The sequence below is a fragment of the Leucoraja erinacea genome, chromosome 2, assembly GCF_028641065.1.
Source record: "Leucoraja erinacea ecotype New England chromosome 2, Leri_hhj_1, whole genome shotgun sequence".
In the NCBI taxonomy this organism is placed as follows: domain Eukaryota; kingdom Metazoa; phylum Chordata; class Chondrichthyes; order Rajiformes; family Rajidae; genus Leucoraja; species Leucoraja erinaceus.
Genome location: NC_073378.1, coordinates 39,593,922 through 39,823,357, shown reverse-complemented (window position 1 = coordinate 39,823,357; position 229,436 = coordinate 39,593,922). Strand labels below are relative to the sequence as shown.

The following is a 229,436-nucleotide window of genomic DNA, read 5'->3' as shown; positions in this document are numbered from 1 at the left end:
GACTCTTACATAGGTACATGATTAGGATTGGAGGGATATAGGCCAGATGCAGGTAAGTGGGACTAGTTTTATTGAGAAACTTGATTTGCATGGTTGAGTTGTGCCAAAGGACACTGTTTAGCTCTATCACTCTTTTTTTTGCAATGGATAATTGCTGAGTCTACATCGATATCCATTAATAAGGTGACCAAGTACAATTATAGTCCGAATTGTAGAGCGATGAAGTCCAATGAAATATGTGGGCCTATATGGATTAAATACCAGAGGATCAGACTGGAAGTAAAGGAGTGATCAGAGAGTTATACAGGATGGAAACAACATCTTCATTCGTATGGAAGTGCCAGTCTCAAATGTCTGGAATTTGCCTGTATCATAGAAACTTAGAAAATAGGTGCAGGAGTAGGCCATTCGGCCCTTCGAGCCTGAACCTCCACTCAATATGATCATGGCTGATCATCCAACTCGGTATCCTGTACCTGCCTTCTCTCCATACCCCCTGATCCCTTTAGCCACAAGGGCCACATCTGACTCCCTCTTAAATCTAGCCAATGAACTGGCCTTGACTACCGTCTGTGGCAGAGAAATCCACAGATTCACCATTTTCTGTGTAAAAAATTATTTTCTCATCTAGGTCCTAAAATACATCCCTCTTATCCTTAAACTATGACCCCTTGTTCTGGACTTACCCAACATTGGGAATAATCTTCCTGCATCTAGCCTGTCCAACCCCTTAAGAATTTTGTAAGTTTCTATAAAATCCCCCCTCAATCTTCTAAATTCTAGCGTGTACAAGCCGAGTCTATCCAGTCTTTCTTCATATGAAAGTCCTGCCATCCCAGGAATCAGTCTGGTGAACCTTCTCTGTACTCCCTCTACGGCAAGAATGTCTTTCCTCAGATTAGGAGACCAAAACTGTATGCAATACTCCAGGTGTGGTCTCACCAAGACCCTGTACGACTGCAGTAGAACCTCCCTGCTCTTATACTCAAATCCTTTTGCTATGAATGCTAACATACCATTCGCTTTCTTCACTGCCTGCTGCACCTGCATGCCTACCTTCAATGACTGGTGTACCATGACACCCAGGTCACGTTGCATCTCCCCTTTTCCTAATCGGCCACCATTCAGATAATAGTAATAATCCTTCTTAATCTTTCTTATCATGGACCTGTCCAATGTATTTTAAACATTGTCATTGTATGGGTCTTACCCACTTCCTTTCCATAGACTCATTGCCTTGTGTTTGAAAAACTGCCCAACAGGTCCCCTTTAAATCTTTCCCCTCTCACTTTAAACCCATGCCTTCTAGTTTTAGACTCCCTTACCCTGGGAAAAGACCATAAACATCCAGCTTATCTGTGCCCCTCATAATTTTATAAACTTATATAACCATATAACAATTATAGCGCGGAAACAGGCCATCTCGGCCCTTCTAGTCCCTGCCGAACTTCTATCACATCATTCCTTTAACCCATTCATTTCATGGAAAACAGTCCCAGCCTATTCAGACGATCCATTTCACTCACATCCCATGGCCCCAGCAACATATGTGTCGTGCCCTGGCCACTCTCCCCTCCCCTCTCCCATCGGGTAGAAGTGTGAAAATGCATACCTTCAGATTCAGGGACAGTTTCTTCCCAGCTGTTATCAGACAACTGAATCATCCAACCACAACTAGAGAACAGTCCTGAACTATTATCAATCGCATTGGTGACCCTCAGACTATCTTTGATTGGACTTTACGGGCATTCCCTTGCACTAAACGTTTATGGCATGATTAGAATCATGTATTGTCTTTCCGCTGACTGGTTGGTATGGAACAAATGCTTTTCACTGTACAAGTGACAATAAACTAAACTGATAACTGATCTTTTCAGCATTCTCTTTAGCTTAATCACATCATTCCTCTAGTACCTCAACCAGAACTTTACTAAACAGTCTTACAAATGACTTGTAAAGCCATAACATCAACATAACTACCAAAAGTGTATCACTTTGCACTTGTCAGAGTTAAATTCCATCGCCTATTACTTCGCCCACTTTCCTCGTTTAGCTTAGTTTTAAGGGCCTGTCCCACGAGCATGCGACCTGCATGCAGCAAGCGCAACCAAACCGAAAGCGGGGGCCGTGCAGAGGTTGAGTGATCCCTGTACAGGGCTGGTCCCACCAGCATGCGACTTGCATGAGGTAAGCGCGACCAAACCGGATGCGGGGGCCGCGCGGAGGTCGAGTGAGTGACGTGAAGTTCGAGCGAAGTCCACGGGAAGTTCGCGTGTGACGGGACCAGCTCCGCACAACTACATACGGATCCGGCGATTGAAGTGGGACCGGCCCCACGAGGCCATACGGCTCAAGCGACCATGTTAGGTCGCGCTTGTCGCATGGAGTCGCATGCTCATGGGACAGGTCCTTTAGAGATTTAGATGCAGCATGGAAACAGGCTCTGTGGCCCACCAAGTCCATGCCAGCCATCAATCACGTTGACATTTGTCCTATGTAATCCCACTTTCTCATCCATTCCCTGCACACTAGGGGCAATTTACAGGGGCCAATCAACCTACAAACCCATATATCTTTGGGATGCGGGAGAAAACCAGAACACCCGCAGAAAATTCAGAAGGTCACATGGAGAACGCACAGACACCTCATGAGGAAAACGTGCAATTGTCAGGATCATGTTGCAACCTTGAACGATTTCCTTTACTGTGCACTACTCCATCAATTTTGGTGTCAACTGCAAACTTACAATCATGCCACCTACAAATGCAACCAATGCATTAATCCTTTGGGATGTAACACGATAAATAGAATGTGCAACTCAATAATGCTGTTCAGATATCTTCAGACCTACACAATATAGTTTATAAGACGTGTAGCTCAGTCATTACATATTGGCTAAACTGTGGGAATCTAAAGGGTAAATTGAGCTGTTATGAACATTTTTCCTAGGACATCCAAGCTGTCTGATTATCAAACTTACCAAAAGAACTGAATAATAAAAAGAAATATAATCTGAACACTGTTCATATTAAAGGAGAATGTTAACAAAATTGGTAAGGAAGCAGGAGCTCAAAACTGTTATATCAAATAACCAAAGGAGTGAGACGTAACAAAGTATAGTTTTAGTATTCCCTCATGTGCGATGCTCTGGTATTCCCTCATGTGCGATGCTCTGGTATTCCCTGGGAAACGTCTTCTCATTTTGCACTGTACAATTGTTGCTTTGCAAGTTGACAATAAAGGTTGATTGATTGATTGATTGATTGATATAGCAAGTAAATAATTACTAATTTCTGATTTAAGGTAGGTTTATTATGGTCAAGTGTACTGAGGTGCAGCAAAAAGCTTTGTTTTGCAAGCTATCCAATCAGATCAGATAATACAATACATAAATACAATCAAGTCAAATTCAAGTACATTAAATCAAGTGAAAGGGGAGGTACAGTGTGCATAATATAGTTCTTAGCATTGTGCCGCATCAGTTCCATAAACCAAATCTAAAGTTCACACTGGGATGGAAGTGAATCGCACAATACCCAGCTTATGGAAGAACTGCCAGAAGCCTGATAATAGAAGGGAAGAAGCTGTTTCTGAGTCTGGTGTTACGCACTTTCAGGAGTAGGGAGAAAAAGGAATGACCAGGGTGGGACAAGTATTTGATTATGTTGGCTGCAAATCTGAGACATTGTGAAATTATAGATGAAGTATAGAACGACCAGCGACCAGCGCCCGCTGTGAGTCCCCATCGCACCGCAAATTCCAGCCACTACCCCTCTGGTCCCCCTCGCTGGCCCACACAACCCTCCCCCCCCACAAGGCCCCCAGCCCACACCCCCCCACACCCTGCCAACACACACCCCCCGCCCATAACCCCCCCTGCCCACACCCCCACACACACACCCCCCGACACACACACACACACACTCCCACACACACACCCATCCACCCCCCCACCCTCCACTGACCCCCCCCCCCCCCCCACCCCCCCCCCAACCCCCCCCCCACACAACCTCCCCCCCTGCCCCCACAACCCCCGCACCGCCTCCATAACCCTCCCCACCCCACACCCCTCCCTGCCGCCACATCCCTCCCCACCCCCCACACACCGCTCTCCCCCACACAACTGCTCTGCCCCACCACACACACCCCCCACACCACACCCACCCCCTGTCCACACAACCCCCCATGCACACACCCTCCCCCACAAACCCCCCTCCTACATCACTCCCCCCCCCCTCCCACCCACATACACCACCTCCCTCCCCCACCCCTCTCCCCCACCCCACACCCCCCCCACCACACATCTCCCACCCCCCAACACCACCCTCTCCCCCCCACACCTCCCCGTCCACACACACTCCTCCTCCCTTCCCACCCCACACACCCCCTGCCACACACCCCACTTCCTTCCCCCCCCCCCCCCTCCTCCCCTCTTACACATGAAGAGGAGGGGACAGAGTACTTGGAGATGAGGGGAAATGAGCCGTGCCAGCGCAGTTAGGGGCTATGGGTGAGTGGTGGAATATTGCATTGGGGGAACGGGTTGCATTGGGGGAATGGGTGAGTGGTGGAATATTGCATTGGGGAATGGGTTGGTTGGGTGACCAGGGCTCCGGTGTGACTGGGACCCAATGGATACCACTTAGTCTAGTTACCTCAGATAGACACAAAAAGCTGGAGTAACTCAGCGGGACAGGGAGCATCTCTGGAGAGATGCTGCCTGTCCCGCTGAGTTACTACAAATTTTTGTGTCTATCCGGTTTAAACCAGCATCTGCGGCTCCTTCCTGAACATTTCATCATTGCCTTTCTGGCTCCCACCACATTTTGGGTAATGGGAAAAGTATTCATGGTGGCTATGATTTAAAAAAAATAATGTCATCAGAAATGCAGTTAGGCGTAGACTACTACTTTGCAAACTTTCGCCAAACCATTTTGTGCAGATTTGTTTCCTGTTGAGACTTAAAGTACAAAAGCTATAAGGAAATGCTCAGTCCCAGGTGTGATTGGCTTTGTCAAAAACTCAGACAATGTGCATTCCATGAGACACACTTGAAAAATGCAGTCAATCTCTCCTTTCCCGTCAGACATCTGCATCCTGTGCCTGGCATGCAGCGATCTTGGGGATTTATGCCGAGGGATCCAATCCACGCACCATTCAAAACCATAAATCACCAAACTGAAAATCAATGCGTCTTGTTCAGAATGAATTTCTGCGTCCTTGAAATGTAAACCGAGCAAACAAAAATTACAATTTTCCAAAAGGACTTCAGCAATTGAACAGATACAGTGTGATCTCTCTATTGAAGCTGAATCATATTTGAAAATATTTTCCATTGACTAGGCATTATGTTAAGCATAGCATTTTAATGATGATTTCTTGTTGAAATTTGATTCCTTTGAAAATTGAACTTAAACTCATAGTCATGGTCATAAAGCACAGAAGCAGACCCTTCAGCTCAACCCATCCATACCAACCAAAATGCCCCATCCAAGCTGGTCCCGGATATATGCATTTGGCCCATATCCCTCTAAACCTTTCCAATCCATGGACCTGTTTTTAAATGGTGTTATTGTACCAGCCTCAACTATTTCCTCTGGCAGCTCATTCCACACATCCGCCACTCGCTGTGTGGAAAATAAGTTGTTCTTCGGAATTCTATTAAATATTAAATGAATATTATTATGAATCCTGAGACAAATTATTTAATTTTCTATGAAATATTTTCTCTCACCATAAACCTATACCTTCTAGTACTTGATACTCCCTCCCTAGAAAAAGGTGTGTGTTCACCCTGTCAATTCCCATCATGGTTTTATATACCTCTATAAGATCACCCCTCAACCTCCTACACTCCAAGAAATAAAGTCCTAGCCTGTCCAACCTCTTCCTAGAGCTCAGGCACGTGAGTCCAGGCAGCATCCTCGTAATTCTTCTGTGCACCGTTTCCAGCTTAATGCTTTCTTTCCTGGTGCAAGGTAACCAAAACTGAACACAATACTCCAAGGTACACAAAATTGCTGGAGAAACTCAGCGGGTGCAGCAGCATCTATGGAGCGAAGGAAATAAGCGACGTTTCGGGCCAAAACCCTTCTTCAGATTGATGGGGGGTGGGGAGAAGGAAGGAAAAGGGGAGGAGGAGGAGCCTGAGGGCGGGCGAATAGGAGGGTGGGAGGAGACTGCTAAAGGGTTAAGGAAGGGGCGGAGACAGCAAGGGCTAGCAAAATTGGGAGAATTCAATGTTAATGCCATCCGGACGCACGGTCCCCAGGCGGAATATGAGATATGAGATATGAGAATATGAGAATATCTCCAGCAATTTTGTGTACCTTCGATTTTCCAGCATCTGCAGTTCCTTCTTGAACACAATACTCCAAATGTGGCCTGACCAACATCTTGTACAACTGTGACATAATGTTCCAACTTACATACTCAGTTATCTAAATGATGAAAGCCAACGTGCTAAAAGCCATCTTCACCGCTCTATCTACCTGCAATGCCACTTTCAGGGAACAATGTACTTGTATTCTTAGTCTCTCTGCTTTACCACATTCCTCAGGTCTCTATGGTCAACTGTGAAGGTCCTGTCCTGGTTTGACTTCCTAAAATGCAATACCTTGTGCTTAATTTACTTGCTTAATGAATCCTGAGACAAATTATTGAAAAGTATTTATGAACCAAACACCTTGACCACTCTGTCCATACATTTGTGTGAGGAATTCAGCACCTTTCAGAAGCTCTATCTAAAATCAGAAGATACATTGGTTTTATTTGGTCTTGTAGAGAATAAACATTTAAAATCTTCTACTTAATTTTAATGGTAATATAATCTGCCAGGATTGCTTTAGGTATAAAATGCTAAGTATCAATCTGTCTCCATTCTAATTGTAAATAAAATACACCAACACAGCAGAAACAATGAAAATACTGAGGAAGTAAGCATTTTACCACCATGCCTAACGTTAAAATAAAAATAACCGACAATTTATGGAAATCAGAAATAAATACAAAAAGATGCTAGAAAAACTCAGCAGATCAGGAAGAACTAGGGTGGGGGATCTGTGGCGATAGAAAGATTTCAGATCCACAAATGAAAGAACATCTGAGGATCATCTGATCAAAAGTCATCCATTCAGTTTTAGCTTACTTCCACAATGTCCTGTTTCCTATATGGAAGAGTACTTGAAACCAGTGATTATATTTCTACTTATTTCAAAATGGTTGAGGAAAAAGTTTTGGACTGATCAACCTACTCCTTGATTGGAATAAGGATACTTTTGATGTCATTAGACAGGAACCTGCAAAGATCTGGGAGAGGATGTTACCAGGAAAAGGGGCATTTGTCAAGTTGGACGCTTTTAGAAGCATATAGGAAAAATATATTCCTTCCAGAGTGAAGGGCAAGGCTGGTAATATTACAAATCCTGATTGAGGAGGGATATTGAGTGTCTGGTCAGGAAGAGAATGAACCTAATGGGAGGATTAGGCAACTGGGATCAAGCATATACTTTAGGCATAAAGAATGTATAATAGCCCTGTATCTTCTATATTACTAAAAGTCGGTTCTTGACCGGGTTTTGGCCATCTGTGCTGCGATTTCCGAGAGAATGCCGCTGCCTACGGCCATCATTTTTGGCCACCTCGCTCAGAGCCCCCCTCCGCCATATGTGTGCCGAGGATTTTTCCCGTCAATGAAAAATGACAGAGATATTAATGATTTTACAAAATTCCCCACTCTCTCTGCTGCCCCTGCTGGCGGCAGGGGGGAGGGACTATAAAACCAGGAAGTGGTGTGCCTCAATCAGTGTCTGCAAGCTGGAGGAAGGCAGAGGGTCACGTTTCTCTGAGCTGTGAATAATACTGAACACATGTCAACTCAAATGTAAGTGTCCTTAGTGGTTCTAAAACGCTTGCAGAATTTGTCTATTGGTTCTAAAATGTTTGCAAAAAGTGTTTATTGGTTCTAAAATGTTTGCAAAAAGTGTCTCTTTTGGTTCTACAATGCTTGCCGAATGTGTCTTTTTTAGGTTCTAAAATTTTTTTAGGTTTCTCCCCCCTTTCCTCTCCCCCCCTTTCCTCTCCCCCCCCCTCCCCCCCCCCCCTCCCCACCCCCCCCCCCCTCCTCCTTCCCTTTCCCCCCTCCTCTCCTCTCTCCCCTCTCCTCCCCTCTCCCCCCCCCCCCCCCCCCCCCCCCCCCCCCCCCACCCCCCCCCCCTCCCCCGCCCTCTCCTCTCCCCCCCCCTCCCCTCCCCCCCCCCCCCCCCCCCCCCCCCCCCCCCCCCCCCCCCCCCCCCCTCCTCTCCCCCCTCTCCTCTCCTCAGGAGAGCTCTTGGAATGAACTCGTATTACGAGGGAAAGAATAGGGCTCCTTAAGGATCAGTGTGGTTAATAATAATAATAAAAATACATTTTATTTGTGGGCGCCTTTCAAAAGTCTCAAGGACACCTTACAGAATTTAACAAGAGTAAAAAACATATAATCGGAGTAAAATAAATAATAAAGACATCACCAATACACAAATTAAAGACAGAATTCGATCCAAAGACAAAAAATAAATCAAAAACACAATGTGAAGAGAGAGCAGCGGCAGCTAAACCGCGCTAGCGTCACTCTCTCTTCCGACAGCCATCTTGGACACAAACTAAAATAATCACTTACACACAAAAATCATCCCCCCACAATGGTTACCACTGTGGGTGAAGGCACAATGTCCAGTCCCCATCCCTAGTTCTCCCAAAGTCAGGCCTATTGAGGCCTCCGCTATTGCCTCTACGGAGGCCCGATGTTCCTGGTCGTTCTCGCCGGGTGCTGTTGCCCCGGCGTCGGGAGAGTCCTCTCAGCGGCTGGGCCACCTGGAACGGCTGATTCCCTACCGGAGACTGCGGCTTCTGAAGCCGACAAGGCCGCGCCGGTTTGGAGCTCCCAGGCTCCCGATGTTGAAGTCGGCGCCGCCCGCTCCGCTCCGCAGACCCGCAGCCCGGAGGTGTTGAACTCGGCGGTCACAGCTCACCGGAGCTCCAGCGCGTCGATCCAGCGCGGCGACCCAGGCAAGGCATCGCCTGCTCCGCTCCGCGATAGCGCTGCAGCGCTGTGCCACCACCGAAGCCGAGGTGCTGGGCGGTCCCCGCCAGGAAACGGCGCTCCACGCCCGCTGGAGGGCGGGTCGACGGGGAAGCCCGGAGGAAAAGCTGCCTCACCGACCTAGAAATATAGTTATCCCCTTCCCCCCACATTAAAAAGTCTATTTCTCCCACAAACAAAACACAGGACTCACTAGAACTACAAAACAAAAGTGAATTAAACGGACGGCTGCTGGTTAGCAGCCGTTCCCCAACATGGCTCCTCCTCCTCAAAATGATTGTCTATGTGTGGATAAACTAGAGATGAGCCAGGTCTAAAATTAATATTTCTCAACAATATTTACCATGGAGAAGGTATGGGGAACATGGGAGTTCAGGGAAGTAAACCGTGATAACTTGAAATCTATCAATATTCCAAAAGATGAAATCTTGAGGTGCATAAGAATATAGATGGACATTATGGTCGGCATGGATGAGTTAGGCAGAAGGGCCAGTTTTCCTGCTCTATGACTTTTTCATTATATGACTCTAGAAGTAATTAAATCTCAGAGCCTGACCATGGATGCTGCCCTAGGACAATGTGGGAAGCAAGGGAAGAAATTGCTGGAGCCCTGGCTGGAAGTTGTATCCTCCTTAATCACAGTTAAATTACCAAAAGACTGGAGGGTGGCTAATGTATCTTTAGGGAACTATTGGACCGTAAGCCCAACATCAGTGGTGGGAAAGTTGCTGGAGGGGATTCTGAGAGACATAATCCATCTGCATCTCAAAACATTTTGTTCTTGGAAATGTTATTCACCATATTTCAACTTTTACATTAATCTTTCTGTGTTCCAACCTTTCACTCACTCTCTGTAAAATAAAAGATGCTTGACAAAACGCTGCCTTCTCCTTTCTAGTTTCTGCTTGAGCAATCTTTAATGTGATTGTCTGCACATTTGGCTTGATGAGTTCATTGTTGTTGGATGCCAGGTACTCTGGAACAAATGCCCATCAGCAAAAAATGTCAGAAAAGGGGAAGTTCATATCACGGATATCACTATATTTTTGATATGTGATGAAGACTAATCTCCCGCTAAATGCAATATCCAAACTATAACACATTGAAGTATATATAGGTGCAGGAGGAGGCCATTTGGCCCTTCAAGCCTTCACCGCCATTCATTGCGATCATGGCTGATCATCCACAATCAGTAACACGTGCCTGCCTTCTCCCCATACCCCTGGATTCCGCTAGCCCCTAGAGCTCTATTTAACTATCTTGTAAATTCATCCAGTGAATTGGCCACAAATTCACAACTCTCTGGCTGAAAAGGTTTTTTTCTCATCTCAGTTTTAAATGGCCTCCCCTTTATTCTTAGACTGTGGCCCCTGGTTCTGAACTCCCCCAACATTGGGAAAATTTTTCCTGCATCTAGCTTGTCCAGTCTTTTTATAAGTTTATACATTTCTATAAGATCCCCTCTCAGACATCTAAATTCTAGTGAATCCAAGCCCAGTCTTCCCATTCTTACTTCATATGACAGTCCCGCCATCCCGGGGGTTAACGTCGTGAACCTACGCTGCACTGCCTCCAAAGCAAGGATGGCCTTCAACAAATTTGGAGACCAAAACTGCACACAATACTCCAGATGTGGTCTCACCAGGGCCCTGTACAACTGCAGAAGGATCTCTTTACTTCTATACTCAAGTTATGAATCCTATACTACAGAGTGCACAAAATCCTCAAGGGGGAATGTGAACAGCCGGTAGTGGTAGTGGAAGGGGATGAATATTCTGCAGTGTGACCAGACAGCTCAGAAAAATGCTGAAAAGCAGGACCTCCAGGGTTGTTATCTCCGGTTTGCGTCCAGTTCCCCGTGCTGGCGAGAGCAGGAACAGGGAGATACGGGACTGAATGTGTGGCTGAGGAACTGGTGCACGGGGCAGGGATTTAGATTCTTAGATCACTGGGATCTGTTTTGGAGTAAGGGGGAACTGTACAAAAGGGACGGATTGCATCTTAACAGGTGGGGGCCCAGCATTCTGGCAGGCAGGTTTGCCACTGCTACACGGATGGTTTTAAACTGAATAAGGGGGGTGGGGTGGCGAATGGGATAGTCGAGGATGGAGTTAAAGGGAAAGGGTTTCTTAAATGTGTGAGTCTAGAGACAGAGGGGGTGTAAAATGAGGGTAGAAGCAATAGGTAGCAAGGTGAAAAGTAAAAGTGGCAGGCAGACAAATCCAGGGCAAAAATCAAAAAGGGCCACATTTCAACATAATTGTATAAGGGGTAAGAGTGTTGTAAAAACAAGCCTGAATGCTTTGTGTCTCAATGCAAGGAGCATTCGTAATAAGGTGGATGAGTTGAATGTGCAGATAGCTATTAATGACTATGATATAGTTGGGATCACAGAGACATGGCTCCAGGGTGACCAAGGCTGGGAGCTGAACATCCAGGGATATTCAATATTCAGCAGGGATAGACAGAAAGGGAAAGGAGGTGGGGTAGCGTTGCTGGTTAGAGAGCAGATTAACGCAATAGAAAGGAAGGACATTAGCTTGGAGGATGTGGAATCGATATGGGTAGAGCTGCGAAACACTAAGGGGCAGAAAACGCTAGTGGGAGTTGTGTACAGGCCACCTAACAGTAGTAGTGGAGTTGGGGATGGCATCAAACAGGAAATTAGAAATGCGTGCAACAAAGGTAAAACAGTTATAATGGGTGACTTCAATCTACATATAGATTGGGTGAATCAAATTGGCAAGGGTGCTGAGGCAGAGGATTTCTTGGAATGTATGTGGGATAGTTTTCTAAACCAACATGTAGAGGAACCAACGAGAGAGCCGGCTATTCTAGCCTGGGTATTGAGTAAAGAGGAAGGGTTAGTTAGCAGTCTTGTTTTGCGTGCCCCCTTGGTCAAGAGTGATCATAATATGGTTGAGTTCTTCATTAGGATGGAGAGTGACATTGTTCATTCAGAAACAAGGGTCCTGAACTTAAAGAAAGGTAACTTTGAAGGTATGAATCGTGAATTGGCCAAGATCGACTGGCAATTGATTCTTAAAGGGTTGACGATGAATATGCAATATAAGGCATTTAAAGACTGCATGGATAAGCTACAACAATTGTTCATCCCAGTTTGGCAAAATAATAAATCAGGGAAGGTAGTGCATCCGTGGATATCAAGGGAAATCAGGGATATTATGAAAACAAAAGATGAAGCATAGAAATTAGCCAGAAAAAGCAGCCAACCAGAGGACTGGGAGAAATTCAGTCCAGCAGAGGAGGACAAAGGGCTTAATTAGGAAAGGGAAAATAGATTATGAAAGAAAACTGGCAGGGAACATAAAAACTGACTGCAAAAGTGTTTATAGATATGTGAAGAGAAAAAGATTAGTTAAAACAAATGTAGGTCCCTTGCAGTCAGAAACAGGTGAATTGATCATGGGGAACAAGGACATGGCAGACCAATTGAATAACTACTTTGGTTCTGTCTTCACTAAGGGAGACATAAATAATCTGCTGGAAATAGCAGGGGACCGGGGTTTCAAATGAGATGGAGTAACTGAGTGAAATCCAGGTTAGCCGGGAAGTGTTGTTAGGTAAATTGAATGGATTAAAGGCCGATAAATCCCCAGGGCAAGATAGGCTGCATACCAGAGTACTTAAGGAAGTAGCCCCAGAAATAGTGGATGCATTAGTGATAACTTTTCAAAACTCTTTAGATTCTGGAGTAGTTCCTGAGGATTGGAGGGTAGCTGATGTAACCCCACTTTTTAAAAAGGGAGGGAGAGAGAAAACGGGGAATTACAGACCAGTTAGTCTAACATCGTTAGTGGGGAAACTGCTAGAATCAGTTATTAGAGATGGGATAGCAGCACATTTGGAAAGTGGTGAAATCATTAGACAAAGTCAGCATGGATTTATGAAAGGTAAATCATGTCTGTCGAATCTTATAGAATTTTTCGAGGATGTAACTAGTAGAGTGGATAAGGGAGAACCAGTGGATGTGGTGTATCTGGACTTTCAGAAGGCTTTCGACAAGGTCCCACATAAAAAATTAGTATACAAACTTAAAGCACACGGTATTGGGGGTTCAGTATTGATGTGGATAGAGAACTGGCTGGCAGATAGGAAGCAAAGAGTAGGAGTAAATGGGTCCTTTTCACAATGGCAGGCAGTGACTAGTGGAGTACCGCAAGGCTCAGTGCTGGGACCCCAGCTATTTACAATATATATTAATGATCTGGCACTGCTGGCGGTCTCCAGCCCCACGGCTCTGGTGGCGATCTCCAGCCCTTATGAAGAAAGACTGGATAGACTCGGCTTGTACTCGGTAGAATTTAGAAGATTGAGGGGGGATCTTATAGAAACTTACAAAATTCTTAAGGGGTTGGACAGGCTAGATGCAGGAAGATTGTTCCCGATGTTGGGCAAGTTCAGAACAAGGGGTCACAGTTTAAGGATAAGGGAGAAATCGTTTAGGACCGAGATGAGGAAAACATTTTTCACACAGAGAGTGGTGAATCTCGGGAATTCTCTGCCACAGAAGGTAGTTGAGGCCAGTTCATTGGCTATATATAAGAGGGAGTTAGATGTGGCCCTTGTGGCTAAAGGGATCAAGGGGTATGGAGAGAAGGCAGGTACAGGATACTGAGTTGGATGATCAGCCATGATCATATTGAATGGCGGTGCATGCTCGAAGGGCTGAATGGCCTACTCCTGCACCTATTTTCTATGTTTCTATGTTTCTATCCTCTCGTTATGAAGGAATCTCAGGAAAGTCCAAACAGCATGCTCGAATGCATTATCTGTAACCTTAGGTAATTCCATTCTCCTGATGTCCAATCTCACAACATTTCTCACCTATAACTGTGGCTTCTTATAAGTTATAAGCATATATCTTCAACCCTACCTGTGTCTCAAACTGCACTATTTCATCAACCCTATCTGTACAACATTTGTACAACTACATGTCCAGGTGCCTGCTCATCAACACATTTTATTGCCACTGACTTCTATAATTAGCCCAGTCTTCAGATGTAAATACTCCATGCTCCAGCACATCATTTATTACCCTCTCTATGATTTTCTTCTCTTTCCTACTTTAAGTTGCTCTTTACATCCCATCTCTTTTCCAAACTTACAGATCATCTGCCCAGATGCATTGTTATGTAATTTGCTCTCATATGGTGTTGAAGGTGGAGCTATAGTCGTTAAATGAGAGTGTTTCTTCCGTAGATACATTTAGGACGAGGGAGATGGCATTCGCCTTGGACCTGTTGCAATGATACACAAACTGCAGTAGATCAAGGCTGACTGAGAGGTTGGAGTTAATGTCTCTTGAAGCACTTCATGATGGTGGATGTTAGAGCCACTGGATCATAATCAATATGGCACGCTACCTTACTTTTCTTTGACGTCAGGATAATAGTGATGGGGACCTCAGAATAGAGTATTGAGTACAGAATGAAGATATTCGTGAATGTCTCTGCAAGCTGATCTGTTCAGATCCTGAGGGTGCGCAGGGACTCCCTCCAGACCAATTCTTCTCCGCGGATTCACTCTCACAAAGATCGATCTTATATCTGCCACAGTATCCATTGGTACAGATGGACACGAGAATGATTGGATAGTTGACGTTCGTCCACGGACCTTCTGTTCAAGGTGGGCTTAGAATGAATTGAGTTCATCGGGGGAGGTCGTATTATGGCCAGAAGTACTGCCCGCCTTTGCTATGTATCCCTTTATAGAGTGCAAGCATTGCCACAGCCTTCCGGTATTCATGCCATTGCCTTTGAACCCCAATTTGGCCCAGTATTTCATCAATGGGTCTGCAAAGGTCATAGATAAATTTCTTGTGCTGCTCGAGATCATCCGACTTGAATGCCGCTGACTTGTACATGACCTGGGAGTGGATCGCATGGTTTCTGGTTTGCAAATACATTAATCAATTTCATTGGCACACTGTCCTCTACATATTTGCTTATGATGTTTGTGACAGCAGTGGCACATTCATCCAGAGTCCTTGAAAATAGACTAGGCCACTAACTTGAAGCAGTCGCGGAGGATCTCATCTGTTTCCTTGGGGCAACACTGCATGACCTTCTATACCAGATTCTCTTGCTTCAGTTTCTGCTTGTAAACAGGGAGTAGAAGCACAGTTAGGTACTCAGATTTACCAAAGTGCAGTCTGGGAGGGAGTGATATATGTTTTTGCTAGTTGTGTCAAAGTGGTCGCGTGTATTTGGACTTCTGGTTGAGCAAGAGACATGTTGTTGTATTTTGGCAACACACTCTTGAGGTCGGCTTATTGAAGTTCCTGGCTGCAATGACAAGGACTCGGAAAATTTTGTTTCAAAGCTAGACACAAAAGCTATGTAACTCAGCGGGTCAGACAGAGTCTCTAGAGAAAAGGAATAAGTGATGTTTCGGGTCAATAGACAATAGACAATAGGTGCAGGAGTAGGCCATTCGGCCCTTTGAGCCAGCACCGCCATTCAATGTGATCATGGCTGATCATCCACAATCAGTACCCTGTTCCTGCCTTCTCTCAAAATCCCTTAACTCCGCTACCCATAAGAGCTCTATCTAACTCTCTATTGGAAGCATCCAGAGAACCAGCCTCCACCGCTCTCTGAGTTAGAAAATTCAACACACTTTGCGCACCACCCAAGGTTCCCGTGCGGACCCGGTAGTTTTTGTCAGTCTCCCTACCCGCTTCCAGTACCTGCAACCTCCGGGAACCACCTGCAACCTCCGGGAACCGCACGGAAACCTTGGGTGGAGCGCAAAGTCTCCAGAGGTTTATGTTCAGGTTTCCTAAGTGGGACAGAGGCATTATACATCTCAATAAGATGCCCTCTCATCCTTCTAAATTCCAGAGTATACAAGCGCAGCCGCTCCAATTTATCAACATATGACAGTCCCGCCATCCCGGGAATTAACCTCGTGAACCTATGCGGCACTCCCTCAATAACAAGAATGTCCTTCCTCAAGTTTGGAGACCAAAACTGCACACAGTACTCCAGGTGTGGTCTTACTAAGGCCCTGTACAACTGCCAGAGGACCTCTTTGCTCCTATACTCAACTCCTCTTGTTATGAAGGCCAACATGCCATTCGCTTTCATCACTGGTTGCTGCACCTACATGCTTACTTTCAGTGACTGATGTACAAGGATCCCCAGATCCTGTTATACTTCCCCTTTTCCCAACTTGGCACCATTTAGATAATAATCTGTCTTCCAAGTGGATAACCTCACATTTATCCACATTAAACTGTATCTGTGCATCATCCCACTCACCCAACCTGTCCGAGTCACCCTGCATCCTCATAGCATCCTTCTCACTGCCATCCAGCTTTGTGTCATCTGCAAATTTGCTAATTTATTTTTAATCCCTTCATCCAAATCATTAATATATATTGTAAATGGCTGTGGTCTCAGCACCGAGCCTTGCGGTACCCCACTAGTTACTGCCTGCCATTTTGAAAGAGTCGTGCCCTATTGCTGATGGAATATAGTTCCTCAAGTGCAAGTTTAGCATTGGCCTGGGGTGGGATGTTGTCAGGTCTCGCGTTTGATCTAGTTTCTGTTTCTTATTGGTTTTTAGTATTAGAGTTTGCATTCTTGTTTTATTTTGTTGTCTCACATCTCCTCTTGTTTCAGGTCCCATTTCCTGTCAGGTCGTTTACCCTCATGTGATTGTTGGCCCCGCCCTGATGTGTTTCACCTGTGTCTCGTTATCCCCTGCTAGTCTGTATTTAAGCCCTTTGTGTTTTAGTTCCCATTGCCAGTTCGTTGTGTATGCTACTTGGTATCACCTCGTTCCAGTTCTAGAAATCTTGTGACCTTGTGATCTCGACCATTGTCTGTTTTTCGACCACTGTTTATTGCCTGCTCCTAGATTGTACTGTTGCCTCTGTTTTGCTTACCTGTGTACCGACTTGGACTGATTAAACTCTGAAGACTGATCTGCCCTGTGTCTGAGCCTGCATTTGTGTCCTCCTCCTCGTTCAGTTCTGATAGATGTAGACAAAGTAAATTCCAGGAGCAGGTAGTATTGTCAGCACTTCACTGTAAGATATAAGATTGTAGAATGAAAGAGGTTAACTGAAAAGCGATTAACTAAATGTGAACGTTGAAAAACTTGTCGAAGAAACCAATCATAAGGATGTAAAATAACAACTTTATCCATCAAAGATATAACAATGTAATAGATTCATAGTCATGGAGTATATCAGCATTGAAACCTACTCTTCGACCCAACATGTCTATGCTGATGAATGTCCCTACTAGGTTAGTCCCATTTGCCTGCATTTACCCCACTGGCAGCTTATTCCATATACTGTACCCACCATCCTAATGTGCGAAAAACTTCCCCTTTCAACCCTTCTACTCCTCAATCTCCTTTGCTCTTGGAGAAACAGTACAAGCCTAACCAGCTGCACCATATACCTTTAGCCCTCCAGCCATAGAGTATGGAAACAGGCCCTTTGGCCCAGCTTGCTCATGCTGACCAAGTTCCCCATACCCACTATTCCCACCTGCCTGAATTTAGCCCATATCTCTCTAAAACTTTCCTATCCATGTACCTGGCCAAATGTTTTTAACTGTTGCTATAGTTTCTGATCCAACCAGCTCATTCTATATAGTTGGCCCTCGTATTCCTATTTAATATTTCCCCTCTCACTTTAACCCTATGACCTCTGATTCTAGATTCCACCCAATCTGGTAAAAGTCTCTGTGTATATACTCTATATATTCCTGGCAATATCTGTGAGGAAAAGTGAATGTGTAATAGAATGATGCTGTACAGATACAGTATCTTCACACATACACAAACTGTTCATGAGACCTTTAGCTCAGTTGCTGCAAACTTGTAACCCCGTGGGTAAGTCTGAAGGGAAAATTGAGATGATAACAACATATTTTTTCCAAGGACATCCAATGTCATACAAACTGTCTGATCTTCAAACCTACCAACAGAACTGAAAAATGAAAATAAATATAACATGCTCACTGCCCTGAGAGTTCCCAATGAGAACTTTAAACACAATTTGTCAAGAAGCAGGAGCTCATAAACGGTTCTGTTAATTCGCCAAAGGAATGAGACACAATGATGTGTACAAATTATTTAATTGCTAATTTATAATATCACATTTATATTACACCTTTCACAATTTTATGACATCCAAATGCACTTCACAACCATATTAAACACGGGAAATACACAACAAATCAAGCAGCAACCATGGAGCGAGAACAGGAGCTAGGCTTTGGTATCAATGACCTTGGTCGGTACCTTTCCAGCTCACACAATATTTTGGTTGAGTGCTTTTTAAATATATCCAGGGTGGCAATGATTTAAAAAAATACTGAGTCACCAGAAACAAGGTTGAACATAGACTGCTATTTTGCCAGCTTTTACTGAACCATTTTGTGCAGACTTGTTTCCTGTTGCAACATAAGTGACAAAACTCGGAAGGAAACCCACACCCCCATGTGTGAATGGCTTGGACGAAACTCAGGCAGTTTGGACGCCATGAGACGCACACGAGTCACACACGAGTCTTTAGTTTCCCGTCAGACATTCCCATCCTGTCCCTCCAAAGTGTCCATCTTAGGGATGTATGTACATGGATCCAATCCACGCACTATTCAAAACCATAAATCATCGACTGAAAATCAATGCATCTTGGTCAGAATGGATTTCTGCGCCCTTGAAATTTAAACCGAGTAAATGAAAATGACAAATTTCTAAAAGACGTGAGCAATTGTGCAGATACGGTGTGGACTCTCGATTGAAGCTGAATCATATTTGAACACATTGACTATTTTCCATTGACTGGGCTTGAATTATGTTAAGCACGGCATTTAACTTGATCTTAATAATGATTTTTTGTTGAAAATCGATTGAAGCTTGAATATCGAACTTGCTTAATGAATCTTGAGACAAATTCTTTATAAGTACTTTCCGAACTAAAGCCCTTGACTATGTTAGCCATACGTTTATGTGAAGAATCCTGCAACTATTAGAAGCTCAAACTAAAATCAGACAATGGTTGGAAGGGACACTAGTTTAATTTGTTCTTGCAGAGAGAAAACGCTCTTCAAGTATATTTTATTTAGTAGTGATATAAGCCAGGATTGCTTTAGGTATAATCTATCAGCTATCAGTCTGTCTCCTTTCTGATTGTAAGTAAATCGCACCATGGTAGCAGAGATAATGAAAATAAATTATACGTATTTTACCTCAACACATAACAAGCCATAATAAGAAAAAACATGCAAATTCTGGAAATCAGAAATAAAAATAGAAAATGTTGGAAATACTCAGCAGTTCAGGCAGCACGTATGGAGATTGAAACATTTCAAGTCCTCCAATGAGAGGTCAATGGGTCAATTCCCTTTAACATATGGTTTCTATGCCTGTAAGACTTTTTTATATTCTACATGAAGTGAAACCTCTACGTTGTACCAGTGGTTGACCGTTTTACCTTATACTTTGAGAAATGTTTTCACAATGTACCTTTTTTTATATGTGAGTAGGGATTTTATATAGCACATCAAGTTGGTTCTCTACTTTAGATTTGGGAAAAGGTTTTCCCTATTGCATGACAGAAGGTTCCTCCACCATGTATTGAGAATGTTTTCTATCTTATACTGTGCAATATATAAACTGAAAATCCTCCCTTCATTATTCAATTACATCCATGCGATGGAAATGTTTGTGAATTCTATTACAACTCAATAATTTTACACATGAGGAAGCACATGACTGGTTGCGCCTTGAAGTGGGAATTAATATTAGATTGAATATAATTGAATATAATGAGCAATTCTGTGTCATTTTACCCAGCTAGGTGCACTCGCTCTTTAACCCACTTCTGCACCGAGAGTCCTTAGGAAGGAAAGATCCTGATGGATGGAATTCGGATTTTGGATTACAGTTATGTTCATATCAGGCGCTTGTTTGGCTGGGGGGTGAATATAGTGGGGGGGGGGGGGGGGGGGGGGGGATGGAGATTTTCTGGGTAACTCAAGAGTAGAGGAAGAGTTATGACAATAGTTCATATCAAGTTGTGATGCAATATTGAGTAGATAGCTTACATTACAATTGTGTTTGATTATAACAATAACTTGTTTCATTTCAGCAATACCTATGGTCCGACCTGACAGGGTGTGCTGCCGTGGCAATTAGCCTCGCTCGATACACACGTTGGAAGATCACAACTTTGGTTCACTACATTGCCATGATTGTCAATTTGTTAAAGGCATCGGCGCTCTTTTTTTGCTGGGTCCATTTATAGGAAGATTAGAAGGTTTTAATTACATTATAGTAATGGGAGCAATTTTACAAATGGTGCATGTGACGGCACGAAGATACAGCGAATACAAACCAAAGCAAAGTAAATTGTGTAGAGAAATTAAATAGGAGAAGCCAAGGAATTGCGTTGACTGTAATTTGATTCATAATTTTAATATTATATTTGCACAGTGTTGTGTAGCAAACATCAACGTTTAATGGGGCTACATTGCTATTTGGATGATAATTGTGCTAATCGTGCAGGATATGTCGACTGTTGTATGTTGGGGCAACACGTCATGTTGCAAGGTTATTATATTCTCAAGTTCAAATGGAAGTGCTGGAAATAACAAGTGGATGAACTTCTGGCCTGAATAATTTTCTCTGTTTCGCACGTGTGCCTGACCTATCGACCGACCTCTTCCAATATTTCCTTTTTTTTAGTTCAGATTTCCAGCATCTCCCATTATTTTGCTTTTTGTCGGGTTTACCAAGCTCGCGGAACACCATGGGTCATTCTGATCCATATTTGATACAAATAAAGGCAGAGAATGCTGGACCCATCCAACAGGGTTGGGGACATCTGTAGTGATGTTTCAATGTTAAGGCTCCACTCTTTTTCATTGGAAATCTAAAGTTCATAAGTTACTACGTCCGAGAAACAGAATTCGGCCATTTAGCCCATCAAGTATACTCAGGCATTCATTCATGGCCGATCTATCTTTCCCTCTCAACCCCATTCTCATGCCTTCTCCCCATAACCGCTGAATCAAATGTTGTATTTTAACGTCTAATGAACAGTTCATATAAATGAGAACTAGAATGATCACAGAAGGTTCAGAGGAGTGGTAAAAATATGAAAAAGCAGTAAAAGACTGGCCATGAATTTAAATAGGAACCCAAACATATTCCACTGGTATGTGACAGGCGAAGGGTTTGTAAGAGCAGAGATGGGAGCAACTGATACATTTTCTCTACATTAAAACCAATCTACCCTGTGTCTGCTCCTTCAACCAGCCTGATGTAATATTTCATTATCCTCTTTGCTATTCACAGCTTGTGAGGGAAGTAAACCTGCAGGAGCCCCGATCATAATCCTGCCAATGGCTATGTTGTTGAGGTGCTTGAGTAGTGGACACCTCAAAATGTTGCACCCTTGTTCAAAAGAAGCGTGTAGGAATAAATAACCATAAAGTCGTCCGTTTGACCTGGGTGGGTGGGTAAGCTCCATATACAATTATCAAGGATCAATTAGTTACTTCAGTTAAGTTTATTGTCATATGCTTGAATATGGTGAGGTTCAGGAAAAATCTTATTTGGAGGAATATCATAGGCACATAGACTGAGATATGGTTAAATGTGCATTCATTAGAGAAAGCCAGCATGGATTTGTTAAAGACAAATCATTTGTAACTAACACGTTCAAATTTTCTTGATTAACTAACAGAGAGGATTGATGTGGCTAAGGTTGCTGATGTAGCATGTGTGGATTTATAAAAGGCATAATATGTTTGGCAGCAAGATTGACGGATATGGAATAAAATGTCCTTTGTCCAGTTCTGAGTGCCACACTTTAAGCAAAAGCCTTTAGTGGAAGGTGCAGAAGAGATTTATCCAAACGATTTCTGGGATGACAGACTATTGATGTGGATAAACATAATATGCAGGCTCTCCTTGGAACAGAGGAGGTTGCAAGGAGAATCAAAAATGTCAAAAATCAGCAAATGTTGGAGATTTGAAATAAAAACAAAATATGGTGGAAAAGTCAGCGGGCCTGGTAGCATCTGTCAAAGATAAACATTTAGTGACACAAGAAACTGCAGAAGATGGAATCCTGAACAAAACACAAAGAGCTGGAGGAACTCAAGCAGCATCTGTGGAGGAAATGGACAGACGACGTTTCAAGTTTGGATCCTTCTTCAGGCTGTTAACGTTTAATATTTAATAGTTAATGTTTCTGAAACTGGAACCTTCACCAGAACTAAGAAAGGGAAAAACAGATTAGCTCGGAGAACAGAGAAGGTGAGGGAGGGATGGGTGGGACAAAGGGAATGTCTCTGGTGGTGTGAAATTCGATGACCTTATCTAGCAGTTGTGAAGAGAACGTGGATAGATAGTGTGGAGAACTGGTAGAGGCATTTAAAACCATGGAAGGTATTGACAAAACGAAAGTGACAAAAGAGTCAAAAGTGACAAGAGGTAAGTTGTTCTACAGAGCATATGTTTAGAGACAGAAATGCATTGGTAGAAGTAGTGGCAGATGCAGATTCAATCATAACATTAAAAAGGGGGGCTGATCAGAGGAAGTAAGAGTGGGTCTCATGAAGAGAGGAGATGGGGGTGTGTAGGTTTCCCTGGGTGCTCTAGTTTTCTCCCACAAATCAAAGGTGTACTGTTTTGTGGATTAATTGGACACTAAATTGCCATAGGGGCATGTGAGTGGCAAGAGTATTGGTGTGGGGATGGGGAGGTTGTTAATGGTGACTAGTTGGGTCCCAGCTTCACACGGGAGGGCTGGTCCCCCAATGCAATATTCCACATCTCCACCAATTCCAATATTGGAGGCCATATATTGGGGGGGTGGGGTTTCCAGAGGGTAGTATGGACATTGTGGGCCAAATGGGTTCTTGGGTTGACTGCTCAGTCACTTGGGTCTGGTGGGCTGGCAGCTCAATCATTCAGGGCTGGTGGGCTGACAGCTCAGTTACTCAGGGCTGGTGGGCTGACAGCTCAGTTACTCAGGGCTGGTGGGCTGGCAGATCAGTCACTTAGGGCTGGTGGGCTGGCAGATCAGTCACTTAGGGCTGGTGGGCTGGCAGCTCAGTCACTTAGGGCTGGTGGGCTGGTAGCTCAGAAACTGCCAGAGATTTTGCGTAAAACAGGTGAGAGACTCTGTGAGAGAGAAGGGGGAGAGGGTGGGGAATCAATTTTAGACATTTTTCATCTTTATCTACAGATCACAGCAACGAAGGAGGAAAGTCTATCCTGGCCTGGATCTCACAGGGAGAAAAATACTGAGGTGAGGTTTAATACTTACAGGGGGAATACCTACTGATGGGACAAAGGAGCTGAAGGGACTAAAAAAATCCTGTCTGATGGGCCGAAGGGATTAAAAAAAATATCAGAGTGTAATCTCAGTGAAAGGCACTTTTTGTGGACTTTTCCTGGCCTGGCACGGGCCTTTTGTGCCAAAATACACCTCCTAATGCGGGCTATATGAGGAGGAGGATGTTCACCGTCGGGGTTCGGCGTCGGCGTTCCACCAGCCCGGCGTGAGGGCCTGAACATCGGGCCAACCGGGGCGGCGACTGCGGGTGCTTGGAAGGCCCAGACCATGGATGAACATCTGGGAAGAACGGAGGGCAGGCTGGCTGGACTATGGTGCCATCCTCACCTTGGCGCCATTTATGTTATGTTGTGTCGTGGACTTTCTGTGTTTGTGCTTTTTTAAAAATTCAATTTTATGTTTAATATGTTCTATTATTTATTTATTATTTATTTATTTTTAATGATTTTTTTATATGATACTGCCTTTAAAGGAAATTCATTTCGTTGTCTCAAATTGAGACAATGACAATAAATTTGAATATAATACAATACAATACAATTTTGGGCAAAAGGTACCAGTTTCTGGGCTTATAGGGGCCTTGTGGGCCGAAATGAGTGGTTTCAGTTAGGCCAAAGGTGGGCTGTCAGTTTACTCACTCACTGCAGGATACCAAATTCAAATGCAATTTCATCCAATTTCAAGCAGAGTGCAGGTCACCAAATTCAAATGCAATTTCATACCATTTCAAGCAGAGTGCAGGCCACCAAATTCAAATGCAATTTCATACCATTTCAAGCAGAGTGCAGGCCACCAAATTCAAATGCAACTTCCATTTGGGCTTCATACCATTTGGGCTTCATACTCCTGCCTCATGCCCCCCCCCCCCCCCCCCCCCCCCCCCCCCAGAAGGGGCAATACCTTTATCATGGTGATTGACAGGCGAGAGGTCCAATCAGCTGATTTTTTTAAACATTAATAACTTTTTTATTTTTCATCGATCAGAAAAATCCTCAGGTCTACCTCAGCGGAGGAGTACTGTGAGTAAAATGGCCAAAAATCATAGCGATATATGGTAGCGTATTTTCTAAAATCAATATAGAGCGCAGACAGGAAGTGGTCAAGATGAGACTTTTAGTTATATAGATGTGTGAGAAGATAGGATACAGGGGAAAAGTGAGGTAATAGGATTACCAGTTTGAAGAAGGGTCCCAACCTGTGATGTCACTTATCCACATTCTCCAGAGAAGAAGCTTCACCCGCCGAGTTACTCCAGTACTTTGTGCCATTTTTTGAAGTAAATGGGAAGTAAATATGAAGCAAATAGGACCAGTGGATTGCTGTTACCGAGGCTGAATTACCTTCTTCAGTTCTGCAATTGTCCTGTATTTTGTGAGTTTTCAAAGATGAAAAAGTAGGACTGGTACTAAAACTAAACCAGCCAGTATTAAGAATTTTACAACTTGAAATCTATTTTAAGGTGATATGATGAACCATATTGTGATTTGAACTGGATATTGTAGATACTATTTCTATCTGAGTTGTCCCTGTTGCCCACTTGAGCATGAAAGTGCCATTGGATATTCACTTGCCCTGTGTCCATTTGCCAGGATAACCAAGGTCTTGATACAAGGAATTGCAGATACACTCAGAGTACAATAAAGCTTCTTTGACTGTTCAGAGATCGCAAACAAGACTTTATGAATATAATGTATTTCCCTTGTGTTTGGAATTAGAAACTAAAATGAGAATGGTAGGATCTTTGTTTAGAGAGGGAGTCATATGAAGATCAAATAAATCCATGAAATTGACAGTGAATATGTTTTATTTTGGAGGAGACAAGTGAGATTGAATTATAAAGTTGAATTCCCTTTGGCTGGCTCTTTGTCTGTTGACTTACTGTCTGTAAAGTAAAGCAGCTTAACAGTTCATTTCAGGTTACTTCACCAAAGTTTAAGTCCACAATTGAACAGATTGGAACCAAGCACAAAAGACACTTACCTAGGATTCTGTGGGAATTTTGCTAATCTGTTGCATCTGCGAGTCAACCCCCAAACAAAATGTGTAAATAATGGTTGATGCTCATTCTCTATGCTCTTCCTTTCTCATCTGGAGAAACACACACATGGAAGTTGTATTGCATTATATCTAGTTCAAACTCTGGAATGCCAGAGATTGACGGGAGATCTGAAAACTTATAAAACTTATGAGAGGCATATATAGGGTAGTCAGAAACCTTTTCCCATGGTGGAAACGTTAAAGACTAGAGGGCATAGCTTTAAGGCAAAGGGACAGTGTTTAAAGGAGATGTGCGGGGCAATGTTTCTTTACACTGAGGGTGGTGGGTTGATGGAATGCTCTGCCAGGGGTGGTGATGGAGGCATATTAGAGGCTTTTCGAGAGGCAGGGAATGGAGGGTAGGGTGCATGTGCAGGCAGATGAGATTAGTTCATCTGGGCCTCATGTTTGGCACAGACACTGTGAGCACACAAGCCTGTTGCTGTGCTGCAGAACGCTCTGTTCCACATCACAATGGAATTCCTCTTGTGTCACTGCACATAAGTACAGTCATCTATATATAGAAACAACAAAAGCTTTTTGCTGTACCTTGGTAAACGTAACAATAAACTAAACTGAAACTAAAACTGAAAGAAATTGCAGATGCAGGTTAATACACAGAAGGACACAAAGTGCTGGAATAACTCAGCGGGTCAGACAGCTGCTCTGCAGGACATGATGATTCTTCTTGTAGATTGGTTTTTGCATGCAACCAATCATATATAGGTTAGCATCCCCGCCTTACTGTATCATTTATATTAACACCTACTTCCTATGCTACGCAGTTCGGTAGCAGATAGAAGTCAGTGACTACTAACATGCTGTTAAGTCTGTATGTGGATTAAAGATGATTTTAAGTTACGTGTTGTGTAGATGTCATATCTACATGGTGTCAGAAGTGGGAAGAAGGGTCTCAACCTGAAATGTTGTACATCCATGTTCTCCATGGGCTGCCTTACCCACTGAGTTACTCCAGTAGTTTGTGTCTCTTTGTACAGTATACTATCGCATAACCAGATACCAGGCAACAGATACACACTCAGGCAAAGCAAATATGGTTGAGGTGATTTCAGGATTATAATAGGTTATAACTAACACGGTACTTAAAATTGCATCCGATCACTTTGCTCAGCAGCAAGAGATTTAGTGTCAATGGATTTAAAACATAAGATGTATGTTATGCAAGCAAATCATTAAATATCTCAAGCTGAAAATGACATATCATATCCAAAGAAATGCAGATCTATAAATGGAATATTGATATGAATGATAAAACTGATTCTACAAACATAGAGTCATAGAGCGATACAGCATGGAAACTGGCAATTGTCCATGCTTACCAAGTTGGTATTCTGGGCTAATCCCATTGGCCTATATCCCCCCAGCCCATCCTATCTATACATCTGTCCAAATATATTTTGAAAGTCATAATTGTGTCCACTTCTACAACTTCCTATGGCAGCTCATTACCGATATGGACTACCTTAGAAACATAGAAACATAGAAATTAGGTGCAGGAGTAGGCCATTCGGCCCTTCTGCGTGAGGTCTCTCTAAAATCTTTCCCGTATCACCTTAAACATATGCCCTTTAATTTTAGAATCCTCTCTCCTGGGAAAAGGATTGTGAGCATTCACTTTATTGAATCCCCCTCGTGATTTTGTATGCTTCTAGATAACCCCTCAGTTTCCTGCAATCCAAATAAAATGCCCAAGGATTTTAAGCTCAAGTCCATAATTCACAATAACATCCTGGTGAATCTCATCCACACCTTTTCCAGCCGAATGGCTTTCCTTTTTCTAGCTGTGCAACGAGAACTGCAGACAGTACTCCTTATGTTAAGTTTAGTATAGTTTATTGTCACGTATACCGGGATACAATGAAAAGCTTTTGTTGTGTGCAAACCAATCAGTGGAAAAACAATACATGATTACAATCGAACCATCCCCAGTGTACAGATACATGATAAGGGAACAGCGTTTAGTGCATTATAAAGTCCAGTAAGGTCTAATTAGAGATAGTTTGAGGGTCTCCAATGAGGTAAGTAGTAGCTGAGGACTGCTCTGTAGTTTTTGATAGAATGCTTCATTTGCCTGATAATAGCTGGGAAGAAACTGTCCCTGAATTTTTGTCCCTACAGTTTTGGTCTCCCTGAACATTCTTGCCATTTTGTTCCCTGAATGATTTTTGGGATGGCAGGACTTTCATATGAGGAAAGACTCGGCTTGTACATAGAGGGAGTAGAAGAGAGGGGGGATCTTATCACCTTACAAAATTCCTAGGTTGGTCAGGACTTTCATGTTGGGGAAGTCCAGAACAAGGGGTCACAGTTTAAGGATAAAGGGAATCTTTTAGACTCGAGCTTGTACAGAGAGTGGTGAATCTAGAATTCTCTTAGAAGTATTGAGGGGGGATATTTATGAGGGGCTAGATGTGGGGCTCAGATCAGGGGGTATGGAGAGAAAGCAGGTATAGGATACTGAGTTAGATGATCAGCCATGATCATATTGAATGGCGGTGCATGCTCGAAGGGCCGAATGGCCTTCTCCTGCACCTATTTTCTGGAATTGTGCGTTTTCACACTCTGTACCATTGCCTGATGGGAGAGGGGAGAAGAGGGAGTGACTGTGGTGAGACTTATCCTTGACTATGCTGCTGGCCTTGCCGATACAGTGTGAAGTGTAAATGGAGTCAAGGGAAGGGAGGTTGGTTTGTTTGATGATCTGAGCTGCATTCACAATTCTCTGCAATTTCTGGTGGTCTTGGATGGATCTGCTCCTGTAGATGGTCTATGCATGCAACCTATAATGTAGCTACCTGAATACCACTAACCACGCCCAGTCATCTCAGTATAACTGTGATATCTTCCCCTTGCTCCTCCCCTGGTTCCAGTATGCCTGAAGACTAGATGCAGTCAGTACTGGGACGTGTTTGACATGTGCCTTTATTAAATACTCAGTAAAGTTACAGTGTGTCAGACTTGACTCCTTTACTCAGTGTTTATTCTCTCCTTCATAATCAATCTCGCCTCCCAGATCCTTCTGTGCTTGTCACTGTCAACAACAAGTCCTTCACTGCTAAGCTGGATACGGGGGCGAAAGTGAATGTTATGTCAACATCCCTGTTCAGGAAGATATCACAGTTATACTGAGATGACTGGGCGTGGTTAGTGGTATTGAGGTAGCTACATTATAGGTTGCATGCATAGACCATCTACATCCTTTCCCTTGGAAATCTAAAATTGAAGTTATAACAGTGGCAATGGTGACTTCTACCAGCGTCTACTAAACCTTCGCAACATCTCACGGGACCCTACCATGCGATCCCCTGCCCAGCGTCTGATGTCCCGCATGCTTCGCCCACCTATGCCGATCGCCCAACAATCCCTGGTGCCCAAGGTTCTCCAGCCTGCCGCCGTCCAGCAACGGATTGCTCACAAGCATGAGGTACAGCGCCGCTCTCACGACAAGTCCTGCCGCCCGCTCTCACCACTACTGCCTGGCCAGGTCGTCCGCATGCAGACAGCCACCGGATTCTCCCGACTCGCAACCGTTGTTGGTGTGGATGACTCCCCGAGATCTTACCTGGTGTACTTTGAAGGAACTGTCTACCGCTGGAGCCACCAGCACCTGTTGGCCGTTAACGAGCCTCAGCCTCCTCCTGCGGATCCCTACGCTCCTCCGTTGCGTTTCGAGCCTGTCATTACTAATTACCCCACAGCTCCCTGCATGCCCCGGTCAGTTCGCTTGCCGCGTTCTCCTCCCTCTGCGCTTCCTGGTTTCGGGCAGATGATCTCCTCCCCTGCTCGTTCTCCTTCTCCTCCTTCTCCCCCGTCTCCTCCTCCTGGATCACCTGTGCTGGTTGGGTCACCTCCCGCATTCCCAGTTGGGTCTCCGCCGACTTTCTCCTTCCCGGCTGCTACTGCTCCGCCTCCTCTTCTATCTGGTGGGGAGGGTGATGGTGCTATACGCACACGCTCGGGTCGGGTTGTCAAACCTCCTGTCCGCTACGGTGATTTCGTTTAAATTTGCATGTGTTGTATAATCACACTGCCACTGTTATAACTTCAATTTTAGATTTCCAAGGGAAAGGATGTAGATGGTTTATGCATGCAACCTATAATGTAACTACCTCAATACCACTAACCACGACCAGTCATCTCAGTATAACTGTGATATCTTCCCCTTGGTTCCAGTATGCCTGAAGACTAGATGCAGTCAGTACTGGGATGTGTTTGACATGTGCCTTTATTAAATACTCAGTAAAGTTACAGTGTGTCAGACTTGACTGCTTTACAGCTCCCAAACCATGTTGCGATGTATCCTGATAAAATGCTTTCTACGGCGCATCTGTAGAAACATAGAAAATAGGTGCAGGAGGAGGCCATTCGGCCCTTCAAACCAACAATGCCATTCAATATGATAATGGCTGATCATCCAGAATCAGTACTCCGTTCCTACTCTCTTCCCATATCTCTTGATTCTGTTAGCTCTCAGCCACATCCAACTCTCTCTTGAATATATCCAGTGGATTGGCCTCCACTGCCTTCCATAGCAGAGAATTCCATAGATAACCATATAACCATATAACAATTACAGCACGGAAACAGGCCATCTCGTCCCTTCTAGTCCGTGCCGAACACGTATTCTCCTCTAGTCCCATATACCTGCGCTCAGACCATAACCCTCCATTCCTTTCTCGTCCATATAACTATCCAATTTATTTTTAAATGATAAAAATGAACCTGCCTCCACCACCTTCACTGGAAGCTCATTCCACACAGCCACCACTCTCTGAGTAAAGAAGTTCCCCCTCATGTTACCCCTAAACTTCTGCCCCTAGAGTTAGATGAAGCTCTAGGGGCTAGTGAAATCAAGGGATATGGGGAGAAGGCAGGCACAGGTTATTGATTGGGGACGATCAGCCATGATCACAATGAATGGCGGTGCTGGCTCGAACAGCCGAAGGCCTCCTCCCGCACCTGGTTTCTATGTCTATGTCTATGAGACCAGAATTGCACACAATACTCCAGGTGTGGTCCTACAAGGGCCCTGTACAGTTGCAGTAGGCCCACTTTCTCCTCTACTCAATCGAAGTTGGTGAGAGTTGTTGGGGCATATTCCGAACTTCCTTGGCCTTCTAAGGAAGTAGAGTCGCTGGTGTGCTATCTTGGCCATAGCTTCGATATTGGTGGTCCAGGACAAGTTGCTGGGGATATTTACTCCTAGGGACTTGAAGCTTTTAGCCATCTCTACTTTGCCGCCGTCAAGGCATACCGAGGCATGTGTACCGCTTCACTTCCTGTAGTCTATCACATTTTCCTTTGTCATGCTGGTGTTGAGAGAAAGGTTGTTGTCTTGACACCAGTTTACGAGGTTCTGTATCTCCTTCCTGTACTCTCTCATTATTATAGGATATTTGTGTGGTCTCACCAATGTCTTCTACCACTGTTTCCTGGTGTCCCGATCCTTGCAAATGAAGGTAAGTTTGCCTTCACCTTTTTCACCGCCCTGTCCACTTGACTCGCCACTTTCACGCCACCAAGAAACTTTACTCCCAGGTCTCCCTACTCTACAAGACTCGACCACAGCGCTCTACTATTTACTGTGTAAGACCTGTCCTGATTTAACATTCCAAAGCACACCTCACACGTCAGACTAAAATTCCATTCGCCATTCCGTGGTCCACCTTCCCAACTGATACAAATCCTGTTGTAAACTTTGTCAACTACCCTTTCTACTCTCTCCTATACTTATCTGTAAACAACCAACTAAAGTAATGTAAAAAAATAAACTGATTTTGCACACCCATACATAGAGATAAGCATCTATACACATCATACATATCAAATTATGAGAGGCATTCATAGGGTAGAGAGCCAGAATATTTTTCCCAGGATGGAAAAAATCAAATACTAGAGGGCATAACTTTAAGGTGAGGGGGCAAAGTTTAAAGGAGATGTGCGGGGCAAGTTTTTGTTAACATGGAACAAAAGCCTTTCATATTACCTCAGTACACATGACAATAAACTAAACTCAAAAGTTTTTTTATCTTGATGATGGTGAGGTACTGGAATGTGGAGAGGTGGTTGAAGCAGGTACATTAGGGGCATTTAAAAGAATTTTGGTTAGGCATATGGATATGCAGGGGATAGAGGGCTATGGCTTATGTGTATGTAGATAAATGATGCTCTTTGCATTATGTTTGGCACAGACATTGAGAAACCAAAAGCTTGTACTTGAGCTGTACTGTTCAACACAATACAATACAATACAATACAATACCGTTTATTTGTCATTTGAACCTCACATTTGGTTTTTGCAGTCATACAAGAAAAGAAAAGAACCAAGACACACACCAACACAATTTACACAAACATCCATGACAGTGAATCTCCTCCTCACTGTGATGGAAGGCAAAGTCTTATCTCTCCCCTGCTCTCCATTCCTCTCCCGGTCAAAGTCAAAACCCCCGGTGGGTGCTAGCAAGTCCGTAGCCATTTAAAGCCGCGTCGGGCGATGTAAGGCCCTGCTCCGGGTCCCGATGTCTGAGCCCCCGGCGGGCGCTAGCAAGTCCGCGACCATTTAAAGCCGCGCCGGGCGATGTAAGGCCCCGCTCCAGGTCGCTCTCAACCCCGCAATTCGAGCGGGAGAAGTCGCCGTTGCCGGTGCCCCGCAAAGCAGTCTTCCACCGTAGACCCACGAGCTCCCGGTGTCGCCGTCCACCGGAGTCGGGTCGCAGCAGCGCTCCACCGCAGCTCTCTATGCTCCGAAGCCGGCCAGCTCCACGACGGTAGGTCCGCAGCTCCGCAGCTCCAGCCAGCTCCGTGACTTGAGCTGTCGTTCCGGTTGGAGGCCGCTCCACGGTGTTAGGGCCCCAACGACAACGGAGACCCGACAGGGAAAAGGTCGGGTTTCCCATGCAGGGAAGAGATCTAAAAGTTTCCCCCCCCCCCCCCCCCCCCCCCCCCCCCACACATACAGTGCACAGTCAAAAACCCACCACAAACTATACACTCAACAGGACAATAAAATATAAAAAGACAGACCAACTGCAGAGGCCGCTGCGACGTCGGTCGCGCCGCCAACCCACTACGATCTATTTAATTTATTTTTGATTTATTTCATCATCATCATTTCCAGCTACAGATTTATTTTTACAAAAATCTGCAAAAATGAAAATGTATTATATCATTATATTATATTATTCACAGTACTGAACATGGGGGATCTGGTCCTTATGCAATGCACTGATCATGTAAGGCCATAGTTACACTGTCACTCACTGCCTTATCCCTGTCCAGGGCCACACGGGCATGGGCAGAGCCACACAGGCTAGCTAGAATAAACTAGTCTCAGCAATAGTTGAGAAGAGATATTTCTCAAACATTTGTGAAAGACAGCCTTATTTTACACCTCATCTTTGAAAGACTAATGCTGATTAATTAGAAACTAGAATGAACTAACTATATTTAGTGTTAACCAAATTAAGATATACAGAACCTAAGGCATCCAAGGTTGAAGAATATTTACAGGAGTAAAGAGATTTAATTTTGGAATTGAGACCTAGGAGACGTTGTGCAATTCCATTTCTTGCCGGCATTACAGTTGCTATGACAATCTTTCTTTTGCTGCTTTATTTTCTGACCACGGCAGTCAGGTCAGTCCAACAGAGACCAGGAGGTGAGAAAGCAGTAAAGTGGTGAGACTGTGTAGCCTTTTTCAAAGCAGCTCCAGTAGATGTTTGTTCACCCCTGTGGGTTGCTGAATGCTCAGTGTCAACTCGGTATGTTAGAACCACAAACTGAAAGCATCAGCTGGCAGTGATGGTTCATAGAAACATAGAAACATAGAAATTAGGTGCAGGAGTAGGCCATTCGGCCCTTCGAGCCTGCACCGCCATTCAATATGATCATGGCTGATGATCCAACTCAGTATCCCGTACCTGCCTTCTCTCCATACCCTCTGATCCCCTTAGCCACAAGGGCCACATCTAACTCCCTCTTAAATATAGCCAATGAACTGGCCTCGACTACCCTCTGTGGCAGAGAGTTCCAGAGATTCACCACTCTCTGTGTGTGAAAAAAGTTCTTCTCATCTCGGTTTTAAAGGATTTCCCCCTTATCCTTAAGCTGTGACCCCTTGTCCTGGACTTCCCCAACATCGGGAGCAATCTTCCTGCATCTAGCCTGTCCAACCCCTTAAGAATTTTGTAAGTGTCTATAAGATCCCCTCTCAATCTCCTAAATTCTAGAGAGTATAAACCAAGTCTATCCAGTCTTTCTTCATAAGACAGTCCTGACATTCCAGGAATCAGTCTGGTGAACCTTCTCTGCACTCCCTCTATGGCAATAATGTCCTTCCTCAGATTTGGAGACCAAAACTGTACACAATACTCCAGGTGTGGTCTCACCAAGACTCTGTACAACTGCAGTAGAACCTCCCTGCTCCTATACTCAAATCCTTTTGCTATGAAAGCTAACATACCATTTGCTTTCTTCACTGCCTGCTGCACCTGCATGCCTACTTTCAATGACTGGTGTTCTACTACTACTTTCAAAACTGCTGTATAAACACTGAGGACATGCCGACTTTCTTTTGCCGGTCACAGTCTATGTGTGAGCAGCAGATACGTAAGTGAAATCCTTTTAACGTTCAAATATCAGTAGCCTGCCCATTGCAGTGTTGCTGCATGTTTGGCAGAGGTTTGGTGGGTTTGGTCAGAGATGGACGGATTGGTAAAGAGTAAGATAATCAGGAGATATGGGATCATTGTGGGAAAATGATTCCGAAATGAAAGAACAGCCGTAATCTTATCAAAGGGTGCACCAGGTTTCTTCTTAAAAATAGGGCACAAAGTGCAGGAGTAACTAAGCGAGTCAGGTAACACTTCTCCTAGCTTTCTTCACCACCCTCCCCCCCCCTCACAATCAGTCGGAAGAAGGATCCCAACCCAAAACGTCACCTATCCAAGTTCTCCAGAGATATTGATTGACTCGTTGTTACTCCAGCACTTTGTGTCTTTTTTTGTAAACCAGCATCTGCAGATCCTTGCTTCTCTATTTCTTCTTTTCATATTTTCCTCTGAGTTCTTCGTTTCCCTTTGAGCACTTACTTTTCCGCACTGGGACATGACCCAGACTTGCAAAACAGTTGAAACTTTACATGTTTTCTTACTCCATTAAAAAAAGGCTGACAGTTCAATTTTTGTTTTTCAGTTCAGTTTAGTTTATTGTCACGTATACCGATGTACAGTGAAAAGCTTTTGTTTTGTGCTAACCAGTCAGCAGAAAGACAATAAATGATTACAATTAATCCAATTACAGTGCATAGATACATGATAAGCAAATAACGTTTAGCGCAAGATATGCAATGATATGCAAGATATGCGAGGATATTCTGAGGGACATCAAAGAGGTAGATAATCGTTCAGCACTGCTCTCTGGTTGTGGTAGGATGATTCAGTTGCCTGATAACAGCTGGGAAGAAATGGTCCCTGAATCTGGTGATGTGCGTTTTCACACATGTGTACCTTTTGCCTGATGGGTGAGGGGAGAAGTGGGGGTGGCCAGGGTGCCACTCGTCCTTGATTATGCTGTCTGTGTGGAGTTTGCATATTACCCTGGGATTCCGCAGGATGCTCTGGTTTCCTCCCACATCCCAAAGATGTGTGGTTTGTAGGTTAAATGGCCTCTCCAAATTGCCCCTAGTCTGTAGGGAGTGGCTGTGAAAGTGGGATGACATAGAACGAGTGAGAAGGGGTGGCGTGGACTCGTAGGCCAAAAATGTTCCCTTGCCTGGGATCGCTCTCACCGCGGCCTGCGGACTTACCATCAAGAGCTCGCAGTCTCGGGAGATGCCGAGTCAGGAGCTCCAACGCCGCAGAAGGTTCGAACAGCCCCGACGCGAGGTTTGATCGCCCAGCACGGGGGAGCTGACACCACCCCCGATGCAGGAGCTGAACGCCTCGACGCGGATGGCCTGAACGCCGCCGGCTACGGGAGTCAAGACGATCCCGTCAACGGAGGCTCGAGGCTCCCGACCGAGGAAGAACAAAAGGAAGGCCTTGAACTTTATTTCGCCTTCCATCACAGTGAGGAATGTGTAGGAGTCACTGTGGTGGATGTTCATGTTAAAATGTGTTTTTGAATCTGTTGCTTTTAATTGTATGACTGACCTGGCCAGTGAAATTCCTCGTATGTTCCAAAACATACTTGGTGAATAAAATCGGAATCTGATTCTGATTCTGATTAATAATATCACCTCTTCATAAATGTTATAAAGTAATCATTTTTAAGGATCATTCTTAACATAATCTTATTACACAGGACAATAGTTGAAGATTTGGAATTAAATCTACTGTCTGCAGCCATTAATTGATGCATAGTTTAAAAAATATTTTAATCTTGAACAACTTTAGGTATTACGAGACCAAGTGGGACCCGTTGGGTCCCTGTCACACGGGAGGTCGGGTCCCCCAACGCAATATTCCACCACTGACCCATAGCCCTCAACTGCGCATGCTCGGCTGACGGACCCGCACTAATGGCAGAAATTATTTAATATTTCTATTACCTCACCATCCCTCTTCCCCAATTCTCCTCCATTCCCCCTGATCCCCAGCATTTCTCCCCCCTCCTAGTCAACTCTCTCTTCTGTTGCCTCCCCTACTCCCTCCCTCACCTCTCCCCCCCTCTCCTTCCCCTACCCTCAGTCACTCCCTCCCTCCCTCCATAACCCTTCTCCTCTCTCCACCCCCCTTGATGTCATTGTGAGGTGGAAGCTGCTGTGTTTTTTAAAAGGGAGGTTTTTTTTAATGTAAATGAGATCCTATTGCGATGTCATTCTGGGGTGGAACAATGCTGACAGGCAGTTTATGTAAATGAGATCCCATTGTGATGTCATATGCTGCTAACTGCCAATGCAGATGGAAAAGTTGTTATTGTAAAGTTTTAAATGTGAATAACTTGTAAAATATACCATCAGTCTGAACGAAACTTGCCACAGTACACCACTGGACAAAGGTGAGTAAGGTGGGCCATAAATTGTAGTGCTATCGTACACTGCTTTGGTATAATTTCAGGATCACACACACACATACACAGATATAATAACAAACAAGACGAGAGTTTTAGTAATATACTAGACTAAGTGGGATCCATTGGGTCCCAGCTTCACACGGGAGGGCTGGTCCCCCAACGTAATATTCCACCTCTCCACCAATTCCAATATTGCTGGCCAGTGGGGGGACTTTCTAGAACGCTAACATGGGTTTTGTGGACCGAAAGGACGGGTTTCCATAGGGTTGGTATGGAAATTGTGGGCCGAATGGATTCTTGGGCTGGCAGCTCAGTCACTGAGGCGTGGCAGGCTGGCAGCTCATCACTCAGGCCTGCTGGGCTGGCAGCTCAGAAACTGCCAGAAATTCTGCTGAAAACAGGTGACAGACCGTGAGAGAGAAGGGGGAGAGGGTGGACAATCAATTTTAGACATTTACATCTTTTTTTTACTGATCACACCAATGAAAGAGGAAAGTCTATCCTTGCGTGGATCTCTGGAGCACTAGTGTGGGCGTTGTGAGCTGAAGGGACTGGTTTCCAGAGGGCTAGTATGGACATTGCGGACTGAATGGATTCATGGACTCGCAGTTCAGTGAGTCATGACTGGTGGGTTGGCAGTTCACTAAGTCATGGCTGGTGGCACATGCGGGAGCATCCCACAGTCACTGCCGCGTTGCACCGCCATCGGACCCTAACCCCCACACCAGGGTGATTACCCTCCCCCCCCCCCTGTCTCCCTTCTCTCTCTCCCCTTCTATCCCCCTTTTCTCTCTCCTCCGTCTCCACCCGCGAGAGCGTCCCATAGTCACTGACCACGGTCGGAGGGAGGGGTCGGAGGGGGGAATCACCCTGGTGTGGAGGTTGGGGTCCGATGGCGGTGCATCGCGGTCAGTGACTGTGGGACGCTCCCGCGGGTGGAGACGGAGTAGAGAGAGACGGGGGAGAGAAGGGGAGAGAGAAGGGAGAGAGAGCGGGTGGGGGGGGAAGAGAGAAGGGAGAAAGAGAGAGGAGGAGAGAGAGGAGGGAGAGAGAAGGGAGAGAGAGGGGGAGAGGAGGGTAAGAGAGAGGAGGGCAAGAGAGAGGAGGAAAGAGAGAAGAGTGAAGAGAGGAGGAGAGAGAGAAGAGGGGTGGAGAGAGGAGAGAGAGAGAAGAGGTGAGAGAGGAGGAGAGAGAAGGGAGAGAGACAAGGGAGGGAGAGAGGGGGAGAGAGAGAACATGGGAGAGAGGAGGAGGCGGGAGCGTGGGATTCATTTTCCCACACAAGCCACAGGTGACTGGGCAGTCTGAACCAAAGCACCAAGTTGAAAATGTCCGATTGTGTGCATCGCTCAAAACAGCCCCCACTCTCCCCCGGCCCCCCTCTGCAGGCTGCGGGTCGGGTGGAGCAGAGGTTTGGGACAATGTTTATGCATTCGCAGTGATGTGATTGACGTGGGAGTCTGGACCAATCGCTGACAAGGCCCGCCCCCCGGCAACGTCATGTCTGTTATTGGACTTTTCTGTTGAGTGGCAGTCGGTCCTTTGGCCTGTAGGCGCCGCTGCCTTTCAGGTAGGTGGCGTTTCGACAGAGCGGCCATTCGGTAAGTTTCCTTTTAGACAACGCAGCCTTTCAGTTCTTTGGTTTTTAGGCATCCCGTCCTTTCGGTTAGTTTGCATTTAGGCGTCCCATCCTTTCTGTTAGTAGGCGTTTCGTATTCAGACTCTTTCGGTTCAATGGCGTTTCGGCCTCGTTTCTATTCGGTTCTTTGGCTTCGACTTCTTTGCTTCGGCTTCTTGTCTGTCGGCGCCGCAGAGTAGTTACAATCACAGTTAAAGGTGCTGAGATGATGGTTCATTTTGACCTCCTACTGAGATTGCCACCATCAGTCGGGTGTGATTCTGTAATGATAAGAAATTGTTGAGAGTACAGGATGTAGCAAAGGCCTTGTAACACAGCAATATTCTAGCTGCACGCCAAAGCCTTTTTTTGCCAGAACCAACTGAAATTCCAGTCAAACTCGTCCAATATGTTTATGGCATGGGTATCAACAATACTCAAGGGTGTGAACAATTGTTCAAGTAAGTCCTGTTATAAAAACAGGACAAATCTAATCTAGCTCATCAATCTTCTGTCAAGTGAAGGAAGATAATGACAAAGTTATTAAAATAGCTCTTACTCATTATTAACTTTCATATTCGTGGTCTTTTGAAGTTCTGTGATATGCTCCAGATGTTATCACGGTCTTCCATCAAATGGGGACAGAGGAACTGAATGGCAGAGGTAAGGTGAAAGATTCAAGATTCAAGAGAGTTTATTGTCGTGTCCCTGATAGGCCAATGAAATTCTTGCTTTGCTTCAGCACAACAGAACATAGTTGGCATTTACTACAAAACAGATTAGTATATCCATATACCATAATATAAATATATGCACACATGAATAAATAAACTGATAAAAAAAGTGCAAATTAACGGATAATGGGCTATTAATGTTCAGAATTTTGTCCGAGCTACGTTTAATAGCCTGATGGCTGTGGGGAAGTAGTTATTCCTGAACCTGGTCGTTGCAGTCTTCAGGCTCCTGTACCTTCTACCTGAAGGTAGTAGGGAGATGAGTGTGTGGCCAGGATGGTGTGGATCCTTGATGATCCTGCCAGCCTTTTTGAGGCAGCAACTGCGATAGATCCCCTCGATGGAAGGGAGGTCAGAGCCGATGATGGAATGGGCAGTGTTTACTACTTTTTGTAGTCTTTTCCGCTCCAGGGCGCTCAAGTTGTCGAACCAATCCACGATGCAACCGGTCAGCATGCTCTCTACTGTGCACCTGTAGAAGTTAGAGAGTTGACAAACCGACTCTTCGTAATCTTCTCAGGAAGTATAGCCACATCAGTTAGCATTTGACTGAATGTTGCTCCGGGTCTCTAGTAAAATAAGTTAATAAGAATTGGTATGGGGATGTACTGGCCCAAAGGAAAATGGTTGATGCTAGTGGAGACCAATTGTCGCAGCTGAATACTGTGTTGCAGATGTGGATCAGGGCAATGAACTGGGCCCAGTCACTCTCAACTGCTTCATCATTCATTTTGTATTCATCAAGATGTGGGGATAATCACTGAAAATTATAGAAAGTTCAGACCCACTTGCAACTCCTAGGATGATGAAGCTGGAAAATGATATTTGCACCACTTTTCAACAAGATGGAGTCCCACCTACCATGGACAATCAACAGTATTAGCAGTCCTAACTTTCCTCACATTAATTTCTTGGTGATCACCATTGACTAGAAACTTAATTGGCAAGAACATAAATATTGTGTCTAAAAGGGCACATCAGTTGCTGAGTACTCCACAGGGAGTGATTCCATAAAAGTCTTCCAGCACATAAAAGACCACCTGGAATGTGATGAAATACTCTCCTTTTGTCTGATCATGGTATTGTACTTAAACTGACTATGATAATGACAAGGATAAATCAAACATAAAATTACTTAAATTCTTAACTAGAAAAGAGCCAAATTTAGTGGCTAGAGAATAGACCTGGCTGGAGTAAATTTGAATCAAAGACTGGTAGCGAATTGCCTCTTTGAACAATAGGCAGCCTTTCAAGTGGACAGAGTTCTTTCAGGTATAGTTTGCAGATACAAGTCAAAAAGTAGGGTAAAAAAAGCCAGAGGTCTTGGGTTGCAAAAAAAGAGTAAGTGGAAGCAGAAAGTGAGTTTATTTATCAGAAGATAGGCACAAAAAGCTGGAGTAATTCAGCGGGACAGGCAGCATCTCTGGAGGAATGGGTGACGTTTCAGGTCGAGACCCATCTTCAGACTAGTTAGGGGAAAAGAAAACCATTGTTTATCAGATGGAGGTGGGTAAAACAGATAACATCCAAGCTAAATATAGGAAAAGAGAAAGTGAAAAAAAGGCTTAAGGGGAAGTAGCTAAAATGAAAAGAGAAGCCAGAGATATCTCTGGAGAGAAGGAATGGGGAGGAGCTATCTTGGGGAACGGCTGCTAACCAGCAGTCGTCCGTTTAACTCATTTTTTTTTTGGAGTTTTTAGTAAGTCCTGTCCTTTGTCTGTCGGAGAATGGACTTTTTAATGTGGGGGGAAGGAGGTAATTATACTTCTAGGTCCCTACCTGGTCGGTGAGGCAGCTTTTCTCCGGGCTGCCCCGTCGACCCGTCCTCGCGGCCTACCAGCGGGCGTGGAGCACCGTTTCCTGGCGGGGACTGCCCAGGAACTTCAGCTTCGCTGGCGGCACAGCGCTGGGGCACTAACGAGGAGCGGAGCGGGCGATGCCTTGCCTGGGTCGCTGCGCTGGATCGACGCGCTGGAGCTCTGGTGAGCTTTGACTGCCAAGATCAACACCTCCGGGCTGCGGAGCGGGCGGCGCCAACTCTAACATCGGGAGCCTGGCAGCTCCAAACCGGCGTGTCCTTGTCGGCTTCGGAAGCCGCGGTCCCCAGTCAGAAAGTGGCCGTTCCAGGTGGCCCAGCCGCTGAGAGGACTCTCCCGACGCCGGGGCAACACCATCCGGTGAGAATGGCCAGGAACAGCGGGCCTCTGTAGAGGCAATAGTGGTGGCCTCAATAGACCTGACTTTGGGTGAACTGGGGATGGGGACTGCACATTGTGCCTTCCCCCACAGTGGTAAACATTGTGGGGGGATGATTTTTTTTGTGTGTCAGTAAACATGTTAGTCTGTGTCCAAGATGGCTGTCGGAAGGGAGAGTGGATGCTGAAGCGCTTTAGCTGCCGCTGCTCTCTCTTCACATTGTGTTTTTGATTTTTTGTTTTTGGATTGAATTCTGTTTTTAATTTGTGTTTTGGTGATGTCTTTATTATTATTTTTTTTTCCGATTATATGGTTTATTATTCTTGTTAATCTCTGTAAGGTGTCCTTGAGAGTTTTGAAAGGCGCCCAAAAATAAAATGTATTATTATTATTATTATTATTAGATGTTATTAAAATTTATTGATTTTGCAGGTTATGAGCTTTGCAGCAAGGCCAGCATTTTTTGCCCATCCCTAATTGTTCTTGGGAAGAACTGCTTTCTTAAATGCTGCAGATCTTCTGGTGATGGTGCTCCCATAATACTGTTAGGATTTCTAGGATTTTGACAAATGAAGGGTCAGTAATGTATTTATAACTTGGGATGGTGCATGACTTGCAGGAGAAACTGTAGGTAACTGGGTTCCAATATATCTATTGCCCTTATCTTCAGTGAAACCCAAATCCTCAGATGGAGGTGCAAGAGACTGAAGAGGTTGGGAATCTGTTGCAAAGTATAGAGGGCTATTGAGGAACTCAGTGGAACTCAGTGGCTTTGGGCAGCGTCAGCAGAGGAAAATGAATTGTTGACTTTTCGGGTCGAGAGGCAATGGGAATATACATTGTTCCAATCTGTAGGTCAAGAACAAGAGAACACAAAATTTAAAATGTTCAGCAAAGGAACCAAAGGCGATGTTCAGAAAAACATAATATACACATTATAATATTGAGAAGTCAATATTCTCCCACTTACTACAATCAGTCTGGTGGTAAACTATTCATGAACTATTCATAGAAACATAGAAAAATATATGCAGGAGTAAGCCATTCGGTCCTTCGAGCCAGCACCACCATTCAATATGATCATGAGCCAGGATGTTTACGCACTAAAAAACACTGAAATAGGTAGGCAAAAGGGCATAATATAATGTCAAAAGGCACGACAAAGGCATTTATTGACAAAAAAAAGGCATAAAATGGCATTTATTTCCACCAACAAAATTTGGTTCTAAATGATAATATAAAGGTATACTGCATTAAATGACCAAAGTTGTCTGGGTGCACATAATTACTAGCTATTTTTTCAAGTTGTCTGGTGTTAAACTATGCCGTCTGTCAGACAGAATATGCTTCAGTTGTTTAAAACTTCTGCCTACCTCAGCTGTGGTCACTGGTCACTCAGCTGTGGACACTTGCGTAACAATGCTGTTCATCGATTACAGCTCAGCATTCAACACCATTATTCCATCAAAACTGATCACCAAACTCGGTAACCTGGGCATCGACCCCTCCCTCTGCAACTGGATACTGGACTTTCTAACCAACAGACCCCAGTCTGTGAGGTTAGACAAGCACACCTCTTCAACCCTCACCCTGAACACCGGCGTTCCTCAGGGCTGTGTGCTGAGCCCCCTCCTCTACTCCCTCTTCACCTATGACTGCACACCTGTACATGGTGTTAACACCATCATCAAGTATGCAGATGATACAACGGTGATTGGTCTCATCAGCAACAACGATGAGTTGGCCTACAGGGAGGAGGTCCAGCACTTAGCAGCATGGTGCGCTGACAACAACCTGGCCCTTAACTCCAAGAAGACCAAGGAGCTCATTGTAGACTTCAGGAAGTCCAGAGGCGGCACGCACACCCCCATCCACATTAACGGGATGGAGGTGGAACGTGTTTCTAGCTTCAGGTTCCTGGGTGTCAACATCTCCGATGACCTCTCTTGGACCCACAATACCTCTACTCTGATCATGAAGGCTCACCAGCGTCTCTTCTTCCTGAGGAGACTGAAGAAGGTCCATCTGTCTCCTCAGATCCTGGTGAACTTCTACTGCTGCACCATCGAGAGCATCCTTACTAACTGCATCACAGTATGGTATGGCAACTGCTCTGTCTCCGACCGGAAGGCATTGCAGAGGGTGGTGAAAATTGCCCAACGCATCACCGGTTCCTCGCTCCCCTCCATTGAGTCTGTCCAAAGCAAGCGTTGTCTGCGGAGGGCGCTCAGCATCGCCAAGGACTGCTCTCACCCCAACCATGGACTGTTTACCCTCCTACCACCCGGGAGGCGCTACAGGTCTCTCTGTTGCCGAACCAGCAGGTCGAGGAACAGCTTCTTCCCGGCGGCTGTCACTCTACTCAACAACGTACCTCGGTGACTGCCAACCCCCCCCCCCCCCCCCGGACACTTATTATTATTTATTCAAATCATTTGCTATGTCGCTCTTCCAGGGAGATGCTAAATGCATTTCGTTGTCTCTGTACTTTACACTGACAATGACAATTAAAATTGAATCTGAATCTGAATCTGGTGCATACCCGAAACAAGCTACAGACTCTATAGTCATGCCGATATCTTGTGCATTACAACTACCTTTGAGAACTTTAGTTACGTTTTGTATTTCATCAAGATCCTTGTTAGCTAAAATCACTCTCTCACATTTTCCTTGTATGTCTTTACCTACATCGCCAGGAACTTTATGATAATCATCAGTTACTTTGTTGAAAACATGCAAGTTATTCACAAATGTTTTGCCATGTTCCTCAAGGGAAGTAATAGCTTGTGGGAAGTTTGCAAACCAAGTTTGGAAGCAATAAATACAAGATTGTGGTGGAGGGACATTTTCTGCATGATTTCACTGATGATCCTGATTGCAGCAGATTCTTCTTCAAAACAGTTGACAATTTATTTTATCTTTTCAAAATTAGCAGCATAGTAGAGTACAGCAGAGAGATTCCAGTCAAAATGCCCTGAGGAGGTAGCGAAATCTCGGGTGCATTTTCTTGAACAACTGCACATGTGATGGTGCTTTGAGGAAGATTTTCTTGACATTGGAAACTAGGCGATCGACATTTGGAAACAAGGTACGTATGTGCTTGGCAATTCTATGAAGTTCTTGAGCTAAGTATGTCAAATGCAACATTTTGGGGAATAAAACTTTAAGTGACTAACAGAAGAACATTCTCGTGTTTTATACCATCTGGCCAAAGTACAGCAGGTGAAGATGTAAACAACTGAGCAATAGTTGAGCTGTTTGACTTCTCCAATTCTCATGTCAACAAATACTCCTTTGATGGTTGACCTGCCTCCAGTTTACCGATGACCACATTGGCAACATATTTCCCCACAGCATTGATTGGCTCGTCTATTGAGATCCATATTTTGTTGCATGCAACTTCATCTCTAATTTTCTGCACAACAATGTTGAAGTTGCTGTCAACATAACTTTTCCGTAATGATGACTTGTTTGGTATATGTTCCTCTGTGTATTTCTCTAAAAAACCTCTGAGAGATTTGTTTTCCAATTTCCACAGCAGAATTCCAGCATCAATGAATGCCTTGCACAGATTACGTGAAAACTCAGATGTGCGACTGGAGCCAGCAGTAAATTTAGAGAGGAGACAAGCTTGGGTATTTCGCTTGGATAGTCTACATACCAGCGGTATCAACATTGACTTCTCTAATTTTAGATAAGCCTTGTCTTCTCCCTCCTCCTCCTCCCCCTACCCAGCCCCCCTTCTAGTTCTACTGTCTCCGCCTCTTTCTTTCTTTTTCCCGCCACCACATCAGTCTGAAGAAGGGTCTCGACCCGAAACGTCACATATTCCTTCTCTCCATAGATGCTTCCTCACTTGCTGAGCTTCTCCAGCATTTTTTATCTACCTTCGATTTTTCCACCATTTGCAGTTCTTTCTTAAATAGATCTTGGAGGAGACTGAACCAGGAGGTAGCGGCACGAACGAATGAATGACTGGAGGTGGCGCCCCCCGGTTTCACCCCAGTGCTAGAAGTTTTCATGTAAGTTTTACTATGTTAACACGTTAATAATAACATTAATATTAACGTATTAACATAGAAAATGTCATTGTAATCACGGTACAACTAGAAAAAATAGCGCAACCTTCTGCAAAACGGCAAACAAAGGCTGATTTAGGCACTCGATCGTGAAAAAGGCATTGTCCTGGTGAAATCATCAAACAAGGCATGAAAAGGCACATGCCATTTATGGCAAAATCCAGCCTCTAATCATGACTGATCATCTAAAATCAGTACCCCGTTCCTGCTTTTTCCCCAAATCCCTTGATTCCTTTAGCCCTCGGAGCTAAATCTAACTATGTTATCCAGAAGTGCTGCCTGAACCGCTGAGTTACTCTTGCGCTTTGTGTTTTTTTTTGTCTGATGGCTGAAGGCTGATTTTAAAAGGAAACTGGATCAGTACATGGCAAATAAATCAGATTTCTGAAAGGGTGTAGAGAATGGAAGTAGCTGCATTGCTCTTGCAGTAAGTCAGCATGCATTAAAAAGGCAAATGGGCTCCATCTGCACAGTTACCATGCAATAATTCTAAGCAGGAGGCTCACCATCACCCACTCAAGGGTAATGAATGCCAACAAAGGCCACATCCCACAGGACATACAAAGATGTAATGTATAGGTTTATTTGCTGAAGGTAAAATAAATTTGAGATGCTGCGGTAAAGAAGACTAGTATAGTTCAGAGGCACAGTGCAAAGGCTTTCTTAATAAATCAAGCTTGAATCCTAACGAACCATTCAAGTAGAATGAAGAAAGATTCATAACTGGCCCAATAATGTATTATTATCCATTATTACATACAGGATATTAGTGCAGACTTTTTTTATAAACACCACTGGAATTGTTATGAGAAATTGAAAAGCCAACTTATTTTAATCCAGGAGTCTGAAGAAGGGTCCCAACCCAAAATGTCACCTACCCAAGTTCTCCAGAAAAGCTGCCTTACCTGCTGTGTTACTCCAGCACTTTGTATCTTTTTTGTAAACCAATATCAGCAGCTCTTTATCATAGTCCTTAATTCCAAGGAAGAGAAGAAAACATAGAAACATATAAAATAGGTGCGGGAGGAGGCCATTCGAGCCAGCTCCGCCATTCATTGTGATCATGGCTGATCGTCCCCTATCAATAACCTGTGCCTGCCTTCTCCCCATATCCCTTGACTCCACTAGCCCCTAGAGCTATATCTAACTCTCTCTTAAATTCATCCAGTGATTTGGCCTCCACTGCCCTCTGTGGCAGGGAATTCCATCAATTCACAACTCTCTGGGTGAAAAGGTTTTTTTCTCACCTCAGTCTTAAATTACCTCCCCATTATTCTAAGACTGTGGCCCCTGGTTCTGGACTCGCACAACATTGGGAAAATTTTTCCTGCATCTAGCTTGTCCAGTCCTTTTATAATTTTATATGTTTCTATAAGATCCTCCCTCATCCTTCTAAACTCCAGTGAATACAAGCCTAGTCTTTTCAATCTTTCCTCATATGACAGTCCCGCCATCCCAGGGATCAATCTCAGGAACCTATGCTGCACTGCCTCAGATGTCCTTCCTCAAATTAGGAGACCAAAACTGTACACAATACTCCAGATGTGGTCTCACCAGAGCCCTATACAACTGCAGAAGAACCTCTTTACTCCTATACTGAAATCCTCTTGTTATGAAGGTCAACATTCCATTATCCAAAAGGAAGAGTCTATAAAAATCAGTTGTGTAGCGTGGGTGTTAATAAACATATTGAACATATTTTTACAAGATACAGATGAAGTGGGACCCTCCTGTCACATGGGAAGACTGGTCCTCCAACGCAACTGTTCCCCCAATGCAATATTCCACCACTCACCCATAGCCCCCACGGGAGGTCTGGTCCACCAACGCAACCCGTTCGCCCAACGCAATATTCCACCACTCACCCATGGCCCCCAACTGCGCAGGGTGGCTCATTTCCCCTTATCCCCAGGACTCCATCCCCCTCCTCTTCACACTCCCTCTTTTTAAACTTAACATTTTTTACTTTTCACTTTAAAAAATCCAATTGCACTAGCTGCCAGGACTCAGTGTCCTGTGATTTGTAACATTGTAACAGGCAGGGCCAGCAAGTGCAATTGGATTTTTTAGTGAAAAGTTAAGTGGTCAGTTTATGTAAATGAGATCCCATTGTGACGTCATAGCTGCTAACTGCCACTGCAACTTCAAGTGATTTTTCTCAAACTGGATTTTGTAAAGTTGAAAATGTGAATAACTTGTAAAATATACCATCAATCGGAACCAAACTTGATACAACACACCACAGGACAATCGTGAGTAAGGTGATCCAAACATTGTAGCGCTATCATGTATTGTCGTGGTGTAATTCAGGTCATGGCACACACACAAACTCACAAACAAACAAGATGAGAGTTTTGGCAATATAGTTAGATATTAAAATAACATTTTAGATATTTCATAATATTATGAACACACCAAATTTTCTTTCAATCTGTAGATTCTAAATTTCAGTCAGAAAAACAAAACATAAAGGCACACCCTTGGAATTAAGGTGTAACTTCATATGGTTGTAGTGGAGAAATCTTGGTATGGGAGATAAAATTGAATCATGTGCATCAATAGTAATAAAACACTTAAAAAGCTTACAAAGGTTTGGTGACATGGTACAACAATAAATGACTTACAATTGGTAAAACCGAGAGAGCTTTTTTTGTTTGTGTTATAGAGTATCCCAGATGATCAGCAATGGAGTCCACTACAAATTTTCAGTGTAAAATACTCCATCGCCACACTATAAAGGGACTCGAATACAAGTACCTATATTCTCCACAGATGTTCGTGACCTGATGAGTATTTCCAGCATTTCCTATTTTGATTTTGCATCTTAAACTATTGAGTTATTTCTTGTACTTTCCTGATGTAGGATGTCAGCACCTGTTAAATTTAACACTGCATTATCAATCTGCGATGTCAAGAATGGAACTATGGGAACCCTTTCAGATATTTAAAGAGCTGAAAAAAGCAAATCTCCAGAAGAGTCTGGACCCAAAACATCATCTGACCATTTCTTCCAAAAATGCGGCCTCACCTGCTGAGTTCCCCCAGCACTTTGTGTGTTTTTCCTCAGGATTCTAGCATCTGCAGTGTATTGTGTCTCCAAATCTCCTAAAGAGATCTCTGCTGTACAGCATAACTTGACTAACTCTTAACTTTTTGTCATTGACCAGATATATCATTTAATCTTTCTGGTTATCAGCTCCAATGGCACGAGGCTGACATGGAGAAACTGTGATGAAGAATGAGAGCTCAACGTCACAATACATTTTTCCTGGGACACTGCTTAAAATGAGCAGATATATTCGTAGAATGCATGGACAGTTTTGGTCCGCTCAATTTCATAGGACAGATTCAAGGAAAATGAAATATTTATTTAGTGATTTATTTCCTCCCATGCTCTTATTGCCCCACTGATCCAACTCCTGTATGAACATAGTTAATCATCCAGTCACTTTTCTACATTACTGCTAAAGTAAACATATTGACACTGCATCACTGGCTATTAGGAGTTTGTAATTGTCAACAAATTTATCATTTTGGAAAATGGCACATCCTCTGAACTGTTGGTGATTTTTAAATTGTGGTAGTGGAAATCATAAAGTTGATTTTAAAACACATTCTGGAACAGCAGAAGTGTTTTAGCATGGAAATAGCCTGTGTGACCCTCTAGCGCACTTCAGCACTTTGCAACAGCAATCATGTCAATCTTTTCCACAGGTTTTTTCCCTGCAGCTCTGCGATTCTTCTTACCCAAAAATCAATGAAATTCCCTTTTGAGTCACAATTGAATCTGATTCCATCAACCCTTCAGGCCCCAAATACCAAATCATGACCTCTTGTATGAATATGTTTCCTAATCATAAGATCATGTGATAGGAGCAGAATTAGGCCATTCGGCCCATCAAGTCTACGCCATTCAACTGATATATCTCTCCCTCCCACCCTTCAATCATGGCTGATATCTATCTCTCCCCATACCCTTAATTAGCCATCTTCTCCCCATAACTTCAAATACAAAACTATCCCCGTACTATTCTTCTCCTCCGCCATTCAATCTTTCTATCCTCCATTCAATAACTTCAACTTCTGACCCGTACTAATTAAGTATCTATCTACATCTGCCTTAGAAATATCCCCTGGCTTGGCCTCCACAGCCTTCTGTGGCAAAGAATTTCACAGACGCACTATCCTCTGACTAAAGAAATTCCTACTCATCTCTTTCCGATAAGAACGTCCTTTAATTCTGAGGCTATGACCTGGAGTCCTATAAGCATCCTCTCCACATCCACTCTATCCAAGCATTTCACTATTCTTGGAATAGTGCCACCCTGGGTCTTGTAGTAATTAAATCGGTACCAGCTGGTTCTTGACTCTACTGTTAATGGGGATATCTTTGTTTATTTACTCTGATAAGATACTTGCTTACTAATTTTGAACACGTCAAAAATTGTTTTATTGTAATGTATCCGTGTCTGTAATAAGATAAAATATCTAGGGCATATTATTACAGAACAAATGACAGATGATGAGGATATTTATAGGCAACGACGCATGCTGTATGTACAGGCGAATATCCTCTTGCGTAAATTTGGTGCGTGTGCAGATGTGGTGAAGATGTCGCTATTTAGAGCATACTGCACACCACTCTACACTGCGCACCTGTGGTCGAACTATTTAAAGACAAGTATGCAGAGACTAAAGGTGGCATATAACGATGCCATGAGAACACTGCTAAGGCAACCTAGATGGTGTAGTGCCAGTAATATGTTTGTGGCTGCAGGAGTCAGTACTTTAGAAGCTATCCTAAGACACCACATGTATAAATTCATTTGCAGGATAAATGACTCTAAAAATGTGCTTATCGTGGCCTTGACAAACAAGGTTTAGCACTACACGCTACGAATCCCAGCTGTGGAGACACTGGTATCATTGTCTCGTTGTAGGACATTGATCATCTTTTAATCTGGATTTTTAACTTAAATATTGTGTTTTTTTAAAATATATAAATTATGATGTTTTTATGTGATATACCATAATTTTATATGTATTTATGATATTTAATATGCAATGCATTTTTAATGTAATGTTGCCCCTTGTCTGGACCTTGAGTCCGTAATAAAGTTTATTATTATTATTATTATTATTATTATTATTATTATTATTATTATTATTATTATGTATCCCAGACAGAACTTGCAGGGTACAACATAATGTTTAAACATAGTACTCCTTAAACAATATAAATTTAAACAATATTAAAGGGAAAAAAACATGTTTAATGAGCACTCATCCTCTGCTTTAACAAGAAGAATCCCAGCTTTTCCTAATAGCCACTTCACTCAAGCTCCTCCACCCCACCATGCTCTTCATATAAACTTAGTGATTTATCTAATTTCACTATAGGCAGCGTTTCTAGCACCTTCCTTTTAGCAATTTTATTATCTTAATTATCTTTGCTTTGAGTAGAACATGGGCAGAATTCTCCATCTTGGAAAATTCTGGCTGTGTAAATTGGCTGTGTAAATTGGTAAATCAGGCAATTTAACAGTCAATTTAAGCAGGACAGCTCTTTGCGAGCGGCAGTGAGTGAGCGGCCTAGTGAGTGAAGTGCCCTGTGAGAAAAGTGTGAGTCTTTGGCGAGGAGGCTGAGGAGAGGAGACCACGCAATACGCTTGAGAGGGAGACGAAAGAAGGAGATGTCAGGAAAGCTGATTCAGTGCGATGCTTGCAGTATGTGGGAGGTCAAGGACACCGCTGGTGCCTCTGGCTGCTACAAATGCGAAAAATGCATCCAGGTAGAGCTCCTGAAGGGCCGTGTTGGGGAACTGGAGAAGCAAGTGGATGACCTCCGGTTCGTACGAGAAACGGAGTCGTTCCTCGACAAGTCCTACAGTACGATTGTTACACCTAAGGTACTGGAAGAGAGAAGGTGGGAGACAGTGAGAAAGGGAGGGAAGCATGGAATGCCCCGGGTGATGTACCTCTTGTAAACAGGTTCATCCGCTTAGAAGCTGTTGGGACAGAAGACGTGAGCGGCGGACTGGCCTGTGATGCGAATAGGGCTGTTGAGCCAAAACCAAAAAGGCCTAAGGCAGGCAAGGCCATTGTAGTGGGAGACTCCATCGTGAGAGGTACGGACAGGGGTTTCTGCGGCAACAGACGGGATGCGAGGATGGTGTGCTGCCTTCCCGGTGCCAGGATCCAGGATGTCACGGACAGAGTGCAGAAAATCCTCAAGGGCGAAGGTGAACATCCGGAAGTGGTAGTGCATGTCGGCACAAACGATGTCGGAAAGAAGGGGATGAATATTCTGCAACGTGACTTTAGAGAGCTCGGAAAAATGTTGAAAAGCAGGACCTCCAGGGTTGTTATCTCCGGTTTGCTTCCAGTTCCCCGTGCTGGCGAGAGCAGGAACAGGGAGATACGGGACCTGAACGTGTGGCTGAGGATCTGGTGCACGGGGCAGGGATTTAGATTCTTAGATCACTGGGATCTGTTTTGGGGTAAGGGGGAACTGTACAAAAGGGACGGATTGCATCTTAACAGGTGTGCGACCAGCATTCTGGCAGGCAGGTTTGCCACTGCTACACGGGTGGCTTTAAACTGAATAAGGGGGGTGGGGTGTTGAATGGGACAGTGGAGGATGGAGTTAAAGGGAAAGGGTTTCTTAAATGTGTGAGCGTAGAGACCGAAGGGTGTAAAATGAGGGTAGAAGAAATAGGTAGCAAGGTGAAAAGTAAAAGTGGCAGGCAGACAAAACCAGGGCAAAAATCAAAAAGGGCCACTTTTCAACATAATTGTGTAAGGGGTAAGAGTGTTGTAAAAACAAGCCTGAAGGCTTTGTGTCTCAATGCAAGGAGCATTCGTAATAAGGTGGATGAGTTGAATGTGCAGATAGCTATTAATGACTATGATATAGTTGGGATCACGGAGACATGGCTCCAGGGTGACCAAGGCTGGGAGCTGAACATCCAGGGATATTCAATATTCAGGAGGGATAGACAGAAAGGAAAAGGAGGAGGGGGTAGCGTTACTGATTAGAGAGGGGATTAATGCAATGGAAAGGAAGGACATTAGTTTGGAGGATGTGGAATCGGTATGGGTAGAGCTGCACAACACTAAGGGGCAGAAAACGCTGGTGGGTGTTGTGTACAGGCCACCTAACAGTAGTAGTGAAGTTGGAGATGGTATCAAACAGGAAATTAGAAATGCGTGCGACAAAGGCAAAACGGTTATAATGGGTGACTTCAATCTACATATAGATTGGGTGAATCAAATTGGCAGGGGTGCTGAGGAAGAGGATTTCTTGGAATGTATGCGGGATAGTTATCTAAATCAACATGTAGAGGAACCAACGAGAGAGCAGGCTATTTTAGACTGGGTATTGAGTAATGAGGAAGGGTTAGTTAGCAGTCTTGTTGTACGTGCCCCCTTGGGCAAGAGTGACCATAATATGGTTGAGTTCTTCATTAGGATGGAGAGTGACATTGTTAATTCAGAAACAATGGTTCTGAACTTAAAGAAAGGTAACTTTGAGGGTATGAGACGTGAATTGGCCAAGATTGACTGGCAATTAATTCTAAAAGGGTTGACGGTGGATATGCAATGGAAGACATTTAAAGACTGCATGGATGAACTACAAAAATTGTTCATCCCAGTTTGGCAAAAGAATAAATCAGGGAAGGTAGTACATCCATGGATAACAAGGGAAATCAGGGATAGTATCAAAGCGAAGGATGATGCGTACAAATTAGCCAGAAAAAGCAGCATACCGGAGGACTGGGAGAAATTCAAAGACCAGCAGAGGAGGACAAAGGGCTTAATTAGGAAAGGAAAAATAGATTATGAAAGAAAACTGGCAGGGAACATAAAAACTGACTGCAAAAGTTTTTATAGATATGTGAAAAGAAAGAGATTAGTTAAAACAAATGTAGGTCCCTTGCAGTCAGAAACAGGGGAGTTGATCATGGGGAACAAGGATATGGCGGACCAATTGAATAACTACTTTGGTTCCGTCTTCACTAAGGAAGACATAAATAATTTGCCGGAAATAGCAGGGGACCGCGGGTCAAAGGAGTTGGAGGAATTTAGTGAAATCCAGGTTAGCCGGGAAGTGGTGTTGGGTAAATTGAATGGATTAAAGGCCGATAAATCCCCAGGGCCAGATAGGCTGCATCCCAGAGTACTTAAGGAAGTAGCTCCAGAAATAGTGGATGCATTAGTAATAATCTTTCAAAACTCTTTAGATTCTGGAGTAGTTCCTGAAGATTGGCGGGTAGCAAACGTAACCCCACTTTTTAAGAAGGGAGGGAGAGAGAAAATGGGGAATTACAGACCAGTTAGTCTAACATCGGTAGTGGGGAAACTGCTAGAGTCAGTTATTAAAGATGGGATAGCAGCACATTTGGAAAGTGGTGAAATCATTGGACAAAGTCAGCATGGATTTACGAAAGGTAAATCATGTCTGACGAATTTTATAGAATTTTTCGAGGATGTAACTAGTAGCGTGGATAGGGGAGAACCAGTGGATGTGGTGTATCTGGACTTCCAGAAGGCTTTCGACAAGGTCCCACATAAGAAATTAGTATACAAACTTAAAGCACAAGGCATTGGGGGTTCAGTATTGATGTGGATAGAGAACTGGCTGGCAAACAGGAAGCAAAGAGTAGGAGTAAACGGGTCCTTTTCACAATGGCAGGCAGTGACTAGTGGGGTACCCCAAGGCTCAGTACTGGGACCCCAGCTATTTACAATATATATTAATGATCTGGATGAGGGAATTGAAGGCAATATCTCCAAGTTTGCGGATGACACTAAGCTGGGGGGCAGTGTTAGCTGTGAGGAGGATGCTAGGAGACTGCAGGGTGACTTGGATAGGCTGGGTGAGTGGGCAAATGTTTGGCAGATGCAGTATAATGTGGATAAATGTGAGGTTATCCATTTTGGTGGCAAAAACAGGAAAGCAGACTATTATCTAAATGGTGGCCGATTGGGAAAGGGGGAGATGCAGCGAGACCTGGGTGTCATGGTACACCAGTCATTGAAGGTAGGCATGCAGGTGCAGCAGGCAGTAAAGAAAGCGAATGGTATGTTAGCTTTCATTACAAAAGGATTTGAGTATAGGAGCAGAGAGGTTCTACTGCAGTTGTACAGGGTCTTGGTGAGACCACACCTGGAGTATTGCGTACAGTTTTGGTCTCCAAATCTGAGGAAGGACATTATTGCCATAGAGGGAGTGCAGAGACGGTTCACCAGACTGATTCCTGGGATGTCAGGACTGTCTTATGAAGAAAGACTGGATAGACTTGGTTTATACTCTCTAGAATTTAGAAGATTGAGAGGGGATCTTATAGAAACTTACAAAATTCTTAAGGGGTTGGACAGGCTAGATGCAGGAAGATTGTTCCCGATGTTAGGGAAGTCCAGGACAAGGGGTCACAGCTTAAGGATAAAGGGGAAATCCTTTAAAACCGAGATGAGAAGAACTTTTTTCACGCAGAGAGTGGTGAATCTCTGGAACTCTCTGCCACAGAGGGTAGTTGAGGCAAGTTCATTGGCTATATTTAAGAGGGAGTTAGATGTGGCCCTTGTGGCTAAGGGGATCAGGGGGTATGGAGAGAAGGCAGGTACGGGATACTGAGTTGGATGATCAGCCATGATCATATTGAATGGCGGTGCAGGCTCGAAGGGCCGAATGGCCTACTCCTGCACCTAATTTCTATGTTTCTATGTTTCTAAAATACGTCACATATAACATGGAAATAGGCCTTTTGGCCAGTGCAAATCCATACGTAAATCCGAAGATAAAATAACCAGTGAAATAGCAGGTCCTATAATGGGCAACGGGGTCAATCTGTGCATAGGGCCAGGTGGAGGTCGGTGAGGTCCTAAATGGTTACTTTCCATAAAGGATGAGGTCCTAAATGGTTACTTTGCACAAAGGAAATAAACTTTGTTGCTGGTGGATTCAGCTCGGGAGAACGTGAAGTGCTAGTGCAAGCTTCCATAAATATAGAGGACATGCTTGATGCTTATAGGTCAATAAATTCCCAGGGCTGGATGAGGTTTATTCCTGCAGAGGGAAACAAGGAAAGCGAAATCTTCAGTGGCCATAATTGAGGTACCAGATGACCAGAGAACAGTAAATGCTGCCCCCTTTTCGAGAAAGGCAATAGTGAAAAAGCAGGTAATTGTAGACCCGTGATTTAGTAGTGGGGAAGTTATTGGAAAAAATCCTCACTGATAGGATTAATGATCACTTGGAAAGGCAAAGACTAATCGGAGAGAGCCAACATGGCTTTGCAAACAGCAAGTCTGATCGATCTGATTGAATTTTTTAAAATAAATAACAGGATATTGACTAGGGTAGTCTAGACATGACTTACATGGATAGCAGTAAGACCTTTGACAAGGTCCTGCATGGAAGACTGGTCCAAAAGGTTGTGGATCCAAGGCATTTTTGTAAATTGGATCCAAAATTGATCTGACTTGGCAATCGGAGACAGAGGATGAAGGCAGAGGGTTGCTTTTGCAATTAGATGCCTGCAACTAGTGGTATGCCACAGAGATTGGTGGTGGGACCCTTGCTGTTGTAATGTAAGTGAATGATTTGGATTTGGATGTTGGAGGCATGATCACATCCTTCACAGATGACATTAAGATTGATGGATATGTGTAAGAAGGAACTACAGATGCTGGTTTATGCCAAAGATAGACACAAAATGCTGGAGTGACTCAGCAGGTCAGGCAGCATCTCTGGTAAAAATGAAAAGGTAACGTTTTGGGTAAAAAGCCTTCTTCAGACGGAGAGGCAAGTGGGAGAAAAATCAGAGCCAGCACTGATGACCAAGAAAAGGTGGAGCCAACAATAGTGATAACGAAGGGATGTATGGATGCGAACAGTGGAACTGGCAGGACAACTAGGATAGGGGAGAGGTGGAGATAGAGGGAATGAAGGGGTTATTAACTGACAGGACGACGAGGGTGGGGGAGGGGCAGAGAGAAAGGGAACGCAGGGAGTTGTTGACAGTATGGAGGTCAGTCTAAGCAACAGGATGACATTGATGTGTTAGTGAATTGGGCTGAGTAATGGCAGATGAAGTTTAATCTCGATAAATGTGAGGCATGCATTTTGGGAGTACTAAGAATGCTCGGACATATATCATGAGTGGCGGGATCCTAGAGAACATTGAGGAACAGAGGGACCTTGGTGTAAATGTCTAAAATTTGTTGCAGTACAGGTAGATAGTAGATAATGTGGTTAAGAAGACATATGGAACGTTGGCATTCTTTGTCAGGTAACTGAATACAAGGGCAAGGAGGTTATGCTCCAACTATATAAAACATTGCTCATGTTCCATTTGGTATTGATTTGGTTTATTATTGTCGCGTGTACCAGTATACAGAGAGAAACTCTGTTCTACGTATTATGCAGATCAATTGTTAATACATGATCATAATCAAGCCACACAACAGTAAACAGGTATTACAAGAGATAGGAAACAGTGCAGAATATAGTTTTATAGCGAGAGTTCCAATTTTAAAACATTTGCAAAGTAGATTGGGGGATTGGAAATGCTTCCTCAATTTGTGAGAGGTTCATTCAAAATTCTAACAGCGAGGACGAAGTTGTCTTTGAATCTGGTGGTACAAGCTTTTAACCTTTTTATCTTCAGCCCAACAAGAGAGGCGAGAAGATAGAATGACCGGGCTTAAACAATCCTTGATTATTTTGGCTGCTTTCCCGAGGCAATGGGAAGTGTAGATTGGGTCAATAGGTGTGGAGGTTGGTTTGCATGCACCGCATCCACAGCTCTCTGCAATTTCTCTTGTGATATTGGGTAGAGATTGGTTTTAGTTTAGAGATACAGTATGGAAAGTGGTCCTTCGGCCCACCAAGTCCGCATCAACCATTGATCATTCAGTCATTGTTATCTCACTTTCTTATCCACTCTCTACACACACGAGGGGCACATTTATAGAGGCCAATTAATGACAAACCTGGGATATGGGAGAAAACCCACATGCTCACAGTGAGAACATGCAAACTCCACACAGCCAACACCCAAGGTCAGGATCGAGCCTGGCTATCCAGCACTGTGAGACAGCAGATCTACCACTGTGTCACCATTGCCACACCAAGTTGTGATGCATTCAATAGTATGCTTACTATAATGGATTTAAACAAATTGATTAGTCATTAGAAACATGCTTGGTCTTCTGAGGATGTAGAGGCTTTGGTGTCCTTTATTTGCTTAGCATCAATGTGAATGGATCAGGTCACATCAGGTGGTATTGAGTTGGGAGTAATGTATGCAATTCCGGTCACTGCACTTAAGGGAAGATATTACAGTGCTGGAGAGGGTGCAGAGGAGATTCATCAGGCCATTCCCTGGGAAGGAACATTTCTATTGTGAGGAGAAATGAGAGAGGCTAGGTCTGTTTCCCCTGGAACAGAATTGGAGACCCTTGGATTATCTTTAATCAGATTTAATTTGACTTTATCTTGCACTAAACATTGTTCCCTTTATCCTGCATCCATACACTGAGGACAGCTTGATTGTAATCATGTATAGTCTTTCAGCGACAAAAAAGCCTTTCACTGTACCTCAGTAAATGTGACAATAAACGAAATCAGATATAATTGAGGTAGATCAAATAATGAGATAGACAGGGGTAGATGGCAGGAAGATTTCTCCTATGCCACAGGAGGACACAGACTTAAGGTAGGGGTGACAAATTCCGAGGGGACCCAAGGGGGACCTTTTACACGCAAAGAGTGGCAATAGAGCAAGCTGGATATCATTGACCACATTTAAAGAGTGTTAAGACACGCACTTGAATTGCCCAAACACAGTAGGGTGTGAATCAAGTACTGGAAAATGGCAGTAATACTGATGTTTCCCCATTGATTGGTGTGGATGCAGTGGGCAAAATGGCATGTGTCCATGATGTGGAAGAGTATGAAGTGCTCAGTTACACTAATCCTGCACAAATACTTGTTTCCAATTCTCACATTCCCATCAATTCCCTCTTGGACCGTATCACTCACCTACACACCAAGGACAATTTACAGTGGCTAATTAACATACCAACCTGCACATACACATGATAAGAAACCAGTGCTCTCACATTAACCCCACTTGGTTACATAGGTATATCATGCAAACTCTACACAGAGGCATCCAAAATTAGGATTAAACCTGGATAAATCCAGGTGGTGTAAAATAGCAGCTGTACTGGCTCCATTATTGTATGGAAAAAATATTCAGTTCAACTGCAGGAACTTCAAAACGTAGTAACATAATTCTTCTCAACATTGATTTTTATGAGGATGGTATTTTCAATAAAGGATTGGAATTTTGCTGAGGAAAGTTGAATTTGGCACTTCCCACATCTTTTCCCATGTCACACACAGATAGATAAAACAAGAGGACAAAGATTTAATGCTTAAGAAGGAATTGCAGATGCTGGAAAATCGAATGTAGACAAAAGTTCTGGAGAAACTCAGTGGGTGCAGCAGCATCCGTGGAGAGAAGGAAATATGGCCAAAACCCTTCTTCAGACTGATGTGAGGGGTTATGGGGGGGGGGGGGGGGGGGGGGGGGTGCGGGAAGAAGAAAGGGAGAGGAGGAGCCAGAGGGATGAGGGAGAGCTGAGCAGGGGAGGACACAGTTGGGACCACCTGAAATTAGAGAAGTCATTATTCATACCGCTGGGGTACAAACAAAGATTTATGGTGGGGTAATAGATTTAGAGGGGATTTGACTGTATGTTTTTCAAAAACATGTGAATTGACTCGACCCAAAGCATGATCTTGTTAGGTTTTCTTCTAATTCCCTCTTGTTTCCTGGGATCAAAATTTCCCCTTAATAATTCAAATGGTTTATATGCCATTTCATTCAATTTCTCATGATCTTGGCTATTCATTTACATTGAGGTTTTGGACCATGTAAAATTTACCGACAGGAAGATGACAAAATAATTATTCTGCATTTTTATGGAATGCACCTGAGATATTGGTCACTGAGACAGTCATCTAAAACAGATTATATATATTTATACTGTAACAATGAGTAAATGTTACATTGATCATTTAGCAGTCAATTAATGTCAACACTGAGGATTTTCGACCAATACGGAGTAAAAACAGGAAATCATTTATCTCATAATGTGAGAGAGAATGATTAATTAGAATCAAATTAATTTACTAAATGCTTACAGTAGATTATGGAATACACTAACAGATGATTCAAATAGTGCAACAGAATAATGGAAGGCACAACAATTAAACAGGGGATGATGTAACTGATGATTTTAAATTCACACCAAATTAATATGCTTGCCATCTAATGGAGAATTCCTGAAATTTCCATAATTATTATAATTTCTATATCCCCTTGGAAGCCATGGAAAGTCTCATCCATCTGGAAAATAGCACATTTCTGCAAAGTCAAAAAATGAATTATTTATAAATATATATTTTATTCAAAAATCAAAATAGCAATAAAAATTAGTAAGCTGCATACATTAAAGTGTAATTATGAAAGCACATGTAACACCAAATACAAATGGTTTCCCTTTTTTTAGCATAAATAACCTATTCAGTGTAACATTTGCGAATAAGGCGTAATTTGTATGTTTTATCTAAAGTGTTCACCCATTCAGAAAGTTTCGTGAAATTAACGTAAAGACCATTAACACTCAGTAGAATGTATTATCAGCTTAGGATATTAAGCTATAAAAACTACAATAAACATGAAAGATTATACACGGCTCCGAACACAAGATGTTAAGATAGTTGAGGTAATAAATACAGATTGAGGCACATGCAAGCGGAGTTCATCAGTAAGACGCAAGTCAATTGATTCATTTGTTTTTGGCAGCCAGAGGCTTCCGGCTTATCTTCTTAGTCTTGTCATTGTTCTTTTTCGGAGGTTCGGGATTTGCTTGCATGTGTCTACCATAAAGGCTGCAAGGAAAAACAAAATCAAGAAGTAGCTGTGAAATTTGCAACATTTAAAAAGGGCAATGCATTAATAAACTGAACTAGAGAGATAAGATGGCCATTTACACCGTTCTGATCCTCACGTCTTAACCGGAAAGCCCATGGGATCAATAAAGCGACAGAGAAATAGTGTCAGGGCCTCCCAGACTATTTCAACATGATTGATAACTTTGAGATAGCTACACAGCCATCAATGCCACATTATTAAATACTGGCGATTAAGTGTTGACAAAATATCCTGTGATTTAGGAGGTTGGAATACCATAGCCTTCAAATGATTATTTAAAGATTTAACAAATTTGGCCAGATTCTTTATATGATTTAATTACAATTAAAAAAATACCATGAACCACTAAATATTAATCAAAAAACATTTATAACCAGAATATCAAAAAATAAAAACACCATGTTAATCAGATTTATGTAATTCATTTTCATTTATAAACTTGGAAATTTTCACAAGCCCCTGGGTCATTCGATATGTTACAATATTTTTTCGAATTAAAATGTTATAAATAAACAAAAATGTAATGCTTTATCTATTTAATAGTTGCATTACTTCAAAACCAATTTAAATATTCAACTTTGCATTATGCTTTGTATTATTGATACATTTTGCAGATCGATTTGCAGTGTACGTAAAGTATTTTTGCAGATCTACAATGCAGTGGGAGATTTGCATTTAGAGTAATGTTAATTTTATTCAGAATAAAAACAAGTGCTGCTTATGAATGCCAATGGGGTAAAAAGATTGGAAGATGGTGTTGGGATTTTTTTTTAAACATTATCAATTGGAAGAATGCTCATTAAATTTTATCAGGCTAATAACAACAATGTCTTATCTTAATAAAAATAGGCAGAGATGATAGCAAAGATATTAACTGAAGAGTTTGGCTATGTATCAGAGGTCTAAGCTGTCATTGTATTGTACACAGTTCAGCAGGCACTGTCTCAGGGGACTGCAAGAATACAGCACACTTAATAAATGCAGGAAGGATCAATACAAGATGCTTACTGTTCCACTGTTACCCTCATATCTCTTTTTTTAACTTTTAAATAAATTACATGCACTTCTAGGGAATGTTATATTCATCAAAACAGTAATTAACTATCCCATGGGATAGCAATTTGTCACTAACACTACAAACTGCAAAGGAAACTGAAAATATAATTCAAATGTCTTATCAATTTTCTTTAAAATTGGTGCTGAATGTTAATACTTTTGGTGATTACAAAATGAAAATTGAAAAGTACATTGATGGCAAATGTTGATGATTCTTGCTTTCCTTCCTTCTCTTTACACCTCAACCCTCCCCCATCGTTCCCTCCACAAAACTTGCTGCACCCACACCCAATTGAAAGGATCATTGTGGTGAAAGATCACATCATCAAACGACAGCACACACAGGAATTAGCTGGAAGCTACCAGCACTGACGGGAGCAACCAACTGAACAATGACAAACGTTATCAGAATAACCTGAGGAAAATGGGAAATTCTGCATGCTTACCAAATTTATCTAGTGAGCAGCTGAGCCCAACAGATCTGAAAAGCTCAAGATTTGACTCTCAATCTATGCCGATTTATCTGATAGCAGATGATGGAGGGACTACACATGTTCTCAGTGTGCAATGGTTACAAAGAGAAAACCAAAGTCAGGAGTGCCAGGCATCTTCCTCCCAATCATTACTGAAGCCATCAGTGTATTGGATTTTAGATGAGCATAAAAATGGATGTAGCTCTCGCCTCTGATCGATAAAAATGTCAATTTACAGAAACCATCTTGACTCATTTATGAAAATAGATGGAGGGCAATGTGCTCCATAATTACATACCACCAGGGGGCGCCGACGATGGCAGCTTTGCCAAGAGTCTGTCTGTCTTTACGTCTTTTTTTGTTATTTTTAGTGTACTTTAAAAGTTTGTGTTAATGCTCTCTGGTTTGTTTTATATGGGCGGTGGGGTGGGAGTCGGGGGAAACTTTTTTTCAATCCCCTGCCGGAGATGCGACTGTTTTCCTGATTGCATCTCCAGTCGCTCAGCAGCCTAACATTATGGAGCTGGTGGCCTCCTTGGAATTACCATCGGAGCCTGCGATCCCTTGCCTGGGATCGACGCTCCAACCGCGGCCTGCAGATTTCACCATCGAGCAACTCACAGTCTCGGGTAGAGACCGATGTCGGGAAGCTCCAAACGACGCAGAAGGTTTTGATTAGCCTCAACCTGGAGTTAGATCGTCCGGCAAGGGGGAGCTGAGACCACCCCCCAGATGCAGGACCTTGATCACCCTGATGCGAGGGCCCAAATACTGCCGGCTACGTGAGCCAAGATCGCCCTCAACGGAAGGCTCGAGGCCCCCGATCAACAAAGGCACAAGAACAAAGAAGGGTAGAGATTGAGGAGGTGGTAGATTGAGGAGGGGCTACCGGGAGGAGGTGGCTGATCTGGCATCCGGTGTCAGGACAACAGCCTCCTCTTGAATATCAAAAAAACTAAGGAGCTGATCGTGGACTTTAGGAGGGCACATCATCCGAGGACGTACACACCATTGAAGATAAATGGGCATACTGTGGATAGGGTGAGCTGTTTTAAATACCCGGGAGTCCACATCTCTGAGGATATGACATGGACATCACACGCTGCAGCACTCGTGAGTAAGGCAAGACAGCGCCTTTACCACCTCAGGCAATTGAGGAAATTCAGAGTGTCTCTGAGGATCCCCCAGTGCTTCTCCTCAGTGGCTGTGGAAAGCATCTTGTCCGGAAATATCACGATTTGGTGTGGGAACTGCTCTGCCCAGGACAAGAAGGCTCTGCAGAGAGTAGTGTGTTGGCCCGAACGCACTATGGGAACTACACTCGCCCCCCTGCAGGAACTATACATCAGAAGGTGCAACTCCAGAGCCAACAAGATCATGGGAGACCCCTTCCACCCCAGCAACGGACTGTTCCAGCTGCTACGGTCAGGCAAACACCTCCGTTGCCATGCTGTGAGAATGGAGAGGTTGAGAAGGAGTTTCTTCCCAGAGACCATTAGGACTATAAACTCCTATCTCTCCAGGGACTAACTTTACTGTACCATTTTACTGTTTGTGGTGTCTTTTTAAAATTGCTGTTTTTTTCCTTTTTCTTCCCTCCCACAAATATTTAATATATGAATATGTGATTCCGTTCCATTCTGTTTGTAGTTTGTTTGGTTGTTTTTTTGCATAATACATGAGCATTGCCACTTTTCATTTCACTGCACATCTTGTATGTGTATGTGACGAATAAACTTGACTTGACGAACCTTTATTCGCCTTCCATCACAATGAGGACTGTGGTGGATGTTTATGTTAAAATATATTTTGTGTGTTCTGTTGCTTTTTATTGGTATGACTGTATGTCAAATTAAATTCCTTGTATGTTGCAAAACATACTTGGCTAATAAAGTATTATTATGATTATGATTAGATTTATAAAAGTACAAACTATTAATCATTTTAAGGTTTTGTCAAACTCAAGCAAATAGTCAATCAGAAAGGGGAACATAAAAATGAGATATGGGTGTATGGGGTTTAAAAATCAGCTAGAAATAGCCAGTTCGAATCTTTATACAATATTAATTAATGTTACATCCATGGACATCAATTTATTTTAATTTAAAATAAGTTACCACTTCCCACAAATTCTTGAACAAGGATCATGCATCACAATTTTTTTGGATGCTCTAAAAGATTGGAAATATAAAAACTATCAAGGTTCTCAGTTAGTCAGCAAATTCATTCTCCTCAGGCACATATAGTGTGCAACAGTTAATTTACATGAAGATGTAGGTGATGGGATGGGAAAAGAGGGTGATATAAATTTTCCGAATAAGTTGTTTTACAAAAACAAGCAAATCTAGAATTTTGATATAAAACTGATTTTCACAGCAACTTTTTATAAACTAAAGTTTACTCAATTGGAGGTAAATTAAAAATTAAAGTAATATATCCCATTTAGATTAACTAAGAATGAGTTTTCCTAAATGGAATTTACATATTCTGTGTACCATTAGATCTACCATATCCAAATTCCATGTTACCATACAAAATTAAGTACATGCCAATGAATTGCAGCTGCTCTGTCATTAACAGGATGGATATGGAGGCTTTGGAAAGGATACAGAGGAGGAAGCTGTTGGGTGGGTAGCTTGCAACCCAATGGCATGAACATTAAATTCTCCAATTTTAGGTAACCTCAAACAGCCCACCTACCCCCGAGCCACACCTGGATTCCCACCGATTTCCCCCTCCATTCTCCTACATGCCTTTCTCTGGCTTCACAATTCCAAACTCCTCAATCCTATCTCACACCTGTTTTTATCTCTGGCCTTTGTTCCAATCATCTGACTATCAAAACCTCCCTCATCTGTGTCCACTTATTACCAGCCAGGCTTTGTCCTGCCTCTCCTCTCTTCCAGGTTTCTCCCCTCCCCCTATAATCTGTCTGAAAAAGGGTCCTGACCCAAAACATCACCTATCCATGTTCCCTGGAGATGCTGCCTGGCCCACTGAGTTACTCCAGCACTTTGTGACCTTCTCAGCAGAATGTTGCCTGGATTGGGGGGTATTAGCTATAAGGAGAGGGTTGACAGACTTGGATTGTTTTCTCTGGAGTTATGGAGGCAGAGGGAGGATCTGATAGAAGAAGTATTAGAGGTATTGATAGGATAGACAGTTAGCAGCTTTTTCCCAGGATGGAAAAATCTAAATCAAGAGGATTTAAGGTAAGAGTGGAAAAATCTAAAGGAGATAAATGGGGTGGGGTTTTTTTTTACAGAGTGGTGGGTGCCTGTAACGTTCTGTCACAGATGTTGGTTGAGGCAGATATGATAGTGGGGTTTAAGAGGCTTTTGGATGGGCATATGGATATGCTGGGAATGGAGAGATATGGATTATGTGCAGGAGGATAAGAGTTGTTTTTTTACATCATGCTCAGCATGGACATTGTGGACCAAAGGGCCTGTTCCTGTACTGCACTGTTCTAGTTCTAACTGCAAGCCTAAATATGTCCAACAATTGTTATATATTGGAGTGCAGACACATTACTTAGATTTGGCTTGCATCTTCAACTTATTCCTTGGCAATAAAATAAAATGATCCAACACTTGTTTCTTTGTACTGGAATGAAACAATTTCAATGAGCTTCAGAGAAAAGAGCTAGATTGTGAGACAATTACGGAGCTTTTTCAAAGAGATGGTGCAGGCAAGCATGCTGAATAGTTGACTTTGTGCTGTAGGGTTCTAAGAAGAGGGACAGGATCAATGTAATATTCTGAATATGATTCAAAAGGTCGGTACTGATTTGGAATTGAGTGGTTCTTGAAAATGGTAGGTGCAACCACTTTTATATTTGTCCAAAGTGCCTCAATTTTATTTGATGGTGCATAATAATTTCTGGTAAATTAAAAATCTTGTCTCCTTAATTATTCCATTTCATGGTATCGGATTTGTTAGAAATTAATTTTGGCTGTGAAATTTAAAAAAAAAAAGGTTTAACAAAAAATTATAAAAGCGAATGTACATGGTACATTTAATTGCTGATACATGAGATACATTATGACCTAAAATTGGTAGAAATCCAGGTTCTGCAGCAGATTGCAGTCACTTCTGACACTTAAAACCGTGATAGAAAATGTGTTAAAACAAAGGTAGCCAGAAATCTTTGCAGGTGCTGGGATATTTGATCAAGCTGATAATAGCCATATGGGGTCTTTAGATTTAGAGGTAAAGTACACATAAGCATAAGCATGTATGCTAAAATATCAATAATTAATCTCCAGTCTGAAGAAGGGTCACATCCAAAACTTCACCTGTTCATTCCCTTCACAAATGCTACCTGAACTGTTGAGTTCCTCCAGAACATATTTTGCTCAATAATTAATCTCTGATTAGTTGTCATGAAAAAAAACTTTTCAATTATGGATATTATACTTTAGAAAATTTGGCTGGGCTTTCGATAGGCGATTTATTAGCAAAATGTTTGGATTATAATCTTGTGGATAAATAAATCATACATTCTCTTCAGGACATGAAGGTTTAAGGGAAATTTAATGTGGAATTCAAAAAGTCACTGGAAGAATCATCTTTTAAATAATTGCCTTAAAATAGTGAGTATGGAGATTAAAAATAAAATTTGCAAGTTATGATGACTTCATACATATTGCCAGAGTGGATGATGTTAATTTTAGTCATTTAATGAAAATAATATTTGGAAGGAGAAGGATGAGGAAGCACATTTGATAAGATAGCTGTCAGAAAGAACTGGCACAGTTCTTTCTGACAGTGGTGGGTAGAATGGACTCCTCCAAGATTGTAAGATTCTGCAATTCTTCAGAGATGACATTGATTACTGAAATATAATAATACTTTAGAAAAGTAAATACTCATGTGATACTTTAGTATATTTTCAGGTCGCTCAATTGTATTGCATATTTGTCTGAGTGTGTTATGCTATTATTAACTGAACAATTGCAAACACAAACAATTGACACTTATATGTAGGAAATCTTCCCAGGAAGAAGAAACCAGATATTAAAGGCTAAATATTAAAAGCTAATATTAAAGGCCAACTAGAGATCTTTTTAATTACCTGTAACTCATCCTAATGCATTAAAATTACATTAACTTCGCATGGTTCGAGATGCAATGCATTTAATTATCGTTGCCACTTGACTTTAATAGGACAGATATACCAAACTAGAGTATGTGAACTTTATGAACAGTTATTTTAATCATTGCTATCATTTAGCTGCTTCTGTTGAACACATTTCACATTAAAGTGCATTCAATTATCCCATCTGAAGATTTTATGAGTAAGTGTCTTAACAGCAAATATATATCTGAAAGCCCATAGCATAGCCTATACCAAAGCTCACAGCCCATGCAATTAGAGCTTTCAGAAATGACAAGCTCACTGAGACTTCAGTTTCTATATCCTGCTGGTAGATAATAATATATTAAATGAAAACACAAATTAGCAGTTTAAATAGGTTTAAAAAGAAACTTGCACTGGATCATATTTCAGAGACTGATGCAAAATACTTTGAACCTCGGTCATGTAGTGGATCTGGACTTTCAGAAAGCCTTTGATAAGGTCCCACACAGGAGATCAGTGGGCAAAATTAGAGCACGGTATTGGGGGTAGGGTATTAACATGGATAGAGAATTGGTTGGCAAGAGTAGGAATAAACGGGTCCCTGTCAGAATGGCAGGTAGTGGTGAGTGGAGTGCCGCAAGGCTCGGTGCTGGGGCCACTACTATTTACAATATATATTAATGATTTGGATGATGGAATTAAAAGGAACACTAGCAAATTTGCATGTGACCAAAAGCTGTGTGGCAGTGTGAACTGCAAAGAGGATGCTAGGAGGTTGCAAGGTGACTTGGACAGGTTGAGTGAATGGGCAGATGCAGTATAATGTAGATAAATATGCGGTTATCCACTTTGGCGGCAAGAACAAGGAGGCAGATTATTATCTGAATGGTGTCAGATTAGGAAAAAGGGAGGTGCAACGAGACCTGGGTATCCTTGTACACCAGTCACTGAAAGTAAACATGCAGGTACAGCAGGCAGTGAAGAAAGCTAATGGCATGTTGGCCTTCATAACGAGAGGATTTGAGTATAGGAGTAAAGAAGTCCTTCTGCAGTTGTACAGGGCCCTGGTGAGACCACATCTGGAGTATTGTGTGCAGTTTTGGTCTCCTGATTTGAGGAAGGACATCCTTGCTATTGAGGCAATGCAGCGTAGGTTCACAAGGTAAATCCCCGAGATGGAGGGACTGTCATATGAGGAAAGATTGGAAAGACTCGGCTTGTATTCACTGGAATTTATAAGGATGAGGGTTATCTTAAAAACATATAAAATTATTAAAGTCTGAGGAAGGGGTTCGGCCCGAAACGTTGCCTATTTCCTTCGCTCCATAGATGCTGCCGCACCCGCTGAGTTTCTCCAGCATTTTTGTCTACCTAAAATTATTAAAGGACTGGACAAGCCAGATGCAGGAAAAATGTTCTCAATGTTCGGGGAGTCCAGAACCAGGGGCCACAGTCTAAGAATAAAGGGGAGGCCTGAGAGTTGTGAATTTATGGAATAATCTGCAACTGAAGGCAGCGGAAATTCACTGGATGAATTTAGAAGAGAGTTAGATAGAGGTCTTGGGGCTAGCGGAATCACGGGGTGTGGGGAGAAGGCAAGAATGGGTTATTGACTATGGATGATCAGCCATGACCACAATGAATGGCGGTGCTGGCTCGAAGGGCCGAATGGCCTCCTCCTGCACCTATTTTCTATGTTTCTATCCCTTGCACTTTAATCACATTTTTCTAATTTGATAAAATATTATTCATGGCTATATGAAAATACAGGAAGAAATATTAGAAATAATGAAATAGAAATCTGTTAAAATTAAGTGTACTGGTCATCATTATCTATATAAACATAGAATAGTATAGCACAGGAATAGATCCATCAGCCCACAATGTCAATGCTGAACATCGCGCCAAATTAATCTCCTCTGCCTGCATGTGATCCATAACTCTCCGTCCATCTCTATCCATGTGCCTACGAAAAAACCTCTTAAACACCACCATCATATCTGCAACCACTACTACTCTTGGCAAGCATGTTTCAGGCACTCACCACTCTGTGTAAAAACCTTGCCCTGCACATCTCTTTTAAGCTTTACCTCTCTTAAAGATATGCCCCATGTCTTTGATAATTCCACCTGGGTAAAAGGTTATCACTATCTACCCTATCTATACCTCTCATAATTTGATATACTTCTATCAGGTCTCCCCACAACCTCCAGAGTTCCAGAGAAAACAATCCAAGTCTATTCAACCTCACTTTATAGCTAATACTGTACACTCTAATCCAGGCAGCATTCTGGTAAACCTCTTCTCAACCTCACCAAAGCCTCCACATCCTTCCTAAAATGTAGTGTTAAATGTTCAGCAATAAGATAACACACTGGTGAATATAGTACTTTTAAACCAGAAATTAAGAAAGAAGGGAAGGAGAAACCAAGACAACATCAATATCTATCTAATCCATCCATCCATCCATCCACACATCCATCTCTAAAACTCTCATCTTGTTTGTTTCCATGTCTGTCTGTTTGTGTGACTGATGTCTATTCAGTGATATCCTCAAATTACGCCAAAATGGTACACGATAGTGCTACAACGTTTGGACCACTTTACTAAAAATTGTCCTGGGGTGTGGTGTATCAAGTTTTGTTCACATTTATGGTATATTTTACAAGTTATTCACATTTTAAACTTCAAAAAGGTTAAAACAGCGCCCCCACTTGCCGTTAGCAACATATGACGTCACACTAGGATCTTATTTACATTAAAAAACTTGCTGTCCTGATAAAAGCATGCTGGACACAGACACGGTCACAGACTGGGCCCTGAGTGCGGCTCCGGGTCCTGGGCTGAGGTTCGAGGCAGTGCGGGGTCGGGGGCTATTGCTCCGAACTCGCGGGAAGGCCGTTCCCTCTCCCAACCCTTCCCGCGGCTCCAGGCCGCACCCTCAAAAAGTGACTGACTGACTTTCAGTAATTTTTAAATCCGCATGCGTGGATGACTGAAAGTCTCCCTGCACGTGCGGGATTTGAAATGACCGCGGCGCTGAGGCTGGAGTGAAGTGTGGGGGCGGTGGCGGTGGCGTTACAGGCACCCGGGGAGGGGGAGTCCGTTTTCAAAAAGTGACAGACTGACTGACTTTCAGTTATTTTAAAATCCGCACGGGCAGATAGCTGAAAGAGGAGGGAGATGGAGCGCTAGGGGATGAGGTGGAATGGAGGATTGGTTCAGGAGTAGGAAGCGGGACTGAATTGTTTAGGGGTAACATGAGGGGGAACTTCTTTACTCAGAGAGTGGTGGCTGTGTGGAATGAGCTTCCAGTGAAGGTGGTGGAGGCAGGTTCGTTTTTATCATTTAAAAAATAAATTGGATAGTTATATGGATGGGAAGGGAATGGAGGGTTATGTGGTCTGAGCGCAGGTATATGGGACTAGGGGAGATGTCTATGTGTTCGGCACGGACTAGAAGGGTCGAGATGGCCTGTTTCCCCCGCTGTGAATTGTTATATTTATATGGAAGCGCGATGGCGAGGTAATGGAAGAGGGGAGGGGGAAGAGAGAGGAGACGAGGGGAGGGAGGGGGTGAGGGGAGGAAGCAGAGAATGGTTGGTGGAGGGTGGGGAGAGGGAGGATAATGAAGGAGAGAAATAGGGGACTGAAGAGAGAGAGTGAGATGTGTTCACACTGATCTTATATTTTACACATTATTGCCATGTTACACTTTAAAAACATCAGTCGCGCCTGCACAGTTGGGGCTATGGGTGAGTGGTGGAATATGGCGTTGGGGGAACATGGCCCAACAGGTCCCACTTGGTCTAGCTATATCTATATTACTAAAAATCTGTTCTTGATCGGTTTTGGCCATCTGTGCTGTGATTTCCGAGAGAACGCCGCTACCTACTTTTGGCCACCTTGCTCAGAGCCCCCCTCCGCCTCATGTGTGCAGAGGATTTTTCTCGTTGATTAAAAATGACAGAGATATTAATGTTTTTTTTACAAAATTCCACATTCTCTCTGTTGCCCCCGCTGGCGGCAGGGGGGAGGGACTATAAAACCAGGAAGTGGTGTGCCACACAGTCTCTTCAAGATGGAGGAAGGCAGAGGGTCACGTTTCTATGAGCTGTGAATAACACTGAACACATGTCTACTCAAATGTAAGTGCACTTAGTGGTTCTAAAATGCTTGCAGAATGTGTCTATTGGTTCTAAAAAGCTTGCAAAAAAATGTCTATTGGTTCTAAAGCTTGCAAAAAAATGTCTATTGGTTCTAAAGTTTGCAAAAAAATGTATATTGGTTCTAAAGCTTGGTGTCTATTGGTTCTAAAGCTAGCAAAAAAAAATGTCTATTGGTTCTAAAGCTTGCAAAAAAATGTCTATTGGTTCTAAAGCTTGCAAAAAAATTTCTATTGGTTCTAAAGCTTGCAAAAATGTCTATTGGTTCTAAAGCTTGCAAAAAATGTCTATTGGTTCTAAAGCTAGCAAAAAATGTCTATTGGTTCTAAAGCTTGCAAAAAATGTGTCTATTGGTTCTAAAGCTTGAAAAAAATGTCTATTGGTTCTAAAGCTTGCAGAAAAGTGTCTATTGGTTCTAAAGCTTGCAAAATATGTCTATTGGTTCTAAAGCTTGCATAAAAAAGTCTATTGTATCTAAAATGGTTCATGCTGGCACTCCAGAAAGCCCCTTGAAAGGCACTACTTACTGCAAATGGTGGCATGAAGTTGAAAGGCACTACTTACTGCAAATGGTGGCATGAAGTTGAAAGGCACTACTTACTGCAAATGGTGGCTTGGGAGCTTTGGTTTGAAGTTGAAATGCACTACTTACTGCAAATGGTGGCTTGGGAGCTTTGAAGTTGAAAGACACTACTTCCTGAAAATGATGGCTTGGGTGTGGCTTGAAGTTGAATGACACCACTTACTGCAAATGGTGGCATGAAGTTGAAAGGCACTACTTATTGCAAATGGTGGCTTGGGAGCTTTGACGAAGTTGAAAGGCACTACTGGTGGAACTGGTTGCGTTGGGGGAACGGGACATTTATAAAAAGGAGACCGCGTTCGACATATTTATTCAACTTTCTTCTGAGGTTGCAATTCACAAAATTTATGAGAGATTGAGAGGATATGGTGTATTTGTAATATAGTTAATTTCAGGTTGGGAGGTTTAGTTTAGTTTAATTTAGAGATACAGCGTGGGAAACAGGCCCTTCAGTCCACTGAGTCTGTGCCGACCAGCAATCCTCGTACACTTGCATCATCACACTAGGGATAATTTACACTTTTTACTGGCCAATTAACCTCCAAATCTGTACATCTTTGGAATGTGGCAGGGAACTGGAGCTCCCGGAGAAAACCCACGAGGTCGTGAGGAGAATGTACAAACTCTGTACAGACAGCACCCGTAGTCAGGAACGAATCCGAAGCTCTGGCACTGTAAGGCAGCAACTCTACCACTGCGCCACACCCTGTTATGGTAAGTAGGGTGCCTCTGAGTTTGATGTAGGGAGTGCCCAGCTGCTCACAATATCAACAGATGTTCCAGTGATGAATGTCGGGCCTTCTGTTCAAAGCGAGCATAGAATACATTGAGCTCATCGGGGAGAGATGTGTTGTTGCCAATGATACTCTCCGACTACAGCTTGTAACTTTTATAGCACCAAAACCTTGCTACAATCAATGGATGTCCATGCAGTTATCAAGGACTATAGCTTGGTCCAGAATTCCCTCTTGGCATGTTTGATGAATTTGTGAAAACCGTACATAGGTCTCTTGTACTGCTTTGGATCATTTGACCTGATTGTTACAAACTTGGACTTCACCCAGGAATGTACCTCATGATTCATCCATGGTTGATTGGGGAACACATGTATTTGAATATGGACCAGTCCACTAACTTGACGTATTCACAAAGGATCTCATCCATTTCCCCGGAGCAGCATTGTATGACTCTCTGTAGCAAATCCTCCCGCTTCAGTTTCTGGTTTTTAGCAGGACAGTAGGTGGTCAGATTTTCTAAAATGTGGTCGGGAGATGGAGCGGTAGACATATTTGATGGTTATATAGTAGTGGTCGTGGGTGTTTGGGCGTCCAGTGGGCAAGAGATGTGCTGATACAGTTTTGATTAACACTCTTGAGGTTGCTATACTTGCCTGCTAATTTTTTTGCTGGCAGTTGACCAGATCTCTTTAAATACTGACATTTCCCAATCACTCAACATTTAAAAATCATGTCTGATTTTCCCTTCCAAAGTCAGTGGCTTCATATTTCTCCATTTTATATTTTACCTGTCATCATGTTTATTTTAGAGATACAGCATGGAAACAGGCCCCCGGCCCACAAGCCTATGCCAACCATCCATCACTCATTCACACCAGTAGTGCGTTATCCAACTTGCTTGTCCACTACTGACATGAGGGGCAATTTGCTGCAGCCATTACCTTGCAAACCAGCACGTCTTTGGAACGTGGTAGGAAACCGAAGCACCAGGGGAAAAATCACATGGCCACAGGGAGAATGTACAAACTTGCACAGACAGTATGTGAGGTTAGGATCGAACCCGGGTCTCTGGCACTTTGGGTCGGCAGCTCTACTAGCTGCACCACTCTACCACGCCTATGTTCACTTGGTTATCCATCTACATTCTTTTGAGGTTTTTTTTTACATTTTCCGCACAGCTGCCACCTCACTTTGGATTATCAGCAAACTTTGATTAATTACATTGGTCATTCGTTGACATTGATCAAGGCCCAAATGCTAGTCCTTACAGTAAGGCCCAGTTAAAACCTGCATTTAAAATAATATTTATTATTACAGATGTCTGCCTTCTGTTAACTAATCTTCAATTCAATCTTCACGTAATATCCTATTCACAGGATGCTTACATTTTTTTGTGTCAATTCAGATCTACCTCTTATACAGAGGACGTTAAACGCGGATGCAAATTCTACCATTGTTTTCGATGGTAACTGCAGTTTTTTGCATGCAAGTCTCAAAAGGATTCGATCATTGTCCAAACTTGGTTGTGCCTTCAGCTAATTTGAAGTCTCATGTTTCACTTAATACATCTGGACAATGTGCAGGATTTTGTAAATTTTGCTTAAAACCATCCAGCCAAGAGGCGTGGATGCCAATTGTGTCGTAAGATACATGGTTTCAGTCAGTTGAATTCCATGGACATAGTTGGAATGCCTCCATACCTTTAGGATTCAGCTAACTGGAACAATGTGTATAATCAACAAGAGCAAAACAATAAATAATTTATAAACTCTTTCAGTAGCTTGATCAGAATGGTAAGCACATCCTGCAAGTCACTTGATGAATCAAAAAGAATAAAGCACATCCCCATTGGCCAAACAACATTTTATTTTGAAAAGATATTTGGGAATATCTTCTCAAAAGAGAGACATTTTTGCAAAGGATTCCATCAAAATAGCTATAAAAATATAATCTGGTCAAAAATCAGAGAGAAGGCAGATGAACAATATTAATAAGTACAGGAAAACTCCAATAATCCAGCAACCTTGGGACTTTGATGGTGCCCAACTAGTGAATGTTCTGGACTATTCACCTTTGCAGAACTCCCTCCATAACAGCATCGTGGAGTGACCTACACCTCAAAGATTGCTGTGAGTCAGGAAGGCAGCTCCTCCCTATCTCCACAAGGACACTTAGGGGCAAACTATTAATCACTGGTTCAGCCTGTGAAGTCCACATCCCTTAAATCAATAGTAAAATATGAGGTGTTGTTCCTGCTAATTCCTTAACATACTTCTATTTCAGCAAAAAAACAAACTGCAGGATGAACACAGCAGGTTAGGCAGCATCTGTGGAGGGAATGAAAAGGTGTTATTTTGGTTCAGGAACCTTCTAGATATTTTTTCCTCCGGAACGTCAGAGGTTGATGGGAGACTTGATAGTTGTGTATAAAATTATGAGAGGCATAGATAGGATAGACAGTCAGAACCCTATTCCCAGGATGAAAATGCCCAACACTGGAGGGCGTAGCTATAAGGCAAGAGAGGGAACGTTTAATGGATGTGTGCATGGCAAGTTTTTTTTAATATAGAGGGTGGCGGGGGCTGGAACACATTGCCAGGGCTAGTGGCATTTAAGAGACTTTTAGATAGGCACATGGAAGTGCAGGGAATAGAGAGATATGGATCATGTGCAGGCAGATGAGATCAGTTTAACCAGGCATCAAGTGTACGAAGGAACTGTAGATGCTGGTTTACCCCAAAGATAGACACAAAATGCTGGAGTACCTCAGTGGGTCAGGCAGTATCTCTGGGGAAAATGAATAGTTGATGTGTCGGGTGAAGAACCTTCTTCAGTCTGTGACTGTTACTCCAGCCTTTTGTGTCTAACTAGGCATTATGTTCTGCACAAAGGTTGTGGACCAAAGGTACACAAAAATGCTGGAGAAACTCAGCGGGTGCAGCAACATCGATGAGGCGAAGGAAATAGGCAACGTTTCGGGCCGAAACCCTTCTTCAGACCAAAGGGCCTGTTCCTGTGCTGGACTGTTCTTTGTTCTAGGCGTAGGGGGAGGAAGCTGGCAACCGAGGAGGCACAGTGAAAGAGGGTTTAACATAGGTCTTGTCAGAGAGAGGAAAATGTATTTGTTTTTTTAAGTACAAGTGTGTTTAAAGGGAGCGAGAAACATGCAAGCACTCTGGTACCCACCTCTGGCTACAATCCTCCCACCTGCCTGATCTTGTGATCCGGATTCCAATCTCGGTTGCACTTCTGGCTCATAGTCTAGGCTCCTGGCTCCGGCTGCCCACCCTGGTTGTTTTCCAGATTCCCAGCTGTTATTCCAGACTAACAAGAATGCGGATGCCAGACCATCAAGATTTCTGACCAATCGGAAGCAGAATTATATTCTCATACTCTGTGTTTCAGGAACTATTGCAAGGTGTTTGGATAAACTATGAGGCAAGATCAACTGTACTGAGCTATTACATTGCCGGGCTTGACAGGAAATATGCAGAGATGTTGTTTCCCCTGGCTGGGGAGTCGAGAATTAGGGAATAAGATTCTCAAAAATAAGTATATTGCCATTAAGGATCAAGATGAGAAAAAAGGTCCACATGAAGAAATTAGTGATTCATTAGGATTCCCAGAGGGCTATGGATGTTTGGGCATCGAGACGAGGCTAGAACATTTTTGGATAAAAGGATATTGGATTCATAATGATAATTTGCGCTGAATTATTTTAAAAAGATCAACCAAAATTGTATTAAATTGTACTATGTACTAGGAACTGAATGGACTCCTCCTGTTTTTATTGGGTTTAAAAAAAAAAGAATTGGTGTACAATTAGTTTATAACAGATTTTCTCATTTTAAACTAACTGTAAACTAATTGTAAAATTGTAAACTACACAGTTCCCCATAAACGGAGCCCAACACATAGATAACTCAACCTAACAGAAGCTGGTCTGTCGATTATCATGGAGATAGCTATCCTTTAAAACAGATTTTCTCTTAAACAGGTTTATTAATTCTAAAGGATAGCTATCTTCATAGTCAATCCCCAGACTACGTTCTGTTAGGTTGGGTTATCCATTTATCTCTCTACTTCATTGTCTAGTCTGAACTAGTCTGAAGAAGGGTCTCGACCCAAAATGTCACCCATTCCTTCTCTCCAGAGATGCTGCCTGTCCCACTGAGTTACTCCAGCTTTCTGTGTCTATTTTCAGTTATCTATTTGTGGGGCTGTTTGTTGGGTACTGTATTTACAAACCTGTTGTGCTGCTGCAGCACATAGCTATTTCTTCATTGTTCTGTTTTGGGACATATAAAAATAAAACAGTCTTGATTCTTCTGATGGAGCTCCCATCAGCTTTAATGTCCAATACAAGGAACAGGAATTGTGCCAAGCAACTAGCCAGAATTAGAGATTTTTAACCATCTTGACATATTCAGATAATTCCAGCACCCAAAGAACCATATGTAATTATGCACCATCAGTTCAAAATTCCACAGAGCAAGCAAAACTCTCATTAATTAGTTCCATGCTGCAACCATCTATATTTGAAGTGTGAATCTCCCTAATGTGCATGTTATTCTTCGAGTACAACCGCCCTGTACTTTGAGCCCATCTTCAGCAGGAAAGTAAAACGGATTTCAAATTGCTTCAAGGTGGCATGTAGAGATGATGTTGGTCTACACGCTCCATCAACACTGCTAGTACAATAAACTCATGCTATTAGAGAACATATCATTCACCGCTATAAGCGGAACTACTACTTGCTGCCTCATTAGCCTTAGATCAACAGGACATATACTTTTCTGACCTATAATTTACAACAAATGCATGAATGACAAATCTGCCAGCAACTTTAAGACGTGTTTTTATGAGACTGTCCACGCACAGGTGCATCATCACAATGTAAAATGGGGCGATCACAAGCTCCATCTAACAAAGTAGATAGCTTCTTCTGTAATAAAGTAGAGGTTTCTGACAGCGATTTTGGAAAAATACAAGTTATCAACAGAATGAAAAAGATCATCTAATTCCTCCTCTTTCATCCTAGTTATCACGATGCACAATAGTGGCGCTGAAAGAAACCTAAGCAATAGAAATCTTTGAGAGCTATAGAAGCATTTGAATCACTTGATATTTATCTGCTTCCACCAACTTAACCTTTGGGGAAAATATTTCACTTGCTCACATAAGTAAAAGCACTATGTTTTGATTAAAAATAAAAGAAGTTTGACATTTGCCAATATTTAATGTATGTTATCAGAAAGTTCAGGACACAAAATGTGTTAGAGATTGTCATAACTGATTGATCTTTCTATTGCTCCCCTGTTTGATTTGTGTAAATAAATACTTTCCCTCACAACAGCATTATCATTTTTGTTAAAGAATGGGTCACATTTTTTTTTGAACAAAATAAACTTGCATTGTGTGATCGATAGGCAACATGGCTGTCAGATAGTCAGCTGAAGGACCCATTTCCATGCTGTATCTCTGAATGAAACTAAACTTGCTTTGGCAACCACTCTGCCCAGATCGATAGAAAGTGCAGATTTGTGGATGTCGCCCAGTTTATAATGTAACCTAGCCACTAAAGTCACACATTATTCAATACTTTCAGCATACTGTACTTGCTTTATTGCGCGAGTTCAAAGATCGTAGGTCATTATTATTTTGGTTCAATTTCAGTTGTAATGTATATCAGTTGTATTGAATGATACTGTCATGTTCAGAAAATATGACAGGCAAATGAAATCAGCGTCAGGCTGAATGATGCCTAGACAAATCCCGTCCTGTTTTATGTTGGGCAGGACTCTGTCAGAGGCGGACACCAAAACAATGTAACTTTGCTTTGTGTGTTACTCACACAGAAATAAAATGTGGAAATCATCCAGCTTCTGGGCACTTATCAACGCTGCTCTTTTGCACCTATACTAGGCTCTAAACTGTCACTATGATGATGTGCAAACCCAAGATGTTTACTGTCACCAAATGACTACTTGCACTTACATTGTGGATGGGATTATAAACATTTTGTCGGTCTCAGTATGATGCCTTACTGTGGCCTGAAAAAATCACCAGTACTTCGCAAGCAAAAAACAAGTCTTGACTCTGGTCGCTGAATCTCAAGAATCTAAAGTTTATTGTCTTCCTCGAACATAACTGCCCCTACATTGAATATCTCCACAATAGGTGGAGGGGCAGGTAGTGTGGAGAAAGTAGGGACTCTGCAGAAGGACTTGGATAGGTTGGGAGAATGGGCAGAGAAGTGACAGATGGAATATAGTATGGAGTCATGCATTTTGGTAGTAGGAATAAAGGCGTAGATTACTTCCTAAATGGGGAGAGAATCCAGAAATCGGAGGTGCAAAGGGACTGGTGCAGGATTCCTAAAAAGTTAATCTGCAAATCGAATCTGTAGTAAAGAATGCAAATGCAATGCTAGCATTTATTTAGAGAGGGCTTGTATACAAAAACAGGGAAGTAATGCTCAGGCTCTATAAGGCGCTGGTCAGGCCATACTTGGAATATCATGAGCATATTTGGGCACCATATCTGAGGAAGGATGTGCTGGCTCAGGAGAGGTTCCAGAGGAGGTTTACAAGAATGCTCCCAGGAATTAGTAGGTTAACATATGATGAGTGTTTGACGGCACTGCGCCTATATTTGTTGGAGTTTAGAAGATTGAGGGGGAACGTACAGAATAGTGAAAGGCTTGGATAAAGTAGATGTAGATTCTTTCTACTAGTGGGAGAGTCTAGGACTAGACGTCATAGGCTCAGAATTAAAGAACATTCTTTTAGGAAGATGAGGAGGAATTTCTTTAGTCAGAGGGTGGTGAATCTGTGGAATTCTTTGCCACAGAAGGCTGTGGAGGCCAAGTCAGTGGATATATTTAAGGCAGAGATGGATAGATTCTTGATTTGTACCGATGTCAGAGATTATGGGAGAAGGCAGGAGAATGGGGTTAGGAGGGAGAGATAGATCAGCTATGATTGAATGGTGGAGTAGACTTGATGGACCGAATGGCCTAATTCTACTCCTATCACGTATGATCTTAAAGTTGAAAAAATATTATCAATTCTGGTCACGAGGAGCAAATTTGGTGATTTTTTTTGGTCCCTCAAGTAAAAACAGAAGTAAAAATCAATTAGCACAGCCTGTACTTTAATTTTCATGAACTTCCAAAAAAAGCTTAATCTTCCGTGATGGATCAGATCTAAATTTTTCAGATGCCAAAATCCAAATTTTTCTATTATTCCTAATAATCAATAAAGCATGGTGTGTTGGTTACACAGAAAAGCTGGAGAAACTCAGCGGGTGCAGCAGCATCTATGGAGCGAAGGAAATAGGCAACGTTTCGGGCCGAAACCCTTCTTCAGACGAAACGTTGCCTATTTCCTTCGCTCCATAGATGCTGCTGCACCCGCTGAGTTTCTCCAGCTTTTCTGTGTAACCTTCGATTCTCCAGCATCTGCAGTTCCCTCTTAAGCATGGTGTGTTGAATGTATTCAATTATCTATCTATTATATATAAAAAACTGTGTGGCTGCCGCCTGGCGTCCGTCCGGCTGCCTTTCTGCCTTTTGATTTGTTCCATCGTGTGATGTCACAATGCCCAATGCTCGCAGATATCCAATCGGAATGGATCCATTTACATGTACGGCTGCCGGCTGCCTTTCTTCCTTTGATTCCTTGCCACGCCGAATCCAGACGCAGAATCGCCGACATTTTTTCCATTTCGGTAGAGATTTCACTTTTCTTTCAAAGTATCCACTCCTGATTACATTTTGTCGTGTTTATGTACACATTTTTAATCAAATCCTTCTCCCCCCCCCCCAATATTTCAAAAATAAACTGCTTTCTCACCCATAGAAACAGCCCTGATTTTTTCCATTTCGGTGGAGACTTCACACATTCCAAGTATCCACTCCTCATTAAATTTCGTCGTACATATTTTTAATAAAATCCTTCTCCCCCTCCCCCACTCACTCATTTTGTCGCCTACTGCTGGCCAACGGCCATAACGGCTGCTGGCGCCCGCATCTCGCCTCAAAGACGCCCATTTAAAAACAGCCGCACTGCTGATTCCTGAGCTGCTCGAGTTGGAGGACCACGTCTCCCATGGGGGCTATGGGTAGGGAACAGCTGCGTTGGGGGAGCAGACCCAACGGGTCTGCACTTGGTCTAGTTATAGATTAAAACTGTGTGCCTGCCGCCTGCCGTCCGGCTGCCTTTCTGCCTTTTGATTTGTTCCATTGTGCGATGTCACAATGCCCAATACTCGCAGATGTCCAATCGGAATGGATCCATTTACATGGACGGCTGCAGGCCGCCTTTCTTCCTTTGATTCCCTGCAACTCCGAAACCAGACGCAGAATCGCCGACATCGTTTCCATTTCGGTAGAGATTTCACTTTTCTTTCTAAGTATCCGCTCCTCATTACATTTCATCGTGTTTAAGTACACATTTTAAATCAAATCCTTCCCCCCCCCCCCCCCAATATTTCAAAAATAAACTGGCTTCTCACCCATAGAAGCAGCCCCAGCCCATGGTGAACGTTCCATTGTGTGATGTCACAATGCCCAATGTTCACATATGTCCAATCGGAATGGATTCATTTACATATGCCTTTGCAGGAGCCCCAGCCCATGGTGAACGTTCCATCGTGTGATGTCACAATGCCCAATGTTCAAAGACATTCTTGCCATAGAGGGAGTACAGAGAAGGTTCACCAGACTGATTCCTGGGATGTCAGGGCTTTCATATGAAAAAAGACTGGGTAGACTCGGCTTGTACACGCTAGAACTTAGAAGATTGAGGGCGGTTCTTATAGAAACGTACAAAATTCTTAAGGGGTTGGACAGGCTAAATGCAGGAAGATTGTTCCAGATGTTGGGGAAGTCCAGAACAAGGGGTCACAGTTTAAAGATAAGGGGGAAATCCTTTAGGACAGAGATGAGAAAAACATTTTTCACACAGAGAGTGGTGAATCTCTGGAATTCTCTGCCACAGCAGGTAGTTGAGGCCAGTTCATTGGCTATATTTAAGAGGGAGTTAGATGTGGCCCTTGTGGCTAAAGGGATCAGGGGGTATGGAGAGAAGGCATGTACAGGATACCGAGTTGGATGATCAGCCACGATCATATTGAATGGTGGTGCAGGCTTGAAGGGCCGAATGGCCTACTCCTGCACTTAATTTATATGGTTCTATGTTTCCTCCCTCCTCACTCCCCTCTCCCCTCCCCTCCCCTCCTCGCCTACCTCCCCATCCTCCCTCTCCCCCACTCCCCCCTTCCTCTCTACCCCCACCCCTCTATCCCTCCCTCTCCATCACTCCCCCCTCTCCCCTCCCTCCTCTCTTCTCCCCCTCCCTCCCCACTTTTGCCACACCTCTCCCCCCCTGTTGGGGAAACAGACCCCCTGCCCTCCCTCCCTTAAAGGAGGGACAGAAGCAAAAGATTTTAGAAGGGCGATAAAAAACTAAACCTGAAAGCTTTGTGCCTTAATGCAAGGAGTATTCGTAATAAGGTGGATTAATTGAATGCGTAGCTAACAGATATGATACAGTTGGGATTACGGAGACATGGCTCCAGGGTGACCAAGGCTGGGAGCTAAACATGCAGGGGTATTTAATATTCAGGAAGAATAGACAGAAAGGAAGAGGAGGTGAGGTGGCATTGCTGGTTAAAGAGGAGATTAATGCAATAGTAAGGAGAGACATTAGCTCGGATGCTGTAGAGTCTGTATGGGTAGAACTGCGAAATAGTCAAGGGCAGAAAAAGCTTGTTGGAGTTGTATACAGACCACCAAACAGCAGTAGGGAGGTTGGGGATAGCATCAAGCAGGAAATTAGGGATGCGTAGCAAAGGTACAGCAGTTATCGTGGGTGACTTTAATCTACATATAGATTGGGCCAACCAAATTGGTAACAATGCTGAGGGGGAGGATTTCCTAGAACGTATCCGGGATGGGTTTTTTAAGCCAATATGTAGAAAAAATGACTAGAGGACAGGCCACCCTAGACTGGGTATTGTGTAATGAGGAAGGATTAGTTAGCGATCTTGTTGTGCAAAGGCCCTTGGGCAATAGTGACCATAATATGGTGAAATTCTGCATTAGGATGGAGAGTGACACGATTATTTCAGAGATCAGGGTCCTGAACTCAAAGAAAGGAGACTTTGAAGGTATGAGATGGGAACTGGCTAGGATAGACTGGCAAATTATACTTAAAGGTTTGACGGTGGAGATGCAATGGCAAAGATTTAAAGACTGCATGGATGAACTGCAAAATTTGTTCATCCCAAATTAGCCTACCGATGCAAGGCTAACTGGTCTATAATTCCCCATTTTCTCTCTCCCTCCTTTCTTAAAAATTGGAGTTACATTAGCTAATCTCCAGTCCACGGAAACTGATCCAGAGTCTATAGAACATTGGAAAATGATCACCAATACATCCACGATTTCTAGGGTCGCCTCCTTGAGTACTCTGGGATGTAGACCATTAGGCCATCAGCCCTTATCTGCATTCAGTCCGAACCGTTTACCTAACACCATTTCCTGACTATTGGGGATTCCCTTCAGTTCCTCCCGCCCACTAGATCCTCAGTCCCCTAGTATTTCTGGGAGATTGTGGCAAAAATCTGGCAAAAAAATAAAATGGGGAAGGTGGTTCAATCGTGGCTATCGAGGGAAATCAAGGATTGTGTTAAATCCAAGGAAGAGGCATATAAATTGGCCAAATGAAGCAGCAAACCGGAGGACTGGGTGAAATTTAGAACTCAACAGAGGATGACAAAGGTGTTAATTAAGAAGGGGAAAAAAGAGCATGAAAGAAAGCTTGCGGGGAATATAAAAACTGGCTGTAAATGCTTCTTTAGATATGCAAAAAGGAAAAGATTGGTGAAGATAAATGTAGGTCCCTTACTATCAGAGACAGGTGAATTTATAATGGGAAGAACAGTTAAATGAGTACTTGAGTTCTGTCTTCACTAAGTAAGGGCCTGTCCCACAGGCGTTTTTTTCAACAGACAGACAGACAGACAGACACACACACACAGTAAAGGCAGGGGCTGGGGAAAGTGGGGGAGCGCTGTCTGAAAATGCAAAGCCAAGGTGATACAGACACACACCGAGATGAACAGGAAGGTTAAGACGGCTAGCACAGTGTACGGTAAGTCCTTTAAAAGAGCAGGGAGCGGGTGGGGGGGGAGAATGGATTTTCTCCATGGTTTAAGAATAAGGGGTAGACCATTTAGGACTGAGATGAGGAAAAACATTTTCACCTAGAGTTGTGAATCTGTGGAATTCTCTGCACTGAAGGCAGCGGAGACCAATTCACTGGAGGTTTTCAACAGAGAGTAGGGCCTGTCCCACTAGGCGACTTTTTCGGCGACTGCCGGCATCATTGACTGACGTATCAGGTCACCAAAAAATTTGCGGCGTGAAGCGGTGCTGACGTGGTGTAATGACGTATTGACGCGCGTTATTTTTTCAAGTGTCGCAACATTTTTTTTGTCGCCGCTGGATTTTGAAATGTTCAAAATCTTTCGGCAACACTGATATGACGCATTTAATAAAAAAATGACAATAGGTCAGGTAGACTAGGTGGGACAGGCCCTTTAGATTTAGCTCTTGGGGCCAAAGGAATCAAGGGATATGGGGAAAAAGCAGGAACGGGGTACTGATCAGCCATGATCATATTGAATGGTGGTACTGGCTCGAAGAGCCGAATGGCCTACTCCTGCACCTCTTTTTCTATGTTTCTATAATTGTATGTAGACTGCTACATGTAGCTATTGTTAAGCAATTGCATTAATAAAAATATACAATAGAAGTCAGGTGACTAAGGAGGACCTTTACTTTTACATTACGATGAGTACAGGTCAACAGCAAGCAATTAGGCAGACAAATGGATAAGAACATTTGGAGTGCAAGAGTGAAGATGTCTTACTGCAATTTACACAGGATCATGCTGAGAATGTTCATTGTGGCTGGTCTGTTCTTCCCGCTCAAGGAATTATATTGTGATAGAGGGACTACCACAAAGATACATCAGACTGATTCCTGGGATTGATTTGAAATAGGAATGGCGTCACAAAGGGAGTATAGAATGTCAGGATCAAGGAATTAGGATTAAACTCGCTGTATCAATATATTCTTTCGGGTCTAGAGAAATAAGAGAACAGTCTCATTGAAACATAAAATTACTTCTTGCAGGGATTGATAGGGTTTGTGCAAGGGCCATGATTCCTCCAGCTGGGTTATATAGACCTGGGAGGGGGGGGGGGGGGGGGAGATGAAGGAGAAGAGAAACAGTCTCAAAAGAAGTGTTGGCCATTCAGGACTGGTGTGAGAATAGACTTCCTCAACCAAACAACAAGAAATGTTTTAAATTCTTTATCTGGCAAGACTATGGAGGCGCGGTCATTGAGTTTATTTAAGACAGAGAGACACACTTTTTGGTAACTTGAAGGGGATCATGAGTAATGGACAATACAGGAGAGAGTTGCCTTGGATAACGAACAGTTATGATCCTACTATTGTGGAGCACGCACCAGCAGTTATATGGCTGACTTTATCTACTTAGTTTACAGCGCGGAAACAGGCCCTTCGGCCCACCGAGTCCACTCCGACCAGCAATCCCCGCACATTAACGCTACCCTACACACCCTCGGGACAATTTACATTTATACCAAGTCAATTAACCTACAAACCTGTATGTCTTTGGAGAGTGGGAGGAAACCAAAGATCTCGGAAAAAACCCACGCGGTCATGGAGAGAACGTACATACTTCGTACAGACAGCACCCGTAATCGGGATCGAACTCGGGTCTCTGGCGCTGTAAGTGCTGTAAGGCAGCAACTCTACTGCTGCGCCACCGTGTCGCCCTTAAAACACAAGGTTCCACAAAAGAGAAAAGAAAATTCATCTTTTCTGCTTACAAGAGTAAGCCATGAATTTATCTGTGACTATAGTTTGGTATTTGACCCGACAACTTGGGAGAACATCTTGACATTTTACTCTTACATATATTGATCTGATATGTAATTATACACATATTAGCAACTTCCACAACTACCTCTTTATGAAATATGGAATATCATATACAAGTGTGAGGATTATTCACACCTCTTCAATCTAATCTACAAAACAGATGGCTACAGAAGCAATTGCCGGGTTCTTCTTTAAAGACAAATGCAACTGAATGTTTAAAGTATACTACATAAAGCAGATGTAAGTGTTTATCATACAGAATGTATATTTTTTCCTGATTTGGCAGTCCATTTTTACATTGTTCTTGTAACATTGATGCTAAAGTGGAGTACAGTGCAAAAATAGCAGCAAGCAACAGTTGCCAGAATACAACTGGAAGGAACTCGGTTAAATTCCATCAGAAGTAGGATAAAACAAATTACCTTTTTGCAAACCAAGCTCAGGGCTCTTGAGAATGATTAATAACATTTACAATTATTTTGGTTGGATCCATCTCCATGCTCTCATTATCCAAATTTCTGTCCTATAACTTGTTTAAAATGCTTAAAACAGAAACTGGATCTAATTTCTCCACGGCCCCAGGAGATGTGTTTTAACATTTTGTCTCAAATCCTCCTATTGTTATGATAAAATTGAATTTTTGAGGTTTATGAAAATATTATTTATTAATTTAAGTGCATTGCAACTGCAGGTGCACAACCTTTTATCCGAAAGCCTTGGGACCACACACTTCTCGGATTTCGGAATTTTTCGGATGTCGGAATGGAATATTTTTAGCGTAGATTAGACAGGTAGCGCGGGCGGCTTGGAAAGTCTGGAGCGGCTGCCTCCTCCCCGGAGACCGGGGAATCAATGTAAATCATTGCTTAAATGTTAGTCAGTTAGTTTGGAGGGCTTTTATGTGGTGCTTTTATGTGGTGAAGGGGGAAACTTGAATTCTTAGTCCCCTACCGGGTCGGAGAGGCGGGGAGTGGGCAATGCCTTTCCGGGTCGCCGTGCCGTAAGCTCCGGAGCGCTGTGGCCGCCGACTCCCAACATCATGGAGCTGGGGCTGCGTGCGAGTATTAAAGTTCTCTGGAGAATTAAAGTTTCCCCCTTCACCCGTCCCCACCACCACATAAAAGCCCTCCAAACTAACTGACTAACATTTAAGCAATGATTTACAGATGTTTAAGTGTCTCCCCGATCTCCGGGGAGGAGGCAGCCGCTACAGTAGTACAGACCTTGGTTGACCGTGGGTCGTTTCGGGTCAAGTTTTGCACCAAACGCGAGCTTTGGTGTGCAGACGACATCCTGGAAAAAATGTCCGGGTTTCGGAGCTTTTCGGTTTCCAGAATTTCGGATAAAAGGTTGTGCACCTGTATAAAGCTATGTCTTACATTTACACGGCTTTATTGTGATGTTTACATCAGCAGTGTGTACACACTGAAAATGCAAAATATATCTGCCATGGAGATCAACAATCATTGCTCTGACAGTATATAAATTAATATCTTGTACATCAAAGTCGTATTAATTTATTTATATATCACATCGGTATAAATCGTTTTACATCATCATGATTTTGAAAATTTCTTAAGTTAACTCAACAAAAACAGCCCTTTCTCTCGGTTAGATAACATAAGTATAGAATGAGTATATGAAAATAAATTTCTTGGTGTGATCTTAGACCACAAAATCTGCTGGAAACCACAATATAAACCACGTCAAAGCAAAACTGGCAAAGTCTATAGCAATATAGGGAAAATCAAGACATATTCTGGACCACAAATCATTACATACTCTGTATAATACACTCATATTGCCATATCTGAGTTACTGTGTGGAGATATGGGGTAACACCTACAAAACCAACCTACAGCCATTATGCACATTACAAAAAAGAGCAATAAGAATTATCAACAATGTTGGATATCTTGAACATACCAATTTATTATTCTTAAAGTCACATACACTGAAGTTCACCGATCTGGTTAAATTTAAGACTGTGCAAATCATGTACAAAGCAAGAAATAATTTACTTCCAAGAAATATACAAAAACTGTTTATGGAAAGACGGTGGGTATAATTTGAGAGGGGAACATAATTTTAAAAAAACTCAATGTCAGAACAACTCTTAAAAGTATGTGCATAGCAATCTGTGGTGTGAATTTGTGGAATGGTCTGGCATAGGAGATAAAACTTAGCACAAACATAATTCTGTTTAAAAAGATGTACAAAAACACTTTTTTAAAAGGATATTGGGATGAGGATAGGTGATTGTGAATGGGATATTTGTTATACTGATTGTATTGGGAAGGGTGATTATAGGGTGATGGGTTGTATATATGACTAAGATACTGTTTAGTATAAGAGAGTTTTTTCTTTTCATTTTTCTTTTTTTCTCTCTTTTTTGTATGGCTTTGTAAATATTTGATTAATGTATAAATGTAAATAATTTGGTGTACATATAGCTGCTGGTGTACATATGGTGTACATATAGCTGCTAAATTTGTATAAGATAATTATAAGCAGTTGAATAAGGGGTGGGAATTAATAAGCTTTGGCTTCTTCCTGCTCCTTTTCGGACACGTACGATTTCATTTATTTATAGATATTGTTTATGACACTTTATAAATATTCTTGTTTTGTTTTTTGTATGCTGTTTCACACTTGCTTTTTATTCTTTTATTCTGTTCGAAATAAAGAATCAAATTAAATAAATAAATACATAAATGTTAAAATAAATTCTTATATTTATGGCACGTTTCAGTCATTAGTGATCGGATTCCAACAAAATCAATCTTCTAGGACACCATGCTTACTCGTTTGTTTTGATGCAGAATTTGCACATTTCTCCAAAATTATTAATTTATATAGATTTTTGCTGCGCATTAAATTTTTTTGCAAATGCCAGCTGTAACAGAGTTCATCAAAATGAGTCGGAGCCATTTGATTTGTCAACTGTTGACTGATGAACAAGTCTGCATTTAAAAAAAAATGTACAAGTAAGATAGATATTTTATAGCAATAGACATTTCTATCTACAGGCAAGCCATCAGGGCAGCATTTTGTCAAATAACTATTTGAATCTTCTGACAGTCCTGGTTTCTATTTACTGTTTCCCTCCTCAGGCCAGGTTTGTTCTTGATGTATCTACAGAGAAAAGGCAAACTAAGCCTCATCTGTACAACTGGTGGGAATTATAATGATGCAGTGGGACCTATGGTGTCAACACCAAACATTATTCTTCATAAATGTTACCAAGTTTTAATGAATGGACTGGGTAAAGTAGATGTGGAGAGGATGTTTCCACTAGTGGGAGTCTAGGAGCAGAGGGCACAGGCTTGGTGTAAAAGGACGTATTGTACCTTTAGAAAGGAGGTGAGGAGGAATCTCTCCAGCCAAAGCATGGTGAATCTGTGGAATTCATTGCCACTGATTACTGTGGAGGCCAAGTCATTGGGTATTTTTAAAGCAGAGATTGACAGGTTCTTGATCAGTAAGTTTGTCAAAGGTTACGGGGAGAAGGCAGGGGAATGGGGTTGAGGGGAAAGATAGATCAGCCATGATTGAATGGCAGAGTAGAGTCGATGGACCGAATGGCCTAAATTCTGCTCCTATAGCTTATGAGAGTGGCAATAAAGCAAGCTGGATATCACAGAACTTATTCCTATTCAATATGTTCTTTCAAGACTTACCCCACTGTGTTCAATCAGCTATAGTTGAACTGTGGTGGCAGAATGGAGAAACAAATGCACCCATTCATTGTGCATTTCTTTATTTATTCTTCTAACTACTCCACTTCTGCCATTCCTATTTTTCTGCTCGCCATCTTTCATCACATTCCTGTTTTTTTCTCTTCTGTCCACTATCACTTCCTTTATTCACCTTTTAATTCTAATTCATCAACACTTAAAGTTATTTGTGTCTTCTTCTCATTACTGTGATGGCAATGCTTAAGGAGAATTTACGGGTAGGAAGAGAACGCTGAATAATTTTCAGCTGGCCAAGTAACGAGAATGATTCAAGACAACAGATTGGTTGATTGAATGAAAAAGGCAACATTGAAACAAGTGCTTTGGCCTGCCAAGTCCACGTCGACCACAGATCATCGACCAATGGAGAAGAGGCACATTTACAAGGGAAAACACATGATGCTGGAATAGCTCAGTAGGTCAGGCAGTTCTCAGAAGAACATGGATAGGTGACGTTTCACGTTGGGACCCTGCAGAGGGGATTCTACCACGGTCAGAATGGCATGGAGGTTACTGAGATATTAATACCTGGGTTGCCTCTAGCTTCCACTCCACAAACCTGCAGTCACTCACGTTCAAGCTTGCTTTAATCCCATTTACTCATGTTTGTTTTACTTACTGACCCACACTTGCTTTTAGTTGAGCTAATTCTTGATTTAACAACTCCCAATTTGCTTTTTTCAAATTCCTGTGATCTGTAGATCTTGACCACCATTTCCCGAAATCTCGCTTCTTTTTCACCAAATTCCACTGTTAGTACACTTGACCAAGTTTTTGTTCGTCTTCTCCAATGTTTTGTGTAACTGCCCAATCTTGATTTGCGTACATTGTTGTGAAGCACTTCGGAAAGTTTCTGCCTCATCATGGCACTTTGTAACAGAAGAGATTGGTTGTTGATTATGACAACAGAGATGCCAGTGAGCTTCAATAAGACCAAATAATTATTTGTAAAACAAAAAGTAGTCAAGATTACTAAATGCTACATGCATTTGGCAGGCAAAGGTTAGGCTGACCAAATGGACCATAGCTTTAAATGTTGTCTATTCTTTATAAGACTGAACATGTTTTCATTTAAAATTGACATATGAATCGATACACTGTGAATATTCACAGAGAATGAAATTGAGCTTAAATTAGAAATATAACTTGGAAACAGGCCTCACCGGGTCCGTGCTGACCAGCGATCCCCGCATATTAATGATTGCACCCACTAGGGACAATTTTACATTTACCAAGCCAATTAACCTACAAACCTATACTTCTTTGGAATGTTGGAGGAATCTGAAGATCTCGGAAAAAAACCCACGCAGGTCACGGGGTGATCGTACAAACTCCGTACAGACAGAACCCATAGTCGGGACCGAACCCGGGTCTCCGGCACTGCATTCGCTGTAAGGCAGCAACAATGCCGCTGTGCCACTGTGACCACCGTGAGCTGCAAGATAATTTTAAGAAATAATTGTATACATACAGACACATACAAACTCAGTCACATCTCAGATTGGATGTTAGCGTGAATAGTAACAGCTTATGCTTCTAGTGTACCTGAGGTTTGGATAAAAAGAAAAACAACTGCATTTGTTAGAATTGATTAAACCTTTCCTCTTAAAATATTTCAATCAGAATTAGTGTTTTGTGTTTTCTATGTGCTAAAGTGAAATCATTGCAGAATGATGAAAAATGCTTAAGTGGATTAAATCATTAATTTTAAAAAAGGGTTTCAAGTTACAGTATGTAATTGCTAGAGATTCTTTTCACTTTGTTCAGGTTCTTTAGAAGAACTCCAGTACACAATATTGGTTTCATTATATGAACGTCAACAGAACTGGCAAAGCATCTTTCTTACTTTAACAAAAACATACTGAACAAACCAAATTCCATTTTAAATCTGCATGTTTCTGTACATCCATCTGCAAAATTCATATGCAAGTCGCAGTAAATAAAAATATTGGATACAAGGTACACAGTGGTGCTCATGATTTTACTTTCACTGAGATGCCAATGGAAGCACCCCATGAAAACAAACGTGTTGGCAAAGTATAATGAAAGAGCTTGTGGCAAGATGAATGTAAAATTGTCTCAAGGGCAGAGAACAAATGATCATAAACAATTACTTTTCCAGTGTGGAGAATGGTATGCTGTCTTGGTCTCTCGGGTGAGTGTACAGGCTCTGTCCCACTTGGCGATTTTTTTCGGCGACTGCCGGCTTCATATCAGTGTCGCCAAAAGATTTTTGAACATTTCAAGATCCAGCGGCGAGAAAAAGAATGTTGCGACACTTGAAAAAACACGGCGCGTCACACGTCATTACATCACGTCACTGCCGCAGCAAGCCGCTAATTTTTCAATGAACTGATACGTCAGTCAATGATGCTGGCAGTCGCCGAAAAAATCACCAAGTGAGACAGGCCCTTTAGGATCACCGCTTTAGATAAATATTTATGACATGGGAATACAAAGTACAATTTCAACAAATGCAGATAAATCCAGGCATGGATGTATGGTAAACAGTGAGGATTATAGAAATGGTTTGTTGAAAAACATAGATGGGATTGAAAAATGGGCAGTGAAATTTAATATAGAGAAATACAGAGTGATACATTTGGCGACAGAATAAAAAAAGGAAGAAAGACTAAATGACAAAGTACAACGTGCTAGGAACAATATATGCATCAATCTTTCAAAGTGGAAAATGGTATTAATAAATTATATGAGACACCGGATTTTATTAATTGAGAGTACAAAAGCTACGAGGTTGCAAATTAAGCCATTTTTGTCAGCATGTTTTAGGAAGAGTGTGAAGAGTCTGCAGAAGAAATTTGGCTCCAGGGATGACGGATTTCAGCTACAAGACTCGACTGAAGAAGCAGGAGTTATCCTCCTTGGAGTAAAGAAGGTAGAGATGTAAATGATCAAGACTGGTTTAGATAGGAACAGGTTTCTATTTCTCCCATTAGTGGAGGGCTCAAAAATCGGAGAACATTGATTAAAAGAGATGGTAAAAAATTACAGGAGTTACAAAGAATGCTTTAAATAAATGCAGAGTGGTTATGATCAGGAACACACTGCTTGCAAAGGGTAATGTAGTGGCGTTACTGGATTGCTGGTGACATCCATGTCTTGTGAATGACTAGATAAACATAAATAGTTAGTCACTCAGGGTTTTCAAAATAATAACTGGTTTGGCACTTGAGGGAAAATAGGAAAAGAAAGAGGAAAGAAGACATTATTGCCTTCCATCGCAGTGAGGAATGTGGGGGAGCCACTGTGGTGAATGTTTATGTTAACTTTTATATAGTTTGTGTTTAGATGCTTTTTTTTCTGGTAAATCAAATTTCACTATACCTTAAATGGTACATGTGACAATAAAGGACCATTGAACCATATTCTGCAGTGCCAGTGGGGAGAAAACAGGGTAATGAAACAGTTTTAATTTGTTTATGGAGAGGCAGCATGGCCTTCTCTACTACAGTATATTGACACGTAGCTTTAGGTCTGACCAGGATCAGATATAGGATGGCAAAAGGACATTAAAGGACTGGAGTTTTTTTTTTAAATGTTAAGACTGAACATTAAGGGGCACTTTAAAGAAGTGTAATAATTAGGTTTGCAGGCATAAGACACTACAGAAGATGGAATATGGAATATAAAAACATAATTAAAAAAATATGCTGGAGGTTATTTTTTGCTTTAGAAATTAGGCTTTCTCAGATATTTAACCTTAACCTTAACACGCAGTAGCAACTACACTGTAACTGGGCACTCACTGTTGTTAATGATTCGATTCTTGGAAAACAATGCAGCATGATGCTCATTTTAAATTTGGTCAACACAGATCCCTGAAAGTGGAGGTTGAACAATTGGCTGAAAAGTGACATTAATGCGTCAAAGGAGGCTCTTTTTAATTTGTTTTTGTTTTTTTGAAAATATATTTAAACCCAATTATTGTTAAAATGCTTTTGTCTATCAGGAGGGAAGCATCTATGAAATGGTCTTCAAAGTTTTCACACAGCTTGAAGTTTGCTCCATTTTATAGGATGCTCATCAGCGTGGAGGATCAGATTCCCTTTCAAAAAAAATTTCAAGCTTAGATAGTCAGGCTCTGCATGAGGAAATGCCAGGCAGCAGGCCAGGTCCTACACCATGGGGCTGTTCAGTTTAAATGTTCGATATGAGCAGCCACTTGTAAATATTGAGGAAGCCTTTTTCAGAAATACATCATCGTTGAGTATGAGATACAAACAGGTCATCTAATTGTCATGTTAATTAAAACCTGTTAGGATTCTTCTCATTATTCACTCAAATGCTTTAGTGCAAAAATGAGTACTTAATTTAATGAAGTGGATGACAAAAAGTTACTAGTATGTAGCTTTCAACGTTGTCACATCACAAGATACCACAATCATCATCACCTTTGCACCGTGTTTCTTGGAGTGTCTAATTATTCTTCTCATGTGCAAATTTATATTCTCTCACATTTAAACCAAACTTCAATTGCTATTCTTTTAGAAATTGTGTGGGGACCTCTCTACATAATAGATCTCAAACATAATTTGTATTATAATAATATCTCTCGCAGAGAACATAAATATGAACTTTTTGTTGAGCAAAATGGATCCACAGACACAAAGAGACCGGAGGAGGTAATTAATGTTTTGTCTCAATTGATTATGGATAAGAAAGGATGAGAGGGTTACGGGCCCAAGTGCAGGCAAGGTCGGCATGGACAATAATGCCACGATTCTAAGATAAAGGAGTATTGGTTGTGTGCACATCTATGATTTCAACCATATAACCATATAACCATATAACAATTACAGCACGGAAACAGGCCATCTCGGCCCTACAAGTCCATGCCGAATAAATTTTTTTCCCCTTAGTCCCACCTGCCTGCACTCGTACCATAACCCTCCATTCCCTTCTCATCCATATGCCTATCCAATTTATTTTTAAATGATACTAATGAACCTGCCTCCACTACTTCCACTGGGAGCTCATTTCAAGACAAATTGCTCCTCAAAAATATCACTCAACTCTATTCAAGTTCTGACATTTTAATCCCAATGTCTCTGGAACAACTTCCTTGCTGGCTTCATCTAGTTTCTCCCATATTTTTTTCCAAAGAGTGGGTCCAGCTTATTCAACTAATGTGCTTAATGACATAGTAGAAGACAAACTGTTTCTCAATCAAAGGTGACAGTTCTAGCTCAGTATTGCCACCTCTAACAGGGCATCAGAACGTTACATAGACTGCTCATTGCCACTGGTTCCTTTGCTCGTGACATTGTGGTGCTATGCAGATGGTACGTATAGGTCATGAGCAGTGGTAGCTTCCTAAATCATGTTGACTCTGCCGCACAATGGGATGTAATGCTGAGGCCCTATAAGGCGCTGGTCAGGCTGCATTTGGAATACTGTGAGTCATTTTGGGCACCATCATTTTGGGCAGTCATGGTGGCACAGAGGTAGAGTTGCTGCCTTACAGCAAAATGCAGCGCCAGAGGCATGGGTTCGATCCTGACCAAGGGTGCTGTCTGTATGGAGTTTGTACATTCTCCCCGTGATCTGCATGGGTTTTCTCCGAGGTCTTCGGTTTCCTCCCACACTCCAAAGACGTACAGGTTTGTAGGTTAATTGGCTTGAATAATTGGCTTGAGAAAAATGTAAAATTGTCCAAGTTGGCGATATGCAAGGTACTGCCCTGCCAACTACAAAATTCAGCAGGTTCATATCTGAGGAAGGATGTACTGTCTCTGGAGAGGGTCCAAAGGAGGATTACAAGTATGATCCCAGGAATGAGTGGGTTAACATATGATGAGTGTTTGATGGCACTGGGCCTGTACTCACTGGAGTTTAGAAGGATGAGGAGGGGGTGGATCTCATTGAAATTTACCAAATAGTGAAGGACTTGGATAGAGTGGATGTGGAGAGGATGTTTCCACTAGTGGGAGAGTCTAGAACTAGAGGACATAGCCTCAGAATTAAAGAACGTTCCTTTAAGAAGGAAATGAGGAGGAATTTCTTTAGTCAGAGAGTAGTGAATATGTGGAATTCTTTGCCATAGAAGGCTATGGAGGCCCATGGATATTTTTAAGGCAGAGATAGATAGATTCTTGATTAGTACGGGTATCAGGGGTTATGGGGAGAATGGAGTTAGGAGGGAGAGATAGATCAGCCATGATTGAATGGTTGAGTAGACAATGGGCCGAATGGCCTAATTCTGCTCCTATCCCTTATAATAATAGAAACCTAATTTATTTTTTGACAGAAGCTCCATTTCTGGAGAAACAATGCTGCCCTGATAATTTGGGCATCAGAATGAAGATTCATCAGAATGAAGATTCATCATTCTGATCATTTGAAGAGGTGCGTAGATGTCTACCATCCTTGCATGTTCCACATATCCCTTATAGATCAGGTGCTAAATGACTGAAAGCCTCTCAAAAATCTGCAAAAGCGCCAAAGCACAGTGAATTGGAAAATCCACAACCTTGTGAATGGCCACTCCACATCCACGACCACACAACAGAGTGGGCTCTTGGCTGTTATTAAGCTCTAAATAAGAGCTGCTGCTTCCAAAACCAAAAGATGCTACATATTAAGATTTATACTTAGCAAAATATTATTGCTGCGTATTTGTAGTAGCTACACGAATAAGGATCAGAAATCACCTATTTTGTTTGTTGTTCATATTTAGCATACAGGTTGTTAATACCCCGTATCTTTGTTCACACAGTTATTTTGACATTGTTCAGGGGTATGCAAAAAGTGAAGCATTGTGCAATTCCCTACCACATGCCAATTAATTGAATAAAGAAATTGGGAGGTTAAACACATTCATGCAGATTTTCACCCTACAGCTTTAAGGAAATCTTTACATTCCTCCAAAAGTTAAAGTTTGATTTTTGTCCACAATCCTGGAACAGAATAAATCAATCATTTTCTCAATGAACGAACTCTTCCACTTTACTTGTTGGACAATCCCTGTGTGATTTAATTGCATAACAATATGCATGAACTCCAATAATCATCAGAAGCTATATTGAACCATTAAAATATCCAGGAAGCACCAACACCTGCTCTCTGTAACCAAAAATGATTCAAAATAAACATGTGCCTTCTTACATACCATTCACTGGCATTCAAAGAAAAATGGTTTGGAGAAAGCAAGGTAAATGTTTGAGTTGCATGCAGTGAAATGCTTCTCACTGCCTCTTGCTTTAATAAAAACACAAATGGATACTCCCAAATTTCTTACATTTTTATTATTAACGGTTATTTTTTTACAGGGATTAGGGATAACATTCAATACTTTTCCATTTAAAATGCTTAGTATCATATACAGGTGCACAACCTTTTATCCGGTGTTCCGGAAACCGAAAAACTCCGAAAACCGGCCATTTTTTCCAGGATGTCGTCTGCACACCAAAGCTCGCGTTTGGCGCCAAACTTGACCCGAAATGACCCACGGTCAACCCAGGTCTGTACTACTGTAGCGGCTGCCTCCTCCCCGGAGACCGGGGAGAAACTTAAACATCTGTAAATCATTGCTTAAATGTTAGTCAGTTAGTTTGGAGGACTTTTATGTGAAGGGGGGGGGGGGGGGGTGTTGAAGGGGTAAACTTTAATTCTTAGTCCCCTACCTGGTCGGAGAGGCGGGGAGCGGTCAATTCCTTACCGGGTCGCCGTGCAGTAAGCTCCGCAGCGCTGTGGCCGCCAACTCCCAGCTGGGGCTGCGGGCGGCGCCGGTTGTAGCTCCGACCCCGGCAACTCTACCCCTGGCTGCGAGGCGCTCCAAATCCAGCGCCGCCCGCGGCCGGACGCCCGCAGCCCCAGCTCCGCAAATGTTGGGAGTCGGCGGCGTCGCAGCGCTGGGATACCAGCGGGAAGCGGGCAATGCCTTACCGGGTCGCTGTGCGGTAAGCTCCAGGACGCTGAGGCCGCCTTCTCCCAACGTTCGCGGAGCTGGGACTGCGGGCGTCCGGCCGCGGGCGGCGCTGGATCTGGAGCGCCTCGCAGCCAGGGGTCGAGTTGCCGGGGTCGGAGCTACAACCGGCGCCGCCCGCGGCCGGACAGAGCCCCCAGCTCTGCGATGTTGGGAGTCACCGACCAGGTAGGGGACTAAGAATTAAAGTTTATCCCTTCACCCACCCACCCCACCACCACCACATAAAATCCCTCCAAACTAACTGACTAACATTTATGCAATGATTTACAATGATTCCCCGGTCTCCGGGGAGGAGGCAGTCGCTCCAGACTTTTCAAGCCGCCCGCGCTACCTACCTAATCTACGCTAAAAATCTTCCATTCGGAAATCCGAAAATGTCCGAAATCCGACAAGTGTCTGGTCCCAAGGCTTTCGGATAAAAGGTTGTGCACCTGTAGTAAGACATAGGATATTTACAAAAGATTCTGGAATTATTTGATGTGGTGGATGGGGCACTAATAGCAAATGTGTATTTTTTACAACAAATGAACACTTGCAATTTAGAACACCAGGAAGGTCAGAATTTTTGCAATATTTAAATTTGCTTGCCTTTTCTCATGTGGATCAAGGGATTAAAAAACTCTTAATTAAAAGATTAGCAACAACCGAAGATCTCCCATGGATCCGGAAAATTAGGCTTTTGATTAGATAAGATGCATGCAATTTTTCCTATCAAAATGTGTGTGTGTGTGTGTGCACGCGCTTGTGCGTGTACACGGGTCAGTCCTTTAAACCAGGGAGGAAAACATTTTCCCTCACTCCAATAAAAATAATGTTAGGAGACTGAAACAGGAGACACGGAATTACTGATTTAGAAAATATAAAAGGCAATTTTACATGCAACCTTCAAATCTTTCAAGTAGTGAAGTACGTTTTGTAAAATGTCTCCACAAATTGAAAGGTATGATGGGTAATGGATATCATGAGCTCACTTTTCCAAAAAGTTGAGTCTACTAAAATTAAGACTGAGATCAATATCTTTTGGGAAGCCTGGATGGGGGACTAAGGAGGGCATTAGAGGAATTAAAAGCTATTGTATGATCTAAATAAATGGTAGAACAGGTCAGAGGGGTTGAAAGATTTACTACGTCCTCTATTCTAAACAATATAGTTCCATCTTTAATGGTATTAAAATATCCAAACAACTTCAAAGCTATCGAGGATGGTTCTTAAGCCACTATGAATGAGGGTTTTTTGAAAGTAGGGCAGAATGAGGGCACAAGATGGAGAGCCTTGGACAGAGGACAGATGCAATCAATTGTGTAAAGTGAATGTGTAGAAAGTGTGCCAGAACATAATCGGTCAAGGTGGAATATAGATTATGGTGAATTTGTTGTGGAATGGAGAATCTGAAATGAAAGGTTTCAGCATAAGTGAGGAGAGGGTGGGGCCAGGTGCTGCTGCAAAAGGTTGAAATAGCTGTGTTTAATGCTTGACGATGTTTTGTGGTGGTAGCTGAACAAAGAGTTTTGATGTCCATCATATTTATATTCCACTAAGTCCTGGCTGTACGGCTTCACACCATGTAAGTAACTCATCACCTAATAGTTGTTGTCAAAGAGTATAAAGTAACGGCCGAGAGGCAGAATAGAAACGGAATATGACCATCAGCATGATGTTGCCAGGGGCAACATATAGACAGGACATAAGCAAAGGTGGAACAAGCTACTTTAAAAAAAAAGCCACTGCAACATTACCACAAAATAATTTTAGAAAAGCAAATTTGTGCTTGCAAATTCCTCCCATATTGAAAAGATTTATTGCAGACCTAGGTCCTCTAAACTAAAAATACAGGCAATTTAAAACACCAATGCAACATCAAAGGAAATGCAAAAATTCTGTACTGTAGTTAAAATATAATACATTCAGTCTGTTGGAACTGCAACCTCATTAACACCTGTCCGCCATCATCTCTATCTGTTGAGCTTAACTCATCAAAAGAAATGCAATTAATTTTGCTGGAAGCATTACAACCCAAAGCTAGTTCTATCTTGAATCATTTAGCTCATCAACGGAAGGGAAAAATGTAGGGACACGACACTGATGTAGTTATATTCAAAAATGTATTCATTAGAACAACCAACTTTATCATAATATCTTTTGTCAAAACAACATTTTATAATCGTATTACTACCTTTTTGCCAGTAAAGTAGGGTGTAGCTTGTGTTTTATTTTACAGGTATGCTTATATGCATATTTTAAAATACATAACACTGCAATTAATCAGAATATCACACCAGGTGAACTTGATACTTATTGCACAGAGACACAGAAAGGAGCCCATCTGGTTTGGACCATGCTACTGGCAGAAGAATAATAATTCTAATGACAGGCTAAATTTAGACACATTAGCATTTGACTGCTCCTCCCCTTACTTGGGACACGATCAAGTCTCTTCAAAGCCAAATCTAGTCAGCCTGCAATAGCTTAATGCTTACTGTAGAATATAGATGGTAAATATATCAATTTCTATCTTAAATGCAACTAACATATACATTTTGCATAATTACTATCTTCGAAAATACTAACATGAATAATACTTACTGGACCATTAATTTCATAAGTTGCATTGCTTTTCTGAATATCAGATAGATATCAGAAATTACAGCTCTGTAATCGAGAGCTTAAAAACACGTCTAGAAATGGGATCTATTAGCACCCTCTTCTCATGCGCAACCCATGCATAAAAACAAATTAAGATGGGTTCTATAAACACACTCCCAACATTGGTTACAAATCTAAGAATTTCCCTAGCACCATTTCTTCCCTTGCTGACATAAATATGAGTTTTTAGGTACCATCTATGATCTTGTCACACACAAAGTGACCACACAGATTACAAGGAACAATCAGATCACCAATGGGACATCTCTGAAAAGCGTCTCCATTCTGACAGTAATGCCTTCCACATACAATCTGCGGAACCGGATTTTTAATGCTTGGGTTATTAGAAACTTCAACAGCTTATTTAAAAAAGCTGCTTTGAACAGCAAGGAAATAAGCTCCCGCCCCTGAACCTGCATCTATTGTCCAGCGCTCATCTGCGCTTATCCTCGTTCCCCTCTTGCATCCCATCAACTACACACACCATCCCTCTCCAGTCCCCTACATTTGTTCTAACACTTACCTACACAAATTACTGGAGCCAATCACCCTACGATGGAGGAAACTGGTGTACCTCGGTGAAAATACATTTGATCACAGAGAAAGCTTTACCCTGGTCACTGGAGCTATGAGATGTCATGTGCCACTTTTTACAGGAGGGGGGATAACTTGCAGCATGGGCCTCTATCAGGCAGACAATCACGGGGTTGGGATGAGCAGGTACACAGCAGATAATTAGCTCTCCATCCAACCCCCCCCCCCCACGGGTTCTAAGGATCTCTTTTGGGTCAAGGGAATTGCTGTAACTGAGAAGGCATCATGTTCATGGAAGAACAACTGATATATTAGGAAACCTTTTGATGAAAGTGACCCCCAATCATGAGTAGATTGCGTAAGCATTTCTGATTTCATGATGCATAGATAGATACAATCTATCTATGTGTCCATGATGTATACAATCTATGCATTGATAGAAGCTATCTAGCACTTTCGAAAGCAGTCAAAGGATTAGTCCAAGTCAACGTGGATTTATGAAAGGGAAATCATGCTTGACTAATCTTCTGGAATTTTTTGAGGATGTGACAAGTAAAATGATGAAGGGGTGCCAGTGGATGTAGTGTATCTAGACTTTCCAGAAAGCCTTTGTTAAGGTCCCACACGTCAGACTGGTGACTAAAATTAGAGCACATGGTATTGGGGCTAGGGTGTTGATATGGATAGAAAATTGGTTGCAAAGAGTAGGAGTGAACGGGTCCTTTTCAGAATGGCAGGCAGTGGCGAGTGGAGTGCCGCAAGGCTCGATGTTGGGGCCGCAACTGTTTACCATATATATTAATGATTTGGAAGAGGGAATTAAGAGCAATACTAGCAAGTTTACGGATGACAGAAAGCTGGGTGGCAGTGTGAACTGTGAAGAGGATGTTAGGAGGTTGCAGGGTGACCTGGACAGGTTGAGTGAGTGGGCAGATGCGTGACAGATGCAGTATAATATAGATAAATGTGAGGTTATCCACTCTTGTGGCAAAAACAAGGGGGCAGATTATTATCTCAATGGGGTCAGGTTAGGTAAGGGGGAGGTGCAGCGAGACCTGGGAGTCCTTGTACACCAGTCTCTGAAAGTTGGCGTGCAGGTGCAGCAGGCAGTGAAGAAAGCGAATGGAATGTTGGCCTTCATAACAAGAGGATTTCAGTATAGGAGTAAAGAGGTTCTTCTGCAGTTGTATAGGGCTCTGGTGAGACCACATCTGGAGTATTGTGTCCAGTTTTGGTCTCCGAATTTGAGGAAGGACATCCTTGTGATTGAGGCAGTGCAGCGTAGGTTCACGAGATTGATCCCTGGGATGGCGGTGTCATATGAGGAAAGATTGAAAAGACTAGGCTTGTATTCACTGGAGTTTAGAAGGATGGGGGATCTTATAAAAACATATAAAATTATAAAAGGACTGGACAAGCTAGATGCAGGAAAAATGTTCCCAATGTTGGGCGAGTCCAGAACCAGGGGCCACAGTCTTAGAATAAAGGTGAAGCCATTTAAGACTGAGGTGAGAATAAACGTTTTCATCCAGAGAGTTGTGAATTTGTGGAATTCCCTGCCACAGAGGGCAGTGGAGGCCAAGTCACTGGATGGATTTAAGAGAGAGTTAGAAAGAGCTCTAGGGGCTAGTGGAGTCAAGGGATATGGGGAGAAGGCAGGCACGGGTTAATGATTGGGGACGATCAGCCATGATCACAATGAATGGCCTCCTCTTGCACCTATTTGCTATGTTTCTATGATTTTTCACCAGTTTACTCACCGTTCTCTTGTGCTGCGAGTGCAACAGGTTTCGTTCCGATCGATGTTATATTGTAAAATATATTGTTTAAAAATCGTAAAAACCGCGCATGCGTAGATTGCTGTGAAATTGGTCTCCTCTCCTGTCAGTCAGGAAGGGGCGTCGCCGGCACCATTGATTGATTGGCCGTGTCTGCTGAAGAGGACTAGCCCCCAAAGCAAGCACAAGCTAAAGATGGCTGCAATACAGGTCTGGCAGAGCATCACCAGCGAAGACACCCAGCAACTGGTGATGTCCGTGAATCGCAGACTTCAAGCAGTCATTGCATGCAAGGGATATGCAACAAAATACTAAATATGACTACTTTCATTTACATGACAATACTGTGTCCCAAACATTATGGTGCCCATAGGGACTATGTATAAAGACTGCTGTAATTTCTACATGGTGAAACCAAAATGTATAAAAATGGCCTTTATTAAAATATGACAATGTGCACTTTAACCACATGTGATTTTTTTTCCTATTACAAAACTCAAATTGTGGAGTACAGTCGCAAATAATTAAATGATGGATCATTGTCCCAAACATTATGGAGGGCACTGTATGGCCCATTGCAGAATCACAATTTCCTCTTCACAACATGCACTTTTACCTATTTCCCTATCATCAGCAAACCAGGAACCCCCCCACCCCCCTCTAGATCATTGATGTAAATAGTAAACAATTGGGGGCCAAGATTTGATCCAGTAGTTACATCCTCCAGCCTGAAAAAGCAACTATTCATTCCCACTTTTTTTTTTCTATATGACAATTGCTTTACAATCCAGGCTAATCTAACATGCTCATTCAATACCTTAGATCTCAACTAATGGATCAAACTCTATGTGGCACCTTGTCAAATGTTTTTAGGGAATCCAAATCCACTGACTCTGCAGGATATCCTACCAACTCTCCGCCACATCCTCAAAGAATTCTGCCAAATTCTGCCAGACAACTAATCAAAATAAATTTTTTTTGAATGGTAAGGAATTATTATGTTGTAATAATTGCACTGGAAACAGCACGCTTGGCAGCATTAAACATTAACATTTTAGCACAATGACTTCTCATCAGAACCATCAGATGTGTTTCTATACCTCAGCAGCTTTCAATAAAGCAGTAAGAATCTTGGAAAGGAGTATTTGCCCGAGCTGGTGAAAATACTTCACTAGAATTGCAAACATAAGCAGCAATTCACCATCTGTCTCTGAAATAGTACACACCTTCAAATGGACAACAACATAGATAAAGTGTTAGAGAAAGAAACCCCGAAGAACATAAGGAATTAAATCAGATGGATAAGCAATACATATCTGAGTAGTAACGGCTTTGAACCATGGAGTTTTATACTTACTAAACCTGAAGCTCAAATTTAATACAATCCGAAATAATTTTACTTCCACATTGTTAAATTCAAAAATGATTCAAAACAACTGTAATGAAGTGCATTAGAAGAACATTCATATCATCAGTCTACAATAGATTAAAGACGCTTGCCTGTATACAATAAGCTGTCTTCCTGTTGTCAATCACTTATTGGAGTCAGGGATTTGAAGTGCACATATCTCTTCCAAATCCCCAAGTCTCTTCAAAATGTTAAATGCATGCAGCGTGATGCTTTGTCAAATCCTTTCCCTTGATAGGTGTTAGTCTGACAGCAGCTGAAGAGAGAACTTGCACTCTCTGCACTCAGCTGACAATATTTTGATAGCTGTCTGTTACCTTCATTCACAAATTAAGTTGTCGCCCTGATTTTTCTGAAATCAAGACTACTCTTGGGGGACAATCATTCCACACAGCAAGATGCTAACTATCGCGTCATCAAACAAGCGGAGGGAACATAAAGCATGCCAAAAGTTGTTGTAAATTGTTGTCTGAAGATGGCCGTTTTAATAGAGCAATGACCTTGATCTCAGGCAGAGGCCAGAAATTTCAAATTAAAGCGAAAACACTCAGCAAGTTATGCAGCATCTGTGGAGAGATGCACAGCAGGAATTAACGCATTCAAATGCTGCAGAAAGATTTCTTTGCACTTCTGGGCCTGGCGCCAACCTGCCTCTCTCTGCTCTCCTGCCTTCTCTCAATCTTTATGCTGAGAAATGTCGGCACAATATTGACTTTGTCAGTTTCTCCATTGTTTACTCATCTCCACCTTCACCACCACCCTCAGAAGATCAAGCAGCTTCCTTGGAGATTCCATTATTTTTTTGTTTCTGTCCTAGCTGGCAGGATTTCATTCAGCATCTGTGCGCTGATAAATATTCTTCCCACAGAATGCAATTTCAAAAACACTATTCTATAATCATTAGACAAAATTGTGATATTATGAAAGGATGCAAAAAAACCTCTTCCAGTTTAAAAGAAAACTTGTTAATGGGCTTAACGCACATAAAATAATTTAGCAATGACCTTTTGATCTCTGTGCAGTGGGATGCACTTCTTCACTGCCATTTCCAGACCTCTGGAGTTCTCAAGATCACAGGGGCACTTTCTTGGCACTAATGCTCAAACTCACACAATCCATCATTTTGTTTTCTGTCATCATCCTAGGCATTCCATAGACCCTCTGAGGCTGTGATTACAATTCAAAGGTCACTTTTAAACTTGACTAAGTACTCCAATTGAAAAAAAATATTCACACAGCTGAAAAAATTGGATTAAGCAGCTGCCTTTAAGTTTTGCTTAATTTAATCAAATACAGAGCAATGCGCATATGCGTGATTTAGCAGGGAGGCTGCAGAGAAATTAGAATATACTCTTCTCAGCTTCACAGCTTTAAAAGACGAGAAGGAAATGTTTCAGTTAAGGAGACGGAAGTTACAGTAAACCAACTAAACAAGGAAAAGCACTCAATGACTACTTTATATATAATTGTTAAAGTGCCACATGTAAAAATTCAAATGCCAGAGATGACAAAAGAAAATCTATTCATCCAAAGGGCAACACTTTGTCACGGCATCATTTATTAATATTGAAAATATTAACATATATGAGGATTATCAAAATTAAATGTTTTCTCCTGGTTCCCTCAATAAATTCCAGCATAAATAATACTCTCCAAGGGATTATGTACAATTCCTTTTAGGTTTTATTAGAGTTAAATATTGTTTGGCATGATGGGAGGGTAATTTTTCTTTCTACACCAGTCACTACACAAATGCAAAATGTTCTATTTTTGACACACCACAATTCAAATGCATGTATTAATTACACTAAAAGAATATTTTCTCCAGGTTGTGGTGTGCTTTAACCTTTAATAACATTTTACTATCTGATGTAAGGACAACTGCCACTGAGTGTCCATTTTGCATTTTGCATCTGGAAAAATAGATTACTCTTTGCCAAACATCACTCACCTTGGACAGGCTTAAACTTTCTCAAACGCTTAAGATTTGATCAGAACCAGAGCAACAGTTCATTAAGTGGGGAACTGATGGGAAGAGAGGTGTTATGACTAATAAGTGTGAAAGGAAACACAGGCAGGGACAGGTAATTAATTTGGTGAGACTCGTGGGTGAGACTCATCGTAGTTATTTCAATGCAAGGAATATTCTGGGTAAAGCAGATGAACTAATGTTTCAGACAAGATAAAGAGGACGGTAAAAGAAGTGGAGAGTTGCATTATCAATCAGGGATGAGTTAGCAATCAGGATATAGATAAAACATCTGGTTTAATGATGCTGCAAAAAAACTCTTGTTCAATGTCAAGATCAAGTGTTGATTTCAGAAAGGGGTAGTCAGGAGATCAAAAGCCAGTTTTTATTGATGGATCAGTCGTGGAGAGTTAACAGCTTCAAATTCCTGGGAGTAGTCCAGAAATTCCACATGTCTCAGAATACTCAAACAAATGTTTGTAGATGTACTGTAGAAAGTGTCCTAACTGGTTGCATCATGGCCTGTTATGGCAATTCCAAGTTCCAGGAATGCAAGAGGTTGCGGAGAGTGGTGGACACAGCTCATTCCATCAAAGGCACAGCCCTTCCCACCATTAAAAACATCACCAAGAGTCCTTGAAAGCAGCATATAGGGTGATTTCACTAAAGGTCACTGGAGCGTAGATCCGCACCCACGTGACCAAAATTCTCAAGTGGAGGACACTCGAGGGTTCGGTACATGTTAGTGGATGGGAAAAAACGCATTTTCCCACCCGTTAAAAACATAGAAAACGGCGAGGTTGTGAGCTGCAATTTACTGTGCCAGTCGGGGTGACCGTGAGGCACAGCTACCTAGATTTACAGGAAAAAAAAAGATAGCAAGTAAGGTAAATTCAAGAGGGAACTGAAGGTGCCAAACCGGCGTAAATGAACAGCCGACATTTGCCGTGGATATTTACAGGTCCAAAATATCGGGAATTATCGCGTTTGCTCGCTGAATTTCATCAAAAGTAAGGCATTATTAACTTACTTTTGATAAATTCAGCGAGCAAACGCGATAATCCCCGATATTTTGGACCTTTAAATATCCACGGCAAATGTCGGCTGTTCATTTCCGCCGGTTTGGCACCTTCAGTTCCCTCTTGAATTTACCTTACTTGCTATCTTTTTTTTCCCCTGTAAATCTAAGTAGCTGTGCCTCACGGTCACCCCGACTGGCACAGTAAATTGCAGCTCACAACCTCGCCGTTTTCTATGTTTTTAACGGGTGGGAAAATGCGTTTTTTCCCATCCACTAACATGTACCGAACCCTCGAGTGTCCTCCACTTGAGAATTTTGGTCACGTGGGTGCGGATCTACGCTCCAGTGACCTTTAGTGAAATCACCCTATATCATTAAGGATTCACCTATCCAAGCCATGCCGTCTTCTCACTGCTACTATCATGCAGGAAATACAAATGCCTGAAGTCCCACACCACTAAATTCAGGAAATTCAGAGGGGACAAACTAGATGGTTCATTCATTGAGGCAATATGGTTACAGCTCAAAAATAAAAAAAGGTGCAATCACTTTGATGGAATTATACTATAGGCCTCCCAATGTAGACGTATAGATACAGGGCATTCAGAAAGTATTCAGCCTTATTTTGTTGGAGATTGCAACCTTCACGAGGGCCGTCCTGTTTCAACGAATGCAATGAATCTGGCGTGCACAATCAAATAAGATCAAATAGAACAAGTTGTCCACAACTTTAGGCTGGGCATGCCATATCCAAGAAGGAGAAGAAGAAGAAGAAGTAGCCTTATTTTAAAATGGATGACATTATTATTTTGTTTATCATCAATCCACACACAATACCCCAGTTTGAAGAAGCAAAAACAGGTGTTTAGAAATTTTTGCAAAGTAATTACAAATAAATAACTGAAATATCATATTTACATAAGTATTCAGACCCTTTACTATGACACTCATAATTGAGCTTAGGTTCATCCTGTTTCCATTGATTATCCTTGAGATGTTTCTACAACTTGATTGGAGTCCACCAGTGGTAAATTAACTTGATTGGACATGATTTGGAAAGGCACACACCTGTCTCTATAAGGTCCCACAGTTGACAGTGCATGTCAGAGTAAAAACTAAGCCATGAAGACGAAGAAATTGTCTGTAGACCTCCGAGACAGGATTGTGTCGAGACACAGATCTGGGGAAGGGTATAAAACAATCTCTGCAGCATTGCAGGTCCAGAAGAGCACAGTGGCCTCAGTCATTCTTAAATTTTGGAACCACCAAGACTCTTCATAGAGCTGGCCGCCCGGCCAAACTGAGCAATCGGGGGAGAAGGGCCTTGGTTAGGGAGAAGACCAAGAACCCGATGGTCATTCTGACAGAGCTCCAGAGTTCCTCCGTGGAGCTGGGAGAACCTTTCAGAAGGACAACTATATATGCAGCACTCCACCAATCAGGCCTTTATGGTAGAGTGGCCAGCCAGAAGCCACTTCTTAGTAAAAGTCACATGACAGCCCACTTGGAGTTTGCCAAAAGGTATGAGAAACAAGATTCTCTGGTCTGATGAAACCAAGATTGAACTCTTTGGCCTGAATGCCAAGCGTCACGTCTGGAGTAAACCAGGCACCGCTCATCACCTGGCCAATACCATACCTACGGTGAAGCATGGTGGTGGCAGCATCATGCTGTGGGGATGTTTTTCAGCGGCAGGAACTGGGAGACTAGCCAGGATTGAGGGAAAGATGAACAGAGCAAAGTACAGAGAGATCCTTGATGAAAACCTGCTCCAGAGCGTTCTGAACCTCAGATTGGGACGGAGGTTCACCTTTCCACAGGACAACAACCCTAAGCACACAGCCAAGCCAATGCAGTTGTGGCTTTGTGACAAGTCTGTGAATGTCCTTGAGTGGCCCAGCCAGAGCCCGGACTGGAACCTGATCAAACATCTCTGGAAGGACCTGAAAATAGCTGTGCATTGACGTCCCCATCCTACCTGACAGAGCTTGAGAAGATCTGCAGAGAAGAATGAGAGAAATTACCCAAATGCAGATGTGCCAAATTTATAGCATCATACCCAAGAAGACTTGATGCTGTAATCGCTGACAAAGATGCCTCACGAAGTGCTGAGTAGAGGGTCTGAATACTTATGTAAATGTGATATTTCAGTTATTTCTTTTTAATTACTTTGGAAACATTTCTAAACACCTGTTTTCACTTTTTTATTATGGGTTATTGTGTGTAGATTGATGATTAAAAAAATATATTTAATTCATTTTAGATGCTATAACATAACAAAATGTGGAAAAAGTGAATATTTTCTGAATGCATTGTATGTCTGATATTGACAGAAACTTCCTAAGTGCAAGAGGCTTACATGGTGCAGCATTTGTGATTTGTATCAAAAAGCATTTATTGAAACTTTATATGGATAGCCCAACTCGAAGTGAGACCAGACTGGAACATGCATTGGAAAATTAGCCTATAACTGGCGTTATAGTGGGAAAGCTTTTTGGGAACAGTGTTCACAACTCCGAAAGTTTAAACAATGGTTTGAATAAGGATAAATTGGGATCTTGGGGGAAAAGCATGACATAGGGGTTGTGCAAATTACAACATTATTAGGCAGGAGCTAGCAAAGAATAAATTGGAACAAGCTGTTATTGGGTAAACCCGTGTCTAACATGTGGGAGAATTTGAAAGAGCAGCCAATCAGAGTTTAGAACCAGTGTTTTCCGCCAATCAGAGTTTAGAACCAGTGTTTTCCCTGAAGTGCATTTGAGGCATATAAAGAAAATAGAAAAGAACTCGTATAGGTATAAGGAGGGCTAAAGGAGGCCATGAAATGCCATTGGTGATTGGGTTAAAGAAAATACCAAGATTTTTTTTATACATACATTAAAAACAAGAAGCTAATTTGGGAAAGGGGTAGGACCAATTCAAGGATAAAGGGAGAAATTTATGCTTGGTGTCAGAGGATGTAGGTGAGGTACTTAGCATCGGTATTCACTAAGGAAAAGGACCCAGACGACAGCAAAGTCAGTGTGGGGTATATTAACATGTTAGGGCATTTTGAGATCAAGGAGGTGGTGGTGTTGGGTCTCTTGTAGAAAGATGGCAGTTGGAGTTTAATCCAGACAAGGGTGAAGTGTTACACTTTGGGAGATCAAATGCAAGGGGAAAGTATACAGTTCATGGCCCGACCCGTAACAATGTACTAAGGGATCTTGGAGTCCAAGTCTACCTCCTGAAAGGTAGTAGTATAGGTAGATAGAGTGGTAAAGAAGGGATACAGTATGCTTGCTTTCAACCACTGGGCCATTGAGTACGAGTTAGGAAGTCATGTTGCAACTTTATAAAAGTTTTGTTGGGCTGCAATTGGATCAGTGGTCCAGTGAAGAAGGGGCCCAACCTGAAAGATCACTTGGTGCAGCAGCATCTATGGAGCGCAGGAAATAGGCAACGTTTCGGGCCGAAACCCTTCTTCAGACTGATCGGGGGCGGGGGTGGGTGGGGACAAGAAAGGGAAAAGGAGGAGTAGCCCGAAGGCTGGGGGATGGGAGGAGACAGCAGGGGGGCTGAGGAAGGGGAGGAGACAGCAAGGACTAACAAAATTGGGAGAATTCGATGTTCATGCCCCTGGGGTGCAGACTCCCCAAACGGAATATGAGGTGCTGTTCCTCCAATTTCCGGTGCTGCTCGCTGTGGCCATGGAGGAGACCCAGGACAGAGAGGTCAGAGACGGAGTGGGAGGGGGAGTTGAAGTGCTGAGCCACCGGGAGGTCAGCTTGGTTATTGCGGACCGAGCGGAGGTGTTCGGCGAAACGATCGCCCAACCTCCGCTTGGTCTCACCGATATAGATCTGCTGACATCTAGAGCAGCGGACGCAATAGATGAGGTTGGAAGAGATGCAGGTAAACCTCTGTTGCACCTGGAACGATTGCTTGGGTCCTTGAACGGAGTCGAGGGGGGAGGTAAAGGGACAAGTGTTGCATCTCTTGCGGTTGCAAGGGAAAGTGCCCGGGGAGGGGGTGGGACCGAGAGGGAAGGGAAGAATTGACAAGGGAGTTATGGAGGGAGCGGTCTTTGCGGAAGGCAGATATGGGGGGAGATGGGAAGATGTGGCGAGTGGTGGGGTCACGTTGGAGGTGGCGAAACTGAAGGAGGATTACTTTTTGTATGTGACGGCTGGTGGGGTGAAAGGTGAGGACTAGGGGGACTCGGCCCTTGTTGCGAGTGCGGGGATGGGGAGAGAGAGCAGTGTTGCGGGGTATGGAAGAGACCCTGGTGCGAGCCTCATTTATGGTGGAGGAGGGGAACCCCCGTTCCCTGAATAGTGAGGACATTTCAGATGTAACGAAACGTTGCCTATTTCCTTCGCGACATAGATGCTGCTGCACCCGCTGAGTTCCTCCAGCTTTTTTGTGTAACCTTCGATTCTCCAGCATCTGCAGTTCCCTCTTAAACACTGAAAGATCACTTCTCCATTTTCTCCAAAGATACTGCTTGACCCACTGAGTTACGCTAGCATTTTGTGGTTATCTGTGGTACCAACTAGCATCCGCAGTTCCTTTTTATTACATTAGTGTGGGCCGTTTGCAGTCACCTTATTACAGGAAGAAAGTAGAGGCTTTGGACAGGGTGTAGTAGAGGTTTATCAAGATGTCAGCTGGATTAATGCAGATCAGTTACAAAGAAAGATGGGACAAACTTAGTTTGTAATATCTGGAGCATTGGAGGCTGATAGGTGACCAGATAGAAGTTTATTAAATGATGACAGGCTTAGATAGAGTAGACGGTCAGAACCATTTCCCAAGTTCGAAATGTCAAATACTCGAGGGCATAGCTTAATGGGAGGGGTAACATAATCACGTACTTTTCTTAGACTGAGAGTGGTGGGTGTGGAATGAGTTGGCGGTGGAAGCAGATATGATTGTGGCTTTCATATAGGTTCATGAATATGCAAGGAATGGAGGTACATGCATCATGTGCAGGTAGAAGAGATCAAATAAATCTTGCATCGTTCGACATAGATATCATGGGCTGAAGTTCCTGTACTATACTTGCCTTTTTCTACCAAATCTAAATTTCATTAACTTGGATTCATTGGTTTGAAGTGAAGTTCAAAAATATGAACTGATATTGAACTATGTTTGAAGTTGTGAGTTCTCCAGCCAAGTAAATTAAAGCAGAAACAAGGAATTGCAGATGCTGGTTTACAAGAAGAAAACACCAAGTGCTAAAATAACTCAATGGGTCAGGCAGCATCTCTGGCAAATATGGATAGGTGATGTTTCAGGTTGATCCTTCTTCAGACACAGCCACAGGGTGAACAGAGTCTCAAGAAAGGTCTCGACCCAGAAAATCACCTATCCACGTTCCGCAGCCTGACCTTCTGAGTTAATCCAGCGCTGTGTCCTTTTGTGTATTTCAGAGGCATCTGTAGTTCCTTGTTTCTAAGATCAGAACAATGCTAGGATTGATTGTAATCATAGCTCAACTGAGATCCCTCTACTCTTATTCCCATTCCGCCTCTCTCCATGCTTCCATCTTGCTTCCTCCAAAAACAACCAAAAGGAATAAGAGAAATTAAGTTGATACTTTTAAATTTAACATATTTTTACAATTTTGTTTATAGTTATTCATTCATGGGTTGTGAATGTTGTGGTCAACACTGGAATTTATTGTCCAGTCCTATTTGCCCCTGAACTGAAGAGGAAATTAAGAGTGAATCAAATAAATAATCAAATGCTTGATTCTACTGATTCATGAATTAGTAACAGGGATAAGAACACACTAGATAATGAGCGATACAAGTTTTAAGAAATGACATCTTGGTAATATGGGTGCTTTCAATTTTTATTTTTTTATTTTTATTTTTTTTTTTAATTTTATTTTTATTAGAAGTACGGTAAATTACAATCCTACACAACACATATATCTTAATACATTTTTTGTACCGCTTCATTTTTTTTGAGCTTTAAGAAAAAGGTAGAAGTAAGGAAAGTAAAGAAAGTGCAAGAGAGTCGTGAAGTGCAAGAGTGTTGGGAAAAGAAAGCCCCTTAGGAAAGAAATTAGAGAAGGAAGTAAAGTGAGAAAATAGACCCTAGAAAAGAAAGAAAGAGAAAATAGAAACAATCGCTCTATTATAACATTAAACTCCGCAGAAAGGGGACTACCAACCAAGTCTGCTTTCAATTTAACCATATAACAATTACAGCACGGAAACAGGCCATCTCGGCCCTACAAGTCCGTGCCGAACAATTATTTTCCCTTAGTCCCACCTGCCTGCACTCATACCATAACCCTCCATTCCCTTCTCATCCATATGCCTATCCAATTGATTTTTAAACGATACCAACGAACCTGCCTCTACCACTTCCAGAAATATTTCAAATGTCATTAGAAACGGGAATAGTCCCCGAGGATTGGCGTACTGCGCATGTTGTTCCATTGTTTAAAAAGGGTTCTAAGAGTAAACCTAGCAATTATAGACCTGTTAGTTTGACTTCAGTGGTGGGCAAATTAATGGAAAAGATACTTAGAGATAATATATATGTAAGCATCTGGATAAACAGGGTCTGATTAGGAACAGTCAACATGGATTTGTGCCTGGAAGGTCATGTTTGACTAATCTTCTTGAATTTTTTGAAGAGGTTACTAGGGAAATTGACGAGGGTAAAGCAGTGGATGTTGGCTATATGGACTTTAGTAAGGCCTTTGACAAGGTTCCTCATGGAAGGTTGGTTAAGAAGGTTCAACTTTGGGTATAAATGCAGGAATAGCAAGATGGATTCAACAGTGGCTGAATGGGAGAAGCCAGAGGGTAATGGTGGATGGCTGTTTATCGGGTTGGAGGCAGGTGACTAGTGGGGTGCCCCAGGGATCTGTGTTGGGTCCTTTGTTGTTTGTCATGTACATCAATTATCTGGATGAAGGTGTGGTAAATTGGATTAGTAAGTATGCAGATGATACCAAGATAGGGGGTGTTGTGGATAATGAAGAGTATTTCCAAAGTCTACAGAGTGATTTAGGCCATTTGGAAAAATGGGCTGAAAGATGGCAGATGGAGTTTAATGCTGATAAATGTGAGGTGCTACACCTTGGCAGGACAAATCAAAATAGGACGTACATGGTAAATGGTAGGGAATTGAAGAATACAGTTGAACAGAGGGATCTGGGAATAACCTTGCATAATTCCTTGAAGGTGGAATCTCATATAGATAGGGTGGTAAAGAAAGCTTTTGGTATGCTAGCCTTTAAAAATCAGAGCATTGAGTATAGAAGCTGGGATGTAATGTTAAAATTGTACAAGGCATTGGTGAGACCAAATCTGGAGTATGGTGTACAATTTTGGTCGCCCAATTATAGGAAGGATGTCAACAAAATAGAGAGAGTACAGAGGAGATTTACTAGAATGTTCCCTGGGTTTCAACAACTAAGTTACAGAGATAGGTTGAATAAGTTAGGTCTTTATTCTCTGGAGCACAGAAGGTTAAGGGGGGGACTTGATAGAGGTCTTTAAAATGATGAGAGGGATAGACAGAGTTGATGTGGACAAGCTTTTCCCTTTGAGAATAGGGAAGATTCAAACAAGAGGACATGACTTCAGAATTAAGGGACAGAAGTTTAGGGGTAACATGAGGGGGAACTTCTTTACTCAGAGAGTGGTAGCGGTGTGGAATGAGCTTCCAGTGGAAGTGGTGGAGGCAGGTTCGTTGGTATAATTTAAAAATAAATTGGATAGGCATATGGATGAGAAGGGAATGGAGGGTTATGGTATGAGTGCAGGCAGGTGGGACTAAGGGAAAAAAAGTTGTTCGGCACGGACTTGTAGGACCGAGATGGCCTGTTTCCGTGCTGTAAGTGTTATATGGTTATATGGTTATATGAAAAACTGAACCAGGTTCCTACTATCACAATTCACAACAATGCGGGATTTAATTTCAGGTCGCATTTTGTACACAGAACTAGTAAAGTTTAATTACCCAGTGACAGAAATTGAATCCAAACCTCACAACCTATTAGTCATTTAATACTCTCAGTTAAACAAAAACTCAATCATGTTTATGGTAGCGAACAGTGCATGAGTAAAAGTGCATCTCCTGCAATGTTATATTGGGATTTTTTTCCAGGCTTTAAAAAATCTCATTGCTGACAGCCTAAACCCAATTTGAAGAAATTATATATTCAGTTTAGATGTCTCAATTAGTGCACTCGATTATGAAATCCCCATCTCAATTCCATTCATTTTTTTCACAGGAGAGTATGATTAATAGCACCAACTAGATTCCCATGAATCAATGGAGGTGCAAGAGACTTCAGATGGTGGAATTAGGAGCGTACTGTAATTCAGCGGGTGGAGCTGCATCCAAGGGGTGAAAGGAATTGTCGTTGTTTTGGGTCAAAACCTTGTGTCGGGACCGATGCAGGGTTTTGAACAGAAATGCTGACAACTCCATTTCATCTCCTCACTAACCCCACCCCAAGAAAGCAGCACAACCTGCTGAGGGTATCTCCGGCAGATTGTTTATTGTCGCATGCATCAGTGTGTGAAATGTTTCCTGCTTAATCTCACAGGTTCTGTTTTAACACTTCTTAAAGTGGAGGAAACCAAGACAATTTTCTTAGGTAACATCCACTTTCATGCTGGAGCAAAGATAAGGCCTACTTTATAATAGGTTCAGACTCATTTCCATTTACTAAGTTGTAAGTGGTACATATAAAGATTTAGCACTGCAAAGATAAATGAATAAACATATTTAACACCCAGGAATCATTTAGTTAAGTTTTCAATGAAGCAATGATTATTTATTCTACTTACTACTTGTAGGTTTCAGAACGAATGTATTCAAAGACATGGGATACACCGAGTTGGAATTGGTCAGCAATTGGTGTAACCCATGGATTGTTCTCTGCTTTGAAGACTTGCTTTGGGCCAGTCAGGTCCAAATTACCTGAAAATGTAGACAGAATTCAAATTAATTTACAAAGCCATTTCATATTTTATGTAAAAATATCAGTAAACCAATCCAAAGAAATTGGCTCCCTTATAAGAAAGTAAATCTTAATTTATTTTGCACAGCCAAATTGATTGTGTCTAGACATTAAAAGCTGTCAACAGAAAAAATAATCACTTCCCTTTGGTGTATCCACATCCTTAACAACTTGTGAAAGAAAGAACACAGAAACAAATGCATCGAAATATCACAGCAAACGGTTCAGAAGACGTTTTCACTTAGAGGTCCCAAGCAGATATTTATGAAATGGAGCTGAAGGATATTTACGTTTTTTTTTTTTAAATCGATACAAGCTTGTACAGAGCACCACAAGGATTACAGGTTGGAATACAATTTAAACCTCTACACGTATAGAATATACACTTTAGTATTCACTTGTCACTTCCTTATTAGAGCTTACAGATTTTTTTTAAAGAAAGAAAGTCAAATCAATAGACTCCTCAATTTCAATTGGAAGATATTTTTGCAAAGATTTGTTTCAGTGATTAAAGAAACTCAGATAAATTAATTTTTACCTATGGGTATTTTTTTTTGTTTGCCAATACTTGTTATTAAAAAACTGAACATAAGATATTAATTCAAAGTACAATTCTTCCCCAGTAGTTTTCCATTCTTTGAAAATATCCTAAAATGTTTCATTTCAGTATTATATAGCAACGACGTTTTAATTATAAGAATTATAAGAACATCATAAAAGTATATCCCTAGTGCTTTTGTTAATCAACAAGAATACAGCGAGAGGAGGTATAGATGAGGTAGCTGTGAGGGTTCATCGGTTTATGGTGGATTTCAGTAGATAATTTGGCCATTTGATATAAAGATCTTTCAAAATAAATGTCAAATTGCCTAATTGAATTTGAGGGTATGGTGGATGCTGATGAGAAAAGTGATTAAACTGATAAGTTTCGCATGGATGCAGGAAGCAGCAACAACGCAGTCATAGACTAGTGGAGAAAGAGCGGCGCAAGGTGCCAGAACAAGGAAGCGAAACCTGCCAACTCCCACAGTTAACTCAACTTCACCCTCTTCCACCCTGTAAGGATGCTATTCTTCTCTTCCATCTTCACAATTCCACATCTATTAATGCTTTCTACTCCAGGCCATCTGAAAAAAGCTCCTTCAAGAAGAGCGGCTTCTCCTCTGCCCCTCTTCTGCATTTCCTTCACTTCCTGCATAACAGGTCTTCTCCTCCCAAGACAGAACAGAGATAGAGACCCTGTCGCCCAGCCTGAAAAAGGTTCCTATTCGAATGTCACCTGTTCATGTTGATGATGGGGAGGTCAGGACCATGATGAACTGAGGGAGTGTCACCACTTTTGGTAATCTCCTTCATTCTTGGGAATTCAAAATGCCGAAGCAGGTCATGATGCAACCAGTTAATGGGATCTCTACTGTACATTTGTAAAAGCTCAAGAGAGTATTTGTCAACATACCAAATTTCCACAATCTTCTAAGGAAGTAGAGGCATTGTTGGGTTTTCTAAATGATTGCATCAATGTACTGGGTTCAGGACGATCTTCAGAGATATGCACGTCTATAATCTTAAAGTGGTTGATTCTCTCCATCACCGACCCGTTGATGAAGACAGGTTTGTGGATTCCCGTGCTTCCTCTTCTAAAGATTTATTTGCACCTCTCCCAATCTTGTCTATTGCCCCTGATGCTACGATATGGCACCCTCCAGGGGCCACGGAGCTTTTTCGAAAGTGGGGAGGCTGAGCGATCACTGGCCTTGGGGATACCCGAGATGAAGCGGGGGTAGGGTGTTGGAGCGAGATGCACCCCCCCTCCCACTGTAGGGACTTTTTGAAATTTGATGTATTAAAATCATATTTTAGTGCATTGTAGAAATATGATATCAATTTTTTTGTTTGAAGTATGTTTTAAGATAATGTAGGGCCTACATGAGACAATAGACAATAGGTGCAGAAGTAGACCTTTTGGCCCTTCGAGCCATTCAATGTGATCATGGCTGATCATCCCCAATCAGTACCCCATTCCTGCCTTTTTCCCATATCCCCTGACTCCGCTATCTTTAAGAGCCCTATCCAGCTCTCTCTTGAAAGTTCTCTTCCAGAGAACCTGCCTCCACCACCCTCTGAGGCAGAGAATTCCACACACTCACAACTCTCTGTGAGAAAAAGTGTTTCCTTGTCTCCGTTCTAAATGGGTTACCCTTTATTCTTAAACTGTGGCCCCTGGTTCTGGACTCCCCAACATCGGGAACATGTTTCCTGCCTCCAGCATATCCAAAACCTTAACAATCTTATATGTTTCAATAAGATGCCCTCTCATCCTTCTAAACTCTAGGGTGTACAAGCCCAGCTGCTTCATTCTCTCAGCATATGACAGTCCCGCCATCCCGGGAATTAACCTTGTAAACCTATGCTGCACTCCCTCAATAGCAAGAATGTCCTTCCTCAAATTAGGGGACCAAAACTGCACACAATACTCCAAGTGTGGTCTCACTAGGGCTCTGTGCAACTGCAGAAGGACCTCTTTGCTCCTATACTCAACTTCTCTAGTTATAAAGGCCAACATGCCATTCGCTTTCTTCACTGCCTATTATACCTGCAAGCTTACCTTTGTAGACTGATGAACAATGACCCCCCAGATCTCGCTGTACTTCCCCTTTTCCCAACTTGACGACATTTAGATAGTAATCTGCCTTCCTGTTTTTGCTATCAAAGTGGATAACCTCACATTTCTCTACATTAAACGTCATCTGCCATGCATCCGTCCACTCACCCAACATGTCCAAGTCACCCTGCATTCTCATAGCATCCTCCTCACAGTTCACACTTCCCTTTGAGAGATAGGAGCCGGTGATTACTATTTTTGTTATTGCTTGACCTCCAAAAACTGGGGGATAATAATACAGGCCACCCGCCCACCTCACAAAGTGGGGGGATATATCTCTCATCCCCCCCCCCCCCCCCCCCCATCCGGATCGATGCCAGTGCGTTCCACGGCACAGAAAATTTGACCCAAAAAATGTGTTAAATGTGTTATAATTTCAAGTGCTATTTTTTTTTGTTTGTAGTTGGAAAAGGGGACAAGAAATAATCATAACATTTCCTGATTTTGCAAAGTCATATAAATTATGTTTTGCTCGGGAAAATAATCAGTGTATTTTGAAAGTATGCATTCTCCTTTTGACGTATATTTCATTTTGATTTGAATTTAGAATTAACAAACCATGACATTAATAAAGGGTCATATATGTTTGTGGAAACGTTGCTTTTTTAAAAGTAAGACTTTCGAGAAATCTAAAATGCATTATAAACATACATTTCAATGCACTGTCTCTTGCCCAGAGTAGGTGAATCGAGGACCAGAGGACAGATTTAAGGTGAAGGGGAAAAGAATTCATAGGAATCTGAGGGGTAACTTTTTCCACAAAAAGTGTGATGGGTGTATGGAACAAGTTGTCAGAGGAGGTAGTTGAGGCTGGGACTATCGCAACATTTAAGAAACAGTTAGACTGGTACATGGATAGGACGGGTATAGAGGGATATGCAAAAGCAGGTAGTGTTGCTGGGACATGCTGGCGGGTGTTGGCAAGTTGGGCCGAAGGGCCTGTTTTCACACTGTATCGCTCTATGACTACATTATACCTCCACCATGCATGAATGCTTCAAAATCAAGTGGTCGAGTTTTATTGCCATATACTCAAGCACAGAAACATAGAAAATAGGTGCAGGAATAGTCCATTCGGCCCTTCGAGCCAGCACTGCCATTCAATATGTCCATGGCTATTCATCTAAAATCAGTACCCCTTTCCTGTTTTTTCCCCATATCCCTTGATTTCGCTAGCCCCAAGAGCTAAATGTAACTCTCTCTTGAAAACATCCAGTGAATGTTTCAGAGTGCACCCCCAGAGGTGAGGTCTGTTCAGAGCTGGGAGGGGGGTGGGGGGGGGGGGGGGCAGAGGAACAACTCCAGGACTGTTTGTAGTCTGTAGACTGGGCAATATTGTTTCCCAATCAGAAGCCTTGGATGAACTATGTGATCCGCACTCTTCTGAAGTCCAGACACCAGGCATTCATGTCTGAAGATACTGAGGACTACTAGAAGACCAGATACGACCTTAGTAAGGCCATCAAAAAGGCCAAAAGGGACCTGCTCCAAGCTGGAGGATGAGATGGATGTTCGGCAGCTGTGGCGGGACCTGAATGCAATCACCTCCTACAAGGCGAAATCAGGAGGCAGCACACATGTCAGTGAAACTTCACTCCCTGACGAGCTCAACGCACTCTTTGATAGGGAGAACACCGATGTACCTTCCCGAGCCCCCATTCGCTGTGATGGTATCTCAGTCACGGTCACTGAGGTTGACGTCAGGAAATCCTTCAGAGGGGTGAACCCTCGGAAACTGCCTGGACCTGATGGCATACCCGGTCGTGTTCTATAAACCTGTGCGGACCAACTGGCTGGAGTTTTTACAGACATTTTCAACCTCAAACTTCTGAGGTCTGAGGTTCCCACCTGCTTTAAAAGGGCATCAATTATACCGGTGCCCAAAAAGAGCAAGGTGACGTGCCTCAATGACTATCGACCAGTGGCACTAACGCCGGTGGTGATGAAACATAGAAACATAGAAAGTAGGTGCAGGAGTAGGCCATTCGGCCCTTCGAGCCTGCACCGCCATTCAATATGATCATGGCTGATCATCCAACTCAGTATCTCGTACCTGCCTTCTCTCCATACCCCCTGATCCCCTTAGCCACAAGGGCCACATCTAACTCCCTCTTAAATATAGCCAATGAACTGGCCTCAACTACCCTCTGCGGCAGAGAGTTCCAGAGATTCACCACTCTCTGTGTGAAAAAAAGTTCTTCTCATCTCGGTTTTAAAGGATTTCCCCCTTATCCTTAAGCTGTGACCCCTTGTCCTGGACTTCCCCAACATCGGGAACAATCTTCCTGCATCTAGCCTGTCCAACCCCTTAAGAATCTTGTAAGTTTCTATAAGATCCCCTCTCAATCTCCTAAATTCTAGAGAGTATAAACCAAGTCTATCCAGTCTTTCGTCATAAGACAGTCCTGACATCCCAGGAATCAGTCTGGTGAACCTTCTCTGCACTCCCTCTATGGCAATAATGTCCTTCGTCAGATTTGGAGACCAAAACTGTACGCAATACTCCAGGTGTGGTCTCACCAAGACCCTGTACAACTGCAGTAGAACCTCCCTGCTCCTATACTTAAAACAATGAAGTGCTTTGAGAGGTTGATCATGGCACAAATCAACTCCTACCTCAACAAAAACCTGGACCCACTGCAGTTCACTTAGCGCCACAACAGGTCAACGGTGGATGTGATCTCACTTGCTCTCCACTACGCTCTGGACCACTTGGACAACAAAAACGCATATGTCAGGGTGTTATTCATTGACTACAGCTCGGCATTTAACACAATCATCCCCTCTAAGCTGGTTACCAAACTCTAAGAACTGGGTCTCTGCGCATCCATCTGCAATTGGATCCTCGACTTCCCCATTCACAGAACAGTCTGTCCGTATTGGTGAAAAATGTGTCAGCCTCGATAACAATCAGCACGGGAGCACCTCAAGGCTGCGTGCTCAGCCCCCTGCTGTACTCACTCTATACTCATGACTGCGTAGCCGAACTCCATCATCAATTTCGCTGATGACACCACTGTTGTGGGACGTATCACTGATGGAGATGAGTCAGAGTATAGAAGTGAGATCGACCGTTTGACCAAATGGTGCCAGCACAATAACCTCGCTCTCAACACCAGCAAAACCAAGGAACTGATTGTGGACTTTGGAAGGGGTAGGATGGGGACCCATAGTCCCATTTATATCAACGGGTCAATTGTGGAGAGGGTCAAGAGCATCAAATTCCTGGGCTCTGAAGATCTCTCCTGGTCCGAGAACACAGATGCAATTATAAAGAAGGCACATCAGCGCCTCTACTTCCTGAGAAGATTGCGGAGTCAGTATGTCAAAGAGGACTCTTTCGAACTTCTACAGGTGTAGAGAGCACACTGACTGGTTGCATCGTGGCTTGGTTCGGCAACTTGAGCGCCCAGGAGCGGAAAAGACTACAAAAAGATGTACACACTGCCCAGTCCATCATCAGCTCTGACCTCCCTACCATCGAGGGGATCTACCGCAGCCGCTGCCTCAAAAAGACTGCCAGCATCATCAAGGACCCACACCATCCTGGCCACTCATTCATCTCCCCGCTGACCTCAGGTAGAAGGTACAGGAGCTGGAAATCTGCAACATCCAGGTTCAGGAATAGCTACTTCCCCACAGCCATCAGGCTACTAAACTCAACTCATACAAAACATTAATAGCCCATTGCAGTTTATCTGTTTAATTATTTGTGTGTGTCTATATTTATTCAATGGTATATGGACACACGGATCTGTATTTATGCATACTATATTCTGTTGTGCTGAAGCAAAGCAAGAATGTAATTGTTCTATCTGGGACACATGACAATAAACTCTCTTGAATCTTGAATTGGCCGCCACTGCCTTCTGTGGCAGAGAATTCCACAGATTCACAACTCTCTGGGTGAAGAAAGTTTGTCCTCATCTCAGTCCTACCCCTTATTGTTAAACAGTGACCCCTGGGTCTGGACTCCCCCAACATCGGGAACATTTTTTCTGCAGTTACAGTAAGTGAAAATCCAGCAGGCAAACAGGATGCTTTTTCCAACCACCCCCATTTGAAGGTCACTATCTCCCACCGCTTCTACCCAATGCTTGGTACCTACTTCCAGCAGCCACTGGTTGTCCTCCAGGATGCACCGAGCCGCAGCCTGGTTCATGCCGGTCAACAGGGCAAATTCAGCGCAGAGACTCTCACGGCAGTGGCGCAACGCTTCCTCCTCGCCTTCAACCCTAGGCCCGGCCGCCTCCGACGACCCGGGATTTTTCACTGAGGCTGCTCCATGGCCGAAAGCTACAGCGAGCGGCTCACTAGCCCGGCAAACACTCGCCATCCCGGCTCCCCGTCCGCATCTGCACCCGCTGCTGCTTCTGCCTCCATCCCTCCCTCCGCCCCGGGTCTCCAACACCCACGACCAGGTTGCTCAGAGCACAGCCGCGCCTCGTCCAAAGCCGGAGACACTGAAACATGTCTCTAGCCAAAAATATGGGGGGGACTGCCCCCCCCCCCCCCCCCCCCCCCCCCCCACCCACGGCCCATATCCTCAACAATGGCGAGACCAAGCATAGATTAGGTGACTGTTTTGCAAAGTACCTGCACTCTGTTCACAGTGGCCATCTTGTGCTTCAGTTTGCATGTCATTTCAACCCCATTTTCTATTCCCAAACCAACCTTTGTGTCCTGCGGCTTCTCCATTGCCACAGTGAGGTCAAACACAAACAAGAAGAATTACACCTCATATTCTGCTCAGTGAGCCACCGTTAAATACATTGAATTTTCCAATTTCAAGTAAACTGCACTCCCAATGTTCCTTTCCAGTTCTCTTTGGCTTTCTTCCATCCTCTTTTTCTCCATCATTAGCAAGAACCATTATCCTCTCTCAACTGATTCCATCTTCCCTCTACAATCTTAGTGCTGATGCCGGGTCCTGACCAGAAACCTGTGTATCCCTTTGCCTCCGCTGATGTTGTTCAATCTGTTAACTTCTTCGACCAGTTTATTTTTTGCTCGATTCCTCTATCAGTAGTCTTTGTATCTCCCAGATGAGCCAATCCTCAGATAAATCCTATTTTCCTTCCGCTCCTCTTATCCCTCTGCTCAGTTAACAAAAAAATGTAATTCTCATATATGAAATTGATCTCGCATCAAACATTTTTTTTTTAAAGAAGGAAGCACCAGACTTCCATGTTATAGAAGGAACTGCAGATGCTGGAAAATCGAAGGTAGACAAAAATGCTGGAGAAACTCAGTGGGTGAGGCAGTATCTATGGAGCGAAGGAAATAGGCGACGTTTTGGGTCAAGACCCTTCTTCAGACCAGACATCCATCAATTGTTGTGTGCAGAATTTCCTGACCTCATATCTGGAAGACCTTGCTATAAGTTTTAGTCTCTTCCATTTAACCATGTAATCCCTTACCAAAATTTCCAATATTGAGAAAACTGACCTAATCATCCCGTCCCGCTAATTTCAAGGGATCAAGTGCTCCAAAACTTGAAGTCCAGATATAACCTTTACTCTGAAGATCTAAACAGGATTGTGTAACCATAGCAGTACACAAAATGCTCTTGTATTATATCCCTCCATAATATTCATGGCATCAGGATAGCGGCTGGCACACTTTCTGTTAGATTTTATAATTACTTTTTATAAGAATCATTACTTTTTAAAATATTTACTGTACAGTCTCCCACAAGTATATTTGTTTTTCATGATAGAGAAAATAAACCCTTCGATCCTCATGTGGTCCAAAGCTTTTGCAGTCTTTTTCCTTTTTACTGTTTTATATATCTCAGATTCAATTTTAATTGTCATTGGCAGTGTACAGTACAGAGACAACAAAATGCATTGTATGCAATGTATCTTATGAATAATTTATGTTTTGTGTGTAGCCTGAGTCTACGAGCTTGTGATACAGCTGCAAGCAAGACTTTCACTGTACCCGTTTCATCCCATACTTGTGCATATGACAATAAACCTGACCAGCCTTAAATCAGTAAATATTGAAATGCACGTGACATAGTTTTGTCCATTTAAATTAGTTTAGTTTAGAGATACAGTGTGGAAACATGCCCTTCAGCCCGCCGAGTGCGCACGGACAGTGATCCCCGCACATTGATGTTATAGCAGAGCATTTGGAAAGCAGTGACAGGATCGGTCAAAGTCAGCATGGATTTATGAATGGGAAATCATGCTTGACTAATCTTCTGGAATTTTTTGAGGATGTAAATAGTAGAATGGATAAGGGAGAGCCAGTGGATGTGGTGTATCTGGACTTTCAAAAAGCCTTTGAGAAGTTCCCACACAAAAGATTAGTGAGCAAAATTAGAGCACATGGTATTGGGGGTAGGGTATTGACGATACCCAGATGTGGCGTTGAAGGACGAGAAGCCAAAGAAAAGAAGTGGAAGCCAAATAACTGAACGGACATGAGGCCGAAACGCCAAATAACCGAAAGTGTACGAAGCCGAATCGCAAACTAACCAAAAGGGTGGGACACCTAAAAGCCAACTAACCGAAAGGCTGCGTCGCCTACAAGCCAACTCACCGAATGGCAACTCAGCCGAATAGTCAAGTAACGGACATGATGTCGCCGGGGGGGGACACACTTGTCAATGATAGGTCCAGACCCCCGCGTCTATAGTATCACTGGCCGGTGGAGACGGGAGGGTGAGGGTCATTTTCCCTCACAAGCCAAAGGTGACTGGGCACTCTGAACGAGTTGGCGTTTCGGCATAGCGGTGAGTTGGCTTTTAGGCGACGCAGCCTTTCGGTTAGTTGGCATTTCGACTTTGTACGCTTTCGGTTAGTTGGCGTTTCGGCTTTGTTTATGGTCGGTTATTTGGCTTCCACTTCTTTGCTTCGGCTTCTCGTCCTTCGACGCCACGTCCGCACATGGGTATTGACATGGATAGAGAACTGGTTGGCAGACAGGAAGCAAAGAGTAGGAATTTACGGGTCCTTTTTAGAATGGCAGGCAGTGACTAATGAGGTGCCGCGAGGTTCAGTGACGGTTATTTACAATATATTAATGATTTAGAGGAGGGAATTAAATGTGACATCTCCAAGTTTGCGGATGACACAAAGCTGAGTGGCAGTGTGAGCTAGGAGGAGAATGCTGAGGCTGCAGGGTGACTTGGATATCGTGGGTGATTGGGCAGATTCATGGCAGATGCAATATAATGCGGATAAAAGTAAGGTGGTGGCAAGAACAGGAAGGCAGATTATAAGATGAATGGTTTCAGATTAGGAAAAGGGGAGATGTAACAAGACCTGGGTGTGCTTGTACATCAGTCACTGAAAGAAAGCATGCAGGTATAGCAGGTAATGAAGAAAGCTAATGGCATGTTGACCTTCATAGCAAAAGGAGTTTAGGAGCAAGGAGTTCCTACTGCAGTTGTATAGGGCCCTGGTGAGACCGCACTTGGAGCATTGTGTGCAATTTTAGTCTCCTAATTCGAGTAAGGGCATTATTGCTATTGATTGGGTGCAGCGTAGGTTCACCAGTTTACTTCCGGGATGACAGGAATGACATATGATGAAAGAATGGGTCGACTGGACTTGTGTTCACTGGAATTTAGAAGGATGAGAGGGGATCTTATAGAAACATATACAATTATTAAAGGATTGGACAGGCTAGATGCAGGAAAAATATTCCCGATGTTGCAAAATTCTTACAAAATTCTTAAGGGGTTGGACAGGCTAGATGCAGGAAGATTGTTCCTGATGTTAGGGAAGTCCAGGACAAGGGGTCACAGCTTAAGGATAAGGGGGAAATCCTTTAAAACCGAGATGAGAAGAACTTTTTTCACACAGAGAGTGGTGAATCTCTGGAACTCTCTGCCACAGAGGGTAGTTGAGGCCAGTTCATTGGCTATATTTAAGAGGGAGTTAGATGTGGCCCTTGTGGCTAAGGGAATCATGGGGTATGGAGAGAAGGCAGGTACAGGACACTGAGTTGGATGATCAGCCATGATCATATTGAATGGCGGTGCAGGCTCGAAGGGCCGAATGGCCTACTCCTGCACCTAATTTCTATGTTTCTATGTTGGGCGAGTCCAGAACCAGGGATCACAGTTTAAGAATAAGGGGTAGGCCATTTAGGATTGAGATGAGGAGAAACCTTTTCACCCAGAGTTGTGAATCTGTGGAATTCTCTGCCACAAAAAGGCAGTGGAGGCCAATAAGCGAGTTCGGCATTACAACTGTGCATGCCCAGGTCATGTGTCATTCGGGATAAACATTCTCACCAGCTGAGCTACTGTGTGTTAACGGACCTACGTTTCACACGTATTTTCCAGTTTTGCTTCTTCGAGGTAAGAAAATACTGCGTTCAAAACTATTATTTTGGTGTATTTATGGTTCATTTGTATAAAACTACGATGATTTTGGTGATTTTATTGCTTTATGCTTCGGTGAGTGAACAAGATCGTGACGATGAATAACATCCGTTTTTTATTGTTTTTGTTTTTTTGCGGGGGGGGGGGGAGAGTGAAATGAAATGTATGATTTCTAAAACTATCAATCGATAACATTAAAAGTTTTTGTGGGGTTTTCACCTCTTATTATACTAGTCCACGGACACGGGCTGTGTCCACGTTTGTTGACCTGAATGATTTCTACATGTACAGTACATGTGTAAGTAAAGGTGTGTAGTGCAAAACTTAGTCACGAGTCTCCTGACTAATCATGTCTCTTCTGATTCCCATTACATTGGATAATTTTAATCAGTATTTGACATTCCAATTTCCTGTTATAATCTTGTATGGCATGAAAGAAGACTTCTTTCAACCATCTAGCATCAAAATAGCTATAAGCCTTGCCTTCTTTGTAGTTGCAAAGCTGGCGAGACTTCAGTGAAGTAGCTGGCTGGTTAGCCTCATCATAAATGGCAAGATGATTTGACAGCTCGACAGATTCTCCAAGCCACCCATCTTTCCGTTCGCTCATGGGATCGGGAAGATTTCTTTCTCCACATTTCAAGAGTTCCTTGTATTGATCAGCATGACACCGTTTTTCTTCACCGGCATTCGGTAGCACAGGCTTCTTCATGTATGATGCAGCATATGCAAGAGCAGCGAGTCCGTCTTTTCATCCCGTCTTTTTCAACCCCCTGTCCGCTAAAAAATGCTTCAAAGCGTCGATTTGCCATCACAGAAAATCATCCATATAGACGTAATTTGGGTCAGCCACAACCAATATATGATTCAAAGAAGACGAAAACTCAGACTGAAAATGTACTCACAGTTTATACAGCGCTGTGTTCGCTTTTTTAAAATCCTGAATGACCTTGGACAAATCCTATGATTCCTTCCATAGACTTCAGTTCAGCCTTCAACACGATAGTCTAGCCAACCTACCATGCAGGACCTCAAAACCCTTGCTAAAGGTCCATGTAGACACGGTAGTCCCCACCAGATTGTCTGAGAAGCTACTGGAATTGGGGCTCAACACCCCCCTGTGTGCCTGGGTCCTGGACTTTCTCACCACCAGGCGCCAGGTGGTCAAGATGGGGGGAAATACATCGAAGTCCCTCACCCTGAGCACAGGATCCCCCCCAGGTTTGTGTCCTCCTGCTGTACTCACTGTACACACATGACTGTGTGGCTAGGTTCAGCTCCAACTCGATAATCAAGTTTGCTGATGACACTGTGGTGGTGGGCCTGATCTCAGACAACGATGAGAAGGCCTACCGGGAGGAGGTGGCTGATCTGGCTCTCTCTGCACTCCCTCTATGGCAAGAATGTCCTTCCTCAGATTTGGAGACCAAAACTGTACGTAATACTCCAGGTGTGGTCTCACCAAGACCCTGTACAACTGCAGTAGAACCTCCCTGCTCCTATACTCAAATCCTTTCGCTATGAAAGCTAACATACCATTCACCTTCTTCACTGCCTGCTGCACCTGCATGCCTACTTTCAATGACTGGTGTACCATGACACCCAGGTCTCGTTGCATCTCCCCTTTTCCTAATCGGCCACCATTTAGATAATAGTCTACTTTCCTGTTTTTGCCACCAAAGTGGATAACCTCACATTTATCCACATTATACTGCATCTGCCATGCATTAGCCCACTCACCCAGCCTATCCAAGTCACCTTGCAGCCTCCTAGCATCCTCCTCACAGCTAACTGCCCCCCAGCTTCGTGTCATCCGCAAACTTGGAGATGTTGCATTCAATTCCCTCGTTCAAATCATTAATATATATTGTAAACTAGACCAAGTGCTGATCCGTTGGGTCTGTTCCCCCAACGTGCGGTTGTGGGGGGGGAGGCGGCATGCAGCGTCACACTCACTAACTATCCTCGCCCCGCACTCGCGCTAATTACCCCCCTTGATATTATATTAATATTATTAATTTGCTCCTTTTACCCCATAAACACCCTAGAGGGGGGGGGGAGGGGGGGAGAGAGGGGGGAGGGAGAGAGAGGAGGAGAGATGGGAAAGAGGGGAGAGGGATAGAGAGGGTGGTCTGAGAGGGGAGGGGGAGAGGTGGGGAGCAGGGAGGGGGAGGGAGGGGGGGGGGTAGGGGGTGTGTGGAGGGGAGGGGGGTTTAGGGGAGGAATGGTGGGGGAGGGGATGGAGGAGAGAGAGAGAGGGGGAGAGGAGAAGGGGAGAGGAGAGAGGAGAGGAGAGAGGGAGGAGGAGAGGGGGGGGGGGAGGAGGGGGGAGGGGAGAGGAGAGGGGGGTCGAGTGGAGAGGGGGGGGTGAGTGGAAAGGCGGGGAGAACCTAAAAAACATTTTAGAACCAAAAAAGACACATTCTGCAAGCATTGTAGAACCAAAAGAGACACTTTTTGCAAACATTTTAGAACCAATAGACACTTTTTGCAAGTGTTTTAGAACCACTAAGGACTTTACATATAAGTAGACATGTGTTCAGTGTTATTCACAGCTCAGAGAAACGTGACCCTCTGCCTTCCTCCATCTTGAAGAGACTGTGAGGCACACCACTTCCTGGTTTTATAGTCCCTCCCCTCTGCTGCCAGCAGGGGCAGCAGAGAGAATGGGGAATTTTGTAAAACCATTAATATCTCTGTCATTTTTCATCAACGGGAAAAATCCTCGGCACACATACGGCAGAGGGGGGCTCTGAGCAAGGTGGCCAAAAATGACAGCCGTAAGTGGCGATGTTCTCTTGGAAATCGCAGCACAGATGGCCAAAACCGGTCAAGAACAGACTTTTAGTAATATAGATAGAAGATAGATAGAAGATAGCTGGGGCCCCAGCACTGAGCCTTGCGGTACCCCATTAGTCACTGCCTGCCATTCTGAAAAGGACCCGTGTACTCCTACTCTTTGCTTCCTGTTTGCCAGCCAGTTCTCTATCCACATCAATACTGAACCCCCAATACTGTGTGCTTTAAGTTTGTACTAATCTCTTATGTGGGACCTAGTCAAAAGCCTTCTGGAAATCCAGATACACCACATCCACTGGTTCTCCCCTATCCACGCTACTAGTTACATCCTCGAAAAATTCTATAAGATTCGTCAGACATGATTTATCTTTCGTAAATCCATGCTGACTTTGTCCAATGATTTCACCATTTTCTAAATGTGCTGCTATCCCATCTTTAATAACTGACTTGTCCTGTTCATTAGACATTTCATTCTTATAAATACATACAAATTGGGTCTCTTATTTGGTCAAAATGTTAAATGTTTAGTCAAACATTGGCCTAGAAATGTTTTCGCAGATCAGTGGTATTAAATGCAGAATATGTTACAATCTGCATGTTGGATATGACATCCATTGAAGCCAAACCATGGAAGAGAACTTCTTTACCCAAAGAATATTAATTACCTGACAAGAGGTTAGTCAACGGTTTATGATTCTTGCTTTCCGTACCATCTTAAATAAAATGACATGCCTGATTTTCCCATGTAAAGGTGCACAACTGAATCAAAAGTGCCTTGGAAGATTATAATTTGAAGCATCTGTTACTTTAAGAACATGGGATAGAAATCGTCTAGTTGTAGGGATCCGTCACTCTCTAAATGCATATATTCATCAGTGTTATTTTGGTGATGTTAACTTTGGCAAGTCCCTGCCTCGATTCCCAATGTCAAATTTAGCATCTCAAGAAAATAATATGGTCAAAATGAATGACTAAATGACGACAATCATGTGTTGTTATTTATTTTGGCAAGTTATAAAAAGAAATGGATATGAAACTTGTTATTTTTAAGCACAGGAAGAGATCTGTTGCTGTTGTCTCATTACCATTTTATTGTCTGTTGTACAATTCCGTGAACACTTGTGTTTAGGTAATGCTTCCTTTAGAATACTCATTCATTCACTTATAATTAGATTTTGCACCATATTTGCCTTTGTTTTGTGGGAAAGCGTTTAAGAATCATTTAGCAGAGCCATATTATTCAGGCTGATGCACACAACTTCAAATAGGGAAATAATGAGGTGCACTCTGATCCTAATACACCTCTCTCCTTTAATTGGAATTTAAGGTCAAGCATTAAGAAATGCAACTTCAAACTTTGAAGATTACACCAAATGCTAAGGAGGGCAGAAATAATAGGGAAATATTAACATTAACCATAAAATAAACTTCAAGGAACATGTGGTGAATACATTTTGGGAAGAGGATCAAAAAGCCTCTGAGTATTCAAGATGTAGAGAAACTGGAATCTGGGGGCATAACTGCACAAATCACTCAAAGTAAAAATGCAGAGTAAAAAAGGTCTATTAAAAAACATAAAACCATTGGAATTTTTTTCTGGAGGAATAAAATTGAAAGGGGAGAAATTATGATTAACCTAGAAAATCTTAATTATACAACAGAAAATCTCCATTCTCCATATTAAAGAATGTGAAGGCATTGGAGAAGATGCAAGCACCAATGATACCAGAACTGAGAACCACCACAGATCAGGAAGCATTGAACAGGTTGAGAATCTCCATGGTACAGAGATGGTCTGGTAGAGGTCTATATAATTAGGACCATGTTTGATAAGTACATTTGGAGGATGTTTCCAGTGAAACAAAGGATGTGCAGGAAGAAGGGGTGGGTGGGAGAGTGGGACAAGCTATATTGCTCCTATACACTCAGCAGAGTGAATGTGCTGTAACTATTCCTGTGCTGTAACCATTATGTAAACCTGAGAGATCACACAAAGATGCTACTTCTATCCACAAATAGTGTTGTGATGCTATAAACTCAGCAATACACATTGATAGTAATCATAATTCATCAGTAAACAGCAATTATTCACGTTTGGAGGGGAGTGGTCATGGTGCTTGTGAGACACATGTATGCAATTGGCAATACCAATTATACTGCGTACCTTTAAAATTGAGATGTCAATATATTATCTCTCTATTCAAAGATTAAACAATAAGTTTGAAGTAATTAGACAATAGACAATAGGTGCAGGAGTAGGCCATTCGGCCCTTCAAGCCAGCATTGCTATTCAATGTGATCATCCACAATCAGTATCCGTTTCCTGCCTTCTCCCCATATCCCCTGACTCCGTTATCTTCAAGAGTCCTATCTATCTATGAGAATTATGAGAAGAACGAAGAAAGCATAGAGATTCAGATACTTTATTTTACTGGCTAAAAACAAAAGATTGTGGTGGTGAGGCAAGACCTGGAGAGCATCAGATTAAGGAATAACCTCCCCCCTTGTAGTCGCCATTTATCTTAACTCAGTATGTTATAACTAGTATGTTATAACTATAACCAGTTACTTTTAAATTTTATCTGCCTGTAATTATGTGGGTGGGATTTATTATGTGGTCGAAGGCGTGTTTGCTCGCACAGATGCCCTAGTAGTTTTTAGTTTAGTTTGAAAAAGCATGGGGGAGAGGTCATAGCTTTCGACCATGCACGAGTTTGACTACGAGTAAGATCAAAATGTACTTAAGGGCCTGTCCCACTGTACGAGGTAATTCAAGAGTTCTCCCAAGTTCCTGATTCGAGCTTGTGTAATGTACATAGCGGGTACGTAGGAGCTCATGGATGTCACGTAGAGGCTCGTATGAGTAACGGTAGGTACTCGGGAAATCCGGTAAACTTGTGACGTTTTTTCAACACTGTGAAAAATGTCCATGAGTAAAAAACTACTCGGGATGAAAAAATGTTTTACTTTTTACTCGTACGAACCCCTACTCATTCGAGCTTGTGTAATGTATCGATATTATCTCCTTTGTTTTTTTTTTAAATGTTTTGTTTATTTTATTAGAAGTTAATACAGTACAAAACAGTACAGTGGAGCCTAATTTTAGGTGCCAACTATGTCATACCGTAATCCATTCTATGTACAACCTCTAGTTTTATGTTTTGAGAAGGGAAGTAAGACAAGAAAAAGAAAACAATAGAAAGGGGAAAAAGAGGAAAAATAGATGGTAGAGAATAGAAAAACATGAAGTGTGTATATAAAAAAAAAGAAAAAGTAGAAAGTAGAAATAGGAGAGAAGGCCCCTTAAAAGAGAAATTTTCAAATCTTTATTCGGAGATGTAGATCTAACCGCGGCATGAATTGAAATCCGCAATCTTACGGTACCGCTGCATCACATGATTCCAAAAAGTCGATGAAAGGAGACCAACTCCTTAAGAATTGGTCATATTTATCTATTAGTCGGAGTCTCATTTCTTCAAGGCGTGCTACGTCCATCATATTCCTAATCCACATTTTAACAGTTGGTATGGTTGTATTTTTCCAAAATTTAAGTATCAATTTCTTTCCAATTATTAACCCATAATTAAAAAAAGCGTTTTGGTCTTTATTTAAATTGATATCTTCTACTATTATTCCAAATATAATCCATTCCGTTTTAGGTTCTATTGTGGACTTAAAAAGCTTTGTAAATATATCGCTCCAAAATTTATTCAACTTTGACATCCTACAAATGAATGTGTTATATTAGCGTTTTGAAACAAACATTTATCGCATCTGGGTAAAATTTATTCAACCTCGTTTTTGAATAATATAGTCTATGTAATAATTTGAATGGTATTAAATTTTGTCTTGCATTAATAGAACAATTATGTGTGTTCATCAGATACTTTTCCCATCTATCCTTCGAGATCTTTATCATTAGCTCATGTTCCCAATCTTCTCTTAGTGCTTCTGTTGAGGGTAATTCGCTATTTAATATATTATTATAAAAGTATGATATTAGTTTTTGTGAATCAGCCTTAATATTCATTGCTTCTTCTAAAGGGTCTAAAAATATAGTTTGAAATCTATGTATATATTTCTTCATATCTGAGTCATCGTATGTCACATATCTGCATATATTTAAAATATTGATTATCCTTCAGTTTAAATGTTAATTTTAAATGTTGAAATGATAACAGTTTCCCCAATTCATACATATCCACTACTTTCCTAATCCCCAGTCTATCCCATTGTTGATATGTTTTGTCGATGAGAGATGGTTTGAATGCGGGATTGTTGGATTGTTCACTAGTGGGGTTAGTACTGATAAATTATTTAATTTCAAGGATACTTTTATTTGTTTCCAAATTCTTATTGTATTGTGAATCATTGGGTTCTTCTTATATATTATACTATTCAATTTTATCGGGTGAGAGCAAGATCATTCCTATATCGTGCGGATAGCACTCCTCTTTCTCCATTCTTATCCACTCCAACTGCTGAGTGGGACTTTCCAACCAGTACATTATGTTCTTAATATGCACTGCCCAGTAGTAATACATAACTTAGGTAATGATAAACCCCCAACTTCTTTAGGTTTACACAAATGCTTTCGTTGAATTCTGTGTGCTCTGTAATCCCATATAAAATTAGTGATAGTAGAATCTAGTTTTTTGAAAAAGTATTTTGGAATATATATTGGGATCGCTTGAAACAAATATATTAATTGTGGTAAGAAAGTCATTTTTATAGCATTATTTCTACCTACCAATGAGAGCGGGAGCGTTTTCCAAAATTTAATCATATCATTCAGTTTATGTAACATTGGCGTAAAATTGGCACTAAATATTGATTTGTGTCTTCTCATAATTTGAATACCCAGATACTTGAATTTTTCTGTTGCAATTTTGAAGGGGAATTTTAGTAAGTGTCTCGAATCCTGTGGTTTTAAAGACATAATTTTGCTTTTATTCCAATTTATTCTATATCCTGAAAAAGAGCCGAATTCCTCAATTAATGTTAATAATGTGGGTATACTCGTTTGTGTATTAGTAATATATAAAAGGATATCATCAGCGTATAATGAAATTTTATTCTTTGAGTCCATAGTGTTATATCCGTGAATATTCGGGTGATTTCTAATCTTTTCGGCCAGCGGTTCTATCATAAGGGCAAATAGCAATGGTGATAAGGCATAACCTTGCCTATTACCCCTTGATAAGTACAATTTTGGAGATAGCATATTGTTAGTTAATATTCTTGCCGTAGGTCTATCGTAAAGTACTTTAACCCATCTAATAAAATTCTCTCCCGTATTAAATTTTTGGAGTACCTTGTATAAATACTGCCATTCTACCTGATCAAATGCCTTCTCTGCATCCAGCGTAACAACTAAAATATCTTCATTGTCCTCATTGTGAGAGTACATTATATTGAAAAGCCTTCTCAAATTATTAAATGATTGTCTTTTGGGTTTAAATCCCGTTTGATCCGTATTTATTAAATTGTTAATATAATTATTTAGTCTTCTAGCTAGAATCTTTGCTAAAATTTTCTGATCCGTATTTAGTAGTGAAATAGCTCTATAAGAACCCGGTTCATCTAAATCTTTATCTTTTTTTGGTATAAGCGTTATTGTTGCTTCTGCTAGGGTTTCTGGTAGTTTATTTTCGGTATAAGCCTGCATGCATAAATTGAATAATCTTGGTACAATTGACTCCTGAAATCTTTTATAAAATTCATTACTAAAACCGTCTGGTCCTGGGGTCTTCCCATTTTTCATTGAGTTTATTATTTGTTTTATTTCTTCACTAGTAATCCGTGCTCATAATTGCTCTTGTTCTAAACTATCCAATTTTGGGAGATTACAATTATCTAAAAAAATTGTATTTATTTTAGATGTATATAAATTATGATAAAATTGGGCAAACCTCTTATTGATATCCTTTGGCAGTGTTAGAAACTCACCCTTATCCGATTTAATTTTAGTGATAGTTTTTTCCTTTTCTTGTTGCTTCAGTTGCCTCGCAAGTAATTTATGTGGCTTATCCCCAAATTCGAAGTGTGCTTGTTTTGTAATTTGGAATAATCTTATTACTCTTGCCGATAGTATTCTATTGATTTTATATTTCAATAAAGTTATCTTATTATGTTTATCTATGGTTGGGTCAGTTGCATTGTCCAGTTCTAGTAATTTTATTTCCTGTTCTATCCGCTGAAGTTCTCTTTTATTTTCCTTATTTTGAAAACTTTGGTAAGAGATTATGACGCCGCGAATATATGCCTTGAAGGTTTCGCATAATAGCGGTGCAGAAATACCCGGCGTGTCATTTATTTCGAAATAAAATGTTGTTTGTTCTTTAATATACTCATAGCCCTGCGGGTTATTTATTATGTGTGCGTTGAATCTCCAAAAATGTTTTATACCCGGAATTCCCTCAATTTTAAGCATAAAAGTCAATGGTGAATGATCAGAAATAATACTATTATGATATGATGGTTTATTCGTATACGGGATTAATTTTGAGTCCAATAAGAAATAGTCAATTCGTGAATAAGTTTTATGAACTGATGAGTAAAATGAATATTCCCTACCACTTGGATTTGCTATTCTCCAAACATCAGCTATGGTGTTATTTTTTATATAAGTATTTAACAATTCACAGGTCTTAGTTTTAACAAGACGCTTCCCTACCTTTATTGATTTATCTAAGTATGGATCTATAACACAGTTAAAATCTCCCCCCATTATTATATTTTGATAAATATGCTCTGCAATTAAATCTATTATTTTCTTAAAAAATTGTGGGTTATCAAAATTAGGCTCGTAAATATTTATCATAGTTAATGGTGTATTGTAAATTTCTCCCGTGACTATAATGTATCTTCCCTCTTTATCAGATATGGATTTCTTTAATTTAAAAGGTATACCCTTCCGAATTATAATGGCCGTGCCTCTTGCTTTAGAGGTGAATGAGGAGTAATAGGTTTGACATATCCAGTTTGCCCTTAATCTGATCTGAGTTTGTTGTTTCAAATGTGTCTCTTGTAGGAAAGCAATATCCATATTTAATGATTTTAATTGTGCCAGAATTTTACCCCTCTTAAGAGGGCTCGTTCGCACCTCTGATGTTCCAACTACAGAAAGTGAGACCTCCGATATTTGTTCGACTATGATCTTGCATTGGCTATTATTACCAGACTGTATGATTCATGTGATGCAGCCAAGTACCTTGGGATCCCGATAACCAAAATTATCATATCAGGTCAGTTAATAGCTCAACAGTTTAAAATAGAATAAAAGAGAAGCTAGAAGATTTGGACTAAAATAAAAGTAATTATGGGTTAAATTACCTCGACAATAATTACACTTTTCATTAACCTGTATGTTAGTTAATTCATAATTAGTATTTAAAATATATGTCTAACCTCCCCCATCCTTCCTGCTATATAGTTAGTCGGGTTAGTATAGTACATTACGCCTTTAACGTTAGTTGAGTTTATGCACGTAAGTAGTTAATTAGTTAGTTGTGGCGGCTCCTAAGGGTCGTGCCATTATACTGCCGAACCCCTCGGCACAGGAGTGGTGCAGTCCGGAGGCGGCCCTCAGCCAGAGGGTTTAAAAGGCAGGGTTTGGGTGCCATCTTTCTCTGGTTTCGTCTTCCCTTCAACCGGGAGGAATACAATAAAGATGCTTCTCAAAACACTGGACTTCGTGCCTCCTTTCGAGACCCACGCACCACATAGTTAGTTATATGTTATATGAGTAAATAATAGGTCATATAATGTTGGACAGATGCATCATATCATGGCCATTTCAAAAGGGGACAGTCTCATAATTGTCAGGGCTGAAGGACTTGGCAATGAGCCTGCGACCTTGAGCTTCCATCTGTGCTTTCAGTTCAGAAATTTAATTCGGGCTGTGTTATTGAAAAACACATTCTTGCCAGATAAGCCTGTCTGGTAAGCGTCTGAGCAGTTCTGAGCAGTTCGAGTGTCTTAATTGAAACAGAGAAAACAAGTTCCACAGATAGAATGGCTATTATTCTGTTCCTCCTTGAATATTGTTTAAAACGAAAATTTAAATTTCTTTAAACGAAATTAGCATTTTCGCTGGATAGATCACGCCATAACGAACTTCCAAATGTCCATATAAAATACTGCTTGCCCTTTTAAACTCGCGTCTTTTTGCCAGAATTTCCCGAGGATAATGCCTGTAGAATCTTACAATATTATCAGCGAATGTAAGATTTTCTCCATAGGGTATCTTCTTTAATAGATTTTCCAAAGTTGAAATGTCTAGGAACTTTACGATAATTTGCCTTGGCGAAGCACTAACTCCTATAATCTCATAAACCCCTGTCTTCAATCATAGTGACAAAGGAGTAATCCTTGAAAAGATATAAAAATCTGTCACTACATCTACTCGAAAGCTACCTCACAGCCAGGAGGCAGAAGATTGGTCTCATAGAAGAGGGTCAAAAGATTGGGCTGTATCTCTGGAGAGAGATTACTGCCTGAAGAACTGGTTCCATAGAAGTGGATCTGAAGATAGATCTCAGCCAGAGATTGGTTTCGAGCTTACCTGGTCCGTAGGTTAATGGACAAAGCCACGCGACTTATCTGAAGATTGAAAACTTCACTGATCGAGAGCTCGAGTAGAACAGCTATTGTATTATGCTGTAAATTTGAATGCCAGAACGCTTTAATTAGAACAGCTTCTTAACGAGATGCTGTGAAAGTTCAACAAACGTCGTATTTTAAAGTAAAATGACAGGCTCTTATCAGTCTAGTACTGAGATGCCAGTTCTGCTTAGTTTTGGAAGGGAGCCAAGGATGAGTAAAACTGGAATCCAGGTGCTGGCCTTGGTATGTTTTGAAGTTGAGATAAGATACATTCTTTCTGAACTGAAGTCACTTCTATACTTTGAAAATAACTGGATGTTTTCTGAAAGTCCAGTTTTGTTTTGGGTTCTTATCAGGTGTTTACAGAACACAGTTCAGAATGTTTATCAATAATGACAGAAGCAAACTGAAGAGATCATGTTTGTCCAACTAGAAGATATGGCAGTCTGCCAAAACCTGTTTAATCCATGGAGCAAGATGGAGCAGGTGAGTCAGAGGAGCCACAAGGTGGCGGAGAGAAGCCAAGATATCCGAAGAGACAAACTAAGGTATCCGAGAAGATGGGAGAAACCTATCTGGAAAAATTCCAGAAGGAGAGAGACAAGTTGTGGAGAAGGGTGTCTAAGAAAATCAAGAGCCAGAAGAAACTGATGGAATCCACAGAAAACGTGACGACGGTGCGATTAATCAGGAACAATTACTATGTCTTGGTCTCGAGGTTAGAAAAAGGCAAGAGGCATTAACGAAAGGCAGACTGCATGGGGAGGAACTTGAAAGACACACCCAGTGGTTTGAAGAGAAGGCGCAATTTTTCGATGAATTTGTGGCGTTTATGAAGGATTGGCTACTTGAAGCCGAAGAGCTTATGGACCCTGTTGCTGAATGTGCAATGCAACAAGGTGTCGAAATCGAACAGACAGTAACACCACTAGATAATATCTCTAACGTCTCTACACGAAGATCAGGACATAAATCTGGTTCTATAGCCAGTTCATCCACAAGGGTATCAGTTCAAGTGCAAGCTGAAGCTGACATAGCTGCTCTTTCGTTAAAAGTTAAAGCGATGGAGGAAATGCATGAGATTGAGATTAAGGAGCTGCTGGAGACCAGTGCTAGATGGACTGAGGACCACACGATCATCTGCATACACAATATGGTTCACTAAAATATTACCAATCATGCACCCAGTATTACAGGCTTTCAATTGTTTGGACAGATCATCAGTATAAAGATTAAAAAGGATGCGTAGTAAAGTTTATTATTATTATTATTATTATTATTATTATTATTATTATTATTAAGCAAAAAGGATTTTGTTTGTTATGTGATGAAGTTGGTCACACCTTAAGGTGGTGTCAAAGAATCAAGAAGTAAATATAGAGAAAATATTGATTTCTTAAAGGAGAAGGGAATCTGTTTTGGATGTTTGAACAAAGGACACATGGTGAAAGACTGTGAGAGTCCTATAACTTGTGATAGGTGCAAGCAAGATCATCCTGAAGAACTTCACGGAGCAGAAGAAGCCGGAGCAAATAGAACAAAAGGAGAAGCCAGCTACCAGTGATACTGTCACCTGACCTCAGATAACTGCCCATATTGGGGCCGGGGTAGACACCTGTATCCTGTATCATCTCTATCTAACCAGTACAGGTAAGGAATAGTCAAATGAATGCAGTGTTACAAACATATGCATTCTTGCATCATGGAATTTCAGCTACCTTTGATACAGAAAGTTTGATGAGAAGGCTGGACATCACAGGAGAAAAGACTAGGATTCTATTGCATACCGTGAATGCGGAGAAATCCTGCAATAGTCATTATCCTAGTGAGACCACATCTGGAGTATTGTGTGCAGTTTTGGTCCCCTAATTTGAGAAAGGACATTCTTGCTATTGAGGGAGTGCAGCATCGGTTTACAAGGTTAATTCAAGGGACGGCGGAACTGTCATATGCTGAGAGAGTGGAGCGGATGGGCTTGTATATTCTGGAATTTAGAAGGATGAGAGGGCATCTTATTGAAACATATAAGATTATAAAGGATTTGGACACGCTAGAGGCAGGAAACATGTTCCCGATGTTGGGGGAGTCCAGTTCCAGGGGCCACAGTTTAAGAATAAGGGGTAAGCCATTTAGAACGGAGATGAAGAAACACTTTTTCACACAGAGAGTTGTGAGTCTGTGGAATTCTCAGCCTCGGAGGGCGGTGGAGGCCGGTTCTCTGGATACTTTCAAGAAAGAGCTAGATAGGGCTCTTAAAGATAGCAAAGTCAGGGGATATGGGGAGAAGGCAGGAACTGAGTACTGATTGGGGATGATCGGCCATGATCACATTGAATGGTGGTGCTGGCTCGAAGGGCCGAATGGCACCTATTGTCTATTACATTACAAGTATGGAAATATGTAGTCTGGATGAAGACAATTTTATACCAATATCTGAGGTGTTTACACATGAGACCACGCCTGTTTGTCATCAAAATATACCTAGACATGAGGACTTGAAACAATGACCTTACTTGAAGGATGTCAAGATGTCTAAAATAAATTCTGGTATCGACCTACTTATCGGAACGAATGCGTTGAAGGCATTGGAACCTATACAGACTGTGAGGATCCAAGGGGATAGACCGTTTGCCGTGAAAACCCTACTAGGATGGTTTATTGATGGCTCCTTGAGAAGGAACAACAAAAGCAGGAAGCAGAAGAACTACCCTGCTGCTGCTGTTAATCAGATATCTACTGGTAAATTAGAAAGCTATTGATCAAGCATTACAAACATGACTTCAATGAAGGTACCAGTAAGCAATCAGAAGAAATGTCCAGGGAAAAGTTAAAGTTCTTGGATATTATGAACTACTCAGTAAAGATGATAGACGGACACTATTGTTTGGACTTACCTTTCAAACAAGAAAGTGTTAGTCTGCCGAATAATCATCGTATGGCAGAGCAACACACCCAATATCTGAAACGCAAGTTTGGCAAGAATACAAAATTTCATGAGGAATATACGTCCTTCCTAAATAATAAAGAAAAATCCTGTGGATGAAGCTTCTAGAGGACTAACAGCAGACCGCTTCTTAAGCAATAAGAGTCAATGGACCAGAGTTTCTCTGTAATCTAGACAGAGAATGGTGAAAGCTTGAGCTGGGATTTGAAATCTCTGTTAATTATCCGGAAATTAAACAAAACATCACAGTGAACGTTATTGCTAGAAATCCTATTATTTTTTTGAAGGATTTTCACATTTCGACATTATTGTTATGACATATCCATGAGTTGATCGGACATGGAGGAAGAAGTTTCATGCTGTCAAAACGTTGGACTTTTGTGTTTTGGACTATATACTGGGTATCATGCCTGATGTTAAGGGTTTGGTGCGCAAGGTACGACTTCAGACTAAGAACAATGTTTTAATAAGATCAATAACCAAGTTATGATTGCTTCTAAAAGGCGAAGATGAAGATGGAAGAATCGTCAAAGAAGTCTGAATGCTGATACATAATGCATGCTATTTTTTTGTTTTTTGATATATGTTAAGCTATTATAGCTCCTTTTTTAATGTCTATTAGTAATTGCCTCGTTATATACTCAGAACAATTAGGGGCCGGTTGGTAGTAGCCATTTAGGTTAACTCAGTATGTTATAACTATAACAAGTTACCTTTAAATTTTATCTGCCTGTAATTGTGTGGGTGGGATTTATTATGTTGTCGGAGGCGTGTGTGCGGCTGGGATTCTCGCGCAGACGCCCTAGTAGTTTTTAGTTTAATTTGAAGAAGCATGGGGGAGAGGTCATAGCCTTCGACCATGCATGAGTTTGACTACAAGTAAGATCAAAATGTACTTAAACAAGAAGTTTGGATGAATATCTCACTGTTTATACTACAACAATAAAGAAACTATTAATTAAGAAACTGTGTTTTGAAGATTTATCTTTGGACATCATTGAATGTCTCATGGAGAGCCCGTGAATGCGTGTCGATTATAATCTCCTAAACCCCTGTCTTCAATCATAGTGACAAAGGAGGAATCCTTGAATCGGTATAAACATCTGTCACTACACCCCTGTCATTGCATTTCTAATCCACCTTTGTAATCCTCAACATTACTGAAATTCTTAAAAACAGAGAGGATTATCCAATAATGGTCTATTTCATGAAATGTTGATAAACCAAAGGGTGGCACAGTGGCTCAACGGTAGAGTTGCTGCCTTACAGCACCACAGACCTGAGTTTGATCTTAACTACGGGAACTATCTGTACGGAGTTTGTACTTTCTCAGCTGTGACTGTGTGGCTTTTCTCTGGGTGCTCTGGTTTCCTCCCACACTCCGAAGATGTGGAGATTCGAAAATGAGTTGCCTTCAATAATTTGTAAAATTGTCCTGAGTGAGTGTACGTTAATGTACAGGGAGATGGTTAGTTGGCGTGGACTCAGTGGGCCGAAAGGCCTGTTTCCGCCCGTGCTGTATCTGTAAAGTCTAAAGTCTAAATCAGTTGATGTGGCATCACAATTTAACAGCACAGATGGCTCTAGCTGAAGAGAGAATTCAATATATATTATATGTTAGTTGTCAAGTTTTACAAATGTTTTATCCGAAGGATTCAGATTACAAGTCTGGCAGCACCAATCTCTTAAGTGGAGCTGCAACCAAAATGTAAACTTGCCTTGTCCAGATAATTTCACCAACCTAAAAGGCACAGGAAAACCAAATTCTTCGTGACCGCTATTGTCAGGAATTCACAACAAGCTTCGTGTTTTAGATTGTAAAAAGCTGTAAAACACCCATGTGTCTTGCTCCAACACCCATGACAATTGCTCCAACTCAAATACACCAGGCGCCCCTGATCCATTTGGTGCATCTGCAAGATAAATTACCAGCTTAATCAGGCCTCCAACAACCCCACAAGCTAACATCATTCGTACCTCAAAGTGGGGTGGAAGCCAGGCAAGTGTTCCCCCTTTCCAACAATGATGGCAGCACTCTGGCTATTGAACACATTAAGATCAGTATATTTAACAATGAGCCAAAACCTCCACTATCTACAAGGCACAAGGTTTATTAAGGTGTCATGACCTGATGTATGCTTCAGTGATTCCAGTCTGGGAATTCACACCCATTATCCTCATCTATAAGTCTTCTAACCAACCAGGCCATGGCCTGCACTTAAATATTCCAGGTTATAAGGCCAGTAGAAAACATATGGTAGCAAGGAGGCAGGTTAGCCTTGTAGATTAAATGTACTCTTGCAGTATTAAGATGAGAAGAATTATTTGAGAGGTGATGTACAAATCAGCAAAGGTTAATTAAATGATGGCAAAAATGCATGACTGAATAGTCCGGTCCAGTACCTATGAAAGGCCAGCACATGGAATGTGTCGCTTTTCATTTAAACTTTAATATTGAGCCTGCTTCTTTATGTCTTTTTTTTATATTGTTATGCCTTACACAAGAGTAATTCCAAGCATCAATATGCCCTTAATCAATAGATCAGCCATGCATTCAATGTATGATCAGAATATATCCAAAATAATGTCATAGACTTGATGAAAGATTGGAATTCCCAAGGTTGTTTAATATGGACAATAAATTGCAAATTCTGCCAGGTTTGAATAATGGCTAACAAACCCCTCCTGGTGAGATACTATGTGTGTTGAAGCCTTGCACACATAAAAGGCTAAATGTGTAAACAAATAAAATACCTAAAACCATTGCTGTTCTCTCCCTTTTTAAATGTTCTTAAAAAAATGTTAATGTACCGAACGTTGCGCATTGGAATTTTGTACCACATTTTCTTTCAGTTACCAGTTTAGCTATACCATGCAAAACCATTTGACACATGATCCTTTTTAACCACAAAGCCTATTTCAGTTGGAGAGTTGCATATAATCGCTATGCAGCATAGCTTCCCGTGTGACCTGTGGTTGAAGATGAACAGGGAATAGGAGGCGGTTGTGTTTTAAGTATATACTAGACCAAGTGCAGACCTGTTGGGTCTGTTCCCCCAATGCGTGTTGGGGGGCGACCGCATGCAGCGTCACACACACTAACCGCCCCCACACACACACTAACTATCCCCCTTGATATTATATTAATATTATTAATTTGCTCCTTTTACCCCATAACCGCCCTATCCACTACGCATAGCCCCCAACTCGCAGGCGTGTCTAGAGAATGAGGGCAGAGGGAGAATGGGGAGAGACAGAAGGGCAGGAGACAGAGGGAGGGGGGGGTGGAGGGGAGAAGGAGAGGGAGGGTGGATGAGGCGGGGAGGAGGGGGAGAGAGAGATATGGGAGGAGGGGAAGGGAGGAGGGGAAGAGAGGGAGGAGGGGAGAGAGAGAGGGGGGGCTGAGAGGGGGAGAGAGGGGGAGGTGGGGGGAAGGGAGGGTGGAGAGGGAAGGGGAAGAGGGGAGGATGGGGCAGGGAGAGAAAGGGAGGAGAGAGAGAGGGAGGGTAGGAAGATAGAGGAGATAGAGAGATGGGGAGGAAGAGAGGGGGAAGAGAGGGGGGGGGAGAGAGAGAGGGGGGGAGAGAAAGAAAGAGAAGAGGGGCAGGGCGGCAGCCCGAGCGTGAGGCACGGAGCGATCTGACGGCGGTGAAAAGTAGCGGGGGGACCAGCCGGGCCAGCGTGACAGAGCCGGGCCGGGTGGGGGGTGGGACAGATGATCGTGTACAGGATCTTTGGTAGAAAGGAGAGAGGGAGGAAGGAGGTGAGAAGAGGAGTGGGGGGGGGGGGGGGGGGGTGGAGGGGAGCCGGGCTGCTGCGAATGAAGAGAGAGAGAGAGAAGCGGCTTCTGACTCTGGAAACCCACAGCTGGAATGAGCGCGCAGGGTTTCACGAGCTGCGCCAACAGTGATGAGAAGATTCAGCACGTGATCCTATAGTGGAACGGAGCTGTATGAGGAGAACCTATGAGGAGTGAGGAGTCGCTGCCCCAAGATCTGTAGAACAAAGAAGCTAGAGCGGAACAGAGCTGTAGAATGGTGGTTCAGCAGAACTTTCTCGATCTCTCTGCGCCTTTAATCCACAGCGGCGGGGGGACGGGGCCTGGAGGCAGGTGGGCCTGGATTGGTCGGCATGTGGGCATTGTGACGTCAGCAGCTGGTGAGCGCAGTTTATATTTTAAAAATTGAGTTTTGTGATCAATTTTATTCAAAATCTGGGGAAATAATTGACCAAGGAGTGGATTTCTGAAATCATAAATTAAATCCCTACCGAAATTGTAAAAATCTCCGCGTTTTGCGTCTGGTTTTCCAGGAGATACGTTTCACATGCAAAATAACACATACACACACACACACACACAGTTTTAATAGAGAGATACAAGATACAAGAGATACAAAGAACATTTATTATCACATACAACAATTGGTGTAGTGAAATTTGACTTGCCATTGCAGCACACGAATAAAGATAATAATAATAATATAATAATAAACTTTATTACGGACTCAAGGTCCAGACAAGGGGCAACATTACATTAAAAATGCATTGCATATTAAATATCATAAAATACATATAAGAGCTTGTTATATCACTTATAAAAACATCATAATTTATATATTTAAAAAAACAACACAATACATAAATTAAAAATCCAGATTAAAGACACAATATTAAAGAATTTAACAGAATCTAACTATAAACATAAAAACATCCCCCCACAATGGTTCCCACTGTGGGGGAAGGCAGCAAAAGTCCAGTCCCATCCCCTGTTCACCCATAGTCAGGCCTATTGAGGCCTCTGCAGTCTCTGCTACAGCAGCCCGATGCTTCAGGCCCTCTCTCCGGATGATGGAGTTCTGGCGGCTCAGAGTCTCTGGAGCGGCCGCTTCCTCCCCGGAGACCGCGGCTCCTGAAGTCCACGGGCCACGCTGGTCGGAGCTCCGACACTGGCGATGTCAGCGTGAGATCCCAGGCTCCGCGGTGTTTAAAGTTCAGCGCCGCCCGTGGCTCGACGCCCGCAGCCACATCTCCTTGGATGTTGGAGTCGGAGGTCTCAGCACTCCGTAGCCCACCGCACAGCAACCCGGGTAAGGCATCGCTCGCTCCACGATGGTGCCTCAGCGCTGTGCCGTCGCCGAAGCTGGGGTTCCGGCCGGTCCCGGCAGGAAAAGGCCGCTCCAGTCTGTTGGTAGGCCGCGAGGAAGAGGCGAAAACACGGCTCGGAGTAAAGCCGCGTCTCCGACCAGGTAGAGACTGAGAAAAATAGTTTCCCCCCACCCCTCACATAAAAGACTAGAATAACCCCAAAACAACTTTTAACTTGCTAAAAATAAAAAAAATAGGGTGAAAGGCCTAACAGCCGCTGGCAGGGCAGCAATACAGGACGGCACCCCTGTCCCCCTTCTGATATATGATCTATACCATGGCTTTGGAATTGAGCAGTTTTATCTTATACAATTACCCAATCCCATTGCCTGTTGTTAGAATGCTGCAGCTGCTTGAGTTGCAGATGAGGGAAATGGGTGTGAATTCCCAGGCTGGAAGCACTGGAGCATACAACAGCTAAGGCTATTGCTTCTGTCTGACAGAAAGGTGAAACGCTTCCTGCATGTGTTATTGAATAATGGAACATGCCAAGAACTGATATCAGAAAAGTTAAGTGAGGCAATAGCAGTTTCATCGATTCAATTATCATAGAATGAGACAATTTACTAACTTGAATATAGTGCTGTTTATGAAGGGATGATGCCTTTCAAAATCTACAGCAGTATATTTTTGGTAAATGAAGTAGTCACACATTATCTGGCGGTGCTTAATTTTCCGAGCCTATTGAGTTCATTGTAAGCTTTTCTTCTGCACTAAAGCATATTATCCTACGTGGGTGGACAGATGGATCAAAATGGTTTCTTCCAGTGCTGTATTATTCCTGTATCTTAACATTCCCCTCTGTTCACTGTATACGTTAATTTTATCAGGATTTTTTCACCAGTTGTTTGAATCATCATTATCAACACACAGCAGGGAACCTCTTTTCCCTCAACTGCTTAAAATAATATAGTAGGGAAAATTTCCTTCGTACTCATCAGTTTTTGACCACAGAAAATTTAGCCCAACATACGGTGCCCTCCATAATGTTTGGGACAAAGAGCCATCTTTTATTTATTTGCCACTGTACTCCACAATTTGAGATTTGTAATAGAAAAAAAATCACATGTGGTTAAGTGCACATTGTCAGATTTTATTAAAGGCCATTTTTATACATTTTGGTTTCACCATGTGGAAATTACAGCTGTTTTAAACATAGTCCCCCCATTTCAGGGCACCATAATGTTTGGGACACAGCAATGTCATGTAAATGCAATGACTGTTTGAAGTCTGCGATTCATGGACATCACCAGTTGATGGGTGTCTTCTCTGGTGATGTTCTGCCAGGCCTGTATTGCAGCCATCTTTAGCTTATGCTTGTTTTGGGGGCTAGTCGTCTTCAGTTTTCACTTCAGCATTTAAAAGGCATGCTCAATTGGATTCAGATCGGATGATTGACTTGGCCATTTAAGGATTGACCATTTTTTAGCTTTGAAAAGCTCCTTTGTTGCTTTAGCAGTATGTTTGGGATCATTGCCTTGCTGTAGAATAAACCGCCGGCCAATTTTGAGGCATTTGTTTGAACTTGAGCAGATAGGATGTGTCTATACACTTCAGAATTCATTATGCTACTGCCATCAGCAGTTGTATCATCAATGAAGATAAGTGAGCCAGTACCTTCAGCAGCCATACATGCCCAGGCCATAACACCCCCACCATCTGGTTTCACAGATGAGGTGGTATGCTTTGGATCTTGGGCAGTTCTTTCTCTCCTCCATACTTTGTTCTTACCATCACTCCTATATAAGTTAATCTTTGTCTCATAGCCCTTGATTCCACTAGCCCCTAGAGCTCTTATCTAACTCTTTCTTAAATCCATCCAGTGATTTAGCCTCCACTGTCCTCTGGGGCAGTGAATTCCACAAATTACCAACTCTCTGGGTGAAAACGTTTTTTCTCACCTCAGTCTTAAGGTGACTGGCCTCCCCTTTATTCTAAGGCTGTGGCCCCTGGTTCTGGACTCGCCCAACATTGGGAACATTTTTCTGCCAACTCCAAGGCTCTGTGGGGGAGGACCACAGTCTAATGTCCTTCCGCTGCTGGACATGGGGGGCACTGTATGGTGGAGACGCCCCTCAAAACAAGGGAAGGTATCCCATGCCAGGGGGTCACATGAGTGGCACAGGTGTGGGACAGACTTGAGAAATGTATAGACTGTATTGAACAAGGTGTCGAGCCTCCGAAAATGTCAGATGAATTTTTTCGCACGGTTTACGTATTGTATATATTTATTATTTGAATAAAGTCTATTTTGAAATTAAAAAAATAAAAATCTTGCTTGTCCAGTCATTTTATAATTGTATATGTTTTTATTAGACCCCCTCCTCATCCTTCTAAACTCCAGTAAATATCTTAATCACATCCTTCCTATTACATAGCTATCAGAACTGCATTCAATATTTACGGTGTGTTCTGACCAACATCCTCTACAGCCATAACATGATGTTCCAATTCTTGTGCTGAATGTCCAGTCTTCCGTATACATTCTTCCCAACCCCGTCTACCTGTGTCGCTATTTCCAGAGATTAATGTCTTGTACACCTAGATGTCTCTGATCTCCAATACTCTCCCTGGCCTGTCACATACTGTGTAAGTCTTGAATCACTTCACATTTGTCAGAATTAAATTTAATCTGCCAATCTTTTGCCCACTTTCCCAGTTGATCTAAATCCTGTTGCAATCACAGACAACCTTCTTCACTGTCCAGCTCACCACCAATTTTGATATCATTGGCATAATTACTAATCATGTCTCCTACATCCAATTGTTAATATAAGACCATAAGAGATAGGAGCAGAATCAGGCCATTCGGCCCATCGAGTCTGCTTCACCATTGAATCATGGTGGATCTATTTTTCCCTCTCTACCCCAATCTCTTGCATTTTCCCCGTAATCTTTGACACCCTTACCAATCAAGAACCTGTCAATCTCTGTTTTAAAAATACCCAAAGACTTGGCTTCCACAGCCATTTGTGGCATTGAATTCCACGGATTTACCACCCTCTGGCTAAAGAAAGAAGAGGCATATAAATTGGCCAGAGGAAGCAGCAAACTGGAGGACTGGGAGAAATTTAAAACTCAACAGAGGAGGAAAAAGAGGGTAATTATGAGGGGGGGGGGGAGGGGGGGGGGGGGAACATGAAAGAAAGCTTGCGGGGAATATAGAGACTGTCTGTAAAAGCTTCTTTAGATTTGTAAATAGGAAAAGATTAGTGAAGACAAATGTAGCTGCCTTACGGTCAGAGACAAGTGATTTTATAATGGGAAAACAAGGAAATGGCAGAACAGTTAATCGAGTAATTTGGCTCTGTCTTCACTAAGGAAGACACAAACAATCTCCCAGGAATATTAGGGGACTGAGGATCTACTGTGAGGAACTGAAGGGAATCCACATTAGGCAGGAAATGGTGTTAGGTAAACTGTTGGGACTGAAGGCAGATAAATCCCCAGGGCCTGTTGGTCTGCATCCTAGAGTACTCAAGAGGTGGTCCTAGAAATTGTGGATGCATTGGTGATAATTTTCCAATGTTTTCTCGACTGGATCAGTTCCTGTGGGCTGGAGGGTAGCCTGTGGCCCCTTCACGCCCATGTTTCTTTTGCAAACAGCCTGTCATCGCTGGCGACTCGTCAGCAGCCTTACAGCCACAAGAGCTCAATAACAACTCTAAGGTCAGATGCACTAATTGGCCTTATCTCTATACTGGTTATGATTGATGAGAATGTAGGTAAAAGGGGCTTCTGGAATAAACGTGACACAAGGTGTCTAGATTAGCTAAACGTCGTTTGTCCTTTGCATTCTGCCGTGGGATTCAGTGAATCCTACAACTGGTGACCCTGGCGCTACACGCACCCTTCCACTTGCTGACGAAATGTATGATGATAAAAGTGACACGTTGTCAGTCGGCGAAGTAAAGCTCGATGTCCCAACTCTTTTTACAACCAACTCAAGAGCATGGTTTTTAATACTAGAAGCTCGATTTCACCCCCTCAATATCACAAGCCAACTGGCGCAGGCTGGCGGTAGACTAAAAGATTGACGGCGATGTCTGGAAACAGATGTTTCTCAGCTGCATGCCTACTCAGGTGCAGGGGCACCTGTAGGTATGTTTCAATCGGCCAGCATAGGCGAGCTCGCAAAACAGGCCAACATTGTCATGGAGGCAACCACTGCGCTGCAGGTGACTGTGATTAATGCAACAACAGTAAAGCTGAAAATGCACAGCAGGAACAGCAAATTGCAGTGCTCGCTGCACAAGACGAGGCTTTGGCAGCCGAGCAGAACCATCCACGTTTCAGGTTTAACCCAAACCTTGGGGGTCGGCGACATCCAACGCATTTGCTGGAAACACCAGAAATATGGTGCAGCTGCCCGGTCGTGTCAAACTCCTTGCTCCTTCTACAAACATCAACACCGGGGTAATGATGAGGCCCGGCAGTAGAGGCGACTGCTGCCCATGGGCAAACTAGCCACAGCCTTTTTGTCAGCAACCACATCTTAGGTATGCAATATCTCATTTACTCTGGCGCCGAGTTATCGGTCGTTGCTCCCAGTCCGCAAAAGCATTTTCACCCTAACCCCGGATGTGTTCCTACCACCGCGAACAATTCTAGCACACAGACATTTGGTCAGAAATTAGTCACGCTCGACTTCGGTCTACTGAAAACGTTTCGCTGGAATTTCACAGTCGCCGACATATCAAAACCCATTATTGGAGCGGATTTTCTTACACACTTTTCTTTGCTGGTTGATTTAAAAAATTGTCGCTTCAGTGATTACTGCACCCGCACACAGGTGAACTGCATCTGCCGTCCGGCAAAGACCATCTCTCACCTTACCAGCCTCCAACCCAGCACCGGCCCATATCAGGAGCTACTTAACTAATTTCCACGACTAATAACTCAGTCTTACTGCCACAATGATATCAAACACTCTGTCACGCATCATATTCGGAACCGCGGCCCACCAGTTTTGGCAAGAGCAAGCAGGTTAACCGTAGATCGCCTCAAAGTTGTAAAGGCCGAGTTGGACCATATGTTGGAGCTGGGGATTATCCGCAGGTCTAGGAGTTCCTGGACATCACCTTTTCACATGGTCCCGAAGAAGTCTCCCGGATATTGATGACCCTGCGGCGACTACTGTTCACTAAACCATGCCACTATTCCAGATCGATACAGTATCCCACACTGGCAGTTTTTGCAGAGTAAGCGGGTGTTTGCAAGCATCAATCCCGTGCGCGCGTATTATCAAATTCCGGTCTAGCCTGCCGATATTCCCAAGACAGCCGTGGTTTCTCCGTTCGGGAAGTTCAAATTTCTACGGATGCCGTTTGGTTTATGGAATGCAGCACAATCGTTCCAGCGTTTCATGGACCACGTACTCTCCGGCCTCGATTTCATCTATGCATACATCGACAATGTGTCAGTAGCGAGCTCCAGCGATGACGAACACAAGAAACAACTTGGTTTACTGTTCCAGCATCTCAATGTATATGGTATTGTCATTAACACGAACAAATGCGTGTTTGGCGCTCACGAACCCACTTGCCTCGGGCATCGCGTGACAGAGAACAGCATCCTGCCTGGTGAATCAAAAGTGCTGGAAATCCGAAAAATACCCAGTGCCAAATTCATTAAACCAATTACGGCGATTTTTGGGAATGATTAATTTCTACCACCGCTTTCTACCGAATGTCGCAGGTTCCCTATTACCCTTAACCAACTTACTCAAAGATTCGGTCAAATTGTCTTCAAAGAAACTGCTGTGTTTACCCGAGGATGCAGTGCAAGCCTTCAACGCCGCTAAGAGTACTCTCACCTACACAACTATGCTGGTCCATCAGAGGCCCAATGCCTTATTTTCACTCACCACTGATGCCTCCATCAACACCGTGGGAGCCGTCATGGAGCGGAGAGTCAATGGCAGGTGGGAGCCCCTAGCATTCTTTTCGGCAAAATTATCACCCACTCAGATGAGGTACAGTACATTTGGGTGAGAACTTTTGGCTATGTACCTCGCTGTCAAGCATTTCCACCATCTGTTGGAAGGCCATCCCTTCACTATTTATACGAATCACCAACCGCTCACATACACTACTCGTACAAGTGTGAGGAGCTATTCACCACGGGAAATCTGCCACTTGGACTTTGTTCTGCAGTTCTCCCGTGATATCAGGCACATTCAAGGAAAAGCAACTCCGGTTGTCGATGCCCTATCAAGACTGGAAATTGCTGCTCTGAATGCGGCCACATTCATCGATTTTTATGCCATAGCACGCGCACAGCATACCGATCCCAATCTAGTCCATTGCCACTGGACGCACACAGCACTAAAATTGGAAGATGTATCTATCGGTGACACGAGAGAAACCATTAAATGAGCACTTCCTCTGGCAAACCAAGGCCGTTCGTGCCTAGGACGATGCGTCGAGAAGTTTTCAGCGTGCTGTACAACTTATCACATCCGGGCAAGAAGGCTACGATAAAACCTACCCCCGAACGTTTCATCTAGCCTTTCTTCAAGCGTGACGTTGGATTAAGGGCGAAGACTTGTCTAACATGTCAACAATCCAAGATCTCCAGGCACAGTAGGACCCGGTTCGGTGAGTTTCTTGTACCGAACACCCGTTTCGAGCACGTGCACCTGGACTTGGGCGGCCCACTCCCACCGTCAAGAAACTACACATATCTGCGCACTTGTTCACAAGATGACAAGATGCTATCCCAGTCATCAATATTTCAGCGGAAACAATAGCCCGCACTTTTGTTGACTGATGGATTTCGGTCTTTGGGGTCCCAAGTACGATCACAAGAGACCGGGGTCCGCAATTCCAGTCTGCGCTGTTTCAAACACTAACCGACCTCTTGGGTACGAACCGGATTCGAACGACTGCGCATCATCCACAAGCAAAAGGCCTGATTGAACGGTTCCGTCGCCAGTTGAAAGCCGATCTGGCAGCCGGAGAAGATGCGTCGAACTGGAGTGAAGTGTTGCCTCTGGTTTTATGCATGTTCCCATCAACTCACTCACACAGTATTTGCAGTAACCAATTTACCTACCAACCTACATACATTTGGCAATGTGAGAGGAAACTGGAGCATCTGAGGGGAAACCCACGCAGCCACAGGGAGAATATGAAACCTCCACAAATACATCAGAGGTCACGTGTGGACCTGGGTCACTGGACCTGTGAAACAGCGGCTACACTAACTATGCCGCTGTGCTTCCCTGGTGCACATTCTTTTGCAGTTTCTCGCTGGGCAGGATCAGTTGCACATACATGACCTTCCTAATAGAAAGACAGCAGGGTCCTTGCAGCAGCCAAATACTAATTTTCACTTTAAATAATTTGCTATCCCCAAAGATTAACATACTGCTCTGAAAAAGGCAAAGATTGAACATCACACATCAAGTAGCATCACTAAATTTAAAAACTTTTTTAAGATCCTGACAAGCTAAATACTAAATTTAACCAACCATCAATGTTCTTAATTGTAGCTTTATGTAGTAATCATTTTGGACATGTATCAGTCACTTGGTGGTTAAAACTTACTATCTACTTTGAAGTATGATTCATACTATTAAAACACTCCACCTGCGCAATAATCCAAGATTGATGATATGTGAATATTCTGGGGAAATCAAAATTTCTACCATTGAATTTCAGGCGCAAATCTAATGAAGTTTCACAGCCAAACCATTTGGCCCCATAGGTTCTAATAGTGAATGATATGTGCAATAACACCAAATTGCCTTAGGGATGGAGAGTGATGTCTAGTGAATGCTTCTGTAAAATGGTTATGAAAAATTTCCAGTAGAAGGTCAACTTATCATCGAGCTTATATTGCAAGTGTGGTGTCAAATGGTATTTTCAGTAACCATTTTCACAATTTTTTCCTCTATATCGAATACTGCCATTTTTCAATCAAAGGCTTCATGGCCCTCTCTAAACCCTTGTCAAAGTAGCTGTCTAGATTTGGAAGAAGGGACTTTGTACTTCAGAAATGTGACCTATAAATAAAGACTAGGCAATGGGCCAATCAAACTGCTAACCTTGCAGCAATTCATGGTATCATCACCTGATACTTTATACTGGGCATGAAGTAACTGGCCAGTTCCACTATAATAGACCAGGAGAGAGAATCTCAGCACCTTTGCAAATGTTGAACGCTTGAACTACAGAATGAAGAAATTATGTAATTTATGTTGGAGATCATGACATGAACACTTATGCACACAAAGGCAAAGCGTGGATGACATTTCCAATGGATGTTTGACTTTAATGCATGCTGTCTCGCACGATGTGAATTCAGTAATGAGAAACCTCAATTGTCTTTTAAAAAGCTCATCCGTTAATTTGTTCAGTTTTAAGGTATTTTTTTTTTCCCGTTGCTAAGTTGTAAGAATTGCATGAAATTCACCTTTACTCAGATTACTCAATATGAGCATCAGCAGTAGCTAGAATGCAGTGGTAGGCTGTACTATATTTTAATTTGCCATACGACATATTGAGCAATGTCCAAAACAGCCAGAATTCTATTTAGAAATGCCTTCAAACTTGTTGTTACAAGTTTCTGTACCTACAATCTTAAATTCACTCAAAATATCACCATTCACCTATCATCACAAACAGGTTAAAGCACAATAATCTACTCTGATTTTCCCTATCCATCAAATATTCCCTATTCACTATACACATTTGTACGAGGGTATGTCAATGGTGGAATGGATAAATGTTTAGGATGGTAGATGCAAAATCAATCAAGCAGAATGTTTTGTCCTGGACAGCAATGACCTTACTCCAGTTGTTGGCGATCCATCCATTCAAGCAGAGGGAACACTCCAAACACTTCCATCACACTCCAATTTTGTGCCTTGCAGATGATGGAAGCTTTGACTTGAATTGTAGGCAGAGCATTTATATGGCTAATCTAGTTGAGCTCAGTGGAGTTATTGATGGTGGGCTATTGAATGGCAAGTGGAGGTGGTTACACTGTATCTTTGAGATGGGAATTTGCCACATATGCAATGTTATTTATCAGCCCATGCCAGGAAGTTGGCTAGGTCTTATAGCATGATCACATGGACTTTTTCATTTGCCAAATGGTTACAAGTGGAATTGAACACAATGCGATCATCCCCACGTCTCACCTTGTGATAGAAGAAAGGAACAGAAACAGGCCCATGGCCCAAAATTGTTAACATTCTCGAAGATAATTCGGCCTAGGATATTGCCCTGAGGAACTCCTGCAGTGATGTACAGAGGGTAGGATGCGTAATATTTGGGGGTTTTCACAATGACCCCCATTGACTTCATATGTGCCCAGGCACCCTGCTACAACATTTCTAACGCAGTAATAGTGTTCACGAGGATAGTTTAATGCATATTGTATGTGGACTTTCCCAATATAATTTGGAAATACGTTTACAACCATGCTTGACATGGACCCAAACTGTCTTCTTCTTATCGAGTCCACACATAAGATTAGAAGTTGTTCAGCCAGAGCTGAACACACTTCTCGACATCTGCATGCAATGGTATCTGTCTTGCGCTTCTTGTGCTTCTTGTGCGTGGTGGTGGAAAGATTGGTGAAAACAGGGCCGCGACTTGAATGCTGTTTCCTTGACCCCACCCAAACTGTAGTCGTATTCCCAAGTTTGTGAATGATTTAAAACTTTTTAGCACAGTAATTAGTTTATCAGGATAGAAATAGACCTCAGAGGTCACAGACAGATGTTGTACATCTACGTTTCGTGATGCATTCCATTACTTCACTGTGCGGGGTGCAGTTCAAGCATTGCACGTCAGCTGACAGTAGCTACAAATCTGTCAATAAGCTAAGAACTGGATGTTTCAGAAACAATAATCCCAATAAGGAGTCCTGCAAAAGAAGCCTAAAAATGTGGGTTTTGCCGCAATTAAAATGTATTAAGTTGACAGCAGGGTTTTGTCCGGCAGCCATCCAGCTACACTGCCTGCCTGACAATAATATTCTCTGCCTGATAGATGGATAAGCTGCCAATATATGTCTGTAAGGTACAGAGAAAAGAAGTAGAGGAATAAATTGATGGGTTTGCCCTGATGGGCACAGACTTGATGTGCTGAATGGCCTCCTATACCAGGAGAAAATATGATTTGTAAAATATATTGGGCCTAAATAACATAGGACACAAGAGGTGCAATGTCCATTGTCTTTCTTGTCCCATTTTTCCTAATACCTAAACACCTGGTTAAAACAAAATATGTAAATTGCACAAAACATGCCGGCAGGTGACCTCAGTTAAAATAGAAGTGGATGAGCAGAGAAAATGGAAGAGGTGGGTAAGGAAATGGAAAATTCGAACTCCTACACGATCCAAACCCACGTTCTTCTTTGCTGCATGACAATTGGAAAGAAATGCTTTTAATCCAAAATTCATGAGTCTAGTGAGATAATCCATTCCTTCAGTCATTCCACAAAGGGGCGGGCTTCCAAAGAACCATTTAATTCTAATTTTCACAGTACTGCTGTGCATGAAAATTATCTGAACTGACAAGGGAGTGTTGATGTAGTGCTCCACTCCCTGATCCCAACACCAAGCCAAGTATAAAATTAAAATTATATTTATTAGTATTTGTCTTTGTGATAAAAGGCCAGTTACAGTTGAGAAAAAAAAATTGCAGAAGAGAAATCAGTAGAAAAAATGCAGATTTTGCAAATACATTTTTTTTGTTATAGCTATTAATTTAAATGTCTGAGTTTTCAATTCTAGACTACTTCAGTTTACAGAGTTTATCCTTCGTTTAAAAAAAGAAATGCAAATTGAGCTTTTAAAATATTAGGTATTCACTTTAAACGTTTCTATTTGTTAATAGTAAACAAAACACAACATAATATGGACTAAGGCCGGCAATCTGGCCTCTGTTCTTACCCATTTCTGGGGGGAGCACAGTCAGTCGATTTCCTTGAATATGGAGCTCCTTCAATTGAGACAAGTCGCCAACCTCCTTTGGCAGTGATATGAGGTCATTGTCCCTTAAGCTGATCTGAAAATGGACATATATTAGACCAATTCACATTTCAAATGAAACAGCTTGCAAATAATTCCTAGTTTCCTCTCTTAATTTATGGCAAGTCTATACTGTTAAAAGGGTATATTGTCAGGTACAGCGGTTTATTCCAACAAAAATAAATACCATAGCAGCTTGAATTGACTTCATTCAGAATTTACAAGAACTGCAAAACCAAATTGATATTTCAAAAATTTAGATAAATTACTTACTATCTGCAACTTCGTGAGCTTCGCAATTTCTGGTGGCAGGGTTTCAAAATCGTTGTCACTTAGATAGAGTGCACGCAAGGTGGCTGCAAATTAAACAGCAATATATAAACTGCATGGCATGTAACCAGACCATTGAGGCTCAATCAATAAAAGTAGTCAAGCTTGATTAATAGCCTTGGCTTTGCAAAAGTCTCTGACATGCCCAGGGCACCCAATAATAACAAGCAGGTCAAACTGATTTTATGTGTTAATGCTAGAGCTAGGAAAGTGATCACATCCTGCAGATAATGACACAATTAACAAACACAGTTATAATATAAGCTTGTTGCCTGTAAAAAGACAGATAAAGAAACAATTGTAAGCTCAATTATCGCGACAAATCTTTATAACCTTCGCCATTATAACTTAACATGAAATTTGCAGCTTGCAACCTATATACTTTTTTAAGTAGATACAAAATAAATTTCTTCACAGGCATTTAAGACCTTTAACATTAACCGCACTGCTCACTAACCACCCAGTGTTCTCTAGTTTGAAAAAAAAATTTTTGCTCCTTTTTTTTGATTTTTTAACTAGATCAGGTTTCCATAAATCAAAGGACAAGACACCGCAGATACTGGAATCTCGAGCAATAAACAAAGTGCTGGTCAAACTTCAATCTGAAGTGTCCCAATCCAAAATGTTTGTACATTTCCTCCTTAGGCGCTGCCTGGCCTGTTGTGTTCCTCCAGCACTTTGTGTTTTGTTATATGAATTAAACCTCCATTTGGTAACATGCCAGTGCATAAGTTCCAAGTCATAAAACAGAGCAGGTTAAAAAATAAATAAAAGGTTTATGATAACCAGCAGATGCAGTAACAATTTACTGTAGGTAAGAATATTTGATTGAAGGACATCTAAAACGGATGTAAATGGATACCTGTGTCAAGGAAGGGATTGAGATGTTGGCTTTCACGGTAATTTTGTTTGGAGACTACCTTGAGCCAGCAGCCAATGGTTTTAACAAAAAACACCACAAGTATAAAAAGCCTAATCTTATTCATACTGGCCAAGGGATAAATGGAAGTGAATCTGTAGCTGATATAGAAAAGCTTTGTTTTTTCATATTTTCTTTCAAAATATCCAATTTTACATGATACCACATTTGCTACATTTTTAACCACTCGGTTACAATATAATTTCCCCTGTTCCCTCTTAATTTACTACCTACCTATGCGCCGTCAGTAAATTTAGTAACTTTTCCCTCAATATCTTCAAGCAGGTCATGTATTTAAATTATAAATTATTGAGGACCCAGCACTGATCACCGTGACACACCACTTGCTATGTTTAGTCTAACAGACAAAAATTCATATGCCTCCTCTGCTTTCTGTTTGCCTGCCTATTTTCTTCATCACATGCTTTTATCTTCTGCAATAACTGTGAAAGTGGTACCTTATAAAATGCTTTCTGGAAAACTATGTACTGCATACTGCATCCACTGGTTATCCTTTCTATCCACAGTATATGTTACTTGTTCAAAGATCTTCCAATAAATTGGTTGTGCTATTGACACTGACCTCCATGGATAGAGCAGTCCAGATATACTGCAGTCATAGATCTTAATGAGGATAAAAGAGTACAGTTTGAGCGTTGGCCTTTAAATAGCATGGCTTTGGAATAAAAATGGGTTGGCAAATTGTCAAATTTTGGAAAATTGTGCTGGAGATGAATTTTGGGCATTTTCTTAGGGGAGTTCTATGTTGGCAGGGGAAAACCATTTAGTACAAATTAGAGGTGGTCTTCTTGGGAGCTTGGTTCACCAGGCTTTAAAGAACTAGCTCACCAGACTGACAAATCTACTTTGATATGATTCCAGAAGGACATTGATTGTGTTACCAGACATATTACCTCCTCTGTTAAAGGTCTTCAGTATTCCATAGAATAAATATAGGTGTTCCTAGTTAGTGTACACATCATTATGACCAAGAATGTAACAGCTAATTTATATTTAACCTACAAAATGAAATATTGTTAGAAATATACCAAATAACAGTATTGACCAAATAAGACTAATTATAATTTAAAGTATTTTACTCCACTTTCATATATTAATAGAAAGGATAAATACTTTGGCATAACAAAGGATCTTTGTCCTGAAAGATTAATATTGTTTCTCTTTCCACAGATGCTGGTTGACCTGATGAGTGTTTCAAGCATTTTCTGCTTTATGTTGAATGGTTTGCAACGGCAATTTTTTGCTTTTCATTTTCAAGGGATAAAGAAGTGTCAAAATGCATATCTCCAGATTCTGAGGCAGTTTTTTCACAGCTGTTATCGGCCAACTGAACCATCCTATCACCGACTATAGCGAGGTCTTGACCTACCATCTACCTCATTGGAGACCCTCAGTCTATCTTTAATTGGACTTTACTGGACTTTATCTTGCACTAAATGTTATTCCCTTTACCCAGTATCTGGACTGTGGACGGCTTGATTACAATCATGTATAGACTTTTCACTGGCTGGATAGCACACAACAAGAAAGCTTTTCGCGTGACAATAATAAACTAAACAAAACTTACTACTGAGATTTTTTAGACATCAAAATATCATTTTGAATATGAAACTATTTGCCTCATGGTCATTAAAAGGACATAGAAATCACATTTTTTTCCTATGGATGGGTATGCTTTAGTGATGGTCACGTATACAAGACATCTGCCGTTGATGAATATAGTTATTTTTCTTCTAATATCTAACATATGCAAATTTGTCCTAGGTCATGACCTTTCTATGCTAAAACCATCTGTAAAAAGATGCAGTGGAAAAAAATGTTTTAAACCAAATAATGAATTCAAAACTAAAAAGACAACATATTAAATAGTTATTTTGTTGAGGCCATTCACACCCATGCAATGCAGGTGCACAACGGGAATTGTAAAAGAACGGTTAGATTTTCTCCCATCAATATTAAATGCAATTTATTGCAAAGAATCAAGTTACACAGAACATCCAGATAGATTTAAATTTTAATTACATTTATTCATTTTAAAGCAATGATGATTCACCTTGCCCCACATCCAGTCAGGTGGATTAACAAATCCATTTGTACATTCAATAAATGTATATTCACATTACCTGAAACACTTGGTTTAATTGCAGCTAGGTCAAAATGGCAAAGCTGCAATCTGTTCACACAATGTGCAAAGTCTCAATGAGAAAAATAATAAAGGTTTGCATATTTTTAATTAGAATCGGCCACTGTACTCAAGTGTAAAGAAACAAGGTGAAAAGATAAAGCTTCGTTATGTCTGAATTATATTAATGGAGAGGAAAACTCAATTCTCCAAGTCAATGATAATTTACAAAATTTATGAAAAGGAGACAGAATGCTTCCATGATTATGACACAATGCTTAAGATCTTGGGTTTAGCAATGAGAGGCCTGAATATCAATATGACAGGATTTTAAAAAGCAGCATTATGGTTTGTACAGCAAATTTTTTAAATCTTGAGTGTAATAGGTTATTAAACAAATTCCAATGAAATACTAGACCAAGTGCAGACCCGTTGGGTCTGTTCCCCCAACGTGCGGTTATGGGGGGGAAGTGGGGAGCAGGAAGGAAGGGGAGGTAGGGGGAAGCGTGGAGGGAAGATGGTAGGGGGTGCGGAGGGGAGGGGGTTTAGGGGAGGGAGGACGGGTGGGGGAGGGGATGGAGGGGAGGAGGGGTAGAGAGAGAGAGGGGGGAGAGGGGGAGGGGGGGGAGAGGGGGAGTGGAGGGGGGAGAAGAGGGGGGGGGAGAGGGGGGGAGGGAGGGAGGGGGAGAGGGGGGGGAGGGGGGAGAGGGGGGGGGAGGGGGGGGGGGGGGGTGGGGGGGGGGGGGAGAGGGGGGGGGAGAGGGGGGGGGGGGAGAGGGGGGGAGAGAGGGGGGGGGAGGGGGGGTTGAGAGGGGGGGGGGGGGGGAGAGAGGGGGGGAGAGAGGGGGGGGGGGGGGGGGGGGGGGGGGGGAGGGGGGGGGGGGGGGGGGGGGGAGGGGGGGGGAGAGGGGGGGGGAGAGGGGGGGAGAGAGGGGGGGGGAGGGGGGGAGGGGGGGGGGGGGGGGGGGGGGGAGAGGGGGGGGGGGGGGGGGGGGGGGGGGGGGGGGAGAGGGGGGGGGGGGGGAGGGGGGGGGGGGGGGGGGGGGGGGGGGGGAGGGGGGGGAGGGGGGGGGGGGGGAAGAGGGGGGGGAGGGGGGGGGGGGGGGGGGGAGGGGGGGAGAGAGGGGGGGGGAGAGAGGGGGGGAGAGAGGGGGGGAGAGGGGGGGGGAGAGGGGGGGAGAGGGGGGGGGAGGGGGGGGGGAGGGGGGGGGGAGGGGGGGGGGGGGGGGGGGAGAGGGGGGGGGGGGGAAAGGGGGGGAGGTGGAGGGGGGGAGAGAGGGGGGGAGAGGGGGGGGAGGGGGGGGAAAGGAGGGGGGAGAGGGGGGGGAGGGGGGGGGGGGGGGGGGGGCGGGGGGAGGGGGGAGGGGGGGGGAGGGGGGGGGGGCAGGGGGACGAGGGGGAAACATGGGGGGGGGGGAAACATGGGGAGGGGGAAACAGGGGGAGGGGGGGGGAGGGGAAACAGGGGGAGGGGGGGGACAGAGGGGGAGGGGGGAAACATGGGGAGGGGGAAACATGGGGAGGGGGAAAACAGGGGGAGGGGGGAAACAGGGGGAGGGGGGGAGGAAAAGGGGGAGGGGGCAAGGGGGGAAACAGGGGGAGGGAGACAGGGGGGAGGGAGAGAGGAGGGGGGAGAGGGGGAGGGAGAGGGGAGGGGGGGGGGGGAGAGGGGGAGAGGGGGAGAGGGGGAGAGGAGGCGAGAGGAGGAGAGAGGAGGAGAGGAGGAGGAGAGGGGGAGAGGGGGAGAGGGGGAGAGGGGAAGAGAGGGTGTGCTGAGAGGGGAGGGGGAGAGGTGGGGAGCAGGGATGGGGGTAGGGGTGTGTGTGGAGGGGAGGGGGGGTTAGGGGAGGAATGGTGGGGAAGGGGATGGAGGGATGGGAGAGGGAGAGGAGCGGAGAGGGGGGGAGGAGAGGAGAGGGGGGGGAGGAGATGGGGGGGAGAGGAGAGGGGGGGAGAGGAGAGGGGGGGGAGAGGAGGGGGGGGGAGAGGAGAGGGGGGGGGAGAGGAGAGGGGGGGAGAGGAGAGGGGGGGGAGAGGAGAGGGGGGAGAGGAGAGGGGGGAGAGGAGAGGGGGGAGAGGAGTGAGTGAGGGGGAGGGGGAGAGGAGAGGGGGAGAGGAGGGGGAGAGGAGGAGGGGGGGAGAGGAGGGGAGAGGGGGGAGATGGGGGGGAGGGGGGGGGAGAGGAGGGAGAGAGGGGGGAGAGGAGGAGGGGGGGGGAAGGAAAGAGGGGGGGAGAGGAAAGTGGGGGGAGAACCTAAAAAACATTTTAGAACCAAAAAAGACACATTCTGCAAGCATTGTAGAACCAAAAGAGACACTTTTTGCCAACATTTTAGAACCAAGACACTTTTTGCAAACATTTTAGGACCAATAGACACATTGTGCAAGCGTTTTAGAACCACTAAGGACACTTACATTTGAGTAGACATGTGTTCAGTGTTATTCACAGCTCAGAGAAACGTGACTCTCTGCCTTCCTCCATCTTGAAGAGAATGTGAGGCACACCACTTCCTGGCTTTATAGTCCCTCTCCCCTGCCGCCAGCAGGGGCAGCAGAGAGAATGGAGAATTTTGTAAAAACATTAATATCTCTGTCATTTTTCATCGACGGGATAAGTCCTCGGCACACATACGGCGGAGGGGGGCTCTGAGCAAGGTGGCCAAAAATGACGGCCGTAAGCGGCGGTGTTCTCTCGGAAATCGCAGCACAGATGGCCAAAACCAGTCAAGAACAGACTTTTAGTAATATATAGATGACAAAAGTGCCCCCGCCATTCAACTGTGTTCTTTGTTAACAATAAAAACAGAAAATCCTGGAAACATTCAGATCAGACTGCATCAGTGGAAAGAGAAACAGTTCACTTCAGATGCTCTTCACATTACCATTTTTAGCCTGAAATTAGTTCTCATTTCAAAGATACTCCTGACCTGCTGAGTGATCTTAGAATTTTCAGTTTTTATGTCAGATTTCCAGCAGCCAAGTTTTTTTAAATTTTTATTTCTGAATTTCTGACAACCTGAATATGCAGGGAAAAACATGGAACACAGCATATATCAGCAAATTAAAATCTGAATTTCACATCTATCATAGAAACATAGAAAATAGGTGCAGGACAGGCACGTACCGTCAGAGTAGGCAAGGTGGGCACTGCCTACCCTGACAAATTATAAAATGGTAATTATTAAATATAAATAGTAAAGGCACAGGGGAATTATGCCTACCTAAGATAATTCTCATGTGCCTTTCATCCACGGCACTTGTAACACTCAAAAGTATGTGTAGCTGACGTGCCGTCAATGCTGCTTCAAGCCTTCAATGACAAGGGGAGCTGAAGGCAGCTGAAATTCCGCCTTTGCACCATGGACTGCATATTGCGCACGCGCAGCAGCCTACGGCGCATGTGCAGCGCTAGTTTCTTGGCGGGTTTTCAAACATGGATTGCCTATTATCTTAAGAGTATCTTAAGAAACAAAGAGAGAAGAATGGAGTTTGTGTACAAATAATGCAGTAAGTAGATTTCTTTGAGCAATATGTTTTTAAATACCGTATTTCCCAGCAATGAAGACGCTAATTTTTACCCAAAAATAAGGCACAAAAACTTACCTGCGTCTTGGAGGCCGATGGTTAGGTTGTTAGCCAAGTAGGATAGACTTAGCTATCCCTCAGTACAGCAACATCAAGAACGATGTTGCTGTATTGAGATATAGCCAAGTATATCCCTCATTGCCGGCAGCTGATGGGAAGCGGCTGTAAAGTGGGAAGCGGCTGTAAAAAGACAGCGCCACTGGGAGGGGAGAGTTCCTTTCACAGCGTGTGTGGAGTCTGGCCAGGGGTAAAGTTGCGGGGAGAGCAGGTGCGTTGAGAAGGAGGGGCTCGGGGATCATGCCAGAAACTCACCCACTCACCGACACCGCATGTGGCTGGGGAAGGAAGTAGCTTGGGTGGCTGCGAGCGGCCGCCAGGACCGAACAGCGGAACTGGCCGCCACCACAGTGCCTTCTGCCGGCCCGCTCACCTCTGGCAGTGCTCTCCGTCTGAACATCTCTCTCCTGCCATTCGCTGGCAGCGCTCATGTCAGCCGCTTCCAGCAAATCCTTAAATTCCGACTGCCGCCGGGAGCAGGACATAGCCTCACTTGTTGCGCTGGGTGACTCTGCATGGCATTCACTGTCCGGTCCGTTTCTTTCAATATAGACCGGACAGCGAGGGGACCAGCTCAAGAGCGGGTCAGCGGGCGATGGATAACAGGACAGAGGGCGGTGGAGCTTACTCCTGTGTCAACGCGATTAAGGGACCAATTGAGGTTACTCCCGCTGACACAGGAGTAAGCTCCACCGCCCAGTGAGTGAGTTACTGGCATGATCCCCGACCCCCTCCTTCTCAATGCTCTCCCCGCAACTTTACCCCTGGTCAGACTCCCCACAAGCTGCGAAAGGAACTCGCCCCCTAATTGGTCCCTTGAACTAGTATTGTCATTCAATAAGATCACAACTGATTCAACAGGTCCCGGTGTGCTCCCGTTTTTCCCACCATCTCTCCACCTGATTCAGAATGAAGGAGATTTGAAAGCCTTGGACAAATTGAATTGTTGCTTTCTTTATTTTTTTTTGAGCATGAGAAATTTTATGTCCCGCCAGCCTTCCTTCAAAATGTAGCAACTCAAAATGGGGGTGCGGCTTCGACACAGGTGCATCTTCATTATTAAGAGATATGGCTTTTGAAGACTTTATAAAAGTTGACTGACAGCTGACAGCTTACGGAGAGGAATACAATCTGCGCATGCCTGGTGCAGGAGTAGGCCATTCTGCCCTTCGAGCCTGCACCGTCATGCAATATGATCATCGCTGATCATCCAAAATTAATACCCTGTTCCTGCTTTCTCCCCATATCCCTGGATTCTGTTAGCCCTACGAACTATATCTAAATCTCTATTGAAAACATCCAGTGAATTGGCCTCCACTGCCTTCTGTGGCAGAGAATTCCACAGATTCACAACTCTCGGGGTGAAAACGTTTTTCCTCCTCTCAGTCCTAAATGGCCTACCCCTTATTCTTAAACTGTGACCCCTAGTTCTGGACTCCCCTAAAACCAAGAACATTTTTCCTGCATCAAGCCTGTCCAATCCCATAGGAATAGTATGTTTCTATAAGATACCCTCTCATCCTTCTAAATTCCAGTGAATATAAGACGTCAATCCATTCTTTCATCATATGTCAGTCCCTGCACTCAAATCCTCTTGCTATGAAGGCCAACATGCCTTTTGCTTTCTTCACTGCCTGCTGTAACTGCTTACTTCAGTGACTGATATACAAGGACACCAATCTGATACCAATCTGACCATTCAGATAATAATCTGCCTTCTTGTTGCCACCAATGTGGATTACCTCACATTTATCCATTTTACTGCATCTGCCATGCATCTGCCCATTCACCCAACCCATTTAAGTCACTCTGCAGCCTCATAGCATCCTCGCAGCTCCCACTGCCATGCAGCTTTGTGTCATCTGCAAACATGGAGATGGTACATTTAATTCCTTCATCAAAATCATTAATATATATTGTAAATAACTGGGGTCCCAGCACTGAGCCTTGTGGCACCCCAGTAGTCACTGCCTGCCATTCTGAAAAGGACCTGTTAATTCCTACTCTTTGCTTCCTGTCTGCCAACCAGTTCTCTATCCATGTTAAATCCCTACCCCCAATACCATGTGCTCTACTTTTGCACACTAATCTCTTATGTGGGAGATTGATCTATAAAAGTCTTAAAATTAGTATTTAGAAAAAAAAGTAAGTTCTTACTGAGGTAGAAGAAATTGCCAGGGAGGGATTTCTCATTCATATTGTTGTACGTCAAGTCAAGCACCTCCAGTGCTGGCAGAGATCCAAATCCTCTTGGCAGAGAATTTAATCTGTTCATGCTGTTGGAAAACGGTGGGAAATGAAAATTAAGTTTAGTTGCAAAGTAACATACTAAAGCATGGGTATGCAAGCACCCATCCAGCAATGTTAAAAATCAGTGTTCCCTTACCTGGTGATTATTTCAAAATCATTTTTTAGATATTCTGTAGACATATAGTATTAGAAACATAGAAAATAGGTGCAGGAGTAGGCCATTCGGCCCTTCCAGCCTGTACCGCCATTCAATATGATCATGGCTGATCATCCAACTCAGTATCCTGTACCTACCTTCTCTCCATACCCCCTGATCCCTTTAGCCACAAGGGCCACATCTAACTCCCTCTTAAATATAGCCAATGAACTGGCCTCAACTACTTTCTGGGGCAGAGAAGTCCAGAGAATTCAATTGCAAGATGGGTGGAGATGTTAAACAAGGTAGAGCTGACAACGCTGGAGACAAAAGGATGGAGATGTGAAAAATGATAAGGCAATACAATCCTGGACTCCCTAACTAGGAAGAAAATATTCTTTCCCAACCCATCAGTTTTCCTTAAGCAGGTCTTCAGGAGCCATGCTAGCATTCACGTTTCATATCCAACCAAAATGCAGAACTAGTGCTAGACAATGATTATAGAAACCCTGCGTTGTGAAGCTGATCTATTTTGAACTAATCGCCTTACATAATTCAGAGCCACAATGCAAATGAAAACCTCAGCTGGACATACACAGAGCATATGATCAAAATTTAGTTCCCTTAGTATGGTATCAAAAAGAGGAAAGCATGCAAGGCAAACTAACACCTCTAAAAAGTTACGTCTCACTCTTACCGGTATCTTTTTATCTACAAAAATAGCACCTGGTTTAAGGTGTAAGGAAGGAGTTTTAGAGGGGGATTTGAAAGTTGTTTTTTTTTTTAACATAGTAGAATGTACTGCCAGAGGTGGTGGTGGGTACAGAACCAATAACCAGATTTAGGAGACATTTAAGCAGACACTTGAACATGGAGGGATATATTCAGAACACACGCAAATGGGATTAGGAAAAAAATGGTCAGAATGGAAACTCACGGTCCCATTTCCGTGTCATTTGGCTATACATCACAGGAACAGGCCTTGCTCCCCAACTTACCCATGCTGACTGAGTTGTCCAACGGAGCGAGTCCCACTGACCCCTCTAAACCTTTCTTATCCATGTACAGCACCTGTTTCAATGTTTTTTCACATTTCATAACTGTATCGACCTCTATATTTCCTCTGGCAACGTATTCATCTACACGCCACCCTCCGTGTGAAAAGGTTGCCCTCTTTGTCCCTTTTAAATACCTCCCCCTCACCTTAAATCTGTCCTCTCTAGTTTTAGACTCTCCTACCATGGGGAAAGACTGTGGCCATTCACCTTACCTATGCCCCACATTATTTTATATCTTTTGCAGGCAGTGCATTTCTATGCTTTACAGCTCCATAAATCTATGAAATCCCAACTCTTGTCTTCAGGCTTTCTGTCCATTTTCTAACCAGGTTTCTGGCAACTCCATGAACTGAAAATCTCCTTGTTAAAAAAATTCTTAAAATTAAATTAAACAACTTCAAAAGACCTAACTCTACTTTGATTGCTCCTAACTATATCAGGGATCTGGTAATTTACCCATACATGTGCCTGTTTGATTATAGTTCGATCTTATACTGAAATTAAGATGTATAATTGGAAATGCTGCCTGGATCAACATAATTGACAGTGAACTCGAATGTAAATGTGTGTTTATATCCTTGCATATCAGCACACAATTCAGCTGATAACAGCTCACTATATCTGCCAATTAAATGATACGTCTGATAATATGTTGCTTTGATTTGGTCACAAAATCACTGTTGTATTCACCTACGTGCAATCAATTTTAAAAACGTAAATGGATAACAAAAAAATCAAATTAACTCTATTCGTCAGTTTTAATATTAAAACCCATTAATGATGCAAAATAAAAAAATATTCACCCCTACCCTATGTCAGTGCTTTCAAGCGCACTCCTGGAACAGATGTGTCAACAAAGAACCATAAAACCATAGAGAGCCTAAAATTTTATCTTGGTATCACAATCAGTTATGTTTGGTGCTCCCAGACGGACAAAAATCAATCTTGAATCAGCTTAAAGTAACAGGCAAGCAAATTTTGGCATCAGCTTACACTTAGATTGGTCAGATTCTGTCTAGAGTGTAATGGTATTACTAATGGAAATAATCTGAGTGTTCCATTCACGGTTCACAGAGTGTATTCTATTGCTATTGACAATATTATTTTTTTTTAAATGAAACAAATACATGAAACAAATGTAATCTGGCATAATTCCTTCCAAGGGATCAGGATCACCAATTAGTTTTAAGGTGCTCCTTCCAGTCAATTCACAAATAAGAACATAAGGAATAGAAGCACAAGTGCTCCAGTCAGCCAGCTCTGATTATGGCTGAACATTCATTGTGATACCACTTTGCCACACTAATCCCATACCCTAAATTCCCTTAATGTTTAATAATCTATTGATCTTATTCTGAGCCATCGTCTCTCTTCAGTTCCCTTGGGTAGAGAATTCCAATATTCCCTGCCCTCAGGGTGAAGAAATTTCTCTTATTTCCGACCTGAACAGCCAACCCTTTATTTTTGAAATTGACCTCTGGTCTTAGTCAGGAGAAATATCATCCCTGCAAAACCCCATGATTCTTCTAAATTTGAAAGTGTAGTTACAGTCAGTCTAATCCTTCCTCACATGACAAAATCACAAGCCCAGGAATTGATCGGGTGAACCTTTGCTATACTCCCTCAAACAGAACTATACGCTTTCTTAGACAAGGAGATTAAAGCGGTGTACGTTATTCCAGATATGGTTTCATCAGGCCAGTATTATAATTGGAGCAAGATATCCAAAACAATTTCCCTTTTGTAAATCTATGTTCTTTGCCCTGATGCCACTTCCTTAATAATCAATTTCAGCATTTTTCCTAGAACAGCCGTATAGTTTATTTTTTCCCTCTTGCTTGATTGTGGCATTAAATGTATTATCTTCCAATCAATGGGAATTGTTCTAGAGCTTATGACATTTTGGAAGGTGACGAACGACCATCTATTTCCACCTTCTTCAAAACAGTAATTGGCTGCTGAGAATTTAATTCCCTCCAATATTATACTTTCTTTTTACCAGTGCTATTTTGTTTTAGTTTGAATTCACTCTAGATCCGTGTATTCACAGAGGAGTATGTTAGATTTTCTGATTTTAAGGAAAGTACAGGAAGGTGATGCCGAGGTATAAGATCAGCCATAATCTTATTTAGTAGCAGAACTAAGACTTCTATTGCTTATGATTTATTCCCCCAATGTTTCTATCTTCATGTTCTTGAGGGAAGTGTATCCCAGGAGGTTAGGTGTTTCCACCTTCTTGAAAAACAGTAATGGCTGCTGAGAATTAATTCCCTCCAATATGATTTTTTCTTTTTACCAGTGCTATTTTGTTTTAGTTTGAATTCACTCTAGATCCGTGTGTATTCACAGAGGAGTATGTTAGATTTTCTGATTTTAAGGAAAGTACAGGAAGGTGATGCCGAGGTATAAGATCAGCCATAATCTTATTTAGTAGCAGAACTAAGACTATGGGCTGAATGGCTGAGCCCTGTTTCTATTTCTCATGTTCTTGTATATCCAGGGCATTTAGTGTATCTTCCCAGGAGGTTAGGTGTATCTTCCATGAAGACAAGTATGTTGAATGTTTCTGCCTTTTCCCTACTACTTAAAATATTTGCTATCTGTGTCTACAAGGGACTCACATTAACCTTTGCTAATCCTTCCCTTCTTACATCCGACAGAAGCTCTGACAGTTTGATTTTGTGCTTCATGCTAATGAATGCTCACATTCCACTTGCTCTTTCCAATTCACTGATCCTCCTTTGTAGAATTTTGAAATTCCCCAATCCACAGATTTGTGTTTTTTTTTGGCAACATTACCAGTCTTCTCCTTTGAATCAATACTATTTTTAACTTCTCCTTATTAGCTGAACAAGTTTTCTTCCTTTTTTTCTTTAAGGTATATACATTCAGTCTAGGTATTAATTCTTAAAATATTAGACATTGCTTACTTATTGTCGTACCTTACAGGGTAACTTCTTGATCTACCACATCCAATTTGTGCCTTTGAGATTAGTTTTATTCAGATTTAATATCCTGGTTTCAGTGGAAGTGATTGTAACTCAACTAAATCACCTGTAGATTACTGAAAAGAATAGCTTATCATGTTATGATAACTCTTTCGCGAAGGTTCCTTAACTACAAGATCCTCAACTAACCCTCCTTCATTAACAATTAGATTCAGATATCCCTCCCTCTAGCATTACATTTCACTCCTCTTGTACTCTGCTTCTCTCACAAGCCTTTTGTCTCCCATTCTTCTGTATTTTTTTTTCACTCATCTTCCAATCAAAACCTCCCCATCACCTGCACCCCACCTGTCACTTGCCAGCCATTATCCTGTCCCCCACCTCTTATATAAGCTTTCTCTCCCCCACTGCAATCAATCTGAAGAAAGGTCCTAACCCGAAACGGCACCTTTGCACATCCTCCACAGGTACTGCCTGACTTACTGAGTTACTCCAGTGCTTTGTATTTTACTACATATTGGAAGGACCAATTAAATTAGCAGAAATTAAAACAAGCTATTAATAGACATTTAACAGGCTTGCTATGATATCTGATTTTAAACTTTTTATTATGCTCTACAAACAAAACTTCACAATTTATAATATCTCTGTTAATTATGTGAACAGAGCAGATTTAAAACCAATAGTATAATCTGGCTGATGGCAGTCAGTCTCTTATGGCCTGGATTCCTGCTTGGAGGACAATTTTGTTGAACTTGCTTGGGATCCGCTTTGCTTCCAGAACCTTAGATGCACACAGTTGTTAGCTTATATGAAATTGACCTCATTCTAATTTCTACCCAATTAGTCTAGTCTCTTGTGGACCATGAGGAATGAGGGTGAAAATCCACTAGCTGTATTACATTTGAAACAAAAATTGATTCTACAATACCAAATAACTGCATCCTGTAGTTCTTGCTCAAAATAATTTATACGATCAACACAACAATCCAGCCCTAACATTCAATTGTATAATAAATATCAAATCTCATGGTTCAGGTACACCATTTCAGATGGAAAGAGATCAAAAGATTTAGAACAGAGACTTACTGAAAGGAGGATGGAGCTCATAATGCAATAGAAACCAAACTTCTTCCAAGTTCTTACTTTAAATCCCGTTCAGACAGATAGAATGAATACTCTGATTTACAGCAGTTTATGAGTTTTAAGTGAAATGAGCTTAGGTGCATTCAATTCCATCCCACAATGGACAGAAGTTAACAACATAAAGTTATACAAGTTTAAATATTAATGCAGTAATTTGCTGAGAAAATGAACACTGGGGTGAATAAAATGGCCAGTCTGGAATATCTCATTCAAATATTACAATTAGGTTGTCTTTAGTATATTATGGAAAGTTTAGTTTGTGAATGGTTATTTCATCTCAGCTTTTTCCAGTTTCTTCACCTTCCACTGCTACACAATTACCAACAGGATCCACTTACCCAAGGTTAAGATGCTTCAGTTTCTGCAGGCTGCTGATTTGTGTCGGAAGGTCTTCAATCTGATTGTTGAAAACATTCAGCACCTCCAGATTCCTCAGGTCAGCTACGTTTGCTGGAACACCTGAATGAAAGGGAGCAAAATACAGTTACATCCATATTTATTTTACAAGTGGACATCAGGGCTAGGAGGCAAATATGAAAAAGCGCAACTTTATATTTGGGTGTATAACAGTAATGGCTCTGTCCCACGGTACGAGTTCATTCCAAGAGCTCTCCCCAGTTTAAAAGAAAAACCAAACTCGTGGTAAGCACGGAGAATGAACATAGCGGTTACGTCGGAGCTCGGGGACATCTCTTAGCGGCTCGTAATGCTAACGGCAAATAAGCTCGGGAAGACTCATGAAGATTTTTCAACATGTTGAAAAATGTCCACGAGAGCCCCGAGTACCGACGAGCGGCCATTACCGTAAATCTCCGAATCAGGGCAAACTCGGGAGAGCTCTTGGAATGAACTCGTACTGTGGGATAGGGCCATAAGTTCGCAATAATATGTACACAAAATATAATTGCCCATTCCAGTCCCAATCAAGAAGAAAAACTTTAAAACAACTATTTTATTGAGAGAAATAAGGGGAATCTGACTTTTTTTTCAAAATCTGAGATTGGTTATAGATAATGAAGGATGTGGATGGTGGCTTGGCAGGAAGGATTCGGATGGTGCAAAAGAGGTTCATCGGGACATTGCCCAGATTGATAGTTTCGCTATCAGAAGAGATTGGGAAAAAAAAGATTTTGTTTATGCGACAGCATTGAAGGCTGAGAGGTAACCTGGTAAAAGTACTTACTCATAGAGTGATACAGTGTGGAAACAGGCTTTTTGGCCCAACTTGCCCACACCAGCCTACATGTCCCAGCTACACTAGTCCCACCTGTCAGTGCCTGGTCCATATCCCTTCAAATCCGTCCTATCCATGTACCTATCCATGTCTGACTGCTTCTTAATTGATGGGACAGTCCCACCCTCAACTACCTCCTCTGGCAGCTTCTTCCATACACCCACCACCCTCTGTGTGAAAAAGGTACCTCTCGGATTCCTACTAAATCTTTTCCCCTTCACCTTGAACCCATGCCCTCTGGTCCTCAATTCTGGGCAAGAGAGTTTGTGCATCTACCCGGTCTATTCCTCTCATGATTTTGTACACCTCAATAAGATCACCCCTCATTCTCATGCGCTCCAAGGAATAGAGACCCAGCCTACTCAACCTCTCCCTATAGCTCACACCATCTAGTCTTGGCAATATCCTCGCAAATCGTTTCTGAACCCTTTCAGGCTTGACAATATCTTTCCTATAATAACATGGTCTCCAGAACTGAACACAATATTCTAAACACGGTCTCACCAAGTTCTTATTCAACTGCAACCTTCAAACTACTATACTCTGACTGATGAAGGCCTAATGCCTTTTTGACCACCTTATCTACCTACAACTCAACCTTCAAGTAACAATGCGCCTGCACTCCTAGATCCCTCTGCTCTACAACACTCCCCAGAGGCCTACAATTTACTGTGTAGGTCCTGCCCTTGTTAGACGTCCCAAACACCTCACACTTCTCTGTATTAAATTCCATCAACCATTCCTCAGCCCACCTGGCCAATCGATCCAGATCCTGCTGCAATCTTTCACAACCATCTTCACTCTCTGCAAAGCCACTCACTTTTGTATCATCAGCAAACTTGCTAATCTTGCTCTGTATGTTCACATCAAAATCAGTGATGTAGATGACAAACAGTAACGGGCCAGGCACCGAACTGGCCACAGGCCTCCAGTCCAAGGAGCAACCTTCCACCATTACCCTCTGCTACCTTCCACGGAGCTAATTTGCTATCCATTCAGTGATCTCTCCTTAGATCCCATGAGATCTAACCTTCCAGAGAATCCTACCATGCGGAACCTTGGTGAATGCCTTACGGAAATCCATCTACACAACATCTATAGCTCGACCTCTTCTTAAAAGGTGGGGTTACATTGACTACCCTCCAGTCCTCAGGAACTGATCCAGAGTCGAGAGAACATTTGAAAATGATCACCAATACATCCACCATTTGTAGGGCCACCTCCTTGAGTACTCTGGGATGCAGACCATCAGGCCCTGGGAATTTATCTGCCATCAGTCCCAACAGTTTACCTAACACCATTTGCTGACAAATGTGGATTCCCTTCAGTTCTCCCATCCCACTAGATCCTCGGTCCCATGGTATTTTTGGAAGATTGTTTGTGTCTTCCTTAGTGAAAGTACTCGTTTAACTGAAGATTTATGGGATTCATGAAGATTAAAATGGTTGGTAAGGATGTGGGCCGGTTTATGTGCTGTACAACTCTATAACAGTTTACAGTGATTTCACATTTTTGGAGTGTTTGTTTCAACTTGAAATATCCCAAAAGCTAAAAATGATTGTTCACATCTACCTTGCTATACAAGCATGGACATCACATTTTGGAAAGAAGAACAAGGGGATGGTCCAGAAACATGGACAATCATAAAAAGTGGTACACTAATCTAGAAAGATGAGATACATACAATCAAAAAAAATTTGACCCTGGTCACAACTACAATTAGCTAAGAAAGTAAACACAATGGCTGTTTAAGCGCTTGTAAATGCAGGAGCAGGAAGCAATTGTATCAAAAAGTAGACTGGCATTAAGATTCATTGGAGCCTGCAGCTGCAACACTTATTGATTTGTTGTTGTGCCCAGTTTGCTAATTCACCCCTGTCCACTTTTCATTTAATTCACTGACATCTTGTGAAATTTAATAGCTCTTTGTTCTTTGAACTGATTTATGCACTGGTGCTACAATGTTCAGTCGTCTTCTTTTCTTGTGTATGGCTTGTGTTGGTTTTTGTTCATTTAGATACAGTACTGAATACTAATTTAATTTGCATGCTGTTTTAAAATAAAGCTTCCCACAAATAAATGTTTCCAGTGTGCATTATCATATTAAAAGAAGCTAGAACCATTCAAGTTTGGAGACTCTTTTGAATGGAAGGCCAAATGGTACATGAAGTTTTATTTCAAGCACGCTCAGATCCCAGCCAATAGAAAATGTGAATGGGCGGAATCATGAGAGAAAAGCATGAAAGTCACCAGTGAACACATGACAAGAGAATTATTTCTCTGTACAGTCATGAAAAATCTCCACTAATAAATAGAAAAAAATGTGATGTATTATTCAAGATGCTTTCCTTAAACCGATTTTTATCAATTTTATCATTCTGTGGTTGAAGTTTCTGCAACAAAAAAAAAATGACAGAGTACATTTTAACAACAATCTTTTAAGCAAATTATTCTGCAGTTTCACGGGCTTGTGTAAGCAAATAACAAATCATATTTCACAATAAGACTTTACAGGTGAATTTAATCATGTCTGTCAGTATCTTTATTAAAGTTACTTTCTTTGAAACTGAGGAGATTTGGTCTCTCTCCCCAAAGTCTGGATACTATTTTGACCTGGTCACAAATCATGCAATCTCAAAATGCAGAATTAAAAACAGAAAGGCATAAAGCTTTGGACTTACTCCAGAAACAAGGAATTTTTCCACTATTACCATTTTGATCTTGCATTAAAATACTCCCAAAGTATCACAGAAAAATCGCATTGCCAAAAGTGGTTTTTAAAAATACCCAGCATTCAGATTAGTTTTCCTCATTGTCTGTTTATTTTCTCTAAGTGTATATTAAAATACTGTATTAAAGTAAAGAATAATAAACTCATACCATGTACCTTAAGGAATCCATTCTACAGATTTCATCATACATATCAAATTTTAAACTTTTGAGCACCAAATGTAGGTCCCTTACAATCAGAGACAAGTGAATTTATAATGAAAAACAAGGAAATGGCAGTTAAACGAGTACTTTGGTTCTGTCTTCACTAAGGAAGACACAAACAATCTCCCCGAAAAACTAGGGGACCGAGGATCTAGTGGGAGGGAGGAACTGAAGGGAATCCACAATAGTCAGGAAATGGTGTGAGGAAAACTGTTGGGACTGAAGGCAGATAAATCCCCAGGGCCTGATGATCTGATCTGCATCTAGAAATCGTGGATGCATTGGTGATCATTTTCCAATGTTCCATAGACTCTGGATCAGTTCCTGTGGACTGGAAGGTAGCTAATGTAACTCCACTTTTTAAGAAAGGAGGGATAGAGAAAACAGGGAATTATGGACAAGTTAGCCGTACATAGATAGTGGGGAAGGGGTGGAAGATTGCAACCCTCACGTGGTCCACCCTGTTCCGACTAATGCAATCAACTCGATGTGCCCAAACGGAAGAGTACAGAGACAACGAAATAGAAAATGTTGTCCAACAACTTTAGGCTGTGTACGCCACACGGAAGAAGAAGATAGTGGGGAAGACACTTGAGTCGATTATGAAAGATGTTATAGCAGCACATATGGAAAGCAGTGACAGGATCGGTCAGTCAGCATCGATTTATGAAGGGCAAATCATGCTTGACTAGTCTTCTGGAATTTGTTTGTGGATGTAGCAAGCATAATGGGTAACGGAGAGACAGTCGATGTGGTGTATCTGGACTTTCAATAAGCCTTTGACAAGGTTCCACACAAGAGATTAGTGGGCAAAATTAGAGCACTTGGTATTGGGGGTAGGGTATTGACATGGATAGAGAACTGGTCGGCAGACAGAAAACAAAGAGTAGGAATTAACAGGTCCTTTTCAGAATGGCAGGCAGTGACTAATGGGGTGCCGCAAGGCTCAGTGATGGGACCCCAGTTATTTACAATATATAGTAACAATTTAGATGAGGGAATTAAATTTAATATCTCCAAGTTTGCAGATGACACAAAGCTGGGTGGCAGTTTGAGCTGCGAGGAGGATGCTATGAGGCTGCAAGGAGGATGCTATGACTTGGATAGGTTGGGTGAGTGGGCAGATGCATGGCAGATGCACTATAATGTGGAGAAATGTGAGCTTATCCACTTTGGTGGCAAGAACAGGAAGGTAGATTATTATCTGAATGATGTCAGATTAGGAAAAGGGAGGTGCAACGAGACCTGGGTTTGCTTGTACATCAGTCACTGAAAGTGAGCATGCAGTTACAGCAGGCAGTGAAGAAAGCTAACGGCATGTTGACCTTCATTGCAAGAGGATTTGAATTTAGGAGGTCCTACTGCCGTTGTACAGGGCCCTGGTGAGCTCAGCCTAGAGTATTTTGAGCAATATTGGTCTCCTAATTTAGGGAAGGATATTATTGCTATTGAGGGAGTGCAGCGTAAATTCACCAAGTTTATTCCCAGGATAACAGGACTGACATATGATGAAAGAATGCGTCGTCTGGGCTTGTATTCACTGGAATTTAGAAGGATGAGAGGGGTTCGTATACGATACGATACAGTGCAACTTTATTCATCCCAGGAGGGAAATTGTTCTGCCAACAGTCACAACACACAAGGTACACAATAACTTGAAATTAATAGTTTCAAGCGACTGTTGGCTGGCTGCTGTGTGCACAGCGCCTTCACCAGAACAAATGAACAAACAACGAAACGCAGGCTTAACCCCTGGGCAGAGGATTCTAAACTAGATTGCCCCACCCCCTCCCCGAGTTCCCTTTTGTTCTCCCACTGTCCCTCACAGCGGTCCCCCCACGCCGGGTCCCCATTATCTTCCACTCCACCCACATGTTCATCAACCATTGATCACAGGTCGATCGCGAGGCCTCACCACCACCGGCTCCGAGGCTCCCGTTGCCGCTGAGGCCCCACCACCATTGAGGTTCATGCCACCACCGAGACTTCCATCGCCGCCGCTGAGGCTCTCATCGCCGTCGCCTCTCATTCGGCCCAGACAAGCCTCGCCTCCCGGCTTCTCCAGCAAGTCGGGCTTGCCGGGGCACATTTGGGTGGGCGGTGCGGTTGTTCGATGGGTGGATGGTTCCCGTGCAGCTCCATGGGACACTCCCGCTGCGCGCGTGGCTCCCTAACACAATCCCGCTGTGCGCACGGCTCCCTGGGGCACTCCCGCCACGGCTCCCTGGGACACTCCCACCTGGCACAGCTCCCTGCGACACTTACGCTTCGCGCACGGCTCCCTGCGACACTCCCACCACGCACGTTTATAGAAATATATAGAATTCATATAGATTGGACAGGCTAGATGCAGGAAAAATGGTCCCGATGTGGGAGGAATCCAGAACCAGGGGTCACAGTTTAAGAATAAGGGGTTGGCCATTTACGACTGAGATAAAGAAAAACTTTTTCACTCAGTGAGTTGTGAATCTGTGGAATTCTCTGCCATAAAAGACAGGCCAATTCACTGGATATTTTCAAGAGAGAGATAGATTTGGCTCTTTTGGCTAAAGGAATCAAGGGATATGGGGACATAGCAGGAACAGGGTACTGACTTTAGATGATCAGTCTGTTCGTATTGGTGGAAATGTGTCAGCCTCGATAACAATCAGCACGGGAGCACCTCAAGGCTGCGTGCTCAGCCCCCTGCTGTATTCACTCTGTACTCATGACTGCGTAGTCGGTCACAGTGCGAATTCCATCTTCAAGTTCGCTGACGACACCAATGTCGTGGGACGTATCACTGATGGGGATTAGTCAGAGTATAGAAGCGAGATCGAGCAACTGTCCATATGGTGCCAGCGCAATAACCTGGCCCTCAACACCAGCAAAACCAAGGAACTGATTGTGGACTTTGGAAGGAGTAGGATGGGGACCCACAGCCCCGTTTATATCAACGGGTCGATGGTTGAAAGGGTCAAGAGCTTCAAATTCCTGGGCGTGCACATCTCTGAAGAAAGACACATCTCTGAACACTCCGAGAACACTATCAAGAAAGCTCATCAGCGCCTCTACTTCCTGAGACGATTACGGAGAGTCGGTTTGTCAAGGAGGACTCTAACTTCTACAAGTGCACAGTAGAGAGCATGCTGACCAGTTGCATCATGGCTTGGTTCGGCAACTTGAGCGCCCTGGAGAGGAAAAGACTATAAAAAGTAGTAAACACTGCCCAATCCATCATCAGCTCTGACCTTCCTTCCATCGAGGGGATTTTCATTTTAATAAAACCCAATGACTTGACTTTCATATCCATCTGTGGCAATAAATTCCACAGATTCTCCACCCTCTGGTTAAGTCTGGTTAGGGAAATTCCTCCTCATCTCCATTATAAAGATACATCCTTTTATTCTGAGGCTGTACCCTCTGGTCCTAAACTTTTCCACTACTAGAAATAACCCGTCAAGGTAGATTAAGAGATTTATGAGTGCAGATTTGAGGGGTAGAGTAATTAAACCAGTTTATGGTTAGATAGTTTAAGGAGAAATGTGGGTGGTGCGTCGGACAATAGACAATAGGTGCAGGAGTAGGCCATTCGACCCTTCGAGCCAGCACTGTCATTCAATGTGATCATGGCTGATCATCCCCAATCAGTACCCCGTTCCTGCCTTCACCCCATATCTCCTGACTCCATTATTTTTAAGAGCCCTATCAGCTCTTTCTTAAAAACATGCAGGGAACCTGCCTCCACCGCCCTCTGAGGCAGAGAATTCCAAACACTCACCACTATCTATGAGAAAAAGTGTTTCCTCGTCTCCGTTCTAAATGGCTTAAGGGCCTGTCCCACCAGCTTGCGACTGCATGCGGTGAGCGCGACCAAACGTGGTGGCTTGAGGCGTACGGCCACGCGGGGCCGTATGGAGCTGGTCCCGACATCATACTCACCAATTAGCTGGGCAGGAGGCGGGCCGACTGAATTTGGACGTCGCACGGCATCGGGCGGTTATGTCATCACGCAACTGCATGTCGGGCGGTGACATCATCGCGCAACGCCACGCACTAGGCGTACGCCATCAAGGCGCTGCGTACGGCGTCGAGACGCTGCGTATGCCCATCGAGGCGCTGTGTACGGCCTCAATGCGGCTGCGGGCCGACAGGCCGTTGGCGCGCGGAATTTTTGGACAGTCAGTTTTTCGGAGCCCCGCGCGATGTCCGGACCAGCCCCGTGCAACTCCATACGGCTCCGGCGATTGAAGTGGGACCGGCCCCGCGAGGCCGTACGGCTCAAGCGACCACGTTAGGTCGTGCTTGCCGCATGCAGTCGCATGCTGGTGGGACAGGCCCATTACTCCTTATTCTTAAACTGTGGCCCCTGGTTCTGGACTCCCCCAACATCGGGAACATGTTTCCTGCCTCGTGTCCAAACCCTTAACAATCTTATATGTTTCAATGAGATTCCCTTTCATCCTTCTAAACTCCAGAGTGTACAAGCCCAGCTGCTCCATTCTCTCAGCATGTGACAGTCCCACCATCCCGGAAAGTAACCTTGTAAACCTACGCTGCACTCCCTCAATAACAAGGGAGGGTGTTGAGGGAGAGCGAGTGTGTCTTTATCATGCGCAGTATATATATTGTGTGCGACAACCTAGACTAACCAGGAGATTGGATAAGTGGATAAGTCTCCAGGCCCGGACAGGATATTCCCTAGGACATTGAGGGAAGTTAGTGTAGAAATAGCAGGGGCTATGGCAGAAATATTTCAAATGTCATTAGAAACGGGAATAGTGCCGGAGGATTGGCGTACTGCGCATGTTGTTCCATTGTTTAAAAAGGGGTCTAAGAGTAAACCTAGCAATTATAGACCTGTTAGTTTGATGTCAGTGGTGGGCAAATTAATGGAAAGAATACTTAGAGATAATATATATAAGCATCTGGATAAACAGGGTCTGATTAGGAACAGTCAACATGGATTTGTGCCTGGAAGGTCTTGTTTAACTAATCTTCTTGAATTTTTTGAAGATGTTACACGGGAAATTGATGAGGGTAACACAGTGGATGTTGTGTATATGGACTTCAGTAAGGCCTTTGACAAGGTTCCTCATGGAAGGTTGGTTAAGAAGGTTCAATGGTTGGGTATTAATGGTGGAGTAGCAAGATGGATTCAACAGTGGCTGAATGGGAGATGCCAGAGAGTAATGGTGGATGGTTGTTTGTCAGGTTGGAGGCCAATGACGAGTGTGGTGCCACAGGGATCTGTGTTGGGTCCACTGTTGTTTGTCATGTACACCAATGATCTGGATGATGGTGTGGCAAATTGGATTAGTAAGTATGCAGATGATACTAAGATAGGTGGGGTTGCGGGTAATGAAGTAGAGTTTCAAAGTCTACAGAGAGATTTATGCCCGTTGGAAGAGTGGGCTGAAAGATGGCAGATGGAGTTTAATGCTGATAAGTGTGAGGTGCTACATCTTGGCAGGACAAATCAAAATAGGACGTACATGGTAAATGGTAGGGAATTGAAGAATGTAGGTGAACAGAGGGATCTGGGAATAACTGTGCACAGTTCCCTGAAAGTGGAATCTCATGTAGATAGGGTGGTAAAGAAAGCTTTTGGTGTGCTGGCCTTTATAAATCAGAGCATTGATTATAGAAGTTGGGATGTAATGTTAAAATTGTACAAGGCATTGGTGAGGCCAATTCTGGAGTATGGTGTACAATTTTGGTCGCCTAATTATAGGAAGGATGTCAACAAAATAGAGAGGGTACAGAGGAGATTTACTAGAATGTTGCCTGGGTTTCAGCAACTAAGTTACAGAGAAAGGTTGAACAAGTTAGGGCTTTATTCTTTGGAGCGCAGAAGGTTAAGGGGGGACTTGATAGAGGTTTTTAAAATGATGAGAGGGATAGACAGAGTTGACGTGGAAAAGCTTTTCCCACTGAGAGTAGGGAAGATTCAAACAAGGGGACATGACATGAGAATTAAGGGACTGAAGTTTAGGGGTAACATGAGGGGGAACTTCTTTACTCAGAGAGTGGTAGCTGTGTGGAATGAGCTTCCAGTGAAGGTGGTGGAGGCAGGTTCGTTTTTATCATTTAAAAATAAATTGGATAGTTATATGGATGGGAAGGGAATGGAGGGTTATGGTCTGAGCGCAGGTATATGGGACTAGGGGAGATTATGTGTTCGGCACGGACTAGAAGGGTCGAGATGGCCTGTTTCCGTGCTGTAATTGTTATATGGTTATATTTTGTTATATGATTGAATGTCTTCTGAAACTGAAGTTATATAAGATGCTGATCCACTTCACAAAATAATTCCTAAAATGATAAAATGCTTCTCTGTGTAAGATGTGGTCTTTGGATGAAGGGGTGCACAGTAACAAGAACCTGTTTAATGTGTAATGTTAATCGTTCCTTTCCTCCTGCTGTTCATTTAGAGTTCTTAGTTTGATTGTGTTTTTGTATTAATCTTTAAAAAAGTTGTTCAGGGACCAAGGTAATGCATAAATTATGTGGCAACAGAAAATAGATCAATCTACATGAGGTTAGGCTACCCTATTAATGTACTTCTCACCAGATTTGAAACAGCAGCCTCCTGCTGCAGCAACATGACACTTAAATTTCTCAAAAACAGCCAGCACCACGACTGCTAAATAAAATTGCCAATTAGCGTTGAATTATGAGAAATCGGATGAAAGCAATTTATGCTTTCTTGAAGCTGGGTTTATTGTCCAGTTTAATTCGGAATTCTCACACAATTAATCAGCAAAGAATTGTACAGCAACAAAAAGGTCATTCAGCACACTACATTTATGCCAACCCTTTTGCTTCTCTACACTAATCCCATTTGCCTGCATTTGATTCAATTCCTTCTATGCCTTGTCTTTCAAATGCATATCCAAATGTTCTTTTAAACACAGATATCATGTTTAACTACATCACCTCCTCTGGCAAAAATTTTCAGATATAAACCTTTCTCCGTGTATAAAAAAATTCCCTCAAATCCCCTTAACCTGTACCCTCTCGTTTTGATAACTTTATTATGGGAAAAAGATTTTGACTATACTGCCTATGTCATAATTTTTTATACCTCAGTCTTCTTTGCATGAGGGAAAATAAGTCCATCTTATATAATCTCCTCTACACCCTCCAGTGCAATTACATCCTTCCTAAAATGTGGTAACCAGAACTGCACACATTATAAGTGTAATCAAAATAGTGTTTTGTAAAGTTGCAACACAATGTATCAACTTTTATATTGTTCGCCCTGACGTATGACGCATGCCACATACCATTTTTACAATAATAAACCATCCTATCAACCTCATTTGCCACTGGCAGGGTACTGTGGGCTTGAAGGTCGCTCTGTTCATCAACATTTTGTTGAGCATCCTTTTGTTTACTCTCTAGTCTTACTTGACTTCCATAAATGCATCACCTCACACCTACCATTTGCCAATGTTCTGCCCAAATTTCCAACTGACCTACATCCTGCTGTAGCCTGAGGAAACTTCCCTTGATATCCAGGGCACTACCAATTTTCGTAGTCATCTACAAACTTCCTAATCTTTCCTCTTATTTTCACATCAAAGTTGTTAATATTTAGTCACAAACAGCAACTGTCCCAGCAAATTCATTGAAATTGGCAGCAAGGATTCTAAATCTATTAGCTTCTCCCGATCTAATTTTGATGAGGGGGATCTCATTGAAAACTAGCGAATAATGAAAGGCCTAGATAGAATGGACCTGGAAAGAACTTTTCCAGTAATGGGAGGGTCTAGAATCAGAGGGCACAGCCTCAGAATATAAGGATGCACCTTTAGAAAGGAGATGAGAACGAATTTCTTTAACCTGAGGGTGGTGAATCTTTGGAATTCATTGGCACAGACAGCTGTGAAAGCCAAGACTAGGTATTTTTAAAGCAGAGATTGATAGGTTCGCGATTAATAAGGGCGTCAAAGGTTACGGACAGAAAGCAGAAGAATGGGCCAAGGCAAACCACTGTCGACCAAACCACCTTCTTTGGTGTAATCTGCTAATTTACTAACAATGTTAACTTCATGGTCATCCAAATCATTAAAGTGCACACAACTGCAGACCCCATACCGACCGCTGAAGCACTCTCCCTGATGTCAGACAACCAAAACAACTTACAAGCCAATATTGAATTGGTTAGCTTACCTTGGAAATTCATGCAATTTAACCATCCAAACTAATCTATTATGCGGGACCATATCAAGGGACTTACTAAAGTCCATACAGATAACATCCACTAAAAGGACACAAAGTGCTGGAGTAACTCAATGTGTCATGTTCTCCAGAGATGCTGCCTGACCCACTGAAATATTCCAGCACTTTGTGTTCTTTTTTGTAAACCAGCATCTCCAGGTTGTTTCAACATCCACTACTCTGCCCCCATCTATCAGCTTGGTGACCTTCAAAAATCTGTACCAGGGTGGTAATGTGGTGCAGTGATAGGGTTGCTGACTCACAGCGCCAGACCCGCATTCAATCCCGACCACGAGTGCTGCCTGTATGGAGTTTGCATTCTCCCTGTGACCACGTGGGTTTTCTCTGGGTGATCCAGTTTTCACCCACATTCCATTGACGTGCAGGTGATGAAAGCATGGGTCGACTGGGCTTATATTCACTGGAATTTAGAAGGATGAGAGGAGATCTTACAGAAAAATATTAAATTCTTAAGGGATTGGACAGGCTAGATGCAGGAAAAATGTTCTCAATGTTGGGGGAGTCCAGAATCAGGGGGTCACAGTTTAAAAATAAGGCATATGCCATTTAGGACTGAGATGAGGAAAATGTTTTCATCCAGAGAGTTGTGAATCTGTGGAATTCTCTGCCACAGAAGGCAGTGGAGACCTCTGCCTCAGCCCTCGGGCTCCTCCCCCTCCTTTTTCCTTTCTTCTCCCTGAAGCCGAAAGCCTTTATTTGCAAATATTCGGCTGGAACATTCAGTGATGACACCATCTGTCCGTTCTCTAATTGCTCTCCGATTCACAGAAACAGGCACCTTTTTGCACGGAGTGCAAATTACAGACAGTCTCACCTGGTCCAGGAACAACACTGAGATTGCCAAACGGGCCCATCAGCGACTGCACTTCCTGAGAAAACTCAAACAGGCCTCACTCCCCACCAACATCCTCAGGACTTTTTACAGGGGCACGGTGGAGTCTGTACTCACGTACTGCATGAACACGTGGTACTCCAACTGTAATTGCTCAGACAGGAAGGCTCTGCGGAGGGTAGTGAGGGGAGCAGAGAAGATCATTGGCGTCTCCCTACCCTCGGTACAAGAACTGTTCCAGAGCCGCTGCCTGAAAAAAGCTCTGAGAATAGCTAAGGACAAACTGCACCCCATCCACTCACATCTGGATCTCCTGCCATCAGGCAAGAGATACCGTAGCATCAAAGCCCGGACTACCAGACTGCTAAACAGCTTCCTGCCACAGGCTGTGAGGCTGCTAAACAGTCACTCCACCGATGCTGTGGCTTTGCACTGACATTAATAACTCTGGCACTGGCCACTCAAATCAGCTGCCCTGGACATTTTAATGACTGTTTTTATTGTATTTTAACGTTGCTGTTTTACCTGATTTTAACTATTTATACTGTTTCATCAGGGACTGGATTGTTTTTACTGTTAATATGTGTGAAATGTTTAAGTTTTATGTGTGTGTGATGCTCCGGTATTCCCTGGGAAACGTCTTCTCATTTTGCACTGTACAATTGTTGCTTTGCAAGATGACAATAAAGGTTGATTTGATTTTTATTACAGTTTGTCAGCCATATCTTCTCCACCTTATCTTTCATGCTGTACTCCTCTTGCATCAATCTGTCTTTGACTCTAGTATTCTCTGTCTCGCCACCATTAACTTCCGACCTTGGTTCAGTCTTTACATTTCCCCTCATATCTCTTCTTCTTTCGGCCGCCCTCAAATTCCAAACTGTTACTTCTAATCTCCCAGCTATGTCTGCTGTGCCTCCATTATGTTTTAGCGAAAGCCAAGGTTACACACACCATTTTATGTTTAATACAAGGATATAAATGTATTTATTAAGAATACAAAGGTGCAAAAGTAGAAGTAACTTGTTTAGTGTCTCGATTCTTAAATAAATGATTTGATTAAGTGCTGCTAAATGGCTAACAATCACGTGAAGCTAAATAAGACAAGCTGACGTCTGATTACGTAAAATCGCTGACATCTGCTGGCTATGATAAATGTTTTAATTAAGTGTTCTTCTATATAACTTCCATATAACTTTACCCTACTCCATTTCTTCAGACATGAATGTCAGGCTTGTGTTGGCCATTGCAAATATTAAACTCAAGGGAGATAGGAAGATTAGAACCAGAACCTCTGCAATTACCATCATCGCTTTACCTCAGAAACCAAGTATACATTCTATCCAAAATGGGCAATCTTTACACTTCAAGTTTAAGAACTTCCTCTATTTTTATTCTGTTTAATTTCTCCAGTGCCTTCACCTCTACTGTGATTGGAATAGATTTTATTAAAGGATGCTGCCAAAATACCATTTGGTATCTCTATTTCCATAAGACAATCGCCACTTGGCTAAGATGAACCTCACCCATCATAAACTACTCTTTACCTTGCTTTTGGAAGGCACTTAGAATCCTTTTGTTACCTGTTAATACGTTTGTACAGACATTCTGTGTTCTTTCATTTATGTTTTCAGTTCTCTTATACAAGTCTTCTTTCATTGTTTGGTAGAAAACCAATCTACATTCTTTCTTTGTTTAATTACAAACTCAAAGTATTTGTCATAAATTATATCTATTCCATCCCTGCTCATTAGAATAACAGTCACAGATTGGTGAATATGTTAGAATGAACACAGCATGCATTTATATAATTAATGAGCAGCAGGAGGCTTTAATATATTTGGTAAACCTGTACAAATAATGCACTTTTAAAAGTCACAATACATTATTTTGCTTATTATGCGGATAAAGAGGCTGAAAATAATCAATAAAGAATGTTGCCTGGAGTGGAGGACTTGAGTTATAAAGAGAGATTCGAGAAGGTGGGGCTGTGTTTATCCCAGAGTGAAGGAGACTGTGAGATGACATGACAGAGTTTCAGAAAATAATGAGGGTCATTGTTAGGGTAGATAGTTAAATGTAGACAAATTAGATTAGCATGGTCAGACGTCTTGGACGGCATACACGAATTGGCCTGAAGGGCCTGTTTCCCTGCTGTATAACTATGTGAATCTCAATCAGAAAGGAAGAGTAACCAAACTGTTTGCTGCTTAATGCTTGTTTTAAAACAGGAAGGATCTATGGTGTGTACAAACAATAGACGTGGACAAGCTTTTTCCTTTAAGGTGACTTTAATTCTTCTACATACCTGTCCAAATGCCCCTTAAATGCATTTCAGGTGAGGCAGAGGTTCACTTGTACCTCATCTACTGTAGCCGCTGTTCCAGGTGTGGACTCCTAAATAGCGGCGAAACCAAGCGCAGGCTCGGCAATCGTTTTGCTGAACACCTCCTGTCAGTCCGCCTAAACCTACCTGATCTCTCGGTTGCTAAACATTTTAACACCCCCTCCTATTCCCACACTGACCTTTCTGTCCTGGGCTTCCTCCATTGTTAGAGTGAGGCCTAGCACAAATTGGAAGAACAACACCCCAGCAGTATGAATATTGACCTCGAACTTCAAGTAACCCTTGCTTTCCCTCTCTCTCCATCCCTCCCTCCCCCTTTCCCAGTTCTCCGACAAGTCTGACTGTCCTCGTTTACATTTTATCTCTGCTTGCTTTGTTGTAACCTTCTCCTAGCTAATAATGATCTATTCTAGAATTTCCATGAACTCCATCGCCTTTGTCTAATTTTCACACCTTACACTTCCTTATCTCTGTATCTCCCTCGGCCCCGACTCAGTGTGAAGAAAGGTTTCGACCCGAAACATCACCCATTTCTTCTCTCCAGAGATGCTGGCTGTGCCGCTGAGTTACCCCAGCAATTTGCATCAATTAAATATTGCTGTATTCGCCTCAACCACTTCCTCCGACAACTCGTTCTGTATATATACCAGCCTAGAAGTACAAATAGATAAGGGAAGCACAATAGGAAGTTGGAACCAGGTGGGAGCAGGAATAGGAAAGAAGAACCAAGGTAGGAGAAACCCAGGTGGACAGGTATGTGGGTGGTGGACAGATGGAACCACATGACAACACGTAACAAGTCTTGGTAACGGGGGGTGGAATGATGAAAAAGGTGAGCAACAATAGAGAGAATCTAGGTAGATTGGTGGGAGCAAGAAAGCAAAGGCAGGGGAGTGGGTTACTTGAAATTGGAAAATGTAATGTTCCTACCCTTGGGCTGTAGACTGCCCAACAGAATAAGAGGTGCTGTTCTTCTAGTTTGTGTTCGGCCTCAGTTTGGCAGTGGAGAAGCTAGAGCTGTGCAAATGGGAAGGGAATTGAAATAATATGCAAATGAAACCAGGTGGCCATGCAGGCACAACATAGACACCTTGCAAAATGGTCGACTTGGTCTCACTAAGGGATTTGAAGCCACATCATGAGCTCTACACAGGAGATGTAAATTAATCTCCATTTCATCTGGAAGTTTAGGTCCCTGGCTGGTGGCTCAGAGGCATGGAGAATAGTTTTTACACCTCGTCCATTTGCAAGGGTAATTGTTGGTTATAGGTGCACCAGGGAGATGTGGGAAGATGGACCTGCAAAAAAGCATGGGGTAGAGAGAGAGGGGAGAGGGGGGGGGGGGGGGGGGGGGGGGGGGGGGGGGGGGGGGTGGGGAGGTGGTGAGGGTAAGATGTGACTAATGCTGGGATCTTGTTGAAGCTGTCAAAAGTAGCAAAGCATGAAATACAGGCTTCCACCCAGATCTGAAATTCACCTGGACTATTTCTTCCTTTTCTAGATCTATTCGTATCAGTGGACAAACTACCAATACCTACTATGAAAAGCAATGGACTCCCACAACTGGAACACAAAGTGCTGGAGTAACTCAGGTGGTCAGGCAGCATCATCTCTGGCAAACATAGATGGGTGATGTTTTGGGTCGAAATTCTTCTTCAGACTGATTGATGATAGTTGCTTCCATGCTGCATCCTGTAAATATACCATCTCTTGCATTTTCTCCATCTCCGCGGTATCTGCTCTCAAAATGCTCTAAGACTTCTGAGATGCCCATCTTCAGGCAACTTGGCTTCCTCTCTGCATTAGATGATGGCGTCCGCACAAGCACTTCCTCTATCTCCCCGAGATATAACACATCCATACTCCACTCATTACTAATGACCTCTTACTCTCCTCCAGCCTGCACGTTTCACTCTACCAGCCTCTGCTTTCAGCATATTGTCTTTGCCACTTCCGCCAGGTCCATCCTCCCCATCCACTCGCACTCTCTCCTGCGGCTGCAGGAGTCACAACACTTGTGCTTGTACCTCCTCCATGGGGTCAAGGAAAGAGCGCTCACGTCGCAGCCCCGTTTCCACCAATCTTTCCATCACTACGCACAAGAAGCGCAAGATACCATTGTCAGCAGATGCCGAGAAGCGTGTTCAGCTCTGGCTGAATAATTTCTAATCTTGTGATGTGGACTCGATAAGAAGACCTCCTCCATCATCATCAACCTGGGACATAATCATCCCTTCCAGATATGGTAGATTCACATGCAGCTCCTCCAAACTGGTCTCTGTAATGTTGTTCCCATTATAGACACCTCTACATTGGCAACACACATTTTTGCAGAGGATCTACAATCCAGTTCTCCAACCAATGCCCAGAGTTCCTTTCTCATTCCCACCAGTCCACCCACATTTTCTCTTCCTTTGTACCTTTTCTATCTTTTGCTCGATCAATACTAAGGACCATTACTCTCCACAACTTGGTCTGCTCATCATCACTATCCCCTCCCTCAGTTCTACGACCATCTACCAACCCCACCCCTCCCTTATATATATTGGCCATCTTCCCTCTATACAACTATGTCTAATGCAAGGTTGCAATCCACAGATTTTGCTGGACACTTTGAGATCGTCCAATGGCTTATTGTTTTTATTCCAACATCTTTTATCCTTTATCGTGTGGGGTTTTTTGGGTTCTCAAACTGGACAGCTCAGATCTAAAATGCGATTCCTTTGATTTCCTCAATAATAAATTAAGTTTAACAAAAATAGTAGAAACACCTACTCTCCAAAACATTCACAAAAGACGCCTGTTACCAGATGCAACTCGTGAAGAATGGTATTCTTCATCTCTCAGCAGTTACAAAGAAATAATTGCATTACTTCGGATTTGTGCTCATTACCCATATGCGTTTCAAACAATCCTGTCTTCCAGAAAATTAACATACTGAATATGTGCATATCTCTCCAATTTGTGGCGTTTGTCATATTCTACTCATCTGTCCTTTCTATTGTAACATCCTCAAATCTGAATGAATGCCAACTCAAAATGGGTCTTCATAGTGCGACAATAAATAGTAATTTAGTGTATAATTCGTAAGAACTGCAGTTAATAGCCTTCAGGAATTATGGAGAAAGCATTAATGCAAGACTTTAATTATGGAGGTAGTAAACAAAAGCATATCTTTAGATAGAGCTCTTAAAGATAGCAGAGTCCAGGGATATGGGGAGAAAGCAGGAACGGGGTACTGATTGTAGATGATCAGCCATGATCACATTGAATGGTGATGCTGGCGCAAAGGGTTGAATGGCCTACTCCCACACCCATTGTCATATACTGATATAAAATCTTCATGCATTGCCCTCCATCCATAATCACCAGCTGAGAAATTCCTGTGCTCACTGGATTTATTTGCACGGCTTATTAATGACTCATAACCACTATCGGTGTATGCTTTTTATTTTATTTCCCATTTAATTGATTTTTTTAAATATACAGGTGCACAACCTTTTATCCGAAAGCCTTGGGATCAGACACTTTTCGTAATTCGGAATTTTTCGGCTTTCGGATTGGAAGATTTTTAGAGTGGATTTTAACGGCTGGCTCAGTGGTAGAGTGCTCGGCTCATATCCGCAAGGTCGCGAGTTTGCGCCTCAATCCCGGCAGTTACTCGATCGCGAGTTTGAGTCTTCAATGTAGTTTTTTCTTGCAGAATAGGAGAGAATAGGGAGGGTTAGGCTGGGATCATTCTCTGCGAGATAATCTTAGTGCGGGAGACAAGTGTGGGAGAGGTGTACTGACTGTGTGGGCAGAACTTTGGAAGTGATTGCCCACCATTCTCAAAAGCCGCTGTGTCTCCCTGTCCCTCCAACTCCAGAGGAATCCGTTCCCCGATGGGCCGCTACGGCGACAAGTGGCAGTTCGCCCACAGCCCGAGCTGCGCCACCCCAAGAACAAGACGTACCTTGCACACCATCAGCTTCTGCCCCTACGGGGAGCGTGTTCCTCTGGAGTTGGAGCGGGGCTGGGCTGGAGTTGCTGATCTGGGATCTCCGTGCTTGCAGTGGGCCTGGGTGTCGGTGTCCCGATGAGGGGGCGCAGTTCGGGCTGTGGGCGAACTGCCACTTGTCGCCGTAGCGGCCCATCGGGGAGCGGCTTCTGGTGGTCCTGACGTCTTCGGCCACCCCCCTATACAGGAGCCGAGACTGGGAACTGTACCGCCCTTGCAGGTGAGCAGGAGAGTGGGGTTGTTTGCAGTTGCAGAGGGAGGGGGCAAGGGCGGTACAGTTCCCAGTCTCAGCTCCTGGCCAGGGGGGTGGCCGGAGACGTCATGACCAACAGGAACCCACTCCCCGATGGGCCGCTACAGCGACAAGTGGCAGTTCGCCCACAGCCCGAGCTGCGCCCCCTCATCCGCAACCCGGGTTCCTCTGGAGTTGGAACGGGGCTGGGCTAGAGTTGCTGCTGGCTGTGAGTCTCCGGGATCTCCGTGCTTGCAGTCGTTGGTCCCGACGTCTCCGGCCACCCCCCTGGACAGGAGCCGAGACTGAACTGTACCGCCCTTGCCCCCTCCCTCTGCAACTGCAAACAACCCTACTCTCCTGCTCACCTGCAAGGGCGGTACAGTTCCCAGTCTCAGCTCCTGTACAGGGGGGTGGACGGAGACGTCACAGCCCGAGCTGCGCCCCCTCATCTGCAACCCCGAGAACAAGACGGACCTTGCACACCATCAGCTTCTGTCCCTACGGGGAGCGTGTTCCTCTGGAGTTTGAACGGGACTGGGCTGCTGCTGGCTGTGGGTCTCTGGGATCTCCGTGCTTGCAGTGGGCCTGGGGGTCGGTGTCCCGTTGGTCCTGACGTCTCGGGTGACTGGTACTGACCTGCTGGCTGGCATCGCCGACGTGAAGACAGTGCAAAGCCCCCGCGCCGGTGCAATGGGCGGGGAACTGGAGAGCGGAGGGAAGGGGTCACACACATGGCCGGGAAGCAGAGGGGTGTAGGTGGGGTGAAACTGAAGGGAGCGACAATCTGCTACTTCCTGCCCGTTAAAACGTTCCCACGCAAGACTCACGATACACTGTGTATCGTGAGTCTACCGTGGGAACTTTTTAACTCAGCGGGCAGGCAGCAGCAGATTGTCAATTATTAACCCTCCCGCGCAATAAACCCTCACCTCTTTTATGAATGGGGATTTAGTTCCCCTTTCTTCGAGGACCGACCAAAGGTTCCGCTGTCACCTCTGCGGGCCGCCCTCTGTGAACGCCTTCAAGGGCCTTTCTTCAAGGACTGAAAAAATGTCCGCTATTCGGAGCTTTTCGTTATTTGGATCTTCGGATAAAAGGTTGTGCACCTGTACAATTTAGAGTTGGGTGAATTAATAAAATGGATACGAACAGGGATACAATTTCTGAATTTATTAAAAGAGAATTAATTTATTTCAAGCAATTCAAAATAGTCAAATAATGTACATTTTCTACGCAATGTAAAATTTACATCAAAAGTTGTAAAGCTTTACCATAGTCATACAGAGTGGAAACTGGCCCTTTGGCACAACTTGCCCATGTTGACCAATATGCCCCATCTACACTAGTCGCTGCCTGCGGTTTGGCCCATATCCCTCCAATTCTATCCCACCCATTTACCTGTCCAAATGTCCTTTAAACATCATGATAGTACCTGCCTCAACGACCTCGTTTTGCAGTCCGTTCCAAATACCTTCCACACTTTGTATTAAAAAACTGTTGCCCCACATGTTCCCATTAAATCTTTCCCTGCTCAAATTAAACACATGTCCTCTGGTTCTTGATTCTCCTAATCTGGGTGAAAGACTGATTTTCCCCCAACTTTTCCTCTTGTGATCTTATACTACCCTATAAGATTACCTCACATCATCATGTGCACCAAGGAATAATGTCCTAGCCTGCCCAACCTCTCCCTATAGCTCAAGCCTCTGAGTGTTGGCAACATCCTCATAAATCGTCTCTGCAGCCTTTCCACCTCAACATCTTTCCTATAACAGAGTGACCAAAACTGAACACAATACTCTAAGTGTGCCCTCGCCAATATCTTATCGAACTATAACATGACCTCCCAAATGATATGCTTAATACTCTGACTGATGAACGTCCATTGACCAAAGCTTCAATTTCTCTCATCAGCCAAGCGCCCTTACGTCCACCTGTCATGCTCTTCACTGCAACAGGAACATGCAGGACTGGACTCATCAGCACACTTTAAAATATCCTACTTTCTGGACGTTCCTTTTACTTCAAACAATCTCCTCCAGTCAACTTGAGCGGGTTGGAACAGGAAATCTATTTGTGTACGTACAAGCAATGTAGCTATTGCGTACAATATGTACTTCATATTTATCCATAAAATATTTCATTTGGATTGTGAAAACCATAAATTCTAGTAGTTTACAAAATATGAAGATATATTTTAGAGGACGAGAGTGGAATCTTTACATTTAACGTATAGTTTTCACAACTACAAAACATTCCTGCAGGCTATGATTTTTTAACATAGCGATTCTACTGCTATGGAGTTCTCAGCCCAACCAATTATAATGCAGATGCTAGTCTCTGTCTATAATGACAACGTTATCAGGATGAGTGGACAAGACAGTTTAGAAGAATTGTTTAACAAAACCCAAAGGGCACTAGTCTTCTCTGCAAGACTTAAAATTATTCCAAAGAAAACTCAAGAGATGATAGTTGAGAAATTCTAGTGTACCTAGAAATTGATCTTCCAGATAGATACTGCAGTATCTATCTGTGGTCAGGCAAAAGAGAAAACGGGTTTTAAGAAACCCGAGAAGAGAATAAAGATCTGGCAGCACGAATAATGCTTCATTGTGGAATAATTAACTTCATGTTCCACCAACATTTCAAATGAAATAGCACAAGGAATGACTTTGTCCAATGAAATGGCAAATACGGAAATCAAATCAAGGTACAAAGGTGACTTCTCAGGGTATTTGCAGTCAAATTTTAAGCATAACACAAAACAATCCAGAAAACAATATTTTTATGCTCCACAATGGAAAACAAAACTATTTAAATGCATAATGCAGAGGTTGGGTTGAAGGCTATGCATGGAGAATACGAGGTACTGTTCTTCCAGTTTGCATGGTCTTCCTCTGGTTGGGGAGGTGGTCAAGGACAGACAGGTCGGCATATGAATGGGACGGGAATTTAAAGTGGCTTGCAACTGAGAATTCTAGCTGGTCCCTGTTGAACAGAGTGCAAGCGTTTGATGACACGATCACCTGGTCTATGCTAGGAAACATTTGTTGGGATACGAGCCAAACATGGGCAGGCTTGACTAGGGGAGATGGTTCATCTTTGTCAGCATGGGCAAGCTGGGCCAAAGGGCTCATTTCTGTGCTGTACAACCAAGCAGGAAATGGAGGCATATAGTTCATGTGCAGGCAAGGAGGATTAGTTTAAAACAAACTAGAACATATTCAAAATGAACTTGCTAGTGGATAAATTTAATGCATGCGTTCTGCCATAAATCAGGAGGTGTGGAGAAAGCATGAAACAGATGCTGCTAGCTTATGGACCAGCTGAAATTCACTCCTACAATCTAATATCAGGCAAGATGCCATGCGTCCAGTAACAGATTGCTGTACCAATAAACATTAATTTCAAACTACACAAAAAAGCTGGAGAAACTCAGCTGGTGCAGCAGCATATAGATACACATATATAGATACACATATATAGATACACATATATAAATGCCATGAAATTTATAATTTCAAACTGTTTCACCAACAGTGGCTCCATAGAAACCTCTGGATTGGTGACAACAGTAGAATAAGAGGAAGGTTAAATGTAGCAACAGAAAAGATTAGTCTCTATATTGAGGTGTTTGCAATACATACATCGTTTTCCCAATTTGGATAAAGGCAGCACTTTTAATATGTTTTTACCATAACCTGAATGTTCTGTACCTGAAAGTGTTAATCAGTATTTGTGTATCCTGAAAACAGAAGGCACTTTGCAATTTAGTTCATTAAATAATAGATAACTATTGTTACTATAAATAAGGTAAGAATAATTTCTACCCTCTTAGATATTCATAATACAAAAGCTAGATCTTTGTTTTCTGGTTGAATCTCCTGTTGGTCAAGGTACCACCACTATTTCATGGGAGCATTTTCCCAGTAGGTGGCAGTAAAAGAACATCGTTACCTCCTGGGTGGTCACAACAGAAACTGCCAATGACATAATTTTGGCACTCAGTGACAACTTCGGCACTGGGACTTCATTGGTTCTTGTCATTTGGTTAAACAAAAACATGGAAATAGTTTTACTGAGATAACACTGTTCAACATACAATGTCCTGGAATGGTAGATTACCAAAAATTAACCATTCTTTTCTGTGCAATTGTATTCTATGGGGGTGCAGTGCATAAAACGGACCCAAAATGCTCACATTTTAAAAAGTAGAGTGTCTGATTAAACTACGATGCAATGATTGGAAAACAAAATACATTTTAGTCACTTTCACTACAGTTTGAAATATTTATTCACGACACCTGGAGATTATCTTCCATTACATAAAATGTTACGTAAAAGAGAGATAGATTCCAGATGGCACCTCCAGTAGACAAGGTCAGCAGGTGTCCATCAGCAGATCACATCTCACAAAGGGCTGGAAAAAAGGTATCAAATTTTCTAATTAGTTGTAGTCACAGTTTTCCCACGGGCCACAAGAGCAAAATTTCAAAGAAAGTGATTTGGCCAGGATGAATACTTGCAATGGAAGTATCCAAGTACTCCTACAAAAAATACTTATTGCACATAAATATTAAAACATCAGCATCTTAGCAACACAAGGAAATGGGATTACTTTCAAAATGAACACCCATCTTTAGACGATAGTGCAGAAACAGCTATACGAGCCCATAGAGTCCGTGCTGACCAGATTACCCCATACTATCCTACACTCCAGCAACAATTTACAATGTTTTTACTGAGCCCATGCTACTAATGGGAATGAACATGCTTCAGTTTCCAGTTTTGAAAGAGCATTATAGATCCAAGTCAGTGATTACCCTAACTCTGATCATCTCAACCACTAGAAGTCAAGCCTTTACCCATTTCCTTTTCAGATTTGAAATGATTGCTAATCTTTAAAGTCCTCGATGGCCAGAGTGAGGCCCACCGTAAAGTGGAGGAGCAGCACTTCATATTTTGCTTGGGTAATTTACACCCCAGCGGTATGAACATTGACTTCTCCAATTTCAGATAGTCCCTGCTTTCGCCTGCTTTCCCCTCCCCAGCTCTCCCACTGCCCATTGTCTCCGCCTCTTCCATTCCCCCCCCCCCCCCCCATCAGTCTGAATAAGGGTCTTGACCCGAAACGTCGCCATTTCCTTCGCTCCATAGATGCTGCCTCAACCGCTGAGTTTCTCTAGCAATTTTGTCTACCTTCGATTTTCCATCATCTGCAGTACCTACTTAAACATTTTGTCTACTCCACTGCGAAATCTCAAGGTATGCCTACTTTGAAGAAGTTCTCCACCTCTCTCCTCAGACAATTTACAAACCTCCTCTCGCAAGGGTCTCTGTGCATCCCTCTGCAATTGGATCCTCGACTTCCTCATTCACAGACCAGTCTGTCTGTATTGGTGAAAATGCGTCATCCTGAATAACAATCAACAAGGGAGCACCTCAAGGCTGCGTGCTTAGCCCCCTGCTGTACTCGCTCTATATTCATAACTGTGTAGCCAGACATAGTGTGAACTTCATCATCAAGTTCGCCGACGACACCACTGTTGTGGGAGGTATCATTAATGGGGACGAGTCAGGGTATAGAAGTGAGATCGACCGATTGACCAAATGGTGCCAGCACAATAATCTGGCTCTCAACACTAGCAAAACCAAGGAACTGATTGTGGACTTTGGAAGGGGTAGGATGGGGACCCACATGTCAACGGGTCGATGGTGGAAAGGGTCAAGAACTTCAAATTTCTGGGCGTGCATATTTCCATAGATCTCTCCTGGTCCCAGAAAACTGATGCAATTATAAAGAAAGCACATCAGCGCCTCTACTTCCTGAGAAGATTACGGAGAATCGGTATGTCAGGAGGACTCTGGCAAACCTATACAGGTGCACAGTAGAGAGCATGCTGACTGGTTGCATCGTGGCTTGGTTCAGCAACTTAAGCTTCCAGGAGCGGAAAAGGCTGCAAAAAGTTGTAAACACTGCCGAGTCCATCATCGGCTCTGGCCTCCCTACCATCAAGGGGATTTACCGCAGTCGCTGCCTCAAAAAGGCTGGCAGCATCATCAAGGACCTACACCATCCTGCCCACACACTCATCTCTCCGCTGCCATCAGGTAGAAGGTACAGGAGCCTGAAATCCGCAACATCCAGGTTCAGGAACAGCTTCTTCCCCACAGCCATCCGACTATTAAACACAACTTTAAACAAACTCTGAACTATAACAACCTATTGCACTTTATCTGTATAATTATGTATATGTGTTTGTATGTGTATTTATATTTATATTTACTAGAATATTGCCTGGGTTTCAACAACTAAGTTACAGAGAAAGGTTGAATAAGTTAGGTCTTTATTCTCTGGAGCGCAGAAGGTTAAGGGGGGGACTTGATAGAGGTCTTTAAAATGATGAGAGGGATAGACAGAGTTGATGTGGACAAGCTTTTCCCTTTGAGATTAGGGAAGATTCAAACAAGAGGACATGACTTCAGAATTAAGGGACAGAAGTTTAGGGGTAACATGAGGGGGAACTTCTTTACTCAGAGAGTGGTAGCGGTGTGGAATGAGCTTCCAGTGGAAGCGGTGGAGGCAGGTTCGATGGTATCATTTAAAAATAAATTGGATAGGCATATGGATGAGAAGGGAATGGAGGGTTATGGTACGAGTGCAGGCAGGTGGGACTAAGGGAAAATAATTGTTTGGCACGGACATGTAGGGCCGAGATGGCCTGTTTCCGTGCTGTAATTGTTATATGGTTGTATGTATATGTGTGTATATGTATGTGTATGTATATATACACACGTATGTATATGTATATGCATACTATGGTATATGGACACACTGATCTGTTCTGTATTTATGCCTACAATATTCTGTTGTGCTGCAGCAAGCAATCAATTAATTGTCCTATCTGGGACACATGACAATAAACTCTCTAGACTTGACACTACGACCCCATCCTAACCCAGACCCGTAACCACAGCCACGTTTGCTTTCTCAGGACTTGCCTGCACCTCCATCTTGTATCTCACGGTTTCCAGCTCCAGTTCCCTACCTCCCAGTTCGGACCCAACCTGGACTATAGATACCGACTGGCTATCTGCCGCCATACATGGCAGTTCTCCACGCTGCAGACTTTGACATCACGGGGTCTAACTGTGCTGGGTCTAAGTGCCCCCCCCCCCAACACAGGGAACCTCAGTGGTTGTTCCACTGGGTCTTCCCCTTTCCCCTCAAACCATGCGACCCCACCTCCTCCCCCCCCACACTATAGTCCACATACCCCCCCCCCTGACCACCCACCACCAGACATCGCCTCGGCCTCCATCCACTCACCTGCCTTCCACCGGCCCCAACCCCCATCCCTGCCGTGTGTTCACCATCCCCCCTGACTTCTCCCTCTCGGATACCGGACGGTCTGTCCTCGGCAGAGGCCTCACCTTTGTCCCCCTCCGTCCCCACCTCAATGAGTTCTGCGCCCGCCACGATTTGGAGCTCTTCTTCCGTCGCCTCCGCATCGAAGTGTTTTTCCATGGGAAGGAGTCCGCACCCCCCCCCAGCGATGACCCCCCTTCTCCCCTCTCCACAGACCCCCCTCCTCTTGGACTCCCCGGATGGCCATCTACCTTCTTTACACCTTTTCATTTCCTACTGCCGGTGGGACATCAACCGCCTCAACTTCTCCACTCCCCTTTCTCACTCTAACCTGCTCCCCCCCCCCAGAACGTACATCCTCTCTCTGCAACAACCCAGACTGGGTGATCAAAGCTGCCAACAAGGGAGATGCCGTGGTAGTCTGGCGCGCTGATCTCTACCAGCCTGAGGCCACGCGCCAACTCTCATTGACACCTCCTCCTACTTATCCTTGTACCATGACCCCACAGACGAGCACCAGGCCACTATCTCTAACACTATCACTGGCTTCATCACTTCCGGCTCCCTGCCCTCCTAAGCCTCCAACCTCATCATTCCTCAGCCCCGCACAGCCTGACTTTACCTTCTCCCCCAAAATCCACAAACCCGACTGTCTTGGCAGAACCATTGTTTCTGCCTGTTCGTGCCCCACCAAACTTATTTCCACATACCTCGACTTCATCCTATCCCCCTGGTTCAATCCCCCACCTATGTTCAAGATGCCACACACACTCTTCGTCTCCTCCATGACTTCTGTTCTCTAGGCCCCCATTCCCTCATCTTCACCATGGATGTCCAGTCACTCTACACCTCCATCCCCCACCAGGAAGGTCTTGAAGCCCTCAGTTTCTTTCTCGACCGCAGAACCAACCAATCCCCGTCTATTGATACGCTCCTTCGCCTAGCAGAGCTGGTCCCGCAACAACTTTTCGTTTGACTACTCCCATTTCCTCCAAATCCAAGGCGTAGCTATGAGCACGAGCATGGGCACAAGCTATGCCTGCCGCTTTGTAGGGTAATCCTTGTTCGAGAAGTACCATGGCCCCATCCCCGAACTCTACCTCCGCTACATCGACGACTGCATTGGTGCTACCTCCTGCACTCATACAGAACTCACCGACTTCATCCGTTTCACCACTAACTTCCATCCAGCACTCAAATGCACCTGAACCATTTCCTACAACTTCCTACCGTTTCTAGACCTCACTACCTCCATCGCAGGTGACAAACTGCTGACCGACATCTACTATAAACCCACCGACTCCCATGGCTATCTGGACTACACTTTTTCCCACCCTGCTTCCTGTAAGGATTCCATCCCCTACTCCCAATTCCTCCGTCTACACTGCATCTGCACCCAGGATGAGGTGTTCCAAACCAGGGCATCGGAGATGTCCTCATTCTTTAGGGAATGGTTCCTCTCTTCTACTATAGACGAGGCTCTAACCAGGGTCTCTTCTATACCCCGTAACTCTGCTCACACTCCCCATCCCCCTTGTCCTCACCTTCCACCCTACTAGCCGTCACATAAAACAAACAACAATTGTCCTCCGACAATTTCGCCATCTCTAACGGGACCCCACCACTGGCCACATCTTCCCATCTCCTCCCCTTTCGGCTTTCCACAGAGACTGTTCCCTCCGTAACTCTCTGGTCAATTCGGCCCTTCCCACCCAAACCACCCCCTCTCCTGGCACTTTCCCTTGCAACTGCAGGAAATGCTACATTTGTCGCTTTACTTCCCCTCTTGACTCCATCCAAGGACCCAAGCAGTCTTTCTAGGTACGACAGAGGTTCACTTGCACCTCTTCCAACCTCATCTATTGCATCCGTTGCTCTAGGTGTCAGCTGCTCTACATCAGTGAGACCAAGCGTAGGCTTGGCGATCACTTCGCCCAACACTCCCGCTCGGTTCACAATAACCAAGTTGATCTCCCGGTGGCTCAGCACTTCAACTCCCCCTCCCATTCCAAATCCGACCCTTGTCCTGGGCCTCCTCCATGGCCAGAGTGAGGACCACCGTAAATTGGAGGAGCAGCACCTCATATATTTCGCTTGGGGAGTTTACACTCCAGAGGTATGAACATTGACTTCTCCAATTTCAGATAGTCCCTGCTTTCTCCTTCTCTGCCCTCCCCAGCTCTCCAACAGCCCACTGTCTCCGCCTCTTCCTTTCTTCTTCCCGCCCCCCCACATCAGTCTGAAGAAGGGTCTTGGCCCAGAACGCCACATATTTCCTTCACTCCATGCTGCCTCACCCACTGAGTTTCTCCAGCATTTTTGTCTACCTTCGATTTCCCAGCATCTGCAGATCCTTCTTAAACACTCCGACTATCCTTGATCAGACTTCGCTGGCTTTACCTTGCACTAAATGTTATTCCATTATCATGTATCTATACACAGTAAATGGATCGATTGTAATCACGTATTGTCTTTCGGCAGACTAGTTAGCACACAACAAAAGCTTTTCACTGTACCTTGGTGCACATGACAATAAAGTAATCTAAACACAATATCATATCAGGATGCAAATGCTCAAATTCACACCAATCAACATTTAAGATAAAAATTATATTGTATCTATCATTCAAACAATTCATAATATTGAAATAGCGAGGCAGACTACAGCATATCATGTACACAAAGCAGATAGTAAATAGTGCAACTTACACGTTTGAATACGGTCCTTCAAATCCACAATTGCCCCTCGCATATAATACAGCATTGACCACAGTTATTTTAATAAAAATATATTGTTCCCAAAGTTATCTTTTCATTAATACAGTAAGTATGGATAAATGTGTTTAAGTGCTCATAATAAAGTTGAGCTATAGCTGTACTAAAATACACATACATTTGAGTTAAGGCAACAGAACTGGTTAAATAAAGTACTTCAGTAAATCGCAGCAATGAATTATTAGCAGGATATTAATACATGCCAAGAAAGCACACCTTTAGTTCCGTGGAAGACTAAGGAAATTCAGCACGTCTTCTGGGATCCTTTTCAATGTCGTCAGCTGCACAATAAAAAGCATCTTATCTAGATGCACCATAGTTTGCCCAAGATTGCAAAAATAAAATTGCATTTGTGAACGCAGCCTTATCTATCATGGAATCTAGTCTTCTTCCAACCACACCAAATCGACTCCATCTATACTCAGGAAGAGGCATCCTGATCCAAAATGTTGCCTGTCCATTCGGATCCTAGATGCTGCCTTTGTGGACGATACAACCCTGATTGGACTGATCCAGAATGGGGAGGAATCTGCCTACAGACAGGAAGAGACACAGCTGGCATCTTGGTGCTGTAGCAATAACCTCGAGCTCAATGCTCTTAAGACAGTTGAATTGATTGTAGACTTTAGGAGAACTCCCCATCTCCTCACCCCACTCACCATCAACAACATCACAGTCACATTTGTGGAGTATTTTAAGTTCCTGGGAACCATCATCTCCAAGGACCTTAAATGTGAGGCTACCATTGACTCCACAGTCAAAAAGGTACAACAGAGGACGTACATCCTACGGCAGCTGAGGAAGCACAATCTGCCACAGGCAATGATGGTCCAATTCTACACAGCCATCGTAGAGTCTGTTCTCGCCTTCTCCATCATGGTCTGGTTTGGCTCAGCCACCAAGTACGACACCTGGAGGCTGCAGAGAATCGTCCGATCAGCAGAGAAGGTTATTGGCTGCAACCTTCCCTCCATTGATGAACTGTACCATGCAAGGGCCAGGAAGCGAGTGGGCAAGATCATCTCTGAACCCTCTCACCCTGGCCACAAACTCTGACTCACTCCCCTCTGAAAGGCGACTCCTGACTGTCAAAGCTGCCACAGCCAGGCATAAAAACAGTTTGATCAATGGTGTTTTATAATTAATGTTTTATAATTATTAATGTTTAGTGTTTCCCAGAGTCATTCGTAACTGTCACTGCATGTCATGTTGTTACTTGCGGGCAGAGCACCAAGGCAAATGGGAGGGGTATGTGAATACTTGGCCAATAAACTTACTTACTTCAGCACTGTTTTGTTCATTTTCGTACTGCCTCAGGAAAACAGCCAACATATTCCCTCTTGACCCCTGCCCCATAAGTCTGGATATACAAAATCCTAAAGCACATATTATCAGATTCAAGAACAGTTTTTGCCCTGCTATTATCAGCTACTTAACAAACGTCATATGCTATGGACACATTTCCTGAACTTCCAAATTTATTTTGTTGCTGGCCTTTCACTTTTTTTGTACTTTCTCTGTAGCTGCAACATTATATTCTGCATACCATTTTCTCTTTTGCACTACTTGTTATACTATGTATATCTGCCTAGATCACATGCAAAACAGTTTTTTGCCATCTCAGCACATTTGATAGGAATAAACCAACATCAGCACTCTACTTTAGGAAAAAGCAGGGGTAACTCTTTACTTAAGGACTCCAGATTACATTTTATCATTCAAGGCACTAATAAAATTAGTCACAAATCTGGATGTGTTAGCTACAGGATGGTGCTCACCACTGCATGAAGCAAGCTACCTCAAATACACTTGACACCATTTGGGGTTGACTTGCATTCTGGCGCCATCTACAGCTTATTCTTCTTGTGTATGGCGTGCACAGCCTAAAGTTGTACGACAACTTGTTCTATTTGATCTTATTTGAATGTGCACGCCAGGTTGATTGCATTCGTTGAAACAGGGCGGACCATGTGAAGGTTGCAATCTCCCCACCCCCCATCTACAGCTGATCTATTACACAACAGAAATTGAAGTTAATAAACTTGTACTTGAATGGAAGAATTGCAGAACAAGAAATAAAAATAATTATGTATTACACAAAAGCAGGATAAAGATAAGGGCATACACATTGGATTAAGATGAAATTGTGTTTTCTAATTTTTAATCTCCCTGATTAATACGATCAGTCATAGAGAGCCGATCATGCAGCACGGAAACAGGCCATTCAGCCTAACTAGTCCTTGTTGACCAAGTGGCCCCATTTGTTATAATCCCATTCGTCCATTTTTGGCCCAAATCCCTCAAAATAATTCCTATCCAAGTATTCAACCATTTTGATTCTTAACATGATATAGAGAAGTGGCTATTGAGAAGTTGCCAAGAATATGGGTAATATAGGCTGGAATTAGTTAGCATTTTAAATGTGGCCCTTAAGACAGTGCTCCAGGTCCACCTGCACCATGAACCAAACTGCTCCACGACAGATGGATTACTAGTATCCACTAGAGTATGTTGAAAATTCCACAGGTATTCCCTTTTCAAAAACTGAAAAATCCAATTTACCTGTCAAAGTGATAGGTGCTACCTAACAATCCCATTAAGTGGCATTGACTGATCAACAACCTCTCACTCTGCAACAACCCAGACTGAGTGATCTGAGATTTGAGGCAGTTTAAAAAGATCAGTACCTCGAACATGTAACAGAGGCAGATGGTGGAAGCAGATATGATAGTGTTGTTTTAACAGGCATTTAGTCATATATGAATAGGCAAGGACCAAGGGATACCGACTATATGTTGGCACTTGAGATTAGTTAGACTGAATGATCAGTACAGACGTGGTCTGTTGTATTGTTCAATATTCTAAATTCTTCATATCGCGCATCCTAGCAACTATGAACAAGACCAACACCAGCCAGAATAATTTTGCAAAAAGTTGGGCCACCTGCACTCAAAAAGACATGCATTTCACCATGTTACAAGAGATTACATTGAATCGCAGAATATGAGGATTAGCTCTGCAAAACACCACACCAGAGGAGAAGCAGTGTCTTTGACAGAAACATGTATTTTACAGTTAATTATACATCCAGAAGGTGTTGCTGGATGGACAGAGAAGTGATGAGGAGATATGATAGTTTTGCTGTAATTGAAACCGCACATGCCAGTTCAATGTGTTCCATTTTAGCTAGGAATAGCTGCCAAGCAGAAACAAAGGCACATTATCCTGCTTCTGTACCTTCACACTCATCCCTTATGTGAAGCAAGATGTTTTGGAAGAATTAATGTTGACAGCTCGGACAAGAGTGTGCTTTCCACAGCAATTAACATCTAATAAAGTGGCTAGAGACAAATATGATAACTAATTAGACATTGTGATGTCAATATCAGGCTAGAAAACAGCCACTAAGGATTTGACTTTTACAAATATTGATTTGTGGTTAAAAATAAACTGGACCATGTAATCCTTACAACAAACTTACATAACTTATCTACCGTTAACCGTTTATTATTAGGGATCATAGTATAGGTCACGAAACATTTCAGGGAGTGACTAATCAATTAAAAAGAGTTGGTATTACATTCAAGGGTAGGATATTTTGAGAAAGTCTCTTTATTTAAGCCAAACAACATTGTGTAAAATTGCACGAGTAAAGGAATACCCTCCATTTGGTTGTGCGAGTTAATGCCCACTGCAGAATTTAGGCACACGAGTCAGGAGGGCCAACCTCTGACAGATCCTCAACAGCATGTCAAACTGCTCTGTAACAAATGAATTGTGCATTTAACAAATTAAAATATTATCAGGTATTCCAAGGTGTTTCACAGCAGTGGATACAAATAAAAATACTGGTGACATTGTCATGTTACTGTAAGCTTGATTATGGAATTTGGATGGAGCGATGAAAACCAAATCAAGAGCACAGCCCAATAGGTTCCTTGCTCAGAAACTGATGGTTTAAAACCAGAGCAAAAGGATTATTTTATTAAAAACATTGTAGTGGCAGGCATTTGAATTTTCACTCCTTTTTGCACCCAGAAGCAAAGAAAGGGATAAAACTGCTAGAATTCCGATGGTCAAAAACACAGCAGTTTGTTTGAAATATTTCAGTATCAATTCTGCACTGACAGATCCATCACAGATTTCACAAAGGCACCCCTGGGCTAAGCTGTCAAAGACTATTAATAGCAGAGTAAGAGTTCAATATCACTAACTCACTCCATTTCTGGTGAAGATCGATTCTAAATAGGAGTGGTTCCAGCAATAATTATACTATTACAGAAATTGGTCACTCCTGTGAACTACTTTTGCACCAGCATAAACGTCACTAAACCCCATTTGGCACAAAATAAAGTGAAAGACTTACTATGATGTACAGTAAAGGACACACTGATGGATCACAGTGGGCCTTTCCTGGACATCAGTGGGGGTCACGGTGGCGCAGCGGTAGAGTTGCAGCCTTACAGCGAATGCAACAGGTGCTGTCTGTACGGAGTTTGTAATTGTTGACCGTGACCTGCGTGGGTTTTCTCCGAGATCTTCGGTTTCCTCCCTTACGCCAAAGACGTACAGGTTTGTAGGTTAATTGGCTTGGTAAAAGTAAAATTTGTCCCTAGTGAGTGTAGAGTAGGCCATTCGCTGGTCGGCGCGGACCCGGTGGGCCGAAGAGCCAGTTTCTGTGCTGTATCTCTAAACTAAATATTAAACATTCTTGTGCTTCCAAGCCATAGGGCAACAAACTCCATTTAAGCTGGAGATTCATCATCCAACAGGAGAGAGCAGTTACTTTCAGTACATCAGACCATAGAAACATAGAAAATAGGTGCAGGAGTAGGCCATTCGGCCCTTCGAGCCTGCACCGCCATTCAATATGATCATGGCTGATCATCCAACTCAGTATCCTGTACCTGCCTTCTCTCCATACCCCCCGATCCCTTTAGCCACAAGGGCCACATCTAACTCCCTCTTAAATATAGCCAATGAACTGGCCTCAACTACCTTCTGCGGGAGAGAATTCCAGATTCACCACTCTGTGTGAAAAAGGTTTTCCTCATCTCGGTCCTAAAAGATTTCCCCCTTATCCTTAAACTGTGACCCCTTGTTCTGGACTTCCCTAACATCGAGAACAATCTTCCTGCATCTAGCCTGTCCAACCAATTAAGAATTTTGTAAGTTTCTATAAGATCCCCCCTCAATCTTCTAAATTCTAGCGAATACAAACCGAGTCTATCCAGTCTTTCTTCATATGAAAGTCCTGACATCCCAGGAATCAGTCTGGTGAACCTTCGCTGTACTCCCTCTATGGCAAGAATGTCTTTCCTCAGATTAGGAGACCAAAACTGTACGCAATACTCCAGATGTGGTCTCAACAAGACCCTGTACAACTGCAGTAGAACCTCCCTGCTCCTATACTCAAATCCTTTTGCTATGAATGCTAACATACCATTCGCCTTCTTCACTGCCTGCTGCACCTGCATGCCTACTTTTAATGACTGGTATACCATGACACCCAGGTCTCGTTGCATCTCCCCCTTTCCTAATCGGCCATCATTCAGATAATAATCTACTTTCCTGTTTTTGCCACCAAAGTGGATAACCTCACATTTATCCACATTATACTGCATCTGCCATGCATTTGCCCACTCACCCAGCCTATCCAAGTCACCTTGCAGCCTCCTATCATTCTCCTCACAGCTAACACTGCCCCCCAGCTTCGTGTCATCTGCAAATTTGGAGATGTTGCATTCAATTCCCTCGTCCAAATCATTAATATAGATCGTAAATAGCTGGGGTCTCAGAACTGAGCCTTGCGGTACCCCACTAATCACTGCCTGCCATTGTTAAAAGGACCAGTTTACTCCTACTCTTTGCTTCCTGTCTGCCAACCAGTTCTCTATCCACATCAATACTGAACCCCCAATACCGTGTGCTTTAAGTTTGTATACTAATCTCTTACGTGGGACCTTGTCGAAAGCCTTCTGAAAGTCCAGATATAACACATCCACTGGTTCTCCCTTATCCACTCTACTAGTTACATCCTCGAAAAATTCTATAAGATTCGTCAGACATGATTTACCTTTCATAAATCCATGCTGATTTTGTCCAATGATTTCACCATTTTCCAAATGTGCTGCTATCCCATCTTCAATAACTGATTCTAGCAGTTTCACCATTATCGACGTTAGACTAACTGGTCTGTAATTCCCCGTTTTCTCTCTCGCACCCTTTTTAAAAAGTCGGGTTACATTAGCTACCCTCCAATCCTCAGGAACTACTCTAGAATCTAAAGAGTTTTGAAAAATTATCACTAATGCATCCACTATTTCTGGGGCTACTTCCTTAAGTATCCTGGGATGCAGCCTATCTGGCCCTGGGGATTTATCGGCCTTTAATCCATTCAATTTACCTAACACCACTTCCCGGCTAACCTGGATTTCACTCAGTTCCTCCATCTCATTTGACCCCTGGTCCCCTGCTATTTCTGGCAGATTATTTATGTCTTCCTTAGTGAAAACAGAACCAAAGTAGTTATTCAATTGGTCTGCCATGTCCTTATTCCCCATGATCAATTCACCCGTTTCTGACTACAAGGGACCTACATTTGTTTTAACTAATCTTTTTCTCTTCACATATCTATAAAAGCTTTTGCAGTCAGTTTTTATGTTCCCTGCCAGTTTTTTTCTTTCATAATCTATTTTCCCTTTCCTAATTAAGCCCATTGTCCTCCTCTGCTGATCTCTGAATTTCTCCCAGTCCTCTGGTAGACCAATTAGATGCCAACAAACTGCATCTCCATTTTTATTTGCATCCTCCTCACAATGAAAATTAACAGCAAGGATGAGATAGTCCATAGTGTCAGGTCAGTTTAAACCAGCATCTGCAATTCGTCTGGTTTATATATTGGTTTAAACCTGCACCCAATTCACCAAAATAATTTTAAATGTAGTGTCTGCAATGGGCAGTCTCCTCACCAAGGACTAAGCAGGAGATACAACATGGACCTTACAATAATAATAACTTTATTTATAGAGCACTTTAAAAACAACCACTGTTGCAACAAAGTGCTGTACATGACTAATCATGGACAAAAAATTATTACACGACAATAAAAAACATTAAAAGAGAGAGTAAAAACAATAAAATTAAAAACATTAAAAGCACTAAAACAGGAGCAAAGTCTCAAGCAGGGTCAAAGGCCAAGGAATATAATCCCCATTGTGTGTGGGGAGGTTGGGAAGAAAAAAGGGGAAGATTTGAGATGTGGAAGGATTATGATGGATTCACTCTTGATCACGATTAGCTTGATGTGGTCCGTCCTTGCGGTGTTAGGTAGGCTGGTGCAAGCAGTGTAGCCGATCAGGGCTGTGGGGCTCAGGGCTGCACTGAGGCAGGGTCGGTGAGAGCATTGGTTAGGACTGGTGACTCCTGCAGACCACCCTGACACTATGGACTCCCTCATCACATCCCAGCGAGCAGGACTGAACATCGGGCCACCTGTAGCAGCGACAGCGAGAGGTTCGGGAGCCCCCTCGATCACGGGAGGACAACAGAGGAGGATGACTGAATTTTGGAGCCTTCCCTCACAGTGGGAAACTTTGATCCCACCGTGTGGGGATGTTTGTGTTACGTGCTCTTTATTACTCGTATGGCTGTATGGCGACCATACATTTCACTGTACCAATTGGTACATGTGACAAATAAAAAGTATCTTGTATGTAAAACATCCTGTTGTCACACTCTCCCCAGCCCAGGGTTTCCTCAAACGCAATGAGATTGAGTAATTACTGGCCAAAGAATGCCAAAGTTTCGATTCACCAATGCCATCAATAACAAATTTCTATGTTTCTAATGCTATAACGACCCCTTTTGGTGTCAATCGCATCCACGTCTCATCAGAGGGAGCACATACCTATGGTTAAAGTAATCAGTGCCATCTATTCACAGCTCACAACGTGATATCCTCTACAATGGAAAGACCGAACACAATCTGGATGACTATTCAGATTGTAAATAGCCTCAAACTTCTGAAAGGCTGCCAGATTATTTTGCTAACCCACTCCACTCTTACTTCTGTCTTGGACATCTATAGATTAAATAGAATTCAACTAAGCAGAGTGCTGGTTTTGGTACAAATAATATTGTTAACCCCATTTTCACCCCAAGTGAGATTGGTCACCTACCATTTGTCATCATCCCGACAATCATCACCCCGACAATCTTTTAGACTCAGAATCAATAGACAATAGGTGCAGGAGTAGGCCGTTCGGCCCTTCAAGCCAGCACTGCCATTCACTGTGATCATGGCAGATCATCCCCAATCAGTACCCAGTTCCTGCCTTGTCCTCATATCCGTTGACTCCACTATCTTTAAGAGCTCTATCTAACTCTCTCTATCTATCTAAAAGCATCCAGATAATTGGCCTTCACTGCCTTCTGAAGCAGAGAATTCCAGATTCACAACTGGGTGAAAAGGTTTTTCCTCATCTACATTCTAAATGGCCTACCCCTTATTCTTAAACTGTGGCCCCTGGTTCTGGACTCTCCCTAACATTGGGAACATGTTTCCTGCCTCTAGCGTGTCCAATCCCTTAATAATCTTAGATGTTTCAATAAGAACCCCTCTCATCCTAAATTCCAGAGTATACAAGCCCTGTCGCTCCATTCTATCTACATATGACAGTCCCACCATCCCGGGAATTAACCTTGTGAACCTACGCTGCAATCCCTCAATAGCAAGAATGTCATTCCTCAAATTTGGGGACCAAAACTGAACAGAATACTCCAGGTGTGGTCTCGCTGCAACTGCAGAAGGTCCTCTTTGCTCTCAAACTCAACTCCTCTTGTTATAAAGGCTAACATGCCATTAGCTTTCTTTACTGCCTGCTGTACTTGGATGCTTAGTTTCAATGACTGACGAACAAGGACCCCCAGATCTCATTGTAATTCCCCTTTTACCAACCCAACACCATTCAGATAATAATCTGCCTTCCAGTTTTGCCACCAAAGTGGATAACCTCACATTTATCCACATTAAACTGCATCTTCCCACTCACCCAACCCGTCCAAGTCACCCTGCATCCTCATCGAAGCCTCCTCACAGTTCACACTACCACCCAGCTTTGTGTCATCTGCAAATTTGCTAAAGTTACTTTGAATCCTTTCATCCAAATCAATAATGTATATTGTAAATAGCTGCAGTCCCAGCATAGAGCATTGCCGTACCCCACTAGTCACTGCCTGTCATTCTGAAAGGGACCCGTTAATCCATACTCTTTGTTTTCTGTCTGTCAACCAATTTTCTATCCATGTCAGTACCCTATCCCCAATACTATTTGCTCTAATTTTGCCCACTAATCTCCTATGTGGGACCTTATCAAAGACTTTTTGAAATCCAGGTACACTACATCCACTGGCTCTCCCATGTCCATTTTCCTAAAAAAATTCCAGAAGATTAGTCAAGCATGATTTCCCCTTCATAAATCCATGCTGACTCGGACTGATCCTGTTACAGATATCCAAATGTGCTGCTATTTCTCTTTTATAATTGAATCCAGCATCTTCCCACCATCGATGTCAGTCCTACAGCATGGGAACCGGCCCTTCAGCCCAACCAGCGCACACCAGCCAACATGTCCCATCTTAGTTCCAACTGCTTGCATTTGGCCCATATCCCTCTAAAACTGTCCTATTATTGTATCTGTCTAAATGTTTCTTAAACATTGAGATAGTACCTGCTTCAACTACCTCCTCCAGCAGCTCGTTCCTACACCAACCACACTTTGTCTGTAAAAGTTACCCCTCAGGTTTCCATTAAATCTTTCCTCCCTCACCTTAACCCTAAGCCCTCTGCATTATGCCCAGTCAGAAGCTTGCCTTTCATTCCTCATATCGGATTCAACTTTGTGACCAGATCAATGTTTACAATATTGGTTTATTTATGCAATTCCAATTCTTTTATTTGTTTTCTGAATATGCACAATGATCATTTCTTAGTAATGACCATCACACTTTAAAAAAACAACTAATTAAAAAAAAATTTAAAAAAATTGTTGCCCTCGAACAGTTCAACATGTTGCTTTCCAAGATCGTATAGTCCATCCCAACTACCTCTCCATTTAAGCATTCACCAATAAAGACTACTTTATCGTGTGACAAGCGTTGTCAAAAAGTGTTCTTTATTCAGTTAACACAAAAGAGCTCTCAAAACCACAAGGGTAAAAGGCGATACCAGCGGTATATATACCCCAGGGGAGACTGGTGACCCGCTCTTCCCGCCAAACCAAGTCTCATGGCCCAACCCCCAGAGCCAAGAGTTCGCACCACGAGTGGCTAATCACCATGGGCAACATGGACCAACCCCCCAGAAACAGAGGCACGGAATTGAAAGGGAAGATGATCGAGGCGTTGCCTCCTCACATCGACTAACAGTGATTAAGCCCGCATGAAATGGCGGTGTATCTGTCCGACTGTCGAGGTGATTACAGGCGGCCGGCCCCGCCATTTCCCGGAAACAAGCAGGGCGAACGGCATTGGCGGGCCGCGGAACCCCAGCATTGGTGGTAGAAGCACCATTTCTTACCGGCTTCTCCTGGAGCGGGAGACTCAGCTGTGCCCACCCAGGGCGCGGCCCCTGGTCGCTATGTTTTTCAAGGCGCTGTCAATACACGATCGAGCGAACCGCTGCCCTGCTGCTTGGACAGCCACAGCTCGTCGGCGCGTTCTGCTAATTGCAGGGGGTCGTCGAAGTTCTCACCTGAGGATCCGGTGGATGTCGTCCGGCAACTGCTCCAGGAAGGCGTATTTAAAGAGCAGGCAGGGCCAGTGGCCGTCCATCAGTGTGAACATTCTGCTCACAAGGACCGATGGCTTGCGGTCGCCGAGCCCACCGATCTGGAGGAGCCACGCCGCTCGATCCAGGTGGCTGAGCCCGAATGCGAGGAGAAGCGGCACCTTGAGGCTCTCATACTTATCAGCAGCTGGTGGCTCAAGTAGGTAAAGAACCAAGCAACTGGCCGTCTCCTGATCGAGAGAGTTGACCACGTAATAGTAGCGGGTGTCGTCGGCTGTGATTCGGTGGATGTGGAACTGGGCCTCGGCCTGCTGGAACCACACCATGGGCTGAGAGATCCAGAAAACCGACATCTTAAGTTCGACAGCCTTTTGTTGCGCCGGATCGAGTGTCGGCAGCATTCATTTTTGCAATACAAAATAACTATTTTGGACTGTCGGGGTCACCAACATGGCGAGCACGTGTTGTCAAACAAAGTGTTATTTATTCAGTTAACACAAAACAGCCCTCAGAACCACAACAGTGGCACAAGCAATAAATATATATATATATATATATATATATATATATATATATATATATATATATATATATATATATATATATATATATATATATATATATATATATATATATATATATATATTTATATATATATATATATATATATATATATATATATATATATATATACACATATACATACACATATACATATACACACACATATATATATATATATACACATACATACACATATACATACATATATATATATATATATATATATATATACACACACATATACATACACACATATACATATACACACATATATATATATATATACACATACATACACATATACATACATACATATATATACATACATACATATATACACACACACACACCCCAGGGGAGACCAGTGACCCGCTCTTCCTGCCAAACCAAGTCACATGGCCTAACCCCCAGAGCCGAGGGTTCGCATCACGAGTGGCTAACTATATACATATACACAAATATAAATATACTAGACTAAGAGGGACCTGTTGGGTCCCAGCATCACATGGGAGGACTGGCCCGCAACGCAATATTCCACCTCACCACCAATTCCAATGTTGGTGGCCAGTGGGGGGGGCTTTCTGGAGCGCTAGTATGGGTGTTGTGGGCTGAAGGGACTGGTTTCCAGAGGGCTAGTATGGACATTGTTGGCCAAATGGATTCTTGGGCTGGCAGCCACTTGTCGCTTTACCTCCCCCCCTTGACTCCATTCAAGGATGCAAGCAGTCTTTCCAGTGCGACAGAGGTTCACCTGCACCTCCAACCTCATCTATTGTATCCACTGCTCTTGGTGTCAGCTGCTCTACATCATTGAGACCAAGCGTAGGCTTGGCGATCCCTTCGCCCAACACCTCCGCTCGGTCCACAATAACCTACCTGATCTCCCGGTGGCTCAGCACTTCAACTCCACCTCCCATTCCGAATCCGACCTTTCAGTCCTGGACCTCCTCCATGGCCAGAGTGAGGCCCACCGTAAGTTGGAGGAGCATCACCTCATATTTCACTTGGGCAGTTTACACAGCAGCAGTATGGACATTGACTTCTCTAATTTCAGGTAGTCCCTGCTTTCCCCTCCCCTTCTCAGCTCTCCCTCAGCCCACTGTCTCAGCCTCTTCCTTTCTTCTTCCCGCCCCGCCCCCCCACATCAGCCTGAAGAAACATGGCAAATGTCTCACTCTACCAAATCTACGCCCTCATCTTAGACACCACGCTGAAGGAAAAAGATTCTTACTACCCTACCTTATCTATTCCTTCCCCCCCCCCCCCCCCAACCTCATGATTTTGTACCGGATGCCTTCCAATAGTCACCGTTACGTGCTATGATATGCAATTCCTGATATTATCAGCCCCACTCTCATTGCCAGGGACCCAAGCCCAATTCTCTGGCAGACTCTGCTTTAGAAGGGCTGGCACTTGGTTAGTATCTTTCCATGCTGCGCATCATCTTAAGATATTGAAGGATGTGACCTATCTAGAACTTGACACTCCCACTTGAAAACTAGCAGTACATGTTGTGCAAACACAGCAACAGCTCATTAAAATTAGCACTCAAGCTTACTTACTTGTTAACTTGTTATGACTCAGCACCAGTTGGGTTATGTTGGATAGAGTAACTGCAACAGAATAAAAATAATAATACGTTGAACTCCTTACGTCAGTTTCTATCATATAGAATCAATTCATAAGCATTTTAGTTGTTTAAATGATCTTTAACCATTTAACAGTGATTTCAATGGGGGAAAAGGGGATTTCACATTAACTGACAGAAATTCATTTTGTATCAATGTGATTAAATTAAAATACTCAAAACTCACAGCAGTACATTACCTGAACCTAAAGACTGTGAATCTTGGGGGAAAAAAAGCAAGATCATAGAGTGATACAGAGTGGAAACAGGCTCTTCAGCCCAACTTGTCCACACTGTCCAACATGCACCATCTACACTAGTCCCACCAGCCAGCGTTTAGCCCATATCCCTCTAAACCTATCCTATCCATGTACACATCTAAATTCTTCTTAAACGTTGAGATAGCACTTGCCTCAATTACCTCCTCCGGCAGCTAATTTCATATACCCACCAATTCTGGGGAAACTATGGGCCGAATGACCTACATTTGCTCCTATGACTTATGAACGATCCTTTGTTTAAAAAAAGTTACCGCTCGGGTTTCTATTAAATCTTACTGCCTTCAACTTAAACCTATGCTTCTCGATTCTCCTACTCTGGGAAAAGATTGCGTTTAATAATTAGCATCCAGTCATCCTTGCAACTGCAGGGATATAATAGCTATTCTGTACTGAATTCAAAATATTCTATACAATTAAACAAACAATATTTAACATATTTATAATTATGCAATGAATGAGACTGAATTAATAGACGGGAAATGAATTAAAAAAAACATGGATGTGATGACGAAGCCATTACTTTCCAAAACTGAACAAATTGGGGCAAATCACATTCAGGGATATGGTACCAGAGGGCGAGAGTACAGACTAGAATCAACCATATCAGAGCCACAATACCTTGAATCAGTACAAGGACTGAACAGTAAATCTGGCATAAGATCTTGGGCAAGTCCTAGTTTCCTTAAATTAAATTTAGTACTATCTCTTCATCGCAATCTGTATCACACCCCCACCATAATTTGTGGTGCATCATAAACTCCACTCTGTAACACCACCTCCCTCCTCAGCCACAAACAAACTCATGCTGTGAACATACTTCGAACAAGGTTGGCACAGAGTCTCCTAACCTCTTCAACAACATGGCTAAAGATGCTACAGGCACAATAGAGGTGCTCGCAAGAGATGGGAAGGGGGTGGAGTTGCCATTTTGATTTAGGGAGAACATCATGGCAGTTTCGGAGAAGATCTGCAGTGGATTATCTCAGAATAAGAGATGATCACTTTGACAGGAGCTTTGACTCTGAGAAATTAGAGCAACCCTATTTCACCCCCCCCTCCTCCCCCCCCCCTCCTTCCTCCTCCCCCCCCCCCCTCCCCCTTTCCCTCCCCCCCCCCCTCCCCCTCACCTTCCTCCCCCCCCCCCTCGCCCCCCCCCCCCCCCCCTCCCCCCCCCCCCCCCCCCCCCCCCCCCCTTCCCCCCCCCCTTCCTGCCCCCCCCTTGAATAATTGACTGGCGGGGAGAGTTACAAAGGCTACTGCAGAGACTTTAAACTAGAATGGTTGGGGGGAGGGACTGAAATGGGGAAAGCTAGTAGTCCGTGTGTGAGGCAGGAGACAGAGAAGGGTAGCACTCGGACACAAAATGTAGGGGAGAAAGAAGAAAAAGATAATAAACAAAGAATGCAAGGGGGTGGGTTTCTTAAATGTATATCTTAATGCTAGGAGCATTGTAAGAAAGGTGGATGAGCTTAGACCTGGATTGACACCTGGAAGTATGATGTTGTGGTGATCAGTGAAACATGGTTGCAGGAGGGCTGTGATTGGCAACTAAATATTCCAGAATTTCGTTGCTTCAGGTGTGATAGAATTGGAGGGGCAAGAGGTGGAGGTGTTGCATTGCTTATCAGGGAAGATATTACAGCTGTGCTTTGGCAGGATAGATTAGAGGGCTCGTCTAGGGAGGCTATTTGGGTGGAACGGAGAAATAGGAAAGGTGTAGCAACACTTATAGGGGTGTATTATAGGCCGCCTAATGGGGAGCAAGAATTGGAAGAGCAAATATGCAAGGATATCACAGATATTAGTTGTAAGCACAAGGTAGTGATTGTGGGAGATTTCAATTTTCCACACATAGACTGGGAAACACATTCTGTAAATGGGTTGGATGGTTTGGAGTTTGTAAAATGTGTGCAGGATAGTCTTTTGCAGCAATACATAGAGGTACCTACTAGAGAAGGGCAGTGCTGGACCTCCTGTTAGGAAATGAGACAGGTCAGGTGGCAGAGGTATGTGTTGGGGAACACTTCGGGTCCAGTGATCACAATACCATTAGTTTCAATATAATTATGGAGAGGGACAGAACTGGACCTAGGGTTGAGATTTTTGATTGGAGAAAGGCTAACTTTGAGGAGATGCGAAAGGATTTAAAAGGAGTGAATTGGGACATTTTGTTTTATGGGGAAGATGTGGAAGAGAAATGGAGGACATTTAAAGGTGAAATTTTAAGAGTACAGAATCTTTATGTCCCTGTTCGGTTGTAAGGAAATAGTAAAAATTGTAAAGAGCCATGGTTTTCAAGGGAAATTGGACACTTGGTTTGGAAAAAGAGAGAGATCTACAATAATGATATGCAGCATGGAGTAAATGAGGTGCTTGAGGAGTATAAAGAATGTAAAAAGAATCTTAAGAAAGAAATTAGAAAAGCTAAAAGAAGATATGAGGTTGCTTTGGCAAGTAAGGTGAAAGTAAATCCAAAGTGTTTCTACAGCTATATTAATAGCAAAAGGATAACAAGGGATAAAATTGGTCCATTGGAGAGTCAGAGTGGACAGCTATCTGCAGAGCCGAAAGAGATATTGAACAATTTATTTTATTTGGTATTCACCAAGGAGAAGGATATTGAATTATGTGAGGAAAGGGAAACAAGTAGAGTAGCTATGGAAACTATGAGGATCAAAGATGAGGAAGTACTGACACTTTTGAGAAATATAAAAGTGGATAAGTCTCCAGGTCCTGACAGGATATTCCCTAGGACATTGAGGGATGTTAGTGTAGAAATAGCAGGAGCTATGACAGAAATATTTCAATTGTCATTAGAAACAGGAATAGTGCCGGAGGATTGGCGTACTGCGCATGTTGTTCCATTGTTTAAAAAGGGTTCTAAGAGTAAACCTAGCAATTATAGACCGGTTAGTTTGACGTCAGTGGTTGGCAAATTAATGGAAAGGATACTTAGAGATAATATATATAAGCATCTGGATAAACAGGGTCTGATTAAGAACAGTCAACATGGATTTGTGCCTCGAAGGTCATGTTTGACTAATCTTCTTGAATTTTTTTGAAGAGGGAAATTGATGAGGGTAAAGCAGCGAATGTTGTCTATATGGACTTCAGTAAGGCCTTTGACAAGGTTCCTCATGGAAGGTTGGTTAAGAAGGTTCAATTGTTGGGTATCAATGGTGGAGTAGCAAGATGGATTCAACAGTGGCTGAATGGGAGATGCCAGAGAGTAATGGTGGATGGCTGTTTGTCAGGTTGGAGGCCGGTGACTAGTGGGGTGCCACAGGGATCTGTGTTGGGTCCACTGTTGTTTGTCATGTACATCAATGATCTGGATGATGGTGTGGTAAATTGGATTAGTAAGCATGCAGATGATACTAAGATAGGTGGTGTTGTGGATAATGAAGTCGATTTTCAAAGTCTACAGAGAGATTTAGGCCACTTGGAAGCGTGGGCTGAAAGATGGCAGATGGAGTTTAATGCTGATAAGTGCGAGGTGCTACATATTGACAGGACACATCAAAATAGGACGTACATGGTAAATGGTAGTGAGTTGAGGAATGCAGTTGAACAGAGGGAGCTAGGAATAACGGTGCACAGTTCCCTGAAGGCGGAATCTCATGTAGATAGGGTGGTAAAGAAAGCTTTTAGTGTGCTGGCCTTTATAAATCAGAGCATTGAGTATAGAAGTTGGGATCTAATGTTAAAATTGTACAAGGCATTGGTGAGGCCAATTCTGGAGTATGGTGTACAATTTTGGTTGCCTAATTATAGGAAGGATGTCAACAAAATAGAGAGAGTACAGAGGAGATTTACTAGAATGTTGCCTGGGTTTCAGCAACTAAGTTACAGAGAAAGGTTGAACAAGTTAGGTTTTTATTCTTTGGGGCAGAGAAGGTTAAGGGGGGGGGGACTTGATAGAGGTCTTTAAAATGACGAGAGGGATAGACATAGTTGACGTAGATAAGCTTTTCCCATTGAGAGTAGGGAATATTCAAACAAGAGAACATGACTTGAGAATTAAGGGACAGAAGTTTAGGGGCAACATGAGGGGGAACTTCTTTACTCAGAGAGTGGTAACTGTGTGGAATGAGCTTCCAGTGGAAGTGGTGAAGGCAGGTTCGATTTTATAATTTAAAAATAAATAGGATAAGTATATGGACGGGAAAGGAATGGAGGGTTATGGTCTGAGTGCAGGTAGATGGAACTAGAGGAGAATAAGTGTTCGGCACGGACTAGAAGGGCCGAGATGGCTTGTTTCCGTGCTGTAATTGTTATATGGTTATAGGTCAGGCAGCATCTGTGGAGGGAATGGATAAACAAGATGTTGAGTTGAGACCCTTCTTCAGACTTATTGTACTAAGAGGGCATAACTAAGAGGGGCAGGACAATGCCTGGCAAGTGATAGGTGGATAAATGTGAGGAAGGGACTGATTGGCATAGGGACATCATTTTGAATGCTCAACCCCATTTAAGGCCAGGCCTTATTGATTGAAGCTATCCTATCCATCTGCTTGTCTGGCATAGAACTGAGTTTAAGCGGGGAAAACAGTGAATGAAGAACATGAGATAGGCAAGCTTCAAGTCCTTGGTTCTAGTGGTGATATTTAGGAGAGATTTACATATCTACAGTTGGCCAGGAGACCATCCGAATACTTTCACAAACAGCAATGGGTGCAGAGTATGGGATGCAAGAAAAAAATCAGCAAGATGCCTTTGAAATCGCACCAACCTGCACCAGTACTCACAGACACGGCCCAAATGACCACTGCGAGCTTACTATCCTCCCCCAGCAAAAGGCTGGAAACAGCACCAACGTTGTGGGAAGTGCTTGACCTGGAATAGGGATACACTGTTTGCAGGGCACAACCATTGCTGGTAGCCAGGAAACTGATAAAGATATCTTAATACTTATTGAAATTGGAACATTTGGCCAAGTTTCATGGCAGGTAGTATGTGACGGCCAGTTTAAAAGTGACTAGGCACAGGCAACTCCACTCCAAAATATATAACTCCACTCCATAAAATAAAAGGCCCAATGGATAAGCCCCAAAGCATCACTTTGCTATCTCTGCTCATGATCAAAGGTGGGGGACCTAACATCAATATCACAGTCCTGAGAGAGAAGAATAGGAGATAACCAAATCAAAAGAACCCAGCATCTGGTTCTGAAAGTACAAACCAAAAGGAGACAAACTAATCAATGAAAGAGAGAATATAGGACAATACACAATTAAACAGGCCCTTTGGTCCACAATGCAAGTTCCAACAATGATGCCGTTAATTTCATCTTCCTGCATGCGATCCATATCCTTCCATACCCTGCATCTCTATGTGCTCATATAAAAGCCTCTAAAATATCATTAACCTATCTAATCAGGCACCACCACTAACAAAACTTACCTCGCACATCCACTTTGAACTTTGCCCTTCTCACCTTAAAGTTGTGCTCTTTGACATTTTGACCCTGGGTAAAAAGGTTTTGACCATCTCCCTAGGTATGCCTCATAAGTTTATACACTTCTATCAGGTCTTCACTCAACCTCTGATGCTCCAGAGGAAGCAATCCAAATTTGTCCAACCGCTCCTTAACGAAAATACCATCCAATGCTGGCAACATTTTAGTTAATCTCTCTTGCATTGTCTCCAAAGCCTCCACATCCTTCCTATGATGTGGTGAGCAGAGCTCAGTACTCCAAGAGCTGTCAAACCAAAGGTTTATACAGTGACCCGAGTTTAATCAGGATCAAACTCAAGTCTCCGGTGCTGTGAGTAGGTATGTTACAAAACCTACCTGAATCGTGGCTGAGCATCTGCCCCACCCCTTGTGTGTGATTTTGGAGCTGTTTGGAGGGGGCGGGTTTAAAACCCGATTTTTACTAGGCTGTTCCAATCGCAGATGTTCAGCCTAGTAAATCATTAACGGAGAATCGCTGCAAGACCGGTCCCAAAAGCTATTATTAGTTTTATAGGCCTCGAATAGTAGATATAATAAATTTAAAAGCTCTCGTTCAGTTCGCAAGCTCTGGCAGCCCCAGGGTTTTATAAAGCAAACAATTAAAGGTATGTACCTTATTTTTACATTAAATGGGCATGTATATAACCCTATAATTATAATTATCTATAACGAATAGCTCATTTTGGGCTTTTTATATCCCGCAGTATTTTTCTCGGCATTTGAGGGCACTAATCCAGCGCGCTGTCAACATTCTAAACCTGCGCGTTCCACATGAACCCACTAGAAAACCGATTTAAATGGGCATTTATTTACAGCAATTGAACACTAAATTCCTTCCATTTGGCCTATAAATTAATGTAAATTAGATATAAAAATCATGTTATATTGTGAATTATTTGTGAATAATCTTTGGACACTTAGGCTATTTAAAAATGTTAATCTTTCCTTAAGAAATGTGCTTTTGACTATCCAAGATCACAGCTTTTTTGTAATGCCCATTGAAAATCAATAGGGAACAAGATGCTCATTTCCGAGTATGAAAATGGTCATAACTTTTTTAATACTTGAGATATGAAAGTGAATTTGGTGTCAAATTAAACTTATTGTTATGCTTTATCTGATGGGATAAATTGCAGACTTGATTTTTTAAATCTCAAAATTTTGTAACATTGCTACTGTGAGGCAGTGACTACCAATCGCACCAGAGACTATTCAAGTTATGGAGCACAAAGATGAGCCTTAATGACACAACCACTACTTGCCTACGAATCAGACCTCTTATTGAACATCTACAATATCTTCATTTTTATGCCATTTGCTTTCTTCACTGCCTGTTGACAATGGTTTCATGGAGCACAAACTTGATACTCTTTCAGAATTACAGCACCCTGCCACTGCTACTTTTCACATGTAACCAACAGCCAGTATCCCGAGAGAGCGGTCATCTGCACAGAGAAGACACGGTCAGGAGTTGGACATTCGCCAATATGCCCTTTAATGAAAAATTAGCCGTTGCCTGTCAGTTTTCTTCCAGCACTAGGACAGAGGAAATTAGACGCCAACAGGATATAACTGGCAAGTGCATGCAAATGTGACATTTCACCTACAAATTTGGCTAGTAATATTTATTTAGCATTGCGCCTAAGCTCTGGGAAATTTTCTAATGATTGTACAATGTTCAATCTCTTTTGCATACCTCAAAAAAAATGAAGTGAGTTTCATACCAGGCTAACATCAAAGGATGAATTGAAAGCAGGGAAACCGCTTTGACACAACTGTAAGACAAATGACCATCTCCAGCAGACAAGGGAATAACCACCTAACCATGGTTTTCCTATTAAGATCCCAGTGGTCAACATTGACCAAAACACAGCTGAAGAAGCCACATAAATGCTGTGATTACAGGAGAAGGTGACAGAATGGGTTTAGAGAAGCTTCATTTTGTCAGGAATGTGGTGGAATATTCTCCACTTGCCTGAATGAGTGCAGTTCCAACAAGACTGTTTTTCAAGGAGTCGAGGAGACCAAAGAACGACATTGATGTTTAAAAAACGATGAGGGGCTAGTAGTAAATATTTAACTCAAAGCAGAGCGAATCCAGAGTGCTTAGGTTTAAGAGTTAGGAGGACCTGGGAAGATTTTTATTCCACCAAGAAAGGGGTTACTATCCAAGGTGCACTGCAAGAGGCATTCTAGTACACGAGGGGCACTCAAACTGCCAAAAGCATGCAAGTCCTGGTGGCTACATGCGAAGAGTGGCAGTGGCAGGATCATAAATGGTGTAGTTCTGAAAGAGAGTATCAAGTGTGTGCTCCATGAAACCATTGCCAGTCCCACAGTGTTCCTCTGTAATACTGGCCATCTGATGGAGATCAGAATAGAGGAGGGTTGTAATATACTGGAAGTTGCTTTGGAACTTTGTTGTGCAGTCATGATGGTAACAGACTGATCTTGCATAGCAAAAGTATGGCCTTCCAGTGTGATATCTAGATATGTTGGCAGGTGTCTGTTTGGGCTGTGACATTAACATTAATGTTGTATTAGATTCCTGGTTCATTCCCACTGTTAACCAGTGTCTTGGTAACTGTGTATCCCAATAATAGTCAGACAATTGGCCCAGCCATGGTTAGAACACAAGGATGCAGTTGCCCTCCTCCAGATTGTGTTACTCCATTTGCACAGCACAGTTCCAGTGGAGTTCCTGTGGCAAGAAGCGACTCAGTGAGTGTAGTGCATGGAACCTATGATGTACTGTTGGGATATCTTGTGTGTTTAGTTTGCAACATAAAGTAAGCATGCAGATACAGCAGGCAGTGAAGAAAGCGAATGGCATCTTGGCCTTCATAACAAGAGGAGTTGAGTATAGGAGCAAAGAGGTAATTCTGCAGTTGTCTAGGTCCCTAGTGAGACCACACCTGGAGTATTGTGTGCAGTTTTTGCTAGTGGGGGAATGCAAGGGTTCACAAGGTTAATTCCCGGGATGGCGGGGCTGTCATATGCTGAGAGAATGGAGCAGCTGGGCTCGATTACTCTGGAGTTTAGAAGGAGGAGAGGCGTTCTTACTGAAACGTATAAGATTATTATAGGTTTGGACACGCTAGAGGCAGGAAACATGTTCCCGATGTTGGGGGAGTCCAGAACCAGGAGCCTCAGCTTGAGAATAAGGGGTAAGCCATTTAGAACAGAGACAAGGAAATACTTTTTCGAACAGAGAGTTGTGAGTCTGTGAAATTCTCTGCCTCAGAGGGCAGTGGAGGCCGGTTCTCTGGATCCTTTCAAGAGAGCTAGATAGGGCTCTTAAAGATAGCGGAGTCAGGGTATATGGGGAGAAGGCAGGAACGGTGTACTGAATGGGGATGATCAGCCATGATCACATTGAATGGCAGTGCTTGATCGAAGGGCTGAATGGCCTACTCCTGCACCTATTGTCTACAGATTTGCACAAGAAAATGGGATCAGTATTGATGGATATTCAATGGATGAAGGGGTCCGTTTATGTGCTGTTTAATTCTGTAGCCTATTAAAAATTCCATGACATTCAGGCAATAAAGCTTGTTTGATTGGTACCAAATCCACTATCTTATATATTCATCGACTGACACACTGTACACAGTTTATCAGCTACAAAGTGTATTGCAGTTGCTTACCAAGGCTACTCTGACAATACCTCTCAAACTCACCAACTGCACCATCAAAAGGCCAGCAGCAACATGTAAGGTCAGCTATTCTGACTTGAACAACAGTACATTTCCCTTTGTCACTACTCAGTCTCAATTCCTGAATTTCCATCCAACACGGTATGGATGCAAAAATAGAAATGCAGCAGATTTAGCAAGACAGGAAGCATCTATAGTGTTTTTGCTCTAAAGACTGCAGAATTAGCAGCACCAAAAGGACAGCACCTCACCACCATTAAGTTGCAAAGGATGGACAGCAAATGCACACGTTCCTCTATTCCATGTAAAAAATTGAAAATTAAGATGCAGTGATAGTCAATGACAGAGATGCTGCCTGTCCCACGGAGTTGCTGCAGCGTTTTGTGCGTGTCCCCGTTGATGGCTGGTGCTCGGCTTTCGTTAGCGCCGGGGGGTGGGGGTGGGGGGGTTGGCCGGTGGCCGCAGGGTGCAGCTGGCAGTCCCCGGCCCGTCAGGGAGTAGAGTGGGTTCCTTGGGAGTTGGCGCGGGGTTGGGCTGGAGTTGGCGCCTCTTCTCCACGCTGGCTGTGGGCCTGGGGCCGCCGCTGCTCCAGGCCAGTGTCCCATCGGTCCGGACATCTCCAGCCGCCCCCCGGTGCCGGTGACCCGGGTTCGATCCTGGCTGCAGATGAGGCACGAGTCTGTGTGCGTGCAGCAGCATAGCTGCCGAGAATGTCTCTCCGAGTCTCTCAGTCGCATCTGCCCCCTCTCTTGCTGTTACAACCCACGCTCCCGCTACCTTGCACCCCTGTTCCTCAGATTAAATATACTTTGACACAAATTATGAATAAAGATAAGAATTCATACACAGTTTACACAGCCACTCCGTTTGCGTTTTCTTTATTGTGAATGACTTTTGACAAATACCATGATTCCTTGTGTTATTCAGAATACCGAACTCGCTTATTCTAGCCCCTGACAGTGTTGGCATTGACACCACAAAGAAAGAGTGCAAAATCGTCTGGGAACCCATAACAGTCAGTCTCGCACACTCAACTTGCTGCTCTCTGGCTTCCTTTGAAGAGAGAGCATTAGCAACCCAGTTAGTGATGAATTGCAAGGTGTTGCAAATATCTCCAGCTTAAATTTGAAAGGAGCCCATTGCATAGAAAGTTCAGTGCCATGGTCATAGAGTGATACAGGGTGGAAACAGGCCCTTCGGCCCAACTTGCCCACACGTCCCAGCTACACTAGTCCCAGAAGAGACACAATAAACCAAGTGACTTCCATTAGCATTGTGAATTTTCTGTAATTTGGTCAGTCAGGCAGACTGGGAATTTTGGTTGGCTTGTTTTCCTTGAATAGCAGAGGCTGATAGCCTTAAAATCTTGTGTCTGATGCTGAATGTCTCATCTCCAAAACATACATGAGGAACTTGAGGAGCAATCTTTGCACTGTGAGTGGTGGGAATATGGAATGTTCACAGGTGATAACCCTTAATTTTCCATTGACAAGGTGCCCTCTCCTAATTCTCCATTTACAACCACTCCTTTGTCCTCATCTACAGGTGTGACTAAAAATTACGAGCATCAAATAACCTACATGTCCCTACTTCATCATCTTAACAGCAACAGGTAATACTGTGCCTAAGCAACACAAATATTGCAAAATAAAGTGCCACATTTCAGTGATGCTTCCTTATTGAAACATAGTCACCAAGCATTGTTTCCCACTGTGGGTTATACATCCAGGCACCAGACAGTTGCTCAGGATTGGCTCCTTCATCATCCAAAAATGGACACCCATGGTACTCCAGCACAAGATTATGTATTAAAGTGGTTGGCAAGGACCTAATTAAGTTACTGTCAATTACATTCAGTGCCGATTATATAGCAACATTTTCACTTCAAACCTTTCTGAACAAGGTGTTAAACCTAACTACTCATTCATGGAACAACAGTTATAAAGAAAGAGAAAACTGAAAAAGCTGTACTTACACAGCCCTGAAATATCCAACATGTTGGAGATTCCCCTGTCACACATATCCAGGTCTGGTAGATTCTTTTCCTTGCATTCTTCCACCATCTTCTTCAGCGATTTCGACATTTTCTGTACAAATAGTATATAAAAGTTTACCATATGTGGAAGACACAAAATGCTGGAGAAACTCAGCGGGTGAGGCAGCATCTATGGAGAAAAGGAATTGGCGACGTTTCGGGTCGAGACCCTTGACAAGACTATTAGTCTGAAAAAGGGTCTCGACCCGAAACGTCGCCAATTCCTTCTCTCCATAGATGCTGCTTCACCCGCTGAGTTTATTCAGCATCTTGTGTCTACCTTCGATTTTATCAGCATCTGCAGCACTTTCTTAACCAAAATATATATGTGCAGGTTAAATTATGAACCGAGGCGATCTAAAGTTTCAAGAAGCAACAAGGCCCTCTAACTATATACTTTTCTAACCGCACAAATGGAAACAACCCATTTCGTCTTAACCTTTCCTGTCCCACATTATTCATTATTCGGAATTGAAAGTAAAATAAAACATCCACTAACTTAGATTTCTTACCAGAAACTCTAGGAAACGCCGCCAGATACAAAAAAAAACACAGTTCACACCCAGCCGGAAGTAACAAGAAAGGAATTACTGCTTCTGTGAATGCTTTTGCTTTAAAAGGACATGAGCGCGGAGCAGCGAGAACAGCCGCCAATTGCAGCAGCAAGAGACGCGTCCACACACTCGCCCGCAATGCCCCCGTCCTATCACTATGGCCCGGACCGCCCAACCGGGCGTTGCACAACCGCCAATCACCACCACCGTCCATTCACATGGGTGCATTTCATCTATGTGTAGGAGGGAACTGCAGATGCTGCTTTAAACCGAAGATAGGAGACACACTAATGCGAATAACTCAGCGGGACAGGCAGCATATCTGGAGATAAGGAATGCGTGACATTTCGGCACGAGAACCTTCATACCGCAGAATGCCTGTCCCGCTAAATTACTCCAGTTTCCTGTGTCTATCTTCTGCTTTTCATCCATCCCAGATTAGAGGGTGGTGCCAATTGTCCAATCAACTTTGACTCTTCCACCCAACCGAAGGACCAGCAATTACTTGGAGGCAGTGAAGCAAGTACTCCAATGACTTTACAACCCAGTGGTATGATATTGATTTATTTAACCTAAGTATGATCAAGCCATGATCATATTGAATGGCGGTGCAGGCTCAAAGGGCCGAATGGCCTACTCCTGCACCTATGTCTATGTTTCTAACCCTTGCATCCCCCTCTTACTCCATCCCTCCCCCCACCCGTTGTACTTGCTTCAAAGTCGTCATGTTGAGTCTCATTGTCTGTAATTCGTTTTCACATAGCCCACAGCTAACAATGGCCTGTTTCCTTTATCATTGTTACTTTTTTGCATATTTTTCATTCATTTGTTCGATATCTCTCTATATCACCGCCTATACCTCTCGTTTTCCTTTCCCCTAACTCAGTCTGAAGAATGGGCTTGACCCAAAACGTCACCTATTCCTTTTCTCCAGAGATGTTGTCTGACCCTCTGAATTACTCCAGCTTTTTGTGTCTTTCTTCCGTTATCTATTGTCAGGTGGAAATTTTCCCGGGTAAGATAAAAAGACATCTCGGTATCATTTATAAATTTACGAGTGTTTGTGTTCCGAATAATGCGTTTTAACAATGGCTTACCATGTGGACTTAATCGGTTCACGTTTATTACAGTTCAGTTTAGTTTATTGTTACGTGTACCGAGGTACAGTGAAAAGCTTTTGTTTCGTACTATCTATAATTATAATCGATCCATTTACAGTGTGCAGATACATGATAAGGGAATAACGATTAGTGCAATGTATAGCTAGCAAAGTCCAATCAAAGATAGTCCAAGGATCACCAAATAGGGTAAGAATTGTACAGCATTGCTCTCTGGTTGTGTTGGTCACAGCAGCCTCTACAGTCCGTCTGTCTTTTTTTATTTTATTGTCCTGTTGAGTGTATAGTTTGTGGTGGGTTTTTAACTGTGTATGTGTGGGGGGCTGGGGGGGGGGGGGGGGGGGGGGTAAACTTTTAGATCTCTTCCCTGTACGGGGACCCGACCTTTTCCCTGTCGGGTCTCCATTGCCGTTGGGGCCTAGCACCATGGAGTGGCCTCCAACCGGAACGTCAGCTCAAGTCACGGAGCCTGCGGAGCTGCGGACCTACCATCGTGGAGCTAGCCAGCTTCGGAGCGTGGAGAGCTGTGTTGGCGCGCGCTGCTGCGACCCGACTCTGGTGGATGGTGACACCGGGAGCTCGCGGGTCCCCGGTGGGAGACTGCTTTGCGGGGCACCGGCAACGGCGACTTCTCCCGCTCGAATTGCGGGGTTGAGAGTGACCTGGAGCGGGGCCTTACATCGCCCGGCGCGGCTTTAAATGGCCGCGGACTTGCTAGCGCCCGCCGGGGGCTTTGACTTTGACTTCGGGAGAGGAATGGAGAGCAGGGGAGAGACAAGACTTTGCCTTCCATCACAGTGAGGAGGAGATTCACTGTGATGGATGTTTGTGTAAATTGTGTTGGTGTGTGTCTTGGTTCTTTTCTTGTATGACTGCAGAAACCAAATTTCATTTGAACTTCATGTGAGGTTCAAATGACAAATAAACGGTATTGTATTGTATAGTATTGTGTTGGGATGATTTAGTTGCCTGATAACAACAGGGAAGAAACTCACTGAATGTGGAGGTGTGCGTTTTCACACTTCTATACCTTTTGCCTGATGGGAGAGGGGAGAAGAGGGAGGAGCCAGGGTGTGACTCATCCTTGATTATGCTGCTGGTCTTGCTGAGTCAGCGTAAGGTATAAATTGAGTCAATAGAAGAGTTTGTGTGATGGGCTGGATTGCATCCATAATTCACTGCGATTTCTTGCGGTCCTGGGTGTAGCTGTTCCCAAACCAAGACATGATGCATCCTGATAAAATGCTTTCTATGGTGCATCTGTGGAAGTTGGTGAGAGTTGTTGGGGACATGCTGAACATCCTAAGCCTTTTAAGGAAGTAGAGGCATTGGTGTGCTTTCTTGGTTGCTGCTTTAATATGGGTGGTCCAGGAGAAGTTGTTGGTGATATTGACGCCTAGGAATTTGAAGTTTTCAACCATCTCTACTTCGGCACTGTCTATGCAAACTGTGGTATGTGAACCGCTTCGCTCCTGAGTCGATTACTATCTCCTTTGTCTTGCTGACATTGAGAGAAAGGTTGCTGTCTCGACACTAGGACATGAGGTTCTCAATCTCCTTCCTATACTTCGTCTCATCATTATTTGATATCTGGCCCACAACGGTGATGTCCTATCTAATCAGTCAAATAGTTGGAACCCTTATCATAAAAGAGACATGTACGTGGTGAAGTCATACATAAAAAACTGGAATAACTCAGCGGGTCATGCAGCATCTCTGGAGAGAAGGAATGGGTGACGTTTCAGGTCGAGATCTTTCTTCAGACCCGAAACGTCGCCTATTCCTTCTCTCTGTAGATGCTGCTTGACCCGCTGAGTTATTCCAGCATTTTGTTTCGATCTTTGTTGTAAACCAGCATCTGCAGTTCCCATTTTGTTTCTACCTTCGGTGTAAACCAGCATCTGCAGCTCCTTCCTACACAAGTACATGATAGGATGTGTTTAATAAACTTTTCAAACGTTCAGTTAAAACATTTTCAAATAAGTGTAAAATGTATTATTCCCACTTTTAATAAAAAGGCTGTCAACTTGGGGGTGCAGCAGTTAGTGTAGGGCCTTAGTGGTGGAAAAGTTATTGGATGGATGCTGTGATTGCAGTAC

General features: G+C 42.9%; 1 protein-coding gene across 1 annotated transcript; it reads right to left on the bottom strand.

Annotated features, from left to right (window-relative positions):
- Window positions 1-59,600: 59,600 nt before the first annotated feature.
- On the bottom strand, window positions 59,601-226,326 carry rsu1 (Ras suppressor protein 1). Its single transcript, XM_055655180.1, has 9 exons — window positions 226,178-226,326; window positions 225,606-225,717; window positions 214,171-214,221; window positions 171,642-171,762; window positions 165,923-166,041; window positions 157,006-157,088; window positions 156,655-156,769; window positions 115,075-115,207; window positions 59,601-60,107 (listed from the first exon to the last, which is right to left on the bottom strand). The coding sequence occupies exons 2-9, from the start codon at window positions 225,712-225,714 to the stop codon at window positions 60,005-60,007; spliced, it is 834 nt and encodes a 277-aa protein (XP_055511155.1). The 5' UTR covers window positions 225,715-225,717; window positions 226,178-226,326; the 3' UTR covers window positions 59,601-60,004.
- Window positions 226,327-229,436: the final 3,110 nt, after the last annotated feature.

What these genes read in the sequence shown, in the direction of transcription:
- rsu1 (XM_055655180.1), bottom strand. Translation starts at nt 225,714, where the DNA reads ATGTCGAAATCGCTGAAGAAGATGGTGGAAGAATGCAAGGAAAAGAAT. An exon ending in GAGTCATAACAAGTTAACAA is followed by an intron (nt 171,763 to 214,170) that starts GTAAGTAAGCTT and finishes CCTTTCATTCAG; the next exon opens with GTGTTCCAGCAAACGTAGCT. An exon ending in AGCTCACGAAGTTGCAGATA is followed by an intron (nt 156,770 to 157,005) that starts GTAAGTAATTTA and finishes GTCCATTTTCAG; the next exon opens with ATCAGCTTAAGGGACAATGA.